We start from the raw sequence: 231,921 nt of genomic DNA, 5'->3' as shown, positions 1-231,921 counted from the left end.
CTGGATTAAGAAAATATGGCACATATACACCATGGAATACTATGCAGCCATAAAAAATGATGAGTTCATGTCCTTTGTAGGGACATGGATGAAACTGGAAAACATCATTCTCAGCAAACTATGGCAAGGACAAAAAACCAAACACCGCATGTTCTCACTCATAGGTGGGAATTGAACAATGAGAACTCATGGACACAGGAAGGGGAACATCACACTCTGGGGACTGTTGTGGAGTTGGGGGAGGGGGGAGGGACAGCATTAGGAGATATACCTAATGCTAAATGACGAGTTAATGGGTGCCGCACACCAACATGGCACATGGATACATATGTAACAAACCTGCACATTGTGCACATGTACCCTAAAACCTAAAGTATAATAATAAAAAAAATAAAAATAAAAATAAAAAAAGACTGTCTCAAAAAAAAAAAAAAAAGAAAGAAAGAAAAAGAGAAAAAAGAAACACATCAAAGCCTGATGGGAGTTGCGGCCCCCGCACAGCCGGCAGCTGGCAGGCATTGTCCCCTTGAGACCTTGCCTCCTCTCCGTCCCTAAAGGGCTGGTTGACCTATGATCAACCCAATCCCAATCCCCAATGCCAGCAGCCCCTAAGGAACCTGTCCCTTGATGACCACCCACACTGTTCTGGCGGCCACTGCTGGCTCTTTAAGAAATCATGCTTGGGCCCATGAAGCTTCTCTTAATTAACTGACAAGCAGACACTGGGCTGGAACAATTAAATGAGCTCAGGGATGACTCACTGGAAGGAAATGCAGAGAGACCAAACCAGATAATCTGATTCACATGGTCAGCCTCTCTAGGTTCTAGCTTATTTACCTGCAGAATGTCAGAGATAATGGATTTATCCAACCTCTGACTATAATTCTAAAAAATCCCATAGCTTGGGTCTCCCTGTCAGATAATAAGTCAGTTCTACTGGATTATTTTTTAATGTAACAAGATAAAAATGCTACGTAGAACTTACTTCTTTTTGAGACAGAATCTCGCTCTGTCTCCCAAGCTGGAGTACAGTGGTACGATCTCAGCTCACTGCAACCTCCGCCTCCTGGGTTCCAGGGATTCTCCAACTTCAGCCTCCCAAGTAGCTGGGATTACAGGCGAACATCACCACGCCCAGCTTACTTTTTTTTTTTTTTTTTTAGTAGAGACAGGGTTTCACCATGTTGGCCAGGCTGGTCTCACTCCTTACCTCAAGAGATCTGTCCACCTAGGCCTCCCAAAGTGCTGGGATTACAGGTGTGAGCCATCACACCCCGCCAGAACTTTCTTTAAAAACAAACAAACAAACAAGCCAAATCCCAGCACTTTGGGAGGCTGAGGTGGGTGGATCACAAGGTGAAGAGTTAGAGACCAGCCTGACCAACATGGTGAAACCCTGTCTCTACTAAAAACACAAAAATTAGCTGGGCGTCATGGCGCACAGCTGTAATCCCAGCTCCTCAGGAGGCTGAGGCAGGAGAGAATTGCTTCAACCTGGGAGATGGAGGTTGCAGTGAGCCGAGATCCTGCCACTGCACTCGAGCCTGGGCGACAGAGCGAGACTCTGTCTCAAACAAACAAACAAAAACAACAAACAAACAAACAAAACTGAAGTTCTTTAGCTCTTAAAAAGTCTGAATTAGTTTTCCCCACACAGACATGGTCAGGAAGAAATTAGGAAACATGACCCTGACCTTGGGCAGTTTCAGTTTCCACCTGATCCCCGTCCTCCAACATTACTTTTTTTTTTTTTTCCCAGCATGAAGTCTCACTCTGTCGCCCAGGCTGGAGTGCAGTGGTGCCATCTCAGCTCACTCCAACCTCTGCTTCCCAGGCTCAAGCAATTCTCCTGCCTCAGCCTCCTGAGTAGCTAGGATTACAGGCGTGCACCACCAAGCCCAGCTAATTTCTGTATTTTTAGTAGAGATGGGGTTTCACCATGTTGACCGGGCTGGTCTCAAACCCCTGACCTCATGATCCACCCGCCTCGGCCTCCGAAAGTGCTGCGATTACAGGCGTGAACCACCACGCTCGGCCCATTACTCTTAAAATTATAAGCTCTCACCCAAGGTGGAGGAAATCACCTAACTCATCCAGGGATAAGAAGTTCTGTCAAAGGGTTGGTTTATTCCTTCACACGCTTCACACATACACAATCCTTCCCCCCTGACACCCTTTTCAACTACTTACGGTCTGGGGGTTCCTTCCGGGTATTTTTGGGTACCAGCAGGGAGACAGAAATGAGCAGGATTTATGGGAGAGTGAAATGCCCCTTTCAAAACAGTTAAAGGCCTTCCTTATAAATGGCCTCTCTCTGTAAATAGAAAAACTAACTATAAGAATCTCAAACGGTCAGCCCTAAGAAACCAGGTCTTGTGGGATTGTAGAGTTGGCCGCTATGAAGGGGAGACTGGACAAAGTGCCTCCAGAGACACAGGGGAGGTCCACAGCCTAATCGTTAAAATGCTCATCACTTTCAAGAACTTTCCTAACCCCTTTAGTTCTTTGATGCTAAGCAGGGAAGAGGGAGGCTTGGAGACCAGGGATGTCCTCCCAGGTGGTGCTGGGGCCTGGGTAACCCTCAGGAGCCCTCTGCCCCTTGAACACCATGCTTGGTAGGAGTTATCGAAGGGCTGTGTACAGTGGGTAAGCCCTTTCCTATCAGTAAACCTTCATCAAGTCTTCAGCGCAATACCTGTCAAGAAGGATATGATAGCTAGGGTGATGGTGACTGGGTGGGGAACGGCTGATTTCTTTCAAAATTGGAAACAGAAAAATATACTGAAACAGACGATTGTTCTTAGTGTTGAAATATCATCCTGATTTCTCTGATGGTGCTACTTCCTAGGAAGTCACTAGAGATGAGATCTGAGTGACAGTTTAGTTCACTGAGGCTCTAACATGTGGCAGGCTCTGTGCCAGGCAATGGAGATTCAGAAAGATGTAATCCCCACTCTCACAGAGCCCAGGAACCAGCGGATGTGTCAGACATGAACAGGTGATGTCACTGTCATGCAGTAAGTGGTAGGATGAGAATACGAACGGGGAGCTCCTGGCGGAGCTCCTGGCAGCCTTCCACAGTCTCCTGCAGGATTTTTAGATGTGCCACCCCATTCCTCTCACCGTGCTTATTAGGAAACAGCAAAGACTAGGAAGACTTCTCAGGGACAAATCCTAGCTCAGGCCGGGCGCGGTGGCTCACGCTTGTAGTCCCAGCACTTTGGGAGGCCGAGGCGGGCGGATCACGAGGTCAGGAGATCGAGACCACGGTGAAACCCCGTCTCTACTAAAAATACAAAAAATGAGCCGGGCATTTTGGTGGGCGCCTGTAGTCCCAGCTACTCGGAGAGGCTGAGGCAGGAGAATGGGGCGTGAACCCGGGAGGCGGAGCTTGCAGTGAGCCGAGATTGCGCCACTGCACTCCAGCCTGGGTGACCTCTTCTTTAATTTTGACAGAAATATTCTTCTGAAGATTACCTTCTGTGCCTTATTTATGTGGTAATACCACCCTTATTATGCCTGAGCAAGGATTTTGCATGAGACCCAAGCTAGCCAAACAAGTGTGAAAGTAGTCAGAATCAAAATGGAGTCACTAATGTTAAGAAAACCCTGACAAATTGAACCCTGACAAATGAAAGGGGCTTCTCACGCTTGTATGCCTGATAACAAAAGACTGCAAAACCACAGCCTTGCACAAAGGCCATCACAACCTTACACAAAAAATACTGCAAGGACAACTGCCTAATTACTGCCCGTCCATTCTCACAATGAAGTCACCCATGTTATTGATCTTTGTAGCCCAAAATAATTATTTCAAGACAAGTATGTAATCCTCTTCACTTTTCCTTTAAAAACCCTTGTCTTCCTCAGTGTGGTGATTCCTCAAGGATCTACAACTAGAAATACCATTTGACCTAGCCATCCCATTACTGGGTATATACCCAAAGGTGTATATGTGTCACATACACACCATGGAATACTATGCAGCCATAAAAAAGGATAAGTTCATGTCCTTTGTAGGGACATGGATGAAGCTGGAAACCATAATTCTCAGCAAACTATCGCAAGGACAAAAAACCAAACACCGCACGTTCTCACTCATAGGTGGGAATTGAACAATGAGAACACTTGGACACAGGAAGGGGAACATCACACACTGGGGCCTGTTGTGGGGTGGGGGTGGAGGGGAGGGATAGCATTAGGAGATATACTTAATGTAAATGACGAGTTAATGGGTGCAGCACACCAACATGGCACAGGTATACATATGTAACAAACCTGCACGTTGTGCACATGTACCCTAGAACTTAAAGTATTAAAAAAAAAAACAAAAACCCTTGTCTTCCTTTACTTCCCCAAATACGCACATAGTTTGCTATGGCACATTACCATTGCAATGCTTTATTCCTAAATAAACATCTTTTGTTTTAGAGAACGTCTCTCTGTGTATTATTTAGTTCGATGCAAGATTCTCCAAGGAGGCTGAACTTGTACACAGACAAAGATGAACATGAACAAAGCTGATTTCATTCTGGTGGCAGCAACCTAGAAGGTCATCCATTAATTCTTGCTACCTGTATCCCACAAAACAACTTCATCCTATTCCTTCTTCTTCTTTTTTTTCTGAGACAGGGTCTTGCTCTTTCACACAGGCTGGAGTGTAGTGGTGCAGTCATAGCTCACTACAACCTCATTCTTGTGGGCTCAAGTGATCCTCTCACCTCAGCCTCCTGAGTACCTGTGACCACAGGTGCGCACCAACATGCCTGGCTAATTTTATTTTTTTTGTACAGACAGGTTCTCACTCTCTCTCTCTGACCAAGCCCAGGCTGGTTTTGAACTGCTGGACTCAAGCAATCCTCTCACTTCGGCCTCCCAAAGTGCTGGGATTACAGGCATGAGCCATTGCACCCACCCCCTATTCGTTCTTAAGGACAGACTTGCTCATATTTTTCTATAGTTTTGGGGACACCTTCACAACCTCCCATTAATTTTTTTAAGTAGCCAGAGTTTCTGTTGTTCACAACCAAAGAACCTGGACTGACACAAGGGTTTATTCCGTGCCAGACACACTAGGCGTCACCATCCCTGAGAGAAAGAATTACTAGGTTTCCATTTTGCAGATAAAGAGACTGATGTTGACAGTCTTACACACCAAAAACACATGGCCAGTCAATGCTGGAGCCAGCATTAAAACCAAAATGAGAACCCAGAGTGCAGGCTCTCTCCTTTTTGCCCTTTCTTATCACCAATCCAGAGACCTGCCATTCAGGTATAAGCTGCTGCTCCTAGATCTCACACTGGTATGATTTACAGTTTACACAATGTTTTCACGCACAATAACACAGGTAATCCTCATGGCCACCTGGGAGGTAAATATCTTCATGACACGGGAAAATAGATTTACTGCAAGTCTGGTCAATTCGCTTTTTTCCCTGCTTGAAACCGTTCTGTGACTCAACACAGCCTGCAAGATCAGTCCAAACGCTCAGCGTGGTATTCCAGGCCCTGTGGCGCCCAGGACTGGGGTCTCAGGCCTGCCACTCCCTTTCTTGCACTTGGAGCTCCAGCCATATGGAACGACTCACAATTCCCCGAAGCTCACCAGACCGTTCTGGGGCCCTGAGCCCTAACCCACTGGGATGTCACCTTCCCGTCCTCACCCCAAGTTATGGTTGGTGAATGCTTACTTAACCTCCACTGGACTGGCCTTCATCTCATGCCTATGAAGGTGACCCCTACTTACCTTCCAGACACAAACACAGTCCATCTTCCTCTCAAGTCTCTTCTGTACCAATACCCCCATTGTACCCTAGACAAGAATCTGGGGTGGCTCTAGCATTATTGGATATTGTAGTGAGCCCGGGTGTTGACTCTTCAATATTTTTCCACCCCAAAGGTCATTTAATCCATTCCTGTAATCTCAACCTTCCTGTGACTAGTCACAAATGGCCATGGGATTTACCACGTTTCTGATTTACTGGTGCTCTTCTCTGCTCACCTGTGAGCCTTGGGCCATGTTCTCAACACTTCAGCCAGCTCTGTGCCCGTGTTCACCTGGAACCCCTTTCCTAATAGAGCCGGGGAACTGATGGAGCCTCCTTTGCTGCTTCCCGAGAGGGAGCCACACTCAAGGCCAGCCCGAGGCCAGCAGGCCACAGCTCTCGCTCTCGGGTGTCTGAGGGAGGAGGAAGCCCCTGTGGTCCTCCAGTTCCTCCACCCTCCTGGCTGCTGGGGCTTCCCCTTTCGACCCCTGCCTCACCATGCCTCGATTCTATTCCCTTCTCTACCTCGCCGCTATCCCCTCACCATCAGAACCTCTCTGTCCTGGGTCTCTTTACGTCACAGGAAGCGCTTGTTAGCTGATTAACAATTAGTCATGGCCATGAGTTCATAGGCTCACCCCAAGGACTGGGCACCCCCTCTGAGCTGTTTGTACATCCACAGGGAATTCGCAGAAGCACCAGCCTTTCTCAATGAACAACTTGCCAGGCACTGTGCTAGATGAGTTGACATATGTTATCTCATTTTTTTTTTTTTTTCAGTTTCACTCTTGTTGCCCAGGCTGCAGTGCAATGGCTCGATCTCAGCTCACTGCAACCTTAACTTCCCAGGTTCAAGTGATTCTCCTCCCTCAGCTTCCTGAGTCGCTGGGATTACAGGCATGCGGCACCACGCCTGGCTAATTTTTTGTATTTTTAGTAGAGACGGGTTTTCTCCATGTTGGTCAGGCTAGTCTTGAACTCCTGACCTCAGGTGATCTGCCCACCTCGGCCTCCCAAAGTGCTGAGATTACAGGCATTTAGCCACCACGCCCGGCCCATGTGTTATCTCAGTTAATTCTCACAGCAGTTCTGTAATTATTCTCTATTCCTATGTTGCAGGTGAAGACAGAATAGCTCAGAAAGGTTAATTAACTTGCTCAAGGTCTCACAGATAATAATGAGAGCTGGGATTCAAGGCACCTGTGAGGCATAGGGAGTGAGGACTCAGTAGTGACTGGGATATGGCCTTGCCTCCTCTGCCTTCTGAAGAGCCAGTTCTGTTTGTTCAGCTCCTCCCATGAAAGGGCAACAGGACTTTCTGGGATTTTCAGGCATAACCCTGAAGTTCAGGTAGAAGTTGCTTTCCCCAAATCTATTGAGCCAAGGGCTTGTAGCCTTCCCAAAAGGGAACATAGTGGATGTTCCCCTAGTGGGGACCGAAAGGGGAAGCCCGAGCAGCCGGATATCAACCCTCGTTTATAGCAATACCTCTGCGGAGTGTGTGAGAGAGCAAAAGCTCACAATGTTGTGGGGAGCACTGAAGAGGGCCTAAGCCCCAAGCAGGATGAGTCAAGAGGATTCTGGTTCCTGAGCACTGTAAGCAGATGCCAAAGAGGCATCTCTGGCCCCTTCATGAGGTGGGCCTGCGGTGCCAGGAGGCCAAGCCCACTAGGTGGTAGCAGAGAACCAGTCAGTGGCCAGCGAGGTGTTACAGGTACAAATCCTAACCCCTGGGGCTGGTGTGGGGGCCGGGGCAGGGGCCATGCCATCTGAGCTGCCTCACAGTAACAGTTCACACCATTGTTGCTAGGCATATTCTGTGCCAGGTGCTGTGCCAAGCACTTCCAACAGGATCTCGTTTAACTCTCACCATGAACCTATGAAGCAGATGCTGCTATTATCACTTTCATTTCAGATGCATGCACTGGGGCTTTCGGAGGTTTGCGACTTGCCCGAGGTCACACACACCGAAGAGATGAAGTGCAGGTGCTGTGGACTGTAGAGCTCCTGCTGTTAGTTTGGGACTATATTGCCAGGGGAGAAAAGGAAGCTACTTGGAAGTGTTGAAAGTGAAGGCAGGTTGGGCCTGGCTTGGGCTGGCTTTGGTGTGGACTCTGCGGCCCAAGGCCAGCTCAAGAACAGAGACTAAGAGCCTACTTAGAGGAACCTTCTAGGGGGCTTCCAGGAAACAGGATGTGGTAGGATTTTCAAGTTGAGATGCCCAGGGAACCTTTATTTGAAGAAGCGATAGCCAGCTTATCCTGTTCACATAACCGTGAAAGGGCCAGGCACCTCAGAAGTTGCAAACCACTCAAAGACCCAAAGGGATGCCTGTAAAAGAGCCGGTCAGGTCTCCCTCGTTGAGCTCAAAAAGCAAACAAGGGCCAGGTGTGGTGGCTCACGTCTGCAATCCCAGCACTTTGGGAGGCAAAGGTGGGCGGACCACTTGAAGTCAGGAGTTCGAGACCAGCCTGGCCAATGTAGCAAAATCCTGTCTCTACTAAAAATACAAAAACTAGCTGGGCATGGTGGTGCATACCTGTGGTCCCAGCTACTTAGGAGGCTGAGGCAGGTGAATCGCTTGAACCCAGGAGGTGGAGGTTGCAGTGACCCAAGATCACACCACTGCATTCCTGCCTGGGCAACAGAACGAAACTGTCCCCCAACCCACCCACCAAGAAAAACCTCAAACACGCTGGAGAGCATGTTCCCAGACTGGCCATTGTGTGCCCAACATGCTGAGTCTGGTCCTGTAGCATCCTCTGGGGGAGGGGATGATGCCAGCTGCCTGTCATCTCCACCCTGGAAGAATGCCAGGGCACACTCAATCCCCGAGTCAGCTCACATCACCAGAGAACTTGAATGAGACCTGGGAAATTCACCTTGCCCTGAGATCGAGGTCAGTACTCCCTCCTCTGTGGTCTTGCCACCAGTCATCCATGGGCCAGGCTATTGTAGAACCCAGCTCAGTGCAATGGACTTTTCAGCTCAGAACCGCATCCCTCTTTGTACACTAGTACTCACCACTAGGACTTTTTGGGATTTTCAGGCATCACCCTGAAATTCAGGTTGAAGTTGCTCTCCCCAAATCTATTGACGCCGGGGGCTTATATCCTTCCCAATTTTCGTGCAAAATTCCCTGAGATAGCCTCCACTCTGGGAATTCAGTCTAAGTCATGCTCTATTGTTCTGCCTCAAGGTCTCCAACTGGCTGTTGTTTCTGAAATACTCTCTCTCCATCTTTTCAAGGCTGACTCCTCCTTACCATTTAGGTCTCAGTTTAAATTTTCCCTGCTTTACAGATAAGCTCTCCGTGTCTTACCTAATAAACATCAACCCTTCTTTGTTTTCTTTCTCTCTTACCATTTTCAGCGGTGTCTATCCAGTATCCAGTGGGTTGGTACTGCCCTTACACTGGACAGCTTTTGTCCATAGCTCACAATGGAAACCAGAAAAATCATAGGATCTGAAAGGAATGGGTCCTCAGGTATTATGGGAAAGAGGACCTTAGAGGTCATTTAATCTAAGTCTTGAGCTGCTAGGACTGTCATATTCGGGTGGGTTTTTTTTTTCTTTGTTTTGTTTGTTCACAATGGCTATGGAGAGCTGGTTAGCAAAGGTGACTGTTGTGTCCCGCTGAAATGCTTCTGGGCTATCCAAGATAGATCATGACGTTAAGTAGAATCAGCTCTGGGGTCAATTATTAGGTGAGTGCAAAAGTAACTGTGATTTTTGCACTGTCGGACTTTGCTGTTTGATACTAAATACATTCTTCAATAAATGTGGTTATGTTATACATCATTTTAATGGGCATTTCTCGCTTTATGTATTTTTGCTAATGACTTATCACTTGTTCTTTGCTGTGTGTTTATTTTGGACTATGCAAATGTTAGACAAAAAGCAAATTCGAGTGATGTTCTTATTCGAGTTCAAAATGAGTCATAAAGCAGCAGAGACAACTTCCAACATCGACAACACATTTGGCCCTGGAACTGCTAACAAATGTACAGTGCAGTGGTGGTTCAAGAAGTTTTGCAAAGGAGACAAGAGCCTGGAAGATGAGGAGCATAGTGGCTGGCCATTGGAAGTAGAGAGCGACCAGTTGAGAACACTCATCGAAGCTGATCCTCTTTCAACTGCACTAGAAATTGCCGAAGAACTCAACGCCGATCGTTCTACAGTTGTCCAGCATTTGAAGCAAGCTGGAAATGTGAAAAAGCTCATTTAGTGGTTGCTTCTTGAGCTGGGCGAAAATTTTAAAAATGGTCTTTTTGAAATGTTGTCTTCTCTTATTCTACACAGCAAGAAGGAACAATTTCTCAATTGAGTTGTGATGTACAACAAAAAGTGGATTTTATATGATAACTGGCAATGACCAGCTCAGTGGCTGGTCTGAGAAGAAGCTCCAAAGCACTTCCCAAAGCCAAACTTGCACCGAAAAAAGGTCATGGTCACTGTTTGGTGGTCTCTGCTGGTCTGATCCACTACAGCTTTCTGAATCCCAGTGAAACCATTATATCTGAGAAGTATGCTCAGCAAATCAATGAGTTGCACGGAATAGTACAACACCTGCAGCTGGCATTCATCAACAGAAAAAGCCCAATTGTCCATGACAACACCTGACCACATATCACACAACCAATGCTTCAAAAGTTGGAATAAATTGGGCTACGAACTTTTGCCTCATCTGCCATATTCACCTGACCTCTCATCAACCGACTACCACTTCTTCAATCATCTTAACTTTTGCAGGGAAAATGCTTCCACAACCAGCAGGATGCAGAAAATGCCTTCCAAGAGTTCATCAAATCCTGAAGCATGAATGTGTATGCTACAGGAATAAACAAACTTATTTTTCATTGGCAAAAATGTCTTCATTGTAATGTTCCTATTTTGATTAATAAAGATGTGTTTGAGGCTGGGTGCGGTGGCTCATGCCTGTAATCCCAGCACTTTGGGAGGCTGAGGCGAGTGGATCATGAGGTCAGGAGATCGAGACCATCCTGGCCAACATGGTGAAACCCTGTCTCTACTAAAAATACAGAAATTTGCCAGGTGTGGTGGCATGCACCTGTAGTCCCAGCTACTCAGGAGGCTGAGGCAGGACAATTGCTTGAACCTGAGAGGCGGAGGTTGCAGTGAGCTGAGAGCCCGCCACTGCACTCCAGCCTGGGCGACAGAGTGAGACTCCACCTCAGAAAAAAAAAAAAGTGTGTTTGAGCCTAGTTATAATAATTTAAAATTAATGGTCCGAAACCGCAATTACTTTTGCACCAACCTAATTGATGTCTAAGTAGGTCATATTCCACCTGCAAAAAGAAAATTTCATGTATCCCTTGCAGATGCATGGAAACCCACTATCTCCAGTGGACAGTTAACTCCAAAGGCATCACAGAGAACTCATGGAGCTCGGCTGAGGAGGTTTCAGGGATTTTTCTGTTTCCTTTTCTTGATTATGAGAGTCTGGGACTAGATGCTCTCCAGACCTGAGCCTAAAGACTCTTCAACCCTTTGAGATGGTGATGAGGGAGGGAATAGGGAACCCAGTTTAGTTTGGATTTCAGATCCTTTTGTGGTTCATAAGTGTGATGATTGGGTTTCCATGTTCATGTGTGAGATGTGCCTCCCTCAAACCTTTTTACGATGACGTGGGCACCTTACCTATCTGACATGAGAAAAACAAACGTGGATTTCAGATAAACAAAAAATAACTTTTTTTAGTGTATGTTCCATAGAATATGTGGACATATTTATCCTAAAAATATTGTATGGGACATAGTTGTATTAAGAAACTGTTCATTGTTTATCTGAAGTTCAAATTTAACTGGGCATCCTATATTTTATGTAATGTGGCAATCCTATGGAGGAGGGACCAACATTTAAAATAAACGGCTTCCCTAGGATAGAGAGCACTGGGACTGGGGAAAACAGAGGCCACAGTCAGCTGTGACTTTTTGAAGGAAGGAATAAAGTTAGTTTCTTTCATGCCAATTTAGCAATTACAGACGACCCCGTCAGAAATCTAAACCCGTGACTATCATGGGACTCAAAACCAGGAAAAAAAATAAGTCAAAAAGATTAAGAGCCAGAGAAGCAGTCTTCATATACGCGGCCAGTCAGCGGACAGAGGACTCTCTCATTAAGGAAGGTAAGAGCGTTGCCTTCTCGCCATAATCATAGTCCTCTTCTCCCTGAATAGGACTTGGGAAATTCTGGCGAAGTCCTCTGCCTACTCTCGTCCCGCTGATGTGTGACATCAACAGCATTTCTCCACAACGTCTGACAGTCTCCAACTTCAGAGGGCTCACAAACCCTCCTCCTGAATTCTCTCTCAGTCCTCCAAGACTACCAAGAAGAAAAGCAATTATTCAGGATGGCAGCTTGCTGGGGAGAAGCAGCCTCCCTGAGGTAGATGTGTTCTCTTGTCACTTAAAGAACCTCTTCTCCTGGTCTGAGTAGAGGCGCATTTGCTGTTGCTGCACTTGCCAAGGCTCTGAGTTTGAGGTATGGGATGTATGAAACAATTTAATGAAGAATTAAGATTCCATTCTGTCATTTTGAACACAGGGTTCACTCCTATATTATTCACTTGAGAGGATTGGTGAGTTTGACTTTAATTTCTTTTTTACAACTGGGAAGAGCAAATTACACATAAAATGTCCCAGTGGAAAGGGGTCATGTGGTGAAATCCCCACTCTTCTCTCTCACCTCTCCCTGTTGTTTTAAACTGGAGCTCATTAATTTAATTCTATGGGGATCAGACCTTTGAAATTCATGAGGAGAGTAAGAGAGCAGAAAAATACACAAAATAAGGAAAAGAGCTTCCATTATTGGTTTTTAATAAGCATACTTGAATTACAGCCACTGCAGTTTATGGACATTTTTTGTTGTTGTTCATTTGTATGTGTTATAGTTAAAAAAAAAATCCTAGCCAAGGGACTTGAACCAGAGAGAAGCAGAAATTGACTTAAGTAGGAAGGGAAACACACCGTTAGATAAAGTCAGGTCCTGGGCTTCCTCGGCTTGTTTTGGGTGGAGTGCCTGGGGACAGGCTGAAGCCCCTATGTGAGGTGGTTTCCTTTGGTGAAAAGCTGGGCTGGAAGATGCTGTGCTCAGCGCTCAACCTCATGCACCCTCGCGAGGCACAGGCAACGGGTGCTCTGGGAAATGCACGTTATGTATCATAGCCTCTGTTTGTCTGTGGATTGATATCCAATAATAAGTTTGGAGAAAAATAACTCCTCTTATTTTGTTAGCCACAGCCCTGGACCAGGGAAGGTAGAGAATCAGTAAAAATGCATTTTGTTTCTTTCTCTAGAAGTTTATGGTGCAGAGTCAAATTGAAGGCATATGAGGAACATTTTTTCACCAAATAATAACTCAACTTGAAAGTCTTTTTGCTTTCATTTGTAGTTTCTTCTTTGAATTTAATTTTCAGTCAGTAGGAGGGGTTAGAAACCTGAGCTATTGCTAAAGCCCTTGACATCAATGAAAGAAGCAGGTGCAAATCCCCTCACAGAGAGAAACCAAAGGGTCCTGGCTATGGTTGTTGGTCACCTAGTGAGGATGCTGTTGTGGGTCTTTATGAGATGATGAATAGGGTGGCTTTGGATGCATTAATGATGCCCACATGCTCCTTCTGTTAGGTGTCCTGTGCCCTGACCCTACAAGATGCCAAGAGAAGACGCTCACTTCATCTATGATTACCACAAGAAGAGGCACGGCCACTCTTACATCACAGCTGAAGAGTAAGTTCAAAACCAGACCCAACAGGGCTTCCAGTTTGCCGTTTGCTGACACAGCCTGCTGACTTCCACCAGCACATGCCTGCTTGTAATTCTCCCTAGTGTTTATCTCCCCAGACAGTAACATCCCTGGCAACAAGGGGAGGAGATTCTGTGCGTCTATAAGGGGCTCAGTCAAGCTTCTCTGAGGCCAAACAGGCAGGAAGATGGGAATGGCGTAAGGTTGGATCTTGCCATTTTTGGGCACATTTTTGACTATTGGGCCTTATCTGTAGGTTCCCAAGTGGAAAAACATCTGTTCAAGATCACAATGCCTCTTTCCTCAATCCTTGTTCTGTCTCCTCCACTCAAGCTCCTGAAGGTGGTTTGCAGACAGAATAAAAGTGAGTTGCCAAGGAGCCAGTAAGGATGATGGGCAGGTGTGTGTGACTCAGCCCACAGCCAGACTCGAGAGGAAGATGGAGGTCACAGCCTTTGCAGTATACCTTTATCCTAAGGAAAGGCGTTGGGTATTATGAGTGAATTAAAAATAAGTATTTATATGATTAAGCATTTCTAAATGCTAAGCATTGTATACTGGCCTGAGACACTGTTTTTATCTTTGAAAAAACTCACAACCTAGTGGGAGAGTTAGGCATGAGATTAATTTCAGCAAATGTAATTGCGGTAATGAAAACCCACAGGCTGCAGGGACATACCCTGTACGTGCTGGGAGTGGGAAACGGACATACTCTGTACATGCTGGGTGTCGGGGGCAGGGGAGGCCCCACCCTCTGCGTGGGACTCTAACAGGACAACACGTTATGTGTTGTGTGGTCTGTCCAGAACTCCCTGTGAACCTGCTCTTTCTTTGGAAAGAGCTGTTGAACAATCTTTGTTAACAGTCAACCGCAGGGACCAGCAAGATGTAAAGCCCAACAAAGGCACTGAGGAAGAGTTCAGGCAGACAGCATTTCCTCAGAAGACCCTGGTATAGGATCCTCTAATATCCCTGGCCAATTGGAGATGAGGGCGGCGGTATCTTCTCAGAAAATGTCCTGAGAGCAAAAATATACTCTTTGAGGGAGGGGAGCCCATTGCCCGTGGCATTAGTTAGGGTATTGTTTCAGCTTGTGTATAATCCCTGAACAGACTCTTCTTTAAAATATACTTTTATGTCTCGTGTAAAAATTCAAGAGTAAAGAGTTCAAGGCCTGTTCGTTTTCTTCTTGCTGGTTACTCCCCTGGATGTCGCTTTTGTCCCCATGGCTGAAGATGTTGTGCCATCACCTCCACATCTTGCCAACAGAAACAGGAGATAAAGGAGAGGCTAGGACCGTTCTTTTCAAGGGACACATGTCACTTATGCTTATTGCCCCACCCCCTGCCCCCTGCCCCTGGTACCCACCCTGGTGGGTATCATTCTTGCTGTGTTGTAAATGAAGAAAGGTTTAGAGAAATTAGGAAATGTGTGGCCAGACACGGTGGCGCTGGGATTTAAATCCAGGTCTGTTTGCCTCCAGAGTCCATGCTCTTAAGTGTTATGCTGCAGGCCAGCAGAGGCAAACATTTGCACAATCCCATCCGACGAGAGGCTAGGGCAGAGGTGAGTATCTCTCAGTGTGAAGCTGGAGGCTGATGCTAGTCAGCTCAGTAGGCTGAAAGCGGAGTTGTCCTTTGCCATGTAGGGCCATCACGCCCAGCTGGGGAACCTCATAGCCAGGTGTACCCACAACCTGAACAAGGTAACTTTCAGCATCTAGTCAGGAAGAAACCAACTAGATGGTTCAACATAGAGACTTTAATATAAGAAGCTGGTTAAACAGGCATGGGACTGAGACTGAGGAGGTAAAGAAGGCATGGGGTAACCAAGGCTGCACCCACAGAATGCTGCTTCTACCCCTGTGTCTGGGGGAACAAAGGGAAGGGTGAGGCCATCAGGACCTAGAGTTGGGAGGAGGGACCCCACAGAAATGGGTCCCAGATCTCTAAGGAGAGATTTTTGTTTGGCTGGTTCTGGTGTCTCAAGAGCTTAGAAGTGAGGGGCATGAATCAAATACTCAGGACTCTGAGGTCAGCCAGTGCTCTGCTGGGGCATAATGAAGCTGGCTCTGAGAACGCCAGAAAACGAGCTGGTGCTTGGCATATACAGACAACGTGAACATTGCTGGGGTGATGCTGACAGAAGCAGGAAGCACACTGGAAGGAGCTGCTCCTTCTTGACGCCCCAGGTTTGTAGGCACCCTCTAGAGTACTCTAATGGGAGCCAGAGGGCAAAGGAGAAGCGGCATTTGCAGAGTCCAGTCTCAGCATCACAGAGCAGAGCATAGAAAGGTAGGTTTGGAGTTGAGGGACAATGGCTTAATAAAGGGCAAAGGGGGTTATGACCACTATCATGTGAAGGAACCCCTTCACTGAGGGCACAAGCTTTCTGTGTCTTGCAACGTGAATGACGTGCATAAGCAGGGTCAGGTGGGTTATCTGACATTTTCCTTGAGAACAGGAGGGAGCCTCTGGATTTCAGCACAAAAGAAAAATACCCACTCAACCTGTATGCCTGGGAGCTATCCTATAAAGAGAAGGTAATTCCTTTTGACATTTTGCTGTCTGTAGAAAGGTCAGATGGCCAAAGCTTCCAGCACAATGAAACACTTAACTTCAGTCTGAGTGTAGGAACCCCTGAATACATGGAACATCATAATCTTGCGCAGGTACTGAAGGAGATCTTTCCAGAAAATAAGTAACTGCACATGGCCACCAATGTCAAAGCTCATTCCTCTCATGAAAAGTCCCTGTCCCCATTGCTGTTTAAACAGGTGGGATGGAGGTAGGGGAATGGGGCCATCTTCTTCTTTTTTTTTTTTTCAATTTTTTTGCATAAAATCCAGATCCTGCACAATGGGGCAATCTTCATTAAAGCAATGCATCCCTAAGATTTGAGAATATTTATCCTTCTCACAATTGTGCCAGCAGGTGGAATGAGGAAGAATGATGTAAAATAAGTTCCCACATCCAGCCAAGAAGGACTACATACCTGCTTTGGGAATTATGTATCTCTTTGAAACCTCAGTGGAGAGCAGTTCTCACAGTTGGGTGGACACAAGTAATCCATGGAACTTGTTAAAATGCAGATTCCTAGGTGCTGCCACCTAAGAGGCTGCTTGGGTAGGCCAGGGGTGGAGTCCTATGATCTGCACCTTAATGTGCATCTCAGGTGATTCTGCTGCAGGTGGTATTTGGAAGACACTCTGAGGTGCCCTGCCAAGCTGGGCAGTGGGTTCTTCCAATGTGTCTGGCATACCCTGGTGCTTTTCGCTCTCAGTCACTTGGGCATGTTGTGAGTACCACGTGACCGTGCATAAAGTGCTGGAACAGAGCTCTGTCTGTGTCAAGATGTTCAAGCGGACGCCACAGGGTAAAATGAGAGCACAGGCATGCTGGGAGTTGAATCAGCTGCCTTCAGTCACGAGAACACACTGAACACTCCTTGTGACAGCTTCAGTTCAGGAAAGAGTGACTCTGCAGGAAATGCACTGGCCTGGGAGACCTGGATCGGGCCCAAATTCTGGTGCTCACTTGCTTGGTCTCCAGTGCCAGTTGCTGTGAATGTTGGTTCTGCCACTTACTGGTTGTGCAGCCCTGGGCATTTGACCAGCATAATGTCAGCTGTAAAATGAACATCATTCCTAACTCCGAGGACTGTGGTTAGGGTGAAATAAAAGCATATATGTGGGGGTGCCTAGCCCAGTGCCTGGCACAAATTGGTGCTCAATGAATGGTAGTCACTATGGTTATGGTAATGCTGATGAATCTTCATAGGTCTCAGCTTCCTGATCTATAAAGTGGGTAGACTGACCTACATAAGTCAGAGTTTCCATCTAGCACTGTCATCCCACGGTTCTCTCCATCCTGTTTGGAGACGGACAGGATAAGCTTGATGTCTCCTCAGCCTTGAGACAGAAGTTGTCCAGTAGATGGTACTGAGCAAAAGTCTCTCCAGGAGAAGCCTTATTTAAACCTTGCTTCTCCTGTAGCTGCTCAGTCTCTTAGAAGTCACTCAGCTCTGCAGAAACTTTCTTAGTGAGTTGACAACCACAGAAAACAGAGTCAGTTCTGTCAATTTTGATCATGCTGTGATCAGGCAGATGTTAGCTAATTGATGATGCTTGCCCAGAGGGAACAGCTCCAGGCCCTGTTTCCAGGGTCTTTGTGGTAACTGTAATGATTCCCAGGGGTCACTGAACACAGGGCCCAAGAGGCTGGTGTAGACCCCCAGATTGGCATCCTGCTGCTTAGACAAGATCCTTCTCAATAAGTAATGCCACAGCTTTGCTGTAGGTTCAGCCCAGACACTTCTCCCGAGGGCTACAAGGAGCAAAGTGGGGAGTTTAGGGAAGGGAGGGCACGAACATAATTGAGATGGATTCAGGTTCAAATCCAACTTCTGTTTTGTGCTAGCTCTGTATGATCACCAGTGAGTCATGTATCCTCTGCCTTTTATTTCCTCTTCTGTGAAAATAGGGGATGATAAATTGTGTCTACCTTCCAATGTTGATGTGAGAATTGAATAAGCTAATGAATGTTTAGCACAGCACCTGGCTTTTAGTAGATGAGTCAGTGTTAATTTCTATTTTCTCTCTGTGGGCTGAATTGGAGAAAATGTTTTAAAACAGCTTGATGAGATGAAAATTTAGCCCCAGTCAATACATTTTCCACATAAAGACCAGTTACTATGGCACATCTTGTACCTGGAACTTGGGTGCCTGGGCCATGCCAATTAGCAGCGTTTCTGTGGGCACACACTTGAGAGGCTCCTAAAGACCTGCGTTAGATCCAGGTGTTGGAGGCCTGGTGGGGTGCCCAGTGTGGGAGGTGGGAAACTACTTGGACACTGGGAGATGCTGCTCTGGGCAGTCAAAGTCCATATGAAGAGGAAGATTGATTTATGCTTCATCATAATGTACAACAATGTTTCAATGACGAAGTGGATTTGTCTATCTCTTGGGCCAGGGCCGCTGGGATCGGCATCCTGACAGTGATCCTGGGAGTCTTACTGCTCATCGGCTGTTGGTATTGTAGAAGACGAAATGGATACAGAGCCTTGATGGTTGGTAAAGTTCCCACTGCTGAAATCCCTCCAGGTCCAGGGCCCTCTTTCCAGTTCTTTCCTCTGAATCTCTGGAGAGTCAGATAATTGCCTTATTATAACCTTCAGCTCTGATTCCGGCTTCTGATGCCTCTTTTGCTACATTGTACTTCGGCAACTCTACCTTTGCCTCTGCTCAGGCATGAACCTCAACTAGGAACTTGCCCTGTGTCTTAGTCTGTGACTATAACAGAATACCAGAGACTGTAATTTATAAATAAATGAAATTCATTTGGGTTACAGTTGTGGAGGCTGGGAACTCCAAGATCTAGGGGCCACACCTGGTGAGGTCTTCTTGCTGTGTCATATCATAGTGAAAGGCATCACATGGGCAAGAGAGTGAGAGAGCAAGAGGGAGCTGAACTCATTTTCTTTTTTCTTGAAACAGGAAATCCTGGGATGGAGCGCAGTGGTGATCACGAGTCACTGTAGCCTTGACCTCCTGGGCTCAAGCCATCCTCCTGTCTCAGCCTCCAGAGTAGCTGGGACCACAGGCATGTGGCCATCACACTGGCTAATTAAAAAAAAAAAACACTTTTTTTCTGTAGAGACGAGGTCCCACTATGTTGCCCAGGTTGGTCTCAAACTCCTGGTCTAAAGTGATCCTGCCTCGGCCTCCCCAAGTGTTGGGACTACAAGTGTGAAACACTCCACACATGGCCCAAACTCACTTTCATAACAAACCTACTCTTGCAATAACAAACACACTCCTGCAATAACAACATTAATCCATTCATGAGGACAGAGCCCTCATAACTTAATCACCGCTTAAAAGTCCTACCTCTCACCATTGTTGCACTGGGAATTAAGTTTCCAATACAAGAATTTTGGGGGGAGACATTCAAACTATAGCACCTGTCTCTTTGGTTCTACTCATAGCAGACTTGGGTACCTGGATGTTGTGTGTAGCAAAGCACTGACGGTTTATAGGGCACAGGGGAAGGGGTTGGAGGTTCCCTTATAGCAAACAGGAGTATATTAGACACCTCAGGTTTTACCACTTCTGGGAATTCTTGCTGGTTCTGTTACTCCACTTTGTGACCTGCTCTTCCTACCTTTCTTCTTCACCCCTTTCTTCACTGGTTACCTGTGAATTCCAAGTTCTTCTGACTCTACACTAAGCATCCCAGGATATCATCAGTGCAATGAGGAAACCATCCTCCCTGCATCAGCACAAAGGGTCACTTGTGTGTTTTTTAACAGGCTGCATCCTTCTTAGATGGCCAAAGGTTTTAATAGTATTTTTTTCTTCTTTACCCAAATATGCAGGAAGCTAACACAATTACACAATCCAGTCTTCTGGTACCAGTATCCTCCATGAATGGGAAACATCAACTGAGTTTATAAGCTATAAAAACTACAGGTTCCAGCAATCTTGCTTAAAGCCAGGTAGCACTTCAGCACCGAAAGGCATTCTCCATAGATCTAGCTCTCTTTCTTGTTATTAGAGATCTGAAAGATTTTCAGGTTGATGCATAATGGAAAAAAAATATCTTTCCAAAAGATGTTGGAAAGTCCCATTCCTCATTCAGCAACACTTCATTTAGAGGAAAAGGTCCTGTGAAAGAGAGGAGGGTTGGTGTGGGTTGGGGATTGAAGCTTGGCAAGCTGATGAGAAGAAGGTGAGAAATGCAACTCTGGATTCTTTCCCTCTTTGCCAAGAAACTTGGGCAGTCTCATGTCTCCTGTTGCCCAATGTCTGTCTTTCCAGAGCATAAATACAAATACAAACCATGAAAGGCAAGTCAAGTTGGGAGCTGACACACCCACCGAGCATAGCCCTCTAGTGTGCTGACATCTAGTTGGAAGGAGGAGGAGTTATGAATCTGAACAAGACTCCAATACTGGAGGAAATACTTGAGGAAAGCCTTGGGTTAGAAAGTTAGGGATAGAATTCCTGGTCATATGGCTGTCCACAACAGGTTAGTAGGGGAGGACTTTAATCTCTGCCATAGAACTCCATTTGTAACTCTAGCATGGGGTTATGACATTGCCTTGTAACTGGCTATTTACTTTTTGCCTCTTCCACCCCTCCACTTTCCCCTATGTAAGAATCAGAACAGAGAATATTTCTCACTCATCTTCATATCTCCAGTGCCTAGCACAGTGCCTGGCACATGGTAGTCACTCAATTGTGTTGCATTAGGACTTGGTCCCATTGTCTGCCATTGAGTTGCTTGGAGACTAGAATTCAACTTCTCTAAGATTCACTAGCTCTATTCTACACCCAGACATGTTGGAAATCTGTGATGTAACACAATGTATATCCATTTTTATTTAATACATATTTTCTTCTATATTTTGATTTCATTATATATTTGTATACCAAAAACATAATGTTTAGTCTTTCAGGAAGTAAAACTATACAAACTCAGTATGTTGGTACTCATTTCCTAACTAACTATAATTATTAGCTTGATCCCACTGAACACAAATGCAGTAATTTTTCTTTTCTGCTTCAATGCTCTCATCTTAAATTCATTTAATTGAAAAATAACAGAGAGTCTTAATGTCATGTGCTCAGACACTGTGAACATTTTGCTTGGTAAGTTCCAAATTCAAACTCTATGCCTCCATTCCTCTAGGATTAGATCAGTGGTTTGTAGTTTCTGAGACTTTTTATTGAAAGGGAATTGTGTTTAAATTTCCTGGTTTATTTAATTTCCATATTTATCTTTTTAATTAATATTAAAATCTTATTTTGAGATTTTCATATATCTAGAAAAGCCAGTTTGGAGATCAGCAGTCTAAGAAGTTTAGGCAAAATTATGTAAAATAGTGCATTAAGTATTGCATTTAATTACATAATTACCTCCCTTTCTGTCTTCAGTGATTCTATTTTCATTTTAAAGCAGAGGGATATAAATGACATTAAATATAAGCTTTGAGCATGTGAATTACTCCACATTTAACAATCTTCATTAAGCTTGAAATGTCTACTTTTCAACTTCCATTTGACCACAGAATAGTAGAGAGGCTGGTTGGAATTTAGATCTCTTAAAATTTCTCCCTTGGTTAACAATTCCCCTGAGCCCTGGAAAACATCTTTTGAAAGGAAAGACTGCTTTTTGTAGCAACCTATTTCTGCAAGAGGAAGTGGGAAATGATTTGTAATAAACGGAACAGTGGTTTTTATATTAACCAGTTTTACATCTTCACTTGAAAGTTCAGGACAAAATACTTTTGATTCTTGGAGAATTTCATGGCCCTTACTCTCAGCTCAGTTTACACTCATGTGTCAAGGCACTGTGTTTTTCAATGCATGGTCAGTGGTCACCTGCACTGGAATACTTTGGGGTTATTGCTAAAAGGCAGATTCTGGGATCATCTCTGGTGGTGGGATTCAGGAATCTGTATTTTAAAATGTACACCCAGTTTTAATGTAATTACAGAGAACTGGCAATGAACTGGTAGAGTGGATCATACTCTTATCCTATGGTGAGTGAGAGGCTTAAAAAAAAAAGAAAAAGAAAAAAATGGTAATTGACAAGGGCAGTTTTTTTTTTCTTCCCAATCAGTACACCTTTTATATCCTTTTCCAGTTTATTGCATTAGTTATTTGCAACTTCCAGTATGATGTTGAAAAGGAGTGGTGAGACAGGACATCTTTGCCTTGTTCCTGATCTTAGCAGAAAAGCTTCAAGTATGATGTTAACTGTTGATTTTTTGTACCTAGATATTCTTCAGCAAACTTGAGTAAGTTTCCCTTTATCCCTAGTTTATTGAGAGTTTTAAATTATGAGTGGGTGTTTGATTTTGTCAAATGCTTTTTCTACATGTATTGATACAATCTTGCAAATTTCTTTTTTTTTTTTTTTTTTTTTTTTTTGAGATGGGGTATCATTCTGTCACCCAGGCTGGAGTGCAGTGGCACAATCTCTGCTTACTGCAACCTTCACCTCCCAGGCTCAGGTGATCCTCCCACCCCAGCCTTCCAAGTAGCTGGGACCACAGGTGCAAGCCACCACGCCTGGCTAAATTTTTTTGTATTTTCTGTAGAGATGGGGTTTCACCATGTTGCCCAGGCTGGTCTCAAACTCCTGAGCACAAGCAATCCACCTGCCTCAGTCTCCCAAAGTGCTGGGATTACAGGCGTGAGCCACCACACCTGGCCTGATTTCTCAATATTGAACCAGGTTTGCATACCTGGGATAAATCCCACTTTGTCATGGTGTGTAATTCCTTTTATACGTTGTTAGTTTGACTTGCTAATGTTTTGTTGAGATTTTTTGCATCTGTATTCATGAGAGATATTCAGCTGTAGTTTTCTCTTTTTGCAATATCTGTCTGGTATTAGGGTAATCCTGGCCTTATAGCAATGAGTTACAAAGTATACCCTTTGCTTCTATCTTCTGAAAGAGGTTATAGAGAATTGGTATAGATTCTTTCTTAAATGTTTGGTAGAACTTGCCACTGAACTCATCTGGGTCTGGTGCTTTCTGTTTTGGAAAGTTATTATTGATTCAGTTTTTATAATAGATAATAAATCTCTTCAGCTGGTCTCGTTCTTCTTGCGTGGATTTTGACAGATTGTATCTTTCAAAGAATTGTTACATTCACCTAGGTTTTCACATTTGTGAGCATAGTTCATAGTATTCCTTGCTTATGCTTTTCATGTCCATTATTATTTCTGATAATAGTAGTTTGTGCCTTCTTTTTTTTCTTAGCCTGGCTAAAGGCTTATCAATTTTATTGATCTTTTCCCAGAATCAGCATTTAGTTTCATTGACTTACTCTACTGACTTTTTGTTTCTTTCTTTTTTTTTTTTTTTTTTTCTAGAGACAGGGTCTCATTCTGTCACCCAGACTGGAGTGCAGTGGCACAATCATAGCTCACTGTTACCTTGAAGTCCTGGTCTCAAGCAATCCTCCTGGCTCAGAATCCTGAGTAGCTAGGACTACAGATAGCTACCATAGTAGCTAGGATTATAGCATGTGCCACCAGCTCTGACTAATTTTCTTTTTTTTTTTAATTTGTAGAGACAGAGTCTCACTATGTTGCTCTGGTTGGTCTCCAACTCCTGGCTTCAAGCAGTCCTCCTGCCTTGCCCTCCCAAAGTGCTGGCATTATAGGCATGAGCCATTGTGCTCTGCTGATTTCTTGTTTTCAATTTCATTGATTTCTGCTCTAATTTTTATTTTTCCGCTTACTTTGGATTTAATTTGCTGTCCTTTTTATTTTCCTAAGGTGAAAGCTTAGATGACTGATTTTAGATCTTTCTTCTTCTCTAATATACACATTCAATGTCATACATTTCCCTCTAAATACTGCTTGCACTGCTAAGCAGTATCCCACAAATTCCGACATAGTATTTTAATTTCATTTAATTCAAAATATATTTAAATTTCTCCTGAGATTTCTCCTTTGACCCATGTGTTATGTAGAAGTGTGTTGTTTAATCTCCAAGTGTTGGGAATTTTTCAGTTATCTTTCTGTATTGATTTCTACTTTAATTCTATTATAGTCTAAGTGCAAACATTGTATAATTTCTATTCTTTTAAATTTGTTAAGATGTGTTTTGTGGCCCAGAATGTGGTTTATCCTGGTGAATGTTCTGAGCTTGAGAAGAAAGTGTATTCTGTTGTCGTTGGATGAAGTAGCCTACAGATGTCTCTTATATCTAGTTAATCAAAGATTTTGTTGAGTTCCACTTTGTCACAGTATATAATTCCTTTTATATACTGTTAGATTTGATTTGCTAATATTTTGTTGAGTTTTTTTGCATCTATATTTATAAGAGATAATGAATTGTAGTTTTCTTTTCTTGTAATATCTTTGTTTTTGATATTAGGGTAATGCTGGCCTCATACAATGAGTTAATCCTTACTGATTTTTTACCTGCTGGCTTTGCGTTATTTCTGATAGAGAGATGTTGAAGCCTCCAACTGTAACTCCAACTTCATAGTGGACGCGACTATTTTTCCTTGCAGTTCTATCAGTTTTTATTTCATGTATTTTGATGCTGTGTTCTTAGGTACATGCAATGTTAAGTGTTGTTATGCCTTCTTGGAGAATGAACACCTTTATCGTTATGTAATATCCCTCTTTATCCCTGATAACTTTCCTTGAAATCGTCTCCTTCTGAAACTAATATAGGAACTCCTACTTTCTTTTCATTAGTGTTAGCATGGTATATCTTTTTCTATGCACTTTCTTTTTTTTTTTTTTTTTTTTTGAGACAGAGTCTCGCTGTGTCACCTAGACTGGAGTGCAGTGGTGTGATCTCGGCTCACTGCGACATCCACTTCCTGGGTTCAAGTGATTCTCCTGCCTCAGCCTCCCAAGTAGCTGGGATTACAGGTGTGCACCACCAAGCCTGGCTAATTTTTGTATTTTTAGTAGAGATGGGATTTCACCATGTTGGCCAGGCTGGTCTCGAACTCCTGAGCTCAGGCAATCCGCCTGCCTTGGCCTCCCAAAGTGCTTGGGATTACAGGTGTGAGCCACCGTGCCTGGCCTCTATCCACTTACCTTTAATGTACATGTATGTGTCTTTATATTTAAAGAGGATTTCTTGTAGAGAACACATAGTTGGGTCTTCTTTGTTGATCCACTCTGACAATCTATCTTTTAATTGGTGCAATTAGACCATTGATATTCAAAGTGGTTACTGATATAGTTGGATTAATATCTACCATATTGTTACTGTTTTCTACCTGTTGCCTCTGTTCTTTGTTTCTATTTTTGTCTGTACTCTTCTTCTGCCATTTGTGATTTTCATTGGACATTTTATATGATTCCATTTTCTCTCCTTTCTTGGCATATCAGTTATACTTCTTTTTTCTTTTTGAGACGGAGTCTCACTCACTCTGTCACCCAGGCTGGAGTGCAGTGGCACGATCTCAGCCCACTGCCACCTCTGCCTCCCAGGTTCAAGTGATTCTCCTGTCTCAGCCTCCTGAGTAGCTGAGATTAAAGGTGCATACTACTATGCTCAGCTAATTTTTGTATTTTTAGTAGAGACGTGGTTTCATCATGTTGGCCAGGCTGGAACTCGACCTCAAGTGATCCACCTACTTGGCCTCCCAAAGTGCTGGGATTACAGGCGTGAGCCACCAAGCCCAGTCCAGTTATACTTCTTTTTTTTTTTTTTTTTTTTGAGACAGAGTCTCACTCTGTTGCCCAGGCTGGAGTGCAGTGGCACGATCTCGGCTCACTGCAAGCTCTGCCTCCTGGGTTCATGCCATTCTCCTGACTCAGCCTCCCGAGTAGCTGGGACTACAGGTGTCTGACGCCACGCCTGGCTAGTTTTTTGTATTTTTATTAGAGACAGGGTTTCACTGTGTTAGCCAGGATGGTTTCAATCTCCTGATCTCCTGATCCACCCGCCTTGGCCTCTCAAAGTGTTGGGATTACAGGTGTGAGCCACCGCGCCCTGCCTTATACTTCTTTTTTACTTTTTTTCAGTGGTTTCCCTAGAGTTTGCAATATACATTTACAACTAATTCAAACCCACTTTCAGATAATACTATACCATTTCATAGGCATTACGAGTATCTTAAAATAAAATAATCCTAATTCCTTCCTCCTGTAAACTAAGAACAAAATCCTAAATCCTCCAACCAACTGAATGGACCCCCTCTTCACCAAGGGGACCCCAGGGAAACCTGAAAATCTGACTCTTGGCCATGACGGGAAGGGAGGTGAGAGATGCCTCATTATACTCCCTCCCTTTTAGAGTTTTAGGTACAACTGACCAGCACTGATTTTAAAATAGAGATTACAGGACTGACAGAATGAACTCTTTGTGGCAATATCAATTTAGGAACAAAACAATGCAAGGAAAGGGTTAAATCATGCCCTTCAAACCATAAAATTTTTTTTTTTTTTAAATTAACCCCATATAATGTGGTTTACTTTCCAAACTGACTCTGGTATAGCATCACATGACAGATTGCAGACTCCCTTATCTTAAGCATTCCTTTATACTGACTTCAAGTCTTAAGACAGAGCTGAACTCTTTCAACCAACTGCTAACTAAAGAATACCTAAAACCCACCTGTGACTTGTAAGTCTCTGCTTTGAGATGTCCTGCCTTTTCAGGCTGACCCAATGTATACCTTCCATGTACTGATTTATGATTTTTACCTACAATTCCTGTCTTCCTGAAATGTATAAAACCAAATCATAACCCAACCACCTCAGGCACACTTTCTCAGGACTTCTTGAGACTGTTCTCCCGGGCATGGTCATTCATATCGGCACAGAATAAACCTCTTTAAAATATTTTGCAGTTTTTTTCTTTCTGTTAACATTCCTTTCCCTTGTATCATTGCTGTTATTAATTTCAACTGTATATAAGCATACATAATTAAATACATTGTTGCTATTATTCATTTTTGAACAAACTATTATCTGTTAAATCAACTAAGAATAAGATAAATATGTTGGGTGCAGTGGTGCATGCCTATAGTCTCAGATACTCAGAGGCTGAGGCAGGAGGATTGCTTGAGCTCAGGAGTTTAAGACCAGCCTGGGCAACTTAGCAAGATCATGTCTCTTAAAAAAAAAAAAAAGAAAGAAAGAAAGAAAAACAAAGTCTTAGGAGGCTGAGGCAGGAATATCACTTGAACCCAGGAGGCAGAGGTTGCAGTGAGCGGAGATTGTGCCATTATACTCCAGCCTGGGCAACAGAGTGAGACTCTGTCTCAAAAAAAAAAAAAAAAAAGAAAAAAGAAAAAAAGATTTTATTTTACCTTCACTTATTCCTTCTTGGATGTTCTTCCTTTATGTAGGTACAAGGTTCTGACCTATGTTATTTTCTTTTTCTCTAAAGAACTTCAAATGTTTCTTGCAAGGCAGGTCCACTGGCAATGAATTCCCTCAATTTTTGTTTGACAAACTCTTTATTTCTGCTTCACTATTGGTGGATAATTTCACAAGAGTGTTCCTTTTGTAGATTCACTCTTCTTATCCTTCCCTTCAGAAATATTCTTTGACCAACTATTGGGTCCCAGGCACTGCACTAGAGCTTTACTTCTAGTTAATTCCCACAACAATTCTGAGACGTAGGTGGGTATTATCTTCCTAGATGCAAACTCAGAATTCAGAAGGTAAAGTGATGAAACTGAAGGCACACAGCAAGTAAGTGGCAGAACCTAGATTACAACTCATTCTTAAAACTTCGGCTTCCTTCTCTTTTAATGGATTCAGTTACTTCTTCTGACCCACTCACCTTTATCAATTCACATTTCAGGATAAAAGTCTTCATGTTGGCACTCAATGCGACTTAACAAGAAGATGCCCACAAGAAGGGTTTGATCATCGGGACAGCAAACTGTCTCTTCAAGAGAAAAACTGTGAACCTGTGGTAGGTTAAGATCCTTCATAAGGGTATTTTCATGAATGGCTGTTTTTAACTCAAGTGAATACAATTATTGCCATTTGAAAAGCAAGGACAATGTGAATGTACTCATTGCCACTAAACTATATACACCTAAAAATGGTTAAAATGGCAACTTTTATGTGTATTTTATGAGAATAAAAAAATAATAAAAACAAAAAACAAGGGAAGTACAGATATTTTCTTAATTGTGTTGTCACATACCCAGTGTTTCCAGGGTCAACAATGAGACCCCTACATGTAAGATTCAAAGGAAGAACTTAGTCCTGGATACAATATTCTTTTATGTTTTTAGTTATATTTGCCTTTTTAATGGATGTAGATATATACAGAGGGGAGGGATAAAGTACCTATTATTTATTGTATAGAGTCGGGCGTGGCTTAGCCACTAGTCACATGGTGCTATTTAACACTTAAAACATAGGAGTTTGAAATAAGATGTATTATAATACATACCATATTTCAAAAATATTACTATGTAGAAAAGAAGATAAATGGCTCATTAATGATTTTTACATTGATTCATCTTGAAATAAATATTTTGATAATATTAGGTTAAATAAAATATTTTAAGATTAATTTTACATGTTTCTTATTTTAAATGTAGCTACTAGAAATTTTAAAATTACATATGGCTGGGCATGGTGGCTCACACCTGTAATCCCAGCACTTTAGGAGGCCGAGGCGGGTGGATCACCTGATCTCAGGAGCTCGAGACCAGCCTGGCAAACATGGTGAAATCCTGTCTTTACTAAAAATACAAAAATTAGCCAATCGTGGTGGTGCATGCCTGTAATCCCAGCTACTTGGGAGGCTGAGGCAGGAGAATCACTTGAACCTGGGAGGTGGAGGTTGCAGTGAGCCAAGATAGTGCCACTGCACTCCAGCCTGGGAGACAAGAGTGAAACTCCATCTCAAAAATAAACAAATAAAATAAAATAAAATTACATAAGTGGCTTGTACCATATTTCTATTGGACAGCACCAGTACATATACAACATAGCATAATGGTTGAGAGCACTGACTCTGGAGCCAAATTACTGTGTTTGATTCTTAGCTCCACAACTTACTAGTTGTGTGACCATGGGCAAGTGAGTTAACCTCTCTGTGCCCCAGTTTCCCATTCTGTAACATGAAAATAATAAAAACACTCCCAGAATTGTTGTGAGCATTAAATGAAGGCCTGACACATTTGTTCTGGATACAATATCCTCTTGTTTTATATTTGGTAGTATCGATGTGCCTTTAGACACAATTACAAGGATCTCTGTGGTAAAGATGCAATGTATATAGTGTCTGTAAATAGCATTCAATGATTCGTTAGGGCTTGAGATTTTTACTGTCATGGTAAATCCAGGTATAGCTAAGCTTTTGAGATTTTGAGAACTCCTCAACCCTATTTTTCTCTACTCTTACCCCCAACAATCAGCCTATATACTTGTGAAATTTAACAATTACTTCATTGGGCAGAAATTATATGTGAACACTTAGAAATTTTAGTCCACAGGGAAAGTACAAATATGTTAACTATTTTAACTTAATCCCTTCCTAGAAACACATACACTGTTGCCAAGCCCATATTCTCCCTTTCTTGTTCTCACAGGTTCCCAATGCTCCACCTGCTTATGAGAAACTCTCTGCAGAACAGTCACCACCACCTTATTCACCTTAAGAGCCAGCGAGACACCTGAGACATGCTGAAATTATTTCTCTCACACTTTTGCTTGAATTTAATACAGACATCTAACGTTCTCCTTTGGAATGGTGTAGGAAAAATGCACGCCATCTCTAATAATAAGTCAGTGTTAAAATTTTAGTAGGTCAGCTAGCAGTACTAATCATGTGAGGAAATGATGAGAAATATTAAACTGGGAAAACTCCATCAATAAATGTTGCAATGCATGATACTATCTGTGCCAGAGGTAATGTTAGTAAATCCATGGTGTTATTTTCTGAGAGAAAGAATTCAAGTGGGTATTCTGGGGCTATCCAATTTCTCTTTACTTGAAATTTGGCTAATAACAAACTAGTCAGGTTTTCAAACCTTGACCGGCATGAACCGTACACAGAATTGTTCCAGTATTATGGAAGGCTCACAAAGGATACTTTTACAGGTTTAAGACGAAGGGCTGACTGGCCTATTTTATCTGATCAAGAACACGTCAGCAATGTCTCTTTGTGCTCTAAAATTCTATTATACTACAATAATATATTGTAAAGATCCTATAGCTTTTTTTTTTTTTTTTTTGAGATGGAGTTTCGCTCTTGTTGCCCAGGTTGGAGTGCAATGGCGCGATCTTGGCTCACCATAACCTCTGCCTCCCAGGCTCAAGCAATTCTCCTGCCTTAGCCTCCTGAGTAGCCGGGATTACAGGCATGCGCCACCACGCCCGACTACTTTTGTAGTTTTAGTAGAGATGGGGTTTCTCCATGTTGGTCAGGCTAGTCTCAAACTCCTGACCTCAGGTGATCTGCCGGCCTCAGCCTCCCAAAGTGCTGGGATTACAGGCGTGAGCCACCACGCCTGGCTGGATCCTATATCTTAGGTAAGACATATAATGCAGTCTTACATTTCACTTCAAGGCTCAATGCTATTCTAACTAATGACAAGTGTTTTCTATTAAACCAGAAATTGGTAGAAGGATTTAAATAAGTAAAAACTACTATGTACTGCCTTAGTACTGATGCCTGTGTACTGCCTTAAATGTACCTATGGCAATTTAGCTCTCTTGGGTTCCCAAATCCCTCTCACAAGAACGTGCAGAAGAAATCATAAAGGAACAGAGATTCTGGAATGGTGTCATTATTTGCATAGCAACATTGCAATTTGTTTTCCTTTGGCTACATCAACATATCACCTACACTATTATTTATCTAATATTTCTCTTCCAGGCAGCTCATTGAAACTTTTTTTGGCTTTAATTTCTATTGCCATCCTAAGTGGAAAACCAGTATCATTTTCCATAGTAGAGGATAACTATAAAAACGAAGAAAATGAAAGTAATTTTTTTAATCTGAGAAAATACTAATGGTCACAGAAGGCTATGAACCTGAGACCTGCCTCTCTTTCTCAAACAGAGATTAACAAGGATCAGAGAAAAGTTAAAGGCTGTCTTTGACATAATCGGAAGGCTTACATGAGTTTTAAAGAAATTACTTTCTCAGTATATGATTCATTGTTATTTAACGGTGAGTCAGTAAACCACCTAAAAATCATCTTGTGTCATCAGGAACACTAGTGTAACATAACTGCATCATTTTCTACTAAAGACAAAATTTCACCAGAGGGGAAAAAGAAAACACAGGATAAAGAGATGTATTACACACATCGAAAAAAACAACATTTAACAAAATATTAAAATCTTTCCCCACTCTTCTGATACTGTCAAGTCTTACTACTTAAAATAAGGCTTCCACCTCTCCCACTTCAAACAAATAAATAAATTCTAAACCAAGGAAACTTCATCAGGCATTTGGGTACCTCCTCCCCTCATCACGAGGTCTCACTGAACCTCAATCCTGTACACTGAGGAACCTGTGGCTTGAACAGTACATCCCTCCAAAACCCCCAGACTGTCACTCACTGAGGTTGCTCTCATTTCTCTGTGGAAAAGGCTCTCCTCACAGAGTCCCTCAGACAGTGTCCCAGGTGATGGACACAGAGACTTGGGCTGAGTCTGCCAGAAAGAAATTAGAAAAGTGAGATATTTTTGAAAGGAACAGAAAGTGCCAGATTCAGAAAGATTTACTCCCCACTTCACAGAGGCACCCACACCTCTGAAGATGACTCCGTGGATTAGAAACCAATTGCAGGGCAACCCTGGGAGCCATGTGTTAAGGATGGATGGTCACATGATGCAAGGAGCCTGGGTCATTACATCACACTGAGAGCTCCTTATATATTCTGGTTATTAATCCCTTGTCAGATGGGTAGTTTGCTGCTATTTTCTCCTATTCGTGGGTTGTCTCTTTACTTTGTTGATTGTTTCCTTTGCTGTGCAGAAGCTTCTTAACTTGATGTGATCCTATTTGTCCATTTTGGCTTTGGATGCCTGTGCTATGTAGGGTATTACCCAATAAATCTTTGCTCACTCCAATGTCCTGGAGAGTTTCTCCAATGCTTTCTTTTAGCAGTTTCATAATTTAAGGTCTTAGATTTAAGTCTTTAATCCATTTTTACTTGATTTTTGTATATGGCAAGAGATACGGGTCTTGTTTCATTCTTCTGCATACAGTTATCCAGTTTTTCCAGCACCATTTTTTGAAGAGACTGTCCTTTTCCCAACGTATGTTCTTGGCACCTTTGTTGAAAATGAGCTCACTGTAATATATGGATTTGTTTCTGAGTTCTCTATTGTGTTTCATTGGTCTATGTGTCTTTTTCTTTTTTTTTAATGCCATTACCAAGATGTTTTGGTTACTATAACTTTGTAGTATAATTTGAAGTCACATAATGTGATCCTTCCAGTTTTGTTCTTTTTGCTTAGGTCTTTTTGAGATTGTCTCTCTCTGATGCCCAGGCAGAGTGCAGCAGCACATTCTCAGCTCACTGCAACCTCCACCTCCCAGGTTCAAGCTCTTCTTGTGCCTCAGCCTCCCGAGTAACTGGGATTATAGTTGTGTGCCCCCATGCCCAGCTAATTTTTGTATTTTTAGTAGAGATGGGGTTTCACTATGTTGGCCAGGCCGGTCTTGAACTCCTGACCTCAAGTGATCTGCCTACCTCAGCCTCCCAACGTGCTGGGATTACAGGCATGAACCACCGCGCCCAGCCTCTAGGTCTTTTGTGGGCTGTTCTCTTTGGCTATTCTGGGTCTTTGTGATTCTATATAAATTTTAGGATTATTTTTCTATTTCTATGAAGAATGTCATTGTTACTTTGATAGGGATTGCACTGAATCTGCAGATTGCTTTTGGTAGCATGGACGTTTTAACAATAATTGAGTCTTTCAATCTGTAAACATTGAATATCTTTGTTTTTCTGTGTTCTCTTTGATTTCTTTCTTCAATGTTTTAGTTTTCATTGTAGAGATCTTTCACTTCTTAATTCCTAGATATTTTATTTTATTTGCAGCTATTGTAAATGGGATTACTTTCTTGATTTCTTTTTCAAGTTATTCCCTGTTGGCATACAGAAATGATACTGATCTTTTTATGTTGATTTTGTACCCTGCAACTTTACTGAATTTATCAGTTTGAATAGTTTTTTGGTGGAGTCTTTAGGTTTTTCCAAATATAACATCATATAATCAGCAAATAAGAATAATTTGGCCTTCTTTCTTCCTAATTTGAATGCCCTTTCTGTCTCTTGTCTGATTGGTTTAGCTAGGACTTCTACTATGTCACCACTGAAGGTGACTCTAATCCATCTAAGAACACTTGGATTATGTGGGGGCGGGGGGGGGGGGAACTGGCCTTGAAGAAAATTCGTGAAATATTAAGACATTGCCCTTCTGATATTGAAATCCAGGGCTGTTACTTTATGTATTTGTTGAGACCCTTCAGTGTTCTCTAACAGCCTGGACTGACTTAACACAAATGAGGAGAGGAGCCTTCAGGAAAGGGAGATCCCTGTGACCTTTGTAGATAGATAGGATGAGGCTTCCCTGCTGCTGAAGGAAACCTGAACTCAGGAAAATGAGCCTCACCCATAAGCATGGGCACAGGAGTCCTCTACTGCAGCGTGCCCTTCCTTTTTGCCCTGACATACCTGTGGGCTGAGAATGGGTAATGGCATGGCACTGCTTTGATCCCCTAAGCTTCCTGCAGGCCAGGGTAGGGACTAGAGTGACCAGAGCTCGTGGCTGGTCTCCTCTGGCTGCAATAAGCATTTTCCACTTGCCCATATTCACTGTACAAATAATAGTATTTTTATTTGCGTGGTGAGCAAAGTTAGAGAGCACTGTTTTATAGAACCTGGGGTTCCCCTTCCTGTCCAGCCCTCAGTGGTGGTGACTGATGCTTAAGACAAGGCTCAAGTCTCTATGCATTTCCCTGCGAGATTCTGATACGGTCTCTCTGATTGTTTTTATAGTAAAGAGCAGCCATACTTTAAGGAGGGAAAAAGAGCTAGCCAAAAGATTTTCTGCCCAGGTTAAAGTCAGTGAAAATTTACACTGATTATACAAATCAATGAAGCCTTCAAGTTATCTCCATTGGAGACCAGTCCTCTCAAGTTACAAATGTTAAGTTTAGCATTTAGTAAATATCTGGACAGGTTTACTTGTCACTTGAGAATATCGTAGACCTTCTCAAAAAAAGAACAGAAGGGAGTCTCTAAACTTTCATTTCATGGTTCAACAGTTACTTGATGGTGCATCAAAATCCGTCAATCTCAAGTAACCGGTGCCAAAAACATCTTTAAAGTATTTCAAAAGAACTTTCAGAAGGAAATAATGGGTCGTTTGGATGAAAACACTCATTTTTAGGAAAATCTAAAAGCGCTATCCCAAGAAGCTGTGAAATGGAATAAAAAGTGTGAGAAATGGAGAAAAAAAATGCTTGACAACTTGAAAACATAAAGAGAGCCCTTTAAAATCTCCTAAATCATATGGAAGGTGATACACTTGCTGTCTCCTTTAGCAAAAATTACATGGATGATGGCAACTTGAAATCAGACAAACACAAATCAGAAAATTGAGAACTTCTACGTAAATCAAAAAGCAATTTGAAGAAATACATTGACGCTGTTAAATGTTTCCTTAAAAAGGCTTGAAGGAGAAGAACAAGGACTATTAAAAAGAAAATCAAATAAATCACTTACAGTTCAAAGAAATGGTCTCCCACCTGAATAAGCATCTTTGTAGTCTAAAAATGTAGCTCATACGAAAACATCAGCTGTGTAACATCAGAAGCATGACGCCTAGAGGAAGATGGCCTCCAGAAAGTCTTGGAAAGAAGCACTTTCTACTATCAAAACTTGATCATTTCCCATGAGAAAAAATGCTCAAGAAAGTTAGATGGCAGCTTGGCACACTTAAGAGAAAGCTCACTGAACTAAGAAAAGGAAAATGATCACAACAAAGCTGACTAAAGCAGTTTAAATTTCAGGTTTTCCCAAGTGGTTCCTGCTGTTCCATGTGCAGGGGATCCCATGCATCATCATGTCTGCAAGGAAGGTTAAAACTGTAAGGGCTTACACATTTGGGTCATTAGGTTTGATTCTGGTTTACAGCAAACAACTCCTAAATATATACTGGAGGACACCTGACCATGTTTTCTTTACTTAATAATTTAATCTCTTTTTATTGTTTTTTCTTAGTTGATGCTACATTTGCTTAAATTCAAGTTTGAAAGAATTACAATTCCGAAGATGTTGTTTTACAAATCTAGATTTTTTTTTTTTTTTTTTTTTGAGACAGTCTCTTTCTGTCGCCCAGGCTGGAGTGCAGTGGTGCAATGTCGACTCACTGCAAGCTTCGCCTCCCGGGTTCATGCCATTCGCCTGCCTCAGCCTCCTGAGTAGCTGGGACTACAGGCGCCCACCACCACGCCTGGCTAATTTTTTGTATTTTTAGTAGAGACGGGGTTTCACCGCATTAGCCAGGATGGTCTCGATCTCCTGACCTCGTGATCCACCTGCCTTGGCCTCCCAAAGTGCTGGGATTACAGGTGTGAGACATCGCGCCCGGCCAAATCTAGATGGTTTTAATAAAATTCTTGACTATTAGACCATTCCATGAGTCTCCTGGAATTAGATCCATTTAAGTACTATATTTAGGCTGAATTAAATGGTTCACTATTATGTAAACCATAAGTGAATTTTGTACGATCATGGAGAGACACAAATCAATAAAGGCCATTTATATATGCTATGAACTGTTACAAAAAATGTGAATAACAATATTTACCTCAATAAATTTAGGTTTAATAGAACCCCACCAAACCCAACAAACGAAAGAACAAAACAACAATACCCCCCAACTAAACTTATTAGTATTTTTATTAGTTTAGGAATAAATTCATAGATTTAGGGGAGGTAACACTTTGTTCATGATACTATTTGCTGTTTAAATGTTTCTAAATTTTATACAGTCAAAATTAAAGCTTTCCCTTAAAAAATATCTTTCTTTATCCTTCTCAATCTCAACAGTTTCTGTCTCATCTCTAGCATTACTAGATACCTGATTATGCCAAATATCAGGTCCTCACACCACTTTTCTGGCCCACCTAATATCCTGACTGGTCTCCCTCTCTTTAGTCAGGTGAATGATGGCAGCTACTATTTAAGTATTTACTATGTGGTAGGCACTGGGCTAAGTACTTTAGGTAAATTATCTCATCTAACCTCACAGCAATCCTGCAAGGTAATTGTCCCCATATTATGTTTGACTATTACTACCTTTGCTTCAAAAGCTTCAATAGTTCCCCCATATACTTTCAGAATATTTTTCAGTCCTCTATCAGCTAGCTCAACCTATTTTTCTAATTATTCCCTATGGGTCCTCTTAACCTACAGCACTTCATTCAAATTCAACTGCTGTGTTCCCTACATGCTCCTTGTGCTTTTCTGAGACTCAGTCTTTGTGCGCCCAGTTATAAACATACTTGTAGTCACAGCACAAATGCCACCTCTTACATGAAACCTTCTCTGGAAACTCTCTGCTAAATTCTTATAGTTCTTTATTCCTCTAATTTATTACTATTTTACTATTTTTTTGTATTGAGGACAGGATGGAATCCTACTCATCTATATCGTTCCTGCAACATCTTCTACATTATATGGTTCTCAGTAAGTGTGTAGAATACATTTATAACTCTGGTAGATGCCTTGAATTTGTCTGATAATTACTTTAAGAATGTTTTACATGCATCACTCTTAAAGGAATTACGATGATTACATACATCATTTGATTTTCTAATACTGCTTCATACATTTTTAATTATATGTTCCTCACATTCACATTTTCTCTCCAAGTTATAAGAACCTTCTAAACTATGCTATACCCTTCAACTTTTCTAAGCATCAAGCACCATGCTGTGGATAGTAAATACTTGCTGAATAAATCTGTAAGATAACTGGGGCAGGTGACAGCTTTACAGTAACAGTAAGCCAATAAGCTCAGATGATGGCAAAACTACTTCTGGAATGACTTCAGGTAAACTGTTTATTATTTCCAAGTTTTAGTAATTTTGGCTAACTAAAATCCCTATCAAATTTCTTAGATCTCTTTCAGAATTTGCCACTTTCTCAAGCTGTTAATGTTAAAAAATTCTAAATTTAAGTTGATCTACTGGATCAAGCAAACATTTCCACTGATTTTAGTGTACATATTCTAGTTATCACTACTTTAATCATAAAACTATTTCAATTAATTATTAAATATGCCAATAAAATTGGAGACTTGGGACGTGAGCAGGACTTCAAACAGCTATTTAGTATTACACATGTATGTGTGTATATATATGTATGTGTATATATACATATGTGTGTGTATATATGTATATATAAAACTAATCACATATATATAAAACTTATATAAAAAACATATATAAAAACATATATATAAATATATATATAAAACATATATATAAAACTAATCACAAAGGAAAAACTTTTTGTGGGGGCAGGAAAATCCATAGGAAATGAGAAGAAAGGGAAGTGCTAATACACCAGAAGGAGGCAGGCTATTTCAGCATCTTTTAACCTAGTATTTTAGGTGATACAGAACACAGATATCCAAATGGCTTAATTTTATACTAAGTATAAAAACGCGACTCTCCAGTATCACGAATCTTTTCAGGTGGCACTGTGGTGACGTTTCTTCCTTTACATGTATGCCTTTACAGACGCCCTTTACAGAACCCTTAATAACACTAAACACAATGAATTCAGGAATTTAACTTTGTACTCTAGCCACGATCTCAGAAATCCACATGACCTACAAAACTGGAGACAAAGGAATTTGGGTTTTTGAAGATATAAATCCATTAATCAAATTTCTAGTTTAAAAAATGGAGCATTAGTTTTCAAAAGTAAACTAGACCTTAAATAAGAGGTTATCTAGATTTGTCACCCACCTACTCAACAAATATACATTGAATACAGTGTGCCAGATGCTGGCACAATAATGATGATGATTAGTAAGATTCCTGAAATTAAATAATTTCAAACAAGTAATTATAGTTTTGAAGAAGTGCTATGTTGTTCTCAGTCTGAGTGACTGCACAATATAATGATGCTGGCTGAGGTATGACAAGGACAGGGAGTTACGTAACACGTAATAAGAACCTATAATGGAACATTAGGTCAAAGAGGACATCTGGGAAGACCTTCAAGTGTCTTGAATTTTCTAGAAACTAAAACAAAATTAAGAGTACAGTGAACAAGAGGGAGAACAGGTTGAAATGAAGCTGGAGAGGTAGGCAGGAACAGACTGAAGAGCTTTCTAAACTTTAAGTGGGGACTTCAGTATGAAGGTTCACCAGATCACACAGAGCTTTGAAGATCATATTAGAATTTTGGATTTAGGAGTTAGAAGAGATTTAGTGGCTGGGTGCAGTGGCTCACACCTGTAATCCCAGCACTTTGGGAGGCCAAGGTGAGCAGATCACCTGAGGTGGGCGGATCACCTGAGGTCAGGAGTTCGAGACCAGCCTGACCAATATGGTGAAACCCCATCTCTACTAAAAATACAAAAATTATCTGGGCTATGGTGGTGCGCACCTGTAATCCCAGCTACTCAGGAGGCTGAGGTGGGAGGATGGCTTGAATCCAGGAGGCAGAGGTTGCAGTGAGCTGAGACAGCACCACGGCACTTCAGCCTGGACAACAGAGAAGACCCTGTCTCAAAAAAAAAAAAAAAAAAAAAAAAGAGAGAGAGAGAGAGAGTTAGTGGTTAATTAGTTTAGGTCCTTCACTGGGATTAAAGTTGGGTCATAGGTAATTCAGTAAATTAGTTTCTTAAAATGGCTTAGAGAATTCTTCTGAGACAAAAGGCAAACAGTTCTGGGTCATTGTTTTAAAAGCTGAGTAGGTAAATACATTCATTTATTGAGCACCATCTATGTGCAATGCAATGCACTTGAAACATCACCCACTTCCCCAGGGCTTTTCTTAACTGACAGAAAAAGGGGGAAAGTGACTGAGTAGAGAATAAACATGACTAGGAAAAGTACTTAGAGCATAAATAGCGGTTTTTGAGAGCCTTTAGTGCCTTTCTAGGAATATTTTCACTACCCTCTACACTTTGATAACAAATACACTTTGATGTAGTCTCAAAGGAAATCTTTAGGCCTATGCTTCCATATCATTTCCAACATCCAACAATAACTTCATGTGATGAAGTTTAACATTATAAATGGAAGGATGAGTATATAGTTCAGTAGCTCAAGATAATGGATATAAAGATCCAATAAATATAAAAGCTGCCTTTTATTTAAAACGAGGCATATTCTTGGGCGCGGTGGCTCAAGCCTGTAATACCAGCACTCTGGGAGGCCAAGGTAGGTGGACCTCTCGAGACCAGGAGTTCAAGACCAGCCTGACAACATGGTGAAACCATCTCTACAAAAAATTAAAAAATTAGTCAGGCATGGTGGCCCATGCCCGTGGTCCCAGCTATTAGGTTAGTGAGAAAGTAATTGTGGTTTTTTGCCGTTAGTGGCTTTCTTTTTTTGCCATTAGCGGCATTAGTGGCAAAAAACCACAATTACTTACACACCAACCTAATACTTGGGAGGCTGAGGTGGGAGGATGGCTTGAGCTCAGGAGGTGGAGGTTGCAGTGAGCCGAGACTGCACCACTACACTCCAGCCTGGGCAACAGGTGAGTCAAAAAACAAAAAGCATTTTCTGAAATACAAGATTTAAGTGAAAGTAGTATTTGTAAGCTGGAAAGCCATGTACAAATGCTAGCTCTAATTCAAATTTCCCAGCCTTAATTCTTTCTTGTAAAGGACTGTCTTCAATTACATCCTGTATTCTTTCAACGGAACAAGAACACACGTTAAAAATGGTATTCAAACAAAGAAATACAGCAACTCAGTTTATTACATGCAGATTCTTCTGCATTGTTGCTAACAGTTCACTGGTCCAAAATTACTAAAATACTTAAAAAACTATACATTATGTAAACAAAACATAAATAAGACAGCATAGTTCTTTGTACATATATTTAGTACAGGCTGTTAGGGATTCTGGAATATGTACAATTTTACATCATGGACTGCATTTTGCACAATGCATAAATATATATATATATTTTTTTTTTACAGAAACAAAAATAAGATTTCACTAATGACACTGAATACCATATCATAGATATGCTGCAACAGTCCAAATTCAAGAAGAAACATGTCAATGAAAATGTGCAAAAGGCTAGCTTACTCTAAACTATTCACTTTGTTCACTTTATGTTCTACAGACAGGTAAATCCTGACTTTAAACACAGAACCTTGAAACCCTCCTCAGAACAGTAAGTGAAATGGAACAGATTTTTCCCTCCCCAAGAAAACAAAGCCTTGTTGCAAGCTAATGAAAAGATACATTAAAACACACACACACACACACACACACACACACACACACAACTATGTATAGTATGCTTTCAACAGTATAATAAACATTTAAAATTTTTATGGGAGTCAAAACAATGCCCCATTATTTAAAAACTGGCTCTTTTAGTCTAAATTCAAGATGCAGCTCTGTCAGGCTTCTCTAAGCCCGATGACTGAAAAGCAGGGAAGACAGACGCAGGATTTCGACTGGCAGATACAACAATTTGAGAGAGAGATGGAGAGAGTGAAGAAACCTTAGATGCTGGAGTATTTATGGTATTCAAAATGGCTCCTTCTGGGCTAACCAACAATTTTTTGACAGGTGTGTCCAAATGAAACACTGAAGTGCTACTTGGCAGTGGAGGATTACTGGGGCAAATGGCAGAAACCAAAGATGTCTTAGCCAAGAGAGTAGCTGGAGACTTAATTACTGAAGTCAGTGATACTGTTGGTACAGGAGGTGGAACAGGAACTTTAGCAGTTGTGTTTATGAGTTGTGGTGATGTATGTACTGTGGGTATAGAACTTGCATTCCCAAAAGAGTTTATAAATTTTGTAGGGCTTCTTAGAGGATGTTGTAGAGGTTGCCCACTTAAAGAATTATTTGATGCTAGTGTGATCTTCTGGGCAGAGTTATCTATTGGTGTAGACTGAATGCCTTGGCCACTGTTAAGAACTAAGGGGGCTCCATATTTTGGATTAGTAGATATAAGGAGAACATGGCTGCCAGCTCCAAGACCTTGTGGTGGCACAATAAACCGGGTTCCGTTAATCATAATCTGAGTACCAGGTGCCAAAGGTGTACTGGTATTGATGACTATTTTTTGCTGAATACAAGGTTCAGTGAACTGACTCCCGACTAGACTAGTTACATTGGATGGTGCCGAAGCCGTGTGAACGGTAGCGACACCTGGAGCAGAACCGTAACTGGGGGTTTTTACTAAAGCTTGCTGATTTGGCAGAGAAGCAAAATTGGAAATATTAATTATTTTACCTGGACTTGGTGAAAGGGATGACAATTCAGTTTGAGGTTTATTTGTGTTTAAATTTGTTGGCACTGTAGTTGAAATCCCTGGTGACTGAAACTGGAGTGAATTCCGAGACTGTCTTTTAGAAAGAGATACAGAACGTGTGGCTCCTGGTACTGCTGCCGAATGTGGAACTGTGTTTATTATTTTAGGGGATGTAGTCGCAGGTGTAGGTAAGGCAACCGTAACAGGAATTTGCAAAGCTGATGTTAAACATTTAGGAGACACTACTGGTTGCGTAGTTGAAATCAGAACAGACGATGCAAGGTGTCCTGTTTTCACAGTTGATATAGCCACAGTGTTTCCGAGACTTGATGAGCAAAGTCTATTTGACAAAATAGGCATAATTCTTGAAGAGGTATCATTTCCACTGACTAAAACAGGAGGTCGTGCCCCAGCTGAAGCAGAGGCTGAGGTCACTGAAAGGGAACCCAAAGATAAATTTGCTCCGGTAACTGAAAGCATGTTTACTGCTCTTGCTGCAGAAACCACTGATTCATTAACAGGGGTAATATTCTGACTCACAAAATTTGAGCTTACTGGAACTGAATTACCACTTGTTGACAATGGCAAAATATAGCCCTTGCTACTTTTGTCTTCTCCTTTTGGGGTTACATTTTGTAAAATGTTAATTGATGGTATAGCTGGCACAGTGCCTGAAGTATTTACAATTGCTTGACCTATGTTTAGTCCAATTTTCACATCTTTTATCTGAGACACGGCTGGTGATGAACTTATTTTTATTGGTGTGCCCACTGTAGATGGAATCAGTACTATTTGGGGTTGCTCTGGAGTCTTAACATATGCTTTATTCAATGGAGGAGGAAGAGTTTGTTTTAATGATTCTGCAACAAGAGTTGGGGTTGATGTACCACTGGGAACTGGGGTATTAATAAAAACTAATTTCTGGGCAGAAACACCTGGAGATGTCAGTGCAGGTGTCATATTAATTGCAGTTCCATTGCCAGAAGAAAGAACAGATGGAGCTGATACCAGCCTAAGTTTCTGAACTGGAGTCCCACTGATTACATCTCCATTTGTTGTTGCTGTTGCTTCTGACCTTGTAACAGGGTAACTTTTTGTGATATAATCTACTTGTTGCTGTTTAGTTGGAGTATGAATAATATTTGCATTGTTTTGTCCAAAATTTGCTGCTGATATACTAATTACACTTACTGAACTACTTGTTGTTGATGGTAGTAGAGTACTAGAACAAACAGAGGACTTCAAGGGAGAAGAGGGCATGTGTGAAGTTTTATCTATCATGTGGCCCAAATCACCACTGCTAGTGGGGTGGCCTAATGTAAGTTTGAGATTTTTCCCCATGGATGGAGCAAAGCCAGCTGGAATGGAAACAGAAGTCGGTGTCTGGCTAAAAGGTGAAAGACTAGATGTAGTAGTTGTTCCAGCTACAGGCGAAAAAGCAGAGGAAGTAGTTGTTGATTTTGGCACCAGAAATGCCTGAAGCTGAGGAGCAAAAGTGAAAACTGAACTTGAAGATACAGTATTGGGTGAATTTTGATCTAGGTTGGTCTGTACTTTTACAACTCCGGTGTTCCCACCTCGTGTCCTAACAAGAATTGACTGTGAATCTCTTATGCACACAGTTTTCAGCTCTTGCTTTGCTTCAGAAGAATCAGAAGTCTGTTGTGCAAAACAGTTGAAGGAACTACCAGGATTTATAGACCCATTTAGTGTTGTTGTTGATAACAGAGGCTGACCTGTGGAGGAAATGGTGGGTGAAGCACTAGGCAAGGAGAATGTGGCTGCTGAAACTGCGTTCTTGGCTTTTCCTGCCTCACTCTGGCTAGTCTTAACTGATGGTGTTAATTTACTTACAGAGGTTACAGGCGACAAAGGCTGTGGTCTAGCACTACTTATATTTGATAAAGGTGTAATTGTTTTGTTGAAAACTGTATTTGGTAGTTGGGTAGAAACACTTCCTGGTGAGTTGACAAAAACTGATGCTAAAGAAGAATTTATATTTGTTGTCTGTGGGAAAGATGAACAATGTTGTTCTGTACCTTTCTGTTGAAGTGGTGGCATTTCTTTTGCAACTGCTTTTCCTTCTTTATGTTGAATCACAAAATTCTTAGGCAGAATAAGAACTTGCTGCATGATTTTTTCTCCTGTTTTAGGATCCACCACAGGCTGCATCTGAATCTTTACAGAGCTATTTTGAAGATCTATTGGCAACCACTGGCCACAGGGCATTTTGTATACCATTTGTAAAGGACCTTTTGTATTGGTGTGGCAGGTCAATGCTGGCTTTATCGGGCTTGCTTCTGGAGGAGATAAAACTGGTTTTTCCATAGCAGGAGTATTTCTACCTGTGGAAGGAGGCAGTTGGTTTGTTAAGGTCACTTTGTTCCCAATATTCTTTGCAAGCAAAGCCTGAATGGGTTTGGTCCCTTTCTGGAGAGTAGTCACTGGTACTGAATCCAATGCAAATGACTCTGGAAATGATGGCTCCGTATGCTTTGATTCACTGCAACAGTCAATCTGCACATCACTTTCTAGATTCTCAACTGTTGTCTCATTTGTGCTTAACTTTGCCTTCTTCCTTGGAGAAAGCTCTTTTGTGCTGTCATCCACATAACCAGTTTGTTTGGACTGTCGTTTAAGTGTTTTAAGCGGTGTCTTCGGTAAGTCTTTTGAAGGCAATTCCTTTTTCAACAGCTTGCTTCTAGCCACAGGAAAATCTATTTCTGACAACTTCATATCATCTGAAAATTATAAAAACAGGCATTTTGTTTATATAAAACAGCAACTAAATAGTAATAACATCAACTGTAAAAAAGAAAGTCAATCTTTGAGCTGGCAATGTATTAAGAAATCTACTGCAGGGTGATTCAAAAGCCTTAGCACCACTGATGAAGACAAAGGTAAGGTCATCTTTGATATGATAATCTAGATATCATAACCATGCCCAAGAATAACCTATTAATGAGAAAATTTTTTTGGTCAAAATTTTTGATCAAGAATTCTGCTAATTCTTCTGCCAGTGTTAAGTGCAAAAAACTGTTTCATTAGAAATACCCAAGTCAACAATGAGGGCTCAGAATTTAATCTGGAAAGGAATCTACTTCTGTTTTTCTAGCTAGGAACATTCTGATACCATAGAGAGATGGTTCTCCAATCTATTCTATTTCTAGAGACTCTAAAGGACAAAAAATATCCAGCTTTTTCTGATGTTCATCCTTAGAGTGAAAAAATTTATGTTCATATTCAGTCAAACTACATTTATAAGACATTACTCTTAATTTGCCAAAGATGGAAAACAATAAGTTAATGCACTTCTAACCACTCTGTTGCCCACATTAACCCCTATATAACCAAAGAAAGTCATTAAGCTAGATTTCCATAATGTAATCTAATAAACTGAAATAAATTACAGGTAATCTAATCCAGCCCTTTATCCTTATTAAAATGATGTGTTCATTCTGGTCTCATTAGGCCATCAACCGTGGTAATTCCTGAGAAAATACGCTTCACAATATTAAGAACTTGTCAAATTCTATTTCTAAAGTAAATTTCAGATAGAGTGCTTCAAAAATACTAATAATAAAAAGAAGAGCATGAACCAATTTCAAAGGGATTATAGATCAAGGGTGTGTGGTTTGTAATGGGCAATGACAGGCCTATAGTTTGGAGTCAAGCACTGGCTCCTGAAACTCCTAGAAATGTAATAATGACTCCAAGAAACTTTTTTTTTTTTTTTTTTTGAGACAGCATTTTGCTCTGTTGCCCAGTCTAGAAAGCAGTGGACAGCTCACTGTAACCTTAAATTCCTGGCCTCAAGTGATCCTCCTACCTCCACCTCTTGAATAGCTGGGACTACAGGGATGCAACCACCATGCCTGGCTAATTTTGTTGTTGTTGTTGTTGAGATGGGGTCTCGCTATGTTGCCTAGGCTAGTAGAAACTTCTTATAAGGATGTGGACAGTACTTCTTCAAAACATAACAGATTTCCCTAATCAATATATTTCATTGACCATATTATCTTTTGCCTTCACAGCAAACAAAAACTTCTCTTTGTGCCTTCAGTGTTGATTTAAAAAAAAGTTTAATGCTTACCTGAATCAAAGTGATCTTTCTCCAGGATATCCAGAGGTTCTGTTGAGTCTATAGACTTGCTGATTTCTCCCTTAGGAGAGTCTTTTCCAAGATCTCCTTCACCTTCATCAGTAGTCCATAGTTCTCTAGTAAATTTATCATCATCAGGTTGTCTTCTGAAATCATCATAGTCTTTCTTTAGGCGGCTCCTGAAATAAAATGCCCAGCATAACAAATAATACATATGTATTAAATTCTTGGAATCTAACTTTTAACATTTTAAACTACATATGGAAATAATTTTTATTAAGTCACTAGAAATTATGCTTTAATCTTAAGTGTCTCTAAGATACTTAGTTCAGTCTTGCCAATGCTCAGGAAGACAGAACCTATGGTATAGGCGGAAGAAACTTGAAACTTAAAAAATTATATGTATCCGGCCAGGCATGGTGGCTCATGCCTATAATCCCAGCACTTTGGGAGGCCGAGGTAGGCGGACCTCTTGAGCCCAGGAATTTGAAACCAGCCTGGCCAACATGGTGAAGCCCTGTCTCTACTAAAAATACAAAAATTAGCCAGGCGTGGTGGTGGGCACCTGTAATCCCAGCTATTCAGGAGGCTGAGGGACGAGAACTGCTTGAACCCAGGAGGTGGAGGTTGCAGTGAGCCAAGATCATGCCACTGCACTCCAGCCTGGGCGACAGAGCGAGACTCCATCTCAAAAAAAAAAAAAAGAAAGAAAAGAAAAAAAATTATATATATGTGCAAATTTCAGAATGAAGATTTGAACATACCATCTGATCATCTTTATAAAGGTTGCTGTTAGACCAATTAAATGAGACAACAGTAATTTTTTTCTAGCTACACTGACAGATTAGTCTTAAAATTACTGACTATAACACATCTTAAAAGGTCATTTTAAAAAGTTTAAGCCAGAAATTCTAAGCACCAGTATCTATTTTTGTGACTATTATACAGAGATTAACAAATCTATCACTTAATCCTGGGAGTAATTGTAACTAAACCTTTCAGTCTTAATAGAAGTATTTAAAAAAATTAAGCCTAGGAAAACAAAGCTGAAAAGTAATCTTTCACAGAGATCTTTTTCATATAAAAACATAATAGCTTTATTTCTGAGAAACTAGAGATGGAAACATGGTATTTTAGAGGTCCTTTATTATTCCTTTTGTTTTCAACTAAGTTTTCTACCTTATCCTCAACTTTTACCCTTAGTGTTGTTTATTCAAAAAATAAACATGAACATACGTTCTCCATTTCCTTCTTTCTTTCCTTTCCTTTTTCCTTTCCTTTCATTTCCTCCTTCGTCTGGCTCTGTCACCCAGACTGGAGTGCAGTGGCACGATCTTGGCTCACTGCAACCTCTGCCTCCCAGGTTCAAGCAGTTCTCCTGCCTCAGCCTCCTGAGTAGCTGGGATTACAGACGCGCGCCATCACACCTGGCTAATTTTTTAGTAGAGACGAGGTTTCACCATGTTGGCCAAGCTGGTCTCAAATTCGTGACCTCATGATCTGCCCACCTTGGCCTCCTAAACTGCTGGGATTACAGGCGTCAACCACTGCACCTGGCCATGTTCTCCAATTTATTTTTGTTACACATTCTTATTTGTGCACATTAGATTTTAACTCCTACCTCTGTCACTTACTAGTTGTAAGGCTTTCAATTTTAACTTAGTTTTTTGAGACAGGATCTCGCTTTGTCACCAGGCTGGAGTACAAGTGGCACAATCTTGGCTCACTGTAACCTCCACCTCCCAGGACCAAGCAATGCGCCCACCTCAGCCTCCTGAGTAGCTGGGACCACAGGCATGCACCACCATACCTGGCTAATGTTTGTATTTTTCTACAGACACAGTTTCACCATATTGCCCAGGCTTTAAATTTTTTTTTTTTTTTGAGATGGCGTCTCACTCTGTTGCCCAGGCTGGAGTGCAGTGGCACAATCACAGCTCACTGCAAGATCTGTCTGCCTCCTGGGTTCACGCCATTCTCCTGCTTCAGCCTCCTGAGTAGCTGGGACTACAGGCGCCCGCCACCACGCCCGGCTAATTTCTTGTTTTTAGTAGAGACAGGGTTTCACCGTGTTAGCCAGGACGGCCTTGATTTCCTGACCTCGTGATCCGCCCACCTCGGCCTCCCAAGGTGGCTTTTAATTTTTAAAACATTAAAATTCCTGAATTTTCAAAACATTTAAAATTCCTCAATTTTCTAAGCATCAGTTTACTTATTACAAATGAGAATAATAATAGTACTTACCTCTCAGTATGTGTGACACATAAATATTCAACAAATGTTAGTTAATAATTGCTTTCAATTTATGTATGTTTTCAATTATTAAGGGTTTTATGGAAGCACATGAGGGCTGTTAAAGGTATTAGAATGGGTTACCAAATGATAATCATAAAATGAATCTCCCTTTCAATCTGTAAGATTGGAATGAAAAAATATCTATGTGGGGATAGTATAAAGTTCTCCTCCCTTCTCACTCTCAGTAACCTTCTCGGTCTCAGTTAATGGCTTTACTTCTTATTTCAAGAAAAATGGAGGCAATCAGAAGAGAACTTTCACATGCTGATACCTCATCTGCAACTCACCTTAATGTATATTCCTATTCTCCATCTCCTTACCTAAGCTAACACCTCCATTTAAATGCATACTCTCACCTCATCAAGGATAACACTCTACCAAATGTCCCTTCCTTTACCTGAATCCATTTTTTGTCTACTAAATCATTTCCATCAGTGCACAAACATGTTATTCTATAACACAAACAACAACAACAAAACACACTCTCTTAACCTCTTTTCCTTCCAGATACTGCTCCATTTCTCTATTCCACCTTATAGCAAAACTCCATGAAGGAGGACTCTTCCATTTCCCTCCCCTAATTCTCCTGAATAGACTTCTAAGACTTTTATCCACTTTTCTACTACCACAGCTCACCAAGGTCATTAATATGATCCTCATGTTGCCAAATTAAATAATAAATTCTCATTTCTCATTTCCTCAACCCATCATGAGCAGCCCTCCTTTATGCAACATTTTCTTTACCTGGTTTCCAAAACACTTCTCTTCCTTGACTATCTTCCTGTTTTACTGAACACTCCTTCAAAGTCTCTCCTACTCAGTCCTACTCATCTTGGCCACTTCTACATGCTGGAAGATCTAGTGCTCGCTTTTCTTTTCTTCTCTATCTATGCTCATATACTAAGTGATTTCTACCAGCCTTATGTCTTTAAATACAACCAAGATGCTGACAGCTCCCAAATCTGTACCCCCAGACTCCCTTGAACTCAGACTCCTATACTGAACTGCCTTTTCAATAACACCAATTAGATGTCTAAAGAGCATATCAAAGTTAATATGCTCAAATCCAACTCTTCAATCCCCTCTACCTCTCAAATTTGCTACTCCTTGAGTTTCCCCTATCTCAGTTAATGGCAATTCCATTATTCCAGTTGTTTAGACCAAAAATAGTGGGTATCATCTTTTTCATTCCTCACTTTCTCTCATACTCCATATATCCAATCCTTAAGCAAATTCTACCAATCCTACTTTCAAGGTATATCCAGAATCCAGCCACTCCTTGGTATCTGCACTGCTACTATCCTGGTCCAAGTCTCTACCATTTTTTCTCCTGGATTACTGCTATAGTATGCTGGTTTCCCTGCTTTCATCTTTGTCCCATTACATTTACCTCCACCCAACAGAGTGATTGCTTTAAAACATAAATCAAATCATGTCCCTTCCCTGCTTAAAACCCTTCAATGGCTTCTCATCTCACTCAGTGTAAAAACTCAAATTCTTAAAGATCTACATGATCTGGCTTCCTTCCTCCTTACCTCTCTGACTCTTGCCTGTTACCACATTTCTCTTCACTCGCTCTGCTCTGGTTACGCTTGCCTCTTTGCATCTCCACTAAACGCCAAACATGCTATCAACTTTAGGGCTTTAGTACCTTCTATTCCCTCTGCTTTCCCCTCAGAAATACACACAGCTCCCTTCCTCATTTCTTTAAGGTCTCTGTTCAAACACCAACTCATCAGGGAAGCTTTCCCTGACACCTGATTAAAGAGTAAACTTCATCCCGCCCAAATCAGCCATTTCTTAACCCCCTTACCTTGCTTTATTTTTCTTCACAGCACTTTTTTTTTTGCCATCTGACATTTGAGTGTGTTTTTTTCCATGAGAATGTAAGTCACAGAGTGGAGGATTTGTTTAGTCAACAATACTTTCTCAGGGCTTAGAAAGTGCCTTGCACACAGCGGGCAGTCAAAAATATCTGCCGAATTACAAATGACTGGAAAACTACTAAATGATTCCAGGACATCATCCAAAAATCGTAAATTAAGGACTATAAAATAAGTAAAACAGATTATAACGTTTGAATTACCTGTTTCTTTGGAAAGCCTTCATTAACTTTGGTTCCCATGGCAGCAATTCATTTAAAAGACGTATCAATGTACTATGTAATTCTTTTACAGCTTGCCTCCGATGATACCATTTTCCCTGAAAACAATGTTTAAAGTAAATCCCTTAGATTTATTCTAAAAGTAAATGTCAAAACTTATTTCCTGAGTAAAATACAAAAACGCCAATACTCCATAAAAATGTATTTCTTCTTCAGAAGCTTGCAGAAAGGGGGAACACATCCTGTAATAAATTTTATTCAATATATGTAACAATTCTCAATTCTACCAGAGAAATCTGAAACCTGTTTCATCCAACTGGAAGACAAAACTTTTAAAAATGTTTTAAAATTGCATCAATTGTAAATGTTTTAATAAATCATTTGTTAAATATATGTAAAAATACAAACATTTATATAAATTCATTAAATAAGTATGACATAGGTCATTTCAGTAAAGTTATTGTAATTTTCCCAAAGAGTGGGGAAAAGGGAGAGAAAAGGTAGGTTTGTTATCATGTCTAAAAGCAGTCTTTTTAACAAACTTCCTAGGCAATTTTACAATTATTTTATTTTACAATGTTTCTAGCCCAGAAAAGCAACCACGCAGTTACTGTTTTCAATACTCGAATGCTATACTAAGAGTTAATAGTTACTGATGTCCTCTCAATTTGCTAAGTATTAACCTAGGTATTTCACATATATCTAGAGAGAGCTCTAGCATTTACAAAAAGCATTCTGAGATGTGTGTATTGTTATGTTCACTTTACAAATGATGAAAATAAGGCTCATAGAGATTAAATGACTTGCTTAAGGGTCCTATAACTTAAACCCATCTCTGCCTGATTCTGAAGTCCAAGCTCTTAGAACCACATCACTACCTCTTAAAAAGTATATCACATGAATTCAATCTGACACAGGCTATAAAAACCTCTACAAGATACACCTCACCTGTATATATAAAATTATTTGAATAACACAGGAACAATAAACTTATAGCTGCTAAGCCACAGTATATACCTATTATTACCATCACCTACTGTTATATAATCATTTTCGGTTTTTTTTTTGTAATGGCTTTAAGATATAATTCACACATCACACAATCCACGTGTTTTCTTTCTAACAAAAGATACATAATTATATACGTTATGGGTCACATTTAACATGCATAAACTTAGATTTTGTCCTATAGCAACTGTTGAGTCCACCTGCATATAAGTAGAACACTAAGGCGGAAAAATTACCACTATCTAGAGCAAAAACTATTACAAACGTGCATAAATTTCCCAATATATATAAGGATATATATATATATATATATGACCTTCAAATTTCAGTCATGAAAATTTTAGTTACATATAAACCTGTGTGATGAACGGTATAGTTTTACAAAAAATATTCTGTGCTTTAAACCAGCAGAATGTTTATGCACATAAACAGGTAAATTTCTACCTCTGAGGTTTTTAGAGGAATTGCTTACTAGAAGAGTAGGAAGATATAAGATTATATATGTGCATGTGCACATAATGAATATGGAACCTAGGCTCATGACTAATTCTTGTTTCTTAATGGTATCATGAATCAAAGAATTAAGAAAAAAAATTCAAGAAAAGTAATTTTTATTCCATATATTAATATAGATAGGCCTCTTTCTTGTTAAATGTGTTCTAAAGTACACAAAGGACCCAAGTTAAAAATGAGCTACACTTTACAAGTTTATTTTTCTCAAAGAAATGTTATAAAAGTGCTTAGTTTAAGCCATGAAAACAAAACTATTAAACTGATACACAATAAAATTGAAAAATAACTTTCATTTAGAAAAAGTGAACTTAAAATAGAAAATAGGTAGACTTTTCCCTTTAATAAGGCATGTACACCTTGAAAGTTTTTCTCAAAGAACTGTTATAAGATAGTAAAAAGTGCTTATTCTAAGCCATGAACACAAAACTATTAAAAGATACATTATAAAATTGAATAGGAAGTAACTTTCATCTAGAAAAAGTGAACTTAAAATGGAAAATAGGCAGACTTTTCCCTTTAATAAGGCATGTACACCTTGAAAGTTTTTCTCAAAGAAATGTTATAAGATAGTAAGAAGTGTTTATGCTAAGCATGAACACAAAACTATTAAATGATACATTATAAAATTGAACAGGAAGTAACTTTCATCTAGAAAAAGTGAACTTAAAATAGAAATTAGGTAGAGTTGTAACCAACATTCTTCCACTTCTCAACTATTTGGCTTCAAAAAGTGAAATGGTGAGAGTGGAAGTAAATCTTTCCTAAGTTAAAGAGAGAAGAAAGAGGAAAGATATGGTGGTAGGGAGACTATACTCTTTGTGGCAGAATTAGCTGGAAAACTGTTCAAAGGCTAGGGAACACCAGGCATGCTGAATTCCTCACCGGGAGTTACAGGAGAAAAATGACAGTTGCAGAGTTACTCTGGGCAGTATGACTGCTGCCTGGATTAGCATGTGGTAGTGTGGTGGGGGACGCAGAAGGACTAGCAGTATTGTGGCACAGAAGATCTTACTTAGGTCTAGGTAGATGAGGCACAGGATGGGGAGACTGGGTAGCTGGGATATTGTTATTTCAAGATATTTGTCAACTGTATTTCTGCCTCTGTTGAATTACAATATTAATTTTTGTAGAAAACAGTTTTTAAAAGATTAGAAAGTTTTTACCTTTTAATTTTATTACTAATCTTAGAAATTTAATCCAACATGGAGAAATATACTACTAAACTAGAAGACTGTATATAAGGAAGGAAACTTAAATATTATGATCAGAGAACAGACTTCTTTCATACAACTCTGTCTTACCGACTAATCTGTTTTGAAATGTCTGTTATCTTTTAACATTATATGTTTTGTGGCCTTCTTCTCTTTCTTTATATATTTTCAGTCTGGGGTAGTGGTGGTATAGTATTTCATTCATAATTTGAAAATGCTTATTAAATCATTCTATATTTGGAAAACAAACCCAAAAGTTTATTATTTTCATAATACAAATTATAGGAAAGTAAAGACTGATAAAATGCTTTGTCTAGCGGATACATAAGAATATAATGACCACAACAAAGGGCACCCCTATACCCTGCCGTGGAGAATGTGAGTCAAGTTTTTATGTTGCTCAAAAGCATGCAGAGGTTTAAAAAAGTTGAAAATTAACTGTTCTGGGATTGCTATTTGAGGTAAGGTGCTTTAATTACGGAGAGTAAAAGGGAAACTCACACTGCCTGTTTTATGTATCATCTTCTTTGGTCAAAATATGGTGCTTATAACCCCAATCAAATTAAAATAATGACACTGTCCCTTTCTACTTAGTAGTGGTCTCAGAGTTTCATGGTATACAATGAAATTAATGTAAAGAGAAGAAAAGTTATATAAAAGAAATTAGAGATGATAATCTGCCTTATCTTGGGTCTAATATAAAAATCTACTTAAAAATCAAACAAGTATTTATTGAACTTTAAATTAGGTCATTAACTAAAAGCTACTAATAGCTTTTCTGATTGATCAACTTTATTCATATACACGGACAAGGGAAAAACAAAGAACAATGATCATGTCTCATCTAGTATGAAATTATTAAAGTTGAAAGGAAACTAAAAGGGCATTTATTTTCTAGAAGAAAATGGTCTACAGTTATACAGGGAAGTACAGTTGACCCTATGTATCCAACCACAGATATAAAATATTTGGAAGAAAAAAATGAATGGTTGTGTCTACACTAAACACATACAGACTTTTCTTTCTTGTCATTCCCTAGACAATACAATATAACCACTATTTAAATCACATTTACATTGTAGTAGATATTATAATACAGAGATGATTTAAAGTCTACAGGAGGATGTGTGTAGGTTATACATAAATGGTTATATATACACCATTTTATATAAGGCACTTGAACATACATAGATTTTGGTATGAAGGTGGGGTCCTGGAACCAATCTCCCAAGGATACTGAGACATAACTGTATTTGCAGATAGAAGCAGCCATTAGACTAGAATTCTATACTCTAAATACTAACGTCTAATATCCTTCCGCTATACAATGCTGTATCTCTTGGACCCCACAAAGACAATTCCTAAAGAAGAAATAGATTATATTGTAAAAGTACCTATATTTACATGTAGGTATCTCTGTATTGTAAGAATTAAAATCCCTAAGACTTATTTTAACTTTTAAAATTACAATAATAATTAAAATTATAATGACCTAAAGTTAAGAGTGAATCAAAAGCAAAACAGCAAGTTCTTCTATGTTCAAACACGAAGACAGAATGTGGATGTAATAAAAATCAGAAAGGCCCTTAAGACTCTTTCTCTATACTGATTAATACAGAAACAAAGGTAAAAATGGCAGACAGATAATTTAGTAAAAGATCATTTGTGGAGCAGTGCTATGACTTTCTCTAATAAAAATATATTTAATAAGCTTTACGCATCTAATTTTAGTTCTGACTTTCCTTTATAAACAAGTATGTGAATATAGGGATAAATCAACTGTTTCCATGTTAGAATTTTCACTATTTTCATAGGCAAACAATACTTTCTAAGAGAATCTCAATGCATTATATGAATTTAATAATTCAAATATTTACTGAAGGTCGCCTCATAAAGGGACAAGTAGTATTTTTCTTTTATGAATCAACAAAAGTATGAATTTCAAGTGTACATTAAGGAACCAAAGACATACAATATAATTTAAATTTGAAGCTTACCTTTCATGCTTTCTCATCCAATGTCCACAGCAGCTGCAGATTGCCAGCTCCCTTTCCATAAGATGGACCAACTACAAAACACTGGAGGTTTTATGACCCCATAGGGATTGCTACAAAAAGGAACTGGTCTATGGTCACAAGATTAAGTCCTTCATTATATTATGCAGTTTTATAAGTCTTTGAGTGTAACAGATTAATAACTTAAGGAATTATAAAGGAAAATAAAAAATAACTTACAAAACTACACAATATTGTAAAAAGAAAAGTTGCATCTCTATGTATGTGAAATGAGTGGGGAGGGAAACGTACCTCACAACTAAAGAACAACTGCATTCTGCTACAGTAATCTGGGATGGGTATGACAGCACCAGCATAACACTGGCTGGGGTGTGGCAAGGAGAGGGAGTTGGCAATCTACTGATGCTGGGGACACTAGATAATTAAAAAGGAAAAAAAGAGGGACATAAATAAATTCTAGATTAAATGTCTCATTACAACAAATATATTTTGGACACTTTAATTTAGATGCTTTGTACATTAAACTTAGGTGAAAGTCACTTGTTTATACAAGCCATACAGTTACTTACATAGATTTTTCTTGTAATATTATATCTAAACAAAACAGATATCGGTAGTCATATGAAGAAAAAATTAAAATCATATAAAAATATACAAAGAATGCTTTTTTAAATGGAGATGGTATTATTGTAGAGATAACATTTTTATTAAAAAGAACAGTACAAAACATATACAACAAAAGTATGAATGCTTTTTGCCTATATGCTTTTATTTGCAAATATGTTGTTAGATCACAGACACATGAAGCACAAAACATTTTTTGTTACAAGTTTAATTCTTGTCACAGACTTAAATTCTGTGGTAGAGAAGGTATTAAATATCAATATATTACAATATATTATGCTTTTCTTTTCTTTTTTTTTTTTTGGAGACAGGGTCTTGCTCTGTTGCCCAGGCTGGAGTGCAGAGGTGCGATGTCGGCTCACGGCAACCTCCACCTCCTGGGTTGAAGCAATTCTCCTGCCTCAGTCTCCCTAGTAGCTAGGATTACAGATGCCTGCCACCGCGCCCAACTAATTTTAAATTTTTGTTTTTTCAGTAGAGATGAGGCTTCACCATACTGACCAGGCTGGTGTTGAACTCCTGACCTCAAGTGACCCACCTGCCTTGGCCTCCTGAAGTAGTGGGATTATAGGCACGAGCCACTGCGCCCGGCCGTATTATGTTTTTTAATTAAAATGCAAATATCTTTTAGAAAAGCTAAATGGATCCCTACAAAAAGAAGTCTTATTTAAGGGTCTCGTGCACTACTGACTGAGTGAGCTGGGCACTAAAAGATGTCTCATTTAAAATCACTAACTATATCCAAAGGTATAATCTAAACTCCCATGTATAAAAACAGAATATATATAATAAACTGTAACTAAGTATTTTAATAAACTAATTATCCGACATTCTCCTTAGTCTTAGTACTATTAAATGAAAAGGTAATACTATATTCAATAAGTATTCACTTATTTTTCTTACTGCTTACCTACAGAAACTACCACCATATTAACATATTCCTGCATATTCACAGTTTTGGGGGTAAAACATCATGTTAATCATGTTGGTACACAGTCCCTGAAAAAGTGCTATTTTGACAGTATAACTCATATAAATATGAAAAAAGTTAAGAAGTATTTAAACACTGACAGAAGCTCTAACATGAACTATCATATATGCTATTATTTTCTCTTGATACTCTTACCAATTTTTACTTAAGACTAGGAGAAAAGGAACGCATTTGTACTTTAAAGGCATCCCACACTGAATACATTGAATAGTATATCCAACATTTCCAAATTAGCATTTAAATAGAAAGCATGAAGGCAAACTACAACAACAATAATGATAACATTGCAAGTTTCTCTGTCTTCCGGCTTTGTAGAGGGGGAAAAACTGGGTGACAGGTCACATTCCTGGTAAGGTAGTTCACTATCACTGGGGAAGAAAATCTAACAATATACATTTAAGAGATAATGTGCTATCATTTTCATTTACAAGGAATGAACCGTGGACTAGAAATTAACCACTGGTTGAGTATCTGAATTTGACTGTTTTCAATAAATTGATGTTAGCCAACAAACTGATGATATTTTGACAGATCTATATATGCTATCAGAAAGATGGGTTCTCAAACAATTCACAGCACCATCTAAACCACAAAGTAATGGCATGTTTATTTGGCATAAGACGGGCATAAAAAGTTCCACGTAAGTGAAATTAAGACGGGAAATATTTGAAAAGCAGGGACAGTATCCTACTTACTTTTATTTTTTCATATTCTCTCACAACGCCTAACTCTGACAGAAAAGGCCCACAGTAAGTGTTCCACTACATAAGCACATTTCTCATGTAACTGAGGTTTCTTCCTTAGATACAAAAGGTTATTTAAACATTGATTAAAATGTTCCTAAAATATAAGTCTTTCAGATTTTCTGACAATATAATGAATACAATCTAACTCTTGATGACTTGGGTCATCATTATAAACAAGTTATTTTGTTAGTTTTAAACTCCTAAGACCTGCTTTTACATATTTTTTTCAATTGTTTTTTAAAAAAATTATTCATTAGCTGGGCATGGGGGCTCATGCCTATAGTCGCAGCATTTTGGGAGGCCGAGGCAGGTAAATCACTTAAGCCCAAGAGTTCGAGACTAGTCTGAGAAACATGGCAAAACCCTGTCTCTACAAAATATCCAAAGATTAGCCGGCCATGGTAGTGTGCACCTGTAGTCCCAGCTACTGGGGAGGCTGAGGTGGGAGGATTGCTTGAGCCTGGGAGGTGGAGGTTGCAGTGAGCCAAAATCCCACTACTGCACTCTTGCCTGGGTGACAGAGTGAGACCCTGTCTCAAAAATAAATAAATAAGTAATTTATCAGCGTTTCATGCTGTCAGTAAATCTGCCTTAAACAGCTCCTGTCCTAATTAAAAGCAGCTGCTACTACTTATTAGAATTACATCTTAAAGAACTGGTTTCCCATAAGGTCTTTCTATTTTAAAGTAGTGGAACATCCACATGTGTACTCTGTGCTCTCTATTTAGGCTCCTTTGTGCTCTCTGCTGGATTCTGGGTTAATTTTCCTTCAATATATAATGTACAATTTTTTTCTTTTTCTAGAGAGTCTAGTAAGATGCTAAGAAAGTTTTATTAATATTCAGTCCATTGAGTTTTGACATAATTTCCCAACTCACAAAAGGCACTGAATTGAAGTCTTTCCAAAGATTTTTATATCTTCTATAATACAAAAACACAGAATGATGTAAAGCTCATTTTTTTTTTTACCTTAACCTTCATAGATTTCAATTCAATTTTCCAGAACCGTGGAAGGTAGTAATCAAACTGTTAAACAGAAGACAATACAAATTGATTGGGACTTTGAAAAATGTTTGACATTTAAAATGTTACTTGTATTTGAATAAGGGTATGTGATACGTGATTGAAAAAGGTTAGGCCAGGTGTGGTGGCACTCAGGCCTGTAATCCCAGCACTTTGGGAGGCTGAGGTGGGTGGATCACAAGGTCAAGAGTTTGACACCAGCCTGGCAAATATAGTGAACCCCGTCTCTATTAAAAATACAAAAATCAGCTGGGTGTGGTGGCACGTGCCTGTAGTTCCAGCTGCTCAGGAGGCTGAGGCAGGAGAATCACTTCAACCCGGGAGGGGCAGGTTGCAGTGAGCCGAGATCGTGGAACTGCACTCTAGCCTGGGTGATACAGCAAGACTCTGTCTCCAAGAAAAAAAAAAAAAAAGTGTTTAAAGCAAATTATAAAAGACACACTAGCCTGTAATCCCAGCACTCTGGGAGGCCGAGGCAGGTGGATCACCTGAGGTCAGGGGTTCGAGACCAGCCCGGCCAATATGGTGAAACCGTCTCTACTAAAAGTACAAAAATTAGCTGGGCGTAGTGGCATATGCCTGTAATCCCAGCTACTCAGGAGGCTAAGGCAGGAGAATCGCTTGAACCTGGGAGGCAGAGGTTGCAGTGAGCCGAGATCACACCACTGCACTCCAGCCTAGGCAAAAGAACAAGACTCAGTTTCCAAAAAAAAAGAAGAGAAAAGAAAAGAAAAAGAAAAAGAAACACTAGAAAGCTCTTGACTACAGAAGGATCTGTATCTAGGTCAACTCCTTTGAAACTCAACTCTGTGCTGGGATATATGGAATATACAGCATTAACTCCCTGCCTGATGTAGAAACAATGTACAATCTTTTTCCCTTTTAACGGGAACTTTCTTTGGAAGAAAGAGGTTTTCAAACATTGTTTTCATGCAAGTTTCCCTGATGGGATTCAAACCATCAAGCCAAACTGCAGTAAGCAGAAACAGTGAGCACTGTAAACAAAAGTAAAAATCTAGTTCTTAGTTGTGCAGAGTAGGATATGAATGAAGATAATGCATTCTCAAATAATTCAGTGATTACAGTCAACTGAAGCTTTGTTTGCCTTACCAGTCATATATGTCTGGTTCACATTTCCTATCATCTAGGTCCCCTTTTTCATTATTATTCTGAACATGTCAGTTAACATTTGATTCTCCATAAAATTCATGTTATTTACCCTTCTACCCTACTCTCAAACAACATATTAATATAAACATGTAATTAAGGGAAGTGAACAAATGTCTATGGTGTCTGGTGACTTATGAATAAACACAGCTTGAAAATAAAAGATTAAATATTTTATAAAACGACAGGGGCTAGCCCAACCAACCCTAATTAAAAATAAAAATTTTAGCACTTTGGGAGGCTAAGGCAGGAGGATCGATTGAGCCCAGGAGTTTGAGACCAGCCTGGGAAACACAGCAAGACCTTATCTCTACCAAAATATACAAAAATTAGCCAGGTGTGGTGGTTTGAGCCTCTAGTCCCAGCTTCTCTCAAGGCTGAGGTGGGAGGATCACTTGAGCCCAGAAGGTCAAGGCTGCAGTGAGCTAGCTATGATCGTGCCATTGCACTCCAGCCTGGGTGACAGAGCAAGGAGCCCCTATCTTAAAAATAATAAAAATAAATTAAAATAAATAAATATTTTAACCCACAGGTTGAGGATAAAATCTTACTCTGTAAAGTGAATTTCTTGACGATAGGAACTTAGTTTTAATCTCTGGATTCCTACCAAGTTCCTGGTACTATACACAGCACATAGAAGACATTCAGAAAATAGTTACCTAATAAATAAGGCTAAAATCTGTAACTAAGCAGGTAAAAAGCACATTTCATCTGTTGTGCAACATTTCCAAAAGGTCATTTTAATTTTTAAAAGATTTAGTGTAACTATTTAAAGGTAAATTGATTTTCTCCCACAGCTGAGATAGTTTTCAGTTTTGTTAACCATTAACGAGTTTACCAGAAGATCTAGAAAAACATATTGTACACATGATGTGACTCTTAAAACCCTAAATAAAACTAATTTTAAGAATAATTTAGAGATTATTACAACCAAAGCCATGAAGTAAAGTAATCAGGGCTTACTGAGAACTGTGAATGTACTTAAAGCTCCTTATACTGTAGTACAATAGATTTTGTATTCTAAACAGCTGGCTATAATATTAAAAATATTGACACTTCACTGAGAAAATGGGACATGAAATGGAGAGAAGAGGGAAAATTCCATTATCCTTCAATACAATAGAATAAAATTTATTTTTTACAGGTGTTAGAAAATAAGATTAATGCACAATAATTTCTTTGCCTTATATCAGTATTCATATAGTGAAAGCCGTTATTAATGTTATAAAACCACTTATTACACGTAGTTTTATAACATAATTAACACACTACCATTACATGTGTAATAAGTGGTTTTATAACATTATATGTAGTTTTATAACATTATTTTATAACATTACTTGTCAATATTTTTCCATTTACTTATGTTATCATTCCTTACAATATCTTCAGCTAAGAACATACACATCATATTTCTAAAACTGAATAAAGAAAATACATATATAACTATATTGTTTGTAACTTATTTCCTATACTAAGGGAAGCCAAGGTCAAGAATCTTTCTTAATCATCGATGGAATCATGAAGGGTAAAGGTGCACACAGACAATCACAAGTTCTATCAAGTACAAGTCTTAATTAGAAGTATACTATGTAATAGAATTCTCTCTATGATGGGATCTGGTATTATGATTTCACTGATTTCTACCTAACTTTCAAAATATCAACTTGTTTTCTCTCCAAGTAAGTTGGCAGCAGTGGATAGAATGAAAGAATAAGGCCCTTAGCAAATACAGGCTTTTACCAGGGTTTTACAACCTCAGCACAACTGACATTTGGGACAAGACAGTTCTTTGTTGTGGAGGAATGTCTGTGCATTGTAGGATCATTACAATGTAGGATGTTCAGCAGCTTCACTGGCCTCTATCCATTAAATGCCAGTGCCACTTCTTCAACTATGACAATCAATGTCTCCTAGGGAAGTGGAGCAAAATCATTCCTGATTGATAATCACTAGCTGACACAGAACTCCGTGACCAAAAAACTGGGGGGGTTAGCATTGCTGATCTAAGCTTCTGACTTCTCTAATATTCAGTCTAGCTAATGCACACCCTTTGGTTAGGTAAGAGAAGTATTATTATTGTATTCTGAATTTACATTAAGAACATAATAAAGATTAATTTTATCCATTACTTGAAATTTATTTAATTCTTTTTAACATACCTTTTTACATACTGTAATCATTATGTACATATTATTTTGTATGTCTTTTTGTTTTGACATAGTCTTGCTCTGTCGCCAAGGCTGGAGTGCAGTGGTACAATCTCTAGCGCAGTGGTGCAATCTTGGCTCACTGCAGCCTCTGCCTCCCTGGTTCAAGCAATTCTCCTGCCTCAGCCTCCCGAGTAGCTGGGATTACAGGCACGCGCCACTACAGCCTGGCTAATTTTTGTATTTTTAGTAGAGACAGGGTTTCACCATGTTAGCCAGACTGGTCTCCAACTCTCAACCTCATGATCCGCCCACCTCGGCCTCCCAAAGTGCTGGGATTACAGGCATGAGCCACCGTGCCTGGCCTATTGTGTATGTTCTTAAAACTTAACATTTCACAAATATTTCCGTGTTGTAACAATGATCTACCAATTTTACTAGCTATATAACAGTGTGTTAATATTGTTTGGTTAGTCATCTCGCTACTGCTGGACATATGGATGGTTTACAAATTTCCACTACTAGGGGTGGTCTGCTAAATACACCATTGTGTATATTACTTTTGGGGGTAGGGAGAAGAAACGGGGAGAACAAAAGTTAAATTCCAAATAGCATTACAGGATCAAAGCACACAGGCAGTTGTGCTCAATATGTATAGCTTTCCTTACATATTGATTATAAAATTTAGAAATAAAATCATAGATCTTATTCAATGTTGAGGGGCTTATCTGATGTAAGATGTATTAGAAAAGATGTGGTCTTACATTTAAAATTTAATTATCGATATTTATAAGACTTTCATTTATCATCACATAACCCAGAAGAGGTTTTTTTCCTTATAAATAACATATTTATTGCAAAATTTTAACTTTTCCTCATGCCCAATCTCTACAAGGGTCTTTCCTTAATTGAAAAAGATGGAAACTTCTTTGAAAATCAGAACTATGATACAGAACATAAAGGGCATTAAACAAATATGAGGGAAAAGGGGATTATACGAAATATATATTATTAGAAATATAAGTTTGGCGAAATCTTCCAATTTTTATGATTTAGAAAGCAATACTGTCTAACAAATTTCAAGTACAATAACATCAGGTAATGTTATCAGTATCTTAGCTCTATTTTTCAGGAAAACTAATAAATTTCCTACATTAAAACAGGTATTTTTTAAATAATTAAGCAAAATGCAAATTTTATCTGCTAACTAAAACCACAAAAATAAAAACAAAATGTTCTGATTTCTTCTGTAGATCATGAAAGACTGCTATCATGTAAATAATGATGAGAAAGAAAAAACTAAAGGACTTTGTCAAACTACGTATTTATCTCAACCAGAGGTCTCACTTTTAACAAATCTCTGGTAGATAAAAATTAAGTTCAGTACCACAGGGTCTAAAGGATGATGAGGACTTTTTGGACTAAACCCCTAAATGGAGTGATGGGAACAAGTGAACTAAGTTTAAATTTCAGAAAATTAAAGCATTTTTCTCTTCACATTAACCATAAACAAAATTAGTTGTTTTGCAAGAATGAGTAAACAATCTAAATTTTAAAACACTAAGTCTTCCGGTACAATGAGTAGTTCAATGACAAAACCTCTAAAAGGTTAAAAAGACCTTGTTATGTAAACATAAAGCTGCTCTAAAAAATAAAGTTTATTAATTAAAAACAAAAAAACTTAAAATGGAATGTTTACCAGAGTGAAAAAATGGGACCATTCTTCCCTGCTGCTTTTCTACTTTGGTAGGAAATACTACCTGGAAAGTCCCTGCAGAGAAGCCTCCTGAAGCAGCTAGGTGTTTGTATTATATGAATCCATGTTAAATCCTCTATCACATGTGTAATTTCTATCTTTAGTAATGACATTTATAATTTATAAAAAGAAATATTTATAATGGAATATATCTTGTTACTGGAGCCATTATCATAGATATGAATGTTGATAATAAAAGAATTGTTTTTGACTCCACATACTTAGTTTTGACAATGATATACTCTTATGAAGATCAGTATTAATACTTCATTTGTCTGACAATAGTGAAGGAAGGCCACAAGACAAGGAATCAGTCAAAAGAGTTGTCACTATTACCAAGTTTATACACTTCATTATTAAGAAAATCCTTCAGGTCCTCACTATGAACTCAGTTCTAGTAAGTATGGTTACCTGCTTTCTTAATCCACAATATATCAGCTAGGGCAAGTATGTGGACACACACAAGAAATGACAGGTGACAGACAGCCTGGCAATGAAAAAAAGACAGAACAAAAGCAAAAATACAAACAAAATCTTTCAAAATATATTAACCTAAAAGCCTTTTGGTGAATGTTTAATCGGAGCTACTAATACCAACAGATTTTTAGACTAACAATATTGTTATTCATAATGATGACCCTCAAGTCATAAAGAAAAGGTTAAATTGTGTTTAGTACAAGGAGTCAGGGAAGTTTTTCCATTAAAATTGTTTTAGTATCAAAGGTTTACATTTCAGTCATCTAGAAATTCAGTTAAGTGAAACACCTTACTCCCAAAAGATGCTAAACTGGCAGTACACATACATAACATAAAACAACATAACGTAACATAACATAACATACATTACATAACATAAACATTCAATAAAGTTAATTCCTAGAACATCTACCACAATCAATATTAGCTTTTGTAAAAAATAAGGAACAATAGATGCAAACTTTTATTGTCTATTTGCTTTATGCTGTGTGGCTGTTTCATTGGTTAAGATAATCTGTTCATGTAAACAATCTTTTAAACAGTTTAAATTAAGGAGAAAGAGCTCTTATGTTAGTAATCTCAGTAAGATTATCCCTGCTAAGTACAGTTCCAAGAATTTCTACTTTTTGAAGGGTGGAAAACATATTTTAAAACTAATATGCAAACATCAGGGGGCATGGACAAGTTAAAAGTTTAGAGATACAAATCAACTAAACCCTAAGGTAATCTAAAATTTTCTGATTAACATGCCCTCAAGGAATACAATGTCAAATATTTGTAGTTTATGTTTTCTTCTTCTGTTTTTTTGAGTCAGGCTCTGGTTCTGTTGCCCAGGATGGAATGCAGTGGAATGATCACAGCTCACTGCAGCCTCGACCTCCTGGGCACAAGTGATCTTCCTTCCTCAGCCTCCTGAGAAGCTGGGACTACAGGCATGCACCACCACGCTGAGCTAATTTTTTATTTTTTGTAGATACGGGGTCTAGCTATTTTGTCCAAGTTGGTCTCGAGCTCCTGGGCTCAAGAAATCCTCCCACCTCAGCCTCTCAAAGTCCTAAGTTTACAGGCCTGAGCCACTACGCCTGGCTGTGGTTTATGTTTTCTTTTATTCTTCTTCTACACAGTACCAATGGAAATGAGGTGAATGGCTTTACAGAAGCCTCTAGAACGCTTGCAGAAGTCTTTTTCTCCTATAATATATGCCATAAGTACATAATTCAACTATGCTTAAAACTATGCATTAAAAAACCCTCTATAATATGGGAATAAATAAAAGTTATGTTTAACTGTAGCATAAAAAATTGGCAAATTTAACAGAATGTTTAGAATGAAATATGGACACCTCCCTAAAAACAAACAACTTCCACAAAAAACAGTAACACTCTGATATTTTAAAAAGACTATTCCTTCCTATTAATGAACAGAATTAGTCCCTTCTGAGCGTAAAACATAAAAAAAAAAAACCCTCTGGCTACAGAGTAAATAACATTTACATAACATAAATATTTGAGGAATATATCACAGCAGTAAATTTTAATGAAACACATGGTCTTCCACATCAAGAGACTGCCTATACACCTAAAGTGTATACATATAAAAATATAAGAATCTAAACCATTTTTAATGAAAATATTTCCAAAATATGCAGTTTTCCACATTCTCAAGTTAATTACTGAACATAATGTTTTCTTGCTAATTGATGACTATCATCATGAGCATTTATTCTCTCTCTTAAATTACCATGATACTCTCAGGGTTATCTGTCACACATGAGACTTCTGAAATGCTTAAGGCTGTTTCACCCTAGTACTAAGTAACTTCAGAAAGTTGTACTTTTATGGTACTGCAATCTCCTCCTTTCAGAGTGCTACCAACATGTCTTTTCTAACAACATATAAAATGACTAATACAAATCTGCCGATATCAAACTTGCTGAATCACTAACCGTATTTTATACATATTTATATTAACAGGTTCTGAGCATAGATCTAAAAGTGGCTTCATGATATTCCTAAGGCGGAAAACAAAAGGTTTTAAAAAAATGATTTTCTTCAGCTTTAAACCCTTTCCCATTTATTTATTGGTATGTAATTGTGTTTAAAATCTGTGCATAGTCCAACTATAAATGCTAGTTAAATAGGTGTTATTGATTTAATAAATAGCACAATTGAGTGTTTTACCAAGTATCAGGTGAATAAATATATGCCCTTAAATTCTAGTCTCTCAAGAACAATAAAAACATTAGAATATCAAAGTAAAGATTAATTATAATTTAGAGGAAATAATGGAAGTTAAAAAAACTTTCAGCAGATAAAGGTTCTTAAAAAAGTCATATTGTTAAGTATGTATCAAAATTATCTGGGGCAGTATTAAACAATTTACATCTGTTTTTCTGTTACTCTGAATTAAAATTTTATGTTACTAAGCAATAAACTTCCATTAAAAGCATATAATTATTAAGAATATTTGCAAGGCAAACATTACCCAAAAAACTACCAGTCAGAAAACAACCAGCCAGTATACTGGGAAATACCTACAACTACACCTGATACAAACCAGGCAAACAAAACTAATTTAACTGCCCCTGGCACGATTTCTGTCTATTAAAAATGAAAACTAGACCACACAGGAGAAATAAAAGAAACAATGTTTCTATCTTTCCTTGTAAATTTTCATGTAATCCAGGAAAACAAGATTTCAAAAAGGCTTTAGGAAAAAGCAGGAATAAATTTTAATGCTGACAATAATAGATAGAACTTTTGGATCAACACCTACCGATTTTTTTCTACTGTTTTCCAGATCTTTGAGTTCATTCTCGATTTTTGTGATTAATTCCCTGAGTTCATCAAGATTAGTGCAAATAAGCTAAAATAAAACACAAAAACACAGCTTGATAACACATAATATAAAACACCCAAAATGTGGTAACAGAAGTTGTTTTAACACACAGTGAATTCACAATTATTTTTCTCTGTAATAGTAAAAAGCAAGAAAAGCTCTGCAGTTTATATTTTCAAATACATTTACTTGCTATGATGTATGAACTTCAGGCTTAGTATAAAAGAAGCTGAAATTTCAACATTGGTGGTTTCATCCCACATCCCTACCTTTCAGTTTGCTTTATAATTCGGATACTTTCTTAACATTATTAACTTTCAGCCCAGAATGACAAAGATCTGGAAACTCACCCTAGATTTCACAGGTTGTCAAATCACCTTTAAGAAATGCTTCATCAGGCAGTCTCCCAGTAGGTGAATAAACACACTCCTGGAGAACCGTTACACCTTTGCCTTGGTTTGCTAACTATACGATGTAACAAACCTTAGTTATTGCTGGTGGGATTGCTACAAGGACTGCAACTATATGTAATACATTCAAAGACATCAACAAAATGAAGTACATATTCTTAATATCAGTTTAGTAGTCTTTAATCAAACCATCTCCACAGATAGCATCTATTTCCTTTCATAATTGTGTGGCTCATTTCATTTCACCTGGTAACACTGGCAAATGGCCAAAATAATTATTAATTACTAACAACTAAACTAGCTTGGTTTAATTACTAAAGTTTTAGTGAACTGTCAGCAACAGCAACAAAAATAATAGTAACTACATCTTAGTTTTTGTAAAAGTATACTGAATTTCTCCAATTCGTTCAATATACTCTTTTCCTAAAATAATTTAAGCTATTTTAAAAAAAATACTGTGAAAAAGATTTCTGAAACAAAACTGCAACCAAATAGAGAGGAAAAATCTCAGATTAATGAAAAGTCTTGTTGTAATGTTTATACCATGTGATAATTTAAAAATATACTGTACTTATAAATTACTAATTCACCATTAGCTTTTATCAGCCCCACGTTTGTTACATTAATTAATTTCAGTGTAAGGGGATTGTTTTCCTAAAGGGCACTTTCTTTTGTTACAAGAGCAAACAAAAACAATAAAAGCAAAAGTGGGTTACAACAAGATAACTCCTTGTGGCTACTGAGTGACAAAAATAAGACAGAGACCCTTAAATTTCTTTTGTTAGGTTAAACCATATGAAATTGCTGATAAGCTTTTTATCTACAAAAATGGCAAGACAGTTCAACCTAAGAGATTAAGAAAAAATGATCACAGATAATTTGTATTAACAATTACATATTAGGAATATCTATATAATTTCAAACTCATAGAATTGACCAAGTAGGGAAAATATGTATTTAAATAATCCAGATTAAACAATTTGAGAGTAGAAACAATACAGTGGTGTAGTGGGACAGTGTAGCTGATATTTATTAGAAACTACACATTCCAATTTGCCAAATTTACTTATGAAAGAAATGCTGATGGTCAAGCAGTGGACTGGCCAACCAGGTAAGTGGGTCTAGAACTAGAGAGCGTCTTCAACTTCTATTGCAACTATGAAGACTTGGAACAATGTTGTCCCTACAGTGGATTTTGATTAAGTATTCAGTGAGGACTAAACTTTTCATAGTATAATCTGCTATTATGATGACTGTGTCAAATTTGCCCCAGAGCTTGCAGATGGATGGCTATACCTCTTTTCACCGAACTTGGTTGTACGTGTTAATATCAAATCATAGATTTCTTATTTGCACGTATGGCAAACCACAGAGGAATTTTTACTTGCATCTCAGTTGTCTCACTACACAAGGAATAGGGTATATTTTGCATGCAGTTTGTAGAAATTTACAGGAACAATGAAGACATATACCCTTACAACTAAATGAAGACATATACCCCTACAACTAAACATGCCCTAAAACACTTTGAGATCTTTTAATTACCAATCAGTTATGAAGTCAACAGATATTTTTTGAGATCTTTTAATTACCAATCAGTTATGAAGTCAACAGATATTTATGTTCCATTTAAAGGAAGAGATAACACAGTTATCTCTTCATAGAAACTTACAGGAACAATGAAGACATATACCCCTACAACTAAACATGCCCTAAAACATTTTGAGATCTTTTAATTATCAATTAGTTATGAAGTCAACAGATATTTATGTTCCATTCACGGCAAGTGATAACACAGTTCTGAAGCCAAACCATGAATGAAATCATACAGCTAAGAGCTACATAAAATAACACTTTCAAGTGGCTGTATCTAGTTAGTAAACTGTACTAAATTAGTACTTCTCAAACTTTAATGTGCATAAGAATTGCATGGGGATCTTAATAAAACAGTTTTTTGTTTAGTAGGTCTGAGGTGAGACCTTGGATTCTGCATTTCTAACAAGTTCCCAGGTATTGTCTGCAAATAACATTTTTGAGTAGTAAGATACTGACAATGAATTGTAAATCAACATGGCTACTGGAACATTCTGGTACCATGGAGCTAACGAGTATGCAAATACAAGAAGATTAATTTCCAAATAGGGAATGGCATATTGAATTAAATGTACAATGATAAGACAACTGTTTCTTAAAATATTTTTAGCTATAATATTTATTCTGAGGTTATATTAAAATGATGTTAATAGCTACATAACAATTTATACTTTATATATTAAAACTTATATTCTCTCTATATATATTTAATGTATACCTAATATATATACCCAATATATACCGTCAAATTAACCTTTTATAAAACTGAATAGGAACACAATTAGTTTGATTTATGCCAACTCAATGTCATATACAACTCTACTGCCTCTCTTCTGCCTCCGAAATAAGGCATATATATGGCCATTACATTCAACTCAACTTCATATGATGTTTTTCAAAACAGAATCAACCCAATAAATAAAGTTCAACTTAAAAAAGGAGAACACAGATTTTTTTTGAACAAAGCAAAACACCTTATTAAAACCTCCTTCTCATTATCTTGCATTTGAAAAACATATCTGAGGCACAGGGCCTGCAGGGGTGAACATGAAACTCCATAGCAGTTCAGATTACAGTCAGGTCGCATTGCCAACACTTACGAGAGGAGGTTTTCAGTCAAGCCGCAGAGGTTACAAGAAGAGTTTTACTTCCCAGGAAGAACCTCTCCAAGGCTGTCACACTCCCTCAAGTTAACCTCTCATTTAATACAATCCATGGCAGAGCTACAAAATCACAGACCTCAGAGCTGAAAGGGACTAAAAATGTGTAATTTGTCCAAGCCTTAACCTAGGCTAAAGAGACCTATCTCCAATTCATATAAAAGCTAATTAAACTAACAGAGGTAAAGTGACCTAAGATGACACACTGATAGAGGAAACCACAGAACCCAGGACTTCTACTATATTATATTCTTTTTAAAAGGGTCCTTATAACAAAACAAAATAAAGAAATCTAACAACTGAACTTGTATTATAGTTTTAGGATTTAGTTTATATCTAAGCTCTCATTTTTATTAAATGGTAATATTAAAAGGTCCTCTCTTCAACTCAAGAAACAGCAATGTATGTATGTGGTGGGAGTGGGGAGGCCCTGTAGAGATAAAAAAAAACTCCATGACCATATCTTAGAACTACATAATAAATCATTCCTTACTTTACTGATACTTCAAACTAGAAATTATGTCCTTTGGGTAGAAATTCAATAGGTCTGAAAGATATTTACTTGCTCCAAAAAAGGACATAAGGTAACATTAAAAAAATACAAACAATATGGTAGATTATATTAAAAAGCAAAGCAAAAGGAAAACAATGTAGAAAAGTAAAAATGAATAGGTCCAGACAAAAGGGATCACATTCACTCCCATTCTAATAAAAAGATCCTGTAATTTATTATAAAAATTATAAGCCAAATACTAAATGCATGGTATAAATTCAAAATTTATATTGTATTTAAACTAAAATTATAATAGCATCTGCTAAAACTATGCAGATGGGAAAATTCATTTTTATTTCTTATCATCACCATATCAGCAATAAGGACTACTTAAAAACTTCCAAATAAGGATATCACTTGTGACATGAAAGCCAAATTAGTCTGACAAACAACCATGTGATTAAACACAGATGTTTCTCTCAATGAACAATATATATTTTTAAGGGAGAACTATATTAATTTTAAGGGAGAAGAACTTCTGCTGTTAAAGGTGAAACAAAAAGCCGAGGTTAAAAATATTCATTTTAAGAGGGAGCAATTCAAAATAATGATATAATCAAAACGTCTTAATAAAGTGAAGCAGTTAAAAAGCTGATTAAACTAACAGAGGTAAAATGACCTAAGATGACACACTGATAGAGGAAACCACAGAGAATCGCTTGAACCAGGAAGTCAGAGATTGCAGTAAGCCAGGATCGTGCCACTGCACTCCAGTCTGGCGGCAGAGTGAGACTCCGTCTCAAAACAAACAAACAAACAACAACAACAACAACAAAACCCTGATTTTAATTTTGGTTACAATTTGTTATGTTGAAGTACTTTATTTCTTATTCCATAGTTTCTCCACTGGTTAGATGGAGAAGTACAGTTTTTTCAGAGGTATGTTAAGGATCAGTGAGTTTTTGCTTATGTTTGAAAACAATGTAGTATAAGTCTTAGCAGCTGGATTCTGGAGTTCTTCTGCAAAGCAGCCTTTAAAATCAATCACGCATACGAAATGGGAGCAAGTGCACACTGCATGAAAGATTTTTTTTTGGTTATTGTTGAAAAGCAGACTTAGGGTAACTAAGGCTGTTAAATTATTTTTAAAACTTATGTTATTGTGACTCAACACATTAGTTTTTAAAAATACTTCCTATAACTTTCTGTCATAATTATGTACAAAAGTTAAGTCATACAACATTAGATTTCTCTCTAAAATGTTAAATGAAAAGACTTTTTAGGAAAAAGTAACTATTACGAAAACTGATACTCACTTTTCAGTCTAATAGTCTTTCTTTTATTACAAAACAGATAAGGGAAAAAGAATTTTACCAATTTAACAAAGTCATAAGTAAATGTTAAAGTTGATATAAAAGCTTAAATCACCAATATTCTATAATTATCACTAAAAAAACCAGCAATTTCCCCTACATGCCAAATATATAATGCATCATAACAATAAAATAGGGATAAACATAAGTTTTCGCTCTCATCAAACATAATGATGCAAATACTATTACTTGGTTTTCCACTTTTCAAATTCTTGTAGGCTTAATCATGTGCCACTTTCATTAAGACCAAATCCAAGATTTATTTCAAGGTTTTAAGTAAATGGAAAGAGTGCTAAGGGTCAATAATACATGTTTTTATGCCATTTTTAATTGATTTTCCTATTCAAAATTCAGTGTTTTTCATCAGAAGTGATTGACCTGCTTAATTGAAAACAATAAAAATAGCTAAAACAGCAAGCTGTATCATTCAATCCTCACAACTCTACAAGGAAGGTACTATTATTACCCCATTGTACAAATGAGAAACTGGAATCATGGAGAAGTTAAATAACTTACCCCACAGAGTTAATCAGTGGTAGAGCTGGCATTCAAACCCAAGTAGGTAGCCTGGCTGCAGAACCCTTGTGTTTAACCACTATGCAGATTACTGGTACCCACTGAATCAAGGTCTTTTGGAGGATGAAACCAACAATCTTCGTTTTAAATAAAGGTATCACATTATTTTTATACTATCTAAAGTTTGAGAACCCCTGACATAGCTCTTAGGAAAAAGTGGCACACATTTGGTTTGCCCCTTTACAATATACAGTCGTCCCACGGTATCCGTGGGGTACTGGTTCCAGGACTCACCTCTGAACCCTGTGGATACCAAAATCCAAGGATGCTTGAGACCTTGATACAAAGTGGTATAGTATCTGCATATAACACATCCTCCCATATACTTTAGGTCATCTCTATATTACTTATAATACCTAATACAATGTAGCTGTGATGTAAATTGTTGTTAAATCATATTGTTTAGGGAATAATGACCAAAAAAAAATCAGTACATGTTTAGTACAGACACATTTAATAAAATATTTTCAATCCAAGGTTGAATGCACAGATGCAGAACCTACAGATACAGAGGGCCGACTGTACACACACACACCCACCCCCACCCCACCCTGCCACACATACAAATCCAATCCACCATTTGAATGTTCACAGTGTATACTCTGAATAGGAGTGGGATGATTATTTTCTAAACCTGGGTGCAGATATTAGGTGTGTATATAAACATGGATTCTTTCTGAAGCAAATAGGGGGACAAGTTCAAGTTCTAGCTTTAAAAAACGTCGACAAAAACACTGTCAAACTAAAAAGCAGCTGAGGTCAAAACATTTTTAAAAACTCATTAGGACTTAAAAACAAATTCACAATTTAACCCTTTCATTTATCTCTATCTAAGCATGCTTTCTGTCAATTTAAAGAAGACTGGTCCTTTGGCAAATCGGTCAGGTTTTACAAAAGGGATCTATTATCTATCCAAAAAACAGGTTCATTATTTTCAGAAGCAAGATATTTCAGAATGAATAATATGAAGATCTTCTGGCTAAATATTTCTGTATTTTTATGTTTAACGCTAGAAATGTGATATTTAAAACACCTTGGACAAAACAAATAATTTACAGAATCTGAGGTGCTAAATACCATGTCACTAGAACTTTTGGGCAGGGAATAAATTCACTTTATTACATAATAGTCTTCTTACATGTGGAAGACTCAAAGTAACACACTACATAAAATTATTTTGAGAGCCAAAACTAAGTTTTGCATTTAACAGCAAAGTTTACTAGTGACTAGCACTATCTCCTATTTTATTAATGTGCATATTTGAAGCAAATGATCTACTTTCCTGTGAGACAGTTGCCAAGTTTCATTCATTCATTCATTCATTCATTCAGAGTTTCCCTCGTTGCCCAGGCTGGAGTGCAATGGCGCGATGTTGGCTCACTGCAAGCTCCGTCTCCCGGGTTCACGCCATTCTCCTGCCTCAGCCTCTCCGAGTAGCTGGGACTACAGGTGCCCACCACCATGCCCGGCTAATTTTTTATATTTTTAGTAGAGACGGGGTTTCACCGTGGTCTCGATCTCCTGACCTCGTGATCTGCCCGCCTCGGCCTCCCAAAGTGCTGGGATTACAAGCGTGAGCCACCGCGCCCGGCCGCCAAGTTTCTTTATGAGTAATGCCATGGTATTCATATTGTAAACTAGGCATAAGAACTGCTGTTTTCATGAGACTATTACTCCTCTCTATCCTCTCTCTCTCTTTTTCCCTCTCTGTTTTCTCTCCCTCTAGGATACCTTGAGAACCAGGAAGAGACTTATTTATTCATTCATTCATTCATTCATTCATTCATTCATTCATTCATTCAGAGTTTCCCTCGTTGCCCAGGCTGGAGTGCAATGGCGCGATGTTGGCTCACTGCAACCTCTGCCTCCCAGATTCAAGCGATTCTCCTCTCTCAGCCTCCCGGGTAGATGGGATTACAGGCACATGCCACCACACCCGGCTAATTTTTTTGGTATTTTTAGTAGAGACGGGGTTTCATATTGGTCAGGCTGGTCTCGAACTCCTGACCTCAGGTGATCCGCCTGCCTCGGCCTCCCTAAGTGCTGGGATTACAGGTGTGAGCCACTGGGCCCAGCCAAGACTATTTTAAACAGCTCAATCTAGCAAAATATTTTGACCATGACCCACGGTCAGCGACACATTTTACAATGCATATCCTTGTGTACACACATACAATTGAAACCAAAGTTTCACAAAACACTATATTGGAGTGTACATATTCACATTGCTATATGTAGCACACTTACTATATGTAATTGTGCTGATTTCTTTTCCAGTTTAATTTTGTTAGCTTAAAAAAGAAACACTGGTCATGCAATCTACTAAAATGATTTCATGCCTCACTAATGAATACCACTGCAATTTTAAAAACCACTGGCTATGCAGCCTGTGCTACTTAATATATGGAAAAGTCTATTCACTAAGATGGGTATAGAGGAAATATTAACAATGGGCCAGATTTGCTCTAACATCTATATTCCCAGGGCTGATGCTTTGAGGATTGAGAAAAACATAAGTGGGAGAAATAGTAAACACAGGTGTGACAGCAGTGGATGCATGATGATGTAATACTAAAGCATTAAAAAATATGTCACAAGAAGTGGTATAAGCACTAAGCAAACAGTAAAATTGTTATTTTTTTTATTAACTACTCTGCAACCAAGGTTATATAATATATAAAAGGATTTTGTAGAAATGTTTGTAATCCATCCTAAGAATATCATTAAAAATATTCTATTCTAAAGTACTAAGAGAAAAACATGTCTATTTTAACTGTTGATTTAAAAATGTTAAATTTTTACCAGTTAGTAACTTCCATAAAAACACTCTCCAAAATAGAATTTCTACTGAAAATGAATGTGTCCACATTTTTAGATATATCTAACTATTACATTATATATTATCAATATTTTCATAGCTATTGTCCCTTTATTTTCATCTCTACTTGACTTGAGACTCACAAATTCATTTGAACATCACTTTTATCTTTTGGTCATTAGGTATGAGTTTATAAAACTTTTGAAAATTGACTAGACACATGAATACAAAGACGTTTTTAAAGAAAGTGTTTATTGAAGAAAATACATCTTTTATAAAATAGAAAATAAAAGCATTAATTAGGGTGAGATTCTCTGCTTAGTATAGCTACAAATAAAAAACTCTTCACTTCATCATATGGCAGTACATATAATTACTTTTTGTTCCAAAGAAATGTTTAAAGACCATTTCAATTAACCTTTACTTAATATTCTCTCTGAAGATCATATACAGCTAAGAGTTGAAAGATTTGTTTTCCAAGTTAATAAATCTACCATTTATTTCTACAGTGCCCAAATAAATGAAAATGAACTATCTAGGCAATATTACCATCTCCAAATTATGATTTGTTCTTGGAAGAGTTTCATTCACACATTTGCTTTTATGTATGCTATACATATATATATATACATACACACACACACATACATATACTATATAGTATATATATATTATTTCTATGAAACTGCTTCTAGGAAATGTAGTAGAGATTAAGATATAAAAAAGAGTTTTTACCATTAAAAGACAAAAATAGAGGTAAAAATTATCAAATACTAGCAGATTAAATCTTGGTTACATCTGCACTTGCAGGGGGAAAAGTCATTGTCAGAAACATTTCATTACAAGTATGTGTGCTACAGTTTCTTGGAATTCAGCCAAACTCTCGAGGAATGATATGAACACTGAAACAAAAAATTAAAAAATTTCGAGACAAAGTTGAAACATTTACCTGAAACTCTGGTACAGTAGGTGACTTTGTGACAGTTTTCCTCTTCTTTGTGATTGCTTTTTTAGAGACGGATTTTTTTCCTTTCAAGATTAAAAGAGAAAAGCTTCATAATGCTGTTTATAGCACTCCATTAACAAAAAACAAATTAGGCAGATCCTTGAAAGTTAAATTGTAACTAACAGATGGCTGCTAGTGAGTCAAATAAAAATGATGAATCAAAACAAGCCCCAGTAAAAGATAACATTAAACTATTAACTACCTGTTAACAGACGTATTAACAAATGCTGTTTTATGTTTATATGAACTGAACTATTACCATCTCCAATGTGTTATATGGTAGAATCTACTGAAAGATTAGGCAAAAAAGTCACATTACTACTGCTTAATTAAAATCTACATTTGCAACTTAAAATGAGACTACATAGGGAAAAAAACCTTACCTTTAACATTGACTTCGCAGTCAGGAACTTGCATAAGAACTACAGCTGAAGACTATGGTCTCTAGCCAGCCTAATGTGAAAATCCCCTTAGTAGCTTAGGTAACAAAGTTTTTCTACTCCTTTAGCTCTGCACTCACCTAATAGGCTGCCCTTGGTGGTTAACAATACCCAAACTTTTAAAAGAAGATAAACATCTCCCTTTAAAGTGCACCTAGTTATTTGTGGAATCAGAAACCACTGGGAAAAATAAACCTCTTATACTTAAAGCCAATTCACAGTGTACACTGAAATATATCTACTTTTTGTATTTAACTTGACAAAAAAATATACTTCTATTTTTAGACCAGGCGCAGTGGCCCAAACCTGTAATCCCAGCACTTTGGGAGGCCAAGGCAGGTGGATCACCTGAGGTCAGTTCAAGACCAGCCTGGTTAACATGGCGAAACCCCACCTCTACTAAAAATACAAAAATTAGCCGGGTGTGGTGGTGCGTGCCTGTAATCCCAGCTACTTGGGAGCCTGAGACAGGAGAATCGTGTGAACCTGGGAGATGGAGGTTGTAGTGAGCCGAGATCGCACCATTGCACTCCAGCCTGGGCAACAATAGTGAAACTCTGTCTCAAAAAAAAAAAAAAAAAAAAAATTCTATTTTTAGTTAGAAACACATTAAACGTTTTCCCCCAATTTGTAATTAGCAAAATCAATTAACAAACTGTTAATTACTCAACAAATACTGGATATAGGACACTGTACAAATTACGGGGACAACAAGGAATTAAAAAACTATAAAGAAGAAAAATCCTATCCTCTAGGAGCTTACAATCTACACAAGGGCACAAAAAATATTCAGAAATACTTTTCTGTCATTTTTAGTTCACAATCATTTGCAGACTAAAATCCGCTTAAAAGTCAATATTTTTTTCAAAAGGGAAAATGAGTGAGTACATAAAGTAACTTTGCTGTACATAATCCTAATGCTCCTTTCCAAACATTTTCCTATATAAATATGATCTTGCAAGAAATATGTCAACTCGACACAATTCATTTATAATTTGTTTTTTGTATTACTTTTTAATCATATTGCAGAACTGTAATTTATAAAATTTCTAACTTTTAGCTCAATAAAATCCATGTATACTATGACCGAACTGCAAATTTTGACTTGCTGAGGTTCACAGGGGTTTAACTGTCTTATTTTAATAAGTATTGACGGGTGTCATTTGACATTTGCTTTCAGTTAAATTAAAATAACCCAACATATATTTCTTTATTCACCATTGTTATTTTCTGTGCTTACACAGTACCTTGTAACAGAAGTAAACTCCTACAAAGATAGGTAAGTGGGTGGGCTGCTTAAATAAGCAATACTCAGGGAGAAGTGATTAAATTCTTGGTATCTCTATAATACAGCTAGTAATTGATTTCTAAACTGAGTGCCGTAAGTATTGCTGAAGGGGGCTCATGAATTTGAATGCCAAGATGCCTTTCCTCTATACACTGCCTTTACCATTTTTTTAAAGTTCACAAGAAAAAACTGAATGATCTTGCTGACATATGTATGGGAAGGTTTTATAAAAACAGTAATTTGGAGGAAATAAAATTCTTCCTCAACCTCTCCCCACCAGCCCTACTCTGATTAGCTTTAAAAAAAAAAAGCCATTTGATTTTGTATTTATTTATAAGCACAACAGAGGTCACCCCTGACAGTCCCGTGAATTTCATCTTATTGTTACACAGGCACTAAACACAGGTACTAAATTCTCAGTTAATTCTAGCAGCTACTCTATTTGAATGGATTGAGAAGCTAAGGTGGTTACTTGGTATTTCAGTTCACCATGTCATTAGGATGCTTAAATGTTATTAGGAAATTGGAGGTAATGTTACATATTGGTTATGAGCTTGAGTTTTAGAACTAAACTACCTGGGTTTGAATACCTGCTACAACCACCTACTATTATAGAGGTCATGTATAATAGCTACTACATACAAGACCTTGAGCAAACTGCTTTATTTCTTTGTGCAGTTTCTTCATCTGAAAAACAGGGATAATAGTATTACCTACTGTCTGAGAATGAAATGGGTTATAACATCCCAAAAGCTTATACTACTGCTAGGCACATGGTAGGTAATCAATAAATGTTAGCTATTGCTTTAGCTAAGCTATGGAGAGAAAAGCCTAAACAGAAAATCTTTTAACTTTCTTTAAATTCTTTTTACTTACTCCATCTCAGGTCTTCTTACACATATGTCCTCTAAACTACCACTCTACTTTGTACACAAATCAATGAATGTAATGCTTAACTTAGAGTATTGTAATTGTCTGTTCTTATGTTTGTCATCCTTACTATACTGTAAATTATTGGTGACAGAAATCACATTATTCACTTTGTACTTACAGCATTTAGCACACGTAAGTTCTAAGACGTGATCCCTAAATACAAGAATCCTACTATTTTCAGAAATGTCACCAACAGTCTAGGCGGTAGGAAAAGGGATGCAGGTAATTGTTTACAATTCTGAGGGTCCATTTAAGTCTATTTTATAGTGAAGAAAACATTGACAATGATTTTAAATAATTTAAACAATTCGCCAAAGAGTTTCAACATGACCTAGTAGTGGTAGTAAGAAGATTAACATTTATTGAGAACCTACTGTGTGTCAGATACTTAGTAAAGTGGTCTGTATAAATTAACTTATTTATTTCTCAATATAACCCTCCCAGGTAGGCAATAACTCTATTGTAATACGGGATAACTGAAGATCAAAAAGATTAATTAACTTACTCACGTGTTACACAGTAAGTAAGCACCACAGTCAGGGATTCTCACTACAAAGTCCAAGCTCCTTCCGTTATGTAATTCTACTGCACAAATATCTTAAGTTACCATTTATTGATTCCTACCATGTGCCAGGCTCCAAGTGACATACTATGCATTTGCTATTCTAATTAATCTTAACAATACAGCCGAGTAGGTATTACCTCACTTATCACAGATAAAGAAACAGGCTATAAACAGGTAAAGAAACTGATGGAGGAGCTGTAGCTAATATGCACTAGGAGCATACATGTGAAATTAGATCTGTCTCACTTCAAAGCTGTACTCTTTTTATGGTAAAATACTGCATTCTTTCAAATTTTTGAAAGAAAATACTGCTTCTGTTTGGCTCAGAGCATTCCTTTTGATTAGGGTTGGATGATTTGTACATTTACTGTTTTTTAATACCTTTGGTATATATCCTCAAAAAAAATTTTCAGTATAAATTTTCCGGTATTCTTCAGTAAAAAATCAGCACTTCAAAAAAATTAAATATTATTTTAAAAATCGAGCATGAGGGCCGGGCGCGGTGGCTCACGCTTGTAATCCCAGCACTTTGGGAGGCCGAGGCGGGCGGATCACGAGGTCAGGAGATCGAGACCACGGTGAAACCCCGTCTCTACTAAAAATACAAAAAAATTAGCCGGGCATAGTGGCGGGCGCCTGTAGTCCCAGCTACTCGGAGAGGCTGAGGCAGGAGAATGGCGTGAACCTGGGAGGCGGAGCTTGCAGTGAGCCGAGACTGCGCCACTGCACTCCAGCCTGGGCGACAGAGCGAGACTCCGTCTCAAAAAAAAAAAAAAAAAAAATCGAGCATGAGATACTACAAAACCACGCCTTTATTTGGTAACCGGTTTTTGCTTCAGGACAAAATATATACAGGGCAAGTTACATACTGCCCCCCAGTGGGCTTCCCTTCCCTTATCACTCAACTTGATCATATCCCAGGCCTTTTACTTCTACTGCCCTAAGTTACCTGGTCATATAAAATAGAATAAAATTCTCAAACCTAAAATTATGCTGAAGTCAGAAGTCAAATTAAAACGTACACAGAATTTCAATACCACTCCTGAGCCTAAAACAAAAAGTGTCAACCTGTACCTGGAAAATGCATAAGGAAACATTAATAAACCTTAATAATAAACCTTAGTAATGACTGTTACAAAAGTATACCCTAATGAAGCTTTCTAAAACACTATGCTTAGAACAACTTAAGAATGCCCAACCTGAGAGGAAAATTATAACTAAAGATATATTTTATACTGTAACTGAGGCATAACACTCTAGTTTTCTAGAACCTGGAAATATGCCTTTTATAAAAGAAATGGCATATTTCTTTACACAAGAAGGTGATTATCATCCCCCTTTCAGTTCCCCTTTCTCAGTTTCTTATTCCTCATTCTTTACCCCTCTCCTTCACCTGGTTTTCCTGTCTTCACTCCTCAGACCACTGGGCTACTCATAATCAGACTTCCACTTTAAGCCAAGTGTGGTGGTGCATGCCTGTGATCCCAGCTCGCCTGTGGTCCCAGCTACTTGGGAGGCCGAGGTGAGAGGATGGCTTGCGCCCCGGAGTTCGAGGCCAGCTGGGCAACATAGCGAGATCCTGTCTCTCAGGGAGGGATAGGTGGAAGAAAAAGAAAAGAAAAAAAAAGGTACTTCAATGCTTTCCTAGATTTAGCCTTTCCATGTTTTAAAATTATCCCAACACATTCACTCATCCCTCTGTACTTTCATCTTAGGAATCTTAATAAATAAATGAATACTAAGATATTAATCATTGTTGCAAGTAAAAACTCAAGGGTATTTGTATTATTAAACAGTGAATTTGCAAAGTGCCTGGGATGTAAAGTCACAGAACTAGAGCCTAAACTTTTCTTTTATTTACTAAATGTGCATGTCTTGAGCTAAATATATTCTAGGAGTTTCTGGAGTGTTCTATCTCAAGTAAGCAATTTGACCTTAACAAAACAGTTTATTTTCCTTTTATTCTCCTTACCTATAAGCAAATTTCTTATCATACTGGTAATTCTTTAACCCTATCACATAATTCAGTAACTCCTGAACACCCATTTCTTCTTACCCTTTAACTTAGAATATTGAATCAGTTGCCAAATTCTGCTACTTATTGCAGCATCTCTCTCAAAATAGAATTTTCTTCTACCATTGCGATAGAAAAGTCACATATTCAATCCTTACATGGATTTAGAATTTTCTCTTTTTTTTTTTTTTTTGAGACGGAGTCTCGCTCTGTTACCCAGGCTGGGGTGCAGTGGCACCATCTTGGCTCACTGCAAGCTCCGCCTCCCGGGTTCACGCCATTCTCCTGCCTCAGCCTCTCCGAGTAGCTGGGACTACAGGCGCCCGCCACCTCGCCCTGCTAATTTTTTGTATTTTTAGTAGAGACGGGGTTTCACCGTGTTAGCCAGGATGGTCTCGATCTCCTGACCTCGTGATCCGCCCACCTCGGCCTCCCAAAGTGCTGGGATTACAGGCGTGAGCCACCGCGCCCGGCCAGAATTTTCTCTTGTTAAAGTTATCATCTACCCCTTCATCTTACCCCTGCCAACTTCTTTTCATAGCTCTTTAATGGTATCCTAATTATTTTGCAAGATCCTTTCTCCTGATCCTGCCACTTACTAGCTCTAGCTGTGTGACCTTGGACAAGTAAATCTCTATCTCAATTTTTAAAAATCTCTAAAATCTGTAATAACGGAGAATAATAGTAATATTTATTTTTTGAAGTTTTCATGAAGATTAAATGAGATAATATGTATAAAGGCTTAGAACAGCGCCTGGCATACAATAAGCACTCAATGAGTACTAGGTTTTTTAGACAAAAACTAGAAGGATTGAAAAAATAAAAGGACATGGAGTATAGTAAATCCTTTCACTCTCTTTATATTTTGCAATCTTCAGCTGGTAGGCTAAAACTTTTCTCCGTAAGACACACGTAGTTAGGGTCTCTAGTGCTATCACTACAGAACTATATAATAACCTATTCACAAATATGGGCCTGGAAATAATCAAACACTGTAGATTACATTATCTTCTCAGTCATTTCCTATAAAGCAGCTCATTACTTTTTACACAGCTGATATATCTTATTTCAAGCTCAATTCCTTCTACTGGACTCTTGATTCAATTATTTAACACAGTACCACATGCCTAGAAAGATCACCCAAAAATGACACCCTTCTATCATTTGAACAGCTTCTAAAACCTCAACTTTTCCACAAAAGTCTTCTTGTATTGTGCTTCTTCCAGTGACACCTCACTGAATTATACCTCTATGCTTTTGCTCGTGTTATTCAACATTTTCCACCTATCCAATTCCCATTATTCTTCAAAGTCCTTCATCCCTTGTAAAACCTTCCCAGACAAGCATAGCATACTGTTTTTTTCTCTACTTGAACTTTTATTGTGTTGTCTTTATCTGTACTTGACTACTATTCACTTGAGGTCACTGACCACCTTTTAACTTAGTTTTTTCACCTTTAAGAGAATAAGACCACTTGTCTTATTAATTTTAGTCAGTTTAGAGGTGCTACCATAAAATGATTTGGGTGAAAATAATGACTATTGGCCGGGCGTGGTGCCTCACGCCTGTAATCCCAGAACTTTGAGAGGCCGAGGCGGGCGGATCACCTGAGGTCAGGAGTTCGAGACCAGCCTGGCCAACATGGTGAAATCTCATCTCTACTAAAAATACAAAAATTAGCCGGACATGGTGGCACACGCCTGTAGTCCCAGCTACTCGGGAGGCTGAGACAGGAGAATCGCTTGAACCCAGGAGGCAGAGGTTGCAGTGAGCAGAGATCACGCCAATGCACTCCAGCCTGGGCAACAAGAGTGAGACTCTGTCTCAAAAAAAAAGAAAAGAAAATAATGACTATTTGAGGGGGGAAAACTTTCCAAACAAAACTGGTTGAAAGTATCTTAAAACACCATAAGCTTTTTGTAACTGTTAATGCATCTGCAGTCTTTTTTGTGTTTTTTCAGATTTATAAAAAGTCCCCTAATTTTTAGAATTTCTAATTCATTTTAGCCAACTCTACTTGCTCTACACAATCTATAATAGTATATTATTGAAAACAACCAAAATGTCCAATAAGGAGACTGGTTAAATTAACTGCAAAATACAACAGGATCATACACAGCCTTTTAAAATGATGCTGCAGGGACCTATTTATTGCACAAAGATGTTCATGGTATACTGATATGTAGGGGAAAAAAAAGCAGATTGTTAAAATGGTATGTATAGTATAATCCTATTCAAAAATACAGTCTTTGAAAAAGTGTTGAAAGATACATATCAAGGAGTTAGTTTTAGTTACATCTAGGTGAACCATATTAAATGTGTTCATTTATTTGTTCAGTATATTCCCACACAATGCATCAAGCAATCTGCTAAAGTGCCAGGGATGCAAAACCAGAAATAATCCTTCTGTCCCTACGAATGTTATAGAATAGAGAGGAGACAATCCTCAAAATAACCTAGAAGTAAATGCAACTATAATAAGTATTATGAAGCAGAAGTGTCTGGTGCTATAAACATGAACAGCAGGGAAAATTTTAACAAGTCAAAAGATAATGGGAGGCTTCCTTAAGGAAGTGATAAAAGAATAAACATTTACTAGGTAATGAGGAAAGGGCTATTCTTTTTGCTTGTCTCTATATTCTTTAAAGAAAATGTACTGCTTTCATAATAAGAAAAAACAATGAAAGAAAACCAAATGATTTGAATTTTTTTGCTGAGTTTTTTTTTTTACTCTTAAATAATTATTTTTAATTTATGCACAGCTAATCTTGCCTGTCTTGCTTAAATGACAAAGTTTTCAGAAACGTTTAAATTTTGAAAACAGGTCATCAAGGAAAAATTTCTGATCGCCAGGACATATTTTTCTTTTCTATGATTGAATAAAAACATAAGATCAAGCATGAGATAATGGACATTATATTGTTTCCATTGTCTTCTATTTATTCTATAATGTTTCCAATAGTAAGGAACAGGCCTAAATGAATAAAAATGAATTCAAAATTTAAAAAGGAGGAAAGAAACCTCAATTCTGAAAAGTAGACTAAAATGCTTAAATATTACCCAAACTGCCTCAAACTATGCTGAAATTATCAATTCATTTTCAACCAAATTGTCTTTGTGCCTTCTACTAAAAATCACCTGCCAACACAGTTAAGAAGGCTTACTAAATTTAGAGATACTACCAAAAATTAAAGCCTGTATTATGCAACATAAAACAGACCAGATTAACCACATGTAGAACTTAGTCCACCCTAAGTGAAGGTTCATACCTCAGTCATGAATGACACAGCTCATCCCAAAGTGTATTCTACAGAATACGCAGGTCATTGGTAACTATTACTTGAAAAAAAGCTGTGTTAAAATAAATTTGAAAAAAATACTACGTTAAAGAAAATTAAGCAGTTTTCTTTTCTTCAAGACTTTCCAGAGTCTTTAATAAACAGGACCAGAATAACTTAACAATTTAGAAGTTCAGAAGGTTTTGAAAACTAAAAGTCTCAAATATAATTTACACGGTAACAAAACCTGACTTCAACTTAAGGTTTTCTAGTCTTTGTTTTATTTAGTCTAATTCATACATTTTTCTGTAGAGATTATATGTTTGATTACAGGAGTAATTCCCACTGGGGATATTACTTAACCTAAGCCCCACTGGGGATGACTGAAACATTATATACACCATAATGCCCTTCTAAAATCTGAAGATTTCTGAATTTCAAAACAAATCTATGATCAGTTTTGCGAAGTGAACTGTGAACCTCTACTAAAGCACAATGTGAATCTTTAAGAGGAGTACTTTCCAAACCTATGATGATGGAGCTCACTTTTAAAAAGAGTGAGAAAGTAAAGACAGGATTAAGGTATGCCCCAAACTGACTATGAAAGGCCACGATGTCTCACACTTAATAAAGAAGAACAGGGTAAAGCCTCAGATAGACAAGTGGACTTAAAATTACATAAAACAAATATTTAGTTGTTATTATAACAGTTTATGTAACATTGTTATATCAATAAGGAATTCAATAACTGATGAAAAAAGGTAATTGGCCAATGTTTACCCAGTATTAACTAGGTAAGCAGACAAAACTGCATCTACCAGATCCAAACATTTTTGTCACTTAAGACCTGACTTCCTAAAATTTGCTCTGAGAATAAAATAAGTATACAAACAAGTGTATTATTTTCTTCTATTTCATGCATGTAAGTCTTCTCTCCTCAATTAAGGCTTAGAGTACTTGCTGAATACAATTTGTAAATTTGCCTTCCAAGTGTTTCTATTCATTTTTCTAGAACTGGATACAAAACTCCTCCCCCGAATTTTCTCTCTGATCTACAGCAGTGTCTATTTTATAAACCACTTTATTGCCTTTGAGCACATGAATAGTAGTGTAATAAACAATAAAGGGTTCTGGGTTACAATTATATTAATAATATACTATATACTTGAGTTAGGAAGTAGTTCTAATTTTAAAATATTATTTAATATTTTGGAGACTAACATTTCCTTTTTTTTTTTTTTTCTGAGACGGAGTCTTGCTCTGTTGATGAGGCTGGAGTGCAGTGGCGTGATCTCTGCTCACTGCAACCTCTGCCTCCCGGGTTGAAGCAATTCTCCTGGCTCAGCCTCCGGAGTAGCTGGGACTATAGGCGCATACCACCATGCCCAGCTAATTTTTGTATTTTTATTAAAGACAGGGTTTCACCATATTGGCCAGGCCGGTCTCCAACTCCTGACCTCATGATCTGCCCCCCTCGGCCTCCCAAAATGCTGGGATTACAGGTGTGAGCCATCGTGCCCGGCCTAGAGACTAACATTTCAAAGTGAACTTGCCAAATTCATCAAACTAAATTTATAAAAAACAAATGGATCGCTTATAAAATTTACAAGGCTTATTTCTAAAAGTAACTTTTAAAAATCGTGGTTTTTCACCACCAGGATCAATGTGGACCATTTTGAAATTTTCAGTCCATTAAATTAAGGCTGTTTTTGGTAATATATTTTATACTACTTTATCAATGACACATTATATACACGTTTTAAAACACATTCAATTGTATTTAGTGATTTAAATAACTAAAACATAACACTAATTAGCTAAATAAAAGATTCATTCCCTTATTTTCCAATTCATTACCAAATTTTTGCCAAATCTTACTTTCGCTACTGAAGAAAGAAAGAAAAAACTGAAATCCACAAACAATGATGATGAAGAACCACCAGATTTTAATGTTAATTCCACTTTTTTTTTCCAATCAAGCAACTTCTTATTAGGGTTAATAAAGCTGATCATCTGCTTTTATCTCACTTATCTGCTTGATAAATGAGACATAAACTGATTTAAAAGACACACAACAAAGAAAGCAAAAGCACCTAAGAAATTCAAAAACAGAGCAATCAGCCACTGAAGAGTTCACAGAATTTTTTTTTTGTTTAAATAGGCTGGTGACAAATATATAGGGAATTTAAATTTGGTGAAAGACAAATTTACAAATCCTTTTACAGAAATATGCCTCATGTCTGATTAATTGATGTAATTTTCTTATACTCCACATATTTTCTTGATATAAAAATATATACTGAAAACAGAGTTCTGAAAAATAGATGATGTGGGAAAAAACAGACCCAGGAAGATAATCTGACTACCCTTGGTTTAAGTAGCTAGTTGCTATGAACTTTAGTCCTGGGAATGTTACTTCCTGAAATCAGTGCTTTTCCTACTACACTGTACTGCCCTTAGCCTGGAAAAAAAAAAAAAAAAACAAACCACATTTCATAAGCGATGGGAAAGAAACTGGTCCAGAGAAAGGTAAAAACATAATGTCCAAACATGTTCAACTGAAAATTAAATTCAAACATACTGCATCAGTACTTTTTTTGTTGTAAGTATATAAAATGTCACCTGCTCTGGCTTTTTAACGCATGGAATATGAAATAAAATTTGACCCTCAAATATACATGCATGCATACATGTGAATTTTAGTCTCTCAAAGCATCCATGATGCAAAATTGAAAAAACAATTTGAATTATACTTAAATATAACTCCCATCCATTTGTGTTAGCTTACCAGATTTGTGCTTCTTGTGTTTTGCTTTTTTTTTGATGATCAATAACTTATTCTGGATCTCAGGTTTGTAAGACTTGAATGCAAGAGAATGAAGACCTTCACGCTTTCTCTGTAAGTTTTCATTCAAAACATCTTTCAATTTCTTTTTTTTCTTTTTCTTCTTTTTTGCCCTCATTTTAGTTACTTTGAGATTCTTGTGGCTCTGTAGTGACTGCTCTAATAGAATATCCCTTACAACTTTGTGGCAGTTAATTTCTGGATGATCACTGTGACTTCCATTTACATGTATTTGGCAAGATTTTAGAGTATTTTCTTTTAATGGACTGGGTTCAATCTTTATTCTGGAAGCTTCACCGTATTTTTCCTGATTTTCTATAAACCTTATTTCACCTGGACTGAGAGGCTCTCCAAAGCCAGTAACTTCCCCTGGACTCCCAGGTTTCTCTAAATTTTCTTTACAACAATCAGTTTTTTTAATTTCACAAGGCCTGCGAATTCTAATTTCATAGCTCGATTTTACTTCCATTTCAACAGAGATGTCATGATTATCCAAGATCATTTTAGCAGGACAGCAAGCTGGATCAAAATTATTTTCCTGCTCTTTCTTGAAGGAAGAGGGCAGGCTGTCTCTACTACATCTATGTTCTCCATTACTTGTACTAACATAGTCACACTTCAATTTCTCCAATTTAATCCGAGGTACTCTTTGTATTTTAATGGGTGGAAGTGGAAATTCTGGGGCCTGAAAGGGTCTCTGTTTATAAATCCGTACATCTGCACCACAGAACTGTGGAAAATGTACATAAGCATTCTCCAAATAATCATAACCAAGAATAACTTCCCTGCATTCATGGATAGGCTGTCCAAGTACAGCATCTTGAACTTCCTTTTGTGTTTCATATACAAAGTCACAAAGACCCTTAAGCAGCCATACTTTTTGGTAAAAAGGTAGTTCATGAAAAGGTTTTTCTTCCAATGGATTAACTTCTCCAAGAACTTTAAAAAACTGAGGACACAACCCCAGTTTTTCAGCACAGTTATCAGGATTTTCAGTCTGCCCTACAGCAGTGTACCATTGTTGTACTTTCTGCCTCAGTGCTGCTTCCCAGGTCCTATAAGGCAATGTAGGTCTTCGATGTAAGGTAGGTCTGCGATGGGGAGGACTTAATAGAGAAGTCATTATTTTCGATAGAAAAGCGTTACACTGAGGCATCAGAAGACAACGTTCCAATTCGTAAAAGACTATTTCTGGCAAATTTAGAATTTGTTGAGCTAAACAAAGGAAATGCCCAATAGCTGGAATTTCCCACATGGTCTCCATACAAGTTGGAGCTGCTTGAGCTAGAAGTTTTCTTTCCCATTCTTCTATTTCCTTTTGACTAGCTTCTTCTGCTTCTTTTCTTTCCTGCTCCCGAAGCCTAAAGAAATTTAACAAAGTATACTATTATTATTTAGAGGGTAACATAAAATGATAAATTTTAAGTATATTTATCTTTAGTCAAAAAGGCAATCAACTGTCCCAGTTTTATTTATTTATTTATTTGAGACAGAGTCTCGCTCTGTCCCCCAGGCTGGAGTGCAGTGGTGCAATCTCAGCTCACTGCAACCTCTGCCTCGCGGGTTCAAGCAATTCTCCTGCCTCAGCCTCCCAAGTAGCAGGGATTAAAGGCACCTGCCACCACACCCAGCTAACGTTTTGTATTTTTCAGTAGAGACGGGGTTTCACCACGTTGGCCAGGCTGGTCTCAAACTCCTGACCCTCAGGTGATCCGCCTGCCTCGGCCTCCCAAAGTGTTGAGATTACAGGCATGAGCTACCATGCCCGCATGTCCTAGTTTTAAATATCAGCACAAAGTGTCTCATAAAAGTACCATTTTGTTTTTTTCAGATGAAGAAATATACATATCACTTCAGTCTGAATTTGATGGAGGATTGCTCACATAATTATCCTCAAGGTAAATTCTTCAATTTATAATGTATATCAACTTCATTTACTAAATGAAAGCACAGTAGAATTTGATTACAACAATTTCTAGAAGTAATATGACTTCATATAAGAGCTGTAAAGATATTTATATCCTTTGACCCCATAATTCCATTCCTAGAAAGTTATACTAAGAAAATAATTCAACAGAAGCAAAAAGTTATAAAATAATTCAACAGAAGCAAAAATTTATGTACTTACCAATGTTAACTGGAGTTTTATCATATAAGAAAAACAAAACTATGAAAAAATTGTTTTAAAATTGGGAAATAAACTGGAAATATTATGTAGTCTTAAAAATTAAAATTATTAATATCATGTATAAATACAGAAAATGTCAGAATACAACATAGTACTTAATAGTCATAATGAAAATAAGTATATATTGAGCAGGGAGGTGACAGTATTGCAAAAGTAAATAATTTCTAGGTTAATGGGAACATGAGTGCTTTCTTCCCCCTTAAGATTTTTATTAGCACTACTATAAAAACTTAATAAAAAAATGAAATTGATGCAAAGATAGGCATTTAAGTCTTCGTGACCTCAGATTAGCCAATGGTTTCTTAGATCTGACACCCAAAAAATAAGCAACAAGAGAAAAATAGATAAACTGGGTATCATCAAAACTAGAAAATTTTGTGCTTTTAAAAGACATTATCAAGAAAGTAAAGACAACTCACAGAATGGGAGGATGTTTTTGTAAATTATATACTTAATAGGAGAATTGTATATGGAATATATAATGAATACTTACAACTCAATAATGAAAGGACAAATAGCCCAGTTAAAAAATGGACAGGCTGGGTGCAGTGGCTCATGCCTGTAATCCCAGCATTTTGGGAGGCTGAGGCGGGTGGATCATCTGAGGTCAGGAATTTTGAGACCAGCCTGGCCAACATGGTGAAACCCCTTCTCTTCTAAAAACACAAAAATTAGCTGGGCATGGTGGCACATGCCTATAATCCCAGCTACTAGGGAGGCTGAGGCAGGAGACTCGCTTGAACCTGGGAGGCAGTGGTTACAGTGAGCCGAGATTGCACCATTGTACTCCAGCCTGGGCAACAAGAGCTAAGCTCTGTCTCAAAAAAAAAAAAAAAAAAAGAGAGAAAGAAACTTGAACTTGAATAGATATTTCTTTAAAGATGTGAACAACAAACTGAACAACAAAAGCACATGAAAAGATGCTCAGCCTCATTATCAATTAGATAAATGCAAATCAAAACCAGAATGAGATACTACGCCAAACCTACTTGGATGGTTATTACACAAAAGACAGATAGTAACAAGTATTGGTGAAAAAGTGAAGAAACTAGAAACCTCATACACTGTAGGTAGTATAATTGCTTTTGAAAACGTTACGATGTGATCTAGCAATTCTACTCCTAGGTATATACCCAAGACAAATAAAAACACTTGTCCACATGAAAGCTTGTATATAAATGTTCTTAGCAGTATTATTTACAACAGCCAAAAATTGGAACAAATCAATGTCTGACATTGGCTATTTTTCTATAAATCAGATTGCAATCCAGTAAGATAAATATACAGATAGTAACAACACTACTTTGGCAAATATCACAACTTGCTCTTTTATAGAACAGCCTACTTTTATATTTTTGGCTGAAATGTCATACTATAACTGTCATTAGTGATTTGGTATTTATATATATTACATTTGAGTACCTAAAAAATATTAAATATTCTTAATAAAATTCAACTTTTTTCAAATGTGCTTAGAGTTTTATGGAGTTTTATTTTTTACTGAATGAGGATGGTAGTGGGCAGGTAGAATTTGGCTTCCTCTGTACAGAGCTAGGACTCCAAAAGCACACACACTCAGTAGAGGGGCATACTAGAAAAAAGTCCCTTCCCTTCCCCTCATCCTCAACTAGAGGACTGCAAGAAAATTTTTTTGTCTTCACAACAGGAGTGGTGAAGGGAAAAAAAAAAATCCTAAGAATCTGTAACTATAAGCTGACTCATATGGATTTATTGCCCAAATTCACATTTCCTGAGTGCTCAGAAAAACATCACACTAAGAAATGAGTTTAATGTGGTTTCATTCCAATATTGCTGTCAGGTACATGAACAACAACAACAAAATCAAATCTCTAAGGGAATGCACCTTAAGTCTAGACTTCAAGGAACTCCTACTACTATAGTGATAAGAAATGAGTTCACAGTCAAAGATAAAACATAAAAGGAATTAAGATATTAGGAGGGATAGGAAGAAAGAATCTGGCCCCGAGATAATAGATGTAAGAATTATACGACACAAGGAATACAATGTTCAGTGAAAAGAAACTGAAAACATGAGCAAAGAGAAGGAGATTATAAAAAATGACAAAGCAGTTTTGAATACGAATTAAAAAGAACTTCTAGAAATGAAAAATACAGAAATTAAAATAAAAACAGAGATAACTCCTTGATATAGTTTGGATATTTGCACCCTCCAATTCTCATGCTGAAATTTGATTTCCAATGCTCAAAGCGCGGCCTAGTTACAGGTGTTTCAGTTATGGGGGTAGATCCCTCATGAATAGCTTGGTGCCATTCTCACTGCAGTGAGTGAGTTCTCACTCTACTAGTTGTCACAAGAACTCATTGTTAAAATGGGCCTGGCACCTTCCTCCTCTCTCTCGTTCCCTTGCTCACCACATGATATGTTGGCTCCCCTTCACCTTTTGCTAGGAGCAGAAGCAGTCTGAGGCGTTCTCCTGATGCAGATGCTGGCCCCATGCTTCCTGTACAACTTACAGAACCATGAGCCAAATAACCCTCTTTTCTTTATAAATTACTCAGCCTCAGGTATTCCTTCACAGCAATGCAAAATGGACTAAGACACTCTTCAACAGCAATAACAGAAGCCAGCACACAATGGAGTATCCTTAATATACTCAGAAAATAAGTGCCAACAGAAATTGCCATTCAGAATAAAAATATCTCTCAAAAATATAGACAAAAAGATATTTTCAGACCAAAAAAATGTGATATTTGTGACTAAAAAACACAATCTAAAGTAAATTCTAAAGAATGTGCTTCCGGTGGAAGAACAGTGACCCGTAACTAAAGCACAAAGATAGGAAAAAAAAAAAAGTGGTAATACATAGGTTAATTTACATAGATATGGCATAAATAATGATTAAAATGCTCTATGGAGTTTAAAAAGAAGACAAAATAGAATTCAATTACATGACAACAACAGCTGGGCCCTGTGGCTCACGCCTGTAATCCCAGCACTTTGGGAGGCTGAGGTGGGTGGATCACTTGACGTGAGGAGTTCGAGACCAACCTGACCAACATGGTGAAACCCTGTCTCTACTAAAAAAAATACAAAATTAGCTGGGTGTGGTGGTGCATACCTGTAATCCCAACTACTTGGGAGGCTGAAGCAGGAGAATCGCTTGAACCTGGGAGGTGGAGGCTGCAGTGAGCCAAGATCACACCATTGCACTCCAGCCTGGGCAACAAGAGTGAAACTCCATCACAATTAAAAAAAAAAGAATTAGCAATAAGGTCATTAAAGTAGTTACTGAAACTATATTATTCCATTTGGTCAAAAACTTAAGTAGAGACATAAGAGATATAAAAAAGACCCAAACTACACTTTTGGAGATAAAAACTACAATGTCTGAGATGAAAATACACAGAATGCGATTTAACAGATTAGACACGGCAGAAGAAAAGATTAGTGAACTTGAAGACAGAGATAGAAACTGTCCAAATTGAAATATACAGAAAACATACTTCTACAGTATATGCTTAGAAGAAAAGAGATGATTACTGAAAGAAGTTCTAAAATGTGAGAAGAATTGGGAACAAATAAACTTAATCATGGGTAAATATGAATAAAAAATATATTACAAAAACAGTAATAATGTTTAGTTTATGGGTTAAAAATGAGACAGCACTAAATTATTAATCAACAATAATATATGAGATGGACGAGGCAGAAGAGAACAAAATTAAGAAGAGGAATAGAGCTTCCCTATCAGTGGAAGTAGGTGTAAAGAATTCCACAGATAAATAGCAACAGATAATGCCAAATGGAAAAATCAAGAAATAGCAACATAGCATTTATTCAGAAATGTGAACATGATTACCAGAAGAAATAGCTAAAAGTTAAAGGTAGCTGATTCTGAGTCACGGGCTTGAAGTTCAGTTGGGTAAGACTGCTGCCTTTTAGTAGCCTTAAAGATACTCTGTGACTTTTAAATTAGAGAGCGTGTAAAATAAAATAAGTCTTACAGCAATTTTTCAAAGCTAAAAAAAAAAAATCAAATGATTTAATCATGTTTATGTTAAATTTATAGATACTGTGTACTTTACCATGAAATTGAGTTTCTCTACACTTTATGTACTGAGAAGGGTAGAATATTTTTCTTCAATATACTGTTATTAACAACAGGCAGAGTTTTCAAGTTATTTCCCATAAAATTTAATTCAGTTTGTTTAAAAGTTTGTAATAGGATACTGTACCTTAGAATCAACCATCAGAAACTGGGTTTGTTTATTACTATTCTTGGCAGAGAAAATGATTTTGGTTAACCTTGTCATAATTAACCCTGACTATGAGCTCACTATAAAATCACTTATTAGTTACAAAACATCTCAGACTGTAAGTCTAGAAATTCTCCCTTTTTGGTTATACATACATGTAAAATATAATGTTGTTTATGGCAGATTTCTATTGTCAAAATTAAATGTGACACCTTGTTTTTTTCCAAAGGAAAGAAGATAAAGGAATTAGGAAGCGCCAAATAGTAGAACAGATGTGAAGAGTCAACACCAAGTAGGGAAAGGACAGCTAAAAAAAAAAAAAAAAAAAAATCTGGGAATCCTGAAGGCAGTGCATACATGACTAACATCAATGAAATACATTTTGTTCTGATAGAGAAGAGTGTTACATGTTCTGCAGAAGTGAAAGAGTGACAACTAGTGCTTGGGGAAGAAAATGGAAGGGAAAGTTGGAGCAGATGAAAAAACTTTTATGGACTTGCTTTGCCTAAAGCAGTGAAAAGCAACTTTTGGCCAATATAAAGATTGGCGATAAGGTAATTTCACAAATTATTTACCTGCTGTGAATATTAAGGACATACAGAAGGGTGAAATAACTTCCCCCAGGTTTTCCTAGCACGTCAGCATAAGAGACAGAAACACAGTTTGCCTGGTAGGCCAAAGTTAGCACAACTGGCTTGCTCCTAGAATAGGAAGAAAATTCATGACACAGTTGAAGTGTGATAATGCCATCTGTGTGCACTATCTGAAGTTAATCAAGGGCTGCTACTCACACTGCTGCTGTTCCTCATACACTGTACCTTTCAGGGGAGGATTACGGAATCCAGCCTCAGATTATGAATACTAAAGAGATGTGAGGAAGGACAAAAAAGTACACGGCTGGTGTAGGCCAGCATAAGGCAGAATAGCCCTTTACCTTTAGAAATACAACTATGGAGTCTCTTTCCTGATCCTCAGTAGTGTAGTAAATAGGGAATGGGAGCCTGCTGAAGATCTCTAGAGTTAATATATATAATCAGCTATTTTTAAAAAACTTTAACACTTATAGTTAAAAATTAAAAACAGTATCTTAAAAATGCTAAAGTGGCTGGGCGCGGTGGCTCACGCCTGTAATCCCAGCACTTTGGGAGGCCGAGGCGGGCAGATCACGAGGTCAGGAGATTGAGACCACGGTGAAACCCCGTCTCTACTAAAAATACAAAAAATTAGCCGGGCATGGTGGCAGGCACTGGTAGTCCCAGCTACTCGGGAGACTGAGGCAGGAGAATGGTGTGAACCCGGGAAGCAGAGCTTGCACTGAACCGAGATCGCGTCACTGCACTCCAGCCTGGGCAACAGAGCAAGACTCCGTATCAAAAAAGAAAAAAAAAATGCTGAAGTACATCACATTTTGCTGGTAAGGCAGACAAAAAGCCACCTTCCAGAATTATTCTCATTTTAAAAATTTATCCAAAAGTACAGTACTAAAGGCAGATAAAGCAGTGCCTGTTTCTAAAATACTAGCTCAAAAAATTAAGCCTTCAATGTTGGGAAAATACCAAAAGACTACCTAAGGATAGTTGCAAAAATAACATTTGCTATTTTTAAAAAGAGGGTACATAAACAATGCTGAATAAACAAGAAAATTGGTTCAATTTTTTTTTTTTTCTGGATCAGCTCTCATTTTTGATGTTGCTCCTTACTGGGTTGTGGCACGTTTGCCTGTAACTCTGTGAAATACTAATCGAAGCTGTGCCTAAGGTTATTTCAGCCATGCAGGATTTGGCAAAAACACTAGGTTTCCAAAAGAAAATTAAGTTTTAAAGTATCCTAACTTTACTATTACAGTTTTATAAACTTTTATTGAATGCTCACCATGTGTGACGACACAAAGAGGTGAGAAAACATGGACCTCACTCTCAAAGACATTACAATTTAGTAAAAAAAAAAAAAAAAAAAAAAGGAGCTTTAAGAAACAATACAATGTACACAAATTCATGACATGAAAAAGGGAAGCAAGATATTTATTTATATTTTCTAAGACGAATAACACATATTATATTTTAGAAAAATTAACCATTCATATCAAGTCCATCAGTCAACCTTCTTATTTATCTGCCAACAACAGAATCTCCTCTGGCTAGTTGAAGCAGAAAAGGAATTTATTTAAGGATTAGTAGGGAGCTTATTGAAGCTCTGTTAAGAGTAAGAGAGCCAAACTTAGATGACAAAAAGCCAGAAAAGAAGCCCAACCACACTTAGGAGGTTCTCCAGGAAAAACTACACAGTCAGCACTAGTTGGCACCTTTGATACCAAGAACCTGGAACAACCAGAAACTCCTACTACTACCTTTTATCAAAAAATAAACCCTCTCACTCAAGATTGCTACCTGATGTTGTTCCCATACAATATCAAGCAAGAAGTAGATACCTGCTCATATACCTCTACCTTACCTGGGAGGGGGTTTGAGAATATAAATTTTCTGCTCATATACCTCTACCTTACCTGGGAGGGGGTTTGAGAATATAAATTTTCTGGCATCTATCCCTGGGAAGTTAAAACTTGTACTATAGGAAATTACCAAAATGTAAGAAAGCTATTTAAAAATGCTGGGTGGCCACAAATGATGAATATATATTTAATTAAGTCATTGCTACTTTGTGTTATAGAGAATATGAAAATAAATCACTTAATTATAAAGTCATAGTATTTATTTTACAAAAATAATCACTGGAGTTTAAAAACCTGTTTCAATTCCAGTGATTTCCAAATCAGTAAAATACCAGTAAGTTTGTACAAGTACATGAAATAAAGAGTACTAACAAAATACACACTGGCTGGGCATGGTGGCTCATGCCTGTAATCCCAACACTTTGGAAGGCCAAGGCAGGAGGATGGCTTGAGCCCAGGAGTTCAAGACCAGCCTGGGAAATATAGTGAGACCTCGTCTTTACAAAAAATGTAAAAATTTGTCAAGTGTAGTGGTCATGCCTGTAATCCCAGCTACTTGGGAGGCTGAGGTGGGAGGATAACTTGAGCCTGGGAGGTGGAGTCTGCAGTGAGTCGTGATCACACCATCCCAGCCTGGGAGACAGAGTGAGAACCTGTCTCAAAAAAAACCCACAAACAAAAAAAAATCCACTATTTCTGAAAATCCAAACAGTTTTGCAAAAAAGGAACAGTGAACAGATCTAGTATTTTTAAGACAACTAAAGTAGACTTAAATTATCAAAACTGCTACCTAATAATGTCATATTCCAGATTAATAGAAATTTACTTGAGGAGAACCAATTGCCAATTTTCATCGATTTTATTTTATTTTTTAAGTATCTAAAATAGCTGGTATGATGGCTCACACCTATAATTCCAGCACTTTGGGAGGCCGAGGAGGGCAGATCACCTGAGGTCAGGAGTTCGACACCAGCCTGGGCAACATGGTGAAATCCCATCTCTACTAAAAATACAAAAATTTGCTGGGCATAGTGGCAGCACCTGTAGCCCTAGCTACTCAGGAGGCTGAGGTGGGAGAATCACTTGAACCCGGGAGGCGGAGGCTGCAGTAAGCCAAGACTGTACCACTGTACTACAGCCTGGGCAACAAAGCAAGACTCCATCTCAAAAAAAAAAAAAAAAAAGAAGTTATCTAAAATGTGTTATCTACTTTCCTGTTTAGTAAACAAGGTATACAAAATATTATTTAATCATTCCTTAATGGCTTTAGGTCATCATTATAAACAGAATGTGGTGGTGGTTGTGATTAGCTGAAAGACTATTTCAGCAATAAATTAATCAGCTCTTTCACTCAATTTTCTCAGACTTTCACTTAGAGGGCTGCTGTCTCCTAAATCAACAGGGTCTCTCTACACCAGTTTCCCCAAGACTGCCTGTTGTCCTATTAGCATTTTCTTGAAGATGGCCGGACTACCAAGCCTTTCTCAGTATTTATTCCTCTCTGTTCAACAGGCCATCACTCGCCATCTCCTTTATACTGGTGTCCAATGCTGTCCAAACTAATAAAGACAGCAATAGAGGAATGCCAGGATTTTAAATCTGGCAATCTAAGAAGCCATTATTTTGATAGCATATACTGCACAAGGAAGGTAATCAGCCTACTGTATAAAAATTAAAATATAGAGTGGGGAGCTTCCTTCCTTTAAATGGAATAGGTAACAAATTAGAAACCAAATTGTTACATTTAAAGATTGTAAAAAATTTCTGTAGACCAGGGTTGGTTTAAAAAAAAACTTCACACACACACACACACACACACACACACACACACACACACACACACACACAGTGTGTATATATATATATATATACAGAGAGAGAGAGAGAGTAAAAATTTAAAAATAATCTACTTTTGAGTTTGTGTCTACCCAGATGATCAGCTGTAAATTATCAGATGTCCATCAGATACCAGATAAAGTATTACCATATTAAAATATATACTAAATTTTCAGGCTGCTGCTATCTTGATCTCAAACTTCTGATATAACAGGTGTTTTAACCTACTTAACAAAATGAGAACTGTTTTCCCCACTTCTTATGCCAAAGGTTTTAATTAAAACAACAATAACAACAAAACACCTTCCCCTGTCTTCTAACATGACTGTCCTATGATTTCAAAGTCCTTTCCCTATCTAAATTTATAAAATCTATACTCTCAGCTACTCTCTGACTAACTCTTGACATGGTATTAGATTGACAGATTAGATTGTTTGCCTCTAGATCCATTCTCCATCCTTCACTGTAAGGTTTATCTGTATCAATAGGCACCTCATTCTCAGTCTTGCCTTGGGTTCATCCATGGAGAGACCTGGGAGGTAATCAGAAAGATAAAAGAAAGTGGGATGAAGCGTTTATTTCCCTGGCTCCCTCCTCTTGAGGTTGCCTTGGGCTTTGTCCTTCAATAGAAGTATCTTCTCAAAAGAGTCTCTTCTCTATAACTGTTTCCTGGGTACCAGTTACTCTCTCTGCTTGCCCTGGTTACAGCCTTATTTCTTAAGATTCTGCTACATTGTAACCCCTTTGAAAATAAACCCTCTTTGAAATATCCTAATTTGAATGTGCCACATGTTTCCTGGCAGAGGAGAGACACTGATACCAACACTGATAGATGCGACATCCAGAGAAGATATTAAGCAGGCAATTAGGTCTGAAACTTAAAGGAGAGATCTGATCTATCTATCTATCTATCTATCTATCTATCTATCTATCTATCCATCCATTCAACTATCCAATCTGTATCATCAATTAATCTTTCTATCTATCTATCTATCTAATCTGTCTATCTAATTTAATCTATCCATCTCTGTGTCCATCCTCAAGGGAGACACAAGAATGTTTACTACAGCATTCTATAATAATGAAACAACAGAAATACTTCAAAATGTCCATCTCTTCTGGAAAATGGATACACTGAAATACAGTCACATGATATAATACTATTATATAGTTATTATATAAGGCTTGAAATAAACTAGAACAAAACAGTTCAACATGAATAAAGCTCAGATACGTAAATAAATGGAAACAGAAAGTTGTAAGGGATAAAAGACTATACTTTGGGTAAAGGGTACACTGCTCGGGTGACAGGTGCACCAGAATCTCAGAAATCACCACTAAAGAACTTATTCATGAAACCAAACACCACCTGTTCCCCAAAAACCTATTGAAATTGTATGTATGTATGTATGTATGTGTGTGTATATATTTTTTTTAAGTTGCCAATCATATGAAGGTTAAAGACATGCAAAACAGTGTTATATATTATCTACAAATATATACCTATGTAATTAAAACGTTAAAAATGCATGGAAATGACCACTTTTTGTGGTCATGATGAAGTAACTGAACCAAACTTACCCTCCTACTGTAAGCAGCTACAAACTGAACACAATATATAAAACATACATTTTCAGACACTGGACAAACAGTGCAGGACTGTGATCACCAAGAGAAGTGAAACAAATGAGATGATCCCTACAATTGCCCAGTGCTAGGACAGTTGGTTTGAATAGTTGTCCCCTCCAAAACTCGTGCTGAAATTTAATCCACAATGTGGCAGTATTGAGAGGTGGGGCCTTCAAGAGGTTATTGGGTCATGAGGGTTCTGCCCAAATGAGTGGATTAATGAGTTATCATGGGAATGGGGCTGACGGCTTTATAAGAAGAAGTTAGACTTGAGCTAGCACACTCAGCCCCCTCACCATGTGATGCCCTGTGCAGTTTCGGGACTCTGCAGAGAGTTGCCACCAGCAAGACGACTACCAGATGTACTCCCTGACCTTGGACTTCACATCCTCTATAACTCTAAAAAATAAATTCCTTCTCTTCATAAATTATCCAGTTTCCAGTATCCTGTTATAAGCAACAGAAAATAAACTAAGACATCCCGTTTCCTGACTGAAGGCAGTTTTTAGACTATGAGAACAGAAAGTCGGGAACAGGGAGTCCAGTGGAGTGGAGTTGAGGAGATAGAGATTGGCATCTGGGGAGGATGAAGCACCTGGAAGTTGTGTGATAATTCCAAAAAAGAAGGAAGTTATACAGAACAGAAATCTATATTGTATTTTAAATTTTGAATTTTTTAAATTGTAGTATTGTTATTTTTATTGTTTTTTCCCCAAACATGGGAAATATTTGGGAAATATGCAGTTGGTTGAATCAGTGCATGTGGAACCTGCTGACACGGAGAGCCGACTGTCCTGGCTGTGACTTCCTAGAGTTAAACTCCAAAGAGTTAAACTCCAAAAATTTAAATCTGACCAGAATATTATAAGGTAGCAATTCGGACAGCCACACAAACTGAGGAAGTAACTGAGTTCTGACCAGCTGAAGCAGAAAGTCCTCAGTCACCACTTGGGGGCATTTAGCAGAGGTCTGAGAGGGATTATGCTGTTGTAGGGCTGAACTGGAGTGAAGGCTATTTCAGACACACCGTAAAACAGCCTAAAACCTGGACTTTTCAAACTGTTCTACAAGAAATTTAACCGCTTGCCAGAACAAAGCCTAATCCTCTTCAAAGGAAGTAAATAAAACTCCAGACTCAACAAAGCAATGTTCCCAATGTCTAATTTCCAATAAAAATTACTGGACATGCCAAGAAGCATAAAAATATAACCAGGAGAAAAACAATACAAAGACTTAGAAAGTACAAAGATGATGAAGTTAGAGATTAGAAACTAAAACATGAAGATAATGACAGAAATGAAGATATATAAAAAACAGAACTAAATGTAACTTTTAGAGATAAAAAAATTATATTCAGTAAACAGTTCACTAGATTAGACACTGCAGAAGAAAATATAAGCAACCTTGAAAAGAGCACAGAGAAGACTGAAAGTCTATGGATCAAAGAAGCAAAATGAACCTCAAGCAAGATAAACCCAAACACACACACATAAGCTCACACCAAATGCACATGACAAACTGCTGAAAGCTAATTATAAAGAGAAAATCTTAAAGGCAGTTAGAGAAATAAGATCGACCACCCATATAGGAACAAAGATAAGGAAGTCAGCAGGATTCTTTTAAAAAACCATGCATAGTAAAACATGTCATACTTAAAGTGCTGATAGGAAAAAACCTGTCAATACAGAGTCATATATGTATATGCATTAGACACACATGCACACACACACACACACACACACACACACACACACACACACACACACCCCTCTCCATCCTTCAAGATGTAAGGAAAAATAAAAACTTTTTCAGACAAGAAAAAACTCAGAATTCATTGTTGGCAGACCTATATTACAAGAAATGCTAAAAGAGCTCTTTAGACAGTAGAAAAATGATATCACATGGTATCATGGATCAATATAAAGGAAGGCAGAATGTTGGGAAGGGTAAATGCATGGATTAAATATAAAATACTTCTTTTTTCATTCTTTAATTTCTTCAAAACACAACTATTTAAAGCGCATACAATAACAGTGTATTGGGGATTTAAAACACTTGTAGAAGGAAGGCATATGACAACAGCACAAAGAATGAAAAATGGTATACAGAGGCATACTGTCAAGCGGTACAGCATTATTTGAAACTGACCATGTTAAATTAAAGCACATCCTGTAAATTCTACAAAAACTACTTTGAAAAATAAAACAACGAGGCAGAGCATTATAATAGGCCAACACTGGAGATAAAATGGAATATTAAAGAATGTAAGAAATATTACCAGGGATAAAAAGGGACATAATAAGAAAGAAGTCAATACATCAAAAAATATAAAAGCCATAAATATCTATGCATCTAATAGCACAGTTTCAAATTACATGAAGCAAAACCTGACAAAACTCAGAGAAGACAAAAGGTTACTGTACTAAAGTCTGTATTTCTAGATATATTAGCAATAAATAATTCTAAATTAAATTTTAAAATGACTTACAATTACATAAAAACCATGAAATATGTAGGGAAAAAGGTAACCAAATACGTAAAAAATGTGCACACTGAAAACTACAAAATACAGCTAAGAAAAAAAGAAAACAAAACAATTATCCAGAAATTGATAACTTCCATGTAATCTCAATCAACCTTTCCAGGCTTTTTCTGTAGAAATTAACAATATGATTTCAAAATTACACAAAAAGTGAAGGTCCTAGTATAGACAAACAAATTTGAAAAAAAAACTCATAAAGTTGGAAGACATGCTATTTAATTTCAAGACTTACTGTAAAGTTATAGTAATCAAATCAATATAGTGCTAACATAAAGATACACCTATAGCTAAATGAAACAGAACACAGTTCAGAAACACTCACAAATAATACGTTCAATTGCTTTTCAACAAAGATGCAAAGGTAATTCAGTGGTGAAAGAACAGGTTTTTTTCAACAAATGATACTGAAGGAACTGGCAATCCATATGGAAAAAAGTAAAGTTTTTCCTTACTTCATACCACACACAAAAATTAACTTCAAAAGAATAAACATAACCAGAAAACCCAAAACTTAAAAAATTCTAGAACAAAAATTTCCATAACCTTGGGTACGCTAAGATTCCTTAGGTAGGTCCACAAAAACATTAAAAAAAAGGATGATTCGAACTTCCAAGACAAAAAACTTTTCCAAAAACACTGAAAATGAAGGCCATGGACTGAGAAACACTTGAGAACACATATATCTGACAAAGGGCTTATATCCAGAATACATAAAGAATTCTTGGCCGGGCGCGGTGGCTCACGCCTGTAATCCCAACACTGTGGAAGGCCGAGGTGGGCAGATCACCCGACCAACATGGAGAAACCCCATCTCTACTAAAAATACAGAATTAGCCGGGTGTGGTGGTGCTTGCCTGTAATCCCAGCTACTCAGGAGGCTGAGGCAGAAGAATCGCTTGAACCTGGGAGGCGGAGGTTGTGGTCAGCCAAGATTGCGCCACTGCACTCCAGCCTGGGCAACAACGGCAAAACTCAAAAAAAATTTACATTCAAAAAAAATTATGGGAGAGAAAAAAAAATTAAATGGGGTACTTCTATAAAGAATACAAGGAAATAGACCATTATGGTAATCTTTTTTTTTTTTTTTTTTTTTTTTTTTGAGACGGATCTCCCTGTCACCCAGGCTGGATCATGGCCGACTCGGCTCACTGTAACTCCCCCGGTTCACACCATTCTCTGCCTCACCTCTCTGATGCGACTACAGGCACCCCCACCACCCCGACTCATTTTTTCTTATTTTATAGCTCGATCTCCTGACCTCGTGATCTGCCTGCCTCCGCCTCCCAAAGTGCTGGGATTATAAGCGTGAGCCACCACGCCCGGCATATGGCTAATTCTTAAAAAAAAAAAAATTGTTGGGTTGTGGGCACATAGGCTTTTTTAAAATTATTATTATTTTGAGGTCCAGGATACAAGTGCAGGACGTGCAGCTTTGTTACACAGGTAAACATGTGCCATGGTGGTTTGCTGCACCTATCAACCCATCACCTAGGTATTAAGTTAAGCATGCATTAGCTATTTATCCTGATGCTCTCCCTCCCCCAACCCCCCTTACAGGCCCCAGTGTGTGTTGTTCCCCTCCCTGTGTCCATGTGTTCTCACTGTTCAGCTCCCACTTATAAGTGAGAACATGTGGTGTTTAGTTTTCTGTTCCTGTGTTAGTTTGCTGAGGATAATGACTTCCAGCTTCATCCATGTCCCTGCAAATGACATGATCTAACTCCTTTTTATGGCTGCATAGTATTCCATGGTCTGTATGTACCACATTTTCTTTATCCAGTCTATCATTGCTGAGCATTTGGGTTGATTCCATGTCTTTGCTATTGTGAATAGTGCTGCAATGAATACAGGTGTGCATGTACCTTTATAACAGAATGATTTATATTCCTTTGGGTTATATACCCAGTAATGGAATTGCTGGGTCAAATGGTTCTAGATCTTTGAGGAATCATCATACTGTCTTCCACAATGGCTGAACTAATTTACATTCCCACCAACACTGTAAAAGCCTTCCTACTTCTCCACAGCACAGGCTTTAATTTTATTTATTCTTTGTTCTATGCTTAAAATATTTTATAATTTAAAACGTTAACACTAAAAGAGACAGCTTAATTCATATAACTCCATTAAATTATCATAGTGACTATGACATTTAACAGAGGGTTTTCCTCCCATGGCTTATTCTCTTATGTTTATTTGATGTCAGGGCACACATAGATTGATTCATATTCAGTTTCCTACTACCCATTCCTGCTTGGATATGTAAATGTTTTCATTATCATATTAAACAATTTATTCAAAACGAATTCACTGCTTTTTCCCCTACCTGGACTCACATTTCCAAGCTCTTCTATTCTCTTTGCTAGTTTTATCATTTTACAAATCAAAAAATTGTATACTGCTTAGGAGCACAAGCTCTAGACCCAGACTGATTGGGCTCCAATCTTGAGTTCACTACTCAAAAACTGTTATGACCTTGGGCAAGTTACTTAATCACTCTGGGCCTCAGGATAAATGCTGAATACAAGGAAGGTGCTTAGAGCTAAACCTGGCAAATACTCATGCTCAATAAACATTAGCCATTCTTTTTTTTATCTTATTGTTTATATCACTACTACTATTACAACTACTCTTTGACTTATCTTTCTCTCTTCCTTTCTTCTCCCTATATCAAGGAAGATACTAAGTCCTGTTAATTGTTCTCAGGACAACCTGATTTCTTCCAATTTCTGGTGAGCAGTATTGGAAGTGGTGACCAGTAGTGGAGATGTAGACTACTACAGCCCTCTTCGTACAAGCCTTCCTTTTCTTCAATTCTCCCCATTCCAATCTACAGTACACTACTGTCAAGTTAATCTTTACCCCTTTCCATAAGCCCTCCTTTCCTATAGTAGGAGTGGTTCTGCAAAGCTCTGCACAAGGAAAAAAAAAAATACAGCAGGTTTCCAAATTAATTACTGCTGGAAAAAGTATGTGGTAGAAAGTCTCAAGGCTGAGTTTTAATCCTACAAATTTCAAAGCAAGTTACATTTATTATTATTCGAAGAGCAACAAAATATTATAAATTGCCTCTGACCAGCATTAACAAGTCCTTATAACATTAGTAATCACTCCTAACATAGTTTGCAATTTGACTTAGTACTATAAAAATAACTAGTCTTTTTTTTGTTTGCCAGTATAGAAACATCAGTGTCACTTACCTCTCTGGGCCCTGGTTCTCTTTTTATAAATTAAAAAGTTATACAAATGCCTTCACTCTTATGCTCCTAGACCCTAGAAGCTACCACTAATTGTGCACAACACTTTTTCCTGATGAGCCCAGAGTAGGCAGTTGTCCAGGATATTAATTCCAATGGAGGAACAGGCAGAGGTGAATTTATGTCATGCTTGAACTACATAATCTCTGGAGTTTCTCCTGATTTTAAAGGTCTGTGATTCTGTTCTAAAACTACAAACCTACAGAAAATTCCTCTAACTTAAAACTTATAATTCACTTGAGAATGACTACTACTAGAAATCTAGAAAGCACTCTGAAATATTCTGTAGAAATTATTTTTGTACAGCTTCAAGATAAGTGGTTTTAAATTTTAAAATTAGATTTTAAACAAATTTTATTGTGATATTTCATTATGAATTCATACTTTTATAATAATGCATTTTGGAACACTACTAAAATGGGCCCAGAAATCTGATAATGGGCACATAAAAATTATGCAGCTAAAATTATGAAATTTTTTTTTAACGTTTACCTTTTTTCTTCTTTTGCTCTCAGCTGTTCTTCCTGTCTCAAAACTTGAACCATTATAGATTCAAAAACTCCACTTGTCAAGCCTGCCAAACTTCGCGGTGTTGACCGACGCCTTGTTGAGGTACATGCAGTTCCCTTCTCATCCTCCAATCCATAATAGCCTCTAGATGTAACTGCTATCGTTGTCTTTTCTCTCAAGTGCCTTGGAGAAGAATAAGTCAATTCACAAGGTCAAATCTTCTGGATAAGCAATAAACCCCCTTAGCCAGCAACTTAAGAATCCCTTTTGCTAAATACATAAAAGTATTTAAACTTTACCTACTTAGCTTTGTTCTAAATTTTTATCCTCCCTTCACAATTTCTCATACTCCTTATGCCATAAAATCAGAGTGATAGTCCCTTCCCTACATTAAAAAAAAAATCTGAGACTGAAGCATTTAAAATATTGACTAAAGCACTATCTCTTTAATAGAAAACAAAGTTTATTGTTTGCAATATATTTCATACTATCTATTATTGGTATGAGAAAATGTACAATAATACAGAAACATTTGCAAAAAGAAAATGTAAAATGATACATAAACACTTTGAAAAAATTATAAACAGCCAGGTGCGGTGGCTCATGGCTGCAATCTCAGCAATTTGGGAGGCCGAGGCGGGCGGATCATCTGAGGTCGGGAGTTTGAGACCAGCCTGACCAACATGGAGAAGCCCTGGCTCTATTAAAAATACAAAATTAGCCGGGCGTGGTGGCACATGCCTGTAATTCCAGCTACTCGGCAGGCTGAGGCAGGAGAATCACTTGAACCAGGAGGAGGCAGAGGTTGTGGTGAGCAGAGATCGCGTCATTGCACTCCAGCCTGGGCAACAAGAGAGAAACACTTTCTCATTTAAAAAAAGAAAAAAAAAAAACCAAAAATTAGTCAGGCATGGTGGTGAGCGCCTGTAGACCCAATTATTAATATATTAATACTTCGGAGGCTAAGGTGGGAGGACTGATGCTTGGGAGGTTGAGGCTGCAGTGAGCTGAGATCGTACCACTCCACTCCAGCCTGGGTGACAGAGATCCTACCTCAAAAAAAAAAAAAATTATTTAAATTAAAAGTTGACCCTATAGTTATATTTCCCTGCTTTCCTACAGGCTTTAACATAAAATAGGCTAAAGGTTCATTAAAATGTAAATCTTTTATTTTTTTTTTTGAGACAGAGACTCTGTCACCCAGGCTGGGGTGCAGTGGCGTGATCCTGCAGCTTCAACCTCCCTGGGCTCAGGTGATCCTCCCACCTCAGCCTCCTCAGTAGCTGGGACCACAGGCATGTGCCACCACACCTGGCTAACTTTTGTAATTTTGTAGAGACAGGGTTTCACCATGTTGCCCAGGCTGGTCTTGAACGCCTGGTCTCAAGTGATCAGCCCACCTTGGCCTCCCAAAGTGCTGGGATTACAGACATGAGCCACCCCACCCAGCCAAACATAAATCTTTATGACATAAAATATAATAATTGAAGTCCTGTCCTCCTCGGACTATGTCCAGAGTGATTTATTACACTAAACTAGAATAACTTTGTAACAACCTTACCCTCAGTGCCATCTAGGTCCCATGAACAGTATGAGTGTAGGATTCTACCAAACTGTAGCACCATTATGTGTTTTCTCTGTTATAAGGAGATAACACTATAACTAATTCAGCTTTAATTAGGGCATGAATGTTAAATTGGTTTTCTAAAAATACTGAAGAATTTGGGCTAATCTAGCATACCATTTTAGGCTGTGATCCTTCAGTATACAATGGCATACATCTGTATGACAGCTAATTGGGCCGGGAGTAAGGAATTGTGGACCCAGGGAAGATAGCTAACTGGCAACAACAGATCCTGAATGGGTGTACTTTATTTTAGTATAATATTTTTAGTAGGTGAATTAATTAGCTATGTAATTTTAACTACTTCTTCAATACTGATGAAAGAGAACATTAATGGACAATATTGCATTGAAAAATAATGACATCTCAGAGGTCACAGCAGGTACGTAAAGCATTGAGGATAAAAATTCACTAAGTACACAGAAGACTGGGGATAAGGAAAACTGAGAAAAATGGCAAGTTACGTGGCTAAATTGCTATATAAGGTCAAAAACTGTATTTTACTCTTTAATTTCAGTTTTATAAGTAGATAAGATGAAGGTATAATCTTTCTAAATCAGTATTTTCTCAGAACAAAGACCAAAGAGAAAGTAATATCCTTTATTACTCATCAGAAATTAAAATTTATAAGCTTTGATATTTATTACTCATAATTAAAAGAAAATCCAACCAACCATGGTGCTGTTTCTCTCTCACCAACATGTAAAGATAAAAAAGACTAATATTACTCAGTGTTGCAAAGGATGTAAGGAAGGAAAAATTCTTAAACAACATTAGTAGAAGTGTAAACTGGCAGTCTTTCTAGCAGTCAATTTAGTAATAATCATTAAAGTTTAACATGAACATATCCTTTGACCCATCATGCTTCTCAGAATTTATCCTACAGATGTAATTCAACAACTACGACCAAGAACACTCAGAAAATTGCCTGTTATTTTTTAAAAACACTGGAAACATAAATGTTTTTCAATATGAGACAGATTAAATAATGTACTGAACACTACAACATGGAATAGCATACATCCATTAAAAGGAATCAAGTATATGTATATATATTTGCTGTTAAAGATGTCCATATTACACTGCTAAATGTAAAAAAGAAGTTTCTGAACAAAATATATTTTTTAACCCAAAAAGAACTATATACGTGCACGTGTGTTTTTCTGTGTATATTATATATATATATATATCATGCATGTACAGACACACTACTAGATGCCATATGTGTATTAGTTTTCATATGATATGTACACATACATCTAGTAGTGTATCTGTACATGCATCTAGTAGTGTGTCTGTACACGCGTGAGTTCAAACTCTCATCTAGACTACTGCAGTTGCTTTGTGACAGGCCTCCTGGCTTCTGCTCTGATATTCCTGGAGTCTATTCATATAGCAACCCAGGTAATCCTTTTAAAAAGCAAACCAGGGCCACGTGCGGTGGCTCATGCCTGTAATCCCAGCACATTGGGAGGCCAAGGCGGGTGGATCACCTGAGGTCAGGAGTTCCAGACCAGCTTGGCCAATATGGTAAAACCCCATCTCTACTAAAAATACAAAAATTAGCTGGGCCTGATGGCATGTGCACCAGTAGTCCAAGATACTCAGGAGGCTGAGGCAGGAGAATCATTTGAACCTAGGAGGTAGAGGTTGCAGTGAGCCAAGATCATGCCTTTGCATTCCAGCCTGGGCGACAGAGAAACTCTGTCTCAAAAAAAAAAAAAAAAAAGAAAAGCAAATCAGATGCCATTACCTTGCTTTGTCTCCTCCAAAGTCTTTCAGTTAGAATAATCTAAAGTTCTTATGACCTCCAAGACCTAGCATGATATGGCCTTCGCCTACCTCTCCAGGCCTAATTTTCTGCCATTCTGACCCTAGCTCTTTGTATTCCAGCCACAAAATTCTCCATTTTATTCTCAGTCATACCAACACATCTGCTTCCATGCATCTTTGCACTTGATCTCTCTCCTTTAAGACACTCTTCCTCCAGATACTCATATGGCCACACTCTATCAGTTCATTCAAGTCTCTATTCAAATGCCACAACATCTGAAAGACCTTCCCTAAATTATTTAATAAACGATACCCTATCACTCTCTATTCTTACACTAGTTTCTTTTTCATGTCACTTATCACTACATTGCATTATATAATTACTATTTATTTGGTAATTATCTATTTAATAAAATGAAAGCTACAGGAGGATAGGAACTTTGTTTTGTTAATGACTGTCATCATGCCCTAAAATTGTGCCCTATATATTTATATGTGCATAGAAAGTATTTGGAAGAACACAAGCCAAGTTATTTATTTTCCATTTTAAATTCACACACATAACTAAGGTTTAAAAATTCCAGTCATCTATATTGTCCATAGTAGAAGAATCCTGATTAAACATGTTACTATCTACTTGAGTTCCATTAATCAGTGAATAAAATAAGATAAACAAATTTTACCTTTCAAATAGGATTGTCAAATAATCAATGGCCAAATAAATACACTAAAATAGCTCTCCCATTGCAAAAATTCAAGCTTTTTTTCTATTAGGGAAATCATTTCATGAAATCTGACAATAGTTTGAAAATAATAATATACTGCCATCCATAAGCAAATACTAACCAATAATTATGGTTACTTAATGAGTTTTACATTTACTTTCTTTCCTCCCCCTCCCCTTTTTTTTTTTTAACACAAAGCATGTACAGTCTTTTCTGTGTTAATACATTCCAAATTTCAGAATTCAGAGGCTTGATTCTGTTTAAAATTATTACAATAAGTCTTAACAAGAAAGTGAAATGGTATTAAGCTTTATAGTTAATATACAAACTGACACCTACTCCCCTACTAAAAATAGATGTTTGAACACTTTTGCATTATGTGATTTTCTTTTGCTACCAAAAACAATGTACACGTGTCACCTATAAAAATTCTATCAGGGTTATCTAATCTGCTTAAAAATATTCTAAATGAAGCCGGGCGCAGTGGCTCCCGCCTGTAATCCCAGCACTTTGGGAGGCCAAGGCGGGTGGATCAAATGAGGTCAGGAGTTTGAGACCAGCCTGACCAACATGGTGAAACCCCATCTCTACTAATAATAAAAAATTAGCCGGGCATGGTGGCATGCGTCTGTAGTCCCAGCTACTCGGGAGGCTGAGGCAGGAGACTCGCTGGAATCTGGGAGGCGGAGGCTGCAGTGAGCCGAGATCTCACCACTGCACTCTAGCCAGGGTGACAGAGTGAGACTCCGTTTAAAAAAAAAAAAAAAATGACTAAATGAAGAGTTTCAATCACTTAGTTCACCTATCCATTTAAAAATATTAAAATGCAACTTTAGCCCTAAGGGTCCTGGCAAGAAATAGATAATATATAAAAAGATGTGATGTTTATTTAATGAAGGGACTATTTACAAATGTGCAGGCCAAGGTTGAGAGAAAATAAGACAGGACAGTGAAGCACTCCACTGCTAGCCACAGCAGAGAACTATTTTACCACTCTAAGCCCAATGGGGGGAGGAGAGTGAATAGTTACTGGAACCCAGAGAGCGATGACTGTAGGAGAAGGCCATATGATGGAGCACAGTTACTGACAACTTGCAACCCAGCAAAAAGGAAGCTGTAGGAATAAATATGTCTGTCCTCTCTGTCCTCCTGTCAGTCCCTCCTGTTGGCTGAACACAACCAGAAGTCAGAGGTCAAGGCATACCAGTTTGATCCTTATAAATCAGCCTTCTGGGGCATACAGCACAGTGCACAAGGGTAGAAAATGCATTTACAGGGGCAAATGGAGATTAACAGCACAGCACACCTTAGTAATAGTTTTCAAGAGCAACTAATTAAATTAGGAAAGACAGAAAATTTTACTGGGGAATTTTGACAAAAAAAATTTGCATATTTGATAGATAAGCATCATCGATCTAAGCTTCTGTCTACATTTACGTATCTTTACAAGCTCTGTGCTACAACCGCCATTAAAACCAAGTATCAAAATAAACCTAACTTAAAACAAGCCTTTCAAATAGCTCTACAGCCAAGTATGAAACCAAGATTCTCAAAACTAATGAAGTATCACAATGCCCTCACCAAAAACAACTTTTTATACCATCAATAATGTTAAAAAAATTTTTAAATGTTTATTTACTCTCTCATTTTAAGTATCTAGCTTAGCTTATGTTTTATAATATATAAAACATAATAGTAAAGTATCCATATATGATTTATAAATAAATATGCATAATCAAAGGTACATACTCAAAATGGTTTGCTGCCTGAGAAGCCAGATCATGAAAGTCTGGAGACCACTGCCCTTATCTGCAGCTATAAGCTACCTGATACACAAAAAGGTTTTCAGGAAAAGAAGAAGTCTTCATACCCACAAAAAGCATTTATCAAAGACCATTAAACTTAACTTTCTACTTGATTTTTACCTTCTATTTTCCCAGTCATTACCTTATTCCCCCTTAATTTCTTTTTCATCTTCCTTCAGACCTCCAGTCCCTTGTCTGACTCTCATTTGCCGTAAATAATTCAACTTCTTTTAGCTATTCACATAGATAACCAGTTGAGACCCATAATACATGACTAACCTCTTCTCTTATCTCCCTGGACCAATTAAACTTCTGTCTCAGGCATGTAGCCTCTCTCTTACATCTCGGCCAAAAGCCCCTTCACTCCTATACTTCTACTGAGCAGGGTAGGAAAAAATAATCCCCCCTGTAGTCTGTTGTCTAACTATAACCTCAGCTGGGCTCAACTGTACCTAATATGACTTCTTTGAAGGTGGTCAACTCCCTCTTTCTCCATAACAGCAACTTCAAATGCTATCATTATTCATTTTTCTTTTTCTTTTGGGACGCAGTTTCACTCTTGTTGCCCAGGCTGGAGTGCGACGGCACCATCTCAGCTCACTGCAACCTCCCCCTCCCTGGTTCAAGCAATTCTCCTGCCTCAGCCTCCTGAGTAGCTGGGATTACAGGCACACGCCACCATGCCCGGCTAATTTTCAGTATTTTCAATAGAAACGGGGTTTCTCCATGTTGGCCAGGCTGGTCTCGAACTCTCGACCTCAGTTGATCCACCCACCTTGGCCTCCCAAATTGCTGGGATTAGAAGCGTGAGCCACCACGCCGGCCCAAATGCTATCACTATTCAAAAGCTTCATTCCATCACCTCGCAGGTGACTTTGCCCACAACTTATTTCAGAGAAAATGGCAGTTTTTAAGTAAGAGTTTCATTAACTTCCTGCTTCTCAAAAACCAAAATTATCTAAATCCAGGCCCATCTGTACTTTATGTTTCAGTGAAACACGTGCCTCCAATCCTCTGATGAAAAATGAATCACTATACAAGTCTTCAGAATTTGTATTTCATTAATTATCTTCTGAGTCTTCAAACTCTCTTTCTCTATCTGTTAGTTGCTTTAGCATATAAACAAGTCCAAGTTTCCCTGAGGAACATCTAAACTGCTGATCCAATTCACCTTTCATTCACATCTCAATCTACAATGTGGCATCTGCTTGGAGCTACTCCACTGAAATCCCTCTTCCCAAAGATCTCCTAGTTAGGAAATGCAAAGGATATTTTCCAGTTCTTATTTTAGTCAACCTTTCTATACCATCTGGTCACTCTTTTGTTAAGAACTTGAATTGGACTTTGCAGAAAGAACAGTTTTAGATAGATAGGAAAGAGTGGAGAAAGAATACTAAATAAAGACAAAAATATTCATTCATATTATTCAAATATATTCATCAAAATATTTACTGAGCAACAGGGATTTAGCAAAGAACACGCTAACAATTTGTACATATGGAATTAAAAGTATAAACATCAAAAATGACTGATATATTCAGGCTGAAACAATGATAACACCACTAACAAAAATATGAAAAGTCAAAAAGAAAAACAGGAAAACTGGGAAGGAGATTTGGGTTAGAAATATACTCAGTTTTTAACATTTTGAGATAACAATTGCACAACCAACTGGAAAAGTTCTATGGACAAAAATATGAAACTAAAACTAAAGGCGGGGGGTTCAAGATACTGATTTAGGAGCCCTCAGTGGTAAGTAAAGCCATTAAACAACAAAAATAAATAAATACATATATAAAAATAAATATATTCCTTCCTCTCCAGAGGAGAGGAACACAAAACCTCCCAAAGCCATTATTCATTTCTGCAATAGCAACAGGTAAATGACATAATGCCCCAAAGAACAACCGAAGACCATGTAACTTGTTGTTTTTGTTGTTGTTGTTTTTGAGACAGCATCTTACTCTGTCACCCAAACTGGAGTGCAATGGCACAATCTCAGCTCACTGCAACCTTTGCCTCCTGGGTTCAAACAATTCTTGTGCCTCAGTCACCCAAGTAGCTAAGACTATAAGCATATGCCACTATGCCTGGCTAATTTTTGTATGTTTAGTAGAGTCGGGATTTCACAGGGTCTCTCACCACATTGGCCAGGCTGGTCTCAAACTCCCGACCTCAGGTTATCTGCCCACCTCGGCCTCCCAAACTGTTGGGATTATAGGCATGAGCTACCATGCCCGAGCCATGTAACTAATTTTTATAAAATCGTTTTGCTTAGAATATATTTCTTCTGTTTTTCTGAATTTACGAAAGGCACAAAGGCAAATGCAAAGTTTTTATTGACAGATAAATAGTATTTGAAAAGTGACTTATCAACCTTGACAAGTTTGATAAGCATTTTTAGTAAGTTAGGGCTGCTCTGCTGAACATACTACTACTGCTAAAGCTATTCCTACTTCTCAGGAGTTCTCAATGCAGGCAGAACAGAAGCCCTCTAGGTCACTAACTCTCATACTGTTTCAATATGCTAATGTTCCCTAGAAGATGCTAAAAATGTAATGAGTCTGCAAAGTACACAGGTAAATACTTGGCTTCCTGCCCCTGGCCAACTCTTCCATTTATCTCCTAAGCATTGATGAGGCTTTAAAGTAGCTGATTGTAAATTTAGGACACTTTCAGATTCAGACAATGGCACAAGGAAGAAAGGCAGGAAAGCTAGAGCAAGTCTTAGCACCTGCCTACCTGAAATAACAGGTCTTAACAAAGAGATATAGGGACTTGGCAAGAGCTAAGGACATAATTAAAATTAGAAGAATGTGGCGCAGATCACGAGGTCAGGAGATCGAGACCACGGTGAAACCTCGTCTCTACTAAAAATACAAAAAAATTAGCCGGGCGTGGTGGCGGGCGCCTGTAGTCCCAGCTACTCGGAGAGGCTGAGGCAGGAGAATGGCGTGAACCCAGGAGGCGGAGCTTGCAGTGAGCCGAGATCGCACCACTGCACTCCAGCCTGGGTGACAGAGCGAGACTCCGTCTCAAAAAAAAAAAAGAAGAATGTGGCAAGTGGCTATTACGGTGTCCACAGAAAATAAGTAACGCTATCAACTTTTCATCTTTCACTTCATGAATGAGAAGAATATCATTCTTATTCCCCACAAACTAGTGATTTCTATTGTTTTCTTGCATATTTCTTATGCGAAGTGAACAAAACGTGGGTGATGCAAATGTTGCTTCTGCTATACTTATTTAAAAGCCACATATCTAATGGAAAAATAAATACATGAAAAAATGTTTTTTTTTTGACGGAGGACTCACTCTACCAAATATATTAAAATAAATTCTAAAGTCACAGTAATAAAGTTTAATATCAGAAGATGAATAGTTAGATCAACAGCACACCAGAGAAAGTTAGATCCAAATACACCAGAGACATATGATAAAGAAAAATAGATCCAAATACACCAATAACATATCATAAACATGGTAATTCAAAATAATGGAGAAAGTTGATGTTGCGCCAACTGGCTGGGTATTTGAGAAAGAAATAAAGCTGGATTTCAACCTCACTTCTTCACCAAAACAAATTTCAGGCAGATCTATCCATCCATTCATTCATTCCTTCATTCAATATTAACTAAGCACTTACAGGTAGTGGGGTAGGTTTGGCAACAACACAGGCAACATTCCTGTCTGCTCTGAGCTTACATGGATAGTAAAGAAGATACACAAAAGGTAAGCAAACACAATACATAATAAATAAGTTCAAACTATAAGTTACATACTATACGTTTTGTAAAGGACAGTCAAGAACACTTAAGTGGTAACAGTAGAAAGAAATAGGCAAGATTTAAAATATACTTTAGAAGTAGGAAGAATCAATGAAAAATGCTATTTTTTTGGCTAGAGCAACTTGGTGGATGGTCAAATCTCTAAGACTAAACTTAGTAAAAATAAACAAAAAAACCAAAAGTTCTGTTTTGAACATGTTAAAGTTTGAGATGGCTATTGGACACTCAACTCGATAAAAGAAACTATTAACAGTAGGATTGGCCTCTTAACAGTAGGAGACCTGGAGACTGGTGAAAGAGGGAGATTTTCTCTTGTACTGTTCTATTATTGCCCCTAGATGTACACATTTTAAATTAATAAACTATTATGAATATAAACACTAATCACTGGATTGCTAAAAAGTCTACATATATTAGTTACAATTCAACTATTTTCTTTAGATATCCATAACATGTATACACATATTTTAATAATCTATATTGCAAATACTGTCAATCCTACCACCATAGGTATCTATGTGGTACCTTATCAACCTTGTAAAGCACCCTACTCCTTTAAATCTTTTACGATCCTTTTCTCTCCAGTCTGTCTCTCAGGAGAAAAGACTCCTTTCTCTCAATCCTTACAGCTTTTGTTCATAAGCAACCAAGCATGATGATTAAGCACTACATAGCAAATTCAAACTTTGCATTCAATTTTTTTGTGTAAGTAAATAATACATGTGTATATTTGAGATAAAAAAGGGTTTAAATTGTTAATAAAAAATTAAGAGATTTCAGTTATCCTATAATTTATGTACTCTTCTCATGAAACTTTTAAAATAAGTCTTGGATATGATTAAGAGCCTTTGACTTAAATATTACGATCAATCAAATTCCCTAGCCTGGAATTAATAAGTAGTAGAAATCACTAGTGTACTAGAATTGTACCAAGGATTTAGATAAACTTACGAATATAAATGGTTCTCATACTTGTCGGTAGTCTGTGGAATACCTTGAAATACTATCATATTTAATAGTTTTTAAATACCTTCTACTAGCAATGTTGTATTTTTTAAGGATTATGTTCTTATAAGTATTAAACTGTTACAAATATGAATTTGTGTCTATAAAAACTAAGCTGTCAAATTAAGCATATTGATATTGTCAGTAGGTTTATAATTTATTAATTATATTTGCCATAATTCTTTTTTTGGTTATTCGCAAAGTTGCTAAAAACAACTTGATAGATAGACTAACTTAAATTGATAAAATTCTGTATTTAACATTTTTTTTTCCCTGAGAACAGACAGAAGATTGAAATTATTCAAAGAAACAAAACAACTAAGTCTAACAAATTATTTAGAGATGTAAATCTAGCATATTATCTCAATTTGGCAAAATTTCTCTTATATCTAGCACTGCTCTAGGATTTCTACTATATATAAAACTAATTTTTCCGATACATTTATATGTATATAATCACCAGACCTAAAAGAAACAAAGTCAAACGCAATTCTTTAAACTTGGAAGTCAAGAATAAGCAAAGCTGAAAATTAAAGGATGAGAAAAGATCAAATTGAGTCTAGTTCTCTCCTTCTCTAATTCATTTCATCTATGTATCCCTTGTAATTCCCTAGCTTAAAATCCTTCATACAACTCCCTAATATTAGCACAGCATATTAGGCCCTCTGTGATCTGGCTACATAATCTGGCCCTCACCGTCACACCTGTCACTACTTTTCTATATATAATTACACTCTAGCCAAACTAAACTACCGGCCATTCCCTAGCTACACACAGTAGCTCTTTTTGCCTTTGCACTTTTAGATATGCTATTCTTATTGCCTGGAATAACCTCTACACCAACTTAAGTTTATCACCTCGTGTCTTTCTATATCCATCTTTGAATCTCCCTATAGTGCCTATCAAATAATAAGCACTGTAAATATATGCTAAAAATAATGAACTGAACTTGTCTTACCACATTAACCACATGCTACCTTCTTTTATGCTTTTGAACACTGTGTCGATCCCTTAAGGGAGGGTATGCCGTCTGTGTTCAATTTTTAACTTATACGGTTTATTCAGAATTGTAAATATTAACTTCCTTTCAATAAAATACATTTTTAATATAAAAGTAATATGCTTATTGTAGAAAATCTAGGACATACAGAAAAGTTAAAAGAAGAAAATGAAAACTAGGATCTTTCTAGTTAACAATAACAACTATTAACATTTTCTTGGTTTTCCTGAATCTTTTTTCAAAGTGTACATATTTAATATTCTGATTGTAATGCATGCTTATTTCTGGAACATTCATAGGTCTCAGGTGGAAGACGATATAACAAAGGGTTTGGTGACAGATACCACCACTGGGGCTTATTAGCCTTTCCCAATTAAAAAAAAAAAAACCTTCTGGTAACTTAACATGAATTTTAAGATTCATATTATTATACAAGTTCCTGGAAAATGAAAATAGCTATTATTTGTTCTGGGCAATTCTCATCTTACAGAGATAGCCTAATGATGATCTGAAAGCTAAAATAAAACTATGAAAGGGATGACATTTTCTCTCCAAGATATGATTTTTCTTCCCTGCTCTAGTGTTCTTCTGGGAAATAAAAATAAATACAAGGGCACATATACAAGGAGAAACAAACTATAAGGCAAAATACATTAGAATCTGTTAGGACATTTTTATTGTCTTAATTCTAAATCATTCTCAAATTAATATTTTCAAATGGAAGAACAATCCTTTTAAATAATAGTCTGTAAATTCAGCATATTTCAAATAATACCTTTTTACTTATTCCAGAATAAATTCTTTTCAGCTTCATTAACTACCTTTTCTAAATTACGTATTTCAGCTTTTAATATACATTACACATATTTTAATCACAACCCTAATCTTTTTTCTTTTCAGTTTGAAGACATTCAATCGTCACACAAAGTTCTGCCATTGGCTCCCTTGTATTTTTACTAGACTCTGTCCTGGGCAATTTCATTTACTCTATTTCTTTATCATCCTTCAGCAAGTTACCCTCTAATTAAACATCTCTAGCCCTTGTCACTATGCTGGACTCCACATGCACTCTTATAATTCTCAGCTGGATATCTTCAAATGAATGCCTCCTCTCAGGTCCCCTAGGCATCACCATCAGCTGGGCTCAAATGCTCCTATTCATTTTGGACATCATCTGCTCCTTCACACTCCACATTCAACAGTTTGCCATTTACCACTGATACCTGTTGCATTTACCTCTTGTATCCCCCATCCACCTTTCTATACCTACTGTTTATTATCTCTTGATGGAATTAACTCAATAATCTTTTAATTGGTTTTCTTCCCTCATTGTCCTTTCACTTCTGCCTTCAAACCTCAAAATACTACTAGTAAAATCTTTACGTTACTCCCTTAGTCACAACCTGTGATGGATCTACACTGCCTAGATTCTAAATTCCCTAGCAAGCATTCACGGTACTTTATAATTGGCCCCAGACTATCTTTCTAGACTTAGCTGCCACTACGTATCCTCATCATCGTATACTCTAACCACTGGGTATAAACTGTTCCTCTAGCCTACTCTGTACTCTCTTGCCTCCATACTTTAACTTTTAATTATGCCTCCAAACACCTACCTTCTAATTATGTGTTTGTTTACCTATCACCTTGAAGGGACAAGGTCATGTTTGTCATTCTATCTACAGGGCTTTACATATTATCTAGCACATAATAGTTCAAATAATTGTTCAATGAACTACACATCTTCACCTATCATTATTCTACCCACTCTTCAAAACCTAGCTCAAAAACCATAATCTCTTGAATAAAATCTAATAAAATATTTTTAATCCCAGCTACCCACTCCCAATAGTTATCCCTCCTCTGCACACTATAATATAGCTCATCACAGTAGTATACATCCTCAAAGTATGCTCCTTGGAACATGATCATCCATGAGCTAAACCAAGATTTATCACCTAAAATCTGAAAGGGATTATGTTTTCCCAATTTGTAGGGGGAAAAAACTAAGATACTACATAGAATTTCTACAATTAAAGGTTCCCCCCCATTATTTGTTTTAAACCTTTTAGATGTCCTAGCAAAAAAATCATGATATAATTAAAAACATATTTCAGGATGTTGTGCAAATAGTACCATGACTTTTAAGTGTTCTGACAACGGAACAAGTTTCAGACTCATGGTTTAAACATACTTTGCCTTTTACTATGCCTGTATATGTGTTTCTTCCTACCATCTTTTAAACCTGTTGCGGGCGGGGACTGCCCCCCAAACCCTAGAACAAAGTAGGTGCTCAATAAATGTCTTGTTAATCGAACTCTTTCATACTTCTGTTACTGCACTTAAAACATTTTCTGAACCTTCTTGAAATAACACTATTTTTTAAAGAATGGCTACTATAATAAACACAACTACATGGACTATCAAGCTCTAACATTCTATAGGTTCTGAACATGAGGCAAATCCAGACTCTATTACCAAAGATCCCCAATTTGTAAAGATTCATATAAAAAAAGACAGAATCCAGTGGTAGGTGGGATGGGTTAGACTTACTGAGGAGAAATAAACATTCTGTTAAAATTCCCACTTTATAGGTTTTGATCTTAACTGAGGATAAGCAAGCCAGGACGAATTCAAATTTAACTTAGGAAAAGATTAAAATAAAAATTCATTTTTAATTTGATTACTACTTGTATTTGGAAACCTCTATTTTCAAATTTTTGAGCCTTCATGAGGATGCTGTACTTTTTTTTTTTTTTTTTTCCCCACTCTTATCACCCAGGCTGGAGTGCAGCGGCACCATCTCGGATCACTGCAATCTCCATCTTCCAGGTTTGAGCGATTCTCGTGCCTCAGCCTCCCAAGTAGGTGGGATTACAGATGTGTGCCACCACACCTGGCTAATTTTGTTTGTTTGTTTGTTTAAGTAAAGATGGGGTTTCATCATGTTGGCCAAGCTAGTCTCAAACTCTGGGCCTCAAGTGAACCACCCGCCTCGGCCTCCCTAAGTACCGGGATTACAGGCGTGAGCTGCCACACTCGGCCAAGGATGCTGTACTCTTACCCCAATCCAAAAAATATTCTGCCAACTAAGAAGCAGTTACAAAACCAAATAATCTTCAGCTATATTTTAAGACAGCCTTTTATCCCATACATGTACCAATATTTTAACAGTAACAATATGGAAATCAAGAATAATTTTAACAAAGATATACATAAGCTTATTTTCACCAAGATATTATCTTAAATGGCAAAATTGAAAATTTAAATTTAGCTCTATTAGTGTCACTGGCGATGCATCTTTTTTAATGACAGCCTTTCAAAACTAGAAAAAGCCATCTTAGGCTACATGGCAATATTCTTAAAGTTTTCAAAAATATCATCATTTAAAAATCAGTTTTGGAAGAGGTAAAAATTCAAACTAATATTTGACGTTTTCTAAAGTTCTTTTCATAATTTCCTATTAAGTATTTTCTATTCCTTTCCACTTAGATGATCTTCTCCCTGTTTCTAATGTTAATTGCTATTTCTCACAGTTGCCTCAAATGGATGAATGACATCCCTTCTAAAATATAACTTTCTTGAGAACAGATATGTTATCTAACAAAGAAAATAGCATCTATAGCAATGCATGGTCAAAACTGTATTTTTGATACTAAAAATTTAAAAATCTGTGTTGGGACTTTCAAAATATGTTATCGCCTGTGAAAAACAAAATATACACACCAGTAGCTCAATTTGGAATTCATTCTGAGAATTAATCAGCTTTTGGAAACTCAAAGAGCAGACCTGAATTTTAGTCCTACTTCTCTTGAAAATATATATAGATAATATAAAAATCATAAATATTTATAAATTATTTATAGATTATATACATGCATTGCTGCTTTAAACATCACAAAAAGCAAACAAAAAGATATTTCAAAAGGTAAAATAATAACAGAACATACTTAAGTTCTAATATTTTCTTCTCTCACCCCAGTGGGTCATCCTGTCTACTTCCTGAGGTGCTGAGACTACTCTGGAAACTACAGTGAAGCATACAGAATTATTTGTAGTTTCCAGAAATACTATGCTGTCTCACGCCTTGCACTCACTGTAGTTCAGCATTCTGGAATGCCCCAGTTAAACCTTCCCAAAAAGTTCAGTAGTAATATTCAAGTCCTTCAAGAATCAATTCAAATATAAACACCTCTATGATAGACTAGTCTCTTTCTCTTCCTTACCTCTTCTCACTTGTCATCCCCACATTCACCCCTTCTGCTTCAGATTTATGTCATCTTCCTTTAAATTCCTCTTGTACTTTGTTCATATATCCATTACAGAATTATTCTATTTTTAAGTATCTGTTTCCCTACTCAACTACAAACCACTTAAGGGCAGGGAACTTATCTTTTGATCTTAGGGACATGAATGCCTAATTCTAGAAGATACTTAAATACTTGCACAATTATTCTACCCTAACACCCTCATTATACAGATAAGGAAACTGAGATTCAAGTAATATGCTGTGTCCAGGGTACTAATACTATTGGGCTGCTCTCTAATGAGAATGTGGTATCCTCTTTATGTAATGTACCTCACTTATTGCTCACTAGAAAGCTCAGCAGTATAGGGAACGGCTTTAAAGTCTCTTTACACTTTGAAAATAAGTTCCTTTAGTGTCTTACAAATATATTCCAGAAGACAACAGAAAATTTAAATAATATCTAAGTGATTCATTGGTTTCATTTCTAAAATACCATATACCACTTTGAGATATTTACAAATAAGATATGAGTCATCTATATGCTGAAAATCACACTCCCGTGAACACTCTATAGAATACTGTTTTGAAACATCTATATATCTTAGTTGCATTCCAAACAGTTGTCACCTATGCTTTTCTCAAAGTTGTGCCCATTGGAAGCAGTTAGTAATGACTCAGATTTTAGGCTAGAAGAACTGATGTCCTAGTATCCACAAGTGTGGTCTCGCAAACCTGACGTGTTTGCATACATCAAATACAAAAAAGTGAGGGACTCCAGCTTTAATTAACTATTCGAGGTCATACTACTTTTTGCTACTAAAATAGCAAGAATTTTATCTCTACTGGCCTCAGTGTCAGAAATACATATTTATAAACTATAAAATGTTATAAGTTTAATTTCTAAATATGGATACTATTAGATCACATGGGAATATAAGTATTCTGAGCATTAACGACTGAGAATGATGATTCTAAGCATTTAGAAATTTACCTTTATGTAGTTTCTTAGTCTGCTCTTTTTTAAGACTAAGAAATGTTTATTACAAGCTGGGCGCAGTGGCTAGGGCCTGTAATCCTAGCACTTTGGGAGGCCAAGGCGGGCGGATCACCTGAGGTCAGGAGCTTGAGACCAGCCTGGCCAGCATGGTGAAACCCCATCTCTACCAAAAATACGAAAATTAGCTGGGTGCAGTGACAGCTAATCCCAGCTACTCGGGAGGCTGAGGCAGGAGTATTGCTTGAACCCGGGAGGCGGAGGTTGCAGTGAGCTGAGATCGTGCCACTGGACTCCAGCCTGGGCTATAGAGCGAGACTCAGAGAAAAGAAAGAAAGAAAGAAATGTTTATTACACACAGAGCTTTTGAAAACACCAGTAATTCAAACCCACATGCTATCTCTTAGCACTTTCATTCAGTCATTCTCTTGCCTTATCCTAAATCCCTATTCCCACATCTGATAGATTAAATGAACTCTAAGGTTCCAGGTCTAAAATCTTGTGACATCAATCAGGAGGATACTTTATAACTTCAAAATAATAACGTGAATGGATTTTTTATGTGAGTCACAGCAATAATGCACTGTGGAGACAAGGGTAACAAACATACTACAGAAATACAAAATTACTAAAGTATTAAAAGTAATTTACAAAGCAAATATGTGAATAATTATTCTGTTACTAAATAATCCTACTCTATGAAAGGATTCAAGAAGAGATTCCTTAAAGAGAGTTCACTTAACGAAGACAGACACTATGTCAACTGTTTTTGGTGAAAAAAGTCACTGTTAGTCTTGAAAACAGCATACGGGAAGCCAATGACAAAGATTACTTTTAAATTACAGTGACAAATCAAGAACCAAAAAATTAACACAATTTCTAGAAGCTATTCTGTAAAAGTACAAGTATAATGCCCGGTTTCAGATATGAAGTACACACTCATATTATTCAACGACTGCTACTACTTACATTGAAATGGCTAACACTTATACTGGGTTAACTACGGGACCAGCACTGTTGAGTTCACATTTATTAACTCATTAAATTCTCAGAGCAACTCTATGAGAGAAGTACTATTATTATCCCCGCTTGATAGATGAGGAAACAGAGGCCAAAAAGGTTAAGTGACTTGCTCAACTTAAATTCATTCTAATAGTAAACAGTCAAACTACTATTCCACTTCAACTACGAATACCAAAAACACTGAATTTTTCCACTCCCGAAAAATTTAAACTTTAGAAATTAACTTGGCTGACATAGACTATACAATTATTATAAAACAATACATTCATTTTAGTATCCTCCTCTTGTGTTAAATAATTAGATATATGGGTGGCGGATACCAAGCGTACAGTGCCATCTGACTTGCCTATGATAAATGTATAAACTTTAAAAAATGTGTGTTGATGCATTCCCTATTATTGCAAAAATTGGGTGTCCTCAGATGAAACGGAGAGAAAAGATCAGTAGTATGCAAGAGTAACCATTAACTATTTAGTAACACTCCATAAATCTTCGATGACCGACATGGGTAGTAAATGTTAAAATTATTTTTCAATGGTCTTAGACACCTTTTTACATAAGCCAAAATTATTTTTCTAGAGATATTTCATCCTAAACGCTGTTTTAAATGTCATGCTAAAACTGTCTAAAAGTTGCAGGTCCAACTTCCATCCCACAAAAACTGTTCCTCGGCCTACACGTGCAATTCTTCCTACGGGACCCATTCCATTTTACATCTGCAAACTTTACCCAGCACTTCAGCGCTGCAGACCCGGGTTTCCTGCTAAGTGTACGCGAACCCCGGGTTCGGCCCACACCCACCACACCTCTCCGGTCCCCGCCCAGCGCCGCTCCTCCTCCCGGGCTTCTCCAGCACCGACTCAGCACCTATCAGCGCCGCCCCCAGGCCCCTGGCCCAGCCCATCCTCGGGCACGTGTGAGGGTGTGTTTGTGTCAGTCTGTCAGTCCCACCGGGGACCAGCCTCGCTTACCGAGAGAGAAGCGCTAACTTCTGCTCCAGCATCATCTCCAGCTTCTGGCCCTGTTTGGAGATCCAGTGGTCCACTCCGTGCAGGCGGTAGCACGTCTCCAGCATCAACCTGAAGTCCGCCACGAACTCGGTGATGCCCCCATACTGGCCGCTGGCGAACTTCTCCTCCATCTTCAGCAGACACATGCCCTGCCCAGGCTGCTGCGGGAAGGCGCGACCGCCCCGGCCCCCGCTGTGCGGCCCTTCCGCCACCTCCTCCTCCGCGGTGGCAACGCCCCCCAAGGGCTGCAGAAAAGGGGCGGTGAGGCCCCGGTGCTTCTCCTGCAGGAATTCGCCCAGGATGCGGTAGCCCTGCTGTAGCTCATAGGTCAGCTCCTGCTCCTTGCAGCCACCGCCTCCGATCACCATCGCCTCCATCTCTTCCTCCTGATCGTCCGCCTCCTCCAGCGAGGAGGCACTCCTTCCGTGGGGCGGCCCTGAGGCCGGGGCCACCGCTGCCACCTCCTCCTCGTCGTCCTCTCCTTCGGCCGCCGGTGGCGGCCGCTCTTCCTCCCCGGCCGGCTCCATCGCTCCCGGCGTCCCGGGCACGCTCACGCCCCGGCAGGCCTAGGCTGGGCGGTGTGGAACAGCCGCTCGAGATGCTGGGGGACGCGTGAACGCGAGCCGCTTCCTCACAGCTCGGCCGCGGCGCGTAGCCCCTGCCACATCGGGCCTGGCTCTCCTCAGCCGCCGGCTCGGCTCGGTGCGCGCGGGGGTCTCGAGCTCACCGCCGGCGGGGCGGGGTTACATGGCGCGCGGGGAGGGGGGAGAGAAGAGGAGAGCCTAGGTGCCCTCCTCTCCCCTCCCCCCGGCGGCGGCGCGCGCACGGCCCTCGCCGGTCTCACCCCTCCGCACCCCGCCCGCCTGCTCTTCACTGGCCAGGCCCCGCCGGGTCGCCGCGGCCTCGGCGCCCCACCCCCTCCCGGGCCAGCGGGGGGCTGGGAGGGGGCGAGGAAGAAGGGGGCTCTCCTCTCCCCTCCCCAGAGGGGGCCGCAGCGGCGCTCCGGCTCCTCCTCTCCCTCACACCCCCTCCCGCCCCCCTCTACCTGCGGGGGACACTGGCAGAAGGAGGCGGTGCGCGGACGGGGCCCGGCGACAACTGTCAGTTAGAAGCCCGGCTGGGCGCTGGGGGGGGGAGAAAGGGGAGGGGCAGGGAGAGAAGGGGGAGGGCACTCAGCCCCCCGGCTGGGAAGAGCTGTGGAGAGAAGCAAAGAAAGACGCCCTGTCGCCATCCCCGGTGCGCATGCGTAGTAGAACAATTTTTCTTCCCCCACCTCCCGCCACCGTCATTCCCCGCCCCGCTACGCAAAAGGAAGAGCTTCGGCTCAGCTACAGGCCCAGAAGCCTGCTAGGGCTGCGCGGACCAATGATGTAATCAATCGTAGGCCAATCTAAGAGGCTGACGGAGGGGGAAGCAAGGCGCCTGCGCAGCTTAATTCACCACCTCCTGGGAAGGTGGCCAAAAGGCTTTTATTTTTTTAAAGCAAGTGCTGCAAGAGGAAACTTCTTTTGTAAGACCCGTGTTAGCCCCCCAAACTAAAATTAAAGTTGCTAGATAACCTTTGTTAATGGCAAATGAATAGTGAGAAAGAGCAAAATGTAAATCTTCTCTACTATAAAATTTACATTCTATTCCCACCCTTTCTCCCTTGTGACTGCGGGTCTTTCATATATAACCAGAATTTTGAGAAGTTTAGAAAGAAAGTTTAAGGACTCGACCATACGTTCACATGCTGAAGAAAAGGAGGTGATTTTCAGAACCCCAGCTCTTAACATCAGTTCATATTTTGGAACTAATTCCATGTTTTCAGTTAAAAATTTCCACCCTCTCGATTCTTGAGATCTGTTAAGAATAAGGAGAATGGAACCTCATTTAAACAAATTCTTGGGACTGAAAACAGTCAAAATAGTTCATGTCTGAGTTGTACGGCATTAAACAGTTGTTTGCATGGGGTGACAATCTCGCTACAATTTACAATTACTGTTTAATGACTAAAAAGTGGACTCATCATTCACATTGGTTTACATGTTACTTAAAATTAGTTGGGAGGTAGGAATTCATGGTTCCGTAAAGCAAATGCTACTATTTTCTCATGTTCTATTTGAAAGACGCACACATTATTTTTTCTAGGTACACAGAACCCTCGTTTGAAACCTAGAATTACCTAAACACAAAAACAGAATTACAGAAATCATGCATTTTAAAAGTAAAATGTGTATAACTAAATGATTAGGATACTCCGACTCTTGCAATTGTTTACTTCTCATTAATGTGAACTTTAAAGCAGTGATAAAAGTTTTTTTAACCTCAAAGCTGTTTTTTGTCCAGTATGTATCACTCTTAAGTAAAATAGTGAAGCGGGAATGCTTTTTTAGTTAGGGTATTGACATTGTCCTCCACACATACCTTTTATCTAGTATTCAAGGTCTCCTCTCATCAGACATTTGTAATATATAACGCATTTACAGGGTTCTCTCCCCTCAGAGAAGAGTCTGTGGACTCTGAAGAGGCCACAGAAGAACCTCAGCTCACAGAAAAAAAATGCAGGGATCAGTCTTACTTCAGCACCTGGCAACCAAAAAGTGTGTCTGACCAGACATTCCTCCTTTCTTTTGACAAAGCCCAGGAGTCTGAAGCCCAACGAACCCAAGCAAACATCCTCTACTCCTCTTTAGTCATCAGCCCTATTTCATGACTCTTGGACAATATTAGCTTACATTATTGAACCCTGTGCCACTAACCACTTTATATTCATTGTCTCCTTTAATTCTCACAACAAGCCTATCAGTTAGATATTAATCTTATTTTTCAGATGAGGAAACTGCCTCTTAGTTTAAGCAAGTTGTTAACCAAAATTAAAATCTAGGTCTGTCATACTTCAAAAACTCCAGGTGCCTAATTCCAAGTCATCTGGCAGAATTTCTAATTCCTCATACATAAAAGTGTAGGGAATTGCTAGAAATGTTGATAAAGGGTTTCTTAATTAAGATTATATAAAAGAGAAAGGTGTGGGTGAGTAGAAGGAACCTCAACTCTAGGTTATGAAGAGGTCCAGATGATAGCAACTTCACTATAATGAAAGTAGGATCGGGTCCTTGATCTTAAAAAAGAAACTTTATTACACAAGAAATATGGGCTGGGCACGGTGGCTGCCTGTAATCCCAGCACTTTGGGAGGCTGAGGTGGACAGATCACCTGAGGTCAGGAGTTCTAGACCAGCCTGGCTAACATGGTGAAACCCCGTTTCTACTAGGAATACAAAAAATTAGCTGGGCGTGGTGGTGCACACCTGTAATCCCAGCTACTCGGGAGGCTGAGGCAGGAGAATTGCTTGAACCTGGGAGGCAGAGGTTGCAGTGAGCCGAGATCGTGCCATTGCACTCCAGCTTGGGCAACAAGAGCAAAACTCCATCTCAAAACAAACAAACAAACAAAACAAGAAATATGTTGGTTGTAGGTATGTAGGTAAATTAGAAAACATAGGTAAGTGAGAAGAAAATTTGCCACTTAATCCTACCACCTAGAGAAAACCTCTATTAATACTTTGAGGTGGGATTTTTCTATTCATTCATCTATATTTATCTTAAATATACTAAAAATTTTGATCATACTATACGTAATGTCCTTAATTTTCCTTTTTCCCCCATTAGTAAAAATTATATGGAATGGACAGAATTGCATATCTAAAATCTCAACTTTATATTCTCGTCAACAATAGCCTAAATAGCCTGCCAATATGAATGAGTAGGGAATGGATTGGGAAAATTCTAAAGTAAAAGAAGTTCCAGACACAATACAGGTACAAACAACAACAGCAATAACAGCTACAATTTATTGAGCACTTACTAGGTCTTAAATATTTGCTAAATACATACACAGTACTCACAATAGCCCCAGGAAATTATAGATGTATTTAAGTTTTGGATCAATGATTAATTATTAGCTGAGTAGAAAGCTCTTTTCTACCCTACAATAAGCTCGACATTAAAGACCAACATTCCAATTAATATAATTAACCCTGGACTTATAGAACTGTTTTCTCATAATAATGCACATCTACTGCTAAATGACTACTCTCAAAGTTACTTTCTTTTTCATGTTCAAAGAAAATTACATTTCCTTCCTCTCACTTTTCCAATAGAATACTCTTCAGTTCTACTCCAGAATCTATTAGGAAATTATTTGAAATAGAAATCAATTTAAGCCCTACAACTAGAGCTTTTTCTTTTGTTGAGCTGCTTTGCAGGGGGAAAATGGCATACATATACAAAATAATACTCTGCTGAAACACATAACACTGACTCCCAAGAATACTGCTTACTTACTCTTTGTCAAACACCGTTACATGCTACCAATATTAGATGTATCAGGACTCCCTTTTTAGTAACTATGGTTCTTGGAGTCCTGGATAACTTAAAAAAATAGAGACCTGTCTGGCTAAAGAAATTTAAAAGTTCTCTAACTCTCAACCGGACACCTTTGCAACTACAATATGGATATGTCCCACCCAGTTCCCAGGAGTACATTATGAAAAAGTTCATATACATCCCACATCCACTGCAATATCTCAAAACTCTCCTAGGAACAGCATCCTCCGATCACCACGAATACCAAGGGTATTAATCAAAGAGGGACAAGCCTGCCACTATATCCTTCACTCACAATTCCAAAGATGTTTGTCCTGGAAACTCTATCTTATTTTTGTGAGCTCTTAGCATATTGTGATAGCATGACATCTTCACATCAAGTATACTGCTTGGCTAGCATCAATAATAGTTCAAACAATAGCAACAATTTATATACTTTACATCAACTAGGGGAAAGGTGACAAACATTGTTTAAGACAGTTTGAAGCACAGGTTATCACCAAGGTCTGTGTTTGGAAGATAAAACATGCGAGATAAACAGAGGACTAACACTGACTAATTCTGGAGAAACACGGGGAAGAACTATAAACTGCTTAGCAGGGAGAAAACAGTTCTCTGATTTATAATAAAATCCATTCACAACAATTATTTGTAGTTACTTTTATAGTAGATAATATTCAAGTTATATTAAAGTGCTTCAAGCAAAATTTAGCAACTCCTGTAAGGCTTCCTGCTGTTCATCATCAAGTTGCGATACACATTCCAACCATAAATCTTCAGAAGTCTGTACCTGACGCACGACATTAGCTAGGCGTTTGGCACAAGGATCTTCATAATTAATAGTCTCATTAATTTTTCCTTCTGCAATTATACTGATTATTTTGGGAAGATTGGAATTATTTGGACCAATTACAACTGGGTGGTTACTTTCAATTAGGTCACAGAGAAAACTCAAAGTCTGAATAGCTTCCTCTTTATCTTCATGCAGTGGAAGCCATGATAACCAGTGTGGAAGAACTTCATCTACATTTACACAGTTAGGCTTAAATTTCAAAATCTTCCCTATTGCTGAAATACAGTTCTCTGTAGCAATGACATTTTTTTTGGTTTTGGAATTTGCACACTTAATAACTTTTACCAGCAGTGGAACAGCTTCTGAACATAAAGAACGATAATCATCTCCACCAAACTGTGCCATGACACCCAGGCCATAAGCAGCAGCTTGCCTGACTTCAGGGTTGTTATCTCGCATATTTAGTAGCATTGGCCACCGAAAATATTCTACATATTTAAATGAAGTTGGACTGCAGTGCTCTATGATGTCATCAAATATGCACAATCCCCACTGTCTGTCTGGCCATGGCCTACTTGAACAAATTAGATTTACAATTAATGGAAGTAGTTGTTCAAACCATGGTAAAATCTTTTCCTTATAAGTACTAAATAATGAGTGCAAAATATCTGATACTTTGGTCAGAATATAAACATCACATTCATCCTCATCTTGTAGAGACATCTCAACCTGTTGATCATAGTTTTCTTCCTGTCTTTTCACCTGTCTCAATTCTTGGTTTTTAAAGTGCCCTTCAAGTTTTGCTTTCAGTATTCCTCCCAGTTCTTCCAAGTGTTCATCATTAAGGCAACCATCTCCCATAACTTCTATGGACTTTGCAAAAGAATTCATTATTTCCGAGAGCACATCTGTATCCGGTTCAGTACCAATAGCCTTGATTAAGGGGTCACATATGAATTGCCACATCTGTGCAAGATACTCTGGGCCACGAATTCTTGCACATTCCAGGAGAAAAGGCATGGACTCTGCTGCTGCCACTCGAACATTGTCATGGAAATAAAATTTCAGTAAAGGAACCATCAGCTTCACAACTTGTTCTGTATATTCCACAAACCCTTCCCTTAACTCCTTAGCATAGTAAACCAACATTTGGCAAGCAGCTGCTTTTGCTTCAAGTCCTGAAGTTTTAATTCCAAAACTCTGCTGGTCTCCAAGATTTACAAATTGCCAGCCATCATCATCACTCATATTCTCGACATCCTGTGTGTCTAAGAGAGCAACATCAGGTTTAGCTGAAGCAGTCTTAATAAGAGGCTCGATAACCAGTGGAAGGTACTGTTGAAAATCTTTTCCAAGAATTTTACACATTCTAGCCCATGCTGAAACCATGTAAGAGGTCTGAGAGTCATCATCTTCCATATTATTTAAGTCTGATTGTGTCTTCAACAACAGCTGCATCACATTTGATGCATCTTGCATAAATTTTTCCTTCCCAACAGCAAGACCAATATGGCTAATGCACTCAATAGTTTTTCCTCTCAGAAGCTTGAGTTCCTTCTGAACAGCAAGCTCAACAATGTGCTTTAGCGAGGGCATGAATATATCATAATATGGGATAAATTTTTCTTCTATTGTATCTGCAACTGATGCAATGGTTGTCACAAGTTGTTCCAAAGCCAACTTAGTTCCATTCCGAATCAACTCTTGAAGTTTAATCACCAAGATGGAATGTAGATTTTTCACCATACTATCCACATATAGAACTAGCAATGATTTGGGGCAGTCTTCAATAAAAATAATAAGAGCAGAAGCTGCATGTGATTGCACACGCTGATTACCTTGATTTTCCATGGTACGTAACAGAGCTGCAATCACTGTTTCATGAAATTTCTTTTGGAAATTAGGTGCAAAATCTGTAGCCATCTGTCCAAGTGTAGTACAGGCTGCAGCCCTCACCCTTGGATGAGGATCCTGAAGAAAAAGCAAAACGGAGTTAACTGTTTCATCTAGAATTGATTCCATTTGTTGATGGCATCCTTCTCCAATGGCAGATAAGGCCATTAATCCAGCATGTCGATACTTCCAGTCAGGGCTCTGAAGCATCTGCATGATATGCTCCTTGGTCATTGGTAAAACAACTTTTCCACCAAGCCCACAAGCCAGTCTGTCTAGTGCACTCTCCGCAGCAACTGCGTTGCTGTCAAAATCATCTTCTTCCATTTCATCAGCATTTACCCAGTCCTCATCATCTTGTAGATCAACCATCATTGCTAATATATGAGGAACTGCCTGTGCAATAATATTTGTATGTTTTTTCAACATTGGAGTGGCAGTTTCAGACAAGGTCACTATAACTTCGAGGGCCAGCTGGCGCTGTAGATTACTAAGCCTAGAGTCTCCACATAACTTCAAACTCAACTGTAGAGTATCTTCTAAATAAGGACCCAAGTACTTAGGTACGGTATCTGCAATCTCAACAAGGGATTCTAGCACTGAATCATCATCCTGGTAGCATGAGTCATTCACAGCCTGTAAGATTCCAGGAAGCAAGTCTGCAAAGTCTTTGAAAAGAGCAATATTATTCTCATTAGCAAGTACAAAAGCAGCTGCAGCTCTAGCGGATAATGTTCTGATTGCTGGATGTTCTTGATCTTGAATACACTGGTCCAACAACCGTTTGATGATATCCAAATCATGCCGCTCTTGGGTCCCAAAAATCCCAGGAAAGTGCCAGAAAACGTGAAGTGCAACTTCCCATAGAACCACATTTTTGGAGTAGATTGAATCAATAAGAAACTTCAGACCTTCCGGCCAGTGGTTAGTGCCATCCTCATCTATCAAATTCCTGGCCAGCACTGCAAAAATATCACAAAGTTTTTTCCTCATGCTGGCATGTGTTTCTAACTTAACAGCCAGAATCAGTTCAATCTTGACATCCCTCTGAACATCGGCAGGCAGATTTGGATAAACCTCCTCAAACCCAGAGGACAAAAGCCGTCGTAGCAGTGCGGCAGCCATTTGTCTCACCTCATAACCTGCTCTTCTATTTCTGACGGCATCTAAGAGGAAGGTAGTCTTACACAGACCTGGGATATTTTCATAGATTTCCTCTGCTTGCCTCCGCACCATACAGCTTGGATTGATCAGGTTCTTCAGAAGCTGGTAAAACTCCTGCTTTTCTGACACGGTCGCCGGCACCCCTGCAGACGCGGTCGCCGCCATTGCGCTCTGTCAAAGCTACCGCGACCGGGAAGGAGGGAGGGGGTCTGCGGCTCGAAGCAGTGACGTAGGCGAGGCGCCGGCAGGGATGGGCGGGGTGCTTCTCCCTCCTCTGCCCAGAAACTCTAGATGCGCTCTGGCAGGCTGCGAGCTAGGTTTTGGAGAGAGGTGAGAGCCGTGTGGAGGTCAATGGCATCCTCCATTTGTTTTTCAATAAGATAAACGTGCACTTGCAGAAGAGAGAAGAAAAGCATTGATTAGAATGGGATCATGACTGATTTTTTTTTTTTTTTTTTGATAGAAAGTCTTGCTCTGTCACCTAGGCTGGAGTACAGCGGCGCGATCCCTGCTCACTGCAGCCTCAACCTCCTGGGCTCAAGCGATCCTCCCCGCCTCAGTTCCCCCAGTAGCTGGGACCACAGGCGCGTGCCACCACGCCCGGCTAATTGTGTTTTTTATAGAGACAGGGTTTCGCCATGTTGCCTAGGCTGGTCTCCAACTCCTAGGCTCAAGTGATCCGCCCGCCTCGGCCTCCCAAAGTACTGGGAATACAGGTGTGAGCCACTGCTTCTGGTCAGATTATGAGTGATTTTTTTCTTTTATTTCTAAACTATATTGTTACTTTGATAATTTTAAAACAATAAGTCTATCTTGAAAACATGCCAAGTGAAAGAAACCAGTCACGACCACATATTGTATGATTCCATTCGTATGAAAGGTACCAAACCGGCAAATTGTATAACAGAAATTAGTGGTTGCCAGAGGTTGGGGGGAGGGGAGGATGGAGAATGACTGCTATCAAATAGGGTGTTTCTTTTTGAGTGGTGAAATGTTCTAAAATTAATTGTGATGGTTGCACAATTCCGTGATTATACTAAAAACCATTGAGTTGTACAATTTAAATTGGTGAATTGTATAGCATATAAATAATAAAGCTGTTTATAAAATAGTAAGTGTGATAATAAAATAATAATTACTTCCCCACTACCACATCTAATGCAGTGGAGTGGTAGCTCAAAATCTGGTGTGTGTCAGAATCACCTAGCCTGTGGGTTATAATAAAGAATGGGAAAGACAACTGAGTAAAGTATGGTAGAAAGTGATCTGAACTAATAATCAGAAGACAGACTTGCATCCTGGCCTTGTCACTAAATTAATTTTGTATCCTAGGACAAGTTACTCAAGATTTTCCTTGCATCTTGTCTAAACTGAAATATGAAGGGATACAGCTACTAGAATCCTAACTACCCATTAGTGGGAAGCTGCTGAGGTTATTCCAAGAAACAAATGTTGATGAAACTAAATTTGTTTCTTTTTTTTGTTTGTTTTTGAGATGGAGTCTCACTCTGTCGCCAGGCTGGAGTGCAGTGGTGTGATCTCAACTCACTGCAACCTCTGCCTCCTGGGTTCAAGCAATTCTCCTGCTTCAGCCTCCTCAGTAGCTGGGACTATGGGCACACGCCACCACGCCCAGCTAATTTTTGTATTTTAGTAGAGACGGGGTTTCACTATGTTTGGCCAGGATGTTCTAGATCTCTTGACCTAGTGATCCACCAGCCTCGGCCTCCCACAGTGCTAGGATTACAGGTGTAAGCCACCGCACCTGGCCAATTTGTTTCTTTAATTCAGGCAGGTGTGTCAATCAAAAACAAGTTTCAATCCTATAACAATGATTAGGTCTTTCTTTTGTATTAGCACTTGCCACACTCATTTTGACCCTTATACAGAATTGAGAGATTGCTAGGATAGGTATAATACTAAATTTATGTGAGAAGTGAAAACTAAGGGAAGTTACAGGATTTGCCTAGGATGACACACCTGAGTCTCAATTCTACCTCTTCTGAAAGTGACAGTGATACTCTTTTCACCATATTGCTTCCCCATTAACTACTCTTGGTTTTGCAGCATGATCAGAGGCTTCACTTACTGCAAATTCTGTCTTAAACTTTTCCAAGCAGTCTAAATTTTATTTTTGTAAAGTGATGCCGCATATACCCACAAAAATTAGAAAGTCGTAGCTTTTACATGAACCAGATGATAGACAAAGTAGGTAGTCTCATAAATTACATTGTAGGCTGGGCATGGTGGCTCACACCTGTAATCCCAGCACTTTGGGAGGCTGAGGCAGGCAGATCACGAGATCAAGGGATCGAGACCATTCTGGCCAACATGGTGAAAGCCCATCTCTACTAAAAGTACCAAAATTAGCTGGGTGTGATGACACATGCCCGTAGTCCCAGCTACTTGGGAGGCTGAGGCAAGAGAATCACTTGAACCTGGGAGGCAGAGGTTGCAGTGAGCCGAGATTGCATCACTGCACTCCAGCCTGGCGACACAGCGAGACTCCGTCTCAAAAAAAAAAAAAAAAAAATTACACTGTAATATGAAACAGAGCTATTCTCTAAAATAGCATTTCTCATTCTGTAGACTGAAAACCAACTGCATTAGAATTGCTTGGGATACCTATATTAAAATATAGATGTTAGGGCCCAAGCTCCTATTAACCCAGAATATTGGGGGGACTGAGGACTAAGGATGTACAATTTCAACCAGCACATTGGGATTTTATATAAATACCAACATTTGAGAATCACTGATGAGATCAATTCTGGTTCTAAGATTATGACTACAGTTGTGTATTCATTGGTTTTCTTTCTTTTTTTTTTTTTTTAGATGGAGTCTCGCTCTGTCACCTAGGCTGCAGGGCAGTGGCACGATCTCAGCTCACTGCAACCTCTGCCTCCTGGGTTCAAGCAATTCTCCTGCCTCAGCCTCCCGAGTAGCTGGGATTACAGGCATGCACCACCATGCCCAGCTAATTTTTATATTTTTAGTAGACACAGGGTTTCACCATGTTGGCCAGGCTGGTCTCAAACTTCTGACCTCAAGTGATCCACCTGCCTCAGCCTCCTAAAGTACTAGGATTACAGGCATGAGCCACCACACATGGACCATTCATTAGTTTTCTTACTGTTCCTTCAAAAAGTCTAACTGGAGAGCCTTTGCATTTGCTGTTTCAGGAAATGTTAATAATAATTAATTACTTAATACTATATCCATTAGCATATGAAAGACATTGAAAAACACCACAGTGATACACCACCACAGACCAGCACAATGCTTTAAGTTTAAAAGTCTGACAAAGCCAAGGGTTGCTGAGGATATGCAACAACGGGAAACTCAGTTATATTTTTGTTCAGAGTATAGGTAAATTGATACAACGTCTTTGAAAAAAATGTTTGAGCTGGGCGCAGTGGCTCATGCCTGTAATTCTAGCACTTTGGGAGGCTAAGTTGGGCAGATCACCTGAGGTCAAGAGTTCGAGACCAGCCTGGCCAACATGGTGAAACCTCGTCTCTACTAAAAATACAAAAAAAATTAGCTGGACGTGGTGGTGTGCATGTGTAGTCCCAGCTACTCAGGGAGGCTGAGGCAGGAAAATTGCTTGAACCCAGGAGGCGGAGATTGCAGTAAGCCAAGATCACACCACTGCACTCCAGCCTGGGTGACAGAGGGAGACTCCACTTCAAAAAAAAAAAAAAAAAAGAAAGGAAAAGAAAAAAATGTTTGAAAAATTCTGCGTTAAGATTATGCAATTATTCGGGTGGGTGCAGTGGCTCATGCCTGTAATCCCAGCACTTTGGGAGGCCAAGTTGGGCGGATCACGAGGTCAGGAGATTGAGACCATCCTGGCCAACACAGTGAAACCCCATCTCTACTAAAAATACAAAAATTAGGTGGGCATGGTGGCACATGCCTATAGTCCCAGCTACTTGGGAGGCTGAGGCAAGAGAATTGCTTGAACCAGGGGGGCGGAGGTTGCAGTGAGCCAAGATCGTACCACTGCACTCCAGCCTGGTGACAGAGTGAGACTGTGTCTCAAAAGATTATGCAATTATTCAATTATTCTCTCAGCAAGCATTCATTGAGGGTACACTCAAGCATGGTGCTGAGTTGCTGGTATTAAAGATTAAATTCGTGAAGATACGTGAATCTCATAGTAAACAGAGATAGTAAATGTCACATAGCATAGTGATCACTGTAGTAATGATAAGCCTGCCATGGAGCCATATGGGGTTATGGAGGCAGCTATTTTACTCGGTATGGGGTTGATCAAGTAAGGCTTCCCAGAGGAGGTATCAGAGTTGACTTTTTTTTTTTTTTTTTGAGAAGGAGTCTGGCTCTGTCGCCTAGGCTGGAGTGCAGTGGCACAATCTTGGCTCACTGCAAGTTCCGCCTCCCAGGTTCACGCCATTCTCCTGCCTCAGCCTCCTGAGTAGCTGGGACTACAGGCACCCACCACCGCACCGGCTAATTGTTTTTTGTATTTTTAGTAGAGACGGGGTTTCACCGTGGTCTCTATCTCCTGACTTCGTGATCTGCCCACCTCAGCCTCCCAAAGTGCTGGGATTACAGGCTTGAGCCACCGTGCCCGGCAGAGTTGACTTTTGAAGGATGAGTCCTCATTAACCATTTGAAAAGAGAGAAAGTTGTTCTAAGTAAAGGGTACAGCTTTTTCAGACACAGAGAGGCTTTCAGATGTACTGTGATGAGAGTTCTGCCAGTGTTTCAGTAATGCTGGGGCAGTGAGCATGGGATTTGAGGGGGTCTGGGGATGATACAGGAAGCTGGAAGGAGGAAGACAGAAAGTTAAATAAAGGCCAGATCATGAAGGGTATCATATCTGTCAGGCCTCTGAGCCCAAGCTAAGCCATCATATCCCCTGTGACCTGTACGTATACATCCAGATAGCCTGAAGTAACTGAAGAATCACAAAAGAAGTGAAAATGGCCTGTTCCTGACTTAAAACTGATGACATTCCACCACAAAAGAAGTGAAAATGGCCTGTTCCTGCCTTAACTGATGACATTACCTTGTGAAATTCCTTCTCCTGGCTCATGCTGGCTCTAAAGCTCCCCAACGGAGCACCTTGTGACCCCCACCCCTGTCAGCCAGAGAACAGCCCCCTTTGACTGTAATTTTCCTTTACCTACCCAAATCCTATAAAATGGCCCCACCCCTATCTCCCTTCGCTGACTCTCTTTTCAGACTCAGCCTTTCTGTGAAATAAACAGCCTTGTTGCTCACACAAAGCCTGTTTGGTGGTCTCTTCACATGGACACGAGTGAAATTTGGTGCCGTGACTCGGATCGGGGGACCTCCCTTGGGAGATCAATCCCCTGTCCTCCTGCTCTTTGCTCCGTGAGAAATATCCACTTAACGACCTCTGGTCCTCAGACCAACCAGCCCAAGGAACATCTCACCAATTTTAAATCGAGTAAGTGGCCTCTTTTTACTGTCTTCTCCAACCTCTCTCACTATCCCTCAACCTCTTTCTCCTATCAATCTTGGCACCATCTTTCGATCTCTCCCTTCTCTTAATTTCAGTTCCTTCCCTTTTCTGGTGGAGGCAGGAGACATGTTTTATCCTTGAGCCCAAAACTCCGGTGCCGGTCACGGACTTGGGAAGACAGTCTTCCCTTGGTGTTTAATCACGTGGGGACGCCTGCTTTTCACCCACATTTCAGAGGTGTCTGACCACACAGGGACACCTGCCTTGGTCCTTCACCTTTAGTGGCAAGCACTGCTTTTCTGGGGATCAAGTACCCCCCCACCCCTTCTCTCCATGTCCCTACTCCTTTTCCACTTTCCTGGGGGGCAAGCACCCCCCACCCCTTCTCTCTGTGTCCCCACCCCTTCTCCACTTTCCTGGGGGGCAAGCACCCCCCACCCCTTCTCCCCTTCTCTCTGTGTCTCTACCCTGTCTTTTCTCTCCACTTTCCTTGGGGGTAAGCACCCCCCGACCCCTTCTCTCCATGTCTCTACCCTCTCTTTTCTCTGGACTTGCCTCCTTCACTATAGGCAACCTTCCACCCTCCATTCCTCCTTCTTCTCCCTTAGCCTGTGCTCTCAAGAACTTAAAACCTCTTCAACTCTCACCTGAGCTAAAATCTAGCACCTTATTTTCTTCTGCAACACCGCTTGACCCCAATACAAGCTCGACAGTGGTTCCAAATAGCCAGAAAACGGCACTTTCGATTTTTCCATCCTACAAGATCTAGATAATTCTTGTCATAAAATGGGCAAATGGTCTGAGGTGCTGGACATCCAGGCATTCTTTTACACATCGGTCCCTCCCTAGTCTCTCTTCCCAATGCAACTAATCCCAAATCTTCCTTCTTTCCCTCCCACCTGTTCCCTCAGTCCCAACCCCAGGCATCGCTGAGTCTTTCCAATCTTCCTTTTCTATGGACCCATATGACCTCTCCCCTCTTCCCCAGGCTGCTCCTAGCCAGGCCAAGCCAGGTCTCAATTCTTCCTCAGCCTCCACTCCCCCACCCTATAATCCTTTTATTACCTCCCCTTCTCACACCTGGTCTGGCTTACAAGTGTGAGAAGGGGAGGTCATTCCACAACTAGCCCTCCCCCACCTGCCCAGCAATTTCCTCTTAAAAAGGTGACTGGAGCTAAAGGCTCCTTTTAACCTCCTTTCAAGGTTAATGCTCCTTTTTCTTTATCCGACATCTCCCACATTTATATTTGATGAAAAAGAGCGTTTAGGATCTTTTTCATCAAATATAAAAATCCAGCCCAGTTCATGGCCCGTTTGGCAGCAACCCTGAGATGCTGTACAGCCCTAGACCCTGAAAGGTCAGAAGGCTGTCTTATTCTCAGTATGCATTTTGTTTTATTACCCAATCTGCTCCCGACATTAAATAAAGCTCTGAAAATTAAATTCCGGCCCTCAAACCCCACAACAGGACTTAACCTCGCCGTCAAGGTGTACAATAATAGAGTAGAGGCAGCCAAGTAGCAACATATTTCTGAATTACAATTCCTTGCTTCCACTGTGAGACAAACCCTAGCCACATCTCCAGCACACAAATATAACTTTCATAGGAGTGTAAAAATAAAAACTCAAGTGTGAAGACTGGAGGCATTTATGAGGCCGATAACCTACTTCAGTTAAGCTGGAAGTCTAAACCATACTAGTGGTGGAGGGAAAGAAAAGAGGGCATGATTGGAAAGATTTTAAGGAGTAGAATTGATAGCACTCAATGGACCAGGAGAAGCCTAGGAAATCTCCCCAAGTTCTGGCCTGGGTATCTGGTTGGAGGTGCTGCTATTTACCTATTTATGTACTATATATAAAGAAAGAACAGTGTTAATGCAGATCAAAAGACTACTAACTCTTCTGGAGGAAAAAGAGACTTCAGTGAGTCCCAGGGTCCATATTTTGTTCTCTAGTTGCTCTCAAGTGCTATAGTGATGGTTATCATCTCAGCAGTAGGAGCTAAACTGCATGGACTTTAGGAAAATTACTTATGATCTTGTACTTTAGAAAAACATAAACTGATTCAAAATCTTAAGTTGCTTCCTTTTTAGATTACATAATTCTTTTTGCATTGTCATTTTTCCCCTCCTAAGGAACACATATAATACCTAAGATTCAAGACTGGACTTGCAGATTTGGTTAGAGTTGAACAACTATATTAAAGTTTGTAATTAAAATTGGCTTTGTTTGCACTGGTGAGAGACCATCTCAAGAATGTTCCCACAAAGGGGCTCAATACCAGACAATTCAGGTGTTTATTAGCAGCTTACCAGGTAGACAAAGTTCATTGTAAGTTGCAAATATCTTCCAGGATCTGAGAGATTTAGAGTCAAATGAGAGGGATAGTATTAAATTGGACATAGTTGACATTTTTTAAAAGAATAATTCAGAACCAAAAAACAAAACAAGAAAACAAAAAACACCATGAAAGCTCCCACTGAGCAAAGATGGGACAATCTGAATATAAAAAAGAATAATGCCTGCAATGGATTAAAAAATATCAAATATATAAACAAAAGTGATGAGTATCTAATACGAAAAAAGGTTGCTAACTCATTGATCATCTCTGGAGATTGCTAGGTCATTGACTCTGATTTTTTTATTTTTTATTTTTTAGAGGTGGAGTCTCACTCTGTCACCCAGGCTGGAGTGCAGTGGCATGGTTCACTGCAGCCTTGACTTCCTTGGCTCAAGGGATCCTACTGCCTCAGCCTCCCCAGTAGCTGGAACTACAGGCACATGTCACTATACCCAGCTAATTTATTTTTAATTTTTTTTTATTTTTAGTAGAGATGAGGTCTCACTATGTTGAACACGCTGCCTTGAACTCCTGGGCTCAAGCCATTCTCCCACCTCAACCTCCCAAGGTGCTAGGATTACAGGTATGAGTCACTGTACCCAACCCAACTCTGAAATTTGATAAAGAGAAATAATCAAGATTTTTCCTGCCTTTCCTGTACAAACTGTATTTCAAAATAACTAAATAGTTGATGAGAGAATGTTCTTCTTTATAGAATTTCAGCTAATAAATGCATAAAGGACATTAAAATCAAGAAATTTCTGTGTTGTGGCCACTAACGAAATAATAAATTATCTAGGTAACAGTAACCAATGGATGTTAAAACCATTAGATGAAACACTGAGCATTTAATAATGGACGGATTAGGCTAAAGTCACCTAAAATCACTGATTAATCTTTATATGATTAAAGGTAGGATTAAACCAGAGATGTCATTTACCTGTCAACTTTTAGCTCGACTTCCATACTTTCTATAATTTATTCTCTGATGCTGAGGTTAGGCCCTGGAAACAAAATTTCTCCTTTCATAGCTGGGTCACTGTTAGGTTCTATCAACAGAAGCCACTAGTGATTGAAGGATAAAAAGGGGACAGAAAAGGAATTAATCCTTCTTGTTTTTCCTGTTCTTGACTGGATTGCTCCAATAGTGGCCCTTCCTCCTGGTGGCAGCAGTTTCTTGCTTCTTGCAGGACTCTTAGAAACAAAAACAGCAAAACCCAGTCATATCCCACATCTGCAGAGGTACCAAGAGTAGCCTGGGGTCAAGCCTTCCTCAATGGTTTTACCTACAGCTCTGGCAAGCCCCTCCATGGAGTTCAAAAGTGCCAGTTTCACTTTGTTCCCTCAGCTTTAGTGGTGGTAACAGGTACTGCAAGTTGTCATCTTTCAGTTACATTTTGTATTAGTGCTCTTTGATCGTTGAGCTCTCTTACACCTGTATAACCAATCCCCTAAATTAAATCTCCTCTGGAAGTACATAATGTGGTTTCTGTTTTTCTGATTGGACCTTGACTTATATGTCATTGAACGATGCATAGGTAGTACACAGAACCACCTAAAAAGAATTTTTATTTTATTCAGATTTGTTGAGGTATAATTTATATGCAATAAAGTTCACCAATTCCAAGTGTATAATTGGTAAGATGGATTTTGACAGTGAAGTTATCATTACCATAATCATATATAGACCATTTTCATGACCTCGAAAGTTCCTTTGGGTCCCTTTCCTGCCCCTGACCCCAGGCAACCACTGATCTGATTTCTGTTGCTATAGCTTTGTTTTTTCTAGATTTTCATATAAATAGAATTATTCAGCATGTGGCTGTTTGTATCTGGCTGCTTTCATTTAGCACACTGCACTGAAATTCATCCAGGTTACTGCATGTTTGTTCCTTTATATTCATATATGATATGAATATCGTGTTATTTCATCATATGAATATACTACAATTTGTTTATGTATTCATCAATCAATAGACATTTGGGTTGTTCCCAGTTTTAAGATATGAATAAAGCTCCTATAAACGTGTGAGTACAAGTTTTTGTGTGAAAATATGTTTTCATTTCTCTTGATAAATACCTAAGAGTGGAATGCCTTGGTCATATGTTAAAGGTAGTTTTATAAGAAACTGCCAAATGCTTCCCAAAATGGTGGCACCATTTTTCATTCCTAACAGCAGTTATGGGAGTGCCAGTTACTCCACATTCTTGACAATACTTGGTATTGTCTTTTAAATTTTAGTCACCCCAATGAATATTTTGCAGTATCTGATTCTGATTTTAGTTTGCCTTTCCCTAAGGAATGATGGTTTTGCACATCTTTTCATATGCTTATTTTCCATTTGTATATCTTTGGTGGAGTGTTTATTCAAATCTTTTGTGTATTTTAAAAAAATCTAGCTTTTTGTCCTCTTAGTATTGCATTTTAAGGGTTCTTTATATATTCTGAACACAAATTTTTATCAGATATATGTTTTCAAATATTTTTCTCCTTTTTTCCTTAACTGTGTCTTTTGAAAATCAATAAATTTTAATTTTCAGGAAGTTCAGGTTATTAATTAAAAAATTTTAAGGTTTGTGCTTTTTATGGCCTATTTAAGAAATCGTTACTCAATTGAAGGTCACAAATATTTTCTGCAATGCTTGCTTCTATAAATTTTGAAGTTTTGCTGGGCGTGGTGGCTCACACCTGTAATCCTAGCACTTTGGGAGGCCGAGGCAGGTGGATCACTTGAGGTCAGGGGTTTGAAACCAGTCTGGCCAACATGGTAAAACCCTGTCTCTACTAAAAATACAAAAAAATTAACCAGGCGTGGTGGCACGTGCCTGTAATCCCAGCTACTTGGGAGGCTGAAGCAGGAGAATTGCTTGAACCCGTGAGGCAGAGGTGAAATCACGCCACTGTGCTCCAGCCTGGGCAACAGAGTGAGACTCCATCTTCCGTCTTAAAAAAAAACAAACGAAAAAATTGGAGTTTTAGGTTTTACATTTAGATCTATGATCTATATCAAGCTGGTTTTTGTATATGGCATGAGGTATGGATTGAGGTTCATTTCTTTTTGCATATGCATTTACACTTCTTCCACTTTTCCTCCAGTGAATTACTTTGGCATCTTTGTTGACTATCAATTGAACTATCAATTCTGAACCTTCTATTCTGTTCCAGTAATCTATTAATCTATGTCTTTCCTTTATCTAATACCACACTGTCTTGATTTCTATTCCTTTACGGTAAATCTTGAACCCATGTATAGTTTCCATCATTTCACTTCTTTGAAAATGGTCTAGTTTCTCATCCAAAAAGGGAAGGATAATTGTTGTAGAATAAAAGCGATAGATATAAGACACAAAATATGCACCTCTCCACTCCCCCATTGAAAATATAAATTTGGGAAAATGTCTAGCAAAAATATTCATTGTTTGTTCATTTATTCATTCATTCTAATAATGTCTCTTTTTGTTATGATCACATTTCTTTTAAAGTTTCTAATTCTGGCTTTAGCGTAAATAGGAAATATCCATAACCCAATACATTAACTTAGATCTTTTTTTCTAGCTTTATTGTGAAGAATCATTATTAAATAAAATTCTAAAAATCATTGAACATTGTAATTTTTAGAAAGTACTTTCTGGGCTACAATAAATTGAAGATACTTTTAAGCTACCTAAAGTCCACACAATTTGTAAAATTCGTATATCTGTAGGAACTTTTTGCAATCTATACTCACTGCATCTTGAAAGATTAAATATTAAGCTAGATAAAACTAAAATTCCTTAATTCTTTTCATTGTGAACTTATTGATTTAGAATAATATCTCAACTTCTTCACCCCACCCAGATCTTCTGCAAAAAATAGCTGAGGACAAAGATATTCCTGACATCTGAGACTACAACCTTAAGCAGCTTGTGTTTTAACTTAAAATAGTTACGTAAATATGATGTTATAATTGCTGATATTTTCAAGTTTTTAAATATAAAACTGCTATCTCTCTAAGCCTTTCACTTCATTAATTTATTCAGCAAATAGTCATTGAGTACCTACCATATGTCAGGCACTGAGCTGGGGCATTGGGGATGCAATGCTGAATAAAACAGAATGTCTGTCTTCATAAAGTTTACAATCTAGTCTGGAACTCCTTAGCTCATGCCAGGAAGAACAGCCATGTTGAACCTGTGGTTACCTCTTACCTCTCGGTGTTTGAGAAACACAGTAGTAAAACACTATCATCACCTTTAAGAATTGTGTAGCAATTCGGAATATGCAAAGTTGAATAAAAATGCAAAACTGTACATGAATACTCAATTGGATTATTCTCCAGATGGTTGAGAATACTTACATAGTACTTGCAGGTATTAATTGATTTAATTCTTGTAACAAATTTTTTAAAGGGTAGAAACAGGCATTGGAAAAAATTTTAAATACAGATTTAATAACTGACTCAGAGGAAAGTTATAAGAGTGATGGAGGATATCTGCCATCCAGACATTTGATGCTCATTTTGTTCTCCTAAAATAAGAATGTTTGGGCTGGGCGTGGTGGCTCACGCCTGTAATCCCAGCACTTTGGGAGGCCAAGGCAGGCAGATCACCTGAGATCAGGAGTTCAAGACCAGCCTAGCCAGCATGGTGAAACCCTGTCTCTACCAAAAATACAAAAATTACCTGGGTGTGGTGGCACACGCCTGTAGTCTCAGCTACTCAGGAGGCTGAGGATGGAGAATCTCTTGAATCCGGCAGGTGGAGATTGCAGTGAGCCGAGACTGCGCCACTGCACGACAGAGCGAGACACCATCTCAAAAAAAAAGGAATGTTTCACTCCTCCCAGGGCTACAGAATGCCCAGTAGAAGCAATGCTTAGGGGGAGGGATAGTGGAAAATGAGGAAAGAACCAAAGTAGAAATCAGATTGACATTTATTGGACATTTTATTAGCTACAAATTTAAGGAAAAATACACTCGGAAAAAAAACTCACACTACAGACATATTAAACTGTATTGTAAAAATAAAGCACTCCGAAAAATATCTTTATAATAATACTAGTAGGGTTACAAAAGTGAAAATGTATCTGATTGATTAGACCTACTGTTTTGGACAGTTTCTTGTGTAACAGAAAAAATAAAAATTATACAAAGGACCTGCCCAGTTGGGTAGTGTACTTGCTAGAAAGATCTTAAGAAGCCAAAACATTTGTATCTGCATCTTCAGCTGGCATGAGAAATAATGCCAGGCATGGTGGCTCTCGCTTGTAATCCCAGCACTTTGGGAGGCCGAGGTGGGTGGATCTCCTGAGGTCAGGAGTTCTAGACCAGCCTGGCCAACATGGAGAAAACCCATCTCTACCAAAAATACAAAAATTAGCTGGGTGTGGTGGCACGCACCTGCAATCCCAGCTAGTTGGGAGGCTAAGGCAGGAGAATTGCTTGAACCCAAGAGATGGAGGTTGCAGTGAGCCAAGATCGCGCCACTGCACTCCAGCCTGGCGACAGAGCAAGACTCCGTCTCACCAAAAAAAAAAAAAAAATATCCTGGCTAACACAGTGGAACCCTGTCTCTACTAAAAATACAAAAAATTAGCTGCGCGTGGTGGCAGGCGCCTGTAGTCCCAGCTACTCAGGAGGCTGAGGCAGGAGAATGGCGTGAATCTGGGAGACAGAGCTTGCAGTGAGCCGAGATCACACCACTGCACTCCAGCCTGGGCGACAGAGACTCCATCTCCTAAAAATAAAAAATAAAAAAAATAAATTGTTTAGCCATGGAATTAGAAGTCCTGTTAGTATAAAACTGCCATTAGTGTACTGATCTGTTTGCAGCCATTGTATCGTGATATGTCTAATGTATTATTGTATGTATACTTTTCAAGAGCTTGTGAAAATCTGATATATTAGAACTGTGACAAGTGTAATTGGTTACAAGTGTAATCGGTTAAACTTGGCCACCATGTTGGCCAAACGAATTACTTGCAAATAAAGGGTGCTCAGGACCACGGTTTCTTGATGGAGGACTTTTAGTCCTGGGAGAGTCCTAGGCAAAGGGGGACCCTAACTTTTCCCTAACTTTCATCAACTTTTAAGTGTCAGAAAAATATTTGTTGTAAAAAGATTTTAACTATAAAGGTTAAACCAAATTCAAGTTAAACATTTTTAACAAGAATCCTTTATAAGTGATGCTTTGTAATTCATATGCATTATATCACAATGAACATAATATTTGGTTGTCCTTTGATTATTGTTGCTAAGCTTTAAGTGGTGACTGCCTGATCTTTCTATTTTGTTTTTCTCCTTGAGATCAATAGCTTATTTTAGGGTGTTGATACTTTGACAAACTTCAGATTGTCCTTGTCTGAATCAATTATTTCATCAGGAGTGGGGACAAAGGTGATTGTTTTTCGAATTCCATATTTTTCCCTATATTTATAAGCTGCTGTTATTCTGTAAAGAGGAGCTCTCTTTCATTTTCTAAGGCTACTTGGCCACTGTGAAGGAGTGCTTAATTCTTACTCTTTAATTACAATTTGCAGAGTAAGGAGTTAGTATAATAGCCACTTCCAGTGGTGACAAATACAGTTGTTTTGTTATGTTTTGTTTGATTTTCTTTTTTGTTGATTCATCAGGAACTGTGAAGGGTCAGATTTTACCCTACTTCAAAGTGAACAAGCTGGCCTTCCAGTTATGTTTTTCATCTCTGACGCAGGAGTCTCGTATCTTTTACCAGCGCTGGTAAAAGATATGAGACTCCTGCATCAGAGATAAAAAAGTAATAATTTATTACTCACAGCAAGAACAGTAGTCAGAGTACCAGCATTTTTTCCCCTCCAGTTCCCAACCCCCAATTCATACAGAATAATGCAAAGAGAATGACAGCTGTACGCACTGTGGGTTGTGTACAGGAGATAAATGCAGAGCTCAGAGTACCGGAATCTTTTATAATGAAAAAGCCTGACTTTTGCAAAAGCTTGACTGCTTTTGCTCCAAAGGAGGACATTGTCTTTTCATTCTAGACAGTAACCATGCCTACCCTTTGCTTCAGAGGGAGACATTTCCATCTTCCAAGGCTGTTTACTATTCAAACATCCTCAAAAAGATAGTTCAGAATGTCTTCTCTCACAAGACATGCATAAGTGTGAGAGACCATGAGTATCATTATGTGCTAGTTGTTTTCCATCCTGGCATAAACCAATGGCAGTCAGGCTTCCTTGCTGTCTGGCTTCTGGTTGGATTAGCCAGAGAGGCAGCAGCAAGGGACTGGAAAGTGGGCTAGGGTATTTATTCCTACCTCTCCACCCCATTCTGTCCCACCTTGCTGCAGTTCTGGTTCTGGCTGCAGTCTATAGTTACCTTTCTTATAAGAGGACCCTCTTTCAGGCTACACACTCTTTCTAGGCTCATTCTCTCCCATATCTCCTCTATGCTTATAGGTGGTAAAAGTATATCATTGTTGCCAGATTCTGTCCCTTATTGTGTTCTCATAACCTTGCCTATATCTCTGTAAATAATCCCTTCAGTACACTTTCTTCAGTAACGCTTTCTAAATATACTTTCTGTTTCTTGCCAGGATCCTGACAGGAACTTACAGATTTAGTTAAGTTTCAAAAGAGAAAAACTAGAAATTAATAGAGCCAAGGGTTAGAAAGATAGTAGTTTAACAAAAAATGATTTTAGAATATAGAAATATTATCCCAATATGCTAATTTGTGCTAATATATTTTCTAACCAAGGTTTATAATTTATAATCTAACGTCAGTAAAATATAAAGAAAGGTAACAATGTAATTTATTACATTAGCAGGAAAAATAGTAAGAATCATGTGAACATAGCAATAGATACGAAAAAGGATTTAATCAAATTAAAAGTCAATGAAAATGAAATATAAAGGGTGTTTTATAAATGAAGAGTCTTAGAATGAATTGTAAAATTCATTTAAAATAATTTCTTTAAAAATAAATTTCTAAAATTCCTGTATTTAAAACCAAACCATCATAAATAATAGAAAAACACTGCAGCACTGTTGTTTGAAGTCTGATCCCCTGACCACCTGAAACAGGATCACCTAGAGTATTTGTTGAAAATGCAAATCTCTAGCTTCCACCCTGAGCTACTGAACAAATTTTTGAATCTGAATTTTTAACGAGCATCTCAGGTTCTCAGGTGATTCTTAGAACCACTGTAGTATAGTCTTTTTTTTTTTAAGAGATGGGATTGCCTAGGCTGGTCTTGAACTCTTGGACTCAAGCAATCTACCCACCTTGGCCTCCCAAAGTGCTGGGATTACAGGCGTGAGCCACCATGCCCGGCCATTCTTTTATAATACTTTTACATTTTGAAAATTAAAGTAACAGTGAGCATGTTAAAAATCAAATAGTACAGCACAGAATGTAATAAAAAGCAGTAGTTCCTGGTTCCATATCTTCCAACTCTGAGTCCTGCTCCTCAAAATCAGCTGCTTTTAAACTTTTCTGTTTTTACATTTTCTGGTGGTTATTTCCATAACTCTGATTAATAGTCATTGTCTTTTAAAACAGTAACAAAATGAGACACACTCCTGTTACCATTCTAGGAAAGACTGTGCTAGAAGTGCTGTCAAAAGTTCTTTAGATAGAACAGAGAAGGAGACAGTCTAATCATAGGAAAATAAAAATCACTGTCACTTTTTTTAAATTTAAATTTTTTTTTTTTTCTTTTTGAGATGGAGTTTTACTTTTGTTGCGCAGGCTGGAGTGCAATGGCATGATCTTGGCTCACTGCAGCCTCCGCCTCCCAGGTTCAAGGATTCTCCTGCCTCAGCCTCCCTAGTAGCTGGGATTACAGGCGCCTGGCCACCATGCCCAGCTAATTTTTGTATTTTTATTAGAGTTGGAGTTGCACTGTGTTGGCCAGGCTGGTCTGTAACTCCTGATCTCGTGATCTGCCCATCTTGGCATCCCAAAGTGCTGGGATTACAGGCGTGAGCCACCGCACCTGGCCTTGTTGTCACTTTTTAATGTGACATGTATGTTTAGCTAAAAGCACTAGAGATAATAGTTAGATAAAAATATAGAGGATAAGGGCCGTGCACGGTGGCTCACGCATATAATCCTAGCACTTTGGAGGCCAAAGTGGGCAGATCATGAGGTCAGGAGATGGATACCATCCTCGCTAACACGGTGAAACCTCGTCTCTACTAAAAATACAAAAAAAAAAAAAAAAGAGGCAGGAGAAGGCTGAACGGAGGCGGACTTGCATGACCGAGATTGCCCACTGCACCACCTGGCGACAGACCAGACCTCTAAAAGACAAAAATATATATATAGATAGAGAGAGGATAAGGTAAATACTCAAAAATCGATAACATTTCCTATTTTCTATTGACTCAGGCTTAGGGAATACAATAATTTTTTGTTGTTGTTGTTCCACTCTGTCGCCAGGCTGGAGTGCAGTGGCGTGATCTCGGCTCACTGCAACCTCCTCCTCCCAGGTTCAAGCTATTCTCTTGCCTCAGCCTCCCAAGTAGCTGGGACTACAGGTGCGCACCACCATGCCCAGCTAATTTTTGTATTTTTAGTAGAGGTGGGGTTTCATTATGTTGGCCAGGGTTGTCTCGATCTCTTGTCCTCCTGATCCACCGGCCTTGGCCTCCCAAAGTAAAATAATTTTATGAAGTACAATGAAACAAATACTTGGATAACTAACTTTGGGGGAAAAAAAGTTTATTTTGAAATTTTAGGAAGAAAATAAATGAGTAAAAGAGTCATAATTTGCTTCTAATGTTAAAGGCTAAATGCAATAGAAATAATAATTTTCATATTAATGTACCAGTTAAAGCACTATCTTTAATAAAAAGAGCCTTTTATTAAAGGCTCTTTAGGATTTTATAGAAGTTGATGACACATTGATAAAGAAATTACTTTGAAAAATAAAAGGCCAGATACCAAAAACATTAATGTGTTTATTTTATTTTATTTATTTATTTTTAAAGACAGTCTTACTCTATTCCCCAGGCTGGAGTGCAATGGCACAATCAGAGCTCACTGCAGCTTCCAACTCTGGGCTCAAACAGTTCTCCCACTTCAGCCTCCTGAGTAGCTGAGACTGCAGACATGCACCACCACACTCGGCTAAATTATGTTTAATTTTTATGCTAGAGTACTGTTTTACAAAATGGAAACAATCCAAATCAGTTGTTATTAAATCAAATCCATGGAGAATGTAATAAAATAGATTTCAAAAATAAATCCCAACTATCATAAGAATTTAGTATGTGACGAGTCAAAAGCAAAACAATTGCTAGTCCTGGCATGAAGGATTTGGATGAGATGGAAGTCTGAGCTATCTCTCTTGATGTCAGTTGTATTCCATCAGGTGACAGGTGTCCTATGTAATCTGGGAGATGTGTCACAAGTGGCAATTAGAGATATATATTTTGGCATTTGGAGACATCTAGTGTTTTGTGGTTACTAATAAAAAATAATTAAAGTAGTAATATTAAAATATTTTTAAAATGTGAAGTTCACTGATAAAGGCCAAGTCAAACATTGGGAAGAACAAAAGTAAATCAGAGACAAAGTAGCAAGTGAGTCACAGGACAACTCAGACTATCCAGTCAGTTTTGACCAATCTTTCTTGCAAGTTACTTTGGATACATTTTATTCACATGTTCATATATGAGTGAATTTCATTTGAGGATGTTTTAAAAGCACCAGTTGGCTTGGCCTGGGTGCAGCGGCTAATGTCTGTAATTCCAGCACTTTGGGGGCCAAGGCGGGTGGATCACCTGAGGTCAGGAGTTCAAGACCAGCCTGACCAACACGGTGAAACCCCTGTCTCAACTAAAAATTCAAATATTCGCCAGGTTTAGTATGATTACAGGTGTGCATCTGTAATCACAGCTACTTGGCAGGCTGAGGCAGGAGAATCACTTTAACCTGGGAGGCAGAGGTTGCAGTGAGCCAAGATCGTGTCACTGCATTCCAGCCTGGGCAATACAGTGAGACTGTGTCTCAAAAAAAAAAAAAAAAAATTTATTGACTTCTGACAAAAAACAATTAACATTTAAGAAATATTTTGGCACTATAAACTTTCCTCTTAGCACTGCTTCTGCAGTATCCCACAGGTTTTGATAACTCATATCACTACTGTCATTCATTTAAAGAATTTTAAAAATCCCATCTTGATTAAATTGTTCACCCAGAAATCATTCAGGAGAAGGTTGTTTAATTTCCATGTATTTGTATAGTTTTGAGGGTTCCTTTTGGAGTTGATCTCTAGTTTTATTCCACTGTGGTCTGAGAAGATACCTGATATAATTCTAATTTTTGAAAGTTTATTGTTTTGCGGCCTATCATATGGCCTATCTTGGAGAATGTTCCATGTGCTGAGGAAAAGAACATACATTCTGCAGTTCCTGTGTAGAATGTTCCATAAATATCTGTTAGGCCCATTTGTTTTAGAGTGAACTTTAATTCCAGTGTTTATTTTTGATTTTCTGCCTCAATGATCTATCCAGTGCTGTCAGTGTAGTATTGAAGTACCCTACTATTATTGTATTGCTGTTGCGCTCTTTTCTTAGGTCTAATAGTAATTGTTTTATGAATCTGGGAGCTCAAGAGTTAGGTGCATATATATTTAGGACTGTTATACATTTTTGTTGGATTGATTATGTTATTATTGTATAATGACCTTCTGCAGTCATTATACAATAATAGCTACTCCTGCTTGCTTTTGGTTTCCATTTGCATGGAATATCTTTTTTCACCCCTTTACTTTGAGTCTATATGAATCCTATGCATTAGGTGAGTCTCTTGAAGACAGCAGATATTTTGTTTGTGATTTTTTAAAATCCATTCTGCCAATCTGAATCTTTTAAGTGGAGCATTTAGAACATTTGAATTCAATGTTAATAATGACATGTGAGATACTGTTCCAGTCATCATGTTGATTATTACCTAGATACTTTGGTTTCTAGTATTTCTGGTATAGTTCATTGTGTTATTGTTTTATAGGCCTTGTGACTTTAATGCTTTGAAAAGGTTCTATTCTGGTGCACACTGACCTTTTGTTTCAAGATTTAGAACTCATTTTAGCATTTCTTGTAGGGCTAGTCTGGTAGTGACAAACTCCCTCAGCATTTGCTTGTCTGAAAAAGACAACTTCTTTTCCTTTTATGACACTTAGTTTTGCTGGATTGAAAATTCTTGACTAACAGCCATTCTGTTTAAAGAGGCTAAAGATAGGACCCTAATCCCTCCTGGCCAGTAAGGTTTCTTTTTTTCTTTTTTTTTTTTTTTTTTTTTTTGAGATGGAGTCTGGCTCTGTCGCCCAGGCTGGAGTGCAGTGGCGCCATCTCGGCTCACTGCAAGCTCCACCTCCCAGGTTCACGCCATTCTCCTGCCTTAGCCTCCCAAGTAGCTGGGACTACAGGTGCCCGCCACTACACCTGGCTAATTTGTTTGTATTTTTAGTAGAGACGGGATTTCACCGTGTTAGCCAGGATGGTCTCGATCTCCTGACCTCGTGATCTGCCCATCTCGGCCTCCCAATGTGCTGGGATTACAGGTGTGAGCCACCACGCCTGGCCCTAAGGTTTCTGCTGAGAAGTCTGCTGTTAGTCTGAAAGGTTATCTTTTGTAGGTTACCTGATGCTTTTTTATCACTGTTCTTAGAATTTTTCATTCATGTTGACTTTAGACAGCCTGACGATTGTATGCATCGGTGATGTCCTTTTTGCAATGAATCTCCAAGGAATTCTTTGAGCTTCTTGTATTTGGATGTCTAAATCTTTAGCAAGGCCAGGGAAGTTTTCCTCAACTATTCCCTCAAATAAGTTTTCCAAACTTTTGGGTTTTTCTTTTCCCTCAGGAATACCAAGGATTCTTAGGTTTGGCCATTGTACATAATCCCGTATTTCTTGGAGACTTTGTTCATTTCTTTTAATTCTTTTTTTCTTTATTTTTGTCTGTTGGGTTAATTCAAAAGTCTTGTCTTTGAGCTCTGAAATTCTTCTACTTGGTCTAGCCTGTTGTTAAAACTTTCCTCTGCATTTTGTAATCCCCTAAATGTGCCTTTCATTTCCAGAAGTTCTGAGTGGCTTTTCTTTAAAATATATATCTGTTTAGAAAATTTTTCATTCATATCCTGAATGGTTTTTAAAATTTCTTTATGTTGGTTTTCACATTTCTCTTGTATCTTCTTGAGTAACTTAATAATCAAGCTTTTGAATTCTTTATCTGGTATTTCAGATTTCTTTCTTTCTTTTTTTTTTTTTTTTTTTTTTGAGATGGGGTCTTACTCTGTTACCTAGGCTGGAGTGCGGTAGCACGATTTTGGCTCACTGCAACCTCTGTCTCCCAAGCAATTCTCCTGCCTCAGCCTTCCAAGTAGCTGGGATTACAGGTGTCCACCACCACGCCAAGCTAATTTTTGTATTTTTAGTACAGAGTTTCACCATGTTGTTCAGGCTGGTCTTGAAATCCTGACCTCAGGTAATCTGCTCACCTTGGCCTCCCAAAGTGTTAGGATTACAGGCATGAGCCATTGCGCCCAGCCTAGATTTCATCTTGGTTTGGATCCATTACTGGAAAGCTAGTGTGATCTTCTGGGGATATTACAGAACCCTGTTTTGTCATATTGCCAGATGTATTTTTCTGGTTCCTTCTCATTTGAGTATACTATTTCTTCTAATTATTTTTGAATTGATTTTTTATTCAACTGTGTTTATTTTCTAATTTCTTTTTTTCTCCCTTGAGGATGTGACTTTAATGATTACAGTTTTTTTTTTAAATAACCTAATTCATCTCTGAATGCTTTCAGGGTTAAACATTCTTTACGAGTTTCTTAGTTATAGAGAGTCTTTTTATGATGGCTTTCTCAGATGCTGGGTGTAGTAGCAATATGCATGGTGTGTGAGCAGATTCACTGTCTCCTATGGGAATGGCAGATGCCTCTTTAAGCTTATCTCACTCCCCAGTGGTGTGCACTTTTTATTTATTTATTTTTCCCCCAGTATTCCCTTTACTGGGTTGAACAGTTCAGGCTTCAGGCTAGTAGAGCAGGTGTCCATGGTTAAACATTGGTTGTGGCTAAAGCAGTTGGGTAAATGCAATACCCAATGGTGGGCAGAGGTCCCAGCCTTGACAGAAATGGCTGGGGGAGCTCTCAGTGAAACACACTGAGGTTTTATCAGGAGGAAAAGTGGGAGCCACCTCAGCTTCCCTGCCAGTCCAGCAGGAAAGCTGTCCACTTTCCAGTCACACTCTGGACCCAGTGTTCTGGCTATTCAGATCAGACAGGCACCTCTTTTCATTTGCAAGAATGTCGATATTCCATGTAGAGAGGGATGGTGATCTCTACTCCTCATGCAAGTCTGAACCTGGGGGGTACTCCTTCTGTGGGGATGCAGTCACCCTAAAGTGTTCCCAAAAGGGTGTCTATTGTTTGCACTCATGCTCAGCTCCTATGGGAGAAGCCCCAGCTGTGTCTGCAGTGCTGGGTGAGGGGAAGAAGAAATCCCCTTCTCCAAGACCCTTCATGAGCACCAGGGCTGCCTGCTGGGTAGAGTCATAGACTTTCCTCCACTGGGCTCAGCACTGCATCTGTACCTTTGCTGAAATAAGCTTCCCACAAGAAGCAAGTCCTGGGACTCAAGGCTTGCCACCAGGATTCTTTTGTCCCATGGGGATACTCCCTTCATGTTGTGTACCCCCCTTTCCCCAGGAGTAGGAGTCCCTGAAGGCCAGACTACTGTGAATGCTGCTGCTCCTCTGTGTCTAGCTGTCCATTTGGGCTGCCATCCTCCAGGCCGGTGCTAGGGAATGTCTGCAAGGGATCCAATGATGTGACCTGTCCTCAAGTCTCCCAGCAGTGGGTACTAGCACCAGATCAGATAGAGGTGGCTGGGGAGTGATGTAGACTCTGTGAAATTCCTAGGTTCTAAATAGCCTTGGTGTGTTGGCTTTCTCAAATGCCAGCTGTAGTAGTAATGAACTGGTCACATGGACAGACTTAGGACCTCCTGGTTAGTTAGGGTAATGAAAGCAATTGTGATAGCCGAGGTCATGCACAAGTTTTCGCCTTCCTGAGCACTGTGTTCTTCTGCCTGAAGATGCTGTAGTGGCTGTATCAGCTGGCCTCCATCTTTGATCCTTTCATCACATCACTTCCTAAAAAATGTGCTCATGTGCCAAGCTATCTCTCTTCCTTCATTCAAGTATTTCCTGAAATGTGACCTTCATTTGTGCTTGCCTTCTGTTACCCAGGGGAAGTACTCTGGTATCTCAGGCAATGAGCAGGGCCATAGGGCTCCCAAAAGTTTCTGTCCTTTGTGTTAGGTGATCAGCGTTGGTGGAGGGGCAAAGTCAGGTAGGGGCTGGGTCAGGCAAGTCTATGTTCTGGTTCTCGGTGTGCAGACACAAGCAGTGGCCCCAGTGGGGATTGGAGGGCAGTTCTCTGGCTGCTGGAGTAATGTTCCATGGGGGAGTACGGCTGCTTCTGCTGAACAGAAGAGTCTACAAGGGGATTGGGGAGCAGCAAGTGGCAGTAAGGCGCACCTAGTTTCCATGCACTTGGGAAGGCAGGTCTCACACCTGGAATGTTCCACTAGCAGCAGCTCACTGGGTTCAAGGCAGCCTATGCTCAGAACTCAAAACTGCCGCAGACCATAAGCCTTCCCCATGGAGGCAGATATTGAGGCTTTCAGGCCACACTCCTCCTGGTCTGCCCAAGAAGCAGGGGCACCCAGCTCCTGCTTAATCTCCACTGGGAGCTTCTCTCGTCCTGTGACTGCTGCCTGAATTAGCTGGCTGACTTCTAAAGTGAAGTACCCTGTGAGGCAGGATCAAGAACGGCTTCCCTCTGTCCCCACTGGAGACTGGGAGCGCACACACAGCATGTCCCAATGCTACTCCTTCTCATATGCTCCCCACCGTTCACTATATTAGCTCTAGCACTGGGTAGGGTTAAAATCTTCCCTTGCGGCCTGGATTGCCAGGTTCTCCAGTGGAAATGTATATACCAGAGGCAGCTTCTCCCCGCTCACACTCTGGGGATTTTCAGGTTTACGCCTGGCTCATGGTGTAGGCTGCAGCCTGCTGCTTCTTTCAAAGGGTCTGGTTTCCATCAGTTTTTCTGTTAAGTTCCTGTGTTGCTTCTTGAAATAAAGTTCGAAGTGTGAATCTCTGCACACTATTTTGTCTTTCCAACTCGGAGAGGCATGCTAACGATGCCTCCAATCCGCCATCTTGGAAAAACACCCACGATACTTTCAGACATGTTGAAATGTTTATATGGAAAAAAGAGGATACACAGTATGTACACACTATATATACTTTGTATAAAAATATGGCTTTATGTTCATTGGTTTCTTTTTGTTTTCCTATAAAGTTTCTTAAGAGCTCTAATTTGTTTTAAAGATGTTGCTTTGATTTACATAACAATTTAGTGCAATATTCTAAGCTTGTGGCAGTTATTCGATCTTTACCTGTTTTTTTTTTTAATGGAGAAAATGATGTATCATTAAAAATAAAGAAAATGTGATAGAAAGAGATGTCATAATGGCTGGACCAGTGAATATGCTCCTTCTCATATACTCCCCACCGCTCACTAAATTAGCTCCAGCACTGGATAGGGTTAACACCTACTTAACTCTTTGAGAATAATAAAAGACCTTTTTGATTAGCATCATCACAAGTGATTCATTGACTATGGGTCAGAAAATTTCCTACTCTCAAAGAAGTTAACTTGTCTGAAGTCACACAATTAGAAAGCAGCAGCAGAAGACTGCAACTTAGCCTTTCTGGCTCTCAAGCTGTCCCTGGTGTGGGAACGGGATGCAAAGTACAAATGGAAAGGATAGATCATGAAGGAAAAGATGGACACGCTTTTACTCAAAGGGAGAGATCCTGGATGAGATGCATGTGAGGTAAGTTTGCAGTTGAAGTGGTAGGTAGGCAGTAATTGAAGGAATTTTTTAAAACTAATGATCAGGCCGAGGTGGGCGGATCACCTGAGGTCAGGAGATCGAGACCATCCTGGCTAACACAGTGAAACCCCGTCTCTACTAAAAATACAAAAAATTAGCTGGGCGTGGTGGCAGGTGCCTGTAATCCCAGCTACTCGGGAGGCTGAGGCGGGAGAATGGCATGAAACCAGGAGGCAGAGCTTGCAGTGAGCCGAGATCGCGCCACTGCACTCCAGCCTGGGAGACAGAGTGAGACTTGGTCTCAAAAAAAAAAAAAAAAAGAATAGAAAAGAAAAGAATGTCAACCTTTATCCAGTTGAGATTAGAAACCAGGTATTTACAGTGGTGAAAATCCACCAATTCATACTCTAAAGTGAAAAAGGCATGTCATTGGTTTGATTCCATTTTATAAAAAAACAAAACCTGTAGTGTGTAGAACACATGTGTACGAAAATGTGTCCCTCCTAGGGAAGAGCGTGCTTTGTTTCTAGAAGGGGAGTGCTTTTGAGATTAGGAGAAAGGACTGTCACTTTTGCTCTCTATTCTTCTGTATGGTTTGAATTTTTTTCTTTTTTTTTTTTTTTGAGACGGAATCTCGCTCTGTCGCCCAGGCTGGAGTGCAGTGGCGCAATCTCGGCTCACTGCAAGCTCCGCCTCCCGGGTTCACGCCATTCTCCAGCCTCAGCCTCTCCGAGTAGCTGGGACTACAGGCGCCCGCCACCACGCCCGGCTAATTTTTTGCATTTTTAGTAGAGACGGGGTTTCACCGTGGTCTCGATCTCCTGACCTCGTGATCCGCCCGCCTCGGCCTCCCAAAGTGCTGGGATTACAAGCGTGAGCCACCGCGCCCGGCCCTGGTTTGAATTTTTTATGATAGAAATGTATTTTCTCCAGTACTTGTGTAAAACATGCAGAATGTGAAATGATGGTCTAGTAAGGGTTCCTAAGCTGGGTGCATGTCTCTGTCTCCACAGAGATCACTAAGGATCTATTCTACAGTAACTTGAAGCTTCAGAGCCAGCAAAAGTCCCACCTGGCTCCTTTTAGCACAGCTTGCCCCTCAGCCTCCTGAGTAGCTGGGACTACAGGCACCCGCCACCATGCCTGGCTAATTTTGTTTTTGTATTTTTAGTAGAGATGGGGTTTCACTGTGTTAGGACGGTCTATGATCTCCTGACCTCGTGATCCACCCGCCTCAGCCTCCCAAAGTGCTGGGATTACAGGCGTGAGCCACCGTGCCCGGCCTGGAACAGCTTTTAATAAACAGATGCAAGCACTATGGCTAGCTGAAACCTCCTACCCCAGCAGCAGTGGGATCAGGTATCACTAATCTTCCAGAGCCGGCTCTGTTTTAGGCCACAGGTGCAAGCTGTGCTAGGAGCCAGGTGGGACTTTTGCTGGCTCTGAAGCTTCAAGTTACTGTAGAATAGGTTTTAAATGATCTCTGTGGAGACAGAGACATGCATCCACCTCAGGAACCCTTTTTGTGATATTAATTCATATGGGTTTTTTTCTTTTTCTTTTTTTCTCTTTCCCATTTCCAAGAAGATCCATTATGTACCCTTTCCTTGGGGATTATCTAGTAGGAGAAAAGCAGTTGTTCAAAGACAAAGATTTCTCTTGCGTTTTGTGAAAGCTTCAATTCATCAAGGAGATTGTATTAGGTAGGGAGGGTGGCAAGGAGGAGGAGAAGGTGGGAGTCCTTGCATGGAAAGATATAGAAACAGAAAGTGGATATTTCTGCCAACTTTATGGAAGAGATGAAAGATGTTCCATGAGAATTGGGAGCTACTGTTCTGGTGTCTAGATTTCCGCAGGTGTGGGGTATATAGGTGAGACTGGATGGTAATACCAAGGCTCCCAGCCCTGGAAAATATTACTGTGCCCAAAAGGAAGTGGTATGTTAACTACATATTTCCAGGGGACTAGTGGGCTTGGATAATGAACATCTCAGTAGTGCCTTACGTGGATCAAAGCCTGGAGAGGGTTTTCTATTTATTTTTCTCTTGCTAAGACCCATGGGAACTTTTGTATTAATCAGTTGGATATTCCCTTGAAGTCACAGTTTGAGGTAAAGGCTTGGATGCAGGTAATTTACTTAGGAATTAATCCAATGGAACAACTGTATGAGACAGAAAATAAGGGAAAGTTAACACGAGGTTGCATTATTTAGTTGGTTACTGCTATGGGCTCAAAAATTGTTCACCTGAAGGGTCAAGGAGCAAGCAAGAGAAGCATTCATTCATCTGCTCCTGCCCCCTACTGGTTGGGGCAACAACCTCTCTGGTTTGTGTGTATGGTAAGTGCCGAGTAGGCAACTATGGGCACGCATAGCAAGGACTCAGAGAAGCCCTGAAGCAGGAAGTGAGAAAAACAAAGGTTAAGTCTGAGGTGAGATACTGTCAGTGCAAAGAGGTGGAACCCTTCAGAGACCATTTTGTCACAGCTGGAATCTGAGCTGACGCTTAGAGGATGTGAACTGGGGCTGATACACGTTCCCTATGGTGTCTGATACAGGGAAAGGGGCTCAATAACGACTAAGCAATATGGGGCATAGAGACTTCAACATTTTTTTTCTCCTGATTAAAAAAGTAATACAGGCTGGGTGTGGTGGTCCACACCTGCAATCCCAGCACCTTAGGAGGCTGAGGTGGGAGCATCACTTGAAGCCAGGAGTTTGAGACCAGCCTGAACAACATACTAAGACTCTGTCTCTACAAAAAAGTTTCTTAAAAAATAACTGCGCATGGTGGCACATGCTTGTAATTCTAGCTACATGGGAGGTTGATGCAGAAGGATCACTTGAGCCCAGGAATTTGAGGTTGCAGTGAGCTGTGATTGTACCACTGCACTCCAGCCTGGGCAACAGAATGAGACCCCCCCCCTCAATTCTAAAAAATGTAATATATATATTTTTGGAGTCAAAATGAATTTAATTTGATTAAATGCAAATGTAATCTTTCTGATTTATCCTTGTTTTTGGTCTAAGGTTTATTCCTGTTATTGTAACACAATACCTAATATAACAGGAATGTCTTAGTCTGTTTTTGGTTGCTATAACAGAATACCTGAGACTGGATAATCTATAAAGAAAAGAGGTTTGCAGTCAGAATGGCTATAATTAAAAAGTCAAAAAATAACAGGTGCTGGCAAGGAGAAAAAGGAATGCTTATACACTGTTGGTGGGAGGGTAAATTAGTTCAACCATTGTGGAAAGTAGTGTGGTGATTCCTCAAATTGCTAAAAACAGAACTACTGTTCAACCCAGCAATCCCATTACTGGGCATATACCCAAAGGAATATAAATCATTCTATCATAAAGGCACATGCACGTATATGTTCACTGCACCACTATTCACAATAGTGAATACATGGAATCAACCTAAACGTCCATCAATAATAGACTGGATAAAGAAAATGTGAGAGAGAGATATACATATATTATATATACATAATGTATATATATAATGTATATATAATGTATATACAATGTAAATATATAATGTATATATAATGTAAATATATATAATGTATATATAATGTATATATATCATATATCATGTATATATATCATGTGTATATATATATCATGTGTGTGTGTATATATATATATCATGTATATATATATCATGGAATACTAGGCAGCCATAAAAAAGAATGAGATCATGTCCTTTGCAGGATCATGGATGGAGCTGGAGGCCATTACCCTTAGCAAACTAATACAGGAACAGAAAACCAAATATCGCATATTCTCACTCATAAGTGGGAGCTAAATATTGAGAACACATGCAAACATAGAGGGAAACAACATATGCTGGGGCCTATTGGAGGGCGGAGTGTGGGAGCAGGGAGAGAATCAGAAAAAATAACTAATGAGTACTAGGCTTAATACCTGGGTGACAAAATAATCTGTACAACAAACCCCCATGACATGAGATTACCTATATGACAAACCTGCACCTGTACCCCTTAACTTAATAAAAAGGAAGAAGAATAAGAAGAAAGAGGAGGAAGAAGAAGAGGAGGAGGAGGAAGAATAAGAGGAGGAGGAAGAAGAAGAAGAGGAGGAAGAACAAGAGGAGGAAGAACAAGAGGAGGAGGAAGAGGAGGAGGAGGAGGAGGAAGAGGAGGAGGAGGAGAAGAGAAGGGAAGAGATGTGTTTTGGCTCATGTTTCTGGAGGCTGGGACATCTGAGATTGAAGAGCTGTATCTGTTGAGGGCCCCATGGTGATTCTTAACATGGTGGAAAAACAAGGGATCACATGGCAAGAAAAGAAGCAAGAGTGAAACAAGAAAGCGGAACTCACCTTTATAATAACCCACTCTTGTGATAATAAGGCTCCCTCCCATGAGAACTAACTCACTCTTGTGAGAATGGCATTAATCCCTTCATGAGAGTGGAACCCCTATGACTTAAACACCTCTTATGGACCCTCCCACCTTTTAACACCATTACTTTAGGAACCAAATTTCAGCATGTGCTTTGGAGGCAACAAACCACATCTAAACCATAGCAAAGCACTAAACAACAACAACAATGTTAGTTCCTTTTTTCTAATCACACATCAATTAAGCACACACATGTATATACATACTTGTCTAAAAAATATGAGGAATAATTCTTAGGAAGTTCTGTGATTCCATTGTGAGTTTGTACTGGTGTCATGTCAGCATTTGGCTCTGAATTTTCAAGAAACTGACCTGGGATCTCTTTGCTTCCCAAAATAGTTGTTTTGGGATTTGGCATGTATCTCCATTCATTATTCTGTAAAGAATCCCTGTAAAGATGGCTCCATTTAGAGTACAGCTTCTCAAACTTTAATGTGCACACAAATCACTCACACTGATGCTTATCTACCATCTCTGCTATGTGTTTCTCTTTAGCACTTATCTTCTAACATACTACATATATAACCTACTCATCCTGTTTATTGTTTGCCTCCTCCACTAGAATGTGGACTTAATGAAGGCTGACATTTTGTCTGTGTCTCTGGTGCCTTGCTCAAAGTAAGCACTCAGTGTCAGCACTCCAATACATATTTGTGGAATAAATGAATAAATATGTAAATTCATCAAAGTAAGTTGCATTTGAAAGTATAATGAGTATTTGCTAGATATTAAGCATTGTGGGAGGTAGTTTGTGGAATCCCAAGATAAAATAACACTGGGAATACTTGGAGTCTGAAAACATGCTCAGACTAGATGCCTCTGCTATGTGACCTCTCCTGGCTCTCAGTGAATTTAAACAGGTTTGGTGCTGTCAGTCATGATTTTATATCATGAGAGCAGCTTACCTAGAAGTTTGTACTCTTATACCTGAAATAAGGTCAGCTGAGGAGGGTAGGGTTTTACTAGTATTGTTAATAAATTTTAGGAAAAAAAATGTAAGCTCTCAATTCAGCCTTTCTTATTAAAAATAAATGCAATCCCTGCCCCCCAACACCCCCCCACACAAGAAAAAAACACTGGGCAAAAACCAAAAACAAAACACTGGGCCCCCCCCTTCAGGAGTTGACAGGTTAGTGGGGAAGACAGACATGCATAAATAAATGTAATAAAGACAGAATTATCAAAACTCTGGTACAGATAGAAACTGAATACTGTAGGAGCCCAAGGAATCAAGTCTGAATTGTGACTTGGGACAGCAAGGGGGCACGACATGAAGGTGGAAACATTTGAGTGATGGTAGAATTTTTACCGATGGGGGTGAGGAAGAAATTTCAGGGAAAGGGAACAACTGGAGCAGAGGCCTGGGGACAGAAATATATTCTTAATGTTTTATTCAAGCGATAACAATCTCTATTGTAAATGACCTGTGGGGTACTGTGTGGACAATAAGTGAGAAAAGGTTAACTAGGACCTGATAGTATAGAAACATGAAAATCAGAGTCTTTCATATTAGGGTCTTCCACTGTTGCCACATATGAAAAAAAATTCTTGCTCAGGCCCTGCATGAATTGTGCATGTGTATTTGAAAAGCTCCCTAGGTGGTCCTGGTGGGAGCTAAGATTATGACTTAAAAGATGATGTGGAAGGCAGTGTGAGAAGTGAGATGACTGGAGGAGGGAGGAACTGGAGGCAAGGGATCTGGGTGGAAGATTTGCAAAACCAGGGGAGAGTTTGTGGAGAAAGAAGACAAATTCAGTTCAAGTTAGTGGAGAGACTGGCAGCACTCTTATCTGCTAAATATTGAGGGTGACTCAAGATCCATAGGCTAGAAGCTAGCTTCAGTGATCCTTCCTCTTGCATTTCTGGCTCCATGAATTTCTCCTTTCTTTATTGGGAACACGTAACACAGATTCTAACTGGTCTTGGTATGTAGTATAACATAATAATTAAGAAGCATAAGGTCAAAGGACTTACCTTGCTCCATGACCTTGGGTAAGTCCTTACAGTTTCTAAGCCTCAATTTTCTCATCTGAAAAAAGGAAAAAATAAATATATTGAGAGGATTGAACATGCAAATACTGGTTGAGTACCTAGCTGTGATAGTATGCTCTGCTGCAGTAAGCATTAATCCCCAAATGCCTGTGGTTTTAGATGAGATTTATTTTGAATCATGTTACTTGTCCACTGTGGATCAGCAGGGGGACTCTGCCCATTGTAGTTACTCAGGGACCCAGGCTGACAGAGTAGCTACCATCTTGAATATTGTTAGTACTTATGTCAAGGGGAAAGAGAACTCTGGAGGGTCTGGCACCAACAATTCAATGCTTGGTGCAGAACAGATACATGTCTGTAATCCCAGTATTCTGGAAGGCCTAAGTGGGAGGACAGCTTGAGGCCAGGAGTTCAAGATTAGCCTTGGAAACATAGTGAGACCCTGTCTCTACAAAGTTTAAAAAAGAAGAGGGAGGAGAAGAAGAGGGAGGAGAAGGAGGAGAAAAGACATACATACCATCCCTGCTGACAACTTATTGGCTATTGGCCAGGGCCAATCATACGGTCCTACCCACTACAGGAGGATTAAGAAGTGCAATCCTACCATGGGCTCAGTAGATGGGGGAGCCTGAAAGATTTGGTAAGCCTTTATTACTACTATTTACTTATAACCTAAGATCTGCAATGTTAACTATCTTCCTTCCTGCACCTTGAGTCCTCTCCTTCCTGCCTCTTCCAGGGGGCCGCCATCCAATAGCTCCCCTCATCTAACTGGCAACAGAGTCCTCACAGTGCCCTCTAGTAGCACCTAGAGCTACTTCATTAGCCCTCGGAGGGAACTTAATTCTGAGGCATCTGGTGCAGAATTTACCCAGCAGGAATGAATAACATTAATTGTCGAGTTTGCTTTACTTTGTAAGCCTCATAAAAGCATTCAGGATAAGCCCTTATGCCTTGAGACTACGCTTTCAGGAGCACTCTGTGGAATCTATCCTTCCTTTTTGGCAATAATATCTAAACTTCAATAAGTTAAAGGACCTAGATACAAAACCAAACATGTTTTCACTATGTAGATGCTTTCTATTGTATAAACTCCCCTTCTGTCTCCAACAATCTTTCCTTTCTTATGAACCATATAAATACTTATAGAGATTGAGCCAAAACCATTATGTAATTCCTGAAAGCGTATCTGCAAACTCAACTAGAATAATAATCCTTAATTGTGAGAATAGAGAGGAGTTGCTTCTGAAGGAACCAAAATATCATGTTCCCAGTCTCCTATTATGGCTTGCTAACTAGAGTCCCTGGACACCTGACCACAACAGTATTTTCGTATAATTGATTTCCTTTGTAATTCCATGTATTGTATTTTATACATTTAAAAACATTAATCTGAGAAGAGGCCCAAAACTTCACTAGTCCGCTAGAATCCCTTGGCATCTTAACGTTGTAAGATCGAAGTTGTATTTGCCGGGGTCAGGAAACATTTTAAATCTTGCCACAGGGTGGTGCCATTGCTTTAAGGGTAAGAAAGAGTAAGTCAGCAGGTTGAACAAGAATCTGTTACCTCCAAGAAGATTGAGAAACAGAGTGGTGATGTGGTCACAGAAACTTTGCAATAGTCTTAGTCTTAAGTGGCAGTTAAAAATTCCTAGCAGATAAAATGCAAATCCATTAACTAAGACATTTTGGTCTAGAAATAAGATGTGGTTGGTAATGGGTTTTCCTATTTTAAAGTAGTACATAATACAAAAATTATATACCCCTCAAGGTTTTGAGGAGCTGTTAGCCAACCAATTACCTAAACATTCATTCTACACAAGATTAAAGATTTTCTTCAACACACAGGTGGGTGACTGTGGTATCATTTCTCTCAACTGTGTTGTCAGAGTTTTATTTTTCCCGTTGGCTCCATTCTGGGTTTTTGTATGTAGACATCATACTTCACATGTACTGAATTCCAGCAAGGTGTAATCATGATGAGATGCACATGGCAAGTTCAAAAGTAGAAGACACAACTCTTGAATAGGAACTGATAAATCAAATGATGAAAATTGCACAAAGAACCCAAGGAACAAACATAAAACAGAGTTGGTTATACTGGCAAAAGCAACATATACTTACAGACAAGACAAGTTACTGCAAAACAATCTAGGGGAGAAAGTATAGTCAAAATAAGATGATTATGTGAAAATTGTTAAAGCAGGGAGATAGGTAATTGGGAGTTCCTTATACAATCTGTTTTTTTTACACATTTGAAGTTTTTCATTAAAATAATTAACATATCCATAAAATAATATAATGTTAAAGGGTTGAATTTTTGGTGATCAGAGAGTATATACAAAGCCACAGAATTATTGGAAGGGAAGGAAGGATGAACACTGATGCAGAAGAGGTTGTAAGTCACAGAAAATGGATAAACTTCAGGAAGGTGTGATACTGAGTTGTGGTACTCAATCCCTATTTAGATTAGATTTTTTTTGAGAATAAGATTTTGTAAATTTTTCCTTTTTTCTTTTTTTAATTATACTTTAAGTTTTAGGGTACATGTGCGCAACGTGCAGGTTTGTTACATATGTATACCTGTGCCATGTTGGTGTGCTGCACCCATTAACTCGTCATTTACATTAAATATATCTCCTAATGCTATCACTCCCTCCTCCCCCCACCCCACATCAGGCCCCGGTGTGTGATGTTCCCCACCCTGTGTCCAAGTGTTCTCATTGTTCAATTCCCACCTATGAGTGGGAACATGTGGTGTTTGGTTTTCTGTCCTTGCCATAGTTTGCTCAGAATGATGATTTCCAGCTACATCCATGTCCCTACAAAGGACATGAACTCATCCTTTTTTATGGCGCATAGTATTCCATGGTGTATATGTGCCACATTTTCTTAATCCAGTCTATCATTGATGGGCATTTGGGTTGGTTCCAAGTGTTTGCTACTGTGAATAGTGCCGCAATAAACATACGTGTGCGTGTGTTTTTATAGCAGCATGATTTATAATCCTTTGGGTATATACCCAGTAATGGGATAGCTGGGTCAAATGGTATTTCCAGTTCTAGATCCTTACAGAATCGCAACACTGTCTTCCACAATGGTTGAACTAGTTTACAGTCCCACCAACAGTGTAAAAGTGTTCCTATTTCTCCACATCCTCTCCAGCACCTGTTGATTCCTGGCTATTTGATGATTGCCATTCTAACGGGTGTGAGATGGTATCTCATTGTGGTTTTGATTTGCATTTTTCTGATGGCCAGTGATGATGAGCATTTTTTCATGTGTCTCTTGGCTGCATAAATGTCTTCTTTTGAGAAGTGTCTGTTCATATCCTTTGCCCACTTTTTGATGGGGTTGTTTGATTTTTTCTTGTAAATTCGTTTAAGTTCTTTGTAGATTCTGGATATTAGCTGTTTGTCAGATGAGTAGATTGCAAAAATTTTCTCGCATTCTGTAGGTTGCCTGTTCACTCTGATGGTAGTTTCTTTTGCTGTGCAGAAGCTCTTTAGTTTAATGAGATCCCGTTTGTCTATTTTGGCTTATGTTTCCATTGCTTTTGGTGTTTTAGTCATGAAGTCCTTGCCCATGCCTATGTCCTGAATGGTATTGCCTAGGTTTTCTTCTAGGGTTTTTATGGTTTTAGGTCTAACATGTAAGTCTTTAATCCATCTTGAATTAATTTTTGTATAAGGTGTAAGGAAGGGATCCAATTTCAGCTTTCTACCTATGGCTAGCCAGTTTTCCCAGCACCATTTATTAAATAGGGAATCGTTTCCCCATTTCTTGTTTTTGTCAGGTTTGTCAAAGATCAGATGGTTGTAGATGTATGGTATTATTTCTGAGGGCTCTGTTCTGTTCCATTGGTCTGTATCTCTGTTTTGGTACCAGTACCATGCTGTTTTGGTGACTGTAGCCTTGTAGTATAGTTTGAAGTCAGGTAGCATGATGCCTCTAGCTTTGTTCTTTTGGCTTAGGATTGTCTTGGCAATGCGGGCTTTTTTTTTGGTTCCATATGAACTTGAAAGTAGTTTTTTCCAATTATGTGAAGAAAGTCATTGGTAGCTTGATGGGGATGGCATTGAATCTACAAATTACCTTGGGCAGTATGGCCATTTTCAGGATATTGATTCTTCCCATCCATGAGCATGGAATGTTCTTCCATTCGTTTGTGTCCTCTTTTATTTCGTTGAGCAGCAGTTTGAAGTTCTCCTTGAAGAAGTCCTTCACATTCCTTGTAAGTTGGATTCCTCGGGATTTTATTCTCTTTGTAGTAATTGTGAATAGGAGTTCAGTCATGATTTGGTTCTCTGTTTGTCTGTTATTGGTGTAGAGGAATGCTTGTGATTTTTGCACATTGATTTTGTATCCTGAGACTTTGCCGAAGTTGCTTATCAGCTTAAGGAGATTTTGGGCTGAGACGATGGGGTTTTCTAGATATACAATCGTGTCATCTGCAAACAGGGACAATTTGACTTCCTTTTTTCCTAATTGAATACCCTTTATTTCTTTCTCCTGCCTGATTGCCCTGGCCAGAGCTTCCAGCACTATGTTGAATAGGAGTGGTGAGAGAGGGCATCCCTGTCTTGTGCCACTTTTCAAAGGGAATGCTTCCAGTTTTTGTCCATTCAGTATGACATTGTCTGTGGGTTTGTCATAAATAGCTCTTATTATTTTGAGATACGTCCCGTCAATACCTAGTTTATTGAGACTTTTTAGCATGAAGGGCTGTTGAATTTTGTCAAAGGCCTTTTCTGCATCTATTGAGATAATCATGTGGTTTTTGTCTTTGGTTCTGTTTATATGATGGATTACGTTTATTGACTCGTGTATGTTGAACCAGCCTTGCATCCCAGGGATGAAGCCCACTTGATCATGGTGGATAAGCTGTTTGATGTGCTGCTGGATTCGGTTTGCCAGTATTTTACTGAGGATTTTCGCATTGATGTTCATCAGGGATATTGATCTAAAATTCTCTTTTTTGGTTGTGTCTCTGCCAGGCTTTGTTATCAGGATGATGCTGGCCTCATAAAATGTGTTAGGGAGGATTTCCTCTTTTTCTATTGGTTGGAATAGTTTCAGAAGGAATGGTACCAGCTCCTCTTTGTACCTCTGGTAGAATTCGGCTGTGAATCCATCTGGTCCTCGACTTTTTTTGGTTGGTAGGCTATTAATTATTGCCTGAATTTCAGAGCCTATTGTTGGTCTATTCAGGGATTCAACTTCTTCCTGGTTTAGTCTTGGGAGGGTGTATTTGTCCAGGAATTTATCCATTTCTTCTAGATTTTCTAGTTTATTTGCATAGAGGTGTTTATAGTATTCTCTGATGGTAGTTTGCATTTCTGTGGGATCAGTGGTGATATCCCCTTTATCATTTTTTATTGCATCTATTTGATTCTCCTCTCTTTTCTTCTTTATTAGTCTTGCTAGTGGTCTATCAATTTTGTTGATCTTTTCAAAATACCAGCTCCTGGATTCATTGATGTTTTGAAGGGTTTTTTGTGTCTCTATCTCCTTCAGTTCTGCTCTGATCTTAGTTATTTCTTGCCTTCTGCTAGCTTTTGAATGTGTTTGCTCTTGTTTCTCTAGTTCTTTTAATTGTGATGTTAGGGTGTCAATTTTAGATCTTTCCTGCTTTCTCTTGTGGGCATTTAGTGCTATAAAATTTCCCGCTACACACTGCTTTAAATGTGTCCTAGAGATTCTGGTATATTGTGTCTTTGTTCTCATTGGTTTCAAAGAACATCTTTATTTCTGCCTTCATTTTGTTATGTACCCAGTAGTCATTCGGGAGCAGGTTGTTCAGTTTCCATGTAGTTGAGTGGTTTTGAGTGAGTTTCTTAATCCTGAGTTCTAGTTTGATTGCACTGTGGTCTAAGAGACAGTTTGTTATAATTTCTGTTGTTTTGCATTTGCTGAGGAGTGCTTTACTTCCAACTATGTGGTCAATTTTGGAATAAGTGCGATGTGGTGCTGAGAAGAATGTATATTCTGTTGATATGGGGTGGAGAGTTCTGTAGATGTCTATTAGGTCCGCTTAGTGCAGAGCTGAGTTCAATTCCTGGATATCCTGGTTAATTTTCTGTCTCGTTGATCTGTCTAATGTTGACAGTGGGGTGTTAAAGTCTCCCATTATTATTGTGTGGGAGTCTAAGTCTCTTTGTAGGTCTCTAAGGACTTGCTTTATGAATCTGGGCGCTCCTGTATTGGGTGCACATGTATTTAGGATAGTTAGCTCTTTTGTTGAATTGATTCCTTTACCATTATGTAATGGCCTTCTTTGTCTCTTTTGATCTTTGTTGGTTTAAAGTGTGTTTCATCAGAGACTAGGACTGCAACCCCTGCTTCTTTCTGTTTTCCATTTGCTTGATAGATCTTCCTCCATCCCTTTATTTTGAGCCTATATATGTCTCTGCACCTGAGATGGGTTTCCTGAATACAGCACACTGATGGGTCTTGACTCTTTATCCAATTTGCCAGTCTGTGTCTTTTAATTGGAGCATTTAGCCCATTTACATTTAAGGTTAATATTGTTATGTGTGAATTTGATCCTGTCATTATGATGTTAGCTGGTTATTTGCTCGTTAGTTGATGCAGTTTCTTCCTAGCATCGATGGGCTTTACAATTTGGCATGTTTTTGCAGTGGCTGGTAACGGTTGTTCCTCTCCACATTTAGTGCTTCCTTCAGGAGCTCTTGTAAGGCAGGCTTGGTGGTGACAAAATCTCTCAGCATTTGCTTGTCTGTAAAGTATTTTATTTCTCCTTCACTTATGAAGCTTAGTTTCGCTGGATATGAAATTCTGGGTTGAAAATTATTTTCTTTAAGAATGTTGGATACTGGCCCCCACTCTCTTCTGGCTTGTAGAGTTTCTGCCAAGAGATCCGCTGTTAGTCTGATGGGCTTCCCTTTGTGGGTAACCCGACCTTTCTCTCTGGCTGCCCTTAACATTTTTTCCTTCATTTCAACTTTTGTGAATCTGACAATTATGTGTCTTGGAGTTGCTCTTCTTGAGGAGTATCTTTGTGGCGTTCTCTGTATTTCCTGAATTTGAATGTTGGCCTGCCTTGCTAGGTTCAGGAAGTTCTCCTGGATAATATCCTGCAGAGTGTTTTCCAACTTGGTTCCATTCTCCCCGTCACTTTCAGGTACACCAATCAGAGGTAGATTTGGTCTTTTCACATAGTCCCGCATTTCTTGGAGGCTTTGTTCATTTCTTTTTACTCTTTTTTCTCTAAACTCCTCACTTCATTTCATTCATTTGATCTTCAATCACTGATACCCTTTTTTCCAGTTGATCGAATCGACTACTGAAGCTTGTGCATGTGTCACGTAGTTCTCATGCCATGGTTTTCAGCTCCAACAGGTCATTTAAGGTCTTCTCTATGCTGTTTATTCTACTTAGCCATTTGTCTAATCTTTTTTCAAGGTTTTTAGCTTCTTTGCGATGGGTTCAAACATCCTCCTTTAGCTCGGAGAAGTTTGTTATTACCGATTGTCTGAAGCCTTCTTCTCTCAACTCGTCATTCTCCATCCAGCTTTGTTCCATTGCTGGCTAGGAGCTGCATTCCTTTGGAGGAGAAGAGACGCTCTGATTTTTAGAATTTTCAGCTTTTCTGCTCTGGTTTCTCCCCATCTTTGTGGTTTTATCTACCTTTGGTCTTTGATGATGGTGACATACAGATGGGGTTTTCGTGTCGATGTCCTTTCTGTTTGTTAGTTTTCCTTCTAATAGTCAGGACCTTCAGCTGCAGGGCTGTTAGAGTTTGCTGGAGGTCTGCTCCAGACCGTTTGCCTGGGTATCACCAGCAGAGGCTGCAGAACAGCGAATAGTGCAGAACGGCAAATGTTGCTGCCTGATCCTTCCTCTGGAAGCTTCATCTCAAGAGGGGCACCTGGCTGTATGGGGTGTTAGTTGGCCCCTTCTGGGAAGTGCCTCCCAATTAAGCTACTCGGGGGTCAGGGATCCACTTGTGAAGGCAGTCTGTCAGTTGTCCAATCTCAAACTTGGTGCTGGGAGAACCACTACTCTCTTCAAAGCTGTCAGACAGGGACGTTTAAGTCTGCAGAAGTTTCTGCTGCCTTTCGTTCAGCTATGCCCTGCCCCCAGAGGTGAAGTCTACAGAGGCAGGCAGGCATCCTTGAGCTGTGGTGGGCTCCACCCAGTTAGAGCTTCCCGGCTGCTTAGTTTACCTACTCAAGCCTCAGCAATGGTGGACGCCCCTACCCCAGCCTTGCTGCTTCCTTGTAGTTTGATCTCAGACTGCTGTGCTAGCAGTGAGTGACGCTCTTTGGGCATGGGACCCTCTGAGCCATGCAGGGGATATAAGCTCCTAGTGTGCTGTTTGCTAAGACTGTTGGAAAAGTGCAGTATTAGGGTGGGAGTGTCCTGATTTTCCAGGTACTGTCTGTCACAGCTTCCCTTGGCTAGGAAAGGGAATTCCCCAACCCCTTGCACTTCTTGGGTGAGGTGATGCCCCGCCCTGCTTCGGCTCATGCTCCGTGGGCTGCATCCACTGTCCAACAAGCCCCAGTGAGATGTACCCAGTATCTCAGTTGGAAATGCAGAAATCACCCATCTTCTGCATCACTCACGCTAGGAGCTGTAGACTGGGGCTGTTCCTATTTGGCCATTATGGAACTTCTTTTTTCTGTTAGATCTAAAAATTAGTTTTTATGAAACTTTAAGTCTCTTGGACATTTGTTTGGGAATAGATGAGTTTGGAGTAACGGAATTGGTGACAGTCAGCAAAAACCAGGTATTAGGAAAGACAGGATACTCTCTCTCCAGCATTTTTAGGCAAAAGGGTCAGGAAGAAAGCTAGTCTTTCCTATTATCCTTGTAAATTGTTCATGGTTTTAAAAACAGAAGCTTTAGTTCGTTTATTTTTATTAACTATGATCCACTTGAAGATATTTGTTTTGAGAAATCTATTATATGTTCACTGACAAAAGAACTTTCCAGGTTGTTATAAATACATGTCCGTGGAATTTAGTATTTTTGAAAAGGTCAGATAGAAAGGCTTTTTTATCCATGAATGCTTCCATATCTGCTTTAACCATGAGAGGAAAAAAACGCCTTTAAACTGACCCTTCTTAGCATTCAGAAAACCCCTCGTTTTTTACTTTTAGCAAGATAACTAAGGAAGACCTTTCTATTTTTAGTTTTACAAGGACAAGTAGGAATTGCAACTTACTCTCTATCAATACAAGAGTAGTACTTTATCCTCTTGTATAAAATAAACAATTTATTAATGGTAATGCACTACAGTTTTATTTAAACCAAAAATACCTATAAGCCAATTAGTAATGCAGTCATTTAAAAATCATCTAATTGGTAAGCTGATTTTTTTTTTCTCCCATATCTTGTCTCCCATTAAGATTCCACCATGAGGTTGGAGTCTGCAAGAAGAGGATGTGACTTAGCAGAAGTGGAAAGCATGAATGTTGCCCCTTCGGGTTCCAGGGGATTGCGGGGGAGAAGGGAAACAGATCGAAGAGAGATGAAGGGTGAGGATCAAGTGGCCTAGTCTCCACTCTCTGAGCTTTGACCAGCATGAGAGCATCCATGTTGAGGGGTATTGCCTTGTTCCACATTTGGGGCTCCGGAGGGAGCTTCTCTACCAACTGGGAGCAGCCACAGCAGAGATCTCTGTGACACAGCCTGATTGCACAGAGTATGGGCCTGAGTTAAGTTTTCCTGAGTTGTCCTTTGTTTCTAGGTGGCAAAGATGAAAAGTCTCTGTATATTGCTGAAGGGGCATGAGGAAGGTGGGCCTGCTATGGGGTCTGCTATGGTAAAAATGGCACAGCTTAGGTAGGGATCATAGGTCAGAGCTGGATACGGAAAAGGCAGTGCCTTAGAGGAGTCTTCAGCATCAGTTGAAAGCCAAGGCAAGGCTGAGCCATCTGGAAGAGCATAACGTGGTTCTGATGAAGCTGAGAGATGAAACCACCATGAGGTACCACATTGCACTTCAGCAGCACTGGCCAGGAGAAGGTACAGGGATGGGACCAGTCACCCTTGAGCACTCACCAGGGAGCAATGTGGAATAGCCCCACAATGGCAAAGACAAGCAGTGGTCCAGATGCCATAACAAGGATTAGAGGACTTCATGTCACCTCTGCTGTCATTGAACATCCAGCTATTGCCCTTTTTCTATGAACCCAGATGACAAAAAGGAGAGGCTCTGGAGGAAGGTGGTGAACATTTGAGAGATTAAACTACTAAAAGAGATTTAGTGCTTATCTAAAGAGGCTATTTAAATTATTTCAGTAGATTAAGTTTATTGGAGTGGCATAACAGTTAGTGGTTCCCCTTCCCCACAATACCCGACAAGTGGGAGCACATGAAGAGAATCTGATTCATTATACACCAAAAAAGATATTACTGTACATGTTCTCTACACATCTAAGTATAGTATAAGTATTTTTGAATCCTTATTTATACAACTGCTATAAATAAATACAAGTATTTTATGTATAGAAACTAAAGACCTTTAAAAAATCATAACCCTGTATAATGAAAAGATTAATGAAAACTCCTTTAGTGGTCTCTTCATAGTTTAAGTTTGTGATTGATACTGCCTCTACTTCAGAAAAGAAGTAGAGGTAGTTAACAACAAAATAAGAATAGCTAATGCTGACTGAGTGGTTCTTCTTTCTGCTAGGCACTGTTTTAGATGTTGTAAAGTACATTGTTGAATCTACAAGGTAGCAGCATTGTATTATACCTATTTGATAAATGAGAGAAATGAGACTCAGAAGGGTGGAGCAACTGGCCCAAGTTTTCATAGCTAGGAACTGGGAGAGATGGGCTACAAACCTACTTAGCTTTCAAAGCCTGTGTTTCTAACCACTATGCTACCAAAATAAAAACTTAAATATCTCAGGGAAAGAGGCAGCAATTATATCCAAAGAAGGCTAGCATAGTCTTCATAACCAAACATTAAATTTACCTTACCAAACATCCAGAGCAACTAAAACTTATCTTTGTTTATCAGATGTCCAGGAACTAAACTCAAAAGGAAATTATGAAAAGTAACATTGGACATTCTGCTCAACGAAGTGTACAAAAATTTTCACAAAGAGCTCAAGAAAATAAGCATATCTGCTAACTAAGAAAATAAAGGTAGCTTGGACTCATTGCAATATGTCAGATATTATGCCAGATCCTTCACATGAATTATCTTCTCTAATGCTCACAATAAATGCTCTGAAGGTAGGACTTTATTGTTCTTATTTTACAGATAAGGAAACTGAGGCTCAGGCAAAGCTTCTTGAGACCCTGCAGTTAGTAAAGGATAGAGTTAGGATTTGATCTTGCATGCTTGACCATCACATCCTACTGCCTCCTGCTACTACAGTATACCACGATGTTCATCAGATGGTCACTGCCAGGACCAAGATGCTGCTAATGTATACTGGAAGAGCCCCATCGTTTACCTGTGATTGGCATCCATCCTGACTGGTCTGTGCCTATGCTCTCACTTGTTATACATTTTAAATATCATCTCTGTCAACTTCCAGTGAAAAGGTTAGGGAGTCAAGATATGTCCTCAACCAGTGAGAGCAATCCCTGCTTTGAAAGCACTTTTGCACAAATGAAATAGAAATATATAAATAAATAAATTCCAAAAAAGGAAAGCCATTATTTCAAATGATTTTAAATGGCCAAACTGAATGTTTTGGCAGCTGGGTGACTTTATGGAAAAAAAATAAATTGCTGATGAATCAGCAATTTGGTTAAAGTCCTTCTTTTGGGGAGTGGCAATCAATAAAATGGGAGGATTGGAAAAGAGCAATTTATAATCGTTAGGTTTGCGTAGGTCACATTTTGTTTCTGATGTATGGTACCAAGGGATGTTGGTGGTGAATTTAAGTGCTAGGCATAACCCTGGGGCCAAGCAAATGGTGGGCAGGTATAGGAAACAGGAATTTGGCTCAGGCAGAATGAGTGGGAACTGAGGGGAGCCACTCTAGTAAGCGTAAGTTCAGTGAGGATGTCAAAGCAGGTCCAAGTATGGCCTGACTATCAGAAGGCAAAGAAAACAAAAACAATTGAAGACATAGTAAATGCCTGCTGAAGATTTTTTTTTTTTTTGAGACAGAGTCTCGCTGTCGCCCAGGCTGGAGTGCAGTGGCGCGATCTCGGCTCACTGCAGGCTCCGCCCACTGGGGTTCACGCCATTCTCCTGCCTCAGCCTCCCTAGTAGCTGGGACTACAGGCGCCCGCCATCTCGCCCGGCTAATTTTTTGTATTTTTAGTAGAGACGGGGTTTCACTGTGTTAGCCAGGATGGTCTCGATCTCCTGACCTCGTGATCTGCCCGCCTCGGCCTCCCAAAGTGCTGGGATTACAGGCGTGAGCGACCGCGCCCGGCCTACCTGCTGAAGTTTTAAGAGAAACACAAGTTTTTCTCTTGGCCCTTCAACTCATGGGAGAGTCTTTTAGAAACAGCACAAGTGCACTCTTTGTTTCTTCTTGTTTCTTCCTCCATCTTGTTCAGAATGTGGATACTGAACGTGGTCCATGTTGGACCATGAAGTCAAATCTCTACAGAAAGGAGCAAGAAGATAGAGAGAACTTGATCTCTGCACCAAAACATGATGCACCATACTACCTCTAGATCTCTGATGTGGACTTTGATTTGGGGGGAATAAATTTCTGTGCTACCTGAACCATTATTGTGTTGGTTGTTGATCACCTGCATCTGAACTTAATCCTAACTAATAAATACCACTTACCATAGGTGAAGTTTACCAGGAAGCAGACTGCAATGAAGATTGGCATGAGGAAGTATTTTAGGGGGTGCCCTTGGAATCCACAATTGTGGAAGGGAAGGAGGCAGGATTGGACAGATGGAGAAGATGAGCTGTGATGTAATCACAACAAAAGCCCTAGCTGACTCCATGAAAAGCTCTTGTGCTGGCATGGTCATTGAGAGTTATCCTGAGTAGGGGATAGGTAGCCCAGCCTTTATGTGCTCATGCTGACCAGCCATTCTGCGTGGGCTGCATCCAGGGAAGGGAGTGTGACTTTGGTTGAGGCAGATCTTTATATTCAAAGAACTTCCCAAAGAGGGATGACAGCTGAGGTCTTACAACAGGTTGGGGAACTTGTTCCTAGTAGTTGAACAGGAAGCCCCGGCACAGCCCCGAGTCTTAAAATAAGAACCACTTGTTCTTATTTTAAGATGATGTATTTTTGAGTTATTGACGGTTTAAAAGTGGTACTCAATCAGTTTTAATGCTTTCAGTTGCAAGTAACAGAACATCCAACTTAAAGGAAAGGGGCAAGCTTTCAGGAAAGGATCTTTAAGTCATCTACATTTGGGTATAAATGACAGCCACAGAATATTTACCCTTTTTTAGAAGTAATTTTATCAGGAGACCAAAGCTTTTAGCTAAAAACATAAATTTCAAACAATAGGACAGTCATTTTATAGGAACAAAATAAATAATTTCAAAGAAACTATTACCTTCTCAAAGACTAGACTGCGATTGTGAACCCCTGAAATATCCACAGATCCTGAGGAGTGCCCAGCTGTCTTGACAAGGAAACAGAGAGTCAAAAGTTTAGTGAGGTCAACAAGAATCCTGTAGCATCTCATCTTCCAGATCTGCAGCAGCCTGTGTTGCAGTCCTACTAAGCTGAAGGCTTAACCATGTCTGCCAGTTCAGGGTATGGAACACTGGTTACTATTTATTTTCCTTCTTTCTTCCTGTAGTGGATATTCTCCTTCAGTGGCCACACAACATCAAAGATTCGCCTTCATTTTTGTATTTTCTACATTCTGTGTACTACCTTCTCAATGTAGAAGCCAGAAAACTTACACATGCTCAGATTCCTGTATAGTTATAGTGCAATCATGTGACCTATTTTCTATGAATCATATGTATCCACATGAGACCAGGATTTCTTCAAGGGCAGTGTGACGAGATAGTCACAGACGGCAGGAATGATCTTCTGGTACTTTATCCTGAGCATTATAGATGTTTAATGACAATGACAGTGACAAACCCTCAAAAGCACCCACACCCCCACCTCACCCAAAGTGTGGTCTGGGCACTGGGTTTGGCTATGTGGCCTCAGAGTCTGGCCTCTGATCCTCCCAGAGAATCTGTGAGCTATCAGTTATTGTTTAACGAATCTCTCCACCTTATTTTTTTCTTAGACTAGCTAGAAAGGATTCTACTGTTTGCAGCTAACAATATACTCCTGAAAGGCAAACACAGTCAGTAAAGGCCCATATCAGCCAAATCCCACCTTACATGTATTAGTATATTCTGAATTTTTCACTCATTAATATCTTAACTTCTGCATTAAATCTATAGCCTCAACCTTGCACCACATGTCTTACATTCACTTTCTCTTTCCTATAAGGAAGTGGTGCTAACTGAATGACATGGGTGTCAGCAGAACATGCTGCAGATTTACAACAATGCTTTGTAATTTTTTTTTTTTTTGAGACGCAGTCTCGCTCTGTCGCCCAGGCTGGAGTGCAGTGGTGCAATCTCGGCTCACTGCAAGCTCTGCCTCCCGGGTTCACGCCATTCTCCTGCGTCAGCCTCTCCGAGTAGCTGGGACTACAGGCGCCCACCACCATGCCCGGCTAATTTTTTGTATTTTTAGTAGAGACGGGGTTTCACCGTGGTCTCGATCTCCTGACCTCGTGATCCGCCTGCCTCGGCCTCCCAAAGTGCTGGGATTACAAGCGTGAGCCACCACGCCCGGCCAATGCTTTGTAATGTTATGAGATAGCTTTCTTCCTTTTCCTTTTTGTTTCTGATCTGTTTTTGTTTTTCAGGCAGATGAAATTGCTAAGGTAATCTTCAAAGGCAAGGCATCAAAATGGTCTTTTTTTTTTTTTTTTGAGACAAGTTCTTGCTCTGTTACCCAGGTTGGAGTGCAGTGATGTGATCATAGCATAATGCAGCCTCAGCCTCCTGGGCTCAAGCGATCCTCCCACCTCAGCCTCCCAAGAGCTAGGACTACAGGTGTGCGCTAATTTTTTAATTTTTATTTTTGTAGAATTGGGGGGGTCTTGTTATGTTGTCCGGGCTCATATAAAATCTTAGCCACTAGGAATATCATTTATGGCCAAAACCACATATCAAGGACTTGACCGCCCTTTCCCTACATGGGTATTTCCCTGAACGGTTTTGTTTTTGGAGACAGAGTCTTTGTTGCCCAGGCTGGAGTGCAGTGGCACAATCATGGCTCACTGCAACTTCCACCTCCTGGGCTGAAGCGATTCTCCTGCCTCAGCCTCCCGAGTAACTGGGATTACAGGCCTGTGCCACCACACCCAGCTAAATTTTGTGTTTTTTTGTAGAGACGGGGTTTCACCATGCTGCCCAGGCTGGTCTCAAACTCCTGAGCTCAAGTGATCCACCTGCCTCAGCCTCCCAAAGTGCTAGGATTACAGGTATGAGCAACCATGCCCAGACCTGAACCAGCCCTGAACTGTTCTTAACCTTCAAAATAGTGAGCAACGACCACTTCTAGCCTGACACCCAGTCCACAGGGAGACTCATGACTGTCTGCTCTCTTATTACTTAACAGCGATTGATTTTGAGATTGGGCAATGTTATGGGGATTGACTTATTGAGAATATTTTCTGAAGTTTTCTTTTTTTGGAACTGCTTTAGAAGTTATAATGTGAACATTCTCCAATGACACATGATTTTGCTGCTGCAATTATACAAGCGCAAAGAACTGTAGCACTTGGATGTGCCCAGGACCTACAGTCTTCCTCTTTGTGCATGATACGTGGGAGCTCAGGCATGGAGAAAAATATCAGAAAATCAAACTTCTGATGGGCTTTCAGAGGGCCAGGTTAATATATTTTTAGTTTTACTTCTGTTAAGATTAGGTTAAAAGTTCCATATTATCATCATCTTTAAGTGCTAATTATTTACCAGATTTTCAATGACGAATTCTAATAGGAGAATCCGTATTTAAGATCTGCAGTAGACTGAATCAAAGGTCTAAATTATTCATCTTTTCCTGTATCCATGCCATTTGCCACCTAACTTTTCAGTTTCTCCCTCTAAAGCAGGGTTTCTTAATCTCAGCACTATTGACATTGGGGCTGGGTAATTCTTTGCTGTGGAGAGCTGTACTGGGCATTGTAGGATGTTTAACTGCATCCAAGGCTTCTGACTAATGGATGTCAGTATAATTACTCACCACCTGCGATTGTGACAACCAAAAATGCCTCTAGACATTGCCAATGCTCTCCCATGGGGGACAGAATCTCCTCTAGCTGGGAACCACCACTCTAAATGTGGGTAGTTCTCACACTGACTTCGGACTCAAGCAATGTAACTTTCTGTGTCAAAGAAAAACTTGAAATATATTTGCGTAGCGAAGCTTGCTCTCTTGTGCCTCTTATATCACCATGAGTAGAATGTCTCCAGGGAAGCTGCTCCGTCTTCATCCTGAGCCCTAGAATGAAGCATCTGGGGCACAGCCACCTTGGCTGATCCAAGAAGTGTGTATCCAAAGAAGTGTGATCCAAAGAAGTAGGACCACCCCAGCTACCAAGTCCTGAAGTAGAGTTGTTTCATCCAACCTCAGACATGTGAGAAATAGATGGACATTGTATGCCACTGAGATTTTGTGGTTGTTTGTTATGCAGCAAAAGCTGACTGATACAGACCGCTTAGCCAAAGTAAAGTATATCCAACTCTTAGTCATATTGTATTGGATTTTTTAGTTGCTTACTATGTCTTGAGACTCTCCCTCACTCCTGTTTCCTTGCCTGATTGTAGCTAATCCTCTCTGTCAAGGATGCTTCTGCTTCAAACTAATACTTCCAGCTCTCTTTAGAGAGATACCTGCAACCACTTGACCACCTACTTGATGTGAATTTAGGCAATGAAACTGGATTCTTTGTCCTTTTAGTACTGAATTTTATAGGGATTCTTTATATATTCTGGACACAAATCCTTTGTCAGATATATAAATTGCAAATATTTTCCCCAATCTATTGCATTTTTTCAGTTTAATAGCATCTTTTGATGAGCAAAAAATAAAAGTAATTTCGATGAATCTAATCTATCTTTTTTTGTCTTTTCTGGTTAGAGCATTTTTTGTTCTAAGAAAGCTTTGCCTAGATTGCAAAGATATTCTCTATCTTTTCTTCTTTATAGTTGTAGCTTTAGTGTTTAGCTTTTATAGATTAGCTTCATAGTCTTAGCTTTTGTATTAGGGCTATGAGCTACCTTGAATTAATTTTTGTGAATGGTGTGAGTTGTGGGTCAAGATTAATTTTCATTCATGTAAATACCCAGTTTTAGTAAATTTTAATATAATATGTTATTGAAAAAAGCAGGATGTAAAATATATACTGTAGAGTCAGAACCATTTTTAATCTTATTTAAAGAAATAGGAAATAAATGCAATCAGATTAATAGATGTCATTGGTAGGACTTTGGGTGAGTTTTTTCTTCTTCCTACTTTTCTGTATTTTCCAGTTTTCTATGCTAAAGTTATATTAATAATTTGGAGAAAAGCTCTAGTTTTCTTTTCTTTTCTTTTTTTTTTTTTGAGACAGAGTTTTGCTCTTTCACCCAGGCTGGAGTGCAATGGCACAATCTTGGCTCACTGCAACTTCCGCATCCCAAATTCAAGGAATTCTCCTGCCTCAGCCTCCTGAGTAGCTGGAATTGCAGGTGTGCACCACCAGGTCCGACTAATTTTTGTATTTGTAGTAGAGATGGGGTTTCACCATATTGGTCAGGCTGGCCTTGAACTCCTGACCTCAGGTGATCCACTCACCTCAGCCTCCCAAAGTGCTGGGATTACAGGCATGAGCCACCATGCCTGGCCGAAATTGCAGGAACCTTTAAGGTGATCCCCCACAAACTGGAGCTAGGATTAAGGTGGTCCTCAGGCCTTTGTTTTGCCTACAATGTTCATGAGAGTTGCTTTCTAGGTTTGATTACTGCTCAAACATTCAAAATCTGAAATAGCAAAGAAAAAAAAAGAGGTAATCTATTCCAAAGCAGCTACTGTAACTGAAAGTTGAATGCATGCTGGGAAACAGTATTATAATTTGATATAATTTGATATTTCAGACTTATTTATTCTGAATTCCTAAAGCTTTGTAGGTATCCAATGCATTATGAAGAAATATTGTTTACCTAGAAGCCTAGGGTGCCAAAGTGTATACCTTCTGTGTTTCATTTGGCCTGTGGACAGGGGAAATATTAACAGGGGAAATACTACATAATTCTGTAACTAAGGCCATTTCTCTGCAACTTCTCCATAGCATTCTGTGTCCTTGACCTTTACATAGTGGGTTGCGCTGTCCCTGTCACAATGCTTGTGCATTATTCTTCTCTCAACCAGACCTCCTTATTTACTCCTAAGTAGCTAACTCTTATATTAATATACTATCTCTAAACCCCATTCACTCCACCCAGACCTTTGCCCCTTGCTTTCCTCCTAGACCACATGGTTAGTTATTTCTAGTAGATTTGTTCTACTACCACAACTACCTTTCCTCCTATAGTTTCCTCCTTGACAGTGCTAGCTTCCAGAAAACATTTTGCTACACAGCCTTGTAACACTGTCACCTCTCATATTACAACTGATATTGGAGTGCTGAGAAGGGAAGAGCATCGTCCCTTTAAATGATACAGAAGCGGAAGCGGGGAAGGGAAGTGCTGGGTAAAGTAGGGCGTGGTCCCTGGCTAGGGCTCCACCCCCAAGGACCTAGCGGAGGATAGGCACTCCTGCCTTAGAGCCTAAATGTTGTATTTCCCAAGACCACCCTGGCCTGCCATGCCCCATCCTGTGCCTATAAAAACCTGAGACCCTAGCAGGCACACACACACAAGTGGCTGGACAGAAGAAGACACAAATAGCTGGTCATGGAGAGCACACCGCGGAAGAGCATGCTGACAGGCACCAGCAGGCCATCAACCAGCAGAAGACGAAGTTTGGCCAGAGCGCTTGGAGAAGGGTTCAGTGGCAGGACTCCAGGGAAAAACCATCTCCCTTCTGACTTCCCGATCTGCTGAGCGCTACTTTCACTCAATAAAACCTTGCACTCATTCTCCAAGCCCACATGTGATCTGATTCTTCCGGTACACCAAGGCAAAAACCCCAGGGATACAGAAATCCCTCTGTCCTTGTGATAAGGAAAGGGGTGTAATTGAGCTGGTTAACACAATCCGCCTATAGACGGCAAACTAAGAGAGCGCCCTGTAACACACGCCCACTGGGGCGTCAGCTGTAAACATTCACCCTTAGACACTGCCATGGGGTTGGAGCCCCACAGCCTGCCCGTCCGTATGTTCTCCTAGAGGTTTGAGCAATGGGGCGCTAAAGAAGCGAGCCACACCCCCACTGCATGCCCTGCGAGGGGACAAGGGAAACTTTCCTGTTTCACAACCAGAAAACAAATGGCATTAGAGGTAACATGGGAAGAATTAGTAAATAAAAATCAACGGAACTGCAATTCTATAGAGAATCTGACTAACCAGGGTAGATTGTTTCCAGAAAGCATCAAATTTCAGAAATATGTAATCTGGGCAATGAGAACAAAGACAGCTTTAAAAATATGAGGCAGGAAAAGTAGGATATCGTATAAAGGTGGGTCATGTAGGGAAAATTTGGGAAAGACTGCAATGTCTGAGTGTCTTCAGTGGAAAATTAGGCCTCATTTATCACATAACCTCCAGGTTATCTGATTCTGTGAGGTTTGTGCCTTTCATTATCTTTGAGCCATTTTATAACTGTAAATTTAGACAATGACTAGCGATGCAAATTATTCTTGTTCCTGTTGTACAAATGAGTTCTGTCTAGTGGAGTGACAATTGTTTTCCCTACCCCTGTCCCCTGTGGAATAAGCCAGTTTTACTTTATTTGATAATTCATTTCAGTACTCTTAAGTGTCTGTATATATGTGTGTGTGTATGGCTCTTAGAATTCTCCTTTGAACTGGTTGTCATGACTTACTAGTCCCTTGGTTAAGAGTAAAATAAGGCTGGGCACAGTGGCTCATGCCTCTAATCCCAGCACTTTGGGAGGCTAGGATCACTTGAGGCTAGGAGTTCAAGACCAGCCTGGGCAACAGAGCAAGACCCCGTCCCTACAAAAAAAAATTTTGGCTGTGTGCAGCAGCACCTACCTGTAGTCCTAGCTACTAGGAAGGCTGAGGCAGAAGGATTGCTTGAGCACAGGAGGTCGCGGCTGCAGTGACCCTTGATTACGCCACTGCACTCTAGGCTCAGCAACAGTGTCAGAGCTTGTCTCAAAAAAACAAAAAAAAAGGTAAGTAAAATTTTGACAACGTTTATTCTATATTTGTATGAGTCATTATTCTGCCTTTAAAAATTATCTTTTAACAATAATTTAAAGACATTAGTTAAAAAATAAATCTAGGAACTGTGACAATATGGTCTTCCTTGCACAAATGGGCCTAGCAGCAATTATGGCAAAATGCAAGTCCCAGTTTGAATCTGGGAACTTCGTTTCCACTCCAATTAGGTGCCAGAACCCTGAGTTAGTGGAGAAATACCATGTACTCAAGAACTCAGATTTGGGGGCATTATGTGGGACACCTGGCCACTCCACTTTGCATTTAAGAGGTTTACCACCTGGTGGCATTCCCCAAAACTTGGGGCTTCTGTCATCATACAAGGAGCAGCTATGGTTATTTATAAACCTTGTCATTTTGTAGGTGAGTATTATGGCTGTTAGGTTTGGCTAGCTGCTTCTTGTTTCAGTACAAAGTGGTGCAGCCCCAGAGAACTGCACCTGGAATGGAGTTGTGTCAGTATAGGGATCCACTCATTTTTTTCTAAAGTCCAATCCTGGATTGTAGTGCTATTCTCTTCCTCTGTTCCTGTTCCTGTGTTTCAGAGTTCAGAATGTTCCTAAAAGAAATTTCAGAATGAAGCAGACTGAAATAAGAAAATTCATTATTTTTTCCAGTCTACCATGCTACTCTAATCTAATTGACTTCCTGGTTATACTTTCCTTTCCTCTCTACCTCCCTCCTCCAGGCTCTCTTTGCTTCCCTTTCAGCTAACAGGCTTATTAGGCACAACCTCTTTACATACACTTTCCTGCCTCCATTCTTTTACTTTTCTTCTCCTTACTCTTGATCAGCCTGAATAATTCCATCAAGCCACCAAACACCTCAACCGTTACACTGGCACGGCATAAAAGGGGAGTGTTCACCTCACCCAAATTCAAAGACGTAGACCTGAACTACTCTCTTCCATCTTTTCTTTCAGAGGCGGGCTTACTCTGTCACCCAGGCTGGTCTCAAGCCATTCCCCCACCCACCTCAGCCTCCCAAAGTGTTGGGATTCCAGGCATGAGCCACTGTGCCCGGCCTCCTCAATATATTTTTTACTCTTATTGCTTTCTACTTTCTGATTCTTCTGGCTAATGATTTGATTGCCATATTGACCTATACTTTGGACTGATGCTGGATATGATTTATTTTTAGCTTTATTAGTTTTTCTTAGCAATTATGATTTTCTGCTTTGCATGTATTGCCTTCAAACTGTCTTGAATAAACACTTTCTCAATTTATCTTAGTCCTAAAATCCTTCCCCTCTTGTTCTGCATCCAATGGCAAAGCTTCCTACCAGCTCACTCAGGGCTTCATTAGAAAATGGTCATTTCCGGCCGGGCGTGATGGCTCACACCTGTAATCCCAGCACTTTGGGAGGCCAGGGCAGGCAGATCACGAGATCAGGAGTTTGAGACCAGTCTGGGCAACATGGTGAAACCCTGTCTCTACTGAAATACAAAAAAAAAAAAAAAAAAAAATTAACCAGGCATGGTGGCATGCACCTGTAGTCCCAACTACTTGGGAGGCTGAGGCAAGAGAACTGCTTGAACCTGGGAGGCGGAGCTTGCAGTGAGCTGAGATTGTGCCACTGCACTCCAGCCTGGTGACAGAGCGAGACTCCGTCTCAAAAACAAAACAAAACAGAAAGTGGTCATTTCCTTTCCATCTCAGAAGAGTCATCTAATCCAGTGCAGTCTATATAGTAGTTACTCAACAATGTGAATGTCAATGATGGCTGCTAGGAGTTTCCAAGTAGAAGAAGAATGGCTCAAATTTTCTGTTATTTGCCTCATTTTCTACAGCCACATTCTGTTAGTTTCACCCTAATGGCCCTCCTCCTGGAACCATAATCTACCCTTAGAAATATACACTCACCAGGCCAGAAGTGGTGGCTCACACCTATAATCCCAGCACTTTGGGAGGCTGAGGCAGGCTGATCATGAGGTCAGGAGATTGAAACCATCCTGGCTAACATGGTGAAACCCCATCTCCCCTAAAAATACAAAAAATTCTCTGGGCGTGGTCGCGGGCGCCTGTAGTCCCAGTTACTCCAGAGGCTGAGGCAGGAGAATGGCGTGAACCCAGAGGCAGAGCTTGCGGTGAGCCGAGATCATGCCACTGCATTCCAGCCTGGGCGACAGAGTGGGACTCCGTAAAAAAAAAAAAAAAGAAAAGAAAAGAAATATACACTCATCAAACAGGACAATGGTTTCCCAGCAATCCTAGTTATGGTTAAATTATTCTCAACCTAACCTTTTCTGAAAAATGCTGCATTTCCTCTCGATTCCACCCATATAATATGACTCTTCAACTTACAGAAAGCGATGCATTATTTCTATTTTTTTCTTCTCAGAAACATTAGTCATCTTAAAGACTTCCTCTTCCGAGCTTCCCGTCATACGCATAGTTGCCCAAACCTGAAGCCTTTGTTGTCATCTTCCAATCCTCTTTCTCTCCCAGCTTCACTTCTTCTCTCAACCGAATCAATCCCACTTCATGCCCTCCTTTGTACTAAGACTCAGACTGTTTGAGTTCAGACACTCATTACTCCTTCCTGGTGTTAACACAGTGTCTTCATATCACTCTCTAGAGGTTAAGATACCATCCTAGAGATTCTCTCTGTCCTTTCTTTGCTCTTGCTTTTTCAGTGATGCCTTCAGAGACATTTTTCTTCTTTCCTTTTTTTTTGGCAGGGGGTGTTATAGCAGCAATAGGACAGAGACATTTTTCAAAGGATGTGCCAAGGAGCAGTTATATCAGGGCTTGTTAATTATTATTTGTAAAAACAATTTATAGGCTCAAATAACTGAGGAATATTGAGTTAAACAAAGATGATATGGTTTCTTCACTTAAGACTTTCGGGCGAGGTGTGGTGGCTCACGCTTCTAATCTCAGCACTTTGGGAAGCTGAGGAGGGAGGATCACCTGAGGTCAGGAGTTTGAGACCAGCCTGGCCAACATAGCAAAACCCCATCTCTACTAAAAATACAAAATTTAGCCGGGCATGGTGGCAGAAGCCTGTAATCCAAGCTACTCAGGTGGCTGAGACAGGAGAATCGCTTGAACCTGGGAGGCAGAGGTTGCAGTGAGCCAAGATTGTGCCACTGCACTCCAGCTTGGGTGACAGAATGAGACTCTGTCTCAAAAAATAAAAAAAAAAAAACTTTCAAAGCCTGTAACATGATACTCGTTATGAATTACTAAGGGAATATGGGCTCCAACCTATTATTCAAGTATTATCTCATTGTAGATTCTGAACAAAATATAAATTCTATTATACTTTTAGCCTCAGTGAGGAAAATCAAAAAAGCAGTTTGAAAGGTTAGTTTCCGGAATTTAAGATACAAGTATTCAATTGCAAATGCTTTATATTCTAAAGTTTCATTAGAACAGGAATTAATAAATGAGATATACGAATGGGATTTCTTTGCAGCCCAGAAGAAATTCAGAAGGGGCCATTGGGCAAAAACACCTTTAAATGTCTGAGCCTCCAGGCTTTGACAGAGAGAAGAAGATTAATTTCAAACCTACTTATTATATCACAATTGTGCAATCCAATGGATACTTTTCAGTGCTTGCCTTACTTGTGTCCCTGTGATCTTTCTGTCTTGGAATTCTTTCCTCTGTCAACTTCCATTACTCCATCCTACTATTTTTCCTTCTACTTTTGAGACTGTTCTTTCTTAGCTTCCTTTCTGTATTTTTTTACATAGTAATATCCCTAAAGAGTCCTTCTTACTCTGGCTCCTCTTTTCATTCTCTGTACTCTCCTTCAACTGTACTACTTGTCCTGATAACTCAACTGCCCACCAAATATTTCTGCAAAGGCCACACATCCACTGTGAACTCAATGTGTACAAACCTAAACTCACCACTCACCCTAAACCACTAAATTCTCTAGAATCCAAGTCAGAAAAGTCTTGTCTCCTCCGTTTTAGTAAATGATATCACCAGCCCTCTATAGCTTTTTAGGTGTGGGAATATGATGAAGTTTCTCTTCAAATAGCCTGATCAATCCTTTATTCTTTAATTCATGGTACCCCCCCACCCGTTTTTCCTTTCTTTTTTCTTCCTTTCTGCCTTTGTTACATACCCAGACATGCCACAGTACCAGGCATTATCAGTACCAGCTCACATTCTTTCCTTATTTGGAAAGAAGACTACCTCTCTAGCTCATTGCAGACACCCCTACTCCTTTCCCCTATCTCCCTTATGTGCCCACCTTATCTAAAAAAGGTTCAAATGTTTAGCCAAATGGGACTAGTTTAGATTGTAGGGCCTGACCCTGGCCATTGGGGAAAGAGTAAGGGTCAGGACTTGCATTAGGAATAAAGGCTCTCATGACCCTTTGTTCAGGTGTGCTCTCATGGTGACTGGCCATGGAGAAGCAACCTTCTGTACAAAAGTAAAATTGCTTGGTTAAGAATCCTTTGTTTGAGTGTTTAATTTCCTTAGGATTTTGAGCGTTATTCCCAACAATTCTGGTGCCCAAACGTGGGGCTCAAATATTCTCCTTTGGGAAGGGGGTCTTTGGTCACCCCACCCAGGGGTCCCACTGTCTTGTTACAGTGGCCAGAGGGTGAGGGGGATCAGGGCCCACCCATTGTGATGAATAAATCTGGGTTCTCAGCAAAGTGGGGAGGAGAGGCTTGCAAGACCGTGGCAATAAGAGGACCAGGTAATTCTTGTGCATGGAATAAGGGAGGAGACTTCACAAAGGTGACAAATTATTTTCTTGGTGTTCAGGATAATTTGGAGTTTGACAGTGTGTGAATGGGGCTAAGCATTATGGTTGTGTGGAGTGAGTGAGTCTCCTCTGTGGTTTCGTGTTGCCATCTATCGACTAGGGGCAGGAACGGTCAGACTAGACAAAGAGAAAGAAGGGTGCAAGGAGCCTCCAGAAGGGTGAGCTATAGGATATGCAGGAAACCCTTAACGGGAGAAGCTAAGCCTCCAGAAAGGGGGCAGTAGGACATCTCTAACACAAGAGGTTGAACCCCCTCTTAAAGCCTCATTGAGCCTCTAGAAAGAGGAGGGTAGACACCTCTAACAGGAGAGGTTGGAGCCCCCCCATAACTCCTAAGATGGGGAATGTTTCATGTAAGACAGGAAAACTAAAGAGTCAAGAGAGCAATGAAATTCCTTCTGATAGCCCCTTGGGGCTTATGCTAAAGTATTGGAAAGATAATGAGACGACCAAGTATAAACGAAAACAGCAGATGATACAATATTGTTGTTTTATTTAGGCTCAAGAACCCATCCTGAAACCCTCACTTTTCTGGCCAAAATTTGGGTCAAATGAGGAGCGGATTTGTCAGCTCTTAACTGAGCATGTAAATGATAAGAGCCCTGTTTCCCAGGAAGAAATTGATTACACCCTCTATTGGTGGCAGGGACCTGTCCTCCTTTACCCTTTAGACTCCGGAGGGAGAAAGCCAGAAGCCAGCCCCTCTGGAAGGGCAAGAGTTCCCATGTCTAGACAACCCACACCCACTAACACGTGGGACCCTCTAGATCATCTTCCTCCATTCAGTGCCCCCATCCCACTCCTCCAGTTCCTGTTTCAGGTCCCTCCCCTGCTTGTGTCACTCTTCCAGCTGCCCCCAATCCCGCCCGTCCCGTTCCCGTTTCAGGTCCCTCCCCTGCTTGCGTCACTCTTCTGGAGGCCCCTGATCCCGCCCCTCTGGTTCCCATTTCCGTTTCAGGTCCCTCCCCTGTTTGCATCATTCTTCTGGTTGCCCCCAATCCCGCCCCTCCAGCTCCCGTTTCCATTTCGGGTCCCTCCCCTGCTTGTGTCACTCTTCCACTTGTCCCCGATCCCGCTCCTCCAGTTTCCGTCCTTCTGGCTGCGGTTTTGGGTTACTCCCCAGCTGTTTCAGGCCACTCCCTCACCTGTGTCACTTGCCCGTGTTCCATTCCCCCAGTTGCTGCTGCAGATCCCTGCCCCACTTGTGGTGCCTGTACTCATATATTCATATTGCTCCTCCTCCCTATAATCCTCACTTTGCAGAATTACCATCTTGTGAGCCTGCCCCACCCCTACCACCAAACTATTAAGTATCCCTCTTTAAAGGGGCTTCAATGTGAGATAGAGCAATGTAAAAAAGATATTCAAAACTTTCCATTTCTCTCCACACCTAAAGAGCCAGATCCAACTTTCTTTGCTCTAAGAGTGGTACCACAGGGACAGGGGGTGGCTATTGGCTTTGTAAACGCTCCCTTGACCAGTTCAGAAGTCCAGAATTTTAAAAAGGAGCTTAAGCCGTTACTGGATGACCCTTATGGAGTAGCAGATCAAACTGATCAATTTCTAGGGCCTCAGATATACACTGGGCTGAGTTAATGTCCATTTTGGGTGTCCTCTTTTCAGGGAAAGAACGAAGTATGATTCGGAGGGCTGCTATGGTGGTTTGGGAACGTCAGCACCCTTCTGCTCAAAATGTTCCTCCTGCAGACCATAAATTTCCCACCCAAGACCCCCAGTGGGACAATAACAATGCAAATCACCGGGAAAACATGCAGGACATAAGGAAGATGATAATAAAAGGAATTCGAGAATCAGTACCCCGAACTCAAAATCTTTCTAAAGCATTTGATATTCAACAGGAAAAAGATGAGGGACTTGCTAGATTCTTAAATAGATTGAGGGAGCAAATGAGACAATATGCAGGCCTTGATTTGGAAAACCCCCTTGGACAAGGAATGTTAAAACTTCACTTTGTTACTAAAAGTTGGCCAAACATTTCAAGAAAATTACAAAAGATAGAAAGTTGGGAGGATCATCCTCTGAGTGAACTGCTCAGGGAGGCTCAAAAAGTATGTGTGAGAAGAGATGAGGAAAAAAAAACAAAAACAAAAGACAAAACTTATGTTTTCTGCCTTCCAACAGATGGCTCCAAATCCATATACCTCTAAGCAGGGCTTTCAAGGGGCCAGAGATTATAAGGGGCCTAAAACCTCCTTTACAGGACCAAAGCCTCCATCTGGAGGGTCAAGGTCCTCATTTAATAAGCCCCCTAAGGGGTATAGGGGAGCAAGGGCTGAGAATGCTAAGACTGAGATGGAAGAAGGACAAGATAGATGCTACAGATGTGGAAGAACAGGCCACTTTAAGACGGAATGTCCTGAACTAAAGGGAGAGAGAGAAATTTTTACACTCATGACTTCTGAAGAACAATAGGGGAGTCAGGGGATCTGCCTCTTTTATTTTGAGTCCCACCAGGAGCCCTTGATAAATTTGGAGGTGGGACCTAAACGTGGATTTATCACCTTTTTAGTTGATTCAGGGGCTTCACACTCCTCTGTTTGTTTCCCTTCACCTAGTCTTACCTGCTCTTCAGAAGAATTTTTAGTCACCGGGGTAAAAGTAGAAGGATTTAAGGCAAAAATTTTAGAAAGCACAGAAGTCAGATATCAAGATCGATTTACTCATATTCAATTTTTATTAATTCCTGAAGTGGGAACTAATCTATTAGGAAGGGACTTAATGGTAAGGCTAGGTATAGGTCTTCAAGTGGGCCCTAAAGGATTCCTCACTTCACTACATTTACTCACTGCTGCAGATGAGAAATATATTCATCCTGATGTCTGGTCAAAGGAAAGAAATAGAGGGAAACTCCGAATCTCTCCAATACACATCAAACTAAAAACTTCTGGGGAAATAGTAAGGAGAAAGCAGTACCCCATTCCTTTAGAGGGCAGAGTAGGGCTAAAGCCTGTAATTAAGGATCTCATTAAAGATGGGCTTCTTGAACCCTGTATGTCTCCTTACAATACCCCAATCATGCCTGTCAAGAAATCAGATGGGTCCTATCGATTAGTCCAAGACCTTAGAGCTATTAATCAAGTAGTCCAGACTACTCACCCTATTGTTCCTAACCCTTACACCATTCTTAGCAAAATTCTGTACAATCATCCGTTGTTTACAGTGATAGCTTTAAAGGATGCCTTCTGGCATGCCCCTTGGCTAAGGATAGCTGAGATATATTTGCTTTTGAGTGGAAAGACCCCCATTCAGGGCTGAGACAACAATATCGACGGACAGTCTTGCCCCAGTGGTTCACAGACTCCCCCAACCTCTTTGGTCAGATCCCAGAACAAGTACTAGAGAAAGTCATAGTCCCTAAGCAAATATGCCTGCTTCAGTACATAGATGATCTTCTTATATCTGGTAAAGATATAAAGGGAGTAGGCAACTTCTCTACACATATTCTCAATCACTTGCAATGTGAGGGGTTTTGGGTCTCAAAAGGGAAACGTCAGTATGTAGAACCTGAAGTTAAATACTTAGGTCACCTAGTCAGTGCAGGTAAATGAAGAATAGGACCTGAAAGAGTGGAGGGAATTGTTTCTCTACCACTGCCTCAAAATAAACAAGAACTCAGGAAATTTTTAGGACTAATTAGATATTGCTGTTTATGGATTGACTCGTACTCGTATGCATTAAAAAGTAAACTTCTATATGAGAAACTTGCCCAGTGCAAGCCTGATTGTCTCTTGTGGACTTCTGAGGAAATCCAGCAAATTGAGGAATTAAAGGAGATGCTCATAACTGCCCTTATTCTAGCTCTACACTCCCTAGAGTTTTTGTTAACGTAAATAATGGGGTAGCTCTAGGAGTTCTTACCCAAGGGCATGGAGGCAATCGACAGCCCGTGGACTTCTTGTTAAAGGTCTCAGACCCAGTCACTTTTGAGTGGCCCCAGTGTATCCAATCCATCACGGCTACAGCAGTATTAGTTGAAGAAAGTAGGAATTTAACCTTTGGAGGAAAGTTAACAGTAAGCACACCCCACCAAGTTAGAACTATTTTAAATCAGAAAGCAGGAAGGTGGATCACTGACTCAAGGATTTTAAAATATGAGACTATCCTACTGGAAAAAGATGATTTAATATTAACTACTGATAATTCACTTAATCCAAAAGCCTTTCTGACAGGGGATCCAAACTTAAAAAGAGAGCACGCGTGTTTAGATCTGATTGATAACCATATAAAAGTTTGACCAGACTTAGGAGAAACTCCCTTCAAGATGGGGGGGGACTTATTCATAGATGGCTCCTCCTGGGTAATTGAAGGGAAAAGACATCATGGGTATTCAGTGATTGATGGAGAAACGCTTGAAGAAGTAGAATCAGGAAGACTGCCAAATAATTGGTCTGCCCAGACGTGTGAACTGTTTGCACTCAGCCAAGCTTTAGAACATTTACAAAACCAAGAAGGAACTATCTATACTGACTCTAAGTATGCCTTTGGGGTGGCACACACATTTGGAAAAATTTGGATGGAGAGGGGTCTTATCAATAGTAGAGGCCAAGATTTAGTTCATAGAGAACTAATTGCTTGTGTCCTCCATAATCTCCAATTGCCAGAAGAGATAGCTATTTCACATGTCCCAGGGCATCAAAGGGACTTGTCTTTCACAAGTTGGGGAAATAATCTCACAGATCAGATAGCACAGCAAGCTGCCGTTTCTTCTGAAATGCCTGTTTTTCATTTAACTCCATGCCTTCCTTCTCCTACTGCAACCCCCATTTTCTCTTCCATTGAAAAAGAGAAGTTAATAAGAATAGGAGCTAAAGAGAACACAGAAGGGAAATGGATATTACCAGACCAAAGGGAGATGTTGTCAATACCTCTCACGAGGGAGGTCTTGTCTCAATTACATCAGGGGACCCATTGGGGACCCCAGGCAATGTATGATGAAGTTCTCCGGGTTTATGGGTGTATAGGAATTTACACCCTGGCCAAACAAGTTATAGATAGTTGTTTAATATGTAAAAAAGACTAATAAGCAGATTCTAAGGAAATTGCCCCTTGGAGGAAGGAATCCAGGGCTGAGACCATTTCAAAGTATTCAGATTGATTATACTGAAATGCCCCCAGTCGGTTGTTTAAAATACTTATTAGTAACAATAGACCACTTTACCCACTGGGTAGAGGCTATCCCATTCTCAAGTGCAACAGCCAATAATATAGTTAAAGCATTAATTGAAAACATCGTACCCAGATCTGGACTAGTAGAAAATATTGATTCAGATAATGGAACCCATTTCACTGCACATGTCATTAAGAAGGTAGCCCAGTTACTAGATATAAATTGGGAATATCATACCCCTTGGCATCCATCCTCCTCAGGAAGAGTAGAGCAGAAGAATCAGACTCTAAAAAACCACTTAAGTTAGTTTTAGAACCCGATTGCCATGGACTAAATGTCTTCCTATTGCTTTGTTAAGAATCCAGACTGCCCCTTGGAGAGATATTGGCCTTTCCCCTTATGAAATGCTCTACGGATTGCTCTACTTACACTCTACTGCTGACATCCCTACATTTGAAACAAAAGATCATTTCCTCAAAATTTATACACTTGGTCTATCCTCTATCTTCTCTTGCCTTAAGAGTAAAGGTCTCCTAGCACAGGCGCCACCCCTGGAGTTTCCAGCACATCAGCATCAGCCTAGAGACCATGTCCTCATCAAAGGGTGGAAGGAAGGGAAACTCGAACCAGCTTGGGAAAGACCCTACCTAGTGCTCCTAACTACTGAGACTGCAGTCTGGACAGCAGAAAGAGGATGGACTTATCACACCCAAGTCAAAAAGATGCTGCCACCTTCAGAATCATGGACTGTCACTCCAGGGCTCACCCCCACAAAACTAACTCTAAAAAGAGCTTAATAATCACTTACTTATTTTCAACAGAAGGTCATCTTGTCATCAATGTAACTCAGGCTAGCCATCCTTTAAGCCCTCTCTTCGACGTCTGTTCAGTCATCCCGTGCGGAGATGAGCAAGCTCAAAGGAAGGTATCCCATGTTGATAAGTATCTATGTCCATACTGCAAAGAGTCAACCAAGTATAAGTATGGAACTTTAAAAGGTGCCTGTAGTGACTGGGCAGATGTTTGATGGACCACTAAGTACAAAGGGTGGACAGCCAGGCTGCCTGCTTCAAATAGGTTACGGGGACTAAGACAAAAACTCCAACTAGTCCGTGGTCACACCCCACCAAATTGTAAGCTATTGCACTGTAACCGCTTGCTGCTGATTATAAATCATCCCCGGACAATAGCCCAAGAACCCTCTATATTCGAATGGTATGGGTTAGAAGCAGATGTTTCAGGATATGACCCTATAGGAATCTTCTCCCTAAGGTTAGTTAAACCACTGGTTAACAATAATAAAGGAATTCAGGCCCAGAGTCCAGGAGACATGTGGAACCCAACGCTCTCCCCAAGTATAGCGAATCCAACATCTTCTTCCCATCTCCAAAATGACCCAACCAAGGTAAGAGTTGTGGAGGTAGAAAACTTAAGGCAAACTATAGCTCTAGAAACAGGATATCAAGATGCAAATGCTTGGCTGGAAAAGATTAAATATTCCGTCCGCACTTTAAACAAAAGTGAATGTTACGCTTGTGTGCACAGTAAGACCAGAAGCCCAGATTGTCCCCGTTCCACTTAGATGGTCTTCCAGCTGACTGGGCATGAGCTGTATGGTAGCTCTCTTCCAAAATCCCTCAGCCTGGGGCAATAAATCATGCCATGCTCTTTCTCTGCTGTTCCCTGAAGTTTGACACCCTGTGGGTCAGCCCCCAAGGGCCATTCAGCATCCATCTCCCAACGCCAATTTTACTTCATGTCTCTCACGACAGGGAGAAAACTGGGCATTCCTGGAAGCCTTAACGGGATGCAGTAAGCTTAAGTCCTTCCAAGAGCTTACCCATCTGTCTTCCCTTAGCCATCCTCAAGAGGATATGTGGTGGTATTGTGGTAGACCAATACTGGACACTCTGCCAAGTAACTGGAGCAGAATTTTTGCTCCAATTTAATTGGCCATCCGTTTCACCCTGACATTTCATCAACCAGAAAGGATAGGAACCAAACAAATATCGAACAAAAGAGGTCCCCCCATGGGTCCTTCAATTCTCATGTTTATATAGATGCCGTTGGGGTCCCAAGAGGAGTGCCAAATGAATTTAACGCCCAAAATCAAATAACTGCCGGATTTGAGTCTATATTCTTCTGGTGGTTAACTGTAAATAAAAATGTGAATTGGATAAATTACATTTATTACAATCAACAATGATTTATTAATTATACTAGAGATGCTAGTAAAGGGATGGCTGAACAACTAAGACCCACCAGTCAAATGGCCTGGGGAAATAGGGTAGCATTAGACATGATATTAGCAAAGGAGGGTGGAGTTTGTGTCATGATCGGGACCCAATGCTGTGCTTATATCCCTAATAATACTGCTCCTAGTGGGACCATAGCTAAAGCATTACAAGGTCTTACTGTCTTATCAAATGAACTAGCCAAAAACTCTTGGACTAAACTATCCCTTCACAAATTTAATGGGAAATTTCTTCGGTAGATGGAAGGGACTTATGTCCTCAATCCTCATGTCTCTGGCCGTCGGAATAGGGTTGCTTATTCTTGTAGGATGCTGTATTATACCCTGTGCAGAAGGACTAATATAAAGACTTATTGAAAGAGCTGTCACTAAAACCTCTTATGATCCTCCTCCCCCTTATTCAAATGAGCTTTTCCTTCTAGAAGACCAAGTAGAACAACAGAGCCAAATTATGCTAAAAAGATTTGAAGAGAAAAAGTTATAAAAAGAAGAAGGGGAAATCTGTGGGATATGATGAGGTTTCTCTTCAAATAGCCTGCTCAATCCTTTATTCGTTAATTCATAGTACCCCCCCACCCCTTTTTCTTTTTTCTCCTTTTTTCTTCCTTTCTGCATTTGTTACATGCCCTGACATGCCACAGTACCAGGCGTTGTCAGTACCAGCTCACATTCTTTTCCTTATTTGGAAAGAAGACTAGCTCTCTAGCTCATTGCAGACACCCCTTCCCCTTTCCCCTCTCTCCCTTACATGCCCGCCTAATCTAAAAAAGTTTCAAATATTTAGTTACCCGGGAATAGTTTAGATTGTACGGCCCAACCCCAGCCAATGGGGAAAGGGTACTGCAGCAGGACTTGCACCAGGAATAAAAGCTCTCATGACCCTTTGTTCAGGTGGGCTCTCATGGTGACTGGCCAAGGAGAAGCAACCCTCTGTGCAAAAGTAAAATTGCTTTGCTAAGAATCCTTTGTTTTGAGTGTTCAATTTCCTTAGGATTTTGAGCATTATTCCCAACACATGACTTCTAAAACTGTTATTTTTTTTCTGTAGTAATAATTCTTTCTTTTCATTTGCCTAGTGTGCTGTGCCTTTATTAATTAGTCCCAATTTTTCACGGAGCAGCATAGCTACTGTCAGCAGGAATAAATGTCTCAAATAATTGGTTCCATTTTGCTCCTAGAGTCTTTAATATTCCTGACTCAATCTGTATCTGTTTCTCTCTAGGCTTTCTGTATAACCCTCATTCTTCACTGTCAATCTGGAAAATCTCTACTTTTCTCCTATAATGGATTCTACATTTCCTATATCCCATGTCTTCTACTTTTTGGGTTTATTTTTGTGAAGAGACTGATGGTTATATACTTAATATTCAATTTTTTCTATTTCTAAGGGGAATCACAATTTATTTGTGGGTGGTATTATGTCAAGCCAAAACCTATATTTCTCAGTCCACCTTGCAGATAAATATGGCCCCGTAACATGGTTCTGGTTGCTGTAATATAAGCAGAAGTTTTTGGGTGAGGCTTCCTAAAAAAGCTCTTAAGAAGATGGGAGGAGACAGTCTCAGCTGGCATGCACATTGTGTCCTTTACCCTTCCTTTTCTTCTTGCAGGGAATAAAGATCTGAGTCTCCCCATTGAGAGAGAATGTATAAGTCACATGGACTTAATAATTTAGTTCTCTATAATTTAAAATTTCTCACCATAAATTGATAAATTGACATTCTAGTGCTTACGTCACTCTATGGACCTATTTAATTAGAGTTTACCTTGAGAGATAAACCTAGTCTTGATATTTTTCAAATTAGTTTTCTTAGACTACAAGATTGAAGGAAAGACTATGAGAAATTCTTCACAGCTCGTGAGGCTTTTTAGGAGTTAGACACTACCAGCCTCATCTGGCAACAATCTAAATACAAAAATAAAAATATAAATGAAATATATAATATAAAAATAAAGCTTTTCTTTTGAACTTCAGGGAATTACATATTTGTATTAATAATACATAAAAGCTCCACTGAAGAAAAAATAAAATGTAACTTAGAGGCAACCCATGAGGAGGCATAAAAGCTTTCTTCTTCACAAGGCTACCCCACATCGGCTAATGATTTCTTCAACCAATTATATTCTCTCTTGGGGAATTTGAATGTGAGACATACAGAGAAGTACACAAATGGTAGAGAAACACAGAAACAGACAACAATGCAGAAAACACTATAAAAGTCAAAGCCATGAGGTAGCAAAGTCATGAATAAGCAGAAAATCATGAATAAGTTGAAACTATCAGGTGGTATGAGTTGTGTCATATCTTGATGATGATCCATATCTCTTTGAAACCTGCTGAAAATATGTAGATAGTTTCATATTTCTTATTTTCTCATTCATCTTTATAATATACCACTTAAGATGATCTGAGTGGGCCTATGCACCTTACAACTTTTAATAGTTATTAGCACAAATATTCCCCAAATCTATTACCTCACATCCGTGCCCATTTCCCTGCCCAGATTAAGCCTTCATTCTTATTCATATAGATGACTAGAAAAATAATTCATAGCTTCCCAGCTTTCACTTTTCCATCACGTAACACAGATCTTGTCATGTCACTCTCTCTGTGTTCATGAATAATGCATATGTGAGAAATGGATGTCATACAACAGTGAATCATGAGGTTGGCTGTAGAACCATTCCATCTGTGTGTGTGCATAGGCCTGAGAGATTGAGAGTTGGAGGAGCCTTATCATACACTTTGAGCAGGGAGGTGAGAACTAGAAAATTAGAGGTAGTTTCATTCACTCCTCTGGTTTCCATCACCGTGTATATGCTGAAAAGCTCTACTTCAATTTCTCCACCCTCTTCTGATCTTAGATGCATATAGCCAACTGTTTACCCCACACCTCTGCTGGGAGGACTTATAGGCACCTGAATCTCAACATGTCTAAAACAAAGCTCATCAGCTTTCTCTTCCTGTGAGGGTGATTTCATTTCTCTCTTTAGAGACTGGCATCGCTATTTGTTCAGGCCAAAAAACCAAGAGTCCTCTCCCTTTTCTTCTCCCTCATTCTTCATTTTTAAGAAATCACCAAGTTCTCTTAATTTTACTTCTTTAATGTTTTTTGAATCTGAGCTCTTCTATTTCACTGAATTAATTTAATCTGATCCATCTCTCTCATGTAGGTAATTCACAGGTCTTTCTCACCTAATCTAGGATCTTCCCAAATGCATTCACTACTCCGCATCCATCCACAGGTGGCTATTTAAGTAAATTACGATACACCTATACAATGTAACACTGAGTAGCCTTTAGGAAGAATGAGGCAGATTTGCATGTGCTGAATATTTGATAAAAATGCAAATAACTGAATAGCATGTATTGTATTATCCTCCTAGGCAAATTTACAAAGTATATGAAATGTTGTTGCTATAGTTTCATTTGTTTGCCCCTGTCCAAATCTCATATTGAATGTTGAAGCCCAATGTTGGGAGTGGGGTCTAGTGGGAGGTGTTTGGGTCATGGGAGCAGATCCCTCATAAATGTCTTGGTGCCATCCTCTTTGTAATGAGTGAGTTCTCACTGTGCTAGTTCCTGCAAGTGCTGGTTGTTAAAAATATTCTGGCACCTCCCAGCTCTCTCTCTTGCTTCTTCTTCACCACGTGACCTCTGCACACACCAGCTTCACCCTGCCTTCTGCCACAATTGAAGGGGGCCTGAGGCTCTCATCAGAAGCAGATGCTGGTGCCATGGTTCTTGTACAGCCTGCAGAACCATGAGCCAAATAAATCTCTTTTCTTTATAAATTACCAGTTTCAGGGTAATTTATAAAGTCTGTTGTGTTGTTATCGCAATACAAATAGAGGAAGACAGCTGTCATATGCACATGTAGATGATTTTAATTATTTTTCTAAGGATTCCAAAGAAAATGCCTACAGGGAGAAATACTCAGAGCCTAGAGTGGTTGAGGCAGAGGATGTGGATACTTTCCTTAAAAGGCAGAGGGTGTGGTGACCTTCTGTTATGAAAAATTCTAAACATACACATAAGTAGGGAGAATAGATAATTCCTTTCTTCATGATCACCCAGCTTCAATAATGATTAACTTGTAGTCAACCTTGCTTTGTTTATGTCCTCACTCACTCTCCTTCTAGTTCTACTGTTATTATTTTAAAGCAGTTTTCAGGTGTTACAGAATTTCATTAGTGGAATACTTCAGTATATATCTCTAAGATAATGTTGTCCAACAGGATTCTCTGCAATGATGAAAATATCCTCTATATGTACTTTCCAATACTATCCACGAGCCATACATGGCTAACAGAGCACTGGAAATGTGACTGATGTGGCTGAGGAACTAAACTTTTTAAGTTTTTCCTATTTTAATTGACTCAAATCTAAATGTAAACAGTCACATGTGGCTAGGGGCTACACAACTGGACAGTACAGCTCTTAGATATAAGGATTCTTTTAAAAATTTGGAACTAAAATAGATAGACCAGGACAGGGTGGCTCATACGTGTAATCCCAGAACTTCGGGAGACCCAGGTGGGAGGATCACTGGAGGTCAGGAGTTCAAGTTTACAGTGAGCTATTATTGCAATGCTGCACTCCAGCCTGAAGAACAGAAAGAGACCCTGTCTAAACAAACAAACAAACAAAACAAAATATAACTGAAATATGTCACATCTAAAAATTAGTACCATTTCCTGAATATTATCAATTTTCAATTGCAGTGCTCAAAATTTTTCAGATATATCATAAATATTTTTTGTTTGCTTTTTTGTTTTTGAAATAGGTCTTGCTCTGTTGCCTGGCCTATAGTGCAGTGGTATGAGCATGGCTCATGGCAGCCTCAGTGTCCTGAGTAGCTGGGACTGCAGGTGGACATCACCATGCCTAGCTTTGTTTTGTTTTGTTTTGCAGAGATGAGGTCACTATGTTGCCCAGGCTGGTCTTGAACTCCTGAGCTCAAGTGATCCTCCTGCCTTGGCCTCTCAAAGTGCTGGGATTATAGGCATGACTCATTGGTCATAATTTTAATAGTTACTTTGCTTGAATCTAAATCCATACGCTTTATTGTTTGTTGATATGTTTCTTATGTTCTTTTAATCTAAAGTTTTGATAAGGATGCATTAATTTTCATTTTATACCAATCTACATAGTTTGAATTTTTAAACCATTTTAAACCACGAATATATCATTTTTAATCACTAGTGTACCATCAGAGATTGTCTAGGTGGTAGGACTATATGCCAATACTTGTTATTATTAAAGAATGCTTGCCTTTTTTCAAATACAAATCTTTTAATATAATTTCTGTTCCCTAAAGGGCTCTTCTTTTAAGCTTCTAAAATTTAATATCCAAATTCTTTTTTTCTATTTTTTTTTCAACTTTTTTTTGGATTCAGAGGGTACATATGCAGGTTTGTTATGTGGGCATATTGTGTGATACGGAGATTTGGGGTATGGATTATCCTGTCACTTGGGTAGTGAGCATAGTACCCAATAGTTAGTTTTACAGCCCATGCCCCTCCCTTCCCTCCCATTTCTAGTAGTCCCCAGTGTCTGTTGTTCCCGTCTTTATGTCTATGTGTACCCAATGTTTAGCTCCCAGTTATTTTATTTTATTTTTTTAATTTTATTATTATACTTTAAGTTTTAGGGTACATGTGAACAATGTGCAGGTTTGTTACATATGTATACATGTCCCATGTTGGTGTGCTGCACCCATTAACTCGTCATTTACATTAGGTATACCTCCTAATGCTATACCTCCCCCCTGCCCCCACCCCAAACAGTCCCCAGAGTGTGATGATCCCCTTCCTGTGTCCATGTGTTCTCATTTTTCAATTCTCACCTATGAGTGAGAACATGCGGTGTTTGGTTTTTTGTCCTTGAGATAGTTTGCTGAGAATGATGGTTTCCAGTTTCATCCATGTCCCTACAAAGGACATGAACTCATCACTTTTTATGGCTGCATAGTATTCCATGGTGTATATGTGCCACATTTTCTTTTCTTTTTTTTTATGATTATACTTTAGGTTTTAGGGTACATGTGCACAATGTGCAGGTTTGTTACATATGTATACATGTGCCAAGTTGGTTTGCTACACCCATTAACTCGTCATTTAGCATTAGGTATATCTCCTAATGCTGTCCCTCCCCCCTCCCCCCATCCCACAACAGTCCCCGGAGTGCAATGTTCCCCTTCCTGTGTCCATGGGTTCTCATTGTTCAATTCCCACCTATGAGTGAGAACATGCAGTGTTTGGTTTTTTGTCCTTGCGATAGTTTACTGAGAATGATGTTTACCAGTTTCATCCATGTCCCTACAAAGGACATGAACTCATCATTTTTTATGGCTGCATAGTATTCCATGGTGTATATGTGCCACATTTTCTTAATCCAGTCTATCGTTGTTGGACATTTGGGTTGGTTCCAAGTCTTTGCTATTGTGAATAGTGCCACAATAAACATACGTGTGCATGTGTCTTTAGAGCAGCAGGATTTATAATCCTTTAGGTATATACCCAGTAATGGGATGGCTGGGTCAAATGGTATTTCTAGTTCTAGATCCCTGAGGAATCGCCACACTGACTTCCACAATGGTTGAACTAGTTTACAGTCCCACCAACAGTGTAAAAGTGTTCCTATTTCTCCACATCCTCTCCAGCACCTGTTGTTTCCTGACTTTTTAATGATGGCCATTCTAACTGGTGTGAGATGGTATCTCATTGTGGTTTTGATTTGCATTTCTCTGATGGCCAGTGATGGTGAGCATTTTTTCATGTATTTTTTGGCTGCATAAATGTCTTCTTTTGAGAAGTGTCTGTTCATGTCCTTCACCCACTTTTTGATGGGGTTGTTTGTTTTTTTCTTGTAAATTTGTTTGAGTTCATTGTAGATTCTGGATATTAGCCCTTTGTCAGGTGAGTAGGTTGCAAAAATTTTCTCCCATTCTGTAGGTTGCCTGTTCACTCTGATGGTAGTTTCTTTTGCTGTGCAGAAGCTCTTTAGTTTAATTAGATCCCATTTGTCAATTTTGGCTTTTGTTGCCATTGCTTTTGGTGTTTTAGACATGAAGTCCTTGCCCATGCCTATGTCCTGAATGGTATTGCCTAGGTTTTCTAGGGTTTTTATGGTTTTAGGTCTAACATGTAAGTCTTTAATCCATCTTGAATGAATTTTTGTATAAGGTGTAAGGAAGGGATCCAGTTTCAGCTTTCTACGTATGGCTAGCCAGTTTTCCCAGCACCATTTATTAAATAGGGAATCCTTTCCCCATTGCTTGTTTTTGTCAGGTTTGTCAAAGATCAGATAGTTGTAGATATGCGGCATTATTTCTGAGGGCTCTGTTCTGTTCCATTGATCCATGTCTCTGTTGTGGTACCAGTAACATGCTGTTTTGGTTACTGTAGCCTTGTAGTATAGTTTGAAGTCAGGTAGCGTGATGCCTCCGGCTTTCTTCTTTTGGCTTAGGATTGACTTGGCAATGCAGGCTCTTTTTTGGTTCCATATGAACTTGAAAGTAGTTTTTTCCAATTCTGTGAAGAAAGTCATTGGTAGCTTGATGGGGATGGCATTGAATCTATACATTACCTTGGGCAGTATGGCCATTTTCACGATATCGATTCTTCCAACCCATGAGCATGGAATGTTCTTCCATTTGTTTGTATCCTCTTTTATTTCATTGAGCAGTGGTTTCTAGTTCTCCTTGAAGAGGTCCTTCACATCCCTTGTAAGTTGGATTCCTAGGTATTTTATTCTCTTTGAAGCAATTGTGAGTGGGAGTTCACTCATGATTTGGCTCTCTGTTTGTCTGTGATTGGTGTACAAGAATGCTTGTGATTTTTGTACATTGATTTTGTGTCCTGAGACTTTGCTGAAGTTGCTAATCAGCTTAAGGAGATTTTGGGCTGAGACAATGGGGTTTTCTAGATATACAATCATGTCATCTGCAAACAGGGACAATTTGACTTCCTCTTTTCCTAATTGAATACCCTTTATTTCCTTCTCCTGCCTGATTGCCCTGGCCAGAATTTCCAGCACTATGTTGAATAGGAGTGGTGAGAGAGGGCATCCCTGTCTTGTGCCAGTTTTCAAAGGGAATGCTTCCAGTTTTTGCCCATTCAGTATGATATTGGCTGTGGGTTTGTCATAGATAGCTCTTATTATTTCGAGATACGTCCCATGAATACCTAATTTATTCAGAGTTTTTAGCATGAAGGGTTGTTGAATTTTGTCAAAGGCCTTTTCTGCATCTATTGAGATAATCATGTGGCTTTTGTCTTTGGTTCTGTTTATATGCTGCATTACATTTATTGATTTGCGTATGTTGAACCAGACTTGCATCCCAGGGATGAAGCCCACTTGCTCATGGTGTATAAGCTTTTTGATGTGCTGCTGGATTCGGTTTGCCAGTATTTTATTGAGGATTTTTGCATCAATGTTCAACAAAGATATTGGTCTGAAATTCTCTTCTTTGGTTATGTCTCTGCCAGGCTTTGGTATCAGGACGATGCTGGCCTCATAAAATGTGTTAGGGAGGATTCCCTCTTTTTCTATCGATGGGAATAGTTTCAGAAGGAATGGTACCAGTTCCTCCTTGTACCTCTGGTAGAATTTGGCTGTGAATCCATCAGGTCCTGGACTCTTTTTGGTTGGTAAGCTATTGATTATTGCCACAATTTCAGAGCCTGTTATTGGTCTATTCAGAGATTCAACTTCTTCCTGGCTTAGTCTTGGGAGGGTGTATGTGTTGAGGAATTTATCCATTTCTTCTAGATTTTCTAGTTTATTTGCATAGAGGTGTTCGTAGTATTCTCTGATGCTAGTTTGTATTTCTGTGGGATCGGTGGTGATATCCCCTTTATCATTTTTTATTGCATCTATTTGATTCTTCTCTCTTTTCTTCTTTATTAGTCTTGCTAGCAGTCTATCAATTTTGTTGATCATTTCAAAAAACCAGCTCCTGGATTCATTAATTTTTTGAAGGGTTTTTTGTGTCTCTATTTCCTTCAGTTCTGCTCTGATTTTAGTTATTTCTTGCCTCCTGCTAGCTTTTGAATGTGTTTGCTCTTGTTTTTCTAGTTCTTTTAATTGTGACGTTAGGGTGTCCATTTTGGATCTTTCCTGCTTTCTCCTGTGGGCATTTAGTGCTATAAGTTTCCCTCTACACACTGATTTGAATGTGTCCCAGACATTCGGGTATGTTGTGTCTTTGTTCTCGTTGGTTTCAAACAACATCTTTATTTCTGCCTTCATTTCATTATGTACCTAGTAGTCATTCAGGAGCAAGTTGTTCAGTTTCCATGTAGCTGACCAGTTTTGAGTGAGTTTCTTAATCCTGAGTTCTAGTTTGATTGCACTGTGGTCTGAGAGACAGTTTGTTATAATTTCTGTTTTTTTACATTTGCTGAGGAGAGCTTTACTTCCAACTATGTGGTCAATTTTGGAATAGGTGTGGTGTGGTGCTGAAAAGAATGTATATTCTGTTGATTTGGGGTGGAGAGTTCTGTAGATGTCTATTAGGTCCACTTTGTGCAGAGCTGAGTTCAATTCCCGGATATCCTTGTTAACTTTCTGTCTCGTCGATCTGTCTACTGTTGACAGTGGGGTGTTAAAATCTCCCAGTATTATTGTGTGGGAGTTTAAGTCCCTTTGTAGGTCACTCAAGACTTGCTTTATGAATCTGGGTGCTCCTGTGTTAGGTGCATATATATTTAGGATAGTTAGCTCTTCTTGTTGAATTGATCCCTTTACCATTATGTAATGGCCTTCTTTGTCTCTTTTGATCTTTGTTGATTTAAAGTCTATTTTATCAGAGACTAGGATTGCAACCCCTGCCTTTTTTTGTTTTCCATTTGATAGATCTTCCTCCATCCCTTTATTTTTAGTCTATGTGTGTCTCTGCACCTGAGATGGGTTTCCTGAATACAGCCCACTGATGTGTCTTGACTCCTTATCCAGTTTGCCAGTCTGTGTCTTTTAATTGGAGCATTTAGCCCATTTACATTTAAAGTTTATATTGTTATGTGTGAATTTGATCCTGTCATTATGATGTTAGTTGGTTATTTTGCTCGTTAGTTGATGCAGTTTCTTCCTAGCATCGATGGTCTTTACAATTTGGCATGTTTTTGCAGTGGCTGGTACTGGTTGTTCCTTTCCATGTTTAGTGCTTCCTTCAGGAGCTCTTTTAGGGCAGGCCTGATGGTGACAAAATCACTCAGCATTTGCTTGTCTGTAAAGTATTTTAATTCTCCTTCACTTATGAAGCTTAGTTTGGCTGGATAGGAAATTCTGGGTTGAAAATTCTTTTCTTTAAGAATGTTGAATATCGGCCCCCACTCTCTTCTGGCTTGTAGAGTTTCTGCCGAGAGATCAGCTGTTAGTCTGATGGGCTTCCCCTTGTGGGTAACCCGACCTTTCTCTCTGGCTGCCCTTAACATTTTTTCCTTCATTTCAACTTTGGTGAATCTGACAATTATGTGTCTTGGAGTTGCTCTTCTCGAGGAGTACCTTTGTGGCGTTCTCTGTATTTCCTGAATTTGAATGTTGGCCTGCCTTGCTAGATTGGGGAAGTTCTCCTGGATAATATCTTGCAGAGTGTTTTCCAACTTGATTCCATTCTCTCCGTCATTTTCAGGTACACCAATCAGACGTAGATTTGGTCTTTTCCCATAGTCCCAAATTTCTTGGAGGCTTTGTTCATTTCTTTTTATTCTTTTTTCTCTAAACTTCCCTTCTCACTTCATTTTATTCATTTCATCTTCCATCACTGATACCCTTTCTTCCAGTTGATCGCATCGGCTCCTGAGGCTTCTGCAATCTTCGCGTAGTTCTCGAAACTTGGCTTTCAGCTCCATCAGCTCCTTTAAGCCCTTCTCTCCATTGGTTATTCTAGTTATCCATTCTTCTAATTTGTAGTTGAATACAATTTATTTCCTTCTCCTGCCTAATTGCCCTGGCCAGAACTTCCAACACTATGTTGAATAGGAGTGGTGAGAGAGGGCATCCCTATCTTGTGCCAGTTTTCAAAGGGAATGCTTTCAGTTTTTGCCCATTCAGTATATTGGCTGTGGGTTTGTCACAGATAGCTCTTATTATTTTGAGATACGTCCCATCAATACCTAATTTATTGAGAGCTTTTAGCATGAAGGGTTGTTGAATTTTGTCAAAGGCCTTTTCTGCATGTATTGGGATAATTATATGGTTTTTGTCTTTGGTTCTCTTTATATGCTGGATTTCATTTATTGATTTGTGTATGTTGAACCAGTCTTGCATCTGAATAGGGAGTTCTTTCCCCATTGCTTATTTTTGTCAACTTTGTTGAAGATCACATGGTTGTAGGTGTGCAGCTTTATTTCTGGGTTTTCTATTGTGTTTCATTGGTCTATGTGTCTATTTTTCTGCCAGTATCATGCTGTTTTGATTTCTGTAACCTTATGGTAGTTTGAAGTTGGGTAATGTGATGCTTCCAACTTTTTTTCCTTTTACGTAGGATTGCTTTGGCTATTCAGGCTCTTTTATGGTTTGATATACATTTTAGAATAGTTTTTTTTCTATTCTGATAGGAATAATATTGAATCTGTAAATTGCTTTGGGCAGCATCGCCATTTTAATGATATTGATTCTTCTAACCCATGAGCATGGAATATTTTTCTACTTATCTGTGCTGTCTCTGATTTCTTTTAGCAGTGTTTTGTAGTTCTCCTTGTATTGCTCTTTCACCTCCTGGGTTAGGTGCATACCTAGGTATTTCTTTATTTTTGTGTGGTTATGGTAAACGGGATTGTGTTCTTGATTTGGCTCTCAGCTAGCATTTTATTGGTGTGCAGAAATACTACTGATTTTTGTACATTGATTTTATATCCTAAAACTTTACTGAAGTCATTTATCAGTTCTAGGACTCTTTTGGCAGAGTCATTAGTGTTTTCTAAGTATAGAATCAAATAATCAGCAAACAGAGATAGTTTTACTTCTTCTTTTCCAATTTGGACACCTTTTATTTCTTTCTCTTGGTTGATTGCTCTGGCTAGGACTTCTAGCACTATGTTGAATAGGAGTGGGCATCCTTGTCTTGCACCAGTTCACAGGTGGCACGGTTCTAGCTATAGCCTGTTCAGTATGATGTGGGTTTGTTATAGATGGCTTTTATTATTTTGAGGTACATTCCTTCAATGCCTAGCCTATTGAGAGTTTTTATCATGAAAAGACGTTGGATTTTGATATAGTTTGTCTGTGTTTCTACACAAATCTCACTTTGAATTGTAGCTCCCATAATCCCTTATGTTGTGAGAGGGAGCCAGTGAGAGATAAATGAATCATGGGGGCAGTTACCCTATACTGTTCTGGTGGTAGTGAATAAGTCTCATGAGATCTGGTGATTTTATAAGGGGAAACCCCTTTTACTTGGCTCTCATTCTTTCTTGTCTGCTGCCATGTAAGACGTGCATTTCACCTTCTGCCATAATTGTGAGGCCTCCCCAGCCCGGTGGAACTGTGAGTCCATTAAACCTCTTTTTCTTCATAAATTACCCAGTCTTGGGTATGTTTATATCGGCAACGTGAAAACGGACTAATACAGATTTTATGAAAAATTTTTTCTCCATCTATTGAGATGATCATATGGTTTTTATGGTTTTTATTTTTTTTTCTGTTTATGTGGTGAGTCACATTTATTGATTTCTGTTTGTTTAACCAACCTTGCATTGCAGGAAGAAAGCCTAGTTGATCATGGTCAATTAACTTTTTGATGTGCTGTTGGATTCCCTTTGCCAGTATTTTGTTGAGGACTTTTGTGTCTACATTCATCACAGATATTGGCCTGAAGTTTTTTTTCCATTGTGTCTCTGCCAGATTTTGGTATCAGGATCGTGCTTGTTTTGTAACACAAGCAAGGGACAAGCCCCTTCTCTTTTATTTTTTAGAACAGTTTCAGTAGGATTGGTACCAATTCTCCTTTGTACGTGTGGTAGAATTCAGCTGTGACTCCTTCTGGTCCAGAGCTTTTTTTGGTTGGTAGGTTTTTTTTTGTTTTGTTTTGTTTTGTTTTTGAGATGGAGTCTCGCTCTGTCGCCCAGGCTGGAGTCCAGTGGCGTGATCTCGGCTCACTGCAAGCTCCGCCTCCCAGGGTCACGCCATTCTCCTGCCTCAGCCTCCCGAGTAGCTGGGACTACAGGCACCCACCACCACGCCCAGCTAGTTTTTTTTGTATTTTTAGTAGAGACGGGGTTTCTCCACGTTAGCCAGGATGGTCTCGATCTCATGACCTTGTGATCCGCCCACCTCGGCCTCCCAAAGTGCTGGGATTACAGGCGTGAGCCACCGCACCTGGCCGGTAGGTTTTTTAAATTACTAATTCAATTTAAGAATTTGTTGGCCAGGCGTGGTGGCTCACGCCTGTAATCCCAGCACTTTGGGAGGCCGAGACGGGAGGATCACGAAGTCAGCAGATTGAGACCATCCTGGCTAAACAGTGAAACCCCGTCTCTACTAAAAATACAAAAAAAAAAATTAGCCGGGTGTGGTGGTGGGCACCTGTAGTCCCAGCTACTCAGGAGGCTAAGGCAGGAGAATGGCATGAACCTGGGTGGTGGAGCTTGCAGTGAGCTGAGATCACACCACTACAGTCCAGCCTGGGTGACAGAGCAAGACTCCATCTCAAAAAAAAAAAAAGAATTTGTTATTGGTTTCTTCAGGTTTCACTTTCTTCCTGGTTCAACTGTGGGAGGTTGTGTGTTTCGAGGAATGTATCAATTTCTTCATATTTTCTAATTTGTGTGCATAGGGATGTTCATAAATCTCTAAGGATATTTTGTATTTCTGTGGGATAAGTTTTAATGTCATCTTTGTCATTTCTGATTGTGCTTATTTGGATCTTTTTTTGTTGTTTCTTTGTTCTCCCAGCCCTTGTGTTGATAGCTTCTTTCTTCAATATCCATATCCAGGATGCCTTTAGTGTTGTCTGTTTGTCTTGCCACTTCTCCAGTGCCTGTTAACAATTTTTTATATTAAATAGGTAATAAAATATCACATAAGTAATCATCAGTAAACTTTCAGGCCATCTGTCCATTTATCAATTATCTATCTTTACCTCTGTTTACCTATTTTTCTTTCTATTGATATAGCCAATGCATTTTTATCAGAAAATTTCCATGTTTTTTGTCTGTTTGTTTGATTTTTGAGACAGAGTCTTGCTCAGTCACCAGGCTGGAGTGCAGTGGTGTGACCTCGGTTCACTACAACCTCTGCCTCCCAGGTTCAAGTGATTCCCCTGCCTCAGCCTCCCAAATAGCTGGGACTACAGGCATGTGCCACCATGCCCAGCTAATTTTTGTATTTTTAGTAGAGATGGGGTTTCACTATGTTGGCCAGGATGGTCTCAATCTCTTGACCTCGTGATCTGCCCACCTCAGCCTCCCAAAGTGCTGGGATTACAGGCGTGAACCACCACGCCCTGCCAAAATTTCCATGTTTTGTGGAGACCACTTGACAGTTTGACTTGACGTAAATAATTATCTTCAGAGTAGAGTTTGAAGTATACCTCTGGTTCCAGCACATCTCCCTCACTGCCTGTTGCGTACCAAAACTTCCACCATTAGCGGAATCATCCTCTTGGGATAAATTTTCTATCTCTGAAGATTCTCTTAAAATGCAAATGTAATCACCTGATGAGTTCTTCCTGCCTGCATCACAGACAAAACCAGCTCACTGAGACGATGGTATTGCAGTAGAGAAAGAATTTGATTAATGCAAAGCCAGCCACATGGAAGATGGAGTTATTACTCAAATCTGTCTCCTTGAAGCCTTGAAGGTTAGGGTTTTTCAAGGATTGCTTGGGAGCAGGAGGTAGAGAACGGGGCAATCAACCAATGTTGATTGGTTGGGGATGCGATAATTTGGGTGTGGAAAAGAGTCCTCCTGAACTGAGTCAGCCTCTGAGTGGGGGCCACAGACTGGCTGAATCATGGGTTGTGTATTCTGACCAGGATCCATGACCCATATTTCAACCAGTCTGTGGCCCCCACTCAGAGGCAGCCAGTCAGCCAGTTATCAGAAATACAAAAGTATGAAACAAAATCTCAAAAGGCCAATCTTAGTTTCTACAATAGTGATGTTATTCACATGAGTAACCAGGGAAGTTACAAATCTTGTGACCTCTGGAACAATGGCTGGTAATCGTTTAACTACGCTTACATCTTAGCAGAATTCAGGACCCAGTGGATGGTGGCAGGAGGCAGCCAAATGCCTAGGCAGATAGGGGTGGGTCCCCAGTGAAACCCCACCTCCAAGCCAAAAACAGCCTGAACGCTGAAAAACCAGACTGCTGGTGCCAGATGAAACCCGCAACCCAGAGGGAGAACTTCTGTTCCTGTTTGCCTGCAGTTTCCTGATTGATTCTTTCTGAATAATGCCTTTTAACCAATCAATGTTGCCTTTTCCAATACTACCTAGGCCTGCCCCTTCCCCATTCTGAGCCCATAAAAAGCCCCCAGATGCAGCCATATTGAGGGGGTTTTCCCACCTTTGAAGAGGGGAACCACCCCCACATCCTCTCTCTGCGAAAGCTGTTTCATCACTCAATAAAACTCCGTATCTTTCTCACTCTTTGAATGTCAGTGCATCCTCATTCTTCTTGGGTGCAGGACAATAACTTGGGAACCTGTGAATAAGCCAGACTCGGCCTGGGTGGGTTGAATAGGCAGGCCATCTCCTGCAGCAGGTGAAGGCCATCTCCAGCAGCAGGTAGTGTGGCTGAGTGAGGCCCAGGTGGTGCATCACCAGCCAGAGGTTCCTGGCTTGCAAAGTGACCAAGAAGAAAATTTTGTGTTACTCTCATAATCCTAACCTTGGCCTTTTGTTAGTTTTACAAAGGGGGTTTAGTTTTGGGAAGGGCTATTATTATTCTTGCTTTAAGGTTAAACTATAATTTAAACTCCTCCCAGAGTTAGCTTAGCCTACGTCCACGTATGACCAAGGACAGCTTGGAGGTTAGAAGCAAGATGATGTCAACTACGTCAGATTTCTCTTACTGACATAATTTTGCATAGGTGGTTTCACAGATATTCCTCAGCATGTAGAGTATGGTGTCATTCATATCATAATATAGATTAGCAGATCATATTGTTTACTCACCTGTCAGAGCAATGGCAAAAAGGAGCACAGAGCATTGTAAGTTTTCATAACTTGACCATGAGCCCTTGTTTTCCTATATCCTTGGGATTTTCTTGGTGACTTGTATACATTATACTCTGAATGAGTATGTGTCAATAGCATGAGGCAGTTGATGTGAGAGAAAATGAAACAGAAGATGGAGTGTGGCACAGGAGGCAATGTTAGAGTGTGGCAACTTCTCAGCCAGGAGGTGTTCTCAGAGCCATGGCCACCTGAAAATGGGAAAGGAGCAGAAAAATGGCAGGAAGGAGTGCTGAGGGTAAACTTTGCTTGTTTCAAAAGTCCTGTCTCAGACTGGTCCCCTGATGCAGAGATTGTGCTTAAGAGAAATTAAATTGGCAACAAATAATCTTTTCCGAAAACAGTGATAAGAAATTATTGCTTGCACCATAGCACTGGCCTTCCTTTCCTGTACTGTCATTCTATATCAGTGTAAAGTTAGTCATAAGATCATGTTTATGGAGAGCCCTTGACCCAGGCAAACTCAGGATGTGGAATAATCTGTAGATTGAGAAACTGTATTTCTTCTCTTATTTGGAAAGACTAGTTTCCCTTAAGCAGCTGTGGGATGGGAAACTGACAAAGACTTACTCATTTAGCCTCTGTTATTTACAACTCTTTTTCATTCCTGCTTACAAGGTTTTCAGCACTGACACTTTTTATCAGCCTTGCACTTTTCTCTTCCTCTCCAAAATTTGTCTTAGAAATGTTTATCTATGTCAATATCTATGTCCAAATCTATATTTCTTTATTTTTTTCTCAGCAGAGCTTCCCTTACAGAGGCCTTCTTCATATGATAAGCAGCATTACAGAAGTACTAGAAAACTACAAAAAGATGGATCACTCTCACTATACAGGTATTTGATTGCTCTTAGGTTTTCAGAGAGATTTTATGGTCTGGAGCCTGATGTCCTGATTGCAGGCTGTGAGCGGAAAAGAGGAGAAAGGAAACTAATGTGGTAAATAGAACAATTGGACTTCCACTCATGTAGGCAGAGTGATGGGTTAATACTGAGTATCAACTTGATTAGATTGAAGAATACAAAGTATTGATCCTGTGTGTGTCTGTGAGGGTGTTGCCAAAGGAGATTAACATTTCAGTCAGTGGGCTGGGAAAGGCAGACCCACCTTTGATTTGGGTGGGCACTATCTAATCAGCTGTCAGCGTGGCTAGAATATAAGCAGGCAGGAAAATGTTAAGAATATTAGGAATGGAGATCTTTCATTGTTTTGGGGTTTTCTGGAGTTGGCTGCTTAATATGATTAGACCCCAAAATGCTAAGGACTCTACTTCTAATAGTACAGAGAACATTGATAGTCCTTGATGTGAACTGTAGAGAGTTATGCAAAATAAATGCATGTGGCACTCCTGATTCATCACTCATGAGAGGCAAGGAGTTTAGCGACTCTGTACATAACACTTTTGACCATATGTGGAGAACCAAGGAACATAATGAAGCTGGTTGGTTGTTCCTAAGTTCAGTGGACAAAGTGATGAAAGAAAATTATGAACTCAGGGATTCTGTCTTCTGGCTTCAGAAGATGATACTGAGCCTCAAATCTGCTAAGATTGCTCTGACTGAGAGTCTTATCTCCTGTAAAGAAAGAGTTGAAATTGTGGAAAAACAGAGACAAGCTCTTATCATGCAAGCGGCTGACCTGCAAGGAAAGGTGCATGCACAGCCTCACCATGTGTCTATTGTTAAAACGAGGGCATTGATTGGAAAAGAGTGGGAGCCTACAACTTGGAATGGGGATGGTGGGAGGGCTCTGATGAAGCTGGGGACACTGAGTTAGTAAACACTGATGAACCTTTTTTGCCAGAAGAAACAGCTCTCCCATCCCCAGTAATGGCAACATCCCCTCCCCATCCTATGCTGCCATCAGCCTTTACACCTTTGTCTGAGGAGATAAACCCTGCCTTGCCTGAGGCAACAATGATGGCCTCCCCTGATGGGCAGTTGCCTGGCAAGATAATGTTAATTCTCCTCAGTAGTCACTACTAACACCCCTGTTTTGCTTCTAGACCTATAACTAGACTAAAGTCCTGGTGGGCCCCTAAAGGTGAGGTTGAGATTGTGACTCATAAGGAGGTGCCCTACACTCGAAAAGAACTACTTGAGTTTTCTAATTTACATAAACAGAAATCTGGAGAACAGGCATAGGAATGGATATTAAGGGTGTGAAATAATGGTGGAAAGAACATAGAGTTGGATCAGGATGAATTTATTTATTTGGGCCCACTAAGTGGGGACTCTGCATTTAATGTTGCAGCTCAGGGAGTTAAAAAAGGTTCTAATAATTTCTTTGCTTGGTTAGCTGAAATATGGATAAAAAGATGGTCCACTGTGAGTGAGCTGGAAAATCCTGATCTCCCTTGGTTTAATGTAGAGGAAGGGATCCAAAGGCTTAGGGAGATTGGGATGGTAGAGTGGATTAGTCACTTTAGACCTACTCATCCCAGCTGGGAGGGTCCAGAAGATATACCCTTGACAAATGCCTTGTGAAATAGATTTGTGAGGGCAGCACCTACATCTTTGAAGAACCCTGTAATTGCTTTTCTCTATATGTCAGATCTGACAGTGGGAACCATAGTCGCTCAACTACAAAATTTAAATACAATGGGAATAATTGGATCCCGAGGTGGCAAGGGCCAAGTGGCAGTACCCAACCGTCAAAGGCAAGTTGGGCATAGCTACCATAATGGACGGCAGAAACAAAGGGGCAATCAGAATAGTTTGACTGGTGTAGAGCTCTGGCGTTGGCTAATGAATCATGGTGTTCCTGGAAGTGAAATTAATAGGAAGCCTACTGCATTCCTACTTAATTTATATAAGCAGAAAACTTCTAGGTCAAATGGACAAAAGACTTATTTGAATTTGAATTATAAAAAAACAGAGAATCATGGCCCCTCAATTTCCAGACTTAAGTCAGTTTACAGACCCAGAACCCCTTGAATGAAGAGGAGGCCATGTCCCCTTGAGGAAGGACCCCAATACATTACCGACAATTTATGCAGTAAATCATTCTCCCATCCTTCCCCAAGGAGACCTCTGGCCTTTTTCGAAGGTAACTGTGCACTGGGGAAAGCGAAATAATCAGATACTTCAGGGACTACTGGACACTGGCTCTGAGCTGACGTTGATTCCAGGGGACCCAAAACATCATCGTGATCCTCCAGTTAAAGTAGGGGCTAATAGAGGTCAGGTAACTAATGAAGTTTTAGCTCAGGTCTGACTTATAGTGGGTCCAGTGGGCTCCTGAACTCATCCTGTGGTCATTTCCCTAGTGCCAGAATGCATAATTGGCATAGACATACTTAGCAGCTGGCAGAACCCCCACATTGGCTCCCTGACTAGTAGGGTGAGAGCTATTATAGGGCAAAAGGTCAAATGGAAGTCATAAGAGCTGCCTCTACCTAGAAAAATAGTAAATCAAAAACAATATCACATCCCTGGAGGGATTGTGGAAATTAGTGCCACCATCAAGGACTTGAAAGATGCAGAGGTGGTGATTCCCACCACATCCTTGTTCAACTCTCCCATTTGGCCTGTACAGAAGACAGATAGATCTTGGAGAATGACAGTGGATTATCTTAAGCTTAACCAAGTGGTGACTCCAATTGCAGCTGTTGTACCAGATGTGTTTTCATTGCTTGAGCAAATTAAAACATCTCCTGGTACCTGGTATGCAGCCACTGATGTGGCAAATGCCTTTTTCTCCATTCCTGTTCATAAGGCCAGTTTGCCTTCAGCTGTCAAGGTTGGCAATATACCTTTACTGTCCTACCTCAGGGGTGTATCAACTCTCTGGCTTTGTGTCATAATCTTACTTGGAGAGATCTTGATCGCTTTTTGCTTCCACAAGATATCACACTGGTCCATTACGTTGATGACATGCTGACTAGATCCAGTGAGTAAGAAGTAGCAAACACACTGGAGTCATTGGTGAGACATTTGCATGCCAGAGGATGGGAAATAAATCCGACTTTCAGGGACCTTCTACCTTGGCAAAGTTTCTAGGGGTCCAGTGGTGTGGGGCCCGCTGAGATATTCCGTCTAAGGTGAAGGATAAGTTGCTGCATTTGGCCCCTCCTACAACCAAGAAAGAGGTACAAAGCCTAGTGGGTCTCATTGGATTTTGGAGGCAACACATTCCTCCTTTGGGTGTGTTACTCCAGGCTATTTATCAAGTGACCTGAAAGGCTGCCAGTTTTGAGTGGGGTCCAGGAGAAGGCTCTGCAATAGGTCCTGTCTGCTGTGCAAGCTGCTCTGCCACTTGGGCCATATGACCCAGCAGATCAGATGGTACTTGAGGTGTCAGTGGCAGATAGGGATGTTGTTTGGAGCCTTTGGCAGGCTCCCATAGGTGAGTCACAGTGGAGTCCTCTAGGATTTTGGAGCAAGGCCCTGCCATCTTCTGCAGATAACTACTCTCCTTTTGAGAGACAGCTCTTGGCCTATTACTGGGCTTTGGTGGAAACTGAACGTTTGACTACGGGTCATCAAGTCACCATGCATCCTAAACTGCCTATCATGAACTGGGTGCTTTCTGACTCATCTAGTCATAAAGTGGGTCATGCACAGCAGCATTCCATCATCAAATGAAAGTGGTAAATACATGATCGGGTTTGAGCATGTCCTGAAGGCACAAATAAGTTACATGAGGAAGTGACTCAAATGCCCACGGTCTCCTTTCCTGCCACCCTACCTTCTCTCCCCAAGCCTGCACCAATGGCCTCATGGGGAGTTGCCTATGATCAGTTGACAGAGGAAGAGAAGACTAGGGCCTGGTTCACACAATGGTTCTGCACGATATGCAGGCATCACCCAAAAGAGGACAGCTGCAGCATTACAGCCCCTTTCTAGGACATCTCTGAAGGACAGCAGTGAAGGGAAATCTTCCCAGTGGGCAGAATTTTGAGCAGTGCACCTGGTTGTGCACTTTGCATGGAAGAAGAAATGGCCAGTTGTGTGATTATATACTGATTCATGGGCCATAGCCAATGGTTTGGCTGGATGGTCAGGGACTTGGAAGAAGCATGATTGGAAAATTAGTGACAAAGAAATTTGGGGAAGAGTTATGTGGATGGACCTCTTTGAGTGGTCAAAAACTGTGAAGATATTTGTATCCCATCTGAGTACTCACCAACAGGTGACCTCAGCAGAGGAGGATTTTAATAATCAAGAGGATAAGATGACCCATGCTGTGGACACCACTCAGCCTCTTTCCCCAGCCACCCCATCATCACCCAATGGGCCCATGAACAAAGTGGCCATGGTGGCAGGGAAGGAGGTCATGCATGTGCTCAGCAGCATTCCACTCCCTAAGGCTGCCCTGGCTATGGCCACTATCGAGTGCCCAATTTGCCAGCAGCAGAGACCAACACCGAGCCCTCGATATGGCACCATTCCTTGGGGTGGTCAGCCAGCTACCTGGTGGCAGGTTGATTATATTGGACCTCTCACATCATGGAAAGGGCAAAGGTTTGTCCTCACTGAAATAGACACTTACTCTGGATATAGGATTTCCTATCTTGCCTGCAATCCTTCTGCCAAGACTATCATCTGTGGACTCATAGAATGCCTTCTCCACCATCATGGCATTCCACACAGCATTGCCTCTGACCAAGGCACTCACTTTTTGGCTAAAGAAGTGCAGCAGTGGTCTCATGCTCATGGAAGTCACTAATCCTACCATGTTCCCCATCATCCTGAAGCAGCTGGATTGATAGAATGGTGAAATAGCCTTTTGAAGTCATAATTACAAGGCCAACTAGGTGGCAATACTTTGCAGGGCTAGGGCAAAGTTCTCCAAAAGGCTGTGTATCCTCTGAATCAATGCCCAACATATGGTACTGTTTCTCCTATAGCCAGGATTCACGGGTCCAGGAATCAAGGTGTGGAAGTCGAAGTGACACCACTCACCATCACCCTTAGTGAGTCACTAGCAACATTTTAGCTTCCTGTTCCCACAACATTATGTTCTGCTGGCCTAGAGGTCTTAGTTCCAGAGGGAGAAACTCTGCCACCAGGAGACACAACAACGATTCCATTAAACTGGAAGTTAAGATTGCCACCTGGACACTTTGGGCTCCTCCTACCTTTAAGTCAACAGGCTAAGAAGGGAGTTATAGTGTTGACTGGGGTGATTGACCCAGACTATCAAGATGAAATCAGTCTCCTACTCCACAATGGAGGTAAGGAAGAGTATGCAAGAAATACAGGAGATCATTAGAGAATCTCTTAGTATTACCATGCCCTGTGATTAAGGTCTTCATCATGGAAAGGGCAGAGGTTTGCCATCACTGGAATAGACACTTACTCTAGATATGGGTTTGCCAATTCTGCATGCAATGCTTCTGCCAAGACTACCATCCATGAACTCACAGAATGCCTTATCCACTGTCATGGTATTCCACACAGCATGGGAAATTACAACAGCCCAATCCAGGCAGGACTACAAATGATCCAGACCCTTCAGGAATGAAGGTTTGGGTCACTCCACCAGGTAAAAAAAAAACAACCTGTTGAGGTGCTTGCTGAAAGCAAAGGGAATAAAGAATGGGTTGTAGAAGAAGGTAGTCATCAATACCAGCTACGACCACGTGACCAGCTGCAGAAACGAGGACTGTAATTGTCATGAGTATTTCCTCCTTCTTTCGTTAAAAACATGTTTGTGCATGTATACATTTGTATTTAAAAAATTCATTTTATTTCCTTTCTCCTTTATCACGTGACATAGATTTATTGACCTCACATCAGCATTTAAGTATTAACTTTATGTAATAGTATTTGGTTTGGGGATTGGGGTGTTTCCGGTTGTATGAAGGATAGTTGTATTATGTTAGGCATAATTATGACTTTATTATCGTCTTTATTTGAAGATTATGTATGACCTCAGGAGATGTGTAAGGGTTCAAGTTGACAAGGTGTGGACTTGTTACAGTTAATACTGAGTGTCAACTTGAATGGATTGAAGGATACAAAGTATTGATCTTGGGTGTGTCTGTGAGGGTGTTGCCAAAGGAGATTAACGTTTGTGTCAGTGGGCTGGGAAAGGCAGACCCACCCTTAATCTGGGTGGGCACCGTCTAATCAGCTGCCAGCGTGGCTAGAATATAAGCAGGCAGAAAAATGTGGAAAGAGAAACTGACCTAGCTCCCCCAAGGCTACATCTTTCTCCCATGCTGGATGCTTCCTGCCTTCAAATATCAGACTCCAAGTTCTTCAGATTTGGAACTGGGACTGGCTCTCCTTGCTCCTCAGCCTACAGATGGCCTGTTGTTGGACCTTGTGACTGCGTGAGTTAATACTTAATAAACTCCCCTTTATATATGTATCTATTCCATTAGTTCTGTCCCTTAGAGAACCCTGACTAATACAGGCAGCAAATACATAACCGTTCACAGCATTTCACTTCATTCCCAGAATTGACAGGCAAGCAGTCATATGTCCTTCCTTTATGCTCATGGGTCCTATGGATGCAAGGTAGTGTTTTCTAAAAAAAAATAAAATAAATAAAAAATAAAAAAGATAAGAAAATTTGAAGGTAGCAGGGCTGGTGTTGCATCCTGGCTCTGCTCTGACGCTTATTCCACACCCCAGAACAAGTTATTTAATCCCTGTAAGTCTCACTGTGCTCATCTGTGAGATGGGAATATCAATCCCTACAATGTTGGGTTGCTGGAAAAGATACATGAGATAGCACCTGGAACAGAGCAAGTACTTCATAAAAGTTGGTTCTTAGCTCTAGCCCTTTATGCCTCCATTTCCTGCCTTTGATCATCATTGGTGTGAACTTTTCTGCCTACTGAATAATAGAGAAATGCTTTGTGATGACAAGAACGTAGCAAAGAATGAAGTGTGTAAATTCTGGGGCAGAGAAAATTTTCTGGACTAAACACACTTTAGCATACATGAACATCACTCCAAATTTTATCAGGCTGGTGCCTATATGTTTCAGCTTAAAATATACTTCCTGATAAGCAGAAAGACAATTTTAAGTAATGGATAAATACTGTGTACACATGGACATACAGTGTGGAGTGATAGGCATTGGAGATTCGGAACGTGGGAAGAAAGTGTGGGGTAAGAAATTACTTAGTGAGTGAAATGTATATTATTCTGGCAGTGAATACACTAAAAATTCAGGCTTTACCACCACTCAATATATCCATGTAACAAAATTGCACTTGTACTCCCTAAATTTATACAAATAAAAATTAACTTCTCTCTCTCTCTCTCTCTCTCTTCCTGGAGGAAAAGAACTAGTAGGTTTCTTTTGGGTTGGATAGGACTTACTTGCTTTTCAACACCCAAAGAATAACTTTGAAAATGTTATTTTCAAAATAAATTGCGTGTTCCCTGGAAGTTGCTGTATTTTTTTAATTGGTTATTTTGGAGTAGCCTAGAAGACATCCCTACAATTATTCTTTAAGCCTTAAAATAAACCCTTTAGTATACAAATTTGAAAAAATTAGCGCTTTCTTGAAAATAGATTTATATATACTCTATCAGAGTCCAAGCAGGAAACAGAAACTACACCAGTTACTTGAACATAGAGACTTTAAGGAAGGGTTGGTAACTTGGTAACTGAAAAGATTAAATTAAAAAACAAACAAACAAAAAAACAACAATGAAAGTAACAGGGAGGTATCAACTGCAGGAAGCAGCTACCACTCCTGGGGCTGGGGGTAGCAGAGGGAAGGGCTTGGATTTATTGAAAGTTAGAAACTTTGAGAAAGGGCCCCACAACTTGCACTGTGTGTGAGCTGGGATAAGCAGCCCTGTGGGCCTGCCACCGAAACCTTTGAGGACAGGGCACTATTTATAGCTCACTTGTGTCTATGAGGTGGGGGCATGATGAAGCTGTTTTTGCAAAAGTTGGAAAAACTGCAAAGTGGATTCAGCTGCTGCTATGGAACGGCATGGGTGAAGAAGCAATGCTGGAGTGATCTTACAGAAATCACAAACTGACAAGCCTATAGGGAACAAACTGAAAGGAACCTGTCCTTTCTCTCTCCTCCAGCCTGGCTGTCTCCCTCTGTAACACCCTCTAGTGACAGAGCCTAACTGAAGCAGCTGGCAAAGCTAAAAATGGCGTTTTGAGTCCCAGGCCTGCATTGCATAAGTGTATAGAGAAGGGTAGCTGAGAGGCAATAACTTAATGTAAAACTTGTTTGAAAATAGACCTCTAATGCAAAGGAAAGACATGCTGAGGAACTGATATCCTCTCATTCCTTTTTCTTCCCAACTCCTAATTCAAGGCTAAGAGAATGTTCCAAACTGTAATGGTATTTGGAGGATGATACGAGATGATACATTTCTTTTCCACCTTGCCATGACTTCAGTGGCTCTAAGACATTTGTATTCCACAGACTGGTAAAATTTTCTATTTGTGGCAACTGACTTAGAGTTGATTGCTTTTTATTTTGTCTAGTGATAGCATTAAGTACGCAGTAGCATTTCATTAAAGAAAGAATATTTCAACCACCAAAACTCAGGAAGAACATAATCTCACAGTAACGAGTAGTTCTTACTTGGATGATTTTGCTTTTTTGAAAAACCCACTGTTAAAATGCAAATACTGAGGGAGAGAAAAAAATTAATATTTTTTTCTTTTTGTTCCTTAAAAAACTTTATCTCATTTATTAGTTTTTATTTTATTTTTTTTTTTTTGAGACGGAGTCTCCCTCTGTCACCCAGGCTGGAGTGCAGTGGCGTGATCTCGGTTTACTGCAAGCTTTGCCTCCCGGGTTCACTCCATTTTCCTGCCTCAGCCTCCCAAGTAGCTGGGACTACAGGCGCCTGCCACCATGCCCAGCTACATTTTTTTGTACTTTTAGTAGAGACGGGATTTCACCGTGTTAGCCAGGATGGTTTCGATCTCCTGACCTCGTGATCCGCCCGCCTCGGCCTCCCAAAGTGCTGGGATTACAGGCGTGAGCCACCATGCTCGGCCTCTTTTGAGACACGGTCTTGCTCTGGCACCCAGGCTGGAGTGCAGTGGTGCAAATACAGCTCACTGCAGACTCAAATCACCTGGGCTTAAGCAATCCTCCCACCTCAGCCTCTTGAGTAGCTGGGACTACAGCCACCACACCTGGCTAATTTTTAAAAATGTTTTGTAGAGATGGGGTCTTGCCAAGTTCCCTAGGCTGGTGTTGAAATCCTGGGCTCAAGCAATTCTCCTGCCAAAGTGCTAGGATTGCAGGCATGGGCCACCATGCCCAGCTGAACAATCTTGATATTCATAAATTTGCATGGGTTTTACAGTTACAGTAATTGTAATAATAATCTGTAATTATTGAGAGCTTACTATGAACTAGGATTATCATGAGCACTATATATATGATTTAATCTTCCTCGTAAGTCTCCCAAGTGGGTCCCATTATCTTCCCCATTACACATTAAGGAAAATGAGAATTGGTGAAGATGTGTGCCTAAGGTTACACGGCTAACTGGTAGATGCCTAGAAGCCAGATCTTCTGACAACAAAGTCTGGCTGGGCTGTCTGGCTACCCATATCTCTCTGTCTGGAATCTGTTTTACATATTCCCTACTTTGATTCCTACTGAAGGTATGGGCCATGGGCCCAGGCACCACTGACTTTATCATATGGCCCTGCCCTCCTGGGCAAAGCTTGTTCTAACTTTCAAGATAAAGATTATATAACTTTCAACTACAGCCTGGCTACATGTTGTTCCCTGCCCTTGTATTATTTGAGTTGTTTTCTTAAAATGAACAAACTTCTCTTGGCTTGAAATACTTATGTTACCATTCCTTGCATTCTTTCTGTTTTTATATTCTTTGCAAATAATCCTTGTTTGAAGTGTTCAAAATCTCCCCCAAGATGGGCACCCCTGGTAGACTCAGAAAGCCTGAGCTGCTGCTGTGCAGTCCAATATCTACTCACACTGTTGAGGCTGGAGAAGGGGAGATGCAAATGGTGCTCATAGCCTTCCGGCTTTGTCTGGTTCAGTGGCTCAGTGGCTGTTTGCAGATGGAGTTTTCGGCTGGGGCTCAAGCCCTCAGGTTGGAATACTAGCTTCCCTGACTCCATGTTTCCTGCTCCTTCTCTCACTGTTCTGAGTAGTGGTTCTGTACCATCTGCTTAATGCAAATAATGCAGTATTTTATCCCTCTTTAATGAATGTAGACACTTGTGATGGAAAGACACATAACACATAGCATGCACAGGGAGGGGATTTATGAGTTCTGACCCAAAGTCGGGGCCAGTGAACGCAACCTCTTACACAGAAATTCATTAGAAAGTCTCCAATGTCAACATATGCACTTTTTACTCAGTACTGTCAGGTAGCTTTTATTTCATCCCTTTACTCGTGAAAAAACAGGTTCAGATGCATTTGCCACAGGTATCATAACTAGCTAGCTACTGGCAGAATCATGATTACAATGAAAGGATTTTGATTCCTGTTCCAAGACTACACTACCTCTTGGCAAAATAAAAGCATTCGTTCATTCTTCATTTATTCAGCACGTATTTTTCTAGTAGCTTTTCTGTGCTAGGTTTTGGGGAATTCCAAAAGGAGCAGAATATGATCGCTGATGTCATGGTGAATACAGTTCTGTGTCAGATCAGACATGAGTCAGATAATCATATAAATAAAAACTTATTAATTTTTGTTTAGAAGTAAGGGAGTGATAGGTAGCCCCAAGAGAACAGATGACAAAAATGAGGTAAGAATTCATGTAAGATGGGTTAATCATATTTAAAAAGCAAGAATTTAAATAAACACCAAGCAAAAAATGTTTCTTTTCTGAAATCATCAATGATCAAGAAATCACCACTACACAATATATCCATGTAACAAAACTGCATTTGTACTCCTTAAATTTATACAAATTTAAAAAGAAGTCTTAGATGTGTCACTGTTTGAAGAAAATCATATCTTTTTCATCTGTGATGCCACCAATCAGATCACAGCTGATCTGATTAGAGGCTAGATTGCTAACAGCTGCTAGCTCTTTTGGGCCGCAGAGCTGGTGGTTAAATTTGGTACTTAGGAACACAAATTTTTAAAAATAAATTGCTTATTCTGGTTTCTTTTAGCAGAGAAATTTTCCTCTCTCGTCACCAGGCAAGTCTACTTGGATTATTCCCTATGGTTAGAGTAAGAAAACCTTCTCTTTTCCCCGCCCTTTAGCTGGGCCTAGACTCAGTGGAAGCTAAAAGACATGAAGACACAGGCCTATGAGCCCTCAAACCATCTCTTCCACACCATCTCTTCCGCATAGAGCACAGCCCCTCTGGCCTTTTCACTTCTGGAAAGTTGCTGTGCTGTCTCCCCTCCCAGTCCCAGAAGTCTACATATTCATCTAGCAGCCTGTTACCTTTGTGGGCTTCATGCAGATGAAGTGCTAGGTAACATTTTATGTTTCTCTCTTTACGAAAGTAATACAGGTTTCCTATAAAAAACATAGAAATGTGAGATGTCACCACTCATTGTTGTCAAGTTTCTATTGTTTCTCTTTGTTTTTCAAAATTGAGAAAGAATGGAATTATAGACTCCTAAATTTCCTTTTGCTTTTAAAAGCTATTTCATAAAATAATTGCCCCCAACCTAACCTTTCTGGTTCTTTTAGGCTTTTAGACAAAGCAGATCAACTGAAAACCCCAGTTACAGTGGATTGTGGGGTGCGGGGGTGAGAAGAGAGGGGAGACGGAGGGTTTTAATCTTGCTTTTACTCTATATTATACTTTGTGGTCTCTGTCAATGTGAAAAAGACTTGGGCATTCCATCACTGTTGGTGTAATTGTCTTAGACCTCTAGAGCCACTACTTTTACATGTGGTAGTCTTGAGCTGTGCAGTGCACAATGTGCACAGTGGTACCCTTACTCACTCTTTCTGCTCTGTTCCAGGTCTGTTCAACTTCTCTAGCCTTTCTCTTGGTCTCTTATTTCCTGTTCAGCACCCCTTAGCCTGAAACATCATGAGTAAATTTGGCCTTCCAAGTTTGGCCCTTTTATATACAAATTGTCCTTATCAGTGTGGCTAGATTTAGCAAATAAAAATATAGGACACCTGTTTACATTTTGGGGACACATTTATACTAAAAATTATTCACTGCTTGACTGCAATTGAGATTTATTATAGTTGGGCATCTTATATTTTATCTGGCAACTCTTATCCTGACCCTAGCTCTTGTAGGACTTGGATGTGTTTGCTGATCCCTCTGCCTGCTCAGGTCTCTTCAACCCTACCCTGGGGAATGTTCATGTCCTCTAGGGGACAATCGATTTTCTCACAGGAGGTGTAAGAAGCAAAGTTCTTCCGATTGAGGAGCATGGAGGAACACGATCTAGCTAAAATAAACGAATCTTGCCTCACAATTGTCTACCACTAGCAATTTCCTATGTGTTTATATTATATCTGTTACATTGCAAGTTCCTGGAAGACAGGGACTTGATTTTTTTCTTTAGTGTCACAGTAGGTTTTATTAAGATCAGAGAGATTCAATTACAATCAAATCAATCAAGCTTTAATATATTGGCTAATAGACTTCTAAGAAAACCAAGCTTCCCTGAAAAAAAAGAACAATTAAATATTTTTTAAATTCAACTTATCATGCAAGTGTCTGAGTAATTTACTTTTGTTTGTTCAATTCTCACATAGCTCAATTTATAAGTATTGGTGTGGAGGCTATAGGTTTAAGAAACATATTTGTGTAAAGTTGCTGACCCAGATAGTATTCACCACCATACTATGTTGTTTATCTTGAGAGGCTGAATGTACAAATAAACACTGGCCAGACCATATATGACAAAACAACTCTGACCATAGTCTCTGCAGCAACCAGCCCAGGAAGCCCAACCACAACCTTTGTAGCCATTGGCCCAAATTGGTCAGAACCTGGTCAGTGACTCTCAGCTTTCCTAATGTTTGCCCTCACTTCTAACCCAGAACCAACCAGAGCAAGAAAATATGCTCCCCAAACCAACCATAGAGGATGCCGGCTTCTACATAGCCCACATCCAGCTTCCCCAGGCCAACATTTTTTGATCAGGGCACACTTGAAGCTTTTCCTTTTTTTTCTGCTATAAAGCTTTCCCACTCCTCTGTCTGTCTGTGAGTCTCTGCCAAACAAAAGTGATGGTACCTGACTTCCTTGCAAGCTCTGGATGAATAACCTCTACCTCTTCTAGATCAGATTGTCTTTGTCTATTTCCACAGTGTTTACTAGGATCTCTATATAGAATCTCTTCAATGGCAAGATTAACCCTGCCCAGGTTTAGGAAATCATTTAGGGCCACAGAATACCAAATATGATGCCAGAAAAAGTGTTGACACTGGTTCAAACTTGGGTCAAGAGTCCTTTGATCTAGCTCAAATCTGTGATAATTTGATATTACTCAATCCTCTCCAGTTCATCTCAGCAAATGTCTCACTGCTTGTGAGTGTCCTGCATACAGTCTGATTTGGGTGGTTGTTTTCTTTGTGGAACTAATCAGAGGTCATATGACATTTACCTCTGGATAGTTCAAATTGACTCTATTTCCTTAGTTCTATTTTGCCCTGTTTACTGAGAAATGTATGATCTCTGATATTAAATTGTTTCAATTCGAATTCCGCCAATATCTTTTATTCATCTTGTGAGTTTGGAAAAGTATATGGATTTATTTAAGTCTTAAATTGCTTATTTAAAAATTGTTATAGTGACATTAGCACCTACCTTATAGGGTTGTTTGAGAATTAAAGCATAATTTCTGTAAGACAATTACCAAAGTCCTAACATGTAATAGTTATTCAACAAGTAATAGCTATCATTATTACTATTATTACATCGAAATAGTGCTTATATTTCCAAATTAACAATCTTTTGCACTTTTGATGCGACAATATGTGCATTAAGTGGTACAAAGAATTAAGGCACTGTCTTCATAATTAGGTGACAGCAACTTTCTTCTTTATTAGAAATCAAGCATCTCAGAACCTTTATGATTGGCTATCAGGCTTTTTGACCTCAGCATTGTCAATGGCTTTTACTGGTAGGGCAAGTTATAGCTAGTAACTTGGTCAAGGTTTTTGGATATGAACTTTACTTTTTAGAGTTTGGACCAATGTACATTTAAAATATGATACTCCAGAGGCACAGAAAGGTACATGACACAGCCAACTGAAGAGGTAGCATGTCCTAAAATATTTTCTCTATTCTCTTTTGAACTCTATTATAATCAAAGAAATCTTCATGGTGAAATGCTCATTTTGCAGACATGCCATGTGTTTTAATTTCAAAATTGAATAAAGGAAAAATCCCTGGGCATTTTATGTGCATTTTTGTTAATGTGATCACAGATACAAAGTTTAGTCATTCAATCCCAAATGAGACATGATGTCACTGGGGGGGAAAGGACACGTCAGTCGCACTGCCCATGCACTCCTGTCTCCTCACTGATGTCAGGGATTTGTTCTGGGAAGTCCCTAGCAAACATTTTTGGAACAGATATTTTGTGAGAATCTCACCGTTTTTGTCACAAAAGTCATTCAGTGGTCTAACTGGAACCAAGAATGGAATGAGTTACCTTATTGAAAATTTTAAATCAAAAAGTGTTTATTTTGTTTGGTGGGTTTCAGAAGAAATTAGAGGAGCAGGTCATGATGGAGAAGCAGGGGATCTATCAGGAGCACCAGGAATGTTTTTTCAAAATATATATATTCTATTAGGTTAAATGTTACTAAGAACAGGCCCTCAACACAGCCCCATATAGCATATTTTTCCACTTTTCTACAGCGACTATTTCAAATATTTTCCATTCTCTTCAAATCTCTACTCCTGTCTCCTTTATCAACTACCCCTAATGATGGCAGCAGCGGGCCATCTGGAGTGGCCACCACCATCATGCTGGCTGCAGTAGGGAGGCGTGGCCAGGGCTGCACACTCTGTGAAGCCACTGGGAGCTGGGGACAACCGGAAGCCCCACCTCTTTCGATTTGGGGTGGGAGCTCCCTGGGTGCTGCTGCAGCTGCCCAAACTTCAGCTGCAGACCTGGGCCTCCTGCTCCACAGAGCAGGCAGGAGCCCCGCCCCCTCACCCCCCAGGCACAGTTGCAGCCACCCGAACTGCAGAGGCTGTGGACCCAGGCATCCCTGCACTTTTGGGGGCCTGGGAAGGCCCCCGCTACCATCGCAGGCTCAGAAATGCCTGCTCCCACTGACTGGCTTCTCCCTGCTGTTGGCACCCACTCTGATCTTGGAGCAAAGTCAGGGCCAAGCCTGACCACCGTCACAGCCCAGCTGGCTGTGCACATGCTTGGGTAAGTGCTGACATGCCAGCCCCCTGCCACCTTGGCCCCCTCTGGACTTCGGGCACTGACAAGCATAGGAGGGAAGCTGATAGAGGGCTGAGGGCAGCTCAGTGCTTGTCTGCAGGTGCCCCTTGGCACCTACAGCCTGGACGCCATGAACGGCAGCAGGAGCCAGACACGTTCCTTGGAGGAAGGGGGTGGCCTGAAGGCTGGGGGCCAGGCTGCCAGTCCCATGAACTGGCATGGGAACTTGCGATGCCTTTTCTGGGCCCACCCATGGCTGCCCATGGACCAACTAGTGTGTGCACTTCCTCCCCTCTGAGGCACATAGCCCAGGGCTCAGCCAGAACTGAGCAGATGTCAGGATGACTGGTTGCAGAGAGGAGCTACCCACTCCAGGGCCTCCTCTCTGCTGACAGCTGCAGAGACAACAGGAAAACCTACCTGCAGAGAGGAACTACTCACTCTAGGGCATCCTCTGAGCTACTATTGCTCAATAAAGCTCCTCTTCATCTTGCTTGCCCTCCATTTGTCTGTGTACCTCATTCTTCCTGGGTGCAGGACAAGAACTTGGGACCCACTGAATGAGGCTAAATGAGCTATAACACAATCAGGGCTAAGACATGTCCCTTGCTTGCCATATTGTGGGTGAAGAGAAGAAAAGAAGAGCTGAAAGTCTTTGGGGAGCTTAGACTTGGGAGCTCCCTGAGCCAGGGCTGTGACTCCCTCTTTGGGGCCTTGTGGTTCCTGGCATCTCCAAGCTTCTGGGTGCCATTGTGTTCCCAGTGCTAGCTGTGGAAGCTGTTTGCAGTGTGCCTGGTCCAGCTGCAGCCTCACAGAGAGCTGGCACGTGGGCTGGCACCTGGAGCTGCCTGCCCCACTGCAGCAGCTAGCATGTCCGACTATGCAGTGGCTGGACCCCATGCTTGCTCACACACCTCTTACTGCTCCATGCAGTCTCCCTTCGCAGGTGTGGGATCCAGACCAGTAGTGTGAGCTGAGTGCAGTCTGTCAGGCAAACTGGGCAGAATGAGCCCAGTGGGCCCAAGCAAAACTCAGGCAAAGGTGCCACCAGCCATAGGTTTCTGACCAGAAAAGCGACACCCTAAAGATCCTGTAACACTATTTAACAGGAAAAATACAATCACAAACTTCTTGTCTCCCAACCCATATACCTAATTGCATCTGTATCAATTCTTTCCTTGGAAAAAGACTTGACTCTCTCACATCCCTCTACTCTGCTTCACCTCTTTTACTTTCCCTTTCCTCCATTATGAATTTCTAATTTTTAAAATTTTAAAATTTTTTATTTCAATAGGTTTTTGGGGAACATGTGGTATGTGGGTACATGAATAAGTTCTTTAGAGGTGATTTCTGAGATTTTGGTGCACCCATCACCTGAGCACTGTACTCCATACCCAATGTGTAGTCTTTTATCCCTCACCACCCCTCACCCTTTCCTCTGAGTTCCCAAAGTGTCATTCTTATGCCTTTGCATCCTCATAGCTTAGCTCCCACATATAAGTGAGAACATATGATGTTTGGTTTTCCATTCCTGAGTTACTTCACTTAAAATAATAGTTTCCAGGCCGAGCATGGTGGCTCACGCCTGTAATCCCAGCACTTTGGGAGGCTGAGGCAGGAGGATCACCTGAGGTCAGGAGTTCAAGACCAGCCTGGCCAACATGGTGAAACCCTGTCTCTACTAAAAATACAAAAAACTAGCTGGGTGTGGTGGTAGGTGCCTGTAATCCCAGTTACTTGAGAGGCTGAGGCAGGAGAATCCCTTTGAACCCAGGAGGCAGAGGTTGCAGTGAGCTGAGATCACACCACTGCACTCCAGCCTGGGCAACAAGAGCAAAACTCCATCTCAAATAATAATAATAAGAAGAAGAATAGTCTTTAATCCCATGCAGGTTGCCATGAATGCCATTAATTCATTCCTTTTTTTTTTTTTTGAGACAGAGTCTCGCTCTGTCGCCCAGGCTGGAGTGCAGTGGCGCGATCTCCGCTCACTGCAAGCTCCACCTTCTGGGTTCACGCCATTCTCCTGCCTCAGCCTCCAGAGTAGCTGGGACTACAGGTGCCTGCCACCACGCCCGGCTAATTTTTTGTATTTTTAGTAGAGAGGGGTTTCACTATGTTAGCCAGGATGGTCTTGATCTCCTGACCTCGTGATCCACCCACCTCAGCCTCCCAAAATGCTGGGATTACAGGTGTGAGCCACTGCGCCTGGCCCTATTTCATTCCTTTTTATAACTGAGTAGTATTCCATGGTGTATATATACCACATTAGCCACACATTGATTGATGGGCATTTAAGCTGGTTCCATATGTTTGCAAATGCAAATTGTGCTGCTATAAACATGCATGTACAAGTATCTTTTTCGTATATTGACTTCTTCTCCGTTTGGTAGATACCTAGTAGTGAGATTGCTGAATCAAACAGTAGATCTAGTTTTATTTCTTTAAGGAATCTCCACACTGTTTTCCAGAGTGGTTGTCCTAGTTTACATTCCCACCAGCAGTGTAGAAGTGTTCCTTTTTCACTGCATCCACACCAACATCTATTATTTTTGGATTTTTTGATTATGGCCATTCTTGCAGGAGTGAAGTGGTTTTGTGGCACTGTGGTTTTGATTTTTAATTTCCCTGATAATTAGTGATGGTGATCATCTTTTCATGTTTCTTGGCCATTTGTATATCTTCTTTTGAGATTTGTCTATTCATGTCTTTAGCCCACTTTTGATGGGATTGTTTGATTTTTT

The 231,921-nt window shown here is 39.6% G+C and overlaps 3 protein-coding genes and 1 non-coding gene across 8 annotated transcripts; 2 read left to right on the top strand and 2 right to left on the bottom strand.

The window, feature by feature from the left end:
* The first annotated feature begins 11,329 nt into the window (after window positions 1-11,329).
* Window positions 11,330-11,436, top strand: LOC116459537 (small nucleolar RNA U13). The gene has a single exon (XR_004245588.1). It is a non-coding gene; the product is annotated as a small nucleolar RNA U13 (small nucleolar RNA).
* Window positions 11,437-11,863: 427 nt separating this feature from the next.
* Window positions 11,864-31,567, top strand: MLANA (melan-A). Its single transcript, XM_032137925.2, has 5 exons — window positions 11,864-11,913; window positions 13,412-13,513; window positions 18,500-18,596; window positions 27,833-27,946; window positions 29,583-31,567. The coding sequence occupies exons 2-5, from the start codon at window positions 13,437-13,439 to the stop codon at window positions 29,649-29,651; spliced, it is 357 nt and encodes a 118-aa protein (XP_031993816.1). The 5' UTR covers window positions 11,864-11,913; window positions 13,412-13,436; the 3' UTR covers window positions 29,652-31,567.
* On the bottom strand, window positions 18,961-126,235 carry KIAA2026 (KIAA2026 ortholog). 4 transcript variants are annotated; one of them, XM_058431059.1, is made up of 11 exons: window positions 124,909-125,691; window positions 105,934-106,134; window positions 87,245-88,662; window positions 75,882-75,961; window positions 66,447-66,536; window positions 58,068-58,124; window positions 49,973-50,088; window positions 45,583-45,770; window positions 43,529-44,230; window positions 31,564-31,656; window positions 18,961-19,149 (listed from the first exon to the last, which is right to left on the bottom strand). In XM_058431059.1, exons 1-10 carry the CDS (start codon window positions 125,472-125,474, stop codon window positions 31,613-31,615), a joined length of 3,462 nt encoding a protein of 1,153 aa, XP_058287042.1. In that variant the 5' UTR covers window positions 125,475-125,691; the 3' UTR covers window positions 18,961-19,149; window positions 31,564-31,612. The 4 variants fall into 4 exon arrangements, with proteins under 4 accessions (XP_058287042.1, XP_058287041.1, XP_031993814.1 ...); XM_058431058.1 differs by lacking the exons at window positions 18,961-19,149; window positions 31,564-31,656 and having other exon boundaries at window positions 39,304-44,230; XM_032137923.2 differs by lacking the exons at window positions 18,961-19,149; window positions 31,564-31,656; window positions 58,068-58,124 and having other exon boundaries at window positions 39,305-44,230; window positions 124,909-126,235.
* A 2,512-nt stretch (window positions 126,236-128,747) lies between these two features.
* RANBP6 (RAN binding protein 6) lies at window positions 128,748-133,346 on the bottom strand. 2 transcript variants are annotated; one of them, XM_032138561.2, is made up of 2 exons: window positions 133,194-133,329; window positions 131,952-132,078 (listed from the first exon to the last, which is right to left on the bottom strand). In XM_032138561.2, exons 1-2 carry the CDS (start codon window positions 133,327-133,329, stop codon window positions 132,008-132,010), a joined length of 207 nt encoding a protein of 68 aa, XP_031994452.1. In that variant the 3' UTR covers window positions 131,952-132,007. The 2 variants fall into 2 exon arrangements, with proteins under 2 accessions (XP_031994451.1, XP_031994452.1); XM_032138560.2 differs by having other exon boundaries at window positions 128,748-133,346.
* Between the last annotated feature and the right edge of the window lie 98,575 nt (window positions 133,347-231,921).

This window comes from Hylobates moloch, unplaced genomic scaffold (assembly GCF_009828535.3).
Source record: "Hylobates moloch isolate HMO894 unplaced genomic scaffold, HMol_V3 SCAFFOLD_19, whole genome shotgun sequence".
Classification (NCBI taxonomy): Eukaryota; Metazoa; Chordata; class Mammalia; order Primates; family Hylobatidae; genus Hylobates; species Hylobates moloch.
This window is presented reverse-complemented; position numbering and strand designations above follow the sequence as displayed.

Coding starts and splice junctions, on each gene's coding strand:
- MLANA (XM_032137925.2), top strand. CDS start 13,437: ATGCCAAGAGAAGACGCTCACTTCATCTATGATTACCACAAGAAGAGG. Junction 13,514..18,499: donor TCTTACATCACAGCTGAAGA/GTAAGTTCAAAA, acceptor CTCTTGGGCCAG/GGCCGCTGGGATCGGCATCC. Junction 27,947..29,582: donor AGAAAAACTGTGAACCTGTG/GTAGGTTAAGAT, acceptor TTGTTCTCACAG/GTTCCCAATGCTCCACCTGC.
- KIAA2026 (XM_058431058.1), bottom strand. CDS start 125,474: ATGGAGCCGGCCGGGGAGGAAGAGCGGCCGCCACCGGCGGCCGAAGGA. Junction 66,537..75,881: donor CTACTGTACCAGAGTTTCAG/GTAAATGTTTCA, acceptor GTTTTATTTTAG/CTTATTTGCACTAATCTTGA. Junction 50,089..58,067: donor TGAAATCTATGAAGGTTAAG/GTAAAAAAAAAA, acceptor CATTGTTTTCAG/GGAAAATGGTATCATCGGAG.
- RANBP6 (XM_032138560.2), bottom strand. CDS start 133,329: ATGGCGGCGACCGCGTCTGCAGGGGTGCCGGCGACCGTGTCAGAAAAG.